This window comes from Budorcas taxicolor, chromosome 3 (assembly GCF_023091745.1).
Source record: "Budorcas taxicolor isolate Tak-1 chromosome 3, Takin1.1, whole genome shotgun sequence".
In the NCBI taxonomy this organism is placed as follows: Eukaryota; Metazoa; Chordata; class Mammalia; order Artiodactyla; family Bovidae; genus Budorcas; species Budorcas taxicolor.
The window spans coordinates 43,078,846-43,338,337 of NC_068912.1; the positions used below are offsets into that span (position 1 = coordinate 43,078,846).

Here is a 259,492-nt window from a genome sequence, read left to right on the forward strand (position 1 = left end):
AACAGATTTGCATTGAACCAGGAGGCCAGAGCAGACCCGTGTTTCTTTGGTGAGCAGATCTTTTCAAGGGTTTTCTCTATCAGAGAGTTAAAGCCCTATAGTTTTAAAAAATAATAATAATACAGAGAAAAACCCCCATGGATGCCTCTGTACAAAACAGAATTATTGTTTAAGCACATATTTCATTTCGGAAGCAGGAAAGCAGAACTTAGCCATTAAAGTGCAAGGATGGGTGGGTGGGAAGTGTGCTATATGTCTTAATAGGCACATACCTAAAGAAAAAAGTAGAAAAAGTGAAGCAGGCAGCCCACAACAGCAATTAGGACTTTTCATTCCGAGTGGATAATATGTAGTTTCATTTAAACAGGAACACAATCTTCATTAACTTAATTTGTAAAAGCAGTAACTCCAACTCCCAGCTCTTGCTGGGAGTAAGGCATTTTTAGACACATCACTTCTACTTCTAAATTAAGAGTGAATCAGTCCTGTGGAGTTAATTACCAGTAAATACAACCTGAAGTGGGTCTCCCACGTGGCACTGAGCCAGCAAAGGTGGTTCTGTGTTAGCCAGAAACACTGCAAGATATTGGATACTTGAAAAGGTAAGTTTATGTGCTTGGCAACTGTTTGCAGGAATAGCAGGTTTGTAGCATCTACCGCGAGAAACAAGGATAAAGGCCTAATTAAAAGAAAACCTTTTGATAAGGAACTTAGACAAGTGTCCCCCCAGCCCTCTCCCCACAAAAAAGTAAAATTCAGTTCTCAGTTATTGCAGCCTTTCCCCCAAATCAGTTACACTTACAGAAAGGAAATAATAGCTATTTCTTTTCAATGCTGGCATATGTATCCTATTTAGTTATAAAAGATAGAAATAAATTTAGAAACTAAATGTAGAATCAAATAAAGCCAGAACAAAGAAGTTGCTTTTATCACCAGTGCTTTGGGATACAGTGTCATCTGTTACAGTGTTCTCAAAGAGATATTCAAGAAGACCAGAGACAGACGAAAAAAACAGGCAGAGGAATAGTTGTCTGAACTTTAATTGAGTCTTTAAATCAAGAAAAATGGGAGCAGATGAAACCTTAGTAAGAGAGAAATGGTGCATGCACAAAGGGATTAGATTAATAAAATGACTGCTGACTACTGGTGATGAACCCATCTGTTTCGTTTTTCTGCAAACATGTCAAAGTTTCCTGCCACTCCCATAATTATTCAAATGTACAAGTGTTCCCACTCTCCTGGCTTACAAACGTCCAGGAGGCCAACAGTTTGGTTCCTGAATTACACAGTCGAGGCTGTTCAGCCCCAGATTGGATGTAGTGAGCAGCAGTCAGAATTGCTGGTAACTGATTATTTTACTACTTTTCTCTGATTTTAATTTTATAGTGATTTTACACAGCTTTGCATTTCAAATATTGAACATCCCTAAATAAATTTACTAAAAGAGATGAAAACAGCAAGCCTCAAATTATACATTTTAGAACAGATTCCCACTTGAACTGTTCCTTTTTATAACTGAGTTCATTATACCTTCTTTAACATATACGATATCAATCTTAAGTGTCATGGTAATACATATGAACTACATTTTAAAAATTGTTATTTTCTAGTGTGTGGCTTGTCTAAACCCTTAAAAAGCACAGGTGGCTTTGCAGAGTGGTTCATTTGCAAGATAAAGTCCCACCTGAGAGTTTTCTCATAAATTGGATCAAGACAAGAATTCTTGGTAGCCAGAGGTGTCTCTATGTCTCTTTTCATATAACTGATGGCTGCTTCTTCTGGTGTCTGGAAGAAGTACCATGTCCTTGTCCAATGGGTATTGCTTTAGTATACCACATGCTCAGTAAGTTCTAGCATCTAGGAGCATGCAATAGAGGTTAATATTAGCTATGCAATCATGGTGTTAGTCGTGTTTAATTAAATCATGTGCATTGAGATATTTTAAATGTTAAAGAGAAAACAGAAGGACTTATTCTCCTTAGCAACCATTATAGTACAGAAAGTTCACAGCCGCAATCACACGCACAAGGCAGGTAAACTGATGAGAAAATGAGGGTAACAACAAACGTGCATGCCACAGGAAACCCGACACCGGTACCTGAAATAGACAGCGCCCTTATTTTTTTTTTCAACATTCCATAGCTAGCTCAGACCGTCAATCAACACAATGGAAACCTGTCACTTTAACACTTAATGTCCATTTTCAGTCTTAGAAGTGCAAAGGGGAATGTAAAATAATAAATCTGAGGGTTTCCCTCCTCACTGGCTAAGATTCTGTCTCATCCGGGAATGATGTTACTTTATAAAAACCCTTTTAAGAGCAAAGGGCCTGGGGTCTTAACGGCAACTTACTGGTGTATATCTGTGACTTCATTCTTCAGGTCAATACAGAAAGGCTAAATTGTTACAGAAGCATCATTAAAGATAGGTTACTTTCTAAAATGCTTTATAAATATTATTTCCTTCTTCAATATTATTCCCTTTGGCTTATGCACACTCGAGGCGCTTTATATACATCTTAAGACGATGAAGGTGGGAATGGTAATCAAGGTAACAAAGCTGTTTTTCCAAAACTGTGAAAATAAATTGACCGGTTCTTTCGGAAAGTCATTGCGCAAGATCCTGAAGTTTCCGGTGTTCTGACTTTAGGATTTCCCTAAAACACGGAAACAAAGGGTAAAAATCAGGGGGCCGTCGAAAATGACTTCGCGGCCCACATGTACACTGAAACCTCGGTTCAGGTATTCCACTGGGGTCGAAGGCGAAATCTTCGCACCGGTTTATTATTGAGCTTCGCCCGCCGGAGTCTTCGTTCAGGCTGGGGATACTTTCCAAGGGCAGGAGGCGGCGGTGACCAAGGCCATTGGAAGGCGGGCATCTCCGCTTCCCGAGCGCCCTGCCCGGGTCACCAGTGCTGGCCGGCGGCGCGAGTGCCCAGCTGAGCTTGGGACACCGCGGGCACGGCCGTGGCGGCGGCAGCAGCGGCCGCCGCGTCGCCGACGCCGGGCAGGACTGAGCGCACCGAGCGGCGGAACTCTTCGTTCCTCCACGTGTACAGCAGCGGGTTGAGCGCGGACAGGGCACAGCACAGGAGCCAGCTGGCCGCCTGCACGCCCCAGGGCACGGGCAGCGAGAAGCCGCTGGCCAGGCTCACCCACACCAGCGGCTGCGTGGCCAGCAGGAAGACGCAGCAGAGCAGCAGCACCGACAGGCCGCTGAGACGCCGCTGCGCCCGCCGCGGGTGCAACGCCGCGGGCAGGGGCTGAGCCTGCGCCGGGAGCTGAGCACCACCCGGGCCCGGCGCGTGCGGGGCGCCCGGGAAGGCGGCGGCGGCGGCGGCGCAGCCGGGCAGCTGGTGCAGCAGGTGGAAGTTGAGGACGCTGACCCGCTTGACGCTGACGCGCACGCGGCGCACGATGCCCAGGTAGCAGTGCAGCAGCAGCGCCGTCTGCGCCAGCAGCGCCCCGGCGGCCAGCAGGGCCGGGTAGTGGACGCGCGGGGGCGCGGCGCCCGGACGCGGCGCCCAGGGCGGGAGCAGCAGCACGAGGCCCAGGGCTAGCGCCCAGGACAACGCCAGCATGCCCGCCGTGTGGCGCCGCTGGTACAGCGCCTGGTAGGTGGCGGGCGCCCGCGTGATGAGCAGGTAGCGGTTCAGGGCCACCAGGCAGTGGGACAAGAGGGACACGGTGAGCCCGAGGCCCAGCAGCCCGCCCCGCAGCAGGCGGTAGCTGCCCCCGGCGCCGTCCCAATCCCCGGGGGGCTCCGCGGAGCCCGCCGGCAGGAGCCCGAGCACCGCCTCCTGCGGCATCCAGAGGGCGCAGACGCTGAGGTCGGCGGCGCAGCCGTTCACGATGAAGGCGTTGCTGGTCGTCTGAAGCTTTCGGAAGGACGACACGAGATAGATGACCATGCCGTTGGCCAGCGTGCCCCCGATGGCCAGGCCCGAGTACAGGAGGGACACGGGGATGCGTCGGCCCGCCCACGACTCCTCTTCCTCGCAGAGCAGCAGCAGGGATCCCCCGGTGGTGGAGGAGGTGGACGTGGAAGAGTTGGTCATTCTGGCCAACCCTTCACACCTCGCTGGCTAGCGTCCGTTTCTCGCAGCGCGGCCCATCCTGATGCCCTCCTGCAGGGAGGGCAGAGACCTTCCTTCAGACCTCTGCCACTGACACAAAAGGCTGTGGCAGAATAATGGGCTGGGGAAGGGGGTAGAGGGAGCTCGAGGAGAACGGGGGTGGCAAATGACAAGTGCCTGCCTCGAAAATGTCTCCAGTGCCAGAGAAAGGCCTCTTTGCACTCAGCAGGCACCAGGGAAGCCTTGGGACAGAACAATACAATCCCTGTCCCTCAATCGCCCCTTCGCCCGCTAAATACACACACAGATACACACGTGGGAATGGCAGATGGAGCCCCTAGTTTCCATGAGAAAGCAGAGATATGCCACCTGGGGAAAATGCCAGAGGAAAAGGGGTTGGGGGTATCTTACTTTCTGGCTGGTCCTTAGCTGACGGGTAGCAGAGGGAGGGAGGCCAAGGAATACCTCCTCAGCAGCAGCATCTGTGGTCCTGCAATCAACAGGAGAAACTCAGCTGGGATCAGCACCAGGAGCAAGTGCCTCCTTCCCTGTGCAGCATCCACACATGGCCCTAGGCAGAAGCCAGCAGCTGCAGGGAGACTCCTCAGCTGGCAGCAAGGCTGGAGAAAGTAAAGTGGCAGGCGGCAAGCCAGGGCGGGTGGGCAGGTAGGCAGGCAGGAGCAGCAGCAGTAAGGGTGCTTGGCTGCAAAAGCAGAAGCTGAGCTCAAGAGGAGAGCACCCCCGTGCTCAGAAGCTAGAGTGGTGGCTGATGCGGTGAACCCACTCGAAGCTCTCTCCTGCTCAGTTATACATCACCCAGGGAAAAGGCAGCCTTTCCATGCTGGTATGAATTATTCAATAGCTTCTAACTTGTGAAAGGGAAGAAAAATATCTTGCTCAGAAAGTCCTGTAATTAACAAGTTTCTGTCTTTTCTGTCTCTCAATCGCCCTATTTTTCACCTTGCTTCATTTTTCTTTCCTTCCCCCACCCCTTCCATCAATGCTAGAATAAAATGTAATATACCCGCAATGTATTTCATCTTTGTCTGATGCATCCTGGGGATGAGATTTTTCTGAGAGATAAATATACTCCTAAGACCCAGGGCTGATCTTTCCATCCCACATTTTCAGAGAGAATTGCTTTATGTCCTAATTGAAATTCACTTTTTCTTTGGTAAGGTGGGATATGGGTTGTAATATACAGAAAATCTTCAAGTCTTAATTGCAATCAAAATTTCAGTTTTTTTTTTCTCATCGCCAAACTCCTTTCTAGAGTGTGGCTTCTCTTTCAGTAATGAAATAGAGGGTAAAAACGAATGATCAGAAGGTTACATACCAGTGGGTTTCTGGGGGTAAGCAAGGGGCTTGAATGATCCACACTATAAAGAACAGAGTGATCTGTTTTTACCGCAGAATTTTTGATCCTATGGCCTTAGACAGAGATTTGCAGTCTGATGTTGGAATCTTCCACAAGTGAAATTTTTCATAAAAGTCATCACCCTCCAGAAATCATTTTTCACTGGGAAAGTCATTTATTTGAAAATTTAACTCAGAAACATGACATAATAGAAAAAAATGCTAGGTGGGTTTTCAGGACACTTGGGTTCTAAGCTGGGCATCTACCAAATGGCCTTGCAATGGATTGTTTTCATCTTGTCAAATAAGGAATTTCACTCGGTGACTTCCAAGGCCCTTTCTGTTCAAACTTTCTCTGAATGCCCATGCATAAATTTGACATATCTCCACCCTCCTGTGACACTTGAAATATACCTGCTCTGTCTAACATGTAACGTAGTCTCAGGTCCCGTGGCAGGAGTTTTTTCCAGTCTGTTCCTCAGGGTGCCTGTTCAGGATGAAGCACAAAATACCCCTCCTTTGCTTTCCTGTCTGTCCTTCAAAAACTGTTAATGACTACTAACTCATTAATAGTTAATAGTCTATTAACTATAGTCTATTGACTATTAACCCCATTAATATGGGGGTAGGATTAAGCAGGACCTAATGAATTTAGTCCATTTAGGTGATATCTAAATGGAATTAGTTGAGTTGGGGGGTTTTTTGCCAGTGTCTTTTATCTGCTGTTATTTAAGGCTTTCAGTACAGCAAGGCCAATAAGCTTGCAAGAGAGCCTCTAATCATTCATAGTTAAAACTTGCTGAAATAAAAATTTTCTCTCACGTCAGGGGGATTCAGAGTCCAGGTTCTTGGTCCCAGCTGTTGCTGTCTTGCATAGGAGTGAGTGAAATCTCTCCTGGGGGACTCAGGTGTATTGCAATCACATACACTTCTGCCAAGACCCTGCCTATTTAGCCCTGGCCTGGCAGGGGCCAAGTTTTTGTTTGGGGCGGGGTGGGGGGGGGGGGTTGTTTTTGTTTTAAGCTACTGAACTTACATGATATACGGTGGGAGTTTTTTTCTATCTTATTTCCAGCATCAGAACAGTATTCAGTTAGAATTAATATACTTGTTATTGAATCAACAAATGGATGAGTGTTTGTTGTTTTTTAGTCACTAAGTCACGTCTGATGTTTTTGTGACCCCATGGACTGTAGCCCACCAGGCTCCTTTGTTCATGGGAGTTCCCAGGCTAGAATACTGGAATGGGTTGCCATTTCCTTCTCCAGGAGATCTTCGCAACCCAGAGATCGAACCCTCATCTCCTGCATTGGCAGGTAGATTCTTAACCACTGAGCCACCAGGGAAGCCCATAAATGAATATATAAATGATTTCATTTGTTTTCCTCCATGGCGAAACAGTCAATAGTTTACATGAGAATCTCTTTCCTCCTACCCCTGCAGCAACTTGCTCCGTGAACTACCCTGTCTGATGAATCTCCAGTCTACCCTCCTCCGCTTGCTTTCCATTGGCCTTACAAAAATGTCTATTTCATTACAAGTAGGTCTTCCCTGGTAGCTCAGTTGGTGAAGAATCTGCCTGAAGTGCAGGAGACCCAGCTTCCATCCCTGGGCCGGGAAGATCCCCCAGAGAAGGAAATGGCAAGCCACTCCAGTATTCTTCCCTAGAAAATCCCATGGACAGAGGAGCCTGGTGGGCTACAGTCCATAAGGTTGCAAGACTCAGACACGACTTCGCAACTAAGCCAGCAGTTTCCTTGCACTTCACCTCCTTCTCAGGGTGCCTACACAGCTCACACTCCTGACAAAACTGCTGTCTTTCTGCTTCTACTTCCTCACTACTTCTGCCTCTACATTCCCATTGAATGTCTGCACCATGCTGCTTTTGGCTATCACCACTGAGACACTTTCTAACTGGCCAGAGATCTGCCCAGATATAAAACTGCCTACGGACATCTGCACATCGGTGCTCTATGGGCATCTGAAACCCCAAATCTCCAAAACTGATCCCCTCTTCCTCTCCAGATTGGTTTCTTCTCCTGTGTTCTATCTAAATCTCAGTGACCAGCATCACCAGTATCCAAGTACCTCAGAATCCTAGCTGTCACCCTTAATTCCTATTTTCAATCTTACTCCCAATATCCATTAATCACCAAGTGCCATCATTCTACTAGGTTAATCTTTTTTTACTCTTTTCACTGATCTTTATTCACTCTTCCACTACCTGGCATCAGACAACCATCATCTCTTCTTTGTGTGTATATGTGCTCAGTCATGTCCAGCTCTTTGAAACCCCATGGACCCCACCAGGCTCCTCTGTCCATGGAATTTTCTGGACAAGAATAGTGGAGTGGGTTGGCATTTCCTTCTCCAGGAGATCTTCCAGATCCAAGGATCAAACCCAAGTCTCTTGCATCTCCTGCACTGGCAGCTGGATGCTTTACTGCTGGGCCACCTGGGAAGCCCATCTCTTCTTTGAATTATCCTGACAAGCTCCTGACTCTAAGTGCAATCTTACCTCCCTCCAGCCAGTATGATCTTTCTAAAACCAAAACCCATCACTTGAATCTTAAAGATAAGAGTTATTTTTATCTGTTTAACCACCCCCCCCCCCATATACATTCATTGGAAATAGGAACTTCATTTTGTTCACCACTATTATTGGCAGCTCCCAGAACAATGCCAGGCACAGAGTAGACCCTTAGTCAATATTTGTAGAAAAAATAGTAAGCGAATGTCATATTCTGCTTTAAGTCTTTCACTAGGTCCATGTTGCCCTCAAGAGAATTGTTAAGTATCATCATTGCTAATGATGCACGCATACCACGTGTACCATTGTTTTGAGTATTTTCATGTCTTCTTTTACTTAGTCTTCATGCCAGGCCAACACAGTAACCAGGCTTGGGCTTAAATTTGCAGGCCAAGGAGTCCAGACAGAAGTCCATAGGCCATATGTCTAAATATTTTAAAATAATAAATCAAACTGTTAAATAAAATATGTTCTATTCTCCTACCTTGACAAATATACTGAAAAGCTATGCTCAAATCTAGAATTCTCAGATTTATAAATTGTTCCATGCCACTGAAATGTGACAACTTGGAGAGCTTGCCTCTGGCCCACAGTTCACCTGCCACCCCCCTTGTTTTCCCCCACTCTCTGCTCAATCATCACATGCCAGAGAGGCCTCATTTTAACATAGGACATGCCAGCCTGCCTATTCAAGTTTCACTCACATCTTTGTCCTACAGTCACTCTGTGGTAACATCTCAGACCTAGGGTGGTACCTGGATGGCAGTCATCAGAAGGGCAGCGCCAGAGAAGATGTTCACACAGCTCATGGAAGTGCAATCATGGCCATTGGGCACAGAGTTCTGAGGTCTTGGTGATGAACATGGTCTAGAAAGGGGGTGTGAGGTTTAGGGAAACTTGTCCACTTAGATCCATTTAATAGATGGGAAAGCAGAGTCACAAGAGGTTAAAGAACTTACTCCAAATCTAGGAAGCTAAGGAAGTGGCATAACTGAGATGCAAATCCAGTTCCCCATACTCAACGATTTCCCCAGTGGCTCAGCAGTAAAGAATCTGCCTATAACACAGGAGTCGAAGGAGCCACAGATTCGATCCCTGGATTGGGAAGATCCCCTGGAGGAGGGCAAGGAAACCCACTCCAGTATTCTTACCTGAAGAATCCCATGAACAGAGAAGCCTGGCGAGCTACATACAGTCCATTGGATCACAAAGAGTCGGACACAACTGAGCATGCACACGCTCACCATACTCAGTCCCTACTGTGTACCACCTCCCTGGGCGAAGTGAAACATCCTTACCATGGGTTAGCTGCTGTAGATTGAGCTCATGTAACAAGACCCAAAGCTATAGAGGTTTCAAGAAACATAACAAGCAGTCCAGATGGAAGACAGATCTCCCCCCCCTTCCCCCTCCCCGAGGGTTGTCCAGACACCCAAGTATCTTCTTAGTGCTCCACCATCCTTTAGGAGATAGTGTTCAAAGTGTGGTTCCCGACCAGCAGCATCAGCATCCCCTGGAAACTTGTTAGGAATGATTCAGACCCAGTGACTCATAATTCCTGGTGATGGGGCCCTGCGATCTGTATGTTAATGAGCCCTCCAGGTGACTCTGATGCTACAGTTCAAGAGCCACTGCCCTGGAGAATTACCCCTGTCTATGTGGCTGACGTTTCCCGCCACTACCATGTCCATATTCCAGCTGGCAGAGATGGGATAAAAAGGAAGAGGGGCAGCCAGCTTCGTTTTTAAATATATGAATGGAAAACTTCACAGGTTGCTTCTGCACATGCCCCAGTGGCCAAAACTTTGGTCACATGGCTGTTCCTTGCTGCAAGAGAAGCTGGGGCCACTCTAACTGAGTGCTCTTAGGCCTGCTGAACGGAGAAGGGAGAGAATGGACACTGGGCAGTGGAGGGGGCAGTTATCAGCTTTATGCAGGTTTGAACCTGCAAGTTTAAAACAAAGAATTGTGATTACAGCCCTATAAGCGTGGTGCCTAGAGCAGCGTATCAGCTTTTCAATACCCTTTGAAGAGGTTTGGTATTTGGGGGGAAAAAAATTACTTGCTCTGAAATACAAAAAGAAAACTTTGAAATAGAAAGGAGCATGCTATTAAATAGTCAACAGAAATTCAACTCATTGTTACTTGTAAATTAGTTTAAGATGGAATCAGGATACATTTTCATGTTCGATATGATGGGGCTTTCAAAAGCATCGAGGTCTGCAGAACTCTTAAAACCATCCCAGCTAAATCCTCACACGACCTCTTACAACCTCATCTTTCCACCCCACCTCTCTCCCCAGCCTCTGCTCCAGCCTCGCTGTAGACGTGCCCTCCCCAAGAATGCCCCAGAATCTCCTCTCCTAACCATCCAGGCATCTCCATTTGTTCAGTGCCTGCTATTCCCGAGGCTCTCTCCACAATCTGCCCCCACTCTTGCCCAGCAAAGTTTTACTGAGCTTCCAGGTCTGAGCTCAGACTTCACCAAGAAGTCTTTCTGGATCTCCATGACGGACTATCTAGCCTGGCTGCCCAAAGCACCTGAGCATATCACTGCTACAGCCCAGCTTCCTGGCTATGGTTATTCCCTCTCCAGACTGTAACCTAGTCCAGGGTCAGGCTCTGTGTTTGATCAGAGTGTCTGACACGTTGTAAATACTTAAACATTTGTTTACTGAATAGGTCTCTTGGGAACCTTTGATCTGTAGGACTGGAATTTGAATCTCAATTTCCTTCTCAGGAGATACAACCAGCATCAGTCATGCTGCAAAGCATTGTGATTTTTCTCAAACACTTTAAAAGCTTCCTGTAACCTTATCTTTGTTCCTTGTTCCACTAGATTATTTTCTTCCATGTTTTTTTAATATTTTTAACTTTTTATTCTGTAACGTGGTACAGCCGACTAACAATGTCCTGATATTTTCAGGTGGACAGTGAAGGAATTCAGCCATACATATACATGTATCCATTCTCCCCCAAGCCCCCTCCCATCCAGGCTGCCACATAACTTTGAGCAGAGTTCCATGTGCTCTCCGGTAGGACCTTGTTGGTTATCCATTTTAAATATAATAATCCACTAGATTATTTTTAAATAGGACATTTGTTTGTAACAGTCCCCCTCATAAAACCCCACATCTGTCCCCAACAGCATCCAATGTTGACTTTTCTAGCTCTCAATTTCATAATCCACCAAACTGGATCAAATAACTGTCTCAGTTGGACCAGTTGGAACTAGCAACTGTTTCAAGTGCCTTGGGAAAGCAACCAGTAAGTGGCCGCAATGACAAATTTCTCATTTCCTGTGCCTCCCCTGTCTGCTGCCAGCCAAGCCACAGGGCAGCCTTGCTAAATACAGCACTGAGACCATCTGACATCCCATTTCAAATCCCAGCTGTATTTCTTCTGGTCTTGGGATTCCTCTCTGGGAATCGTGTTGGTATGGGCCAATTTGGACTGTAAGAGAGGTTATTCAAAGAGCAACAGCTTTTGTTGTCTCACAGCCAAATTTAGGAGTAACTCAGCTGCACACAAGCATTTTACCATTACATTAAAGCTCAACAGGAACATTTTTAGAAATTAAGAATTTAGGGAGTCACGAAGCTGGAAATGACCTATGGTTTGTTCCTTCCTGAAGTACGTGAGAGCTTGGCATGATGGTTAACTTTTCTCCTGTCCTCAGAGAGAGTCCCTATTTCCTCCCCAGTGACTGCAGCTCACTATAGTAATGTAAGCAGGAGAACGTGATGTGGTTCTCTGCTGGGGCCTAGCTTGCACACCAGGGTATATTTTGGTGATGTCTAGAGACACTTTTGGTTGTCACAGTTTGGGAGAGGCAGGGCATTATTGGCATCTAATGGGTAGAGGCCAGGGATGCTGTTCAACATCTCACAGGGCACAGGACAGACCCCACAACAAAGAATTATCCAGCAGAGAGGTTAAGAGCTCAGGGTCAGATCCAGAGCCTGTTTGTTACAAGCAGGTGACCTCAGACAAATGATTTCACCTTTACAAACCTCAATTTTCTCGTTTATAAATTGAAGATCATGTCGCCTACTTCTGTAGAGTCTTATAATGATTGGATTTATGCAGCTTCATGAAGTGCCACACCTGTCGGTGACAGAAGTGATGCCCCACATGGGGCAAGGAGTGGAGATGCCTCAGTGGAACAAATCTGAATGGGAGGGGGTATGAGACATAGTTCAGATGAGCCAGTTCTCCAGTTCTGAGCATCACTGGCTCAGGAAGTCCCTGTAAGCATGTTAAGGGAACTGTGACCCTCCCTAAGTTTGTGTGCAAAAATGCACGTGTACTTGGGCACGTGTATTTGTGTACTTTTCTGGAGAAAAGAAATGGAAGAATTTTCTTAGCTGCTCAAAGCAGACAAATCTCAAAAAGGTTAAGGAACACTGATATCATCCAGTCTCCTCACTTTACAGAAAAGAAAACTGAAACCCAAAGACAGTGGATGACTCACCCAGTGTCGCACACAGAGTGGCCCATCTGTGCCTGAGACCAGGTTGTCCTGTGACACCGCGTCAGGTGGCCCCGCTGAGGGGGTCTAGGAGATAAATTGTGTTAGCTTATGAAAAAATAGCTTCATAACAAAATATGTGTGTGTGTTTAGTCACATCCAACTCTTTGTGGCCGCATGGACTGTAGGCCACCAGGCTCCTCTGTCCATGGGATTCTCTAGGCAACAATACTGGAGTGGGCTGTCATTTCCCCTTCCAGGAGATCTTCCTGACCCAGGGACTGAACTCACATCTCGGGTGTCTCCTGCATTGCATTTGGATTCTTTACTCACTGAGCCATCAGTGAAGCAAAGCAAAACATCATAATTAATACAATTCCTCATTCTCATCCTACCGACCTTTATAAATCTCTGTGTTTGTCTTTTCATTTAATTGAACTGTGATCTTCAGATCTCCTGTACCAAAAGTACCCAGGTCTGCAGCAGAACTATTAATATTAATACGATCTGGACCCTGAAATCTGCATTTTAACAAGCTCCCCAGGAGACTCTTTCCTTCGCTAGTACTGAGAATCACCGTGGTTGAGGATATGTAGACTGATCCTGTTGATTTGTAAAGTTGCCAGGGCGTTTCTTTTCTGAACTACATCTTCAACTTTTCCAGGAAAACCAATTTGAACTAAAATTGCTTTGGCTTGGTCTCTGTCCAGAAGTGACTTTTTTCCAGTAAGGGGTTTAATGTAGTTTATTTTTAAAATCTGCTTAAAACATATTTCTGTCTGAGAGAATTAGGAACTGGATGGAAAGTTTCACGTTGTCAAGTGTTTAGGAATATTTTAGGCAATTTTAATGATGAGGTCAATTTAAAAGAGTGCTCTGTGTGTGTGTTCACATATCACTGAAAAGAAAATAGATCATTCACTTTTGGGTTCATGATCACAATTATCATCATCTTTAGTTAGAGGTCAGCCAGACTGACAAGATCACACTTGAAATAACAAGAAAAATCTAAGAAATTTCCTTGTAATTTTAAAGTCTAAATTATATTGATTAGGAAACAAGACAACCAGAAGCTACTATTTCTACCTCATCGAGGCAATCAGTGGTGGTTACAAAAGCTAATATTTTCTATTTTCCTCATCTCAGAAATAAGGTGCCCAATCCCTGTCAGTTTCCAAAAGTTCTTTTCTTAGCATATTTTTTTATTTCCTAATCCTTGAACACTTTCTCTGGATAGTGGGCCAGCCCGGGGAACCTGGTGAAAGTGGCTTCAGAATCTGTGTTAGAAGCCACCCCATCGCGGTTTGAGTCGAGGACATTGATCCATTTCTGACTGCAGAGGACACACCTCCACTCAGGTGTCCCTCAAACACTAAAGGTAAAACTAACCCCTCCTTTGCTTGGTGCCTATTAAATTCGGAGTGATTCTCTGTGGGCTTGAATGCGAGAGGCAGCCTGTGCCTCTCCAGGTGACTGAAGTTGCAACAAGAGCAGTGCCAGCAGACGTACTATTTGTGCAAAGATAGATGGTGAGCTTGCTGGTCTCTAATCCTGGTCCAGCTCGAGCGTAAGTCCAACCACCGGCTGGTCCTTGGATTCTACAAGCTTCTTGGGTCCTAAGCTAGTTAAAGTTGGCTATCTCTCACAATCCAAAAACAAACAAGCAAAAAATGCAACCAACACATGATTAGATAATTTCCCCAACTGGGCTGTGAACTCGTTGAAGACATAGATGAAGGCATGGAGAAGAGGCCTTTCCACCCTTTTCCTCCTTCTTTTTATTCTCTTATTTCCTTGGGTTCCCAGCAAGATACCTTGAGCAAGATAGTTGTTAACTGATAAGGAGGGGCACTATTTAGTTTACTGTTTCTGAATCCAAATCTTGATTTTGAAAGCCACCCTGAACAACTAAAAATCTCAGTTTAAAAGGCAATGTTAAATGGTTGGAAACCTTGGCTTTCTCCCTTCAATTCCTTAACCCTACTATGCACCAGTAATTAATGAAGTTTCTTTTTTAACATTTTTAAAGGCCAAAAAAGCAATTTCAGGCCACATAACCCACTTTCTTGTATAATTCCTCTGAAGTAAGACCTTGGTGTCACTACTTTTAAAACACTCCCCAGGTGATTCTCATGCAGCCAGAATTTAGAGTCATAGTTCCACATGAGTCTCATTTTACAATTGTTTTAAGGTTAAATCTTGGCTTCTCAGATGTTACTAGCGGTAAAGAACCTGCTTGCCAATGAAGGAGACAGAGACTCGAGTTCGACCCCTGGGCGGAAAAGATCCCTGGAGGAGAGCGCGGCAACCCCCTCCAATAGTCTTGCCTAGAGAATCCCATGGACAGAGGAGTCTGGCAGGCCAGAATCCATGGGGTCTCAAAGAGTCAGACACTGTTCAGTTAGACACTCAAGTGATTTAGCACACATGCACGATGTTAAATTTATATACATCCTTTAAAGCAGCCAGTGGAGGAAATTGTGTCAGGAAAGTTACTGTTTGCTAAAGCGTTTCCATGCCTCTATTCCTGCAGGTCCCTTTGGGATCCCCTCCTACACACAACCCTGCCCCCTCCCTGAGTCGATTTTGTCCCTTTGTGAAAAGCAGTAAAGATGGAGCAGGCAGTTCCTCTGTCATGCAAACCACCTCTTCTCTGGAGCCTACCTTCAAGTTTCAAAAGTATAGACCGGACCGTGTCAGGGCAGAGAGCTGGAGTCAGCCGTGGCAGCGGCTGCCTCTGCTGGGCTCAAGATGGTTGTTTCCTCTAATTCCTTGCCAACTGAACACATCAGGTTTTTAATTAGGACAAAAAATGCCAACATTAATCCTACACCTCCTGCTGTCCTCAAAACCATCTCAACAAATGCTTGTTCCTCTGGGAAGCCTCCTCTGCCCACACTCTCTCCTTCAGTTTGAGTTGCATTGCTCTCCTCAAGACTGTCAGTGTTTCCCAGGAAAAATGTGTCATCAAACTGGATGCTCATTGCTAAGGTGTCTGTGTTCCTCCCAAGACTGTGAACCTGAGCACAGGGGCTTTTACTTTATACCTATAACTCCTTGTCAGCCTCTCATGAGCTTTGTTGAATAAATGAATGAAATATTAATCTACACAGTCAACTTTCCAATCTCTGTGGGTCAATACAGGTTATTTTCTTTGACACCTTTCTCACTATCTCCATTCTTTCTAGACCAGCAAAGACACCAGAGACAGTGACCCATTAAACTTTCACAAATGCTTTCTGATTCTTCAAAATTTCTTTCAGCAGAAAGCTGTCCTGACCAAATTTCACCTACACTTCTAGATGTAATGACTAAGAGTCTCCCTAAGAAAATAAAATCTCCGTAGCTCTGAATTTCTGAAGCACTCAGAGAAAAATAGGGGCTTCTCAGGTGGTGCTAGTGGTAAAGAATCCACCTACGAATGCAGAAAACCAATCTGTACCTACCAATGAAGACTGAACCCAGGGTTCACACCCTGGGTCAAGAAGATCCCCCAGAGTAGGAAATGGCAACTGACCCAGTTTTCTTGCCTGGAAAATTCCATGGACAGAAGAGCCTGGCAGGCTATATTCCACGGGGTTACAAAGAATTGGACACGACTTAAGGACTAAGCAGAAATAGATGTTTTTCTGGAACTCTCTTGCTTTTTCCATGATCCAGTGGATGTTGGCAATTTGATCTCTGGTTCCTCTGCCTTTTCTAAATCCAGCTTGAACATCAGGAAGTTCATGGTTCACGTATCACTAAAGCCTGGCTTGGAGAATTTTGAGCATTACTTTACTAGCACGTGAGATGAGTGCAATTGTGCGGTAGTTTGAGCATTCTTTGGCATGCCTTTCTTTGGAATTGGAATGAAAACTGAACTTTTCCAGTCCTGTGTCCACTGCTGAGTTTTCCAAATGTGCTGGCATATTGAGTGCAGCACTTTCACAGCATCATCTTTCAGGATTTGAAATAGCTCTACTGGAATTCCATCACCTCCACTAGCTTTGTTCGTAGTGATGCTTTCTAAGGCCCACTTGACTTCACATTCCAGGATGTCTGGCTCTAGGTGAGTGATCACACCATCATAATTATCTGGGTCGTGAAGATCTTTTTTGTATAGTTCTTCTGTGTATTCTTGCCACCTCTTCTTAATATCTTATGCTTCTGTTAGGTTCATAACATTTCTGTCCTTTATTGAGCCCATCTTTGCATGAAATATTCCCTTGGTATCTCTAATTTTCTTGAAGAGATCTCTAGTCTTTCCCATTCTGTTCTTTTCCTCTATTTCTTTGCATTGATCACTGAGGAAGGCTTTGTTATCTCTCCTTGCTATTCTTTGGAAAAACCTCTATTTCTGCTTTACTGACTATGCCAAAGCCTTTGACTATGTGGATCACAGTAAACTCTGGAAAATTCTGAAAGAGATGGAAATACCAGACCACCTGACCTGCCTCTTGAGAAACCTATATGCAGGTCAGGAAGCAACAGTTAGAACTGGACATGGAACAACAGACTGGTTCCAAATAGGAAAAGGAGTACGTCAAGGCTGTATATTGTCAGCCTGCTTATTTAACTTCTATGCAGAGTACATCATGAGAAACGTTGGGCTGGAAGAAGCACAAGCTGGAATCAAGATTGCCTGGAGAAAGATCAATAAACTCAGATATGCAGATGACACCACCCTTATGGCAGAAAGTGAAGAGGAACTTAAAAGCCTCTTGATGGAAGTGAAAGAGGAGAGTGGAAAAGTTGGCTTAAAGCTCAACATTCAGAAAATGAAGATCATGGCATCTGGTCGCATCACTTCATGGGAAATAGATGGGGAAACAGTGGAAACAGTGTCAGACTTTATTTTTTGGGCTCCAGAATCACTGCAGATGGTGACTGCAGCCATGAAATTAAAAGATGCTTACTCCTTGGAAGAAAAGTTATGACCAACCTAGATAGCATATTGAAAAGCAGAGACATTACTTTGCTGACTAAGGTCTGTCTAGTCAAGGCTGTGGTTTTTCCAGTGGTCATGTATGGATGCGAGAGCTGGACCCTGAAGAAAAAGCTGAGTGCTGTAGAATTGATGCTTTTGACCTGTGGTGTTGGAGAAGACTCTTGAGAGTCCCTTGGACTGCAAGGAGATCCAACCAGTCCATTCTAAAGGAGATCAGTCCTGGGTGTTCATTGGAAGGACTGATGCTGAAGCTGAAACTCCAATACTTTGGCCACCTCATGTGAAGAGTTGACTCATTGGAAAAGACTCTGATGCTGGGAGGGATTGGGGGCAGGAGGAAAAGGGGATGACAGAGGATGAGATGGCTGGATGGCATCACCAATTCGATGGTCATGAGTTTGGGTAAACTTCAGAAGCTGGTGATAGACAGGAAGGCCTGGCGTGCTGTGATTCATGGGGTCGCAAATAGTTGTACACGACTGAGTGACTGAACTGAACTGAACTAAGGACTAAGAACAGCATAGAGAAAATATGAAAAAAGGTGCAGTGAAATAAAGAGGTCCAACCTATCCTTCTATGAGTTGGGGTACCTGGGATAAGTAAAGGGTGCACAGGCTTAACCAAGGATGTCCTAGTCCAGTGAGGAGCAAAAAAATGACAGTTCACCAAAGCCACAGTAAGGAAAGGCTTTCTGAAGAAGGTGGAAAGTAAGCTGACCACCAGAAGGGTTGGCTTATGTGGCACAGAAAAATATGTAAGAAGAAGCCTTAAAGCATAACTCACAAGAGGGTACAGGGCCTATTTTTATCCAGAACATCATTTGGAACACTGAGCATATTTGTGCAGGAACAAGAGAAAACACATAATATTTTGGGTGTTCAGATAGAGTCATTATTTAAGTACAGAACATGCTGTGTTTTTTTTTTTCCAGAACATGCTTTAGAAAAAATTTCTGAAAGTCAGATCTGTTATCACAGTTACTTCAGGCTAGCAGATTTGAGGGAAAGGAGGATTTGAATCTTTTACTCTGTATAGTCCTGATTTTTTTTTTTTTACAAGAATCATATTACTTTTTAAAAATAAAAATAACATATTGACTTAAAATCACAACATATGCTTTCAATGAAATATTAAGTGAAAGTGAAGTTGCTCAGTCATGTCTGACTCTTTGAGACCCTGTGGACTGTAGTCTACCAGGCTGCTCTGTCCATGGGATTCTCCAGGCAAGGATACTGGAGTGAGTTGCCCTTTCCTTCTCCAGGGGAGCTTCCCGATCCAGGGATTGATCCTGGGTCTCCCACATTGCAGGCAGATGCTCTACCCTCTGAGCCACCAGGGAAGCCCAGTGAAATATTAGGTAGGATTCTAATTCTGATATGGCAGGTATATTAATGCACAGTATTTGAGCCCATTAAAACTAAGAGAACAGTACAATTTGGAAAAGAATTGCCCAGGACTTAGTGTTATTTTGTTGTTGTTGTTCAGTTACTAAATCGTGTCCAACTCTTTGTGAACCCATGGACTGCAGTATACCAGGCTTCCCTGTCCTTCACTATCTCCCAGAGTTTGCTCAAACTCAAGTCCATTGATTCAGTGATGCCATCCAACCATCTCATCCTCTGTTGCCCTCTTTTTCTCCTGCCTTCAATGTTTCCTTGACTGGCTTGATCTTCTTGCAATCCAAGGAACTCACAAGAGTCTTCTCCAGCATCACAATTTGAAAGCATAAATTCTTCAGTGCTCAGCCTTCTTTATGGTCCAACTCCCACAGCTATACATGACTTCTGGAAAAATTACTGTACATGACTACTGTAAAAAGCTTTTGACTATACAGGTCTCTGTAGGCCAAGTGATTTCTCTGCCTTTTAGTGTGCTGTCTAGGTTTGTCAGAGCTTTTCATCCAAGGAGCAAGCATCTTTTAATTTCATGGCTGCAGTCCCCATCTGCAGTGATTTTGGAGGTTTTATTATTAGGACAATGTAAGAATTTGTATAAAAAATTCTTAAATGGCTTATTTATTAGACGCTGCCCACTGTTACGTGGCCTTTCCTCAGGCATGTCAAAAGATACATGGCCAAGTGGCAGTGGAAACTACAAACCTGAACTCTGTCATTTGGCCACCTCATCTTTTCAATGCTACATTAAAACAGTTTTTTAAATTTTCAAGAATTTAATTATCTTTCATTAGATTCCAATGTATGAATTCACGACCTTTTTAGTTTTTTCATAGCTGAGACTCAGCAAGAGATGATTAATTTATATATGTGTCTCTAAGACTCCCTGCCTTGAAACATGTTCTACTTTCAAAGTAATAAACCTGTTTTGTCTGGTATTCTGTTTTGATGTGTTCTTTCCTAGCAATCAGGCCATATTTAAAAGAGTCTGTGGCTACATGTAATACAGCAAAAAGTTTAGGTGATTGGCTTTGGCATTAAGAGTGAGTGAAGCCGCTCAGTCATGTCCAACTCTTTGCGACCCCATGGACTGTAGCCTACCAGGCTCCTTCCTCCATGGGATTCTCAAGGCAAGAATACTGGAGTGGGTTTCCATTTCCTTCTCCAGGGGATCTTCCGACCCAGGGATCAAACCCAGGTCTCCCGCATTCCAGGCAGATGCTTTAACCTCTGAGTCACCAGGAAAGCCCCACATAGAGTGTGATATTACTATAAAAGAAAAAGCACTTATATATGGGTAAATGGACATACATGTACGGAAGTGCATGGAAGAAGTTCTGAAAGGATACATTCCACTATTGAAAGCAGTTATGAGAGAGTTGGTGGGGGGCACACTGAATTTTTTCCATCAGAATGTTTCAGTTCAGTTCAGTCGCTCAGTCGTGTCTGACTCTTTGCGACTCCATGAATCAGCACGCCAGGCCTCCCTGTCCATCACCAACTCCCGGAGTTCACTCAGACTCACATCCATCGAGTCAATGATGCCATACATCCATCTCATCCTCCGTCGTCCCCTTCTCCTCCTGCCCTCAATCCCTCCCAGCATCAGAGTCTTTTCCAATGAGTCAACTCTTCGCATGAGGTGGCCAAAGTACTGGAGTTTCAGCTTCAGCATCAGTCCTTCCAAAGAAATCCCAAGGCTGATCTCCTTCAGAATGGACTGGTTGGATCTCCTTGCAGTCCAAGGGACTCTCAAGAGTCTTCTCCAACACCACAGTTCAAAAGCATCAATTCTTTGGTGCTCAGCCTTCTTCACAGTCCAACTTTCACATCCATACATGACCACAGGAAAAACCATAGCCTTGACTAGACAGACCTTAGTCAGCAAAGTAATGTCTCTGCTTTTCAATATGCTATCTAGGTTGGTCATAACTTTTCTTCCAAGGAGTAAGCATCTTTTAATTTCATGGCTGCAGTCACCATCTACAGTGATTCTGGAGCCCCAAAAAATAAAGTCTGACACTGTTTCCACTGTTTCCCCATCTATTTGCCATGAAGTGACGGGACCAGATGCCATGATCTTCGTTTTCTGAATGTTGAGCTTTAAGCCAACTTTTTCACTCTCCTCTTTCACTTTCATCAAGAGGCTTTTTAGTTCCTCTTCACTTTCTGCCATAAGGGTGGTGTCATCTGCATATCTGAGTTTATTGATCTTTCTCCAGGCAATCTTGATTCCAGCTTGTGTTTCTTCCAGTCCAGCATTTATCATGATGTACTCTGCATATAAGTTAAATAAGCAGGGTGACAATATACAGCCTTGACGTACTCCTTTTCCTATTTGGAACCAGTCTGTTGTTCCATGTCCAGTTCTAACTGTTGCTTCCTGACCTGCATACAGATTTCTCAAGAGGCAGGTTAGGTGGTCTGGTATTTCCATCTCTTGAAGAATTTTCCACAGTTTCTTGTGATCCACACAGTCAAAGGCTGTGGCATAGTCAATAAAGCAGAAATAGAAGTTTTTCTGGAACTCTCTTGCTTTTTCCATGATCCAGCGGATGTTGGCAATTTGATCTCTGGTTCCTCTGCCTTTTCTAAAACCAGCTTGAACATCAGAAAGTTCACAGTTCACGTATTGCTGAAGCCTGGCTTGGAGAATTTGGAGCATTATTTTACTAGCACGTGAGATAAGTGCAATTGTGCAGTAGTTTGAGCATTCTTTGGCATGCCTTTCTTTGGAATTGGAATGAAAACTGAACTTTTCCAGTCCTGTGTCCACTGCTGAGTTTTCCAAATGTGCTGGCATATTGAGTGCAGCACTTTCACAGCATCATCTTTCAGGATTTGAAATAGCTCTACTGGAATTCCATCACCTCCACTAGCTTTGTTCGTAGTGATGCTTTCTAAGGCCCACTTGACTTCACATTCCAGGATGTCTGGCTCTAGATGAGTGATCACATCATCATGATTATCTGGGTCGTGAAGATCTTTTTTGTATAGTTCTTCTGTGTATTCTTGCCACCTCTTCTTAATATCTTCTGCTTCTGTTAGGTTCATACCATTTCTGTCCTTTATTGAGCCCATCTTTGCATGAAATGTTCCCTTGGTATCTCTAATTTTCTTGAAGAGATCTCTATTCTTTCCCATTCTGTTCTTTTCCTCTATTTCTTTGCATTGATCGCTGAGGAAGGCTTTCTTATCTCCTCTGACTATTCTCTGGAACTCTTTATTCAGATGCTTATATCTTTCCTTTTCTCCTTTGCTTTTCGCCTCTCTTCTTTTTACAGCTATTTGTAAGGCCTCCCCAGACAGCCATTTTGCTTTTTTTGCATTTCTTTTCCATGGGGATGGTCTTGATCCCTATCTCCTGTACAATGTCATGAACCTCATTCCATAGTTCATCAGGCACTCTATCTATCAGATCTAGTCCCTTAAATCTATTTCTTACTTCCACTGTATAATCATAAGGGATTCGATTTAGGTCATACCTGAATGGTCTAGGAGTTTTCCCTACTTTCTTCAATTTGAGTGTGAATTTGGTAATAAGGAGTTCATGATCTGAGCCACAGTCAGCTCCTGGTCTTGTTTATGTTGACTGTATAGAGCTTCTCCATCTTTGGCTGCAGAGAACATAATCAATCTGATTTCGGTGTTGACCATCTGGTGATGTCCATGTGTAGAGTCTTCTCTTGTGTTGTTGAAAGAGGGGCATTAAGGCTGTGTTTAAATCTGGGCTCTCCCTCTGGCTAGATGTATGACCTCAGACAAGTCATTTCACTTCACCTCTGTTTCAGAATCGACCTAATACCTCTGAGGTTTACATAGTAAGATACCTTATAGATTTACCTATAGATTTATGGCACTTAGCCCATTGTCTGTCTTAATCACTCAAAAAGAATAGCATATTCTTAATATTCCCCCAAGGTTTAACAGCTTTTGCAGGTCTGCACATGACAGCCTGGAAATCTAACTGGGAGAATTTGAGCTGATAAAATATCTTGTTCATAGGTCTTTTCCTTGGAATAGTCTGCCTGGGCAATTTGACTCTCACAAGACCTGATTAGGCTAACTGGGAGGCCAGTGAGCATCTGTAATTCCCTCTGCTCAAGAAGTCTTGTTGCTTTGTTCAGTGTGTTTTAAACTTACCTTCATTTTTTATGTTTTACTATTTTTAAAATCCAGATCTTTTTTGTTTGATTTACTCTTAATTTATTTTGGATTATCCTACCTCATTCTTTTAAACCTTTAGTTCCTTAATGGCATTATTCCACTGCATATTTTATTCTTTTATCTTATTTTAAGCAGGTCAATTTATATAAATCTTTTATCATTTTAATTTTTTACTTATATTAATTATATTTTTATTTAATTTTCAATGTTTTTTATTTCAGTATTTTTTAAATTGCAATATTTTAAAATTATTCTGGTTATTTTTCCGTACTAAGTGAAGTAAGTCAGACAGAGAAAGACAAACATCACATGATGGTCACTTATATGTGGAATCTAAAAAAAATGCTACTAATGAACTTATTTATAAAACAGAAATAGAGTCACAGATGTGGAAAACAAACTTATGGTTGGAGGGGGGAAGCAAGGAGAAGGATAAATTGGGATTGACACATACACACTACTATATTTAAAATAGATAAGTAATATACCTACTATACAGCACAGGTAAGTGTACTCAGTACTTATAATAACCTATATGGGAAAAGAGTCTAAAAGGAGTGGATATAGGTATACCTGATTCACTTTGCTATACAGCAGAAACTAACACAGCATTGTAAATCAACTATACTCCAGTAACAATTTTTAAAAAGAAGGAACAAAAAAATATATTAACTTGTATTTTTATTTCTTTTTGCATATTAAATAATGGGTAAACATTAGGAGAAAAAAATTTTAGACAGTTAATTTCTTAAAACAAAGTAGATTCAGAGAGCGTTTTCTATTCTAGTTTGCCCTGCAAGAGATTAGAATACTGGAGACATTGGCTGCTGGCGTGTCTGCTACAACCAGTAGTGTTTAGTGAAGGCAAGTGGTAGGACTTCCTAATGTCTCCTTTTAAAAACAGAAACCAGAACCCTGGCCCACGTGGAACAGTGAAGACTCAAAAGGATAGGTCCTGTCTCCTGGATCACAACTCATTCCATCCACAAAGAAGTCTTTGGATAACAGAGACTTCAGTTTCACTTCATAAGGTAAGATTAACTGCATGTTAATTTAAGTGGGCTTTAGCTACTACAGATCAGTTGGCTAAGATACAGAGTGTGCAAAATAGGGTTTACATAGCAGGCCTGAGACCAGTGTCCTTAGAAAACCCTGCTCTCAAGGTTGGCCTTGGCTTGCATCTGGGAACTTGACTGGTAAACAGATCCCTGTGCTGTTATCAGACTTCCCTTCATGATAAGGGTGCTTCATTGTCCTTGGACCAGGAAAAGAATAAGGTTTATGCAGCCTGTCCTCCTGCTTTCCTTTGTCGAGTCTGGAATTTTGGTTCATGTTGGTGGTGGCTACTTACATGACTAGCCCCAGTTAAAAAAACCCTTGGGTGCTTAGTATCTAATGAACTTCACTGGTAGACAACACTTCCATGTGTTGCCACCACTTCCATGTGTTGCCACCACTGGTTGCTGGAGCACATCCTGTGTGGCTTTCTGGGAGAGGACTCTTGGAAGCTTGCACATGGTTTCCTCCAGACCTCATTCCCGGCAACTTTGCTCACTTTACTCTGCATCCAACTGGAATAAGATTTAGCTGTCAGTGCAGCCATATGCTGAGTCTTGTGAGTCCTTCTAGCAAATCATCAAACCTGGAGTTGGTCCTGGGGTTGCCAACAAACAGGGCTTCTCCTATCCAGACTGGCTGATAAATAATCTGCCCTTGGCTCAGTTCCTATATTAGTATCTCTTCTCCGGACCAGATGGGTGAACTTTCCTTTTGTGGGTTACCTTAGATGTGAAAAATCCTAACCACCCGTCACTTAGATAGGAATCCTTAATTCAGGATAATTTTCCCCAAGGCTGGACTTTGTGCTAAGTAGCTTCAGTTGTGTCCAACTCTTTGAGACCCTATGGACTGTAGCCCACCAGTCTCCTCTGTCCATGGGGATTCTGCAGGCAAGGATACTGGCGTGGATTGCCATGCCCTCCTCCAGGGCATCTTCCCGGCCTAGGGATTGAACCCGAGTTTCTTAGGTCTCCTGCATTTGTAAGCGGGTTCTCTACCACTAGCGCCACCTGGGAAGCCCAAGATTTGACTTTAAAAGAGATCAAAATATTCTAAAGCCTCAGTTTGTCAGCTTTGTCAATTAGCAATCTTTCTCAGCAGTTCTGCTTGTCATGAGAGCTGCCATTTCAGGGCCAGTACCCATCATGTGGCCTCTGGTACTGTATCTGAGAAAGAGGACGCCAAGGCAGTGCTTGCTCTGTGGTGAGGGGACAGGAGAATCGGGAGCCCAGTGACTCTGGCACCTGCGCTTGATCTATTGAATGGTTTCTAGAGTGTCCTCCTTGGACACAGCACCAGGCCTGTGTCCTTTGGTCACTGAAGGCCTGTGATCTAAGTGGTAAGTTACTGGCAATTCTTTGCAGGAAAAGTCTGCAGTTGACTGCTATATTTGCGAAAGATATGGGTATGAAAAGTGGCCAAGGGAAAAAAGTGAATTTTATATATTTCCTCAAATCAGGAAAACTAGGTATTTCCAATCCTGCTGGTCACCATCAGTAGATGCCGGTTACTTTACAAGCCAAGCTCGAAGAGAAGCTAATTAGTTACATCCTTCTAGAACTGAAAAAAAAAAAGGTCTGGATCCTGGATCTTGCCTCTTGGAGTGTGGGATCTCTCTTAGAATGTCCATGGGATTTTTCAAACAAGAATACTGGAGTGGGTTGCCATTTTCTTCTCCAGGGGATCTTCCCAACCCAGGGATTGAACCTGAGTCTCTTGCATTGCAGGCAGATTCTTTACTAACTGAGGCACCAGGGAAGCCCCCTTAGAATTTGTGCAGTATGGTGCTAAAATTCTACATGCAAGAAACCTAGATTTTAAAAAAATGGGTTTCCTTTCCCCCAGAGGGTTTTTTTTTTTTTTTTTTTTAAGAAGACAGACAAAATTGACTTCTTTAATCTAAAGTCTCTGGGACTCCTGTACCTTTCAAGTTTTACTTTTCAATACAGAAAGGCACATGTTACACTTTATAGCTTAGTCTCCATTAGCTGCCAGTAAAGGGGCTTCCCTGGTGGCTCAGAGGTTAAAGTGTCTGCCTGCAATGCGGGAGACCTGGGTTCGATCCCTGGGTCGGGAAGATCCCCTGGAGAAGGAAAAGCTGTCAGTAAAGGTCAGTAAATACTAGATAGATAGATGATAGATAGACAGATGGAGAAGGCAATGGCACCCCACTCCAGTACTCTTGCCTGGAAAATCCCGTGGATGGGGGAGCCTGGAAGGCTGCAGTCCATGGGGTCCCCAGGAGTCAAACACAACTGAGCGACTTCACTTTCACTTTTCATGTTCATGCATTGGAGAAGGAAATGGCAACCCACTCGTGTTCTTGCCTGGAGAATCCCAGGGACAGGGGAGCCTGGTGGGCTGCCGTCTATGGGGTCGCACAGAGTCGGACATGACTGAAGCAACTTAGCAGCAGCAGCACCAGATAGACAGATAGATAGTTATATGGACTATTATTATACCATTCTGGTCTCTGGTTTCAATTTGCCTTTTGAAATTTCTATTCCATGTACCTGACATAATCATTTTGGGAGATCTGAATATCAAGACTGACAAACTCACTTGAAGATAACCTCATTTGAAAAACATTTAGACTATTGAGGTATGATTGACCTACAGAAAGCTGGACGTATTTAATATACATAATTTGGTGAGTTTGGAAGTATACTTCCATGAAAACATCACCACAATATATGGTATAAACATATCCATCGCCTCTAAAAGTTCCCTCCCATCTTTATCATCATCATTAGTTTTATTTTGTAGGGGTAAGGACACAACATAAGATCTACCTTCTTAGCAAATTAGTCAAACAAATAACAAAGCTTCAATTATGCAAGATAAATGAGTTCTAGAGACCCACTGTACAGCATAGAGCTTATGATTAACAATCATATTATATTAATGTTTTGAGTAAAATAAATCCCACTAAGGAGCCCTGGAGCTGACTAAAGGTGTGCACTTGATGTAATGTGCCCAACCTAAGAGAAGACCCATATTCTATGATGTTTGGGGAGCAGTTCATTTCAGTTTTCAATCTCAGCCTCAGTTGCCTCCAAATTTGCTCTCCGAAGCCCTCTGTTTTTAATCCTCCATGATACGCCTGCTCCAGTCTTTGTGTGTGTGTGTGTGTGCGTGTGTGTGTGTGTGTGCATATGCACGTTCAGTCATCTCTGACTCTTTGCGACTCAATGGAAAACCACCTTAAATCTTTCTGGGAGAGCCATAATATAAATAAACAAAACCCATCCGATAGATCGTTACCCCTGATTCTGAAGTTTAATGTAAATATAAACATTTGCAGCTGGAGTCATTTCCACAGTTAACTCATTTTTCACTTGTGATCCAGCTTCTCAATAAAGCTTTGATCAACTTGATTCAAACCAAACAAGAAATAGCAACTGATGATGAAAGTCATCTTCTTTTTGGTGGTATTCAACTTAAAGCAAGACATGGTGAGTGAAAATGTCAATTAATTTATGTTAAAGTAGGCATGGTGAGTGAAAAGATCAAATAATTTATGTTCATCCATTGAAAACCAATTCAAAATAACTGAATCTTGCATTAAAAGCAATCTTCCAATATAAGTTTCTACTTGCACTAACCAAAAAAGTTTTAAATTCTCTAGAAAATCTATTTTTCTCCTTCTTGAGATGATTATCATAATTCAATCCATAGAGAAGGAACTGGGTGGGAATAAATTAACATTTCAACCCAGCTCAAAATAACTTAATTCAATTATTTTCTACTTTCTCTGCCATGGGTGCCACCTCTATGCAACCTATGTGTAAATAAAAGTTTTCTCTTATGCTGTAAATTGTATCCTGCTGTAATTAGATACCTCTCTAATTAATCTTCTCAGGAGACATGCAGTGAGCAAATTCTTGCTTTGCTCAGTTGTTGCCAAGAGCACTGCAAGGCTTTCACTGGCATCAACTATGCCTTACAAGGGCACTTGGGGAAAGATCAGGCTTTGTACATGACATGAAACACCACGGAGTACTGTTCAGCTTACACACTGAGCTTCTTCCCTTACACACTGAGATTCTTCCTCCCAAAGTAAAAAGTAGAAACTTTTTAACATAGTGTTGGTTTAACACGTCACCAAGGAAAGCATACAAGTGAGAACAGTCTTGAAAATACATTTCTAGAGCTTACTGTTGGTAAACTTATGTTCCCATTGTTATGTAAATCACAGCCAAACCCATAACAGGGTAGCCTCTCCAGGTGTGTGTTGAGATTTAGAAATCATCTGACATCTAAGGTAACAGAACCATGTGAACTCAAGATTTCAATAGGTGAGAAATGTGCTGGAATTAGTTAATTGATTTTTTTCGACTATTTTTTTTTCATAGGCACTAGATCTGTAGAAAAAGATTTTCTGCCCTTCTAGACAAGTTCATGAATTCAGAAGAAATCTCCTTCTCTAAGATGTGGGCTCATGACAACCTTGGTACCCCAACTAGCTGTCTCAGGCAGTGTTGTGAGAACAGCTAATTGGCAGATTCCCAACTCAAGAAGTGAAACTGTCTTCCCACCCACAACCATTCCTATGTGTTCTGAAAATTTTTAAAAGATAAAAGAGAGGAGAAAAACATCAGGAACATCACAACCCAAAGAGATCCAGTTTAATACATAAAATATCTCCAGTAAAGAATGCAGCTTCTTCCTCCCAAGCCAGCTCTTCAGGGCATAGACCCAACAGTGGCAAGGTGTGTGGTATCTGATTCATTTCTAGAATTTCTCCCTTAAGAAAAACACCTATTCTTTCTCAAAAGAAACCTAATGTTTGATAAACATTGATTATTCACAATTCCTGTTGCTCAGTACAGGGCCAACTTAGCACAGCGGTTCTGTGCGGGCATGTTCAGGCGTGTCTGACTCTTTGTGACCCCAAGGACTGTAAACAGCCAGGCTCCTCTCTCCATGATATTTTCCAGGCAACAATACTGGAGTGGGTTGCCATTTCCTCCTCCAGGGGATCTTCCCAACCCAGGGATAGAACCCGCGTCTCCTGAGTCTCCTGCATTGGTAAGCAGATTCTTTACCACTGAGCCACCTGCAAAGCCTATGACCAGTCATAAATTATCAGTTCAGTCGTTCAGTTGTGTCCGACTCTCCGTGACCCCATGAATCGCAGCACGCCAGGCCTCCCTGTCCATCACCAACTGCCGGAGTTCACTCAAACTCATGTCCATGGAGTCGGTGATGCCATCCAGCCATCTTATCCTCTGTCATCCCCTTCTCCTCCTGCCCCCAGTCCCTCCCAGCATCAGGGTCTTTTCCAATGAGTCAACTCTTCACATGAGGTGGCCAAAGTACTGGAGTTTAAGGTTTAGCATCAGTCCTTCCAAAGAAATCCCAGGACTGATCTCCTTCAGAATGGACTGGTTGGATCTCCTTGCAGTCCAAGGGACTCTCAAGAGTCTTCTCCAACACCAAAGTTCAAAAGCATCAATTCTTCGGTGCTCAGCCTTCTTCACAGTCCAACTCTCACATCCATACATGACCACAGGAAAAACCATAGCCTTGACTAGACAGACCTTTGTTGGCAAAGTAATGTCTCTGCTTTTCAATATGCTATCTAGGTTGGTCATAAACTTCCTTCCAAGGAGTAAGCATCTTTTAATTTCATGGCTGCAATCACCATCTGCAGTGATTTTGGAACCCCAAAAAATAGAGTCTGACATTGTTTCCACTGTTTCCCCATCTATTTCCCATGATCAAGCAAGCCCTAAACACTGATCATGAACAGTGTTTTATTAACAAAAAGGAAAATTAAATATACAAGGCTGGATATTATCTGACTCTTGTGAAATTTGAAGTATAAGATTTCTTTGTGCTCACTGTCATATAATTCAGGAATGGCCACAACCTGGAAAGTCAATAAAAATCTGGAATGGAGATTTTTAGAAACTCAAAAGTGAATTAAATGTAGAGTAAATTAAATGTAAAATTATAAAGATACTTCAGTACATTGATAATCCAAATGACAAAAGACAGCGAGAATGTTAATTGCATAAAACTTTTATTATTTATTAGCAGTGTATTCTTCTACACCTTAAAATAGAACAAAATATCTTTTCGAAGGTAAACTATTCATAACAAAATACATGTCAATCTTTATTACTGGAGTAGAATCACTTTGCTATATACTTTCTATATTATACACATATTCTTCTTGATTTGTCTATGTATGTACATGTGTATAAATAATTTTAAGACATACCCATGTAGATACATATGACTAATATACACATATATTATGGAAAATTTACAGTAGTCAATTTTACAATCATTTAGTAGCTGCACACAATTAGTGTTCACAGAACTAAAACTGTCTATATGGTTCCCTTTCCCCCACTTGTCAAATATCATCTGAATTACTTTTCACTGATAATTCTGAAATAATACTATCATTTTCCTATACAATTAACTGATTATTTTTTACAATAACTCATAATAAAATATTTTACTATTTTAGCTTTAGAAAAGGTATACAATTTAATTCCACTTAATTTTTGATTCCTAAAACATACAATTCATTTTTTTCATCAGTTTAGTGCAATTATTTGGTACTGCAGTTTTTGAAGGTTAACGAACCTGAGTCAAACATTCATTTAAATGCCTTTTTTTAAAAGTAAGACACAAACAAGATGTTTTGCTGAAGCATGTATAACAGCCTCAAGGTACCCCCTTCTAATAAATACCTGATAAATAACTCAATGGGTTGAGAGTAAAGCACTTCATACGAATCCACTGGACTGCCTGAGTAGTCCATTCTTGAGCAGCACGGAAGACAATGAGATCTAATACTCCCCAACTCCCCATGGAAAAAAGGTTTACAGGCTTCTGGACCCTAAATGTAAGCTTACACTTACATGAAAGGACTGTGAAGTACCTGGAGTCCCTTCATTTTCATGTTAGGTTTCAGATATGCTAGCTTGTGTGCCAGGGGTTTTGTGATCTGTCTTAAACTTGTTTCCTTTATTAATACAGAAAACTACTTAGCAGCATCCTTTGAATCTTCTTTGCTGATTTAAAACTTGCCAGACCATGTGTGAATACAAGCAAAAACCTCGTACCAAAATCAAAATATTCCAATTGGATTAAGAATTCTTTTGTGAGAAGGAAAGAAGTAAAAGCATTTGGACTGTTGAGTCATTTCATAGAGAAAAATTATGCTTTCAAGGAAAAACATTCAGTGAATTTTGATCTTCAACTGGATGTTAAATTTTGTTAAAATCTCCAAAGATGCAAAACTAAATGGCTCAGCAACAAAAACAAAGGGAAAAGAAATGATCTTAATAAGCCGTATCAAACAATAGTACTCTTGCTAAGAGATAAACCTGGATAAACTTATTAAGTTAGACTGACTTCCCAAAAGAATGAATTGATGTGCCATATTCATAGTGGAAACATACAAATCACTTTCTAAAAACTTTCTCCTTTACTTTTTCTTAATAAAGAGGAATTATTTATTCATTGTAGATAAAACCATACTAAACAAATTCAAAATACAAATTTTTGGTAGGAAACAGCAAGAAAATCTAAGTCAAAATATAGTCTAGTTTTTACATAATTTTATATGTTTATAAATTTATCAAAATATTCTTTTAAAGTTCATAATACATACATAATATAATACTGTACATGTAAATGTAATCACAAATGTATTTCCAAAATACATTAAAAATAACCTTCCAAAATACCAAATTCAACATGAAAACTGTCTTAAAAAGTTGACATCTCCATAAACATAGTTTCAGTGCATTTAGAGTAGTCATTAACCAGAGTTTTCTGGTTACAAGTCTCATGAAGGTCTTATCTGAGTGCTCTCTTTAATTTAAGGTAAAAAGGCAGAGATATCCTTCCAGCAAGCAGTTGTTTTCCCTCTACACTGCTCATCCAGATGAGGAACTGCATGTAAGAGTGGAACAGCTTTCACCGGAGTGGCAAGGCCTTAGTAATGAACATATTCAGACTGAAGGGACTGTGCGGGGAGAGACATAAACTGAGGTTAAGATCCATCACACACAAAATTTCTCCTGCGTCATGCAGCTCTTCCCTTCAACACAAAGCAGTTGGATCTGTTATATAAAGGATATGTGAAACAAACTAAGAAAAATAGAAAAAGATGAGAGAAACAAAGGATTTGCTAAAAATGAGATATTCAATTATTATTCAAGGTAAAGTGATTACAAGAAAACTTTATATTTTAAAAGGCTTACTAATTTAGTACTAGTGAATAAAAATTAAGTATTATTTGGAAATTGATAGGGAGCATTAAACTCACTTCTACCTTTGGACAATACTATTGAATTTTACTCAAAAGCATTAAATGACATTTGAGACTAAATTGAAGATTATTAAAGTATATTTAAGGAATATATATTTTTTATTTCAACACATATCAAATGAAGTTTAATGCTTCTAATGCAGTAGAATTAGCCATCATTTAAAAGTAAGACTCCTTAAGAATGTTCGAATGTTATAAATACCTTATAAATTCTTTCCACTTAGGGGGACACAAAGCACTTCTAGCTTTGAAATTTGATCTTAAGACACAAAAAGCTTTTGTGCAGAAGAGTCTTGCAGTCATAACATAATAAACAGTGGGCAAGTTTCAAAAAAATAAACACAGTTTTTCCCTTATCACATTAGATAACAACATATAAAAGGAGCATGCTTTGGATATGTAATCAGAATGCACTGATAACAGACATAAGCCAGGGAAAGATAGAGAGGTACAGAAAAATCCGCCAACAGTTTTTGAGCATCAAACAGCAGTTAGAAGAAACATAACATTAACAATTTTTGCACAATTCTAATCAAATACCTTAGAAAAACAAAGCTTACTTGATTTGCTACCAAATGCCCTCTTCTCTTCCTCCAATAAATATTTTGCAAATTTATCTGCAGCATTTTATTAATAGGTCATCAGTTCTGAGACCAGTCCATTTTTTGATAGTATAGGTATCAGTAAAAAAAAAAGAAAAGAATATGTTCATTTTGCAAATAATTTATGAAAGGATTCAAACTATCTTTGATTAGCTTCAAAATCCCAGTGAATTTTATATCCTACCAACATCCATTTACTATTGTGCGTAAGAATCTATCAACACCATGAGTCAAAAGTTATGGTCCCTGCCCTCAAAGGGCAAAAGACCACACTGCCACACAGACATAAAGTGAAAAGACAAATGTGCCAACATTAAGCAATAATACACACAGAGTAAGAGTAACACTGTTCAGAAGCAAAGGATTAGGCAAGGAGTGGAAAGGGAAGGTTGAGTAGAGGGTAGGTGTGTTCTCAGGCTGCAAGTTTCAAAGAGGTTAAAGGTCAAGAGCATTAGGAAAAAGGCTTGGCAAAATGACTAAAGGATGTAGTTTATGTAAAGGCTTCAAAACAGGAGAGATGATCGAGACTTAGGGTACTATATTGTAAATACATCTGAATTTAGAGAATAAAAGAGAAAGTCCAGTGAAACTGGTCCAATGCCTTGAAGCCCATTTAACTTGTGAGACAACAGCTGCCAACCTACGTTTAGAGCTTAAAAGTGGACTATCATTTTTCTAGGTGCTTTATCCCAGTTTCTTCTGAAATCTGGCCAGTAGGCCGTGAGGGCAGAGCCACAAGGTGTTTGTAGCTGCAAAAATGCCACATATGCAGGTTATACATAGGCCAATGTTTTCTTGGCAATATTGTAACTTTCACTTTTGTTCTAACTAGAAAAGTTACTCATGTTATCACCAGCAGAAATTATAAAGCTCCTGTGATTGCTTGAAAATTTACAACAAAGTTGTTTTTGCAAGTATCTTAAAGTTTTATCAACTCTCAATAAATAGAGATACAGCAAATGAACAGATGCTAGACAAGTGACCTTTGTGAAACTAACTTTCTTCCAGGGCAAAGTGTTTTATACATGCATCAATATATACATAAAAATATGTCTGTACATATATTTACATGATTTATGGAATCATGATATACACTGAACTGAAAAATGGAAACATTTCCCAGAATATTAAGGATTTCAATCATTCACGTGAAGTATATATTCATTAGTCTTCTGTCATGCTGGTTAATTCATTCAACAATGACTGAATATCTGTAGTATGAACACATTAGGTACTGTGGGATAAAAATATGATACCAAAGTTCTCAAAACCAAACCAAACATATTCCATGGTTTCTTTATATGGTGTAAATAAAGTTAAAAAAAAGAGAGATCTGTAAAACAGGTTTAGCACATTATTCTGACATCAATGTTTTGTAACAAATTAACTCCTCTTCATTTTCAGTCTAAAACGAAAATCTTAATGGAAGTGGACTTAGGGAAGGAAGAGAACTGTTAAAATCTACATGACCTATCCACTTGAAAAAAGTATAACTAGTATTTCAAGGCCTGTTAACTGGGGGGACAAGAGTGACAATGACATTTAGATTTCAAGCACTACATGTTTATATGATGAGGTTGTATTCAGGGTATCTGGTTCATTTGTTTTCTAAATGTACATGTATCCTAAAGCTATTAATGTTCCAGAAAACACAATAGCCAGTTATTAGCATTTTTAATTTTTACAGTAAAAATGTAAATGCATCATGTACTGTATAAACAATATCATTATTGATTTTATTGTTCAAAAGATAGACTAATTGAAGTACAACTAACTGGAATTCTTGATAAATTAGATATGCTACAGGTCAATTATTCTGTAAAAGATACTTATTGAGTACTTTCTACATACTAGGTACAATTCTAAACATCTTATGTGTGTTAGCTCATTAAATGCTCCGAACAGCTCATTTTAGAGATGGGGAAACTGAGGAACAAAACATTAAAGCAACTTGCCTAAGATCATGCAACTAGGAAGGAATTTGAACTCCAGCAGTCTGGCTACAAAGCCCAAAGTCTATGCTTCCACAATATAATGCCTCAAGACACTTTAAGCATTTGTCCTGTGATTCAGTCCTTATCAACTGAACATTCTCTATCACCTGACACAGACAAAAAATGAGTAGGGTATGAGCCTGAGCAAGCAAAGAAATATTATCAGACCAAAGAGAATATACTATTTATTACTGTAAATAAGATTTTTTAATGATTTTCCATAGGACTGAACCCAAAAGAATTCTCAGTAATAGTCCATAAAGAAATTTTATTAGAACGCCCATGTTTAAATATTCTGATTAAAGTTTTAATTCGGCCTTGCCAATTTTTATCATTACCATAAGGATACCTAATCAATCTGAAATACAAAAACAACAAAAAATCGTCAGCAAAGACAAAGAAATGATTACAAAGGAAGGGAGACCTGAGGTGTAAATATTATTTTACAAAGTAGCACTTATTTAAATAACCAAGAGATTTTAATTTCTCATATAGAAAATTCAAGTTCATGTGCCCATTGAGTTCAATAGGGTTTAGTGAGTTAAGACTAGATCAAGTTTAGCATGATTATATAGTATTTTTACAGTATGAATACCGTAAATGAATAATATAGCAATATCCAGCCTGCAAATGAAGGATAAAATTACCTTACATTGCAGCCCCCCAAATTTTTATGTCAAAATATAAGCTTCCATCAAGAATTCTTGCTCTGAAAGCAGTTGGATTTGACACAAAACATAGTGTTAGGTAAGGAGATCAAGACAATTTGTTCTGTTCTGGAAATGTGCTACTAATCTGTTTTGGCAGATGTAGGTAGTGACTTTTAAAAATTTAGCTACTCTGGAGGAGTTTCTTTTTTAAACAGCCCAGTTATCTAATCATGGTAGAAAAATATCTAATAATTATAGATATAAATACTATACAAATAGTTAACAAATAAAACTATAAATTGACTATCGAAAACAGCAAAACATAACAAATAATTAAAGTTAAGGTCTTTGCCAGCAAAACAGTGCAATAATGTCTTAAGGTTCAAACAACTTGAACCAAAGGACCCTATGATATGGTGTAGGTCAAAATCGCCACGTGCTTTTGCCACACTTCTTTCTTGCATTTCCCCATTTTCCCAAGTCCCTTACGGAAGAAAAAAATAATCTACCAGTTACCCTTGTTGGAGTTCTAACTACCCAGGCAAAAGCACCTACAAGGAAAAAAGTGATTTCACACTTTGCCATACATCTGAAACTAATACAATATTGTATCAATAAATCAACTATACTCAATTTTTAAAAAGTGATTTGTTTTCATGGTATCATTGATAATTAAAAGAAAAAATACATTTGGCAATATGGTTTCATATATGTAAGTCCAGTATTTTAAGATTTAGTGAACAAATGAGGAAAAAAATAAACACTGGGTAAAAATAAGTTTATCTATAACTGCCCCTACACTCCTGGGCTTTTTATGGCTTTGCAATGGAGTTTCCAGTTGTAGTGCTTGTAAATTAGCAACACACAAAATGTATGCATTGATACATATTTCCACAAACGTGATTTCACACACTAGCAGCAGAAGCACAGCTGAATAATGTTTTATTGGCATCATATTAACACAAAAAGGCTATGCTCTGTGATAAAATCAGCTTTGAAAGAAGTGTAAGCATTTTTCTATAGTGCTCTCTAAGCACGTCAGGGACCCAAAGATTTAACAATCTGATTTTGGTTAACTAAAATGCTATATAACTATTCTTTCACCTTCCTACATAACTTTTAATAGATTCTTTTTTCTGGAGGAACTTAATATGTGCTCTTCAACAATCATAAAGAGCTCAATTGTTAGGTGACAGATTGTTGACACCCAACTTGACTCAGCCAACCATCGCATGAGTTTTCAGTTCATCTGAACACCAAAATTATATTGATGCAAGCTTGGTTAAAATGTATTTTCTCTTATTTTAGTAAAGTCACATTTCTAGAAAAAAAATAAACTCTCAGATTACTGTGTATTAAAGCTAACACTGAAACATTGTTTGCTTGCTATTAGTGCTTCCTGGGCTTGCAATAATAATGGGCCCCTAATTAGCCCTCTGCTTAACATGTGTGAACCTAGATATGCTAACCAATGTTTAGTTCAATAAACATTTATTAGGCGCTTTCTATACTTTGGAACCTGAGAAAACAAAGATGCCTCTGAGAAGCTTTAAAGCCAGCAGAAGAGAGAGAGAATCATATACAGCTGATTCTCTCGGGAACCCCGGGGCAAGGGCTGGATAGGGGGTTGTGAACAAAATCCTATAAGAGATGAAAAGGTATTCTGCCTGAATATCTGGGTCACAAATGCCTTATCAAAAAGAAAACCAGTGAGCCAGGCCAGGAAATATATAACCAAGCAGAGACAGGTGGAAAAGCAGAGTAAACCACCTGTGCTAGGACTCGGCAGGAGGCAGAGCTTGAGTCAGGATTCTGGCTGGAGTTGCTGAAGAAGAGCCGGTGGGAAGGCACGTGGACTGATGGAGAAGGGCCCTGAAGGCAGACCAGGGGTCCAGATCAGACTCTGTGTGTGAAGTGGAGATAGTGAATGATTCTGAACACAGGAATAGTTTGATCAGCTTGTCTCAGAAATCTAGCACAGCAGCAAAATAGAGGAAGGAAATTTAAAGGGCCATTTCAATAGTCCATGGAGACCTTGATGAAGGCAGCAGTGCTGACAATGGACAACAAAATACAGATATTTCAAGGGAAAACTGCTAGGACTTAGTGGCTGGACGTGGCTGAGGGAAAGGCAGAAGCAGCGTCAAAGACAATTTCAGATTTCTAGCTCGGATGACTGGATATACAAAGATACAATCAGTTAGCCAGGAAACAAGAGGAGGAGAGGACCAATGAAGGAGCACGTATTCTCCTCTAGTACTGCCCAAGGGAAGGTAGAAATGTAAGTCCAATGCTCAGGACACGATTACCCACACACAGAAGTGGACCAAGGTCAGAGACGGGAAAAATCATAAAGGGGCAGGTGGACAAACAGGTACCTATTTAATAGGAAGGGGAGGAGAAACAGGAAAATAATATTCCAAAACTCAAAATGGACCAAAATAATAGGAGAAAAGCGTGGTCAATACTGTCAAATGCTGCACAAAGACAAAGAAGAATGAAAACTGACAAGAGGTCATCAGATCTGGTTTAAAGAAGTCAGTGGCAGCCAGTGGAGAAGACTCACACAAGGGGTGGGGGGGTGGGGGGTGGGGCGGGGCAGGGAGGAGGCGTGCACATGCCTTTCTTGTCCAAGTCTGGCCACAAAGGAGACACTATGAGAGGTGGCAGAACTGAGGGAAGCAATCGGTAAGACCGGCCTGTAACTGATTGCAGGTGAAGAGACAGGCAAACAGGGTGTAAGAGACTGGAGACATAAGAGAGCAAGGCTATACACAGGCCAACTCCCAGAAACAGTCTGCAAAGAATAGTTCGGGTTCGTGGAGTTACCACTGAAAAAGAGTAGAGCTTCCGTTTTTGAAAAGGAATAAAAGGACAAGTCAAATGCAGATATACTTTGAGGTAGTAAAGAGAACAGTTAAGGAGAATTATTCCTGAAAAATTATATGTTCTCAGCCTCTGGAGGTTGGAGGATTTGTGCTGATGAGGAATGTGAAAAAGTTTTGGAGTAGTCAATGACTCATTGGAAAAGACCCTGATGCTGGGAAAGATTGAAGGCAGGAGAAGGGGACGACAGAACAAGACAATTGGATGGCATCACCGGCTCAGTGGACATGAGTTTGAGCAAACTCTGGGAGACAGAGGACAAGGAAGCCTGGTGTGCTGCGGTCCATGAGGCCCCAAAGAGTCGGACACAACTCAGCGACAGAACAACAAATGCAGGGAAGAGAAAGGAAGTCAAGGCAGGCCAAGTGAACTCATCGTGAGCACCGAAGGGTCTGGGTAAACTAGAAATTTATTTGAAATGGAATCAGTTGACAGTCATGAGATTTTCTCCAGCACAGCTCAGAAGAGACTATAAGCAAACAGGAGATGGTTGAACCGATCTAATTTTGGAGGCTAGTGATGACGTGGCTACAGAAAAAAAGTTCAAGCGGAAAAGGTTTGATCCCTGGTCAGGGAGCTAGGATACCTTGCAGCCCAAAATCCAAAACATAAAACAGAAACAAGTCAATAGAGATTTTTTAAATGGTCCACATAAAAAAATCTTTAAAAAAAAAAAAAGGTAAAGCCAAACTCCTCAATATGATGGTATTAGGAAGTAGAGCTTTGGGGAGGTAATTAGGTCATGAGAACAGAGACTTCATGAATGAGACTGGCGTTCTTATAAAAGGGACTCAGAGAGCTTCGTCACCCTCTTACAGTTACGTGAGGATACAATGAGAAGATGACAGTCTGCAGCCCAAAAGAGAATACTCACCTGAACCTGAACACACTGGCCCCCAATCTCTGACTTTCAGCCTCCAGAACTGTGATAAATAGACTTGTTGTTTATAGACTGCTGCTGCTGCTGCAGCTGAGTTGCTTCAATCGTGTCCGACTCTGTGCGACCCCATAGACGGCAGCCCACCAGGCTCCCCCGTCCCTGGGATTCTCCAGGCAAGAACACTGGAGTGGGTTGCCATTTCCTTCTCCAACGCATGAAAGTGAAAAGTGAAAGTGAAGTCACTCACTCGTGTCCGACTCTTAGCAACCCCATGACTGCAGCCTACCAGGCTCCTCCGTCCATGGGATTTTCCAGGCAAGAGTACTGGAGTGGGGTGCCATTGCCTTCTCCATATAGACTGCTAGTCTAGGGTATTTTATTATAGCAGCTGAGCTAACATACTATTTTTTTATATCCTTTCTTTCCACTCTAATAACCTTCAATCAGAGAATGAACCTGAGGATACCAAAGCCCACACAGATGATGACCTCATTAATATCAGAAGGCTCACAATGGTCTGCAAATAGTGTGTGTATCTAAATAACATCTATGCACATTTAAAGGCATTATTGGGACCATGCTGACCTCAGAACAAATCAATGCTTTGTCAACTGACATTTCCAAGTCTCCTGGGAAGGGAATAGAAGAATACCAATGCTCAAAGAAGGCCGAAGATGTGGCTCAATACTGAGACCGAGCTCAAGATCTCGACAGTATTAGTACTTCTTGGCTGAAAAACTGCATCAAGTTTAAGGCAATGCCACAGGTGAATGAACCAGAGCCGGTTACACAGAGTGAAGTCAGTCAGAAAGAGAAAAACAAATACATATATTAATGCATATATATGGAATCTAGAAAAATGGTACTGATGAATCGATTTGCAGGGCAGGACTGAAGATGCAGACGTGGAGAACGGGCTTGTGGACACAGCAGGGGAAGGAGCGGGTGGGATGAAGGGAGAGCAGCAGTACTGACAGATATACGCCGCCATGGGTAAAACAGAGCCAGCAGCAAACAGCTGCATAGCACAGGGGGCTGAGCTGGGCGCTCTGTGACAACACAGCAGGGTGGGATAGGGAGGAGGGGCAGGGAGGCTCAAGACAGCGAGGACACATGTATACTTGTAGCTGATTAACCTTGTTGTACAGCAGAAACTAACACAACATTGTCAAGCAATCAGCCTCTAATTTAAAATGTTTTTAAAAGACTGAGTTAGGAAAACCATCGGCAAGGCTAACACAACAAAGAAGATGAGGAAGCAACAGAATAGAGAAGAACGGGAAAATTCCAAGAGACAGTGAATGACCATGACATAATCTGAAGCATCACCAAGAGACTGATCTTAAAATGTTGGAAGATCAGCACGTAAGTAAATAACAAAGCTTAGTGTCAGCTACTACTTAATAAAAATTTTAGAAGTCATAAAAAAGATTTTAATAGGCGAAACCCAAAGCAGCTTTCAAAAGAACCTTATTGTAGGACTACTTATCTCACGTTTATATATTCTAGAAGTCGATACAATAAAAGCTTGTAATAAAAGGCCGTTCTCATAAAGCAAAAATTAATGTAACCCCTGACACAGAAGTGATAAAAAAATTTTGTTGCCAACATGAATATATATATTTTTATTAGAAAACATTATTTTACAACTCCTCATGCTCAAGTATTATTAAAAAATGTTTCCTAAAGACCGTAATTTTTCCTCAGGTAGGTAAGTATCCATTTATAAAAATAAATATACCATTTAAAATTCATAATAAAAATGTTAGTTGTTGGTCATATATTATTTAATGTATCTGTACTATAGGGCACTGAAATGCAGGTCATTATGAAAAGCATAGAATATACCCAAGGACAATTGTTGAAGTGCGGACTGGGGACAGCAGACAGGGCTCAAACTGGGCTCCTGCCTTCAGGGTTTCTACCAAGAGCTCCCATCCCCATGATTGCCAGGATTATCTTCATCAAATCAGATCTGATCAAGTCACTCCTGCTAACGCAGTTCCAGTAGCTCAAAATGCATCTCCTAGTTGGGCTTCAGCTTACTTTTCCAGCCTGATTTTAGGTAACCACCTAAAGCTTCAGCTGCACTTGAACACTCATTGCTCTTAAAACAATTATAGCTACAATTATTGAGCATTATGTATATGCACTGCATAAACTACTTCAGATGACTTATCTCAATTAATGATCACCCTATTACAAAGATTATCATTACCACATTAGCTTTAAGGCCTCACAGGCACACAAACCCCTTTCAAAGCACAGTCATATGTCTATAAAATTTACAAAAATAGTTTGTACTCTTTATCTTAAATAGGTCCCAACAAATTGTTTAAGTTTTAGGATGCACAAAACCTAGTTATGCTCCTGATTATTATTATTCCCATTTACTGAGGCTCAGAGAGGTTAAGTAACTTGCCAAAAGTGAAAGTGTAGTCGCTCAGTCGTGTCCAACTCTTTGCGACCCCATGGACTGTAGCCTACCAGGCTCCTCCCTCCATGGGATTCTCCAGGCAAGAGTACTGGAGTGGGTTGCCATTTCCCTCTCCAGGGGATCTTCCCAACACAGGGATAGAACCCGGGTCTCCTGCATTCCAGGCAGACACTTTAACCTCTGAGCCACCAGGGAAGTACTTGCCGAAAGGAAATGGTAGAGACAAGATTTGAACCCAGGTCTACTTGTCTTTAGAACCTAAGAACTACAGTACTAAGGTTCTATCTCTGTTCTTGTAGTTCCCATTGCCTGAAATGACCATTCCTCCTCTTCATATTTTCATCACTAGATTCCTAGAAGGCTCTTATTCATCTTCCAAAGCCCAACTAAAATGTTACCCCTTCGTTACAGCACTTCCTAACCCTTCTTGAAAAAAAGAGATATCCTTTAGATATCCTTCTATTTTAAACACCTATATATATATGATATGAAATAATTCTTTTTAAATGCTTTTTTGTAGTCAAAGTGATCTAGGTGCAAATTATGGCTCTGCAACATATTTGTGGTACAACCTAGGGCAAAATATTTAAACTCTCAAACCCTCAAGGTATTTATCTTTAAAATGGAAGCAATAATTCTTAGCATAATCATTCATTTAAATATCTAAACATCCATAATATTCAGGAAGTACTTGATGAGCGCCTACTGTAAGCAAGGCACAGAGCATAAAAGAGTAAAAAACAAAGATACCGTCCCTGCTCTCACAAAGTTTACAGTCTAGTGGAGCATACAGATAAGTGGACAGATAATTAAAATGCAAAGTGAGAGTCTGAGTATCACAATCAAGACCAAGGCAGGGTGTACAAGGGCTTACGGGGGAAACACGGTGACCTAACCTACACTTGCAGGGTCAGGCAAGGACAAGGCAGATGACTAGCAATTCAGTGGTAAGTCTCTTAAAAATAACATAGAGCAAATATTCAAGACAGATACCTCAAGTAATTTCAATTTAATAAAATACTTCCACCCCACCCACACCATAATCACACGTCCTTCAACTCTTTTAAGATTTGAAAACTCCTCTGAATGTCAAGGAGGGAAAACTGATTTTTTTACAGTAAGTGGGTCAACCCAAATGAAACTTGGTGCATTGTGCTGGTCAGTAGAAACCTCAAGACGAACAGAACAGGCCAAATAAATAAAAATAAAATCTGCTTCTCAGAATTCTGTCACAACCATAAGGATTCCTTAACATTTGTTCTTGTTTTCTGTGTTAAAGCATTTAATGACAGAACAAGGAAATCATTTCCACGTTTTTCTGGGGGCTGAACTGCTGCACAAAGTGAGAAGCAATTGCAGCTTTCAAAAGAGATGCTAATTGCAGCTTTTAAAATATTAGACGCCCTCTAAATACCCGGCAACCCCCGTTCCCTAGGAGTTTCTGGGTCTTTCTTAAAGGTGGGGGGAGGAAACTGCAATCTAGATTTCATTTCCTACCTGAGGATTTAAAAACATTTTTTTGCTGAGTGATATAGTCCTATGCCTTACATCTTCAAAAGCACTGGAAAGAAAGACCATCTTATTTAGACAAGAAACCTGTAACAATTACAAAAGCTGCACTGAAACAATAAAGGGAAAACACTCAACCTCCTATTTTATTCTGCATAAAATGGGAATTTCCATCTTAATTTAGACTTTCTGCCAGCGAGCCAGCAGGGGTAGGGAGGGCTTGGAGCCCTCCCTCTCACAGAGGTTTTCTAGGCAAAGATGAAGGAAGGAAAATCGGCTCTAAGACACCTACTGAGGGTGAGAGGGAGGAAAATGTTGTCCTGCTGGCAATTCTATTTATAAATGCTTTTCTTTACAATAAGGTGACAAATTTAAGAAGAAGAAAAGGTAAGAGGTAGCAGCTGCCAACACAGAGTATTACTTTCATTATTTCATTATTGGAAAATCACTCTATTCGGGCCAGGAGAGGGATGAGGCACAGGAGGAGAGGTGAAGAAAAATAACAAAATATGGAATGAAGACAAAATTAAGTTATATAGACAGAGTGGCTCGAGGGACCAACGTGGGAGCTAGGCAGTCCCCACACTGCCAACAGAAAAGAGGAGAACAGATCCAGAACAAGCAGAATGGTATTCTCATCAAACTACCAATGCTTGTATTGCTACGTATTCAGCTATCTGCCAATTAGGTATTCCTAATTGAATACCAAGCTGAATGCCAAGCTAAGCATTCATCTATAAATGTGGATTACAGTTAAGTCCCCTACATATGAATCTTCAAGTTCCGAACTTTCAAAGACGCAAATGTGCGTTAGCATGTCCAATCACATAAGTTAGTTCACGTGTCTGGCGCATATTGTCCCATGCATGCATCTTCTACAAGGGGTTGTACTTTCAAGTACTTTACTGAACAGGACTGTATAGGGTACAGTAGTACAGTATCTTTATTTCAAGCCGAGGATGCCCAGAAGCAAGCATAAAAGCAGCGGTGATGTAGCTAGTACTGCTAAGAAGCACCAGGACTTGGAGGCCCAGAGAAAGGACAAAGAGAGACAAGAGGAAGAAGTAATTGAAGAACCGAAGAGATTCACGATGCAGGAAAAGGCAAGGAGATTTTCTTTGAGGAGGCACTGTTAGTTTTTGAGGCCAGGACCCAACCTACAACAGTACAGGAAGGTTGCATCAGCCCTTCAGAATGCAGTCTAGTGCCGCCGTGTCATCTATGACGAGACAAAAAGAGCTACTACACACATCACTGGATTGTTTTTTCAAGAAAGCAGATAGAATTGAATCCAACAAGGAAACAGAACCTGTGCCATCAGCGCAAAGGTGTGAGTGAAACTGCATCTCGCCCTCTGTCTTCTGTTGCTGATTATCTTTCGAGTCTTCCATCTCCCATCTCTCCCTCCTCAGTCAGTAATTCCTACTGCCTGTTTACTTGATGCCTGTATACCAGCGGTACTGTTGTACTGTACTACTGTACTTGCAAGATATGGTGCTGTAAAATGGAAACTGTTTTATCTTTTGTGTTTGTTTCTTATGTTTGTGTGAAAAGTATTATAAACTATTACAGTACAGTACTAGAGAGCTGATTGCATTATCCATAGTTGGGCACCTAAGCTAACTTTGTTGTACTTAGGAGCAAACTGGACTTGTGAATGCACTCTCAGAAGGAACTAGTTCTTATGTAGGGGACTTACTGTTCACGAAACCTTTAGCCACAGAATCTGCAAGATATTCATGTAATTATCTTCATGTGTAACACTTTTGCTGAAAATGGAAAGATTCATACTCTGGTCTAAAAAAGAGGCTGACCCATAATCAGTATATGAAAATATCGACTGAACTCAATTCCTGTTCTGAAGTACATAACTTGTAAACCTAGTTATGAAAATGTAAATACACTTCATTGTCCATCTAATCCCAGTTATAAGGATTTAAGTTTTATTGATACATGGGTACCCATAACTTAGTGGGATTAGAGTCAAATTAAGGGATAGGGTCAGCTGAGGCTATAGTCTATATAGGAATCTAAAGTTGAAAAACATCATTGGGAATAAAATCAGGTGGGGAGAATCATATGTGCCAGAAAGGACTGTGGGTGTACAGAGTGGGAAAAAAACCTTTGAAAAGAGGCCTGAGATAGGGATGGGAGTAGTAATGAGTCCAACACACACACACACACACACACACACACACTGCATCTTCACATTAGAAAAGTGGTTTCTAAACTGCCATATAAGGAAAGTGGATCTCTGTAGCTAATACCGTGGGGTATGGGTTTTCACAAAAGGCCCTAAGAGGCCCACTGCTGCCCGCATGTCTCCTCCTCTTCCCTCCCCTGCAAAGATCCACCTCCCCCAGGATAACGTCACTTCAGGCATGTCTGATTCTTTGAGACCCCATGAACTGTAGTCTGCGCCAGGCTCTTCGGTCCATGGGATTCTCTAGGCAACAATACTGGAGTGGGTTGCCATGCCCTCCTCCAGGGGATCTTCCTGACCCAGGGATCCAGCCCACATCTCTTATGTCTCCTGCATTGGCAGGTGGGATCTTTACCACTAACGCCACCTGGGAAGCCCCTTCCCAGGGTAATAAAGGCTAAGGAAGTGTCTGAAGAACAGTGGGCATGAGGGGCACAGGACCACAGCCTTCCCAGAACACTAGGGGCTTGCTTGTGCCTGAGTCGAGGCAAGGTGGCATTCTAATACTGATTGACACTGCCTTGTGTGGGATCTATTTCTCCTTCCTATTTTGTCCTCATTCTCTTGAATCAAAACTTGCATTCCCGTACATCTCAATTCCCTTTGAAGCAATCAACATATGTGATTAAAGTGATTCTTGACAGGGGGGGTGAATCAACAAAATTTTACTTAACTCAGGGAATTGGTGATGGACAGGGAGGCGTGGCGTGCTGCAATTCATGGGGTCGCAAAGAGTCGGACACAACTGAGCGACTGACCTGAACAGGATTACTGGTTAAAAATTGGGCTTGGGGACCGAAATGAAGAACTCATGGGTGAAATGTGTATGGAGAGCCTCATCCTGTCTCTAGAAGAGTGAGAGCTCATTTTAAACATCTTCCTGTTACCCTGCCTTCCCCTCTCCTACATCCCAGGTACCTACCCATAAGCCTTCCTTATCAACACTCTCCATTTGCCATTTAATCAATTCTGGGTCAGTTTCCTGCCAGAAGGTGACATAGTCAAAGGCTTAAATGGTTACTTCTGAGAAGCCGCTGCTCATCAGCACCTTATATGTTTAAATACTCCAAATTCAGTGATATACAATGTAGAAAAAGCCGGGATACCACCACAACCACAGCAGATGCTGCCCGTCATATGACTCAGCCCCTGACCTTGCATCCTATACTCAGAGTGATTGGAGAATGAGACTGAAAAGTAACTGAAGTCAACAGGGTCCACGATAAAGGGAGTGAAAGCTGCTTCCTTTCCTAGAGACATCACGCACAAAGGAGAGGGAAGAGGAGAAGAAAAAGGAGGAGGAAAGAAAACCAGGTTGAAACTTGGCATTTACTTGAAGAGGAGCCAGCGGAATGTGTGTGCAGAGACAGTTTCATCGCACAGAGGGGGGCATAGATCAGAAGGCTTCCTTGGCGCTATTAAATTTCTTTGGTGGCAGCCTTGGCTGGGAGGGCAAGGCACAAAAGTTGAGCTCAGGGTTCTGAGGGCCAAGAGGGGGGGTCTGCAAACTTGCAGTCCCAGCCAAGGCACAGAAGTCACGTTCAGGTTTCTGAGGGCCAAGAGGTGGTGTCTGCGAACTTACAGGGATTGATCGGCTCAGGAATCTTGCTGAGGAGGAAGACAGGCCAGTGTAGGAGGGCCGCAGGGCGGTGGAGTGCTCCTCGGTGGTCTTAGCGCCGTGGGGGCCCGGCTGACTGCTTGGGGCACCCCCACTGCTGCTGCTACTTCGGCTGTACTGGTTGTTGTTGAGCTCAGGGTAATTTCTGGCAGGTGGCTGGGAGCTGCCGTTCAAGAGGTTGGTGAACGGGTTGGCGATGAAACCCATCTTGGAGGGTGATGTGGTCCTTTTGTTCTCTGGATCGTCGGCTGCAGCATTCAAGTTCCCTAGAGAACTGGCTAGCCGGGAGTTTATGGAAAAGCTGAATGAAAAACACAGGTGGGGGCGGGGAGGACACAGACAGCCATGTATACTCATGCAGCGTTCATGTTTGTAAAACACATTAATCAGGACAGTAGGGGAAGGTGATGCAGACAGTTCGGATCAACGCAAATGGTGACAGAATAGTTCTTGGTGATCTTATAATATGTGGCCTTTAGTTATACGTGGCAACTTCCTCTGTCAAAATCAGCTAAGACTCTACACCAGGCTCACTTTGACCAGAGATCCTGAAATAGGATATGTGGGGGTGCTGTTTGCCCTGAGACAGGAAGTAAATGATAAGACTGTGTAAGGGGAGAGCACAGAGCAGCCCTAAGTACAAGATGTAACTTCTATTAATACATATTCAATCCTATGACTACATCAAACGTCCCTGACTACTTTAGTTCTGCCCCTATGCATCAGGGAGGAGACAACAGTATCATATAATATCAGTCTGTGCAACTGAACACCGTTCCCGGGATCATGGTAGGCCTGCTGTGGAAGGGCATGCTGTACAGCATTCCCTCCACGGCCTTGTGCCCACAATTCAAGACAGGAACAGCAGCCTAGGGGGTCACAGAGCCATTGGTGGTCCCCCCTCCATCCTCCCGTGCCCTCCCTCTGACGAACTTCAGACAAACTTGCAGTTGCTGCTGCCTTCCCTTTCCTCCTGCAGTGCCTCGGGAGAAGAGAGAAAAATTACCTTCTTACACTGGCGCCTGAGGATACAGAGCCTCTGTTTATCCTCTTGGCCGTCACAGAAGGGGACAAAGCCACTTTCGAGGTCTTCAAAGTAGATGCAGATCCTTGAGGGGAAGAACTCAATCTTTGTGGGGGAAAACGGGCAAAGAATCACACAGGAACTGTGTTATCGTAACATTCAGCCATCAACCAGGACAAAGTAAACTCACAAATGTTAAACAGATCAGGTCAGGTCCTAATAACAGCAGCCGGCACTGACGCAGCCCTCACTCTGAGCTGGGCGCTCATCTCAGACCTAGCAGGCATTAACTCAGCTCACCCTCACAACAACCCTGCAAGGGAGGCGAAGACTGCACTTTGCAAGTCAGGAAATGGAGGAGCAAAAGCTCCTCATTCAAAGCCTCTCAGCGAATAAGAAAAGGCAGAGCTGGGATTTAAATGCAGGGACCAAAGTCCCGTGGTAACCATGATCACTTCCCTCCCTTGGACTGGCGTTCATCCCTCCCGAGTCCTTAGATTCTACTTTTCTATATTTTAAATCTCTCCTCTCCTTTCCAGTCTGCAGCTGCCCGGGGTAAGCAGCATTATTTCTTACCCTTACTCCTAGTAGCCCCTTTTAATCTTATTCCTTGAAACTAACATTCTGAATAGCCTCTAGCAAAATCTAAGATATCTAATCATGTCGATTCACTATTTAAATCATTTAATACTTCCTCAGTGCCCAGAAAGGCTAAACTTCTTGGCCCGGCTTATAAAACCCTCTACAATCTGTTATTTTCCAATTCTCCACACTTTCCCACCAATTCCTCTACTCCAGCTACATAAAATGCCCTGAGGTACCTGGATGGATGACATCAATACCCCTGTCCAGTTTACATACACTGTTTTCCCTGACCTTACCTCACCCACACACACACTTTTCTCTTCCACCACCATCTGACTCACTCCTATTGCTTAGCCTTTCATAATAGTCCAATCAGCTGCTACCTCTTACAGCAAGCCTTCACTGAATTCCCAGGTGGGGTCAGCATGCAGCTTCATCATATATTCTCAGAGTAAATCACAGCTCTTATACCATCTTGATTTATTTGATACTTATACCATCTTGAATTATTTTGATAAAGTATCAAACTTTCCTCAAAATAAGCTCCATCAGGAGCAAAGAGCTTTCTCTCACTTCAATTTCCAGTGACTAGCACAGTGCCAGGCTCAGAGAAGGTGCTCAGTAAATGTCTGCTGAGTGAACAAAGAGGGCAAATTGACCCAAGTCTGGACAGTCAAGGCCCAGTCATGGTTTTAATGCCAAATCTGTTTTGTCCTGGACAGATATCTTAATGAAGAAGGACTCTTTTCCCTATCTGCTACAGGAAAGCTGCTTTACTTGTACCCTTCCTTTCACCATCTTCCCTCCAAACAGGAGCGTACAATATGGTCTGCCTCTAAATTAAGGACAGAAGAAGTTGAACAGGGAAGCAGCTCCAGCTTCTGGATAAGTCTGGGTCATATCAGAACTGCCTCCAGTAACCAACCCCAAACCTACAGCTGAATGAGAACAGAGATAAGGAGTGTATTAGCTTTTTCCCCATCTGTTGATGACAGTTTTGGTCAAATATCTCTACGACCCTCACCAAGGCCTATGCTCAATCCTGATACCACTGAGACCACCAGGAAGTGTTCGGGGAACATTTTTCCAAAGAAAAACACTAACGTTTCCTCCTCTAATGGAGACTCGGGAAGGAAATAAAACTAGAAAACAAAAGAAGGGAACAGACACATGCAAAAATAGGAGGAAAGAAGAACAGAAATGTCAAAAATTCAAGGCAAAATCTATCACAGGCTTGAAAGGCATGTTGCAGAGCAACTCTGGTTTACTGAGAGACCCCACCATATGCGGGGCACACAGGGTACACTGGCATCACTCCCACAGCCATGCAGCCTTGTAGGCAACTCAGGAAAACAAAACTCTTAGTCATCGTGAGCATTAACTATAAAGCCATTATAATCATCTGGAACAGAAACAAAGGAATTTTAAAAGTGAAAAGCTGTGTGCAGCTTATTTCCATGGGCTTAAAGTTGAGAAATGTATCTAAAGGGTCATAATCTAGGAATAGGTCAAGGTCTCTGCCACGGCCATGGCTCTCAGTGGCCCAGGTCACTCCTAGTGGCGACGTGTGTGTGCTCAATCATGTCCAACTGTAGCCCGCAGGCTCCTCTGTCCAGGGGATTTTCCGGGCAAGAACACTGGAGTGGGTTGCCATTTCCTTCTCTCAACCCAGGAATAGAACCCCCATCTCATATATCTCTTAATGTCTCGGCAGGCATATTCTTTACCACTGAGCCACCTGGGGAGTCCCATCTAAAGGGTAGCATTTGCCTATAATCTACTAGAAATTCAACTTGGTTGACAGTACCTGGAAGGCTGGGACACTGCTCTTGGATGCCCTTTCATATCCTCCAACCTACAGAAACCAAAGACAAATGTTCACTCATCACCAGGGTCACACATTTAAGCCAAGACCAAAAGCCACATCCTCTGGAGTCAGACCAGCAAAATTATTACATGGGCAAGAGGGATAGACCTTGCAAATGGATATTAGTACTTATTTACTTTATAAGTCCTAAAGCCAGTGGAAAATCCATTTTAGTCATTTTGTTTCATCTTGAATTTCATTTACAGTAAAATTCTTTTTCATTAGAAGCTGGTACTGCATCTATTCAGAGTGAGGGGAAAAAAAAGTTTGATGATGGGGCCATGATGCTGTTAAGAAAAATTATATTCAGAAAAATGAGAAAATTTCTAAGGATGAAAAGAAAGAGATAAACACCATCTTGGAATGAACCTTCTGAAGTTTAGTGAAGCTTCTCTTGTTTCTTTTGCCATTTTATTGGCCAAGTTATACCCCAACTTATCCCTTCCTCCAACTTGTGGCTTCTTACAAATCAAATATAAATCTGTTTGAAATTAACTTTAATTAATATAAAGCACTTTCTTAGCGTTTCAAGGAAAAATGGTGAATAACAAAGATTGGGAATATATTTACTGATCTTGAAGAAACTCTCACTAAGACACTATATACAGTGAAAGGAATATGGACTTTGAACAGTGCGGGGTTTGAATACCAGCTAGGGAGCGATTTACCCTCTCTAATCTCAAGCAAAAACACAAATGTGGGTAACGGTGCAACCTTTTGTGTTTACTCAGTTAATCCTCATGTCCAAACTAGGTACCTAGCATAACTCCCGGCCCCATAGCAGTTCGTCGGTAGATCTGCATTTCCTCAACCTCTCAGTGGTAGTTGGTGAGCATCACTAAGTACCAGACTTTCTATTCCATCTCCCCATCTTACTATATAAAACAATTACCCAACTTCAAGCTATATATATGACCCTTCATATTTCAGGGCAGGAAGCCAGTACTCAAAGCATAGATAATGGTGTGAACAGACCCAATTTGACTTAAGTGTTATAATCCTCCCAGATATTACATAAAACTAAATTCTCTGTGAGTAGTCTGCTTGACATTTATCACAGCAAAACAGCCTTCTTGCTATGCATTTCTCTCACTTAAAAGTCAAAGGAAAATAACCATTTCCCATGATATTCATTTGTGGACTTGCCACCTCTTACATTACAATAAAGAATCTTGATATTTAGAGATTTTGAACCTCCATTAATTCTGAAGCTTTACTTCTTCCACTTAGTCTGAATTAGCAAAAGATTTCAAAGGTTGTGATCTGAAGTTAAGTCCCACCAGCTGATTCTGATGAGTAATTTCAGATCTCCAAACCAAGATTGTTTGTAACTTAACAGACAAGAATTGCTTATTCAATTCCCAGAAATAGGAAGTCATGCTAACGAGGGAGGGTATACCAAAAGCTCGGATACAATACTTTTCTGCACACTCTAGATTAAATACAAACACTTGGCACACCTCTGAGGATTCGCCACAGAAGCAGCAGCCCATTCACAGGAAAAGAGTGGCATTCCCAACAGAATTTTGAACAGAGTCCCAGAGACAACCAACAACAGCGTGGCAATTTTAGGGGGAATTCCAGAAATTAAGATGTAGCAGCTGCTTTCGATAAGCTTCTAAAATGTATCTACTCCCCACAACATTAGAATAATAAATAACACAAAATAGTAATAAACCAAAAAATGAGAGGTAAACATGGTACTTATAGAATGATAACCAAAAGACATTAAATATTCTACCCACACATGGAGGTAAAATATAAACTTAAAAGTTTAAAATAGATCTACCTAAATGGACAGGATGGTGAGGTACGAGGCTGTCTCTGACTTTTTAAGGCACGTAGTTTGTCTCCCTGGGTTATACTATTTTTCATTTCCACATCTTCATCCTCTTCTAAATTATTCTGAAAAAAAAATTCATGTTCCACAGAATGGTCATTACAAATAATTCTACTTTATATAGAATTCTTAATCGCTTATAGATTATCTCTGTATATGGATATATTTTACATAGATTTTCTAAAAAGGATAAAAGCACTACAAATTCAGCAATGGTCACATATATACTAAAGAACATTGTATTAATCACCAATTAAATATACTAGTCAAATTCCAAATCAAAGAAGCATGATTATGGCTGCGGTAAATTTAGAAGGAGCTTTGTTGCAATGGACCACAACGACAGAGACTTTCTTGCAGACAAAATCACACTTTGGAATATAGCTTAGATATAAGCTGGCTCAAAAGATACAGTACAAATATTTTTCCAGAAGTTACCAGAATCCATCACTGCAAATTCCATAATTTGCTTATATAAGTGACAGATAAAACAACTTAGGATATCTATACAGTAACTTACTAACATCATTTAACACTAGTAAAAGCACTCAAGATTCTTCCAAAAGGAGTTAAACCTTACTAGTCTGGAAAAGTGTGTTGCCTGATGAAATAAGTCTTATAGTTGGAAATAAATATATAAGTACCACACTAGTTCTTTTTGTGTGCCAGCTCACATTTAATTCTCATAACCCAGGGATTGGGGATAGGGAGGGCACTGATAACCTTAATTTAAAGATGAGAAAAGGAGGTGCTAGTGGAAGATAAGAATATTACCCAAGCTCCCCTAAACTCTTCATCACAGAGCTATGATTTTAAAATCAGGTTTTCTGTCCTCAGATACAATGTTCTTTCTAAAATATATGCCATTGCACAATAACTTTGCACTGTAAAAACTGTATTTTGTTTTTTCCTTACCTGAAAAAAAGTCAAAAGGTTTGCATTTGCTAAGATCATTTCCAGCCATAAGTCTCCTTTCCTTTTTAAAAGCTAGAATTCTTATTTGATGAAAGATGTACAAAAATACACTTCCCTCTGTCACATTCTAGTCATTTTTGATGGCCACTCCCGCATCAAAACACTTTTTTCTTCCTTGCCACCTATGTTGGGGTCCACGGATGCATCTGGAGCTTAGTAGGCATGTCTTGGGTAAAAAGATTACACCTCATTACTAAAGCTCTGATCTTAAAAAAGAAAAAAGATGAAGGAAATACTCAGCCAAAAGAAAAAAAAGAAAAAGAAATACACAGCCAGTAGGAAAGAAAAAGAAATGAAGATGAAAGCTTCCCAGAGGAAGCAATTCCTTAGCTGAGTCTTAAAGAGGGAGTACACGTGAAGCAAGCCAAACCAAGCCAACAGGAAGGGACATCCTGGCAAAAAACATTAGTTCAACAGTCACGGGATCATGGAACCTCAAAGTCAGGGGGTTCTCTTAGAGTCACTGAGATATGTCTACCTATAAAGTCCCAAGAAATCAATTATACTATTCATCTTTGTCCATACAGTCCCAGTGGGAGTAAATCAACTTTCACCCAAGGAAGCCTGCAGGAATAGAGATCAGGCATGCCTGCAGGCTAGGCTTCCAAGCAGGATGGCACATCTGAGAAGTTGAGCTTAGCTTCACCTAGCACCCAGCATGCTGGGTTGGTAAGAGTTACTTGCTCCTGATGGAAGGACAGCACAGCCAAGAGTCTCCAGAATATGAAGAGGACCAAGAAGTATATGAAAGTGAAAGTCGCTTGGTCATCTCCAACTCTTTGTGACCCCATGGACTACATAGTCCATGGAATTCTTCAGGGTAGAATACTGGAGTGGGTAGCCTTTCCCTTCTCCAGGGGATCTTCCCAACCAAGGGATCGAACCCAGGTCTCCCACATTATAAGCCTCCATAACATAGGCAAGGAAAGCTTCTGGAAAGCCTGACAGGATCTTCACCCCAATCAGTTTCACAGTCTAATGAGTGTCTTTGTGGGCAAGCCAGGAAGGCTCGCTTGTTCATTCAACAAGGAGGATCTTTGTGTTCCCAGCTCTGAAGTGCCTTCAAAAGTCTAAGGAAAGTGATCCTCAACTTGAAACTGCAATATTCAACCTATCTGTCAAGTGTAAAGGTAGAACAAAGATACAAAAATTTGCCTCTTACACGCTCTTTCTGGGAAAATTATTATAGGATGTGCTTCAGGGGAAAAAAGAAGACAATGTGAGATCTAGGAAAATCAGGGACCCAACTGAAGAGTGTGAAGAGAAGGTCTTGGGTCAGAACTCTATGTCTGCACTGCTGCTGCTGCTGCTGCTAAGTTGCTTCAGTCGTGTCCGACTCTGTGCGACCCCATAAACGGCAGCTCACCAGGCTCCCCCGTCCCTGGGATTCTCCAGGCAAGAACACTGGAGTGGGTTGCCATTTCCTTCTCCAATGCAGGAAAGTGAAAAGTGAAAATGAAGTCGCTTAGTCGTATCCGACTCTTGGCAACCCCATGGACTGCAGCCCACCAGGCTCCTCCGTCCATGGGATTTTCCAGGCAAGAGTACTAGAGTGGAGTGCCATTGCCTTCTTCCAATGTCTGCACTAGAGAACAGTCCAGGTTGGAAGGTATAAATGTCCTCAGGAAAAGAATGGACTTGGTAAGATTTTTTTTTTGCTGTGTTGAGATTTTGGAAATTTTTAAATTGCTTGGCACAATTTGTGGTGGGGGGGGGGCGGTACACAGAGTAACATTCTGTTTTCCCAAATATATAGAAAACCATGCAAATAAAAACAGCAAATAACTCTAGGGAAAAAAGAGGGCTTCAACAAGGGAAACAGTCATAGTGGGCTATTAAGCTCAACAGTGAGCAATATTTGCACAGTAATAATGTATACATTATTTGGGTTTAACCAAAATTATAATATAACCATATTGGGAAGCTGGAGGAGTAAAGATAATTGCAAGGTAGAAGAATTATTCTTGTCCACCATAACCAGGAGACAATAGGAAAATCCCCATAATTGATAAATTTTTTAAAATAGTGTTATTGTAAGATATTTAGAAATATGACAGGGAAAATATTAGTATAATTTGCTTAAAGGTTTTCCCCCTTTGAGAGTGGGTCTGGGAATACAGCAAGGTGGGATAGGGAATTGACTTCCTTTTTTATCAGAATTTAATACTTTTGAAATTTCAAAAACTGTTGTCATGATTTTTAAAAATAAAAATTAATTTTAAAATATACAGTTAAAGAAACTATTTTTATAGTATAGTTATGTGTGGCCATGTCTGACTCTGTGCAACCCCACAGATGGCAGCCCACTAGGCTCCTCTGTCCCTGGGATTCTCCAAGCAAGAACACTGGAGTGGGTTGCCATTGCCTTCTCCAGTTTATCTCTCCTACTTAATTATAAATCTTACAGGTGAACATTGTTTTAATTATAATACATTTTAAACACACAGAAAACAAGGAAATGATAAAACAGCCAGTCATGTACCTTACTACCCAGAATTAACACATTTTTTTCTGAAGTTCCTTAAGGAGTTTACTTCAGTACACTAGCTCTCAAAGAAAAAGAAAACGTTATATGTTAAGTCCCAGCTCTCAACCTCTGGAGAAGGAAACCATGACTTTTCTAAAGAAAATATATATATATTTTACCACATAGTAATTGTTTGTCAAAGGCAACAACAAACTACAATAAATATTGTCTCAAAAAAAATATTAAAGCCACCTACATACTTATCTTCAAAGTGAAACACACTAGCATTCTGTCATATAGTGTTCCAGACTTTCCCTGTGGCACACATACCCCACCAACACATTTCTTCCTCACAAAAAGAGGCTGAATTATACATGCTGCTTTGTAACTTACTTTTTCACTTAAATGTACTGTAGAAGTGTTTCAGGGTAAATTTTTAAGATCCTCTACATTATCATTTTTATGGCTCTATAAAATTCCACTGTCTAGATGTATCAAATTTTATGTATTTTGCCCTAGGCCAGGCTGTTTTCTGTCTTTCATCATTATAAACAGTTCCAACAAACATCCTTCTACACAAGCACATGGTTTTTGAACCCATCCTATTACTGCTGCCTGAAGATAAATGGATAGAAGTGGAATTGCTAGATTAAAGTCTCCTGCTATATATTATCAAACCAGCCTCCAGAAAGACTACAACATTTTAAATTCCAACTAGCAATGTTTAAGAGCTTTTTAACCCCCCAAACCCTTGCTAATACACCATACATACATTTCTTTAATCTCACATAACCTGACAGGCATAAATAGCATCTGTGTTTTCTTTATTCCTAAGGAAGTAGAACATTTTTTTTATATTTACCAACCATAAGCACTCCCATTTTATCTGTGTACATGGAGTTCTCAGGTTGATTTTTGAGGGTTCTTTACATTAAAAAAACCAAAACCCCTCATTTGAATGTGACACAATTATTTCCTCTTAGTTGATTACTATGAGGTGAGTAAATTAGAGAGATCAAGACTGGTGGGGAGGAACAGCAGTAGTCTGATGAGAGATGACAGACTGGACCAGGCAAGAAGAGCTGCTTGGAATCCAGGACCTGGGGAAGGAAGAGGGAGGGGAAAAGAACTGGACACACAGTAGAGGTCTGAAAAAATCTGCTAAAATCTAAATCATGGAGTTTTTATTTTATTTTATTTTTTTTGGTCTCAATCTATCACCCCTTATTTTATTTCTGTGGCTACTGTAAAAAGTTTTACCCATTTTTAGGATGAAGAAGGTAAAACATATAAGCTACAAAATTCTTAGTAAATGATTAACAGCCTTCAAACTCTTGACAAAAATAGTTATACACAACGTTATTCAAAACACATTTAAATTAAATTACAAAATTAATTTAAATAAAAAGTCCCACACACCTATGGTCAGTTAATCTTTGACAAAGGAGCCAAGAACATACAATGGGGAAAAGAGAGTTTCTTCAGTAAAGGGTGCTAGGAAAGTTGGACAGTTGAATGTAAATCAATGAACATATCCTCTTGTCAAACACAAAAATAAACTCAAAATAACTTAAAGACTTAAATGTAAGACAAGACACCATAAAACTCCTAGAAAAGGTCATAGGCAAAACATTCTCTGACATAAATCGTACCAATGTTTTCTTAAATCAGTCTCCCAAGGCAGTAGAAATGATAACAAAAATAAACAAATGGGGCCTAATCAAACTTACATGATTTGCACAGCAAAGAAAACCATAAGCAAAAAGACAACCTACAGAATGGGAGAAAATATCTGCAAATGATGCAACTGACAAGGGTTTAATTTCCAAAACACACAAATAGATCAGCCAACTCAACAACAAAATATCAAACAACCAGATTGAAAAATGAGCAGAAGACTAAATGGACATTTCTCCAAAGAAGAAATACAGATGGCCAACAGGCACATGAAAAGATGCTCAACATCGCTAATTAGAGAAATGCAAATCAAAACTACAATGAGATGCCACCTCATACTGTCAAAAAATCTACAAATAACAAATGCTGGACAGTGTGTGGAGAAAGAGGGAACCCTCCAACACTGTTGGTGTGAATGTAAGTTGGTGCAGCCACTATGAAAATCAGTATGGAGGTTTCCTCAGAAAACTAAAAATAGAATTACCATATGATCCAGGAATCCCACTCCTGGGTGTATACTGACAAAACTTTAATTCAAAAAGATACATACACCTTTATGTTCACAGCAGCACTACTGACAATAGCCAAGACATGGAAACAACCTAAATGTCCATCAACAGATGAATGGATAAATACATAATAGAATACTACTCAGTCATAAAAGAGAACAAAATAATGTCAATATTATTTTGGATAATGGATGCAACTAGAAATTATCACACTAAATGAAGTAAGTCCGAAAGAGAAAGACAAACACCATATGTTATCACTTATATGTAGAATCTAAAATATGACACAAATGAAACCATCTACCAAACAGAATCAGAATCATGGACATAAAGAAGAGACTGGTGATCGCCAAGGGGAAGGGGTTGGGATGGAATGTGAGGGATGGAGTGGGAGGCTGGGGTTAGCAGATGCAAATTATTATACACAGAATGGACAAATGACAAGGTCCCACTGGTATAGCACAGAGAAGTATATTCAATATCTTATTGCAAACCGTAATGGAAAAGAATGCAAAAAATGAATGCAAGCATATGTATAATTTTGCTAGACAGCAGAAAGTAACAGAACATTGTAAATGAACTATACTTATTTTTTAAATATTTTGGAAAGAAACAAAAAGCTAATATAGAAGGGGATTTGAGCTTCCTGGAACCCTGAGAAAGACATGCAGATGGGAATATAACCAAACCCTGTACTTATTAGGGCACCTATAACATAAATTAGGGGGCTTTCCAGGTGGTACAGTGGTGAAGAATCTGCCTGCCAACGCAGGAGATGCAACAGATGAGGGTTTAATCCCTGGGTCATGAAGATATCCTGGAGAAGAAAATGGCAACCCACTCCAGTATTCCTGCCTGGAAAATTGCACAGAAAGAGGAGCCTGGTGGGCTACAGTCCATGGAGTTGCTAAGAGTAGGATACAACTGAGCACAAGCGCAGCACATGCTGGGTCATAAGCACCTGCGTGGGGGAAAATGTATTAGAAAATACAGCTCCATTTGTCATGAGGCGTAACTCAATCCCAAGAACTGACAGACCTGGGGGATTCTGAGGCTGTTTCTGATTGGGTACTGTTAGACCTCACTCTTTATACCAAATTCACTCCTCACGATGACTAATGATGAACAGTCACAAACAACAAAGGCTAACCCAGCCCTCCCTGTGCTATCGGGCTTCAGCCCATCTCTCCAGAGTCTCAGTGCAACCCCTACTCCCTGCTCTCAGCTGCTCTAGGAGCAGCAAATCCCCTGAAACAAAGCCACATGGTTGCTGGTGATGGTGAGAAGCCTAGCCCAGGGAAGACCTTGTGTTTTGGCTCCCAAGGAAAGCGGTCTGCTCTTAGGCTCCCTGTTGGACTCCTGAAGGTCTGAGCATCAGCAGCTTTTCATTTGGATACCAGCCTGCCTTACATAAAGACAGGAAAATGAGAGTCAACTAAAACACATGAGGAAGGAGCATTTTAAAAGATATTCTTGGATGGCAGTGGGCAGTGGGAGTGGGCAGCCATGCCACTGGGGCCACTGTGCCTGCTGCTGAGCAGCAGCACAGAGTTCAAGCCCTGAGCCTTTGGAGTAGGAGCACTGACTCCCAAACCCCAGACTACCAGAGAACTAACCCTAGGGAGTATTGAATAGTGAGAACTCACACAAAGGAAAGCACTCGAATACAAAACCCGGCATCACCCAACCAGCAGCAGCACCCTGTGCAGGATACCCATCTAAACAACAGACAAAGCAAAAATACATCAGCAGACAGGATTACCACCTCACTCAGCCTTGCCCATCAGAGGAAAAACAAACAATAAGCAAAAACGCAGCACAAATCTCACCCTATGTGAAGCTTACACAAACCACCAGACCAGCCTTAGGAGGGCAGAAACCAAACAGAAGACAGAATTCAACCTTCTTCAAGGAAAGAATTCAACTGTCCTTGAAGCCTGGGAAAAAGGCTTCAAACACAATAAGTTAATATTGTGACCTCAAACACAATAAGTTAAAAAAAAAAAGAAAAGGCAGAGAAATACTGCACAAATGAAGCAATAAACTTGGAACACAGAAGTCCAAATAAATGAAGAGGAAACAGGCAAACAACCTGAAAAAGAATTCAGAATAATGATAGTAAAGGTGATCAAAAACTTTGAAAACAAAATGGAGAAAATGCAAGAATCAATTAACAAAGACCTAGAAGAATTAAAGAATAAACATACAGAGACAAATAACACAATTACTGAAATTAAAAATACTCTAGAAGGAATCAACAGTAGAATATCTGAAGCAGAAGAACAAATCAGTGAGCTGGAAGATAAAATGGTGGAACTAACTTCTGAAGAGCAGAATAAAGAACAAAGAATGAAAAGAGCTGAGGACAGTCTCAGAGACCTAATCAAATCAAATGCACCAACATTTGAATAATAGGGGTCCCAGAAGAAGAGAAAAAGAAAGGGGATGAGAAAATTTTTGAAGAGATTATAGTTTAAAATTTCCCCAACATGAAAAAGGAAATATTCAATCAAGTCCAAGAGGCACAAAGAGTCCCATACAGCAAACCCCAGGAGAAACACACCAAGACACATACTAATCAAACTAACTAACAAAGACTAAACACAAACAAAGAATATTAAAAGCAGCAAGGGAGAAGCAACAAGTAACATACAAGGGAAACCCCATACGTTTAACAGCTGATCTTTCACCAGAAACTCTGAAGGCCAGAAGGTAATGGCAGGATATATTTAAAGCACTGAAAGGGAAAAACCTACAACCAAGATTACTGGGCCCAGCAGGGATATCATTCAGAAGTGACGGAGAAATAAAAAGCTTTTCAGACAAGCAAAAGTACCACCAAACCAGCTTTACAACAAATATTAAAGGGACTTATATAGTCAAGAAATACAAGAGAAGAACAAAGACCTACAAAATCAACCCCAAACAACTAAGAAAATGGAAGAGGAACATATATATCAATAATTACTTTAAATGTAAATGGGTTAAATGCTCCAATCAAAAGACACAGATTGGCTGAATGAATACAAAAACAAGACCCATATATATGCTGTCTACAAGAAACCAACTTCAGATCTCAAGAGACATATAGACTGAAAGTGAGAGGACAGAAAAATATATTCCATGCAAATGGGAAGCAAAAAAACCTGGAGTAGCAATCTTCTTATCAGACAAAATAGACCTTAAAATAAAGAAGATTACAAGAGATAAGGAAGGATTCTACATAATTATCAAGGGATCAATCAATGCAAGAGGAAGACATAAGAACTGTAAATTTCTAAGCACCCAAAATAGGAGCACCTCAATACATTAGACAAACACTAACAGACATAAAAGGAGAAACTGACAGTAACACATTAATACTAGGTGACTTTAATACCCCACTCACACCAACAGACAGATCATCAAAACAGAAAATTAATAAGCAAACACAAATCTTAAGTGATGCATTAGATGAGATGGATCTCATTGATATCTTCAGGACATTTCATCCAAATGCAGGAGAATACATCTTCTTCTCAAGTGTACATGGAACACTCTCCAGGATAGACCACATCTTGGGTCACAAATCAAACCTCAGTAAATTTAAGAAAACTGAAATTGTATCAAGCATCTTCTCCAACCACAATGCTATGAGACTAGATATCAATTACAGGAAGAAAAGTGTAAGAAACACAAATACATGGAAGCTAACAACACGTTTCTAAATAACCAACAGGTTACTGAAGAAATCAAAAGGGAACTCAAAAAATTTTCTAGAAACAAATGGCAATAAAAACATGACAACTCAAAACCTATGGGAAGCAGCAAAAGCAGTTCTAAGAGGGAGGTTTATAGGAATACAATCCTACCCCAAGAAACAAGAAAAACATCAAACAGACAACCTAACTTTACACCTAAAACAACCAGAAAAAGAAGAACAAAAAACACCCTTCAAATTAGTAGAAGGAAAGAAACCATAAAGATCTGAGCAGAAATAAATGAAAAAGAAATGAAAGAAACAATAGTAAAGATTAACAGAACTAAAAGCTGGTTCTTTTAGAAGATAAACAAAATTGACAGACCTTTAGCCAGACTCATCAAGAAAAAAAAGAGAGAAGAATCAAATCAACAAAATTAGAAATGAAAAAGGAGAGGTTACAACAGACAATGCAGAAATACATAGGATTATAAGAGACTATTATGAACAACTATATGGCAATAAAATGGATGACCTGGAAGAAATGGACAGATTGTTAGAAAAGTTCAATCTTCCAGGACTGAACCGGGAAGAAATAGAAATTATGAACAACCCAATTACAAGCACTGAAATTGAAGCTGTGATTAAAAAAAAAAAATCTCCCAAAAAACAAAAGCCCAGGACCAGGTGGCTTCACAGGAGAATTCTATTAAATATTTAGAGAAGAGCTAATGCCTATCCTTCTAAAACTCTTTCAAAAAATTGCAGAGGAAGGAACACTTCCAAACTCATTCTACAAGGCCACCATCACCCTGATAACAAAACCAGACAAAGACAACACACAGAAAGAAAACTACACCCCCATATCACTAACGAACGTAGATGCAACAATCCTAAACAAAATTTTAGCAAACAGAATTCAGCAACACATCCAAAAGCTCATACATGATAATCAAGTTGGGTTTATTCCAGGGATGCAAGGATTCTTCAATATATGCAAATCAATCAATGTGATATACCATATTAACAAATTGGAAGATAAAAACCATATGATAATCTCAATAGAAAAGCTTTGACAAAATTCAGCACCTATTTATGATTAAAACTCTTCAAAAAATGGGCATAGAAGGAACCTACCTCAACACAGTAATGGCCATATATGATTAGCATACAGCAAACATTATTCTCAGTGGTGAAAAACTGAAACACTCCCCCTAAGAGCAGGAACAAGACAAGGGGGTCCATTTTTACCATTATTATTCAACATAGTTCTGGAAGCCCTAGCTACAGCAATCTGAGAAGAAAAGAAATAAAAGGAATCCAGTTCAGAAAAGAAGAAGTAAAACTCTCACTGCTTACAGATGACATGATACTGTACATAGGAAACCCTAAAGATGGTAACAGAAAATTACTAGAGCTAATCAGTGAATTTAGCAAAGTTGCAGGATACAAAATCAATACACAGAAATCACTTGTATTTCTATATACTAACAATGAAAAATCAGAAGGAGAAATTAAGGAATCAATCCCATTCACCACTGCAACAAAAAGAATTAAATATATAGGAATAAACTTACCTAAAGACAAAAGAACTGTACACAAAAAATTATAAGCTGCTAATGAAAGAAATCAAAGATGACATAAACAGATGGAGGGACATTCCATGTTCCTGGGTAGGAGGAACCAATATTGTGAAAATGACTATACTACCAAACACAATCTGCAGGTTCAATGCGATCCCTATCAAATTACCAATGGCATTTTTCACAGAACTAGAACAAAAAATTTCACAATTCATATGGAAATACAAAAGACCCTGAATAGCCAAAGCAGTCTTGACAAAGAAGAATGGAGCTGGAGGAATCACCTTCTTGACTTTAGGTTATACTACAAAGCTACAGTCATCAACACAGTATGGTACTGGCACAAAAATTGTAGACCAATGGAACAAGATAGAAAGCCCAGAGATAAACCCATGCACCTCTGGGTACCCTATTTTTGACAAAGGAGGCAAGAATATACAATGGGCAAAGACAGCCTCTTCAATAAATGGTGATGGGAAAACCAGACAGCTCCATGTAAAAGAATGAAATTAGAATACTTCCTAACACCATACACAAAGATAAAGTGGATTAAAGACCTAAATGTAAGATCAGAAACTATAAAACTCTTAGAGGAAAACACAGGCAGAACACTCAATGACATAATCAAAGCAAGATCCTCTATGACCCTCCTCCTAGAGTAATGGAAATAAAAACAAATGTAAACAAGTGTGACCTAATTGAACTTAAAAGCTTTTGCACAGCAAAGGAATCTATAAGCAAGGTGAGAAGACAATCCTCAGAATGGGAGAAAATAATAGCAAACGAAAAGACTGACAAACCATTTCCAAAATATACAAACACCTCACACAACTCAATACCAGAAGAGCACACAACCCAATCAAAAAGTGGGAAAAAGACCTAAACAGACACTTCTCCAAAGAACATACACAGATGGCTAACAAACACATGAAAAGATGCTCAACATTGCTCATTATTAGAGAAATGCAAATCAAAACTACAATGAGATATCACCTCACACCGGTCAGAATGGCCCTCATCAAAGTCTACAAACAATGAATGCTGGAGAAGGTGTGGAGAAAAGGGAATGCTCTTGCACTGTTGGTGGAAATGTAAATTGATACAGCCACTATGGAAGACGGTGTGGAGATTCCTTAAAAGACTAAGAATAAAGCCACCATATGACCCAGTAATCCCACTGATAAGCATACGCCCTGAGGAAACCAAAATTGAAAGAGACACGTGTATCCCAATGTTCAATGCAGCATAACTTACAATCACTAGAACACGGAAGCAACCTAGATGTTCATCAGCAGATGAAGTTGTGGTACAGATACACAATGGAATATTACTCAGCCATAAAAAGAAATGCATTTCAGTCAGTTCTAATGAGGCGGATGAACCTAGAACCTATTATACAGAGTGAAGTGAGTCAGAAAGAGAAAGATAAATACCATATTCTAATGCATATATATGGAATCTAAAAAAACGGTACTGAAGAATTTATTTACAGGCCAACAATGGAGAAAAAGACATAGAGAATAGACTTATGGACATGGGGAGAGGGGAGGAGAGGATGAGATGTATGGAAAGAGTAACATGGAAACTTACATTACCATATGTAAAACAGATAGCCAACGAGAATTTGATGTTTGACTCAAGAAACTCAAACAGGGGCTCTGTATCAACCTAGAGGGGTGGAATGGGGAGGGAGATGGGAGGGAGGTTCAAAAGGGAGGAGATATATGTATATCTATGGCTGATTCATGATGAGGTTTGACAGGAAACAGCAAAATTCTGTAAAGCAATTATTCTTCAATATAAAATAAATTAATATAAAAAATTTTGAAAAAGATATTCTTATTTACAGGTGATGGTCTAGCTAAAGAGCAAATAGCAGCATAAAATATGAAGATGTACTTGATTCTACCATTTATCCACTATATACAGACAAGATGAAAACCAAAATAAAATAAATTGTGCCCACAGATTTCAGTTAGATAAATTACTGACCAACATATTAATAAAACAGAGAAAGCTACTAGGGAGGCCATCGTGTAAGCCATTAAGAAAAGATCTTTTAGATGAAATATAGCACACTATGGAATAAGATGGAAGAGTTATAATAGAAAAATGACATAAAAGGAGAGTTTGAAATAGAAACAAGTAAAAATAGAAGTCAAGGGACCGAAAGAAAAAGACGAAAATAGCATTTTTTGCAGATTTAAATGATTTGGCCAGGAAAAATGACTGGGTCATCTCTAAAATTCTTTCCAGTTCTCAGATGTTAAACCTATGAGATATAAAAGTTGGGGGAAAGGCAAAGAGGTCATCTTCATAAGTTGCCTCTGATCAATAAAAAATTTGGATTTATCAGAGCCCCCCTAACTCATCCCTGATGCTGGGGAAGATTGAAGGTAGAAAAAGGCGACACCAGAGGACAAGATGGTCGGATGGCATCACTGACTCAATGGACATGAATTTGAGCAAGCTCCAGGAGATGGTGAAGGACAGGGAAGCCTAGCATGCTGGAATCCGTGGGGTCGCAAAGAGTCAGACATGACTGGTTGACTGACCAAAAACAACCCAGATTCATCTTTCCTCCTTTTTCCTGCCACTGGTTCAGACCTCTATCACCTGGACCACTGCCTTGTGACCTTCCACCTCTAGCCACACACAGACACCAGCACCTCTTCAACAGCACAGCCAGGGTGAGCTCCCCTAACGGTGAATCTCCCTGACTAACAGCCTCTGGTGGACCCCAGCAACTCTCAGATTGGACCTGGAATGTCTCAGTGGACCTACAAGTAGAAAGAAAGGTGCTTAAAGGTAGGCCCTTAGAGATTCAATTTGTATTTCATAGATTTCTAAGATATACCCTGTTCACGGGGATATTTATAATCATAGTAACTGAGTGAGGTAATTAAAGCACCACATTCTCGCTTATCTGATTGTCAATTTATGTGAACTCGGCCAAACATCAGCAGCACCTGTGTCTAATTAATATCTCTAAGTCAAGAGTATATACTGACTGATGTGCTAATACTGGACCATCACCCTGGAGTAGGGAAAGAAAAGGATAGAAACAATAGTGACTCCAGAGGAATTTCTGAGGACAGGCTGGCTACGTACTAGAGCCACACAAAAGAACCCGTGGACAGGCAGCGGGGTACAGTGAGAGGCCTCAGGGTCAGGGGCTAACTCTGGAGCCTGAGCCCCTGGGTTCAAATGACAGCTCCACCCTACTTTGTGATGTTGGGCAGGTGGCTTCCTCTGCCTCAGTTACGTCATCTGTAAAATGGACCTAGTAAAGGTGCCTATTCCATACTGCTGTTGTAAGGACTAAATTTAATCCATGTTAAGTGCTTAGAACACTGCCAGGCACATAGTAGGCACTGTGTATGTTGCTATTGTTGTTGCCCTGTAAGCTCATTTAACTCCTTATTTATCTGGCACTTTAAATAAGGTGCATTAAATTTCATCTTTTTGAAACCATTTTTTAAAGTTTTTACTGAATTTGTTACAGTATTATTTCTGATTTATGCTTTGGTTTTTTGGTCAGGAGGCATGTGGCATATCAGCTCCCCAACCAGGGACCGAACACACACCCGTTGCATTGGAAGGTGAAGTCCCAACCACTGGACCTCCAGGGAAGTCCCTTAAAGCCATTTTTTATAAGCCCAATGCACAACGGATCCTAAGGACACTGATGATCAAAATGAGCACTTATCACTGGTACTATTTTGTATTTGAGTATGTGCAACCCTTGGATAGTTTGAATTATTATTCCCAATTTCATGTCTGTATTCTTATTCGTTTTCTGTGAAACTGTCGGTCTTTGTTCATTCAGGTAATATTTACAAAGTCCCTGTGGGGCTAGGAGTAGAATTATGATGAAGGCAGAGAGATAGACGCCTCCATCTTTATAAAGAATTGCACCCAGCAAGGAAGGAGAGAAAGGAACATGAGGAAAAGGACCGCGCAAAACCAGGGGCAATGGGACAGGGAGCCCACTCCAGACCCACATATCTCTGCTGAGTACATTTCATAGCGCCTAGCCAGTACTAACAACCAGGCTCTATGAAGGTAAAACCTCTGTCTTTAAAAGGTTTCTCCTAACTCTGAGTGGACCAAGAGAAGTCATTAAAGCCATAGCCTATTCCATTACTATGGCCCGAATCATTCCAGTTGATACTTCTGATTATTTTCCTTTTATTCACCCTGTAAGCACTGGAAAGCTACACATTCAAGCTCTCCAAATCAGGTAACGATGGAGTTTCCTAAGCTTCCTAATGACCAATCACAGGAAAACTCCTGTAGGCCTGGAAATCAAAAGGTAATTTGCTATTTCTGCTTTCTGACTTTAAAAAATAAAAACACCTTTAGAAGATTATTGCCTTTTGCAATTTCTTTGTACATAAACTAAATATATCCAGGGTTTCCATGGGCTTCTGTCCTGAATGTTGGTATAGAACTTGAAACACATTATTAAAACTTCTGCAGCATTCTTATTTTCCCAATTACAAGAATGATAAAGAAATCACTAACTCATATACACTCACTTGAGTAAACTAACTCCCCATATTCATGGAGACAGCACCAGATAAGCATGGCAATAAAAAGACTGAGGATCATAAGAGGTATTTACACAAAGCATCAGCTAACTATAAAGTGGCCAGCTAACTATAAACCCATAGATATGTCATGCCTACAATCTTAACCACACCATCATTCCCTAGTAGTTCTGAACCCTTTCATTTCTGTCCTCTTCTTTCAAAACTAACAGCACTTCTGAATGAGAACTAAAGTAATTAATTTGAGGGGTTTTGAAAAGAGGAAGGAGGTAAAACAGCTAACATCTGAATATATGTTCATATTTAAAACTGATATTTTAAATTTCAATCATATTGCATTCATCATCCTTTCAGTGATAAATCAATGTTCACTGATCTCAAGTTCAACAAATTGGGTTCCAAAAAAAGTATGAGAACAAATGTTCTAACTATCAGATGTCAATTTAATACAGATTATAATAGTAAAAGCATTATGTTTCTGCAAGATAAATGTATTTCTTAGATAGATGGACAGGTTTCACATGTACCTCTTCAGAAGTCATAACTCAAAAGTCTTATTTACTTGAACTCAACCTGAAGAAGAAATGCTGACCAGAACAACAAAGTGTTCTCGTTTAGCTATATTATCTCACTAAAATGACATTCCATATCCTGTTTGCTTTGAAAAGGTCAAACTATAACACAAAGACAAGAAAAGGTCTCCAAAGGCTCTGAATGTCAACGCGACCTTGGCTAAAAAGATTTACGCCTGGTCAAACCCTAAACTCAGCCACTTCATTGGTGACTGTCCTGGAGAGCAGACCACAGGCTTGAAAGCTCAGTTCCTCCAGCAGCCTCCATCCTTCCTCTTGAGGAAAACACTCTCCCTATCTCCACACACTCTCATTATCTTTCCTGGTGAAAGGAAAAAAACAAATCTGTTTGGGTTGCCAACTGCTGACCTAACAGAGCTATGATACATTCCTTCCATCCTCAAGGGCTAAGCCTGTTCAAGGCCCTTGTCACTGCCTAAAAGAATTTACATCTGCACTTGCTGCTTAACTATTTTAATAGCTTTCCTGCCCCTTTAGGGACAAAAATAAATATAAACCAGGTGCTTACCTTCGCCTTAGTCAATACTGTGATGCGTGAGCACATGCTCACTCTGTTATGTTTGATTTTTTGCGACCCCATGGATGGTAGCCCACCAGGCTTCTCTGTCCATGGACTTTTATAGGCAAGAGCACTGGAGTGGGTTGCCATTTCCTCCTCCAGGGGATCTTCCCGAACCAGGAATCAATCCACATCTCCTATGGGAAGGTGGATTCTTTATCATTGAGCCATCTGGGAAGCCCGTAGTCATATTGTGATAGAAAAAGCTAAACTAGCAGCTAGACTACCTGCTCTGAAGGTGGTTCCACTGCTTAACAACTCTGTAACCTTGAGCAAGTATAGAATTTTATGCAACTCAGGTTTCTGATCCACACAAGGTAAGAAATTAGAACAAATTATTTCCAGGTTGTTTTTAGTTCCAAGAATGCCCATGAGCCTAATTCTTAGTTAATCACTACCATTTTTTTTCAGAGGTAGGAGGTATAATAAAAAAAATACAGATTTAAAATCAGGTAGACCTGGATTGAATTACATTTTTAACGCTAAGATTAGAATTTCTCTAATATTCAATTTCCTTATTATAACATAGAGATAATGTTCCCTAACTCACCTGATCTCTAGTTATACAGATTAAATCAGACTATGTATGTCAACTATTTAAAGTGGTTTGCTTCTACTGGAGTCTCAAAAAAAAAAAAAAAAAAAAAAAGTTGCCCCTGGTTATGCTTTCAACTCTGGACTTACTTTAGAAATCATGTATTTGAGGTTGCAATGTATCATTTGTGGTATGTACTATCCAATTATCACATTAAGATTTTTCTGATTAATATCTATTTCCATTTTCAAATAGAAAGTCTGCTTTTCAATTTTGCTTTACCAAGCAGTTTCCAAACCAGAGTAGATTCCTTTATAATTGTACTCCTTAAATTACAGCTTTTTTTCTTGTAAGGATAATTGCTTTCTTCGCTTTTATTCTTGTCTTATAGGTGGCGCCTCCACACCTAAAAATTTAGTACTGTCATCATTTAGAGAAGAGATACAGCTATGTTACGTGTGTTCAATCGAAAAACGAAGAAATGCAGAATGTCAGTCTTAGGGAGATAGGAAAATCTTCCTAGAAAACAACTCACCTCTCCAAATCTCTCCATGTTTTGTATTTTAGATAAGTTTCCACCAATAGACATATCATCCAAGCTAGAAAGAATTTTATTAATACTTCCTTCACTGGATGGTCTATTTTTCAGTTTGGATCGGAAAATGTCTCCTTGGACCCACAGTGATGCCTGTTTCCTGGAAAAAGGAAAAAAAATAATAATAATTTTTAAAATAAATGACTATCATCTCTTCAGAAATATGACATCTCATAGACAAAAAGATATAGCAGATAGATATTTGCAATCAGACTAGAAAGACTATGAAGTCTTGGAATAAAGAAAATAAAGTCATTTTCTGAAAGATAAAATAAATTAAAGTTCTATATTAAATACAAACACCCTTCTTTCAATATATGTCTGTACAGCCCTACATGGGTTGACTTTTAAGGTTCTTAGATGCTTAGAACAACTTCCACAGAAATAAAGACTATGAGCTAATTTCTCCTTTAAATATTAATTTGAAATCTGTAATATATTTCTAAAATAGCAATTTGATACATCTGTGAAAATAGCTGGAGTGAAGTGGACTCAAAGATAAAGGTGAATGAACTTAAGTTAGACAGAGATATCACCTTAAAAAAGTACTAAACACACACCTAATTGTATGTGGTATCATAAAAAGTCATGAACGTATAACTTTACAAACCCATTCTTATGATCTAAAAATAAGGTTTATAGAATCAAATTGGCTATCTTTTGGGAAAAAGAAAATGTAGTTGACATTCATCTACAAGCTTCCCTTTATTCAAACAGGGCATATTTACAACTATTTTAAGGCTATAAGAAAATAATTTAAAATGTGTAAGCAAAATGACAATTTTGGGCTACTATTTTTATTGATGGGGTCACCTTCACACACCCCCATAGTTCCATACTATATCATACTGTACAGATTAGAATTCAACTAAAAAACATTATAGTTCATCATAAGGAATACCAACAAGTAATGAAATAATAACATTATCAAGGAGATGTCACCAATAAGAACACAGATTTATTTCTTGAGGCAACAGGAAGACCCAGTAATACTTTCTCTCAAAAGTTCCACATATCACAGAAAATTCAGGTTAAAATGTGAGAGGAAAAACAACCCTCCCTGAAATGTCCTATCTCACTGGGCCTTCAGGAAAGGAATCCATCTTTCCTTCTAAACAAGGTTTATTCCCAAATCAGAATGTTAGTGTTTATGGTTAAAATTGTTGAGAATCTTGAAGAAGTTAACCTTTAAATTATGGCAAAGTTTATATGTGCAACCCTTCCAACCAAGCAAATCCATACCTAGGCATCATACTACAGAAATATTCACTTGTGTATAAGATATAAACATGCTTGATACAATATCATTTGTAACAGTAAAATAATGGAGGCATATGGTAGACAACAGGTTTATTAAATTATAGTAAAGCTATTCTGTGAAATATTACACAGTCAGAAAAGCCTGAGATGGCCTTACATGTGGTGACAGGGAAGAACGGCCATGAAACAAGACACTAGTGAATGAAAAATTAAGTGACAGAGTGTGGAAAGTGTGATCCTGTCTTTTGGGGAAAAAATGAAAAATGTTACAATTCACAGTTCACAGTTATTTGGAAGATTATATGCCAAAATATTAAGGAGTTATCCTCAAGAATGGAAACAAAGGAAACTTTGCTTTCTACTTCATAATGTCTACACTTTGGGCCTTTTTTTAAAAAACAATGTGCTGTTTGCCTTTGTTAAAAAAAAAAAAGATTTGAAAATAAATAAAAATATAGATCAAAGCAGAACGAAGATAGAGTAAGTCTGAAAAGGAATCCTTAAAGTTGTTACCATAAAAGACAGCAAGCAGTACATCACTACACTGTCTTAACAGGAGCACCTTTAGAAGTCAGGAGAAGAAATGCCAAAATTTTAATAGCATAGGGTGCAACTGAACGATTGAGGGGGGGCAATCTTTATTTAAATATAATATCCTACCCTACTTTCAAGGCTTCCCTGATAGCTCAGTTGTTAAGAATCCCCCTGCAATGCAGGAGACCCTGGTTTGATTCCTGGATCAGGAAGATCCACTGGAGAAGGGATAGGCTACCCATTCTAGTATTCTTGGGCTTCCCTTGTGGCTCAGCTGGTAAAGAATCCGCCTGCAATGTGGGAGACCTGGGTTTGATCCCTAGGTTGGGAAGATCCCCTGGAGAATGGAAAGGCTACCCACTCCAGTATTCTAGCCTGGAGAATTCCAAGGATTGTATAGTGCATGAGGTGCAAAGAGTCAGACACGACTGAGCAACTCACTTTCACCCTATTTTCAAAGAATAAGTTTTATTTTTCCTTTACCTTTTGTTCACTTTTCAATATTTTTCAAATAAAGCAAAAGAGAAAAAAAATGCCTTTAGATATAATTTCTGAGACAGCTTTTATGGATATAAGTATTTAGATAAAGATAGCTAGTATAGATATAAAATTTGTCCATATATAAGACTAACATCATTCCTAACATTGTTTTATTTTTTTTTTAAATTTTTATTTTTACTTTATTTTACTTTACAATACTGTATTGGTTTTGCCATACATTGACATGAATCCACCACGGGTGTACATGAGTTCCCAAACATGAACCCCCCTCCCACCTCCCTCCCCATAACATCTCTCTGGGTCATCACCGTGCACCAGCCCCAAGCATGCTGTATCCTGCGTCGGACAAAGACTGGCGATTCGATTCTTACATGATAGTATACATGTTACAATGCCATTCTCCCAAATCATCCCACCCTCTCCCTCTCCCTCTAAGTCCAAAAGTCCGTTATACACATCTGTGTCTCTTTTGCTGTCTTGCATACAGGGTCATCATTGCCATATTTCTAAATTCCATATATATGTGTTAGTATATTGTATTGGTGTTTTTCTTTCTGGCTTACTTCACTCTATATAATCAGCTCCAGTTTCATCCATCTCATCAGAACTGATTCAAATGTATTCTTTTTAACGGCTGAGTAATACTCCATTGTGTATATGTACCACAGCTTTCTTATCCATTCATCTGCTGATGGACATCTAGGTTGTTTCCATGTCCTGGCTATTATAAACAGTGCTGCGATGAACATTGGGGTACACATGTCTCTTTCAATTCTGGTTTCCTCGGTGTGTATGCCCAGCAGTGGGATTGCTTCTCCATAGTGGCTGTACTAGTTTGCATTCCCACCAACAGTGTAAGAGGGTTCCCTTTTCTCCACACCCTCTCCAGCATTTATTGCTTGCAGACTTTTGGATCGCAGACATTCTGACTGGTGTGAAGTGGTACCTCATTGTGGTTTTGATTTGCATTTCTCTAATAATGAGTGATGTTGAGCATCTTTTCATGTGTTTGTTAGCCATCCATACGTCTTCTTTGGAGAAATGTCTATTTAGTTCTTTGGCCCATTTTTTGATTGGGTAGTTTATTTTTCTGGAATTGATCTGCATAAGTTGCTTATATATTTTTGAGATTAGTTGTTTGTCAGTTGCTTCATTTGGTATTATTTTCTCCCATTCAGAAGGCTGTCTTTTCACCTCGCTTATATTTTCCTTTGTTGTGCAGAAGCTTTTAATTTTAATTAGATCCCATTTGTTTATTTTTGCTTTTACTTCCAGTATTCAAATGAAAACTAGGTTAAACCATGTTTCTAACTAGGTTAAATTTTAAAATAAAAATCTGGTGAATTTTTAAATATATGAATAAAATTAAAATTCCAGAAATCTATACACACCAATTCGCTAAGGAGTATGGCAATATCTACCTTCTACCATGGGAAATTTTTTTTTTTTTTGCTTCTTAGAAGCAAACTTTCAAGGATTATTTCCTGAACTTAGGATACATAAATTGATGAGGCTAGCATAACCACTGAATCATAGTTAATTCTTCTATACCAGTTGTAAAAATATATATTCAAAACAAACTCTTAACTTTTTCTTCCTTTGTGGAAATCTTCATAAAATCATGGAATAGCCTTCCTGATACTTTTCATTTACAAAAATTCTTGCCTTAATTTTTCACTCCTCAAACTTTTCTTACATCCAGCATAACCTTTTATATGATGCTTGAATATTATATCCTTCCAATAGTAGTAAACAAAATCATAGTCCTTGGCACTGTACAAATACTTCAAAAAATAAATTCATAAATAGTAGAGGCCTTGGGCTTCTGGTCAAAACCCCAGTAATAAAGAACTGCTTCTTCACAGGGAGAGAAGACTTAGCCCTGTCACAGATAATGAAAAAGTCAGCTACATGAAACACACAGAAAGGATAGAAATATACAGATAAAACAGAATTCCTGTCCCTCAAGAAATTTCCAGTTTAGTATGTGAAAAATAAACAACTGAAATCCAATAGTAAAGCCCTATAACCATGATTTGCTTAGGAGCCTAGGAAAAGGGGCCCCTGACTCAAACTGAAAGAAGCAGACACAAGTTATCTGGGAATCCAGAAGTATGTAGAACGATGAGCAGGGCTTAGCCAGCAAGAGTATCCCCTGACAAAGAAAACCATGTGAGCTTGAAGAAACAATGGTAGCAAAGAAGACTGTATGTATGGAAAACTGGATTGTTTGACTTGGCTGAAGGCCCCCTCCACAGGAGAGGAGAGGAGGTGAGAACCAGCTCACAAAGGGCTCTGCACGCCATACTAAGAAATTAGATCTCAAAACTGAAGGGAAGACCTTGAGGAGGTCTTGAGGTATAAAAAACAGAGAGGGGAAAGGAAGGCAAGGAGCTGGAAGGCCCAAGAGGATTAATTGAAAAAAATTCGAATTCTGAAATGTTATAAAGTGAAAACTCTGCTACTGCTGCCAGCCTAAAGATGAAAATGACAAAGTGACACCTTTCACTTGCTCAGTTTAAAGACTTAATCTGTCCCATCAGTGGAAAGACTTGATTTGAACTTGAAAATACAGATGAATAAGGTGTCAAAGCTGATTTGTGTGTTGCTAAGCGATGCGATACTCAAGTGCTCCTTAAGAAAAAGCAGCACTTCACGCAAATACCTTTTATACTGACAGTGGAAACCACGCTAGCTTTTATTGTGGTATCTATTACTCCTTAAAAGCCTCATCTCAAATAGAAGAAGTAAAACATGTATTTTTAAGTAGTTAGCATTTAAAAATCAAATCCTATGAAGCTAATGTAACAACTCAAAGTAAATCCTCCAGTAAAGTAGTGCATTTTCTAAGAGAGCATGATATAATTGACCCTCTGCTAAAAAAGAACTTGTGCTTTGAAGTGACTTTCAACAGTCTCGAGAAAAGTAGCCAGTGCTGGGGTCATTAGTTTTGGCCACGTCTTGGCCCTGGGTTATTCAGGTTTGGGTCAGCCAAGCTTGGGACATAAGAAAAAGAATTAATTCAGACTTATTACAAGCCAATTCATAGTCAATTATGACATAAAACCTTCACAAGTCTCTTAGAAAAAAAATCTGCCTTCAGTTGCCTTGTTGTAGATATTTCTGGAGTGGGTTGCCATTTCCTTCTCCAGAGGATCTTCCCAACCCAGAGATCGAACCCAGGTCTCCCGCATTGCAGGCAGATGCTTTAACGTTTGAATTCAGAGAACAGTGGCAGCCATTGTTGTGCAACTTCTGTAGCTGACCTCTTCTCCCATTCTTCCCTGACTGCAACTTAATCCCATCTCCACACCGTAATTTTTCCTCTTTATCACTTCTTCTATCCTCAGCATGTATTTTCCTAGTATGACCTAGTCCTGACCTCAGTGTCCATCCAAAGCCACCATTTAGTCATTTCATAAAGAAACTCAACCAACTCTCTAGGTCGACTTGGGCCTCCTCCAGCTGTGACTTGAGCCCCAGCCTTCCCTGCGTGCCTACTCCACTAACTGCTCTATTATTATAGTAACAAGCAGTTCCTGGTTTAAAGAACTGGGCTAATGAAATGGTCTAATTTGATATCAAAGGAAGACAGACTAGAGAGCAGTACCCAAGATTCAGGAGGTAGGAACGAGATAGGTAATCAATAAGTTCTACTCTTACCTTGTATGAATGGAAGATTTAATAGGAAGACGTTTAGGAAGAATTTGGGCTTCCCTGGTGGCTCAGAGGTTAAAGCATCTGCCTGCAATGCGGGAGACCTGGGTTCGATCTCTGGGTTGGGAAGATCCCCTGGAGAAGGAAATGGCAACCCACTCCAGTATTCTTGCCTGGAGAATCCCATGGACGGAGGAGCCTGGTGGGCTACAATCCATGGGGTCGCAAAGTGTTGGACACGACTGAGCGACTTCACTCACTCACTAGGAAGAATTTATGAGGGAATGGGGAAAGTTATTACTTCTGAAATACAAAAGGAGAGGGGAAAAATGACTTAGGGAATCCCCAAAAGGATTCAATTCACTAGCTAATTCACATTTAGGGATAGAACCTCACAATTAGGAATTAGATTGCTGGTAACATATTGAAATACAAACTTTGTAGGTAAACTTAATGCTTTATCATTTACATTTTTTCCCCAACTTTAACCCTTTTACATAGGAAACAAAACAAAAATCATTCAATCTTCTATCTTCAGTAACTGACATGAATATTTCAAGACAAATTTCTGATGCCACCATTGCCAAAAATTCCTTTTTAACTGTATTCTTTGTGCGTGTGTGTGTGTGTGTGTGTGTGTGTGTGTGTGTGTGTGTACATGCTCAGTCTCTTAGTCATGTCTGACTCTTCAAGACCCCATGGACTGTAGCCAACCAGGCTCCTCTGTCCATGGAATTTTCTAGACAAGAACACTGGAGTAGATTGCCATTTCCTACTCCAGAGGATCTTCCTGACCCAGGGATCAAACACATGTCTCTTGCGTCTCCTGCATTGGCCACCTGGGAAGCCCTTATCCTTTTCACTTAGATCTGAATTAGAATTTTACCATTGTTATCCAGTAGATTCAATGCCAGCTGAGAGCCAATAAATAGACCAAATGATACAGCAGTAAATATTGAAAAGCAATATAATCAAGTGTTACTGCAAAAAAATATGACTGTCAAATAAATAGTGCAAACTCAAGTCTATGCAATGTGCTTGTTATTTTAATAAACAAACCACATTATTGCCTATTATCATTTTAAATTGTTTTGTTCACAATATTTCAGATTTTAAGTTCCGTATTTTAGGAAAGATAAGTTCTCAAATCTTTAAAAGATATTACTAAAAGAATTTTAATGCATATTACTGGAGCTAGTCCATGTATCTTTAAAAGATACTATAAATAGATTATAATGTAAAGTTCAAGCTGTTATTGCTAGACATTTTAAAGCATTTTTCCATTTTTCTGGATAGGTCTTCTTCATCTTATTTTTGGTAATTTCCTGAAATGAAAACAATGGTTGAACTATTCATTTCTTTTGTTGCTCAATCCAGTTGTGAAACTCATCAAATGCCATAAGCACCAAACCAAATATTGCGCAAGCTACAAGTAAAAATGAGCCACAAACCCTTGTTATACAATGCGGCTGGTTGACCAGCAGCATCGAATTCCCTGGGAGCTTGTTAGAAAGACAGAATCTCAAGTCCCACCCCTGAAATCCTGAACCAGAAACCTCATTTCCCAAGATCCCCAAATGAATGTTGGATACCTTAGTGTCTGAGAAGTACTGCAGACAATTGAAGGCTTATAACTAAATTATAATGTGGAAAAATATCCAACTTTACTGGAAGTTAATGAAAACATCTATGATGTGCTCAGTCATTTCAGTCATGTCTGATTCTTTGCAACCCTATGAACTGTAGTCCACCAGGCTCCTCTGTCCATGGGATTCTCCAGGCGAGAATACTAGAGTAGGTTCCCATTCCCTCCTCCAGGGGAACTTCCTGACCCAGGAATTGAACTCGCATCTCTTATGTCTCCTGTATTGGCAGGCAGGTTCATTACCACTAGTGCCACCAGGGAAGCCCAGTATCTATGATAAAACAGAATAGTCAAATTCTGATTTATGGATCTAAGAATAAAAAAGTTCAACCACAACACTGACTCCTTCAAGATAACTTCATTCAAAGTGGAAGCTCTACTGTGCAAAGATAGAACTCCCTGTAGGGTCCAGATTTAAGCTCTGCATTCTTACTCTCTCGGGAGAAAATTAAAACATAAAAACAACAATACATCATATGGGTGTGTGCGCATATGCTAAGTCACTTCAGTCATGTCTGACTCTGTGCGACCCTGTGGACTGTAGCCCACCAGGCTCCTCTGTCCACGGAATTCTCCAGGCGAGAATACTGGAGTGGGTTGCCATTTCCTCCTCCACATCACATGAGTACCCACAAGTAAAAGATCTCTGTGAGCTAAAAGTCCCCACGGGAACTGCATGCCTGTCCTGCAAGGACCCCTTCTAATGAATGAAAGTTTCAATGGATCACGACCATTAAAGAAGTCAGCAGACTACCACAGAGCAAAGATTCAATCAAACATTAAATCATAAAAGCAGCCTGATCCCATCTATATACTGTCTATATTCTACAGGCTCTCTCTGAGAAGGATGAGTTTAGACTTGGCTCAGTAATAAGAGTCACGTTTGTGCAGCATTTTAAGAACTTTGAGGATATTTGGTAGAAGACATATTTTGGGTGCAGAATAGTATTTTTAGCTTAAGAACATGAGCTTTTAGTAGAAGAAAAACACTTGATGGTTGTTTTGCAAATAGCTTTACTTATATCCTAGAAAAAATTTAAATATAAAATTTTAGACCACAACAAAAAAGATGTCTTCATCTGCCAGTACATAAATTCACCAGCCTACAAGGATGCTAATAAACATCTTTCTTACCACTCGTGACATGAGAGGAAGGTTTCTTCATGGCATAGAAATCAACACCTGGACATATTTTGGTGTTCAAGGACTAGAAGAATGTGAAAAACAGCTTTCATAAAGTCACAGATTTAGAATTAACATTACCTAAAAAGCACTGATTGGAATTTTCACTTCTGAAAGAATACAATCCCTCTAACTTGTTCAGTCATTTTTGACAGGTGAAAACCTATCAGAAAACTTTTTAATCCTCTTCTTTCTTCCTTAATGAACGTGTTACTTATTCATGCTTTTGCGTCATCATTGACATCACGCTCTTCATTTCTCATACCATTAGTCAGACTTCAAAGCTCTTCATCTCTCATATATTAGTCAGTCCTCAAAGCTCGAGATTTATCTCCTTGAAAGCCTCTGGTGCCCATCTCTAACTCTTCAGTCTAACTTGTAGCCCCTTTGACAAGTCCCCATCTGCTGGATTTTAGCAGTCTCCTTTTCAGCCTCTCTGATTCTAATCTCCCTCCATTAAATTCATCTTATACATTGCTGCAGCCCAATCTTCCTTAAATAACATGTCAATCATGGGACTCAACTACATCAAATATTCCAAAGTAGAAATATGATGAATAAGAGAAGTCTGGAATACACGAGTGCACATTAGGATCTGTATACCTTACTATACATATTTACTATCTACACAAATCTACACAATGTGCACAGATGGATTAGTTTCTTGTCTGCACAAAGCTGCTCTCACAAATTACCACAAGCTCAGCGGCTCAGAAGAACACACGTTTACTTTCACACAGTTCTGGATGTCAGGAGTCTATCATCAGTTTCACTGTGTGTGTGTGTGTGCAAGCTCAGTCATGTCCAACTCCTTGAGACCCCATGGGCTACAGCATCCTCTGTCCATGGGACTCTCCAGGCAAGAATAATGGAGTGCATGCCATTTCCTCCTCCAGGGGATCTTCCGGATCCAGGGATAGGACCCTCATCTCTTTTGTCTCCTGCACTGGCAGGCTGGTGGATTCTTTACCACTTGTGCCACCTCAGCTTGTGTCAAATTATTGGTAGGGTTGGTTCATTCTGCAAACTATGAAGGGAAAATCTGTTTCTTTGTCTTTTTCAGCTACCAGTAGCTGCCCATACTCCTTGGTGTATGGTCCCTTTCTCCAGCTTCAATCTAATCTCTGTTTCCATCATCACATAACCTTCTTGTCCGACTCCTCCTGCGTCCCTGCGATTACAGCCAACCTATCAGAATAATCCAGAATAATCTCTTCACCCTGAGATCCTTTACCTGATCACATTTGCAAAGTTCCCACTTATAAGATCAAATGAGGTTTATTCCAGAGATGCAAGGCTCATTCAATATTTTTTTAAAAATGTAATTTACCATATTAACAGGCTAAAGAAGAAAATCACAAGATCATATCAATCAATGCAAAAAAAGCATTTGACAAAATTCAACACTCACTCATGATAAGAACTCTCAGAAATACAGAAATAAAGAGGAACTTCCTCAACTTGATAAACCTCCAACTAATATTTCATCATGAATGCCTAAATGTTTCCCCCTATCAAATTGGGAACAATTATTCAATTTCTAGGTGGTGCACCAAGGGAAGAAAAAGCAGTAATAGACATAGAGATTGGAAAGGAAACAAAATTCTCCCTATTTGTAGATGACACATATGTCTACACAAAAAATCCCCAGGAATTCACATATGTATTCTCCTTCTCTCTCTCTCTCTTAAATTTCAGGATACAAAATAAATATAGATAGAAAATGAACTATTTCTACATATGGGCAATTATTACATGGAATCTGAAATGAAAAAAGGTATCGCTGATAATCACTAAAAAAATTAAATACTTAGGTGTAAATCTAACAAAATAGAACTGATATGATTAAAGCTAAACAATGTTGATAAAAGAAATCAAAGAAGATAAAAATAAATGAAGAAATAAATGCTGGGTTTATGGATTGGAAGATTCAACAACAGTAAAGATGTCAATTCTCCCAAAACTGATATAGAGATTTAACACATTTGTATCAAAATTGCAACAAGGTTTTTTTTATAGATAAGGAGAAGATTATTCTAAAATTTATATGGAAAAGTAAAGGAACTGGCATTGCTAAGACAGTTTTGTTAAAGAAGGAAAAATGGGAGGAATCATTCTTCTGTTAAGGCTCTCTACATAAGTACAGTATCAACAGAGTACAGTACTGGAGGAAGAATAGACCCATATATCAATGGAACAGAATAAAGAACACATATAGCAATGGAACAGAACAGAGACATAAATATGCCTATCTAATTTTTGAGGACCCTGATGATGGAAAAGATTGAGGGCAGGAGGAGAAGGGGGGTGACAGAGGATGAAATGGTTGGATGGCATCACCAACTCAAAGGACATGAGTTTGTGCAAGCTCCAGGAGATGGTGCAGGACAGGGAAGCCTGGTGTGCTGCAGTCATGGGATCGCAAAGAGCTGTCATGAGTTACGACTGAACAACAAGAAATTTTTCACAGAGATGTAAAAGCAATTTAATGGGGAAATAGTAACCTTTCCAACAAATGGTGCCAGAACAACTGGAAATCCATGGGCAAAAGACAAAATGAACCTTGGCCTAAGTCTCACACCTTACACAAAAATTAACTCAAGATGAGTCGTAAACTTAAGGGGATCTATGACTAATCAAAGAGATCTTAGATTTGGTACTAATAGCATGAGCTAAAAAAAGGAAAAAACTAATAAATTCAACTTCATCCCAATTTAACTTTTACTCTGTGAAAGATCCTATTTAGAAGATGAAAGACAAGTTACAGACTGAGAGAAAATATTTGCAAACCATTTATAAGACAAAGGACTAGCACCTAGAACATTAAAGAATTATCAAAACTCAATAATAAGAAAACAAATAAAGAATAGGCAGATTTGAACATATGCTTCACCAAAATATTATAAAGATGGCAAATAAGTATATGGAAAGTTGTTCATTATTATTGACGATTATAGTTTTAATGCAAACTGAAAAATGATCAATTATTACACACCTATCAGAATGGCTAACAGAAAATGCTCACAAATGTGAAAAGAAATTCATTCATTCAAACACTGCTGGTGAAAATGCAAAATGATACAGCCAAACTGCAAAACAGTTTGACAAGTTTCTTATAAAAGTAAACAGGTACCATACAGTCCAGTAACTGCACTCTTGGGCACTTAGCCAGGAGAAATGAAAACTTATGTTTGAACAAAGCTGTACATGAAGATTTACAACATCTTTATTCATAATAGCTGAAAACTGGAAACAGTTCGGCTGTCCTTCAACAGGTAAATGGTTAACAAACAGTAGAACATTCCTTCCTTGGAATGCCACTCAGCCACTAAAAAGAACAATTATTGATACAAGCAACAATCTGGAGGAATCTCCAGAGAATCATACTGAGTGAAAAACACCAAGTCCAAAAGGTTACATGCTCTACGATTCCATATATATAACATTCTTGAGATGACAAAATATATAAAAGAAGAACAGATTGGCAGTTGTCAGGAGTCAAGGAGGGGATGTGGGCAGGAAGGAAGGGAGAGTAGCTATAAAAAGGCAACATGAGGGATTCTTGCAGTGATGGAAATGTTAACTGTATCTATATCTTAACTGTATCAATGTCAATATCTTGATTTTGATTATATTAGAGCTTTGCAAAATGGTAGCACTAAGAGAAAATGGGTAAAAGGTACACAGAAGTTTTCTGTCATTTTTTACAACTGCATGTTAATTACAATTATCCCAAAGTAAAATTGTTAATTAAAAAAGTATCTGTATGTGTGTGTGCGTATTGTAGTCAGATTGCATCACTCCTCTGCTCAAAATCCTCTGCTTTTTCTTAACATAGTGGTTAAGGGTGGTGATTTTTTTTTTTAACATTTATTTGTTTGTGTCAAGTCTTAGTTGAGGTGTGTGGGCTTAGTTGCTCCACTGCATGTGGGATTGTAGTTCTCCACCCAGGATCAAACCTGCGTCCCCTGCTTTGCAAGCCCAATTCTTTACCAGGGAAGTTCCCCTCTGATGACTTTGCATCTCACCCAAAGAAAAGTCAGACTCCTACAAAGGCCTAGCAGAATGTGTATTCTGACCTCTTCCTCCTGGCCCCATCAGCCAAGGTGGCCTGTGGAACAGTCCAGCTCAGAGGCTCAGCAGCTGTTCCCTTGGAGGGAAACCCTTTTTTCAAGAACACCCACCAATTACTCTCTCAATTCTTTGAGGCCTTTCCTCAAAAGCCTTCAATGCATCCCACCACTACCATGTTATTTAAAACTGCATTCTCTGCTTTCCGCTATTCTTCTGTGCTTCATTTTTCTGTATCACACTGATCATGGTCAGAGAAACTATAATCGCTCAATCTTGTCTAACCCTTTGTGGCTCCATGGACTGTAGCCTGCCAGGCTCCTCTACCCACGGAATTTCACAGGCAAGAATACTGCAGTGGGTTGCCATGCCCTCCTCCCGGATGTCTTCCCCACCCAGGGATGGAACCTGGGTCTCTTGCATCTCCTGCATTGGCAGGTGGGTTCTTTACCACCAGCACCACCTAGGAAGCCCATATAATTGATACATTTGTTTATTAGCCACATGGCAAATCAACTTCCCCCTGCCCCTAGCACCACCTTCTTCTTCCTCCCCTCCCTCTCATTCTTTTTCTTCATCTCCATAGGTCAGAAATTACTCTTTTACTGCAATATCCCAAGTGCAAAGAACACTGCCAAACAGAGGCTTTCAACAATTATCAACTGTTGTTGCAGGAAGGAAGGAATAAAGGAAATGAGGGAAGAAAGGAGGGACCTCTGTAAACTGGATCAAGGATGACATGGACAGATATGTCAAAGGACACTGGAAAAAAACTTAAAATCAACAGAAAATTATAACAGTCATGTTCAGGATGGAAAATTATTTTAAAGTTCCATCATTAGGAACTTAGAGAAACTTGTTAAAAGAAAGTAGAATCATAAATGAACTCTTTCCCTCACTTCTAATGATTTATACATGATAGAGGAAGTAAATTTTATCAACTAATATAGGCAACAGGAGAAAGGTAAGAGGAAAACTGTTACTGCCATCAAATGCAGCTTAGGAAAAGGCCTGAGGTTGTGTACAGAATGCCTGGAGAAAGGTCTGTTAAATAAGCTTTCCCGGCAGGATGTTAGAAACAGGGAATGCACTGAACAGAAGTGTCTGGCGTCCTAACCCCCCAGGCTCCCTGTGGCCCAGCACCTCCCCTTCCCCAGTGGACCACAACACTGCCCTGCAGAGCAGCAGAGATGACCTAAGTACCTCATGCTCCCCTCCTGCCCACCTAAGCAAGTGGCCCAGTAGAGAACCTTCCGCATTCCCTTGGTTACCGGACCCTATAGATTGCTGGGTAGAAAGTCATCAGATGGCTCATATACTCAGGCCTCTACTGATGATCCATCCCTCTCTAAAAACTTTTCAGAACCAAACCCATCATGGCTCACATCCTGGTTTACCTTTGTCATACCAGACGATCAACCCTTCCAGACCATCCAACATCAAGCAGGCCCTTACTTCCCAATGACCCTCTCATTCCCATCCCACCCCCTCAAATCTAATAATATTATTTTATACATAGACTCTGTAGAAAACAGAGAAGGAAGGAAATGCTTCACAACTTGTTTTACAAAGACAGCATAACCCCGATACCAAAACTTAACCAAAGTATTACAAGAAAAGAAAATCACACATCAATGTCCTTCAAACGTACAGACACAGAAATCTTAATATGCTAAGAAATATTTGCATACCAGATCCAGTCATATGAACAAATAATGGCACATCATGACCATCCTGCTCTACATTCAAAAGATAGATGCAATTCACATTGTTGTTGTTTAGTCACTAAGTTGTGTCTGACTCTTTGTGACCCTGCGGACTATAGCCTGCCAGGCTCCTCTGTCCATGGGATTTCCCAGGCAAGAATACTGGAGTGGGTTGCCATTTCCTCCCTCAGGGGATCTTCCAAACCCAGAAATCAAACGCGAGTCTCCTGCATTGGCAGGCGGATTCTTTACCACTGAGCCACTTGGAAACCAAACTTAAAACTTCTTTATTGTGCGCTCCTCACACTAGAAACACTAGCACCCTGGGAGGAAGGGACCCCGCCTGTCACCTTCACTGTTGCACCCTCAGAACCAGGAGCACGGCCCGGTGAGAGTGTGCACCTAACATGTATCTGTTGGATAAGTGAACGTCACAAACAACTAAACTGTGTCTTCCAAACAATGATTTTAAGAGATGGCCTAAAGATCCTGGTTTAGGAATGTCTTTTGTATTCTAACTGTAAGGCCATTTATTCAACTTTAGTGAGTAATTAGTATAAGCCCCTGGCAGATATACAGCACCAAGTCCCCTGCTGTAGGCACACATAAGGCAAAATAGTGGAAATCACTGGCAGGGAATCTAACAAAAAGAAAACTCTAAAAGAATACAATTATTTTATTTGTATTAATATCTCACACAATATTCAACCTAGAAATTGTCTTCTTAATGGTCTTGTTCTTGAGTATTCTTCCCTTGCATCTTCATTACACTTCCACCTCATTCTTTTAGGCTAAGGTATAACTGCACATGTTTCAGCATTTATTTTCCTATCACTTTCTCCCTCTGGGATTGGCAACTTAGGTAACTCCTCAGCCAGCTCAAATTCTTTTAACCATTTGAATGCTTGTAGCTTACTTACAGCATATTTCTATGCAATTCATGATCATTCGTTTCTCAGCAACATAAAATGATTTAAATGGGAAAGGAATTATCTGAAAAAGAATACTATTGCAAATAAATCCATCCTAGAAAAGGAAAAAATGAAATTTCAGTATAAGACACGAATTGGTAATATTCTAGAGTTGGACCTAAATTAGCTCGTGCTAATTTTATCTCATTTTATTAATGGGTAAATTAATGGTAACTTCTCAAGTTGTAAAGTAAAGGGAAACTAGAAAGGAGTGTACCCGTACAGGTTAAACTTCTCCTTGCAGGCTGGTGTTTGACAAACAGTTAATGAATGAGTGAACAAATGAAAGGAGGAATTTATAAGTATTCTTCTAAATAATAGTCATAAAGCTAGTTAGTGGTACAGCCAGGACTAAATCCCAGTTCTCTTCCTTTCCTCCTTGGTTACTCGTAAGTTGCAGCTACATGAACAGGGTAGTCAGTTGTCAGGGGAGCAGCAATGTCGCTGAAATCACTGACTGACCTTAGTCTTGTGTTCTTTTCTCATTCTGCTTTTAGACGTGCAAACAAAAGAATGAAAAGTGCCAAGTGGGATGATATAAGAAAATTGCACTGTAGCCAGATCACACATAGAAAAATGACAGAAAAGAGGTAGGCAGAGATAGCTCTGTGATTTTCTTCTCACTCTCACCTGATCTAAGAGATATAAAAGGTACAAAGTTAGAATGCATTAGCTGTCAAATCAACAATGTTCCATTAGACGAAGGCTCAGCCTTCTCTAACAATGCAGCCATTTCACAGCCACGGGCTTGACAGGGTCCACAACTGGGCAACAAGAGGCAGAAATAATCAGGAACAAGGACACCATGTAATAACGGAGACAATATACTTACTCTTCCAGGAAGTGTTGCTGGGGTCCTATAATAGAGCCGGGCCGGCAGATTCTGATCCAAGCGATTATTTCTGCATGTGTAAACCTGTAGTGTTTCATGACATAACAGGCTATCAAGGTCCCTGTTCTTCCAAGACCAGCTGTAGGAGAGGGGAAAAGAACAATACAAAATTCAGCAAATACATCCACAAATGTACTGAAATCACACCATGTCCAGAAATTGCTATGGTTTGAAATACAGTGCAAGATGTTTAAACCCAGGCAATAATGTAATGCTTTTTACATGATCAGGGGCTAAACAATAATTCTAACTCAAGAAAAAACACAGATCATATGATCAAAATAAACATATGGAAATATAAATATATATATATAAAAGAGCAAGAGTCTTGAAAATTATGGACAGTTTAACTCCCAAGGACCTTTGAGAATGACTGCCTTTGTGAGTATTGTTAAGGCAATGCTGGTTCCAGACAAGCACTTGCAAAATATCAGCTGTCAGGTGTGTCTCCACGCTCCCACTCCTTAGTTGCAGTCCAGGCTGAGATGAACCTTCAATTAACAGTTTGTGTGTATGTGATGCTGAGTCAGTAAGTGTAACTGATTATATTATCATGGTCATTTTATAAACCTATTTAAATGGTGAGGTTTTTTTAAACTTATTGTAGAATAAGAAATTCTAGAATCAAATAGAACAATACCATAAGCATCATCTGACCTCCTCAGCTGCCTAGCCCAGGACTGTTTCAATACTATTTCCGTTAGGTTGTCCTAACTTCTATGTAACTCTTTCAGAGACCAGGGTTTCATTATTTCCTCAGCCAACACGCACTGATGGAGCAGCTACTACCTGCCAGGTGCTGTGCTAGAAGCTGGGGATAAGGTGATGGATAAAACACACATCGTCACCGCCCTTGTGAGAGCATGCAGTCCAGTGAGAAAGAACCAAGCCAACAGAAGTGCTCAAGTTTCATTTCCTGAGGCTCTGGCATTTTTCCAAAACTTTTGTGTCAGGATATTTTCCTGATGTCAAACCCAATTTCTGTTATGTAGGAGAAATTAATACAATTAGAAATGATTGACAAAGAAGTACTGGTTACTATCATGATCAAAACATTCTTCAAAGTGTTTTCACAAATTGTGCTATTTTTTCCCCTCTCTCCAGAGAAATAAAAGTGATAGGACTTTGCATTTAAACAATTCTTTTAAACCTACACTGGCTTCCCCCTTCTCCAAAATACTCAAAAATTTGATCCAACTAAAAAGTCTTCAAATACGGTGACTACTGTTCATACACCAGAACTGAGGCCCAAGATACTAATCAATTCGCTCGTATTAGCATAATAAATGACTATGGAATTCGGGACTAAAATTCCCTGGGGATCCTGCGATCTATCGTCCCAGAGTTCTTTCCACTTTGGGCTCATCTGCTCAGTCACTCCATTCAACAAATACTAAGAACGCTGAGTATAAGACACCGTGACTGATGCTGGGGCCAGAAACATGAAGACAAGCAGGATGCCTGCTCTCGTGAGATATACAGCACCGAGCTTCTTTATAAGCATTTTCTAAATCTTTCCATATCTGGCTTCTTGGAGTTAAACTCAGCACCATAAACTGTTATTTAAGTAACACTTATGAGTAAGGCACTATGCTGAGTTATTTTTCCACTACTTAATTTCTTGCTATCATATACTCTTTTCCTTATAGAATGACAGAGTGGCTCTTTGTTTTCAAACATTTGATTCAGCTGGTCAAATGTTTATTGACTGATCGTCTACCAGCAACCCAGGTCAGGGCTTTGCTCAGAGGTTAAGAAGATAAGCAAGTAGAGGATATAATTTTTGACAACAATACTTTATCAAATAGTTGTAGACACAAGAATAATAACCAACAAGCCAAGAAATTAGGTTTAAACTGAAGCTAGGCTCTCAGAGAAAGGGAGTGTGTGAATTGTTGGTGTCTTCAAAGAATGTGTCATTGACGACAAGGACTTCAGCTGACTCTAAAGAATCAGAAGGTTGCAGACAATTTCAGCACAGGGTCCAATGAGTGAAAGCCAGATGGCCTGGAGAATGTGTCAGTGTGTGTTGAGCGGAAAATAAGGTCAGATGGGTATGGAGGGGCCAGATTAAGCGGCACCTCTGAGTCAAGTGGAGGAGCCTATACTTAGGCGAAGCAGGTTATCAATTGTGGGCTGAAGGCATCAAGGCCTGCTGAGTTATTTGGGATTCTCCAGATTCAGGTGCACAGCGCTCCATCTGCACACTGATTAGGTCACACTTTGTGCATATATGTGCTATTATTCCTCAAATATATGTAGACGAGGCTCTAATGAGCAAAATTCTGCTCATTTAGGAATTCATGACATTATCAACAACTATTAATAATAAACATACAGCCATTATCCTATAAATATCTGATTTTTCCTTTAACCAACAAAAAGCCCTAAATAAAGCCACCATATATTTGGGGACAAAGAAATTGACATGATAAAAGCAGCTGGGTGAGGCAGTAGCATCCCTCCGGGATGGGAAAGGTCAGAGATGGAAGCCAGAGAGAGGAGCAGGAAGGCTGGGGCAGGAGGAAGGCTGGGGCGGGAGGAAGGCTGGCTGCCAGGCAGAGGCAGGGAGAGACAGCGGTAACAAGGAAGAGCTGAGTTAGAAAGACATTTTGATTGGGTCACACGGAAGGTGAAAGGCAACTGATACTTTTAGCCTAGAAAACTGGTACAATGTCATCCGTGAAACCATGCGGTTAGAAAAGGAAATAGGGGGGGAAAAAAAAGAAAAGGAAATAGGAAAAAGTTGGCGGCTTCATTTACATGTTTCAGAATCTCACCACCTCTAAAGCAGGAGTCCTTTTGTAGCTTTTCCTATCATTTTTCAAATAATAAAGACAATCTTCTCTAATCTCCTCAGCATTTGGAAATACACAATTTTTCAGCAAAAAAAAAAAAACAAAAACATGTCATCTAATGGTGTAACACACAATTATTTAAGTTCCACTAAGAAAAAATTCAACTATGATATGCAATCATTTTAAGATCCATCCTAGTCTCAAAAATGTGAAAATGTAAAAAGGTATGTCTCTAAATCAGTGTTTTTCAATCTTTGCCCAGCCAAGAGCCTCTCTAGGCATTTTTTTCCTGATTGTTCCCCATGACGTTTTACTGTCACAGACAAATCGCATATTTCTATATGTACTGTGTATAAATCTGTTCTTTGCATAGAAAAGGAAAATGTTTGTTTACCACCCCAAAACAAATTTTTCTCCCTTGAGGGTAGTATCACCTGAGGTTGAGGATACATATCAAAAATGCAATGAAATTACAATCAAGCTCAAGTTTATGGATGCCTGGCATTCCCTTCCCATTAACTCTTCTAAAAATTATGTTTACACTATTTTATTAGATAAGGTTTGTGTGTGTGTGTGTGTCCTGTTTCATCTGAAGTGCATTTTGCCCCCAAACATCAACATTCTTTAGAAAAGAGCAAAGCTTAATCGTGGTCTCAGTAGGACTCTCTTCATTTAATATAAGATTTATTGGCTTTCATGTTTGTGCCCAGAGTAAATATTTTAGGTTTCTGCAGAGCTATTAAGTCCTCAGACATCTGACAAGACTACTGTACAGGTAATCATTTTGATAGAATACAGCTGGACAGCCTGAGGCAGGAAGCCCAGTCGGTTTCCAGGGCACTCCTTTCCAAGCCACCAATCTGGGTCTCAGCCTGGGGAGAGGATGGCCTTCTCTACAAGGTAACACTGTCTCCCCCTGCATCCCTCCCATACAGGAGGCTACCTGCTCCCTTGGTTAGGCTCTTCATCACACAAACTCACAACCAAAAAGAAAAGGGTGGCACAGAAATTTTTCAAATTTCTCTAAAAGTTACTTCCCCCTTTTAAAGAGTCTATAATTTAGCTCTATAAAAAGAACCTACTTAGCACTCAATAGTCAGGAGCTCTTACCACAACCCAACAGAATAGGAACAGTTCACTAAGTTTCTATAAAAACTTTAACAAATTTTTTAAAGCATTCATAATTAAAGGGCTCCCTGGCACAGGGAGAGAAGATGTTGAAAAGTCTTCTATTTATACCAAGTTAAACGCTGATTGCCTTACAGTTTCAGGCATTTTCTGAAACCCCTACCGATCATCAAAAATCACATAGTGAAACATCACAACGTTGCCACTGTTTAATGATTATCTGTGCTGGAAAACTTCACAAAATCACGGCCATTCGTTTTATCAACCAGAAGGCAAGCTGCAGATACTGAATCGTTATGAGATTTTGCACATTCCCAGAAAATTAGTTTCCAGTTTATCTCTATTTTTAGTACTTTACATTGAGACATGAAATAGTCATTCTCTTTTCAGCAGCTACCAAAGTTCATTTGACATCAGATAAGTCTCTCTCCCTCCTCCTTAGAATTCAATTAAAATGCTCTATGCTGTTTTAATTCCCAGGAAATTAAATTGACTTAATTAGGGCAGATGTCAAAATAATTAACAGGCCTATAGTAGCTAAGTATGCTATTAAAAGCATTACAGCTGTAATTAAATCAAAGGTGTAATCCTTGCAAAAGAACCCTACATGTGTGTACAAGTGGAAGCAAATGAAATAACTCTCAAAAAAATGTCACCACCTGTAAATGTGACCTTCATATATGAGAACTGACTTCATTGCTAAAGGATCTGATTAAAATATTTTTTAAAAACCCTGCAATATAAAATATAGATATTTCTTAAAATATTCTTTACAAGGTCGACAATTACAGCTCAAGGATATAATAAAGAGAATATCTGTAAAAAGAATGTTTAACACCAGAGCGTCTTATTTTCCCAACGTTTGTTAGGTGAGGAATAACATCAAGAGATATGCTGAGTTTTAATGAAAGCTTTGCATTTCCCCTCCCCTGAATTTGTCAATCCAAGACATGACATAGCTCAGTTGGTAAATCATCTGCCTGCAGTGCACGAGAACTGGGTTCGATTCCTGGGTCGGGAAGATCCCCTGGAGAAGGAAATGGCAACCCACTCCAGTATTCTTGCCTAGAGAATCCCTTGGACAGAGGAGCCTGACAGGCTACAGTCCACGGGATCGCAAGAGTCGGACACGACTTAGCGACTAAACCACCAAGACATGACAGGCAGAGAAACTACATACCTTGGCAACCAAAAAACTAACTGATTAAGAAATAAGGACAAATTAATCCCATTAAGAAATACTGCTTTTTATGACACAAAAGCTTTGAAAGAGACCATGTGAATAGCTCCTACTAAACGTCAGCAACTGCCATATTCTCATTAGCTTTCGAGTTCCACCGACACTTGACTTTCAGTGGTCTCCTGGTATCCGCGAGGGGCTGGTTCTGGAATTCCTGTGGATTCTAAAATGTGCGGATCCTCAAGTCCCTTCCAGTCACATTGGCGGATGCGCACCCTGCGCATACTAAAAGCTGGCCAACGGCATGAGAAATGCAGGCTTTTCCTCGGGCCTAGGCAATCTTTAACAAAATGAGACAGAGGCAAAGCCAGGCGCACAGGGATCACACGGGGGAAAGCCAGAGCACCGCCACCCCGCCGTGACCTGGGCAGAACAACATCCACCCTCCCACTCCCCCACCACCCGGGAGACAGAAGTCCAGCCGGTCGGGGGCCCCATCCTGCTGAGAAACGCGGAGGCGAGTAAGGGGTTTCTGTTCTCATGGACAAAGCCTGACCCAACCGAGGAGCCCGCAGCTGAGCCAGGGGCCACATGCAGCTGTTTCCATCACCCAGCCTCTCCCAAAATGCGGCTTTCAGTTGATGCTCACATTTTCAGCAAGTACCTCCACCTACTCAATTCTTAAACATAGAAACAAGGGCCTACAAAACAGTATTTTAATTTCTGTCAGAACCAAGGCCATGCTCGTCTGAGTAAGTCAGTTACAGCAGCACTAGGCACAGGAAAAGAACAGGACAATCCCCAGCACCTACTAGACAATTTGCATAAAACGCCCCAGAAACAGGGTTCTCAGACGAAACCCCGGAGAACAGCACCACCCAGCGGCAGCACGAAAAGCCGCATGTGAGCAACGAGAGGCTCCGCCTGTGATGGCCGAAGCAGTTTCTCCTTGCTGAAACCAAAGACCCCAGTAAAATACCTTCCACCGTGCTGGAAAATCTACAATGCGAGCCTTCTCAAAGCCCAACAACTAGGCTTCAAGAAGGTTATTTCGTACTTTCTGAGTAGCTGACACATGGTTGCCAGGTAAAATACAGAATATATGTTTGGTGCGATATTTGAGACAGGCTAAAAAAAAAAAGTACTCGCTGTTTTAAATTCAAACTTAACTGGGCATCTTGTATTTTTATTTGCAAATCTGGCGACTCCTGTCCCACAGTACCCTCTCCTGGAGGCCAGAGATGCATTTACACAAGTCTTTCAGTCATTCAGAGGCAGTAACACACCTGTGGCAAGGAAGCTAGCGATGAGCCAGGTACACTACCGCTCCCTAGCAACGGGCAGGGAAGACATTCGGTTCCATGATGCTGAAGACTAATGCGGGGAGGGATGCTGTGTGCTTAGTCGCTCAGTCATATCTGACTCTGCAACCCCATGTACTGTAGGCCGCCAGGCTCCTCTGTCCATGGAGTTTCTCCAGGCAAGAATACTGGAGTGGGTTGCCATGCCCTCCTCCAGGGGATCTTCCCAATCCAGGGATTGAACCCAGGTGTTTGGCATTGCAGGCGGATTCTTTACCATCTTGAGCCACCAGGGAAGCCCAAGAATACTGGAGTGGGTACCCTATCCCTTCCCCAGGGGTTCTTCCCAACCCAGGAATCGAACTGGGGTCTCCTGTTACCAGCTAAGCTGGGGTGGGTGCGGGGAGGAGGGGGTGGTCCAGGGTTCTGAAACCAAACCCATTTGTTTCCTAAGAAGCTAACTGGTTTTGTTCCGCCTGTTGTGCTGCCTTTGGTCTCATCCCCTTCCAGTGCCCACCAAGGCCTCCTTGCTCGCACCTTTGCAGTGGACGGCGATCGCCCCCTCGGTGTTCTCGCAGATATTCAGGAACCTCCGCACGATGTTGTCGCTGGGAGTGCTGCCATCGATGAAGAAGAGGTCATAGTGCTCGAAGCCCGCATCTGTGAAGCGTTTCGCCTCATAGATCTTTTTGTTCAGCCTCACGACCGCCGTCACGTTATGCTTTTTGAAATAAGGAAAGTAGGCTTCGGGGGCGTGAAGAGGATAACCTAAACGGAAGCAGGAGGTGTAAGCAAAAGGCACGTATGTTGCCTCATGTAACCCAGGAACACGAAAACCCTTCAAGATAGAGATCAGTCTCAACAGAGCTTAGGAAGAAAGTGCATTTCAGGAGCGGCTGAGGTAGAAGCACCTTCCTAAAAACAGCCAGCTGAATAACTGGAGAAAAACACCATCGGAGGGAAAGAAGAAAAAAAAAAAATCTGAGTATTGTAAAGAAACTCTTGAACAGTTCAAAACCTCAACCTCTTAGGATTCAAATCCCAGGAGCACCCGCCCTCCAAGCCAAAAACAAAGGCATTCATGAGGCCCTCAGGGTGCACACTAGGCCTGGGAGGACTCCGTGTTTTTTCTTCCTCTTGACAAATACTTTTGAGCTACAGTTAAAGCCTTTTTGCCAGATGTATAGTTTTAATCTACAGTGCATTCCCCCACTGAAGAGTATACTAAACACCTACTATGTCCAAGTCACAAGTGCAAGTTCTTTTAATCCTCAGAGCAACCTATTAAGATAAAAATAGTAAACCCCATGTAACAGTTAACTAAAAGAGGTTGACTAATCAGTTTAGGAGATATTTTCTTTTTTGAGGCGAACAGGTGGTCAGCCTCCAAACGCCTTATGTTGTGAGTGGGTCCAGCACCATGTGACTATTGCTGGGAGCTGGGTTACAGATGCATGACCTGTGCCTGCATGCTAAGTCACTCTAGCCATGTCCTACTCTTTGTGACCCCATGGACTGCAGCCCACCAGGCTCCTGTGTCCATGGGATTCTCCAGGCAAGAATGCTGGAGTGGGTTGCCATGCCTCCTCCAGGGGATTTTCCCAACCCTGGGATGGAACCATTGTCTCTTACAACTCCTTCATTGGCAGGTGGATTCTTTACAACTAGTGCCACCTGGGAAGCTGTACGTATGACCTACGCTTGGCCAGTCACGACGGTGACCACTGGGGGCTCCGACCATTGCAAGCCTTATCTAGCGGCCCCAGGGCGTAAAGGGACTCATTTCTCAGCACACTGATTACCACGGCTGTAACCCATTCAGGGCACACCAAGTGAGCTGACCTCACTCAGGACTCATTCACCACTCAGGACTCCAAGCGTGGTGGGCAGCAGCAGCCAGCAAGGTGACCCAGCATTTTCTGCACTGTGTCCTTGGTTGTTTTTCCTGCTGTCTCGAACCTCGAATATGCTGGTTGTTTCCTATTTTCTCTTAATTGCAAGCCAACAAGAGGCTTGGGTGTACATGTAACATTTCCCAAACTACCTTTCCCACTGGTTTTCTGTCAGTTTGAAAAATGGGAGGCACTAAAATACAGCCGGAACAACTGGAGGCCAGAGGAAGAAGAGACACCTGTTTTCCTGCCAGCATGGCTTCTGCAGAAGAGAGGAAGCCCCAGCTTAGTTTGGCACTCCCAGCACCAGCCGAGCCTAACAGTCCCCACTCCTCAGGCCCCAAGTGCCAGTACCAGCCCTTCAGAGCTCCCAGGTTGCTGGTCTCACATTTTCCTTTCTGTTCCCTTAACCCTGGCCTTAAAGGCAATAACTATTTCTTCCTTAATATGCTGGGGTGTTTTTTTTTCAGAGTTGCCCTTTTACTTTTTAACTTTCTTTCTAGCAAATTCCTTGGGGTTCCCTGGTGGCTCGGAAGGTAAAGAATCTATCTGCAAAGCTGGAGACCCGAGTTTCATCCCTAGATTGGGAAGATCCCCTGGAAGTTTCTGTTCAGTCATGTCCGACTCTTTGCAATCCCAGGGACTGCAGCACGCCAGGCCTCCCTGTCCTTCATCATCTCCTGGAGCCTGCTCAAACTCATGTCCACTGAGTCAGTGATGCCATCCAGCCATCTCGTCCTCTGTCGTCCCCTTCTCCTCCTGCCCTCAATCTCTCCCAGCATCAGAGTCTTTTCTAATGAGGCAGCTGGTCCCATCTGGTAGCCAAAGTACTGGAGTTTCAGCTTCACCATCAGTCCTTCCAATGAATATTCAGGATTGATTTCCTTTAGGACTGACTGATTTGATCTCCTTGCAGTCCAAGGGACTCTCAAGAGTCTTCTCCAACACCACAGTTCAAAAGCATCATTCTTCAGTGCTCAGCCTTCTTTATGGTACAACTCTCACATCCATACGTGACCACTGGGAAAACCATGAGTTTGACTATTGGGACCTTTGTCAGCAAAGCAATGTCTCTGTTTTTTAGTTTGCTGTCTAGGTTTGTCATAGCTTTTCTTCCAAGGAGGAAACATCTTTTAATTTCATCTCACCATCTGCAGTGATTTTGGAGTCCAAGAAAATAAAGTCTGTCACTGTTCCCATTGCTTCCCCATCTATTTGCCATGAAGTAATGAGAATGGATGCCATGATTTTCGTTTTTTTAATGTTGAGATTCCAGCCAGCTTTTTCACTCTCCTCCTTCACCTTCATCAAGAGGCTCTTTAGTTCCTCTTCACTTTTTGCCATAAAGGGTGGTGTCATCTGCATATCTGCGGTTATTGATATTTCTCCCTGCAGTCTTGATTCCAGCTTGTGCTTCATCCAGCCCAGAATTTCACAGGATGTACTCTGCATATAAGTTAAATAAGCAGGGTGACAATATATAGCCTTGATGTACTTCCTTCCCAATTTAGAACCAGTTCATTGTTCCATGTTCACTTCTAATTGTTGCTTCTTGACCTGCATACAGATTTCTCAGGAGACAGGTAAGGTGGTCTTCTTTAAGAATTTTCCACAACTTTTTGTGATCCACACAGTCAAAAGCTTTAGCGTAGTCAATGAAGCAGAAATAGAAGTTTTTCTGGAATTCTCTTGCTTTTTCTATGATCCAATGCATGTTGGCAATTTAATTTCTGGTTCCTCTGCCTTTTCTAAATCCAGCTTGAACATCTGAAAGCTCTTGGTTCACATACTGTTGAAGCCCAGGCTTGGAGAATTTTGAGCATTACTTTGCTAGCCTGTGAAATGAGTGCAATCGTGTGGTAGTTGCCCCTGGAAGAGGAAATGGCAGCCCACTTCAGTATATTTGCCTGGAGAATTCCCTGGACTGAGGAGCCTGGAGGGCTATAGTCCATGTGATTGCAAAGAGTTGGACACAACTGAGCAACTAACACTTTCAGTTTCTAGCAAATACCTTCTATTGGATCCCTTTCTTCTATTTGAAATAAAGTGGTTTCCAGTCCTGCCTGGATCCTGCAGAGATATGATCTTCCTTAGAGCCTGCTCATTTCCTAAATTTCATTTTCCAGCCTTCCATTGGAGGCTATGAGCTCCCCAGCATAATTCCAATGTGCCTTTTTGGTTTAATTTACCAGAGTTCTGCTTCCTGCAATCAAGAGCCCTAACTGGTACACTTGGCCAAGGTCGCACAAGGGATAGAGGCAGAACTGGCAGATGGGCCTAACACAGCCCAAATACATGATTTTAACAAACCATGCTACTTTGGCGCAAACAAGTAATGCAGAGTTTATTTAAAATCTTCTGTGTAGAAACAGTGACTTATACACATTTAGCAAAAACAGATGCTTTTCAACTTAGGAAAAAAAAACAGATCTGTTTCCCTAGTTGGTTTGTGTGCTCAAATCATTTCCCAGCCTAAAGGGAGAAATAACAAGAGCTCTTCTATTGTGTAAGGAATGGGAAGGAGAGGGTTCATGAATTCATGGCATGGGAACCTTCCCATGGTATGATGGGCTGACAAGGGCTTCTGACCCTGGCTTCCTAGCACACTTGGCACCTCCATAATAGCACCTGTCATGAAGTGTGCTAATGGTTCTTTGGTACTGTCCCTCCCCTCCTCTGCAGAAGGCACTGGCACCCCACTCCAGTACTCTTGCCTAGAAACTCCCATGGACAGAGGAGCCTGGTAGGCTGCAGTCCATAGGGTCGCTAAGAGTCGGACACGACTGACCAACTTCACTTTCACTTTTCACTTTCATGCATTGGAGAAGGAAATGGAAACCCACTCCAGTGTTCTCGCCTGGAGAATCCCAGGGATGGAGGAGCCTGGTGGGCTGCCGTCTATGGGGTCACACAGAGTCGGACGCGACTGAAGTGACTTAGCAGCAGCAGCAGCTCCCCTCCTCCACCAAAGCTGTGAGAGCTTCTCTTTTCATATATGAATTTCCATCATAAATAAACAGCATTACAGATAATATACCTAAATCTACTATCAATAGAAACTATGTATATCTTTTGAGAGAAGAACACTGAACAGGTATCCAGATTTGGCAATAGGGCATTGAAAAAAGTAACAATAATGGTAATAATCATTATTACCTAACATATATTGAGCACTTCTATATGCCAGTCCCTAAGCTAAGTGTTTCATGTACATCATCTCAATAAACCTTACTCAGTTACCAATGCCTGGGAAAGTTAACTGACTCATGCCCACACTGCTGGGAAGAGACGCAGGCAGCGTTTGAACACTAGCAGTCAGATTCCCAAATGAAAGCTCTCCGTTTACCTTCGATAACAGGAATAAATGGGCTTCCCTGACAGCTCAGCAGTAAAGAATCTGCCTGCCATGGCAGGAGCTTTTGGGTTTGCTCCCTGGGTCGGGAAGATCCCCTTGAGAAGAAAATGGCAACCCACTCCAGTATTCTTGCCTGGGAAATCCCATGGACAGAAGAGTCTGGTGGGCTATGGCCCATGGGGTCACAAGAGTCAGACACAACTTAGTGACAGAACAACAGTCAGATTCCAGGGCCTGTGCTGAGGCTGATTTCAGGCAAAACCCAACTCCATTCTATGTTAGAGAAAGGGACGTTATATGAACATGAAGGGCTGCACTTACTACAGTCGGTGAGCATGTATCTTAAAAATCCTCAAAAAGTGTTTCAAACAAGTTATAACCAACAATGGCAATATCCTATGACTTCTAAACAACTGTTTGTGGGTGTTTTAACTGTGTTCAGATGCTTCTGATAGGGGACTGGCTTTAGCAATGTGGAGTGTGAGCTGATGGACCATTCAAACAAACCTTCCTTCATCTGGCCGCTAGATGGAGCCCTGGCATCATAAAGCTCAAGCACAGCCCTGGCGCTGACCAAGATTTTCAGAAAGAGGGATTGTAAAAATGCATCTCTTTCCAGCCCCTCATTTTAAAGTTAGGAAACTTCAGAACAGTGAGGTCAAATGACCAATCTACCCATTCTTTATTAAAAGCTAAAACGGCAATATAGGCAGGCAAATTGGAAAGCAATAAAATATGTTTATTAGGTTCTCTAATGATAACACTATAATCAGAGTATCTGCTCTCTAATGACAACTGTTAATGTGCCCAACACTGCGCAAGACACTTCCTAAACAGTCTCTGTTGTGTGTGTGTTCAGTTGCTCAGTCATGCCCGACTCTCTGTGACCCCATGGACTGTGGCTCACCAGGCTCCTCTGTCCAGGGGATTTCCCAGGCAAGAATGTTGGAGTAGCTTGCCATTTCCTCCTCCAGGGGATCTTTCCCTCTCAGGGATCCAACCCACATCTCTTGTGTCTCCTGCACCAGCAGGCAGATTTTTTTTACCACTGAGGATATCTGTAATCCTCACCAAATGCCTACAGAGTATATCCCACTTTCCCCCTTTTGATACTAAGAGAAGTTGAGGAACTGGTATAAGTTAACACAGCCAGTTAACTGATGCAATGGACATGAACTTGGGCAAACTTTGCGAGATGGTGAAGGACAGAGAGGCCTGGCGAGCTGCTGGGGTCACAGAGTCGGATATAACCAAGCGACTGAACGAGAACAACCATACAGCCAGTTGGGGGCAGAGCCAGGCTTCAACCAGCTCAGGCTCTACACCTTGAGCTTCTCTCCCTAAATGAGCCAGCTGACCCTTCAAATTGTTGGGATTCTCTGTTCCAAGCTGTCTTTCTCTGTGCTTTTGACTTTCTTTTTAAGGTGGAAATGAGAAGGACATTGCCACCTGAGAATTTGGGGGATTTTTTTTGCGAGAATTTGGGGGATTTTTTTTGCAAAAATTTGAAATCGAATTTGTCCTACTGCTCTATTAGTCAAGTTTATTAACCGAAAAGGGGGTAGGGTTCCCCCCTTCCAACTCGTCAAAAAAACGTGAACAAAGATGGCCAAAAGGAATTCCTAGTTAGTCTCTGCTGACACAACACACACTTAAGGCTGTCATAATGCTTTCTGCCAGATCCCAAGATTTTAGGGCTTCCTTTTACTACATCCTAGCAACAGTTATTTGAGTGTTAATTTCTTAAAAGTATACCTTTTCTAAGTGAAGTCGTTCAGTCGTGTCCAACTCTTTGTGACCCCATGGACTGTAGCCTACCAGGCTCCTCCATCCATGGGATTCTCCAGGCAAGAGTACTGGAGTGGGTTGCCATTTCCTTCTCCAGGGGACCTTCCCGACCCAGGGATCGAACCCAGGTCTCCCGCATTGTAGGCAGATGCGTTACTGTCTGAGCCGTACCTTTTCTACTAACAAACCCCCTAAAATGACTTTCAGCCTCCCCAGGAAACACAGGGTTTCTCAACTCAAAAAAGAAAAAAAGAATGTGCCAGGATTTCACTGCAACTGGATTAAGTTTACTAATTACATCAAAAAATATTTTAAGTTCAAAAAGGACTCTTTACCTTAAATTAAAACACTTTGCAAAAAATATAATGACACTGTCAGTGACTATCAGATTTTAAAATGGGGATTCTGGTAAAATATCAATATTCTAACAATTACAGCCTTAAATGAAATTGCTCTAGACATAAAAACTGAGAAGTATTACATAAGCAGCACTTTCAGATCTTTTTTTTTTTCCCCTCAATGTGAGAGGGCACAATATACGTATTCAGAAAAGAAAAGATGTATATAGAGTGATGAGTTAATGGTGGTTATTTTTAGATAATATAACTACACGTGACTTTTTATCTAGATAGCTTAAAGTTTCTATAGTGAACATGTTTTTCCTCTGAAGTAAAATAAAGAACACAGAATTTGGAATCAGTGACCTATGTTTGAATTCACACAATGCTACTTTCCAGCTCTGCCAACCTGGGCAAGTTAGGTTACCAAGCCTCCATCTTCTCATCCACGAAATAGCTACCACCTGCTCCAGGGAATGGTTCTGATTATTAAATAGATGAAGTGTGCACAAAAGGCTTAGCACCACTCCTGGCACATAAGCTAATGGTAGCTAATAATTTAAGATTTTTGACAACTAAGAACTGACACATAAAGTATTCATGTCCTTTTACCTTGTGATTCTTCTTCTGAGAATATAGAAAAGAAACTGGGGCTGCAAAAAAGATATATGGACAAGTATGCCACCCACTACAGTTTTTAAAAAGTGAAAAACTGTGAATAACCCAGATCTCATTCAAAAATTAATCAAGTAATTATCAAAACTATGGTATAGTCATTGAATGCATTCATGGAAAATTATAATGAAGATCTACATTTATCATGAAGATTTATCATTATCTATATTTATAATGAAGATCTCCTTGCCATAGAAAGGAGTCTGTGATACGTTAAGTGAAAAAAAGTTGCTATAAGACATCAATCATGTTATAACTCCATGCTGATAAAAAAAAAAGAAATATTTTTGTAAGTCTGTGTGTGTGTGTGTGTGTGTGTGTGTGTGTGTGTGTGTGTGTGTGTATTCTTTAGGGAAAAAAAATGTATGCCAAAAACAAAAAAAAAACAGATAAACAGAAAATTAAAATCCTCAATAATCCCACCACCAACTAGTAAAAGTAGAAAACATAGTTACAATTATAGATCACTGTTTATGCTGCTAATATTAGTTCATCTGCATTTTCTTCTTTTTCAAAAGTGATAATCAGGCATTACCTCTATAAAAATATTTTAAATGGTTTTTAAAAATTATACTCCTCAGCTTCTCTTTAAGGAAATTTCATTTAAAAATGAAATCCTAAATGGTAAAATTGTTTCAGCTTCATGCAAAAACAAACTCACTACAGAAACCATATGCCTACTAAAGTTTTCTGGGTCTGAGTTGGGTCATTTTGCACAAAAGGGAGAGTTAATCAATCCTGTCTTGAAGACCAACTCTGGAAAAGCAGTTCCCTCAGGCACTTAAGTTATTCCTAACAATCCAACAGAATAGAGGTTAATCAGTCAATATCTGGAGTGAAAAAGACTCATGAGCAAATTTGTGAATAAGATCTAACTCTGGCTTCAGTACAGTGACCACCTGTTTGTCAGGAGGATTACCCATCCCCAGAGGAAAACCATAATTCAAGCAGAGTTCCCTGGGAGACAGATGATAGGTATGAAATGATAGGCACATGTGTGGAAACACAAACAAATGATCAAATCCAAATGCATGAATAACCATATGCAATGAAACTAGATTTTGGAATAAATAGTTATGAAGATGATAATTTAAAGAAGAATAAATCTAGAATAGGGGTTTTAAATTATGTTTCTTTGGAGGACTAGAGTTCCAACTGTAAGACCAGATAGGGGGCAGGAAAAAGATGACTTATTATGTTCATGGGTGATATTTTTAAATTTTATGTATTTCTCCCATAAATTATTCTTAAACCTTTGGTGCCTATCATTATTTGTGTTCTAGGCAATGTGAGGTAAAAAAAAAAAAAAAAAGTAAAATAACATATGCTCATGAGGAAACTCACATAGCCAACCATATTTCATTCAAAAGGCTTATTTTTATTAAATTTATTTATTTTTAATTGAAGAATAATTGCTTTACAGTATTATGTTGGTTTCTGCCAAACATCAACATGAATCAGCCATAGGTATACCTATGTCCCTTCCCTCCAGAGGCTTATTTTTAGTCTTTTTTTTTTCCCTGAATATGTATGCCTCTGGCTATACAAAGACTGCAAGTAAGTAGTTTAACTTTTGTCAGCTGGAAGATTGTTCCTAGTTGTCACGATGGAACTGAACAGATCAGTGTGGTAACAGGGTTTAGAAGCTATACTCTGGGCTGAAGTACCACCAGTTCTGCATATTACTCTGTGAACTTGGGCAAATTCCCTGCTCATAAGCCTCGGTTTCCTCCTCTATGAAATGGAGATAGTGCCTATACCACATAGAATTGTGTGTGCACTAAATGAGATGATGCTGTGATTAGCTGGTAACTAGCACACAGTAAGTACTTTCTAAATGACACCTATCATCACCATCATCACATTATTAATTGTGTTGTTCCCAAAAGAATACTGTGATGTGCAACATGCCTCTACCACCAAATAAATCTGAGATCAGCTGATAGAATTCATCAACCTGCTTATTGTTGTGATCAGCTGGTTTCTCAGATTCTTTAATAATTGGGTCAAGGTAAAGTGAACACACTATTAACAGCAACCTACAAATTTGCTAGTTTTAAACAGTGATTATAGTTCTACTTACTAAACTCTAAATTTAACATACTAATTACTACTGTTTGATTTTTTAATTAATAAATATTCTTTGGAGAATATTACCAAAAGAAAGCATTTTCTTAGGAAATCAAGAAATGAAAGAAGATGAACTAAAACAAATTTTTGGAGGGTAAAGTAAAGAAAAACCTACCATTTTCAATTTTGCTTTTGGGATGTGGTCCACTAAATGCTAAAAATTTTCCTGGAACAATCCAGTTGAAGTCACCATTTTCAACTCGCTGGGAGGATTTTGTGAGAAAAGAGAAGAAAAATATTTTATAATCCTTATACAATTTAGAAAACCCTTACAAATAAAACTGCTTTTCACTCTATTAGTACTAGACTAACTGGACATATATGAAGACAAAATAATACAGCTTAAAAAAAAAATCTGATTCTCAAAATGTTTATGCATTTTTATCTAGAAAAGTTTAGAAAACTTTATTTAAAGTGGAGATACTTTGCTGAAAATAATTTTGTCTCTTGGCTACTCTGCAATGAAAATGAAATGAAAACAAACATTGTTTGTCCTGGCAAGAAATAAAGGCAAAACACAGAAGACATAAAATACAAGCACTTTCCATGAATATGGTAAACATCCTTTAAACAATGAAAAAAAAAACCTGAAAGTATCTGAGTCATGAGGAACACATCTCCATTTTTTGTTTGTTTTTGTAGGTTGCTATATTTTGTCAGTGCTGATCTTTACACTGGGAAACAGAAGTCAGGAATGAGAGACAGGCTCATCAAACCCTCATGGTATACCACAAACTGGAGACAGCCAGGGTCTACTGCAGGGGCTACAAACCCAAAAGTCATAAGGGTCTGGCAAGAGACATCAGCTCAGTTCAGTCGCTCAGTCACATCTGACTCTTTGCAACCCCATGGACTGCAGCACCCCAGGCTTCCCTGTCCATCACCAACTCCCAGAGCTTACTCAAACTCATGTCCATAGAGTCAGTGATGCCATCCAACCATCTCATCCTCTGTTATCCCCTTCTCCTCCTGCCTTCAATCTTTCCCAGCATCAGGGTCTTTGCCAGTGAGTCAGTTCTTCCCATCAGGTGGCCAAAGTACTAGAGCTTCAGCTTCAGTATCAGTCCTTCCAATGAATATTCAGGACTGATTTCCTTTAGGATTGACAGTTTTGACCTCCTTGCAGTCCAAAGGATTCTCAAGAGTCTTCTCCAACACCATAGTTCAAAAGTATCAATTCTTCAGCACTCAGAGTTCTTTATGATCCAACCAATTCTCACATCCATACATAACTACTGGAAAAACCATAGCTTTGACTAGACGGACCTTTGTAAGCAAAGTAACGTCTCTGCTTTTAATACGCTGTCTAGGATTATCACAGCTTTTCCTCCAAGGAACAAGCATCTTTTAATTTCATGGCCGCAATCACCATCTGTAGTGATTTTGGAGCCCGAGGCAGTGGCTTGCTGCAGGGTCAGGAACATGAAATAAATAGATGGGGAAACAGTAGAAACAGTGTCAGACTTTATTTTTTGGGCTCCAAAATCACTGCAGATGGTGACTGCAGCCATGAAATTAAAAGACGCTTACTCCTTGGAAGAAAAGTTATGACCAACCTAGACAGCATATTCAAAAGCAGAGACATTACTTTGCCGACTAAGGTCCGTCTAGTCAAGGTTATGGTTTTTCCTGTGGTCATGTATGGATGTGAGAGTTGGACTGTGAAGAAGGCTGAGTGCCGAAGAATTGACGCGTTTGAACTGTGGTGTTGGAGAAGACTCTTGAGAGTCCCTTGGACTGCAAGGAGATCCAACCAGTCCATTCTGAAGGAGATCAACCCTGGGATTTCTTTGGAAGGAATGATGCTAAAGCTGAAGCTCCAGTACTTTGGCCACCTCATGCAAAGAGTTGACTCATTGGAAAAGACTGATGCTGGGAGGGATTGGGGGCAGGAGAAGGGGATGACCCAGGATGAGATGGCTGGATGGCATCATGGACTCGATGGACGTGAGTCTGAGTGAACTCCGGGAGTTGGTGATGGACAGGGAGGCCTGGCGTGCTGCGATTCATGGGGTCGCAAAGAGTCAGACACGACTGAGCGACTGAACTGAACTGAACTGTGCACAAGTCCTTTTGAAGGAGGATGCCATCACCTTCATTACCCCTACCATAGTTTGGCCTCAGGCCAAACAACAGAAAGGGAACACAGCCCTGCCCATCAACAGAAAATTGGATTAAAGATTTACTGAGCATGGCCCCACTCATCAGAATAAGACCCAATTTCCCTCACAGTCAGTCTCTCCAATCAGAGAGTTTCCATAAGCCTCTTATCCTTATCCATTGAGAGAAGACAGAATGAAACCACAATCACAGAAAACTAACCAAACTGATCACATGGACCACAGCCTTGTCTAACTTAATGAAACTATGAGCCATGCCGTGTAGGGCCACCTAAGGCGGACAGATCATGGTGGCGAGTTCTGACCAAACGTGGTCCACTGGAGAAGGGAATGGCAAACCACTTCAGCATTCTTGTCTTGAGAACCCCATGAACAGTATGAAAAGGCAAGAAACATATAAATAGAGGCAAATGCTCCTCAGTCCTAGCCAACTGACCACAGCAAAGTTGATTGAATATGACCGATCTTCCAACTGGATGTTCATGTAAAATCTTTCTATATTTGAAGCATTTTAAATTAAGTTTTTAAATACTAGTAAACCAAATAAAACACATTAGTGGACTGACTTTAATCAACAGCTCTCAGTCTCTGCTCTACACACTCTAGGACCCTCAGGAAACACCTGAACACCAGGCAAGGGGTCGAGCATCCTCCCACTCCTCCTTTATCTCCTTCACTTTCTTCCCTTCCTGGTGTGCCTCTGAACCCATGGAACACCGGGGCAGGACTGAGGGCACCCAAACTTTGCATGCTACTGGGACACAGTTGTGCAGTGCATCACAAAACATACATATCTCTTCCTCCCGCAAGCATTATTTAGCCCACCCCCAGCCCCTACTCCCACCCCACCACCAGGTGCAGCCTCCAGTCTCCAAGCCTCCACCCTCTACAGCACTGCATAGGTACCTCCGCAGGCAGGGAAGGCAGGCAGTTCTCTCTGCCGGGCCAAGGTAATCCACATAAAAGGCTCCGTCCTCCACTACTCGGCACAGACCTCAGTGTGGGGATCTGTGGCAAATACAGTCTGCTCTCTGCTGTAAGAGCTCATGTGTGCACGTGCATGCTCAGGTGCCCAGCTGTGTCTGACTCTTTATGATCCCATGGACTGCAGCCCGCCAGGCTCTTCTGTCCATGGAATTTTCCAGGCAAGAATACTAGAGTGAGTTGCCATTTCCGCCTCCAGGGGATCTTCCCAGGGACTGAACCCACCTTTCCTGCCTCTCCTGCATTGGCAGGCGGATTCTTCACCACTCAGCCATTTAGAGTAATGCCACCAAAGAAATCTGGAGCCTCTACTTTAATTACTTATACTGCCGATTGGATTTGATTTTCACAAAAACCATAACTTAGCTGTACAATTTTCATGTTTAAAATGCAGATGGTTCTTTCCAGATATAAAAAGTTATAAATGAAACTTTACATGACACCTTGTAAATGTCTGAATTGCATTAATCTAATCATGATAAACATAAAATCTCTTTAATGTCCTAAATAAAATCTTAGAGATGCTATGAGAGTTCATCCTAAATTAAATGCCAAGCACTGCTATTTAGAACAATTTGAATAAAGAATCTAATATATAGCTGTTTATGATAATTAAACATATTCTTATTTAAATAAAGCAGTCAAATTAATGGCCCAATATCCCTCTCAAGTAATTGCTAAGCTTAAAACATTTTAAAAATTCAAAAATAAAGCTATGCCGTAATCACCAAAAGGCTAAAACCAACTATTTATGAACAGTAGAAGAAAACAGGTTTCTATGTTTACTATTCCTGTATCCTTGAACAGGAAGTGGGCCTACATAAATACATTGTGCTATGTCTGTTTATTCGGATTATAGACATCTGTTTGGTTAAACAGTAACCTTCTGTAATCAATTATATGGAGAGAGGCAATGGACTCACTCACAGAACCAAAAGAATATGTTTCCACGTCTGCCCACCCAAAAACATTAGACAAACGTTAGATAATACTGGGCTACATTTAGTAGCTTGGATAAGGTTAATGGTGTAAACAGTAAGATTTAGGTCTTAGATCCAAATCTAACAAAAAAAATTAATAAGAAAATTATAGCTTTTAACTGAGTAATACATTAAACTTACTGGTAAGTTTCCAAAATTAATATCCATGCCTTCTTTCGCAGTAGATTATACAAATGTCAGTATTTATCAATTATAAAATACTTATGATGACACAAACTGGTTTTTCTAATTAAATGTGTGTGCCTGTGCATACGAGTGTGCACATGTGCACACACATACACACATGCACTTCCAAGAAACCTAGATCAGACAGGAACTTAAGATACTTTCCAACATTACAACATTTTACAAACTAACACCTAGGCAAAGGTAAAGTGAGAGAATGATTTTACCTCTTCCAATCTAAAACCTACAACCTATGTAGAGAAACCGCAGATGTTCTTTACTGCAAGAAAACCCCAAAATGAAAATCTGAGTTCTTGAAACTGATACATTTATGTGTTAACATTCAAGTAACTCTGGGATACTTAAACTTACAAAAGACTCACCACATTTCTTTGGAATAGTTAACTCTCCTGGTGCATTTAATTTGCAAAAAAAAAAAAAAAGGAATCAATGTTTCTTACAAAGTAAAAGAAAAACAGCATTAAAACTGAAAAATTTCTTGAATAAGAATTAAATAAAATCTAATTTGATTTGAACACATGAATTTTTACAACTTCTAAGAAGGCATCCCTCTGTTGAGATGGTCACAGTCTCTGAAAAGAATATGGAAAAACATTTGGCCATTTTACCACTATAAAAACAGAGAGTAAAAGAGAAAAGATAGACCTTTGGGTTGACAATTACTGGACTGGTTTCCTTCATCAACAGATGTGTTTTCTAATACAATACAGATAAACAGTTTTTAAGCATGATTCAAAATTCATTAAAATATTTGTTAAGCCTTTATTATATATCAAGGACTATAATTTGGTGTCATATGTAAAATAAAAAATATTCCCTCTGTTCTCTTAAGGAGTATGAGACAAGTAACAAATAACATTAATAAGAATAACAGCAAACACATATACACAGGCTCTGCACTAGGCACTACAGGATTACATGCAACTTGTTTCCTTAGGGCAACCTTTAAGGTTGGTGTTATTACCATCTCCATTCTACCCATTGCTATAGACTGAATGTTTGTGCCTTCCCAAAATTCACATGTTGAAACCAAATCCCTGGTGGAATGGTATTAGGAAGTGGGACCTTCGGGAGATTAGGCCATGATGATGGAGCCCTTATGAATGGATTAGTGACCTTATAAGAGACCCCCAGAAAGCTCCCTCTGTGAGGACCAGGGAGGACACAGAAGAATCTGGCCATCTATGAACCAGGAGGAGGGCCATCTCCAGACAACAGTTCTGCTGGTGTCTTGATCTTGGATTTCCCAGCCTCCAGAACTGTGAAAATACGTGTCTATTGTTTAAGCCACACAGTCTACGATACTTTGTTACAGCAGCCTGAACTAAGACATTCATTAAAGAAAAAGTTGCCTTAAACTTTGATAAATGCTATCAACACATACATAAGAGGTTTCATGATGGCACAAAGATTATTTTAAAAATAAAGATAGAACTACAAGGTCTTTTTTTTTTTCTTCATTAAAACACCTTCTTATATATCTTTACTTTCTGAAACAATGAAATAGTGTTGACAATATAATTGTATTATACAAACACAAACATGCTGTCATGACCGGCACTTTGTGAGCTTAAAGCAAAGTAAATATTTGAGGTTTTTGGTTTAAATTAAGTTGCCTCACTATTTGGCTTTAAATAATAATCAAACTCTACACCATTACTTTAGATCCTCTTGACCTGCCTTGAACCAGAAATCATATGGCCTAGAGACCAGTAGCATTTCTGGTGGCCAAAGGAAGAGAAAGAACCTGCAAGGCAGCCCAAGACATGTCCAGAGATGGAAGGAAGAGAAAAGCGAGAGACAGAATTTTGAAGTTGAGGAAAGAAAGTGAGTTTCTAGAATTAGAGAGTGGCCACAGAGTAAATCAAGTAGGAAGAAGACCAAGTCAACCATTCGGTCTGGCTAACTCTTGCATCAAGCAAGAACAGTTTCAGTTGAATCTTAAGGGTCAAGGCAAAACCCATTATCAGTTGAATGAGTAAGTGACAACAAAGTCAAAATTGCTCTTTTTAGAAGTGGAGGTGAAAGGAAGGACAGAGACCAAACAATAGAGAGGAAGGGAAAAAATGGGGAATTTCTTTGACCTCAAGACACTTTACAGATTTAACCAACACAATCTTTGAAGCAGCAATGGGTACAGTGTTTTAGTAGATGTGAAAACACTGGGTCCAAGAAGACGAATCTTGCTTCCTTAAACTTGTGGTCTTTGGGGGTATAATCAACCCTACAGGACAGCTCCAGGGAAATGCTTCTAAAAGTTCTTTTAATAGTCACCCTGGGAGGCTCACCTCCCTAGTCCCTCCAAGTGTGAGGACATGCTCATATACCTGCATTCTGGAGCTTGCTTTGACAAGAATTCAAAACTACAGTGCCAGAAATTCAAGTTTGTTTTTTTTTCCCCCAGTTCTTTCATTCACAGACGACAAACCAAGCAGTGTTCAGTTCAGTTCAGTTCAGTTGCTCAGTCGTGTCTGACTCTTTGTAAACCCATTAATCACAGCACGCCAGGCCTCCCTGTCCATCACCAACTCCCGGAGTTCACCCAAACTCATGTGCATCGAGTCAGTGATGCCATCCAGCCATCTCATCCTCTGTCGTCCCCTTCTCCTCCTGCCCCCAATCCCTCCCAGCATCAGGGTCTTTTCCAATGAGTCAACTCTTCGCATGAGGTGGCCAAAGTATTAGAGTTTCAGCCTCAGCATTAGTCCTTTCAATGAACACCCAATAAAGGTCCGTCTAGTCAAGGCTATGGTTTTTCCAGTGGTCATGTATGGATGTGAGAGTTGGACTGTGAAGAAAGCTGAGCGCCGAAGCAACATTAGATTGCATTCTAATTTGCTATACAAATTCTAATCGAAAGCAAAGTCTTGAAACCTCATACGTCAGATGTTCAACAAATATTCCTGCCGTTGACCTGAGGTGACACATTGAGAGATAAGAGTCCTGACAAACTTTATTTTCAAGGTATATACAAAAGGGCAATACTGGGCATCTACCCCGCCCGATCATTTGACAATTTACTTATTAACTGCAATGAAGAATGACATAGTCAACCTGGGGACAGTCTCTGTTCATATATTAAACTAAACTGACATTACATGCTAGCCCTGGTGGAAGGTTACAGTATCTAGCAATCTGTGTTGCAAATAAGTGGTTTTTTAAAAAAAGAAAATAACAACTCACTCTTGCTTCATAGACTGGCTGGTAATGGAAAAAAAGAAATGTCATTTCAAGAAGTTGCCTATCGTAATCAATAAATTTTCTCCCTGGAGTGTCACTACAAAATCAGAATGGATTCTTAATTAATACGTCTTGCTCATTTGCCATCGAAAAGTTGTTAGTGTTAACAGATAATGTAAAATATCTTGAAATGTGTTATACTCCTGCTTTTAGAACTCATTCGCCCATTTACTTATTAGTTCTTTCACTTCATAAACATTTAATGACAGCCCACTATGAGTATTCTGTGCTACTGGGTTACTTATTGATACAAAAATGAGTGAGACACAGTTCTTGACTTCAAGTACCCAGAGTGCAGGGATGTCACAGAGCATCACACAAGGCTATGTGAGAAGAGCTACCACTGAGTTAAGAACAGCTTTGTTGTTTTTGTTGTTTTTCAGTTGCTAAGTCGTGTCCAACTCTTTGGGATTCCATGTACTACAGCAATGTCAGGCTCCTCTGTCCTCCACTATCTCCTGGCGTTTGCTCAAATTCACGTGCATTGAGTCAGTGATGTTATCTAACCATCTCATCCTCTGCCACCCCCTTTCTCCTCCTGCCCTCTATCCCTCCCAGCATCAGGGTCTTTTCCAATGAGTCAGCTCTTTGCATCAGGTGGCCGAAGTATTGGCGCATGAGCATCAGTCCTTCCAATGAATATTCAGGGTTAATTTCCTTCAGGATTGACTGGTTTGATCTCCTTGCCATCCAAGGCTTAAGACATGCAAATACATAAATACTCTGAGCAGGGGAGAAAAGGTCACAAAGAGGAGGAAGAGGAAACAAGAACATGTGTGAAGGAACAAAAGTATGAAGAAACACCGCCATCCAGGCAGCTATGCAGACTGGGTGTGAGGAGGAAGGCAAAAGGACAAACCCGGGAAGACGGCAAAGCCCATGTCCAGAGGGCTTTCTGTGCTGCACTCGGAGGTATGCATTTCCTCCACACTCTACCTGAGGGTAGAGCCCATGGAGGACTTAAAGCAGGGGAGTGATATAAGCAGACGTAATTTCTAAAACATGGTCTCTGAGAGTATGTGGAGACTTGATGGAAGACACCCAAGGACCAAGAAAATCCCAGCCAGTCCCAAGCATTCAGAATCGACTGACACTTTCTCACAGTTCCCAGATGGGCTCCATTGCAATGCAGCCAAGAAAATGTGAAATCACCTTCTAGAAGAGGCGATGATAGCAATAATGATGACTTATGAATTGCTGAATTGCTAGAGTCTCAGAAGCAAAACTTTCCACATTCAGCCTGTCGTACATCAGCGAGAAATGCTGCATAGACAACCTGAGAAACAAAGATGGAAGCGTGTGGGAAGGGTCAAACGTGATAACACCTGCAGAATGAGGCACAAGAATATACGGAATGTATGACGGCAGCTGATAAGAACAGTCTCTAAACCCACCCATGGAGAAACGAAATTCCAGGGCACCTTCTGAAAAAAAAATATTGGCCTAGCAAATATACTGAACAAACAGGAAGTACTTAATAAATGTCTGTTCAATAAATTAACTGAAAAAGCTACCAAATTGAGGCCATAAAGAGTGTGATACAGCTTCTTGGTTCTCATATAACAAACATTAACCTGCATACCTTATTTCTGTAGAACAAAGCCTCCCAATCAGTTTAACAGAATGGAGTTGCCTGGGCTGGGGCTGGGGCAGCCTGGGATCCCAGGCCAGTCGTCAAACGCTGCAAACTATGATCACACGGTGCTGATCAAATACACTCACATTTTCCACACGTGCCATGAAAAGAGAAAACAAAAGGAAGCCCTGTACTGTGACTCCACTCACATCGGCAGGAACCAGTCTGTCTGTCATCAGGCCTGCCGAAGCCGAACCCAGCTCCAACCACTTCCATCAAGTAACCCGTGGTAAAGAAATGCCCCAGGTTTGCCAGCACGTAAAAGCACCAGATCAAGTTAATAATTACTTGATATTCTGGGAAATATCCTCATATTGATAAAATTATTTCATAGAAAGCATTTTTCCTCAAAATAAAGGGATGACTTATGGAGGAAAAACATAATGGCAGAAAGGAAATAGCTCAAAGAAAGAAGTCAAGGCAATCTTTTAGCTTTTGAAGTAGGTTTTACATTAACGTGAAGCTCTAGCTGATCCCAAAAAGATATTTAAAGCAGCTCCTCAGAGTTGCGTAGCCAAATTCTAGATGCAGTCATAGATGTAAGGCAAACTGATGAGGCCACTCCAAATGCTGCCCTGGAAGCTCCATTTCTTTGCATTTCTCTCTCTATCCCCTCCCCACAACTAGAAATAGGGTGCTGCTCTGTGAGTCATCTGTGTATGCCCAACAAAGGGACATCATCAAATATGGCAAGCCTTCTCGTAAGTAGTGGAAAGTCCCATCTTGTTTAGGGGACAATCAAAATAAGAAACTAAAGATATAACTTAAATTCTCTTTGATGAATAACGACTGCTTAAGAGTAGCATCATTAGTGAGCAGTGGTATTTCAACAAGGTCTTACTCGGTAAGGGTAGTTCCCCAGAAAGGAACAGAGGTTGACTGAAGGCAGATTCTGTATGTGGGTGTTACTTCAGGGTCTTACAAACAGCATATTTTCCTATACTTTCAATAGTCACTAAGCTTTACTGCTAGAGAGGATACACGTCCTCATGTACCTGAAAGAAAGTGAAAGTGAAGTCGCTCAGTCGTGTCTGACTCTTTGCGATGCCATGGACAGTAGCCCACCAGGCTCCTTCGTTCATGGGATTCTCCAGGCAAGAACACTGGAGTGGGTTGCCATTTCCTTCTCCAGGGGATCTTCCCGACCCAGGGATTGAACCCAGGTCTCCTGCATTGCAGGCAGACATTTTAACCTCTGAGCCACCAGGGAAGCCCCTCAAGTACCTACAGATACATAATTTGAATACTCATACTCTTTCATCTTCACTGTTTTTCCCTAGAGTAAAAGGTCTATTTTAATTTTTCAAATAAACTTATTGATGGTTAGATTTCAAAGGAGTGACTGTTCTTAGTTCTCAAGTTCTCAGAGAATACCTTAAGAAACCTGTTGGAAAAGGGGACACTGATTCTCAGCAGAAGTTTTTGGGCCCTCATGTTGCAGTTACTTTTTCGATCCTCCCAGCATAGCTCCCAGAATATATCTATTTGATCAGTGCAAATATGATCAAAAATATAGTTCCACAACAGCTTGGCAAAGGACCTAAAGAGACCATATTTTAGAAAATACTTTTATTTATCGATAATTTAGACAATGGACTATTTGTACGTCATATAAAAATAATGTAAGAGCCTGCGATATCTTAGTCCAAACCTTCTAAATAGAATAGAGCCTTGAAATTAATTCTTACATGAAAAATTAAAACACTTGAAGCTGCAAGATGTAACCTGTTCCGTCATCCTAGGCTTCATGTCATTTTTGATGGTTCATTGGCAAGCCTGTCCTTGAAGAATCTGTACTTCAGCTATGTCTGGCTACCAAGCACTTGAAATGTAGCTGGTCCAAACTGAGATGCGCTGCACTATAAACTACACACTGGGTTTCAAAGGCTCAATTCAAAATTAGAAATATAAAATACTTCATTAATAATTGTTACATTGATTATATATCAAAATATTATTTCTGGTAGGGTGCATTAAAGAAAACAAACACATTATTAAAAGTAATTTCATCGTATCTTTTTACTTTTTAAAATGCAGCTATTAGAATTTTTGAATATATACATTATATACACAAATATGACTCCCATATTTCTATTGGACAGCACTGCTCTAGACCCTTTTGCAGAATGAGCAGAGTAGTTCCTGTGCTTTGCTGACCTTGTCATGAACAGCATTAGAAGAACCATTCTTATCACAAGACTCTCTTTTAGGATTTCCCTGGTGGTACAGTGGATAGGTGTTCACCTCCAATGGAGGGAACATGGGTTTGATCCCTGGTCCAGGAAGATTCCACATGCTGAGGAGCTACTCAGCCCATCTGCCACAACTACTGAGCCTGACTGAGAGCTGCAAACTGAAGCCCACGCCCGTGCTCCACAACGAGAGAAGCCACCACAGTGAGAAGGCCACACACAGCAACAAAGAGTAACCCCCACTCACCACTAGAGAAAGCCCACGCACAGCAACGAAGACCCAGCACAGCCAAAAATAAATAAATAAATAAAAGGCTCCCTTTTCATCTCACATAGAACTGCTACATCATCAATTTAGGCTTTTTCTTGAGTCATGTATTAAATGTGGTTTAGTCAAGAAGTGCCTTTGGAAGCTTTAACTTGAGCATTTCCTTATCATCTGAGACTTACATTCTCATAATTTGCTATCAACGATAACACTTTTACTTTGAAAACTATAGACTTCGTTGGAATACTGACTTTGTTAGAGCTAATGAAGTATATGAACTTAGCTATTCCACAAGTTTACCAAATGTCCAGACTCACTAAAGTAGAGCAAACAGTGGAACAAGTTATGACAAAAAACGACTGGGCCCACAGACTGTCAGGAAGAGTTCCTTTATTTATCCACTTGCTTCTTAAGCAGCATTTATGAAATGCCCCCTACCTGCTGATCACACATCTACTTGTGATTTTTTATTTTATAGGCTTTATGATAGAATAGACAAATCATTCTCTACAAGGAAGTATTTGATGGAAAACTTTTCAAGTGTTCACCAACTGCCTCCTCTCTTCCCATTACCTGGCTGATGGTCATTATTATTCACCAGGTTAAGATGTGATCACATTCTTATCAGAGTTTTGGTTAGTTGGTTTCATGCTTCTCAAAAATAAAATTAAACTATGTTTAGGTTTTTCAACAGCTTTTTCAACTAACTCTCAACATCACCATCAAAGTTTTAAAAAAGATAAAGGAGTAAGTAAATCATCAACTTGTTTTCTCTTTATTGTGGTAGGTCCTTGTCCTCCTCCCTCTCTAACCTCCACCCCAATCTCTCCTTTCATTGAAATGGCTCCAATGTTTTGCCATATATTTTTCTCCAGGTTCATATACATGGGGCAGAGATGCAGGTTTGGGGGAGACTTGAAACTTATCTAATGTGGAGGCCCATTTCAAAAAAAGAATATAAAATTATGAACACAAAAATGGTTTCCATGCAAATAGGGACCTATACAATTTAAACTTCACTCACTTCATAGGAAATTACTGATACCTTTGGTCATATAATACAGATAGACAGATATATGTACAAGGTGGAGGGGGGGGTCTTGTTATTGTTTGTTTAAAAAATAGAAGGTTATAAGCACTCTTCCATATCAACTTTTTCCAATCAATATATAATAGAAATCATTCATGAAAAGTGGCATAGCTCAAGTCAATTTCTTTAAATCACTACATGACATTCCATGGTGTATCTGTACTACAGGTTATTTATTCAACCTTCCCCCTTAAAATGCAGTCTTTTTGTTCCTAATTATTTGGGGGGGGGGGGGGTGGGTAGTAGGATTCTTTTTTTTATTTTTTTGACACTACTATTGGGTGGACCAAAAAGTTCATTTGGGTTTTTCTGTACCATCATATGGAAAAACCCAAACAAACTTTTTGGCCAACCCAATAAAAATGTCACAATAACAATGTTTTTACAATTTAAGATTAAGAAATTCTTTGGAGATTTTTAATAAATTGTACTACACGTATTAATTTAGGGAGAAGTGGCAGTTTTATGATGTTAAATCTTTCTATCCAAGAACACAGGACGTATTTTCCACTTAGTCATGTTCAGTCCACAAGGAATTTACAGTCTAGTAAGGAAAATAAAGCTTTTATGCAAAAAGCCATAATATAAGAAAAATGGAAAGCACAAATCTTGACACATGAAACTGAGGGGGAGAGAATATTGTAAAGGGTGAGAGCTGATCTGTGTAGGATTTTACACACATGAGAGGAAAATGTTGAAGGTGACGGGTATTTGGAAAAAACAAGCTCAGCCAGGGTGCAGAGACATTCAAGAAACAATAAATAAGCAGCCCAGTAGGGCTGGAACACAGAGTGCGCACACCAAAGAAACAGGAGACAGGCCAGCAAGGTGGGCTGGACTGCATCCAAAGCTAACAATGCCAGGACAGGGGAATTTATCCTCATGTCAGCCAGGTAATGAGCGCGGCAGCCAGTGTGAGGACAAGGCAAGGCAAGAACTCTGTTTTAAGACCATTCGGTGAAGTGTGTGAAAGACCAAGGGGAGAAGGGGCCTGGGCTCCTTAAAGAGCAGTTACAATTGTCTACCACAGAGGACGCAACACCTGAGCCACGGGAAGGAAATGAGAACACAGAGGAAGAGAGAGACGAAACACACCCCTGGGGCCCTAGCAACGGGAACTCAAATAGTCAACAGATTACGGAGGGGGAAAAAGTGATGGTTTTAGTCTTGAGCCTGGGTGAACAGTAGAATGGTGATGCCATTCATACAGATGAACAAAGCCAAAGCCCATGTTTGGGTGAAAGATGATTAGTTTCTTCTCAGATGTGTCAAACCTAACATGTAAGCAGGATATCCGAATAGATACATCCTGAACTGGAGACCAGAATGTGAGGGCTACCCTTGTCCTGCTAGTAAAAGTGAAAGTAGCTCAGGCGTGTCTGACTCTTTGTGATCCCAAGGACTATACAGTCCATGGAATTCTCCAGGCCAGAATACTGGAGTGGGTAGCCTTTGCTTTCTCTAGCGGATATTCCCAGCCCAGGGATCAAACCCAGGTTTCCCGCATTGCAGGTGGATTCTTTACCACCTGAGACACCAGGGAAGCCCTGCTAAGAACAGTGATAAATGTTATAACCCTGGAGAACTTTAACAGAACAGCTCATTTTCATGAATGGTCAACCTACTCAGAGTCTACTGGTGTCTCCTATTTCAGGAAAAGTTGACTGCTTCTAGGTAGGTGCCCAATATACTACTGGAGATCAGTGGAGAAATAACTCCAGAAAGAATGAAGGGACACATCCAAAGCAAAAACACCACCAGTTGTGGATGTGACTGGTGATAGAAGCCAGGTCCAATGCTGAAAAGAGTAATATTGCATAGGAGCCTGGAATGTTAGCTCCAATAATCAAGGCAAATTGGAAGTGGTTAAACAGGAGATGGAAAGAGTGAACGTTGACATTCTAGGATCAGTGAACTAAGATGGACTAGAATGGGTGAATTTAACTCAGATGGCCATTACATCTACTACTGTGGGCAGGAATCCCTTAGAAGAAATGGAGTAGCCATCATAGTTAACAAAAGTCCAAAATGTAGTACTTGGATGCAATCTCAAAAATGACAGAATGATCTCTGTTTGTTTCCAAGGCAAACCATTCAGTATCTCAGTACTCCAAGTCTATGTCTCAACCAGTAACACTGAAAAAGCTGAAGTTGAACGGTTCTAGGAAGACCTAGGATGGGGGAGCCTGGTGGGCTGCCACCTATGGGGTCACACAGAGTCGGACACGACTGCAGCGACTTAGCAGCAGCAGCAGCAGGAAGACCTACAAGACCTTCTAGAACTAACACCCAAAGAAGATGTCCTTTTCATTATAGGGGACTGGAATGCAAAAGTAGGAAGTCAAGAAATACCTGCAGTAACAGGCAAACTTGGCCTTGGTGTACAGAATGAAGCAGGGCAAAGGCTAATAGAGTTCTGGCAAGAGAACGCACGGTCATAGCAAACACCCTCTTCCAACAACACAAGAGAAGACTCTACACATGGACATCACCAGATGGACAAGACTGAAATCATTCTGATTATATTCTCTGCAACCAAAATTGGAGAAGCTCTATACAGTCAGCAAAAACAAGACTGGGAGCTGACTGTGGCTCAGATCATGAACTCCTTATTGCCAAACTCAGACTTAAATTGAAGAAAGTGGGGAAAACCACTAGACCATACAGGTATGGCCTAAATCAAATCCCTTATGATTATACAGTGGAAGTGAGAAATAGATTTAAGGGCCTAGATCTGATAGACAAAGTGCCTGATGAACTATGGATGGAGGTTCATGACATTGTACAGGAGACAGGGATCAAGACCATCCCCAAGAAAAAGAAATGCAAAAAAGCAAAACGGCTGTCTGAGGAAGCCTTACAAATAGCTGTGAAAAGAAGAGAAGTGAAAAGCAAAGAAGAAAAGGAAAGATATACCCATTTGAATGCAGAGTTCCAAAGAATAGCAAGGAGAGATAAAAAAGCCTTCCTCAGGGATCAGTGCAAAGAAATAGAGGAAAACAACAGAATGGGAAAGACTAGAGATCTCTTCAAGAAAATTAGAGATACCAACGGAACATTTCATGCAAACATGGGCTCAATAAAGGACAAAAATGGTATGGACCTAACACAAGCAGAAGATATTAAGAAGAGGTGGCAAGAATACACAGAAGAACTATACAAAAAGGATCTTCATGACCCAGATAATCACGATGGTGTGATCACTCATCTAGAGCCAGACATCCTGGAATATGAAGTCAAGTGGGCCTTAGGAACCATCACTACAAACAAAGCTAGTGGAGGTGATGGAATTCCAGTTGAGTGATTTCAAATCCTGAAAGATGATGCTGTGAAAGTGCTGCACTAAATATATCAGCAAATTTGGAAAACTCAGCAGTGGCCACAGGACTGGAAAAGGTCAGTTTTCATTTCAAACCCAAAGAAAGGTGATGTCAAAGAATGCTCAAACTACCGCACAATTGCACTCATCTTACATGTTAGTAAAATAATGCTCAAAATTCTCCAAGCCAGGCTTCAGCAATACGTGAACCAAGAACGTCCAGATGTTCAAGCTGGTTTTAGAAAAGGCAGAGGAACCAGAGATCAAATTGCCAACATCCACTGGATCATGGAAAAAGCAAGAGAATTCCAGAAAAACTTCTATTTCTGCTTTATTGACTATGCCATAGCCTTTGACTGTGTGGATCACAAGAAACTGTGGAAAATTCTGAAAGAGATGGGAATACCAGATCACCTGACCCGCCTCCCGAGAAACCTGTATGCAGGTCAGGAAGCAACAGTTAGAACTGGACATGAACAACAGACTGGTTCCAAATAGGAAAAGGAGTACGTCAAGGCTGTATATTGTCACCCTGTTTATTTAACCTATATGCAGAGTACATCATGAGAAACACTGGACTGGATGAAGCACAAGCTGGAATCAAGATTGCTGGAAGAAATATCAATAACCTCAGATATGCAGATGACACCACCCTTATGGCAGAAAGTGAAGAAGAACTAAAGAGCCTCTTGATGAAAGTGAAAGAAGAGAGTGAAAAAGTTGGCTTAAAGCTCAACATTCAGAAAACGAAGATCATGGCATCCGGTCCATCACTTTGTGGTAAATAGATGGGGAAACAGCGGCTGACTTTATTTTTCTGGGCTCTAAAATCACTGCAGATGGTGATTGCAGCCATGAAATTAAAAGATGCTTACTCCTTGGAAGGAAAGTTATGACCAACTTAGATAGCATATTCAAAAGCAGAGACATTACTTTGTTAACAAAGGTCCATCTAGTCAATGCTATGGTTTTTCCAGTAGTCATGTATCGATGTGAAAGTTGGACTATAAAGAAAGCTGAGTGATGAAGAACTGATGCTTTTGAACTGTGGTGTTGGCGAAGACTCTTGAGAGTCCCTTGGACTGCAAGGAGATCCAAACAGTCCATGCTAAAGGAGATCAATCCTGGGTGTTCATTGGAAGGACTGATGTTGAAGCTGAAGCTCCAATACTTTGGCAACCCAATGTGAAGAGCTGACTCATTTGAAAAGACCCTGATGCTGGAAAAGATTGAAGGTGGGAGGAGATGGGGACGACAGAGGATGAGATGGTTGGATGGCATCACTGACTCAATGGACATGAGTTTGGGTAAACTCCGGGAGTTGATGATGGACAGGGAGGGCTGGGGTGCTGCGGTTCACGGGGTTGCAAACAGTCAGATACAACTGAGCAACTGAACTGAACTGAACTGAAGACTCCTCTACTAATCCGGAAGTGCTCTTCCCTAACACCTCCTAATAGCACAATGTAACTTGGACAGCCTTTGCCTAAACTGCCTTGCTGAGCAGGCAAGACACTGTTCAAACACTTTGTAATAGTGTATGTGTCTATATTTAGTCACTCAGTCATGTTGGACTCTGCAACTGCATGGACTGGAGCCTGCCAGTCTTCTCTGTCCATGGTATTTTTCAGGCCAGAATACTAGAGTGGGTTGCTATTTCTTCCTCCAGGGGATCTTCCCAACCCCTCTTCTGCATCTCTTACATTGCAAGCAGATTCTTTATGGCTGAGCCACTGGGGGAACCCTTTGTAATGATGCCATGGTGAAAAAAAAAAAAAAAAAATCAACTAACTCTCAGAACTGAGTACATTCAGCCACATTTCAAATCAAGATATACACAGTCAAAAATATTACAAGGCACAAATCTGGTTTTGTTTTCATCTAAACCCGGATTTTTAAATAAAAGTACATGATTTTACTACCAAATTATACTTTTAAATTGTTTTTTCTTATAAACTAAAGGTTCAAAATAATTGTCAATAAAGGTTTGATGAAAGAATATAGAGAGACATGGTATTTTCCTAAACTAAAATTTTGATAACTCCTAGTTCAAAGGCAATAATCAAAGCTGAAAGGATGAAGCTGACAACTATAGAAAACTGCAGAATGCTTTTATTTAGCAGTCAATCAATTTGTAATACCTGAGTGCTAGGAATAAAAGAACAATTTAATCAACGTGAAATTATAGCTTCCAAAAATTAAAATGTACAAACCTCATAATGTTCATATTCATCCACATCAAATGTCTCAAAGTCAAAAAATCCATGTTGTAATCCCTAAAAGCAGAATTTGAATTAGTTTTTCATGTGAAATTGATTACAACTTCTAGGCATTTCTGGAATTCCTGCTCACAAATGATCCTGCCTGACCTGAAGGAGAAAATTTGAAACTTTCAATTTGTAATACATATCTAGAAACCATCTAACATACATAATTTTGCTTTGGGGCTGTCTTTGGGACTAAACACTTAGAAAAATATGAAAATATGTCCCACAAAATATGCTTCTTGAGTTCTAATATACATTAGTTTTTAATTAAAATTATTCATATATATAAAATGGATCATACTAGCAAATGTATAGTTAAAACCTATTGGGAACTATGTAATTAATTCATACCTAACTATAACAGAATATATAATTGTGATTAAATTTTCAGCTGGAAGAAAAATCAGTTATTCTTAGGTTTTTTTCCTTTTTATCATTAATGAAATATTTGGTAAAAGGGGAGTTTTTACTTAATAGGCCCTTATTTGTTCCTAAAGTCTACAATGAGAGAATTTGTTTTACAGTGATAGTTTTTGAAAGAGTAAAAATGTACTTGACTACCCTTACAATTTAGAAGGAAGAATCGATCTTTTAACAACAAAGAAAATTTTCATACTTCTTTTTTATAACCAATGATTTAGAATTTAAAAGTATCTGGCTTATTCAGACATAATATTTTGAAGAGGCATCTTCTGTTTTATAAGTCATGAAGCTATACAAATTACTGTAGAATACAAAATCAGTTACTTTTAAAAGTTACATGATCAAGCCATTAAAAATAGAAGAATCTATTAAGCCAAGTTTAGTACATCTATCTTTGAAATACCTTAGAGACCAGTGTTTTCCAAAATGTAGAACACCTGCAGTTAAGGTAATTTATATTTAAAATACAGACCCCTGGGCCCCATCGCAGAACTATGAAATCAGGTTTTTTGAGGGTGGGATCATCGCTTTTTAAATGCCTTCCTAACTGACTCTGACAACACTGGTTCAGACAACCTCTACAGGACAAGCAGAACAACCTGTCTCAATTATTTCACCTTTAAACAAAGCAACTTACTTCATCTTCATGTGCCATTCCAGACAAAACAGTGAGAATACATGCCCTGAACTACCACTTTCCTTCCTCATTTTTTAAAGAGTGTTTGTGTTCGTGTATGCCTCTATATGTAGTTCACACATATACAACCTGTGCTTATAATGATGCCAATACATCAAAGTCAGAAAGATATGCTTTCTAAAAAGGCAAAAACAGGGACATACTCTACCTTCGTAGGAGATACAGTCCTCACTGCCACAAAAATAGCCCAGCATACAGTGCTTTATATAAGAGTGTGTGTGTGTGTGTGTGTGTGTGTGTGTATGTGCACGGGCATGTGCACACGCTCGATCATGCCCAACTCTTTTTGACCCCCTGGACTGTGGCCCACCTTACCCCAGAGGATCTTCCTGACCCAGGATCGAACCTGTGTTTCTTGAGTCTCCTGCATTGACAGGTGGATTCTTTACAACTGCGCCACCTGGGAAGCCCCATGTAAGAGTGTTCAGAGAGGCAATGTGTCCCAGTTACTTAGAGACATGTTGAACAATCGATCGGATCCTCTAAATCTCATCTACATTTGGGTAAAATAAACCCCAGCATTTAATGAAACAAGAAATTTACAGAAGACCTTATTAATGAACAAAGTCATGTCTTCCTTTTACATGAGCAAGGATGTCATAAATGTCTGTATCAAGTTATCAGTTACCATAACAACAGGAGGGATACTCCAGTGTGAACTCTTCTTCAATTTTCATATGTATTATAAAAGAAACAGCTGTACCAGATGGCAGGATAGGCAATAATAATAATTGTGACAATAAATAAATAACCTTTCTCCATTCAGTCATATTTTTTAAATGCTACAATTCTGGATTGTATACTGGGTGAAATATACATAAGGGTTCTTGTGTTATTGGAAGTGTGGGTTGGTGATATTATTCACAGGAGATAGGCTAGACTATCTTGATAGTTTTTAAGTGAAACGAAAAATGTTTGAAAATCATTTTCAAGTTTTACAAAGTTTAAGTTCATTTTAAAATGAAACAAAGTCAAAAACAAACATACAGAAAACAAGTAGCATACTTTACCATAGCAATTTTCTCAACTTAAGGCAAAAGCAATGTTATACTGCATCAGAGAGAAGAATCTAGAACAAAGCTCACTGCTGATACTATATTTACAGTCCAAAATGACCCTTGCCAATGGGTTATGAAATATATACGTTCCTGGCTGGTAAAAGTCATGGCTGTATGTTCGAGATGGAATGATGTACTCTGAAGCTTCTTTAGAATTCACAGCATAGCACACGTGACTTAGACTATAAATCAGTGTTTCTAAAACATATTCCAAAGTTCTCAACAATCTTTTGGATTAACTTCTCCACAACGTATATAAATAACTCAGTAACTATGGCTGTAAACTTTAGAGTGCATCAGATCACACAGACGTCAGGGCACCACTCCCAGAGTTTATGGTCCAGTTGCTACTGGACGAAGTCTGAGCATCCATATCTCTGCACAAGTTCCCACACTGAGACAACCATGGGTTTATGACACACCCGGATAGGATACTAGAAGGAACTCCAGACTGATATGGAAATCTGAGTTAGAAGGAGCCCTAATAACTCCCTGTGGCCCCGAGAGTGACTTAGCCTCTCTGGGGTTGTTTCCTCATCTGTAAAAATGAGATAATAATATCTAACCTGCTCACTCCTTCCTGGGCATGTAATACTATCCAATGAGAAAAGCAAGGTGGAAATGTTCTCCACACTGACTGGAGAGCTGTGGCTTAGATGACTTCCTGCCTCTCTCACACCAAGATCTAGCTTGATAAGGAAGCTGAGCAGGTGACAAAGCAAGGTCACGGCGATGGCAGCAGACAGAAATGCTAACACAAATAGTTTAAGCGAGAAAGGGAGACCCCTTCTGCATCTATAAGAAGAGTTATCCCCCAGAACACCTCCGCTGTTGGCCCTGTGGTCTGTGTTTTGCAGATCAACCATCGTTCAAGAAGTAGAAAGCCACCTTCTTACTACCTCCTCTCCCTTCTCTCCAACAACAAAGATATCAACACCTCTCCTTTTTCATATTGTTAAATTACAATGGCAGCTACAGCAAGAAAATTGTTATTACCTTTCTGATTCCCTGCAAACAGTCAAGGATGGTGAGATTGTAAGTGCAATTTCCAAAGGAAGCATCCCTATGAAGACAAAAAAATAAGTAACATTAAAGACATGCATTTTGAATACTCAAGTAATATGTCAGTTGGATACATGCTTGTTTAGTTTCACAGTTGTCAACATGGTAAACTTATATAACACATCAGATCCTACTAGTTAATGACTCCTACAGCTTAACTCAGCCCAGCTTAACTGGGCTTCCCTGGTGGCTCAGACAGTAAAGCGTCTGCCGGCAGTGTGGGAGACATGGGTTCGATCCCTGGGTTGGGAAGATCCCTTGGAGAAGGAAACAGCAACCCACTCCAGTACTCTTGCCTGGAAAATTCCATGGACTGAGGAGCCTGGTGGGCTACAGTCCATGGGGTTGCAAAGAGTCGAACACGACTGAGCGACTTCACTTTCACTTTCACAGCTTAACTCAAGCACGTCTGGAATTGCTTGAATCCAACAAGATGAGTTAAGAGAAAGCAGATTTAGGAACCAGAACTCTGTGATCAGATTGCCTTCAAATTCCAACTCTGCCACATATTGGCTGGGAGCTCAAGCCAATTTTACCTCTATCTGTTTTGCATTCCTGATTTGTGAAATGAAGTTACTAATTCAATATTCATAATGTCCTTCCTATAGTGCTTAGCACAAAAGGAACCACTCAATAACTGTTATGACTATTATTCTTATTATTAACAATGAGTGTTTCATTAAGTAAAACATGCATCATCATGACAGGTATTCAGAAAGAGAAATAACCATCTGTCAGGAATACAGCAAAGTGGTGAAAGTGAAAGTCATTCAGTTGTGTCTGACTCTCTGCAACCCTATGGACTGTAGCCCACCAGGCTCTTCTGTCCATGGGGATTCTCCAGGCAAGAATACTGGTCTGGGTAGCCATTCCCTTCTCCAGGAGATCTTCCCAACCCAGGGGTCAAACCTGAGTCTCCTGCATTACAGGCAGATTCTTTACCATCTGAGCCATCAGGAAAGCCCATATGGCAAATACAAACATAAAAGTTTAAGGGGGACAATGTATTCAGGTCATTAAAACCTGGCAGTTACTTTCACAGATTAAATGCCACCACTTCCATTCTGTTCCCCTACTCCCACCTTCATCCCCACAAAAAATGCTAAGGAAAATGCCATCCTGCTTCCAAACAATCTCCTCTCAGGTTCTAGCAGAAGTGGAGACCTACTGCATCGAAAACTGAGTGCTTCATCCTTTATTTAAGTTTTTAGAGCAACTTACCAGGCCTTCTTTAGGCAACATAAAACTCTAGTATCAAGTTCAGGTCAGTTAGCAGAACTGGCATTGGAGCTTTAATACTAACAATGTTCCAAAGTGTCCAAGGCAAGAAACTTGACCTCAAGGCTCTCAGTAGCTTGGCCCAGCCCCTACTGCTGACCTGAATGAACAGAGCTGTCAGGCACCTGCCAATCACAAAGTCAAAGGCACCACACAAAGTTGGGGGGTGGGGCCCAGCGGGGAACGCCAAAGAAGACGCTTCATGGGGAGAAAATGACTCTTTAAGGTTTTAACACATAATTAACATAAAACTAAGTCTTGTATCACAAGCAGTCAAGGGAACTTGAACCGATGGCTGCTAAGCCGTGAACTGAAATGCAACATCAACATCACTGAGTTTCAGCATCCTGATAACCTAATTTAAAAACAGTAGGTTAACCTAAGCAAGGCAGCCTAACAGAAATGTTTAAGTCCTGAAACTTCAAAGTTAACCTATATTAAGGAAGGGTTATTATAGGTATTTCATCCTGATTTAAAGAGTTCTTTTTCAATGCTATCTGAATACATAGGGAAAAACAAAAGCGCCCCCTTTTCAAACATCTTGTAAAGACATAAATCATATATTAAGAAGCAAATTTTAATGGATTAAGCTAGTGAAAGTAGTAGGTATGGATCTAAGAAAAAATACTAATTTATATAAATAACAACACATTCCTTTGTAGGAACTTGTCTTTTTAGGACAAGGTTCATGGACCCCTGCAGCATTCTCATGAAGCCTGTGGACCCCTCTTTTCAGAATGTTTTCAAATGAATAAAATACACAGAACTGATAAAAGACAAATGTAATTAAATTTAAAGTTATCAAAACATAACAAAAACAAATATATAATACAATATTTAATTATGTTTAATATCATACTTAACATATTAGTAGTAGGTCTGATTATAGTTTTAAAGGAGTGAACATAAATATCTTAAGATATACACAACAGCTGTAATGGGATATTAAAATGTCTATAGTTTCTATTGTGAAAAAGTCACTTGAATTGCTAATACTACTATAGTTTATTATTTATAACATTTATATTGAGTTACCAAGCAGTTCGTTCAAGTTTTATGGCTGTTACATCTTTTGGAAAAATTACCTTATGGAAAAATCCAAACGAACTTTTTGGCCAACCCAGTTGTTGAATTTAATCTTATAAATTGGGACTTCCCAGGTGGTTCAGTGGTAACGAATCCACCTGCCAATGCAGGAAACACCGGCATTCAATCCCTCAGACAGGAAAATCCCCTGGAGGAGGAAATGGCAACCCACTTGAATATCCTCACCGGGAAAATCCCACGAACAGAAGAGCCTGGCAGGTGATTCATGGGATCACAAAGAGCTGGACACGATTGAGCAACTGAGCACACGCACATTATCGTATAAGGTTAGTGAAAATAAAGAATTTTTGTCATCTAAATCCACCAATCCTCTGAATTCTCTCCACAGACACTAGATCAAAACTACTGCTTTGGTAAAGAAAAGAAAAAACTCAGCATTTAAAAAGAATAGAAGAAATTATAAGAATTGAAGGTGCCCCTTACTTCTTCAAGTATACCTTCCCACCTAGACTCAGCTAAACAAATGCACAAATATAGGTTATCAGACAAGCTCCAGATCCAGTCTTTCTTACTGTCTGCAAAGCATGGTGAGATTATTATGAGATCTCTTGTCCTAGCACAGCCACAATCTCTACCAACAACTGGAAAGACCACTCTAGTGATGTGGTGATCAAGTGTGCAGACTTGAGAGTGACAGGCGAGATTAGGATGCAAGGCAGTCAGCAGGCTAGAAAGACAGGCAGGCATTCAATATAATAAGGGTGCAATAAAGTTAAGCCACATCCTCAGGACTGGGGAAGTTGATGACGCAGCTTTTTTACCAAAACTTACTAAGCTGGGTAATTTAGACACATTAACACCTTTGATCCTCATGAAGGCAGGAGGTTCCCAAAAGCTGCCCTCATAACTAGGCAAGAGAAAAATGGCTTATTATTGGCACTCGGCATATACACAGTCAAAGGAGAGCAACCAAAAAAGTGAAGGGACACAAAGACACGTTACATATTCTCTGTGGGAAAAAGAGAGAGAAAATGGTAAAGGTGATGATAAATACATGTATCTACCAAAACCCCACTAAAAGGAGAATTCTAAAGAGCTTTTTAACATGGACTCCAACAAGGTCAGGGAGATGAGAGCAGACAACATCAATAAAATTCTGAAAGCTGGAAATCAGATAAATGAGTGACAATAAATTAGAAGACTAAGAAAACAATACTAAGGTAACAGTGGAAAAATCAGCATCAACCCAGTCAATACCAGATAATTCACAAAAGGCTCAGGAAGTGACGGCACTGGGTGCTTCAGGCAGTGAGGATGAAGGACTGAAATAAGTTGGAAGGTACACTTAAGAAGCTGAAAGATTTTACTCGACAAAAGAAATATTTTTTATTTAAATATACCTATTTTTAATCGGAGAACAACTGCTTTACAACATTTGTGTTGGTGTCTGCTATACATTAACATGAATCAGCCACACGTATACATATGTCCCGACCTTCTGGAATCTCTCTCCCACCTCCCACCTCATCCCTCTAGTTGTCACAGAGCACCTGATTTGAGCTCCCTGCATCATACATCAAAGTTCCACAGGTTATCTAATTTTATATATGGTAATAAATATGTTTCAATGCTACTCTCTCAGTAGGTCCCAATGTCTCCTCCCCCATTGTGTCCACAAGTCATATTATCTCCCATTTTATAAATAAATCTTTCCTGTTGAGTTTTCTCAACCACCTGATATAGTCAGCACCATCTAAAAATAAAATGGTTGGTCCTGGAAGGCAGCAAGATACCTGACCCACACAACATTCAAGTTTGAATTAGAAGATGACTTGCAAGGAATATTTTCCACCTACATTGTTATGTGAAATGGAGGTGAAGTTTAGGAATACACCAGGCTTTAGTAAACTCAAAAGTTCTTCCCACTCTGAAACTGCATAATTATTCAACACAATGGATGATTTCTTTCCTTTCTATATCTCTCTCTTGGATCCTTCCCAATAGCATTTTAACATTTTTCAGGTTCCTACCATTTTAAAAATAAAAAAATAAAAAATTTTCTTGACTTCCACCACTACCCTCTCTTTGGCTTCCTCTTTAAAATAAGACTTCTCTGAAAAATTACTCATCTTACTGCTACCACTTTCTCTTCTCTCATATCTTAAGGAACTCTGTTTCTACCCTCATCCATGCCAAGAACATGTCTCATTAAGGTCACCAATGATCTCCTTACTGCTAAACCCAGGTGAAATTTTTGTAATGAAATAAAATTTATCATTTTAGCCTTTCTGAAGTACACAACTTAGTGATTTTCAGTGTTTTCATAATGTTGTGATTTTTAGTATAGTCACAATTCACAATTTCAGTACAGTCACAATTCAATAAAGAAGGCTGAGCACGGAACAATTGATGCTTTTGAACTGTGGTGTTGGAAAAGACTCTTAAGAGTCCCCTGCACTGCAAGGAGATCAAACCAGTCAATCCTAAAGGAAATCAACCCTGAATATTCATTGGAAGGACTGATGCTGAAGCTGAAGTTCCAATACTTTGGCCACCTGATGGGAAGAACTGACTCATTAGAAAAGACCCTGATGCTGGGAAAGATAGAAGGCAGGAGGAGAAGGGGACAACAGAGGATGAGATTGTTGGACAGCATCACCGACTTGATGGATATGAGTTTGAGCAAACTCCAGGAGATGGTGAAGAACAGGGAAGCCTGCGTGCTGCAGTCCATGGGGTTGCAAAGAGTCGGACATGATTGAGTGGCTGAACAACAACAGTTCACACCACTGATTTCAAACCATTTCCGTCACCCCAGAAAGAAACTATACCCATTTGTAATAACTCTTCATTCCCTCTCCATCCCTGACAATCACTAATCTATTTTCTGTCTTTCTGGATGTGCTTATTCTAAGTCCAGGGAACATTCTGCAAGCATCATTTTATTTACTATTAATATGTCAGGAACAGGTAATTCCCTCTGAATACTCTCTTCATTGTTTCTGGATTCTACCCCTCTCAACACTACTCCATCCCAATGTCCTGTGCAAAGTCACCCTTCACCTCCCGTCTCCTCAAGGTTCAACGCCAGACTCAGATTCTTCGTACTCCATACTTTCCCCCAAGCCTGGGCACTCTCAAACTTTAATGTCATCAGCATCAGCACCACCAACATGGCTTCTTAGAACACAGAATGCTGGACCCCACCCGAGTTTCAGATTCAGTAGGTCTGGGGAAGGGGCTGAGACTGTGCATTTCTAACAAGTTTCCAGGCACTATCAGTGCTTCTGGTAGGAGGGACCACATTTTGAGGATCACCGCCCTAAACAAACTCATTGACATAAGTTACCACCTATCTGTCAATAAGCTTCAAGGTCTTCTCTCTAGCACAGACTCCTTAAAACTCCAAAATGGTTCAGCCAACCACATACGTGATGTTTCCATTTGGGCGTCTTAAGGCATCTCATGGGCTTTTCTGGTGGCTCAGAATCTGAGCTCACAATCTCAGTTTCTGATAAAGAATCTACCTGCAATGCAGGAAACCCGGGTTCCATTCCTGGGTTGGGAAGATCCCCTGGAGAAGGAAATGGCAACCCACTCCAGTACTCTTGCCTGGAGAATTCCATGGATGGAGGAGTCTGGTGGGCTACAGTTCATGGGTCTTACTGTGTAAGAAGAATCTCTTGAATATGCCCCACCCCAAAATAGTAACAACAATACCCTGGCCCTCCAACCCTCTCTAATTCAGTAAAAGACACAGCTTCCATAATCACTGAAGCTAGCACCCAGAAGTCCTTCCATCTCTCTCATTTCCATATCCTACTGTGCTCTGCCTTGTTGTTTTCCCTCCTAAGCGTCTCTTGAATGCACTTACTTCTCCTCAGTTCTGCTAACTCTCAGGCAGTAACCCTCATGCAGACAAGAGCTGCCCATGTCCACTCCTTGCCCTTCTAATGAGTATTCTTCACGGCAGCCAGAGTGAGAGCTTGAAAAGGCAAGTCTGCTTCAGTTACTCTTCTGCTGTCACCCTTCACTGATTCCACAGAAGGGAAAGTTCAAATCCTAAAATAGATGCAAGGCCTGTGATATCTGGCCCTGCCTGCCCCTCCGGTCTCTCCCTCATTTCACACTCCCTTCTCGCTCTCTGCGCCCCTCACAACGCCCTCCTCCCCTGAGCTCCTTGGAGAGGCACTCAGCTCCCACTACAGAACCTTTGCTTCTCAGGTCACATGCTCTCCAATCGCCTGTGCCTAGGTTACCCTACTCACCCTTCAGCTCCCAGCTCACAGATCACTTGTCTCAGGCGGAAAAACCTCCAACCCCACTCTCTGGCTAGATCAGGTCCCCAACATTTCTTTTCCCACTGGACTTCACTACAGTTTGACATTATATCCTGATGTGTTCATTTGATTCTCTGCCTCTCAATATATAAGAGTCACGTAGAAGACAGCATCTATATGTTTATTACTCCCTATTGTCTTCTTAGTACCTATTACAGTGCCTGGTATGAAACAAACAATAAATGTTTGTCAATAAGTGTTTAAATTAAAGAAGCTTGGGAGATCATTGCAAGAAAATGTCGTATAATATCCTACAGCCACTTTTGCTATCTCAAGGGCCTAACACTTCAATTCTCATGAACAAGAAGACTTTCTTTGCATTAACCCAAAATTCCTTTTGTCCATTAATATCATCCCTCTGTTCTCTTTGCCAAAGAGTATTGATTGAATAAATCTAAAAGCAATGATGTCCAAAGCAGTTTTCTTTTGTCAGGTGGTATTAAACACACTTTTATTTTAAACCAGATACTTTAGAGAGGTTATACAGAGCTTTGGATTTAAATCACTACATCAATGTGCTACAAAGTTTTATACTCCCACAGTTTTTGTTGCAGTTATGATTCCCATTTGTTTATTGAACTCCTGATTTGCTTTTTTACTCATTCATGCATGCATTCATTTATATTTATTGAGACAAATAGTTTCTGAGTTGAATAAGAGGACACGTGTTTTTCCACCTTCCTCACAAAGGACCACTGAAAGCCTACAGAGATCAACCACAGGAAAAAGCTTGCACATCCTATGCTGCCTGGGAAAACTATAGCTCTAACCCTTATCTACCATGATAGTTATACCATGTATTGCATTACTCCCTTAAACAGGTAAACACAAGGATGCTCTTCATTCAGGAGATAAGGTAATACCCCAAACACCCAGGACATCTAATCATTCAGCTTTGCCGAAGAAGAAATCATGTGTCTATAACCCCCAATACAGAAGACTAACATTAGAACCAATCTAGAGACATCCAAATACAAATTTAGCTCAGCCTCACGCTTGACCATCCAAATTCTATCCACCTAGGCAATTCTATCTTTCTAAATGTGACTTCTGGCATAACAGTCAACTGAACCATAAAACTATTATGAAGTTATTATAAAAAAATCCCTGGCAATAAATATTTGCTGAATAAGAAACTAAGTGTATGAATATTTTAATAGATGAAACAACTGGGATTTTTGCTTATTTTCATATTGTTATATTTATTTTGCAGAGAAGTAGTAGCAGCAAAATCAAAGAAAACCAGAATCACCATCCTCAAAGAGACACAAAGAGGAAGGACTTGATTGTCCTAGAGCTATCTTTTTACAGGCTCTCAAGAGTCAATTGTTAGATAACCAAAAATTTTGAGAGCCCAAATCAGCCTTGGTGGGAATATTTACACCACAGAAATCAGCAAATGCTCTTTACTTAAAGAGCTGGTTTACCAGCACAATTGCCTGCAACCCATGAATCTAGGAAATCACTCAGAATGAAGCAACCCTGCAAATGGTAATAATGAGCAGATGAAGCCAGAGATGAAAGAACATATTTACACAAAACAGTAAGAAAACATTTCTGGTAATGAAGTTGTTTGAACTGAAGAAAAAAATGAAAGACAGAGTTACACTGTTTACAATGTGGAGATTCCATTAAAGAATAAAAAAGAGCTACAGCAAATGGACAAAGAAATAACAGAAATGCCTCCTTTATATGTCTTGATTCTATGATTCTCTGCAAATCCTCTGGATAGCAAGTAGCTACAAGGTAGGCAAACAGCTGCAGAGCAGTGGGTTAGAAAGGTTCTCAAAGGTCATCTGAGCACTGTTCCAACCACTGAACTGAATCCCATCTGTACAACCAGCACAAGATCACAAGCTTCCTAAGGACAGAGAATGTGTTCTTTATGCTGTATGCCCAGAGTCTAGTACAGTATTGCACACATTACTATGCTGTGGCTGTTGTATGAATGAATGAATGACCATTACCAGGAGACCATTCAACATATGCCCAAACAACTCTAAGTGGCTGGGAACTACTGACATTTCAAAGTAAAAATTATATAAAACAATCTGTAATCATCAACTATATACAGTCACAAAAATGTAATCTAGATCATAGTTTTTCAACAGAAATATAATGCAATAGAGAGCCATATGTGTAATTTTAATTTTTACATAACCATACTAAAGTAAAAAGAAATAAATGACAACAATTTCAATAATATATTTTGTTTAATCCAGTCTGAAATATTATCAGTTCAGAACATAATCAACATAATTATAAGATATTTTACTTTTTTATACTAAATCTTTGAAATCTAATGTGTGTTTGGTAGTCTTACAATCTATTTCAGTTTGGACTAAACAAATAGCAAGTGCTGAATAGTACATGTAGGTTGTAACTACTGTTCTAGGCAATTCAGCTCTAGACTAATTTGTATGGATACCTGGGAATTAGACAGTGTACTAAAATACTTTATACAGCTGTCCAAAGTACACCTGGCTTTCAGTCTCTGAACACATCCATGATATACATGTACCAGGTCCCTAGTAAAGAATAAGCCAATTGTTTAATACTATTTAGACCTACAAGATAAAAATGTATTTGATAAGAACTAGTGGGGAGGACAAGGCTATTTCCCACTTATGAAAACAAAATCAAATGGCTTCATGGGGCAGAGCCAAAAATTGAGCACGACCAGTACCTAACAAAAAAATGGGACACAGAATCTCTTCTTTTCAGATTTAACATAAAGCTATAAACTAATCATTTTGATCATCTAAAGAAACAGAGATATGTAAAAATTCACTTCTAAATCATGGCTTAAAAGGTCATATAAATCAGCAAAACAGAATCTGTCTAGAAGCAGCAATAGCAGGCACCAGAAAGAGACCAAGAGTTGTGCTCTGGGCCTTTTATCAATATCTGAGTGTCCCCCATTTAACCACATTTAACTTTGCTTAAAGACAAAAATACTAGTAAATTGTCTTTGACTCCACTATTGAAAACAAGTCCTTCATATATGAGGCATTCAACAAAATACCTATGCTCATTAAGGCAAATGACTACAAACTATTCCAAAGCACTTTCATCAACCAAGGCTGGCTATTGGAAAAGTACTATAAAGAGTACAAAAAATTTGGCACTTACCCGACTACAGAAAGTACCAACCCTGATCTGAAACCATAAAAACAGGAATAACAAAAAAAGTAATCTGAGCCAATTTTCACAACTCAAACTATTGAAGTACTGCCATGTTTCAAAAGAAAAAAAAAAGATATAACTCACTTCCTTCTTTGTATTTAGTGAGTCATACAGACCTTGACAGTTGTTTCTGTGTGCAGATTCTGAATAGTGGTGCTTATTTACTACTTTCACAAGAAAACCTGATAAATCTGCTTTTCATGGTGGTCCAAGTTACTCAATACACCCCAGCTGTTGAGAATAGATTCAACAGCCTGGACAGAATAATCTATTTTCTTCTGTTTTCAAGACTCAGGAAACTAGCCCATCCTCACTATTCAAAACTAATGCAGGGGCTTCCCTGGTGCCTCAGTGGTAAAGAATCCACCCCACCGATACAGGAGACACAAGTTCGAACCCTGATCTGAGAAGATCCCACATGCTGAGGAACAACTGAGCCTGTGAGCCTGCTCCAGAGCCTGGGAGCACAGCTACTGAAGCCCGTGTGCCCTCGAGTCAGTGCTCAGCAACAGGAGAGGCCACCCCAATGAGAAGCCCTCGAACCACAACTGAGAGTAGCCCCTGCTCACCATAACTAGGGAAAAAAAACCTGTGAAACAACGAAGACCCAGCACAGCCAAAAATAAATAAATAAAATTATTTTTTAAAAAAAACAAAACTAATGCAGATTTTTTTCCCATCACATCAAGCATCAAAAGCAAAAAGATTCATGGAGGCAGAAATGACTCCAAAGATCAACACTGAGAAGCAGAGAAGGGGCCATCATAAAGAAAAGTTGAGAATGAAAGAAAAGTCTTAGAGCATAAAATAAATTTTGTTTCTACATTTTTGATACTCAGGGGGAAAAAATGGCATTAAAGACAACTTTCCTTTTGCAGTACAAACAAAAATCACAGTACCATATTTGAGCTAACAAATATCTGGTTCAACATTTTATGTTAAGAGATAAATTTTATAATTACATCTAACATCTACTAGCACATATTTACTTTGCTTCAGAAGAAAGGAGGCAGCCTAATGCCAAGTTCTAAGAGATTGACCCCTTTGAGCCTTTGTTGAGACCTACAAGCTCTGGCATGCCCAGAGATTTCCCATTAAGACAGGGCCACATTACTTGCTCAGCAACTGATATATCACTAGGGGTCATCCCCAAAACACAACAAACCCATCCCTGAACACAAACAGTATGGGTACATTTTAATAACAAATGTCATTAAAGGATTGCTAGGGAGAGGTTTGTGGGTTTTCTCTTAAGGAAGGTTTTCTGATATCAAGTCTGCTTTAAGAGAAAACTCCTGTTCCTGTTAGATTCCTATTCCTATTAGATGAAATACCACTATTTTACACATCGTTGATCTAAGACTAAGGAAACAGCACAAAAGCATTTCCACAAATGGCAACTTATTATTCTAATCCCCAGAGATCTATTTTGTTCCACACAGGTGTGGATCAGGAAATGTGCCCTAGAGTTTCAGAAGGCTAGTTCTGCTGAATGTTAACAGAAAGAGCCCAGTTCATCCTAAAGGAAATAGATTCTGAATATTCATTGGAAGGACTGATGCTGAAGCTGAAGCTCCAATACTTTGGCCACCTGATGAGAAGAGTTGACTCATTGGAAAAGACCCTGATGCTGGGAAAGATTGAAGGCAAGAGGAGAAGAGGGTGTCAGAGGATGAGATAGCTGGATAGCAACACCAATGCAATGGACACGAACTTGGGCAAATTCCAGAAGATGGTGAGGGTCAGAGGGGCCTGGCGTGCTACAGTCCATGGGGTCCCAAAGAGTCAGAAACAACAACAACAAATCTTATAGAGCAGCAGGTCACAACCTTGACAGCATATTAGAATCATTTTGGTAGTTTTTAAAAATCCCAACACCCAGACTTCACCCCAGGCCAATTATATCAGAATTTTGGGGAGTAGAACCAGCATCAATCTTTTTTAAAAGCTTCCCTGCTGCAAAGTCGCTTCAGTCGTGTCCGACTCTGTGCGGCCCCAGAGACGGCAGCCCACCAGGCTCCCCCGTCCCTGGGATTCTCCAGGCAAGAACACTGGAGTGGGTTGCCATTTCCTTCTCCAAAGCTTCCCAGACTTCTAAAAAACAAGTAAATGGGACTTCCCAGGTGGCACACGTGGTAAAGAACCCACTTGCCAATGCAGGTGACATAAGAGACACAGGTTCGATCCCTGGGTGGGGAAGATCCCCTGGAGGAGGACATGGCATCCCACTCCAGTATTCTTGCCTGCAGACTCCCACGGACAGAGGAGCCTGGGGGTCACAGTCAGACATGACTGAAGCAACTTAGCACACAAACACATGAGAAGCAATTTACCTTAGGGAAACACTGACTATAAGCCTCTTATTCAAGCTAAAATAAATTTGCCATGCAAAAATATGTTCCTGGACCTATACAGGATGAGACCAACCAAAAAAAATAACAAAACAACAAAACACACACTAAACTTAACAACTGGTGACAAGACAGCCAACATTCAACCAGCTTTATTTCACTGGATGTCAGCATAGCACCCTATCTCATCCTCACCTCTGCACCTAAAGTCATTATTTTTTAAGTCATGCTTTCTGTATTTGTCTTTGAAACTGGGACCCTGATGTTATTTATTTTCTGTATGGTTGTATTCCCCATTTAATTTTATATGTCATAGAAAAATTGGGTTTTAGCAGATTTATGAATCATTAATATCAAAAAGTTACCAAGCTAATACATATGGACCAACAAAAAAAGAAGTACAAAGTGAATTTAAAAGCACAAAAAAAGATATAAAAGCAGAGTTGCACAATTTAGACGGGTTACCTTTTCAATGTTCTGAGAGATTTAGAGAGTTTTCACAAACATTGTTTTATGAACACCCCAAAATGCAGATTTAAAAACCACTGCCATTGACTTACCAAGAAAATAATCTAGGAATTCCACTAACGGTTGGTGATTTCATGTGACTTTAGACAGGCTGCAATTAATATGACTTTGTAGAATGACTGGTCAACAGTACAGACTATAAATTTGGTAATACAATGACTGACAGAAGAGAACCTAGAAAGACTCACACCAGGCTCGCCAATTCAAACTCTGTGACTCTGGCCAGAGAAATGAAAAGCCCCTTGTTCCTTTGACGGCCAACTGCCAAGCCTACAGTAAAGATGAATGGGCTCAAAGAATTAAAGTAGGTGAAATATACTCTTTTCCTCTAGTTTTAAGCTAACCTCTTGATAAATACATGGCGATTTTAGTAAAGTGAGAAGTATAGCTTTCGACACATTTACTTTCCAATTAAATGGAACACCCTAAAACTGCAGACATAACATCACAACAAATACCCCTTGAGTGTCACACCAAGAAGAAATGTAAATGCCACTGAAGTCTACTGTACTTACAGTAATCAAGGATAGGCAGCAAACGGAGGTAGGAGTGGGAGAATCGAACGAAGATGGTCAAAAGGTACAAACCTCCAGTTATAAGATAAACAAGTACTGGGGATATACAGGGCAGCATGATGCCTAGAGTTAACACTGTTGTATGGCATATTTGAAAGTTCTTAAGGGAGTAGATCCTAAAAGTTCTCATCATAAAAAAATTGTAACTACCTGAGGTAATAAATGTTAACTAAACTTACTGTGGTAATTATTCCACAATATATGGATGTCAAGTCATTTTGCTGTACACTTTAAATTTATACAGTGTTGTATACAATTGTATCTCAATAAAACTAGAAGGAAAAAAAGAATAAGCAGTAAATCTATCTAAACCTTTTCTTAAATTTGCTTCATCTTCAGTGAATTTTAAGCTAGGTTATTTACAATTTGTAAGATAAATCCAAATAGAAAAACTCACATTATTCCATAGTGATAAAAGAACAGGCTCTGCATGATTAAAATACCTTCAGACCATCAAATTTTGCACCTTGTCTTATATCCCTGGATATGTTCCAGTGTCTCCTAGTTTGTTGTCTGTAGGAACTTGAATAGCATTTGTATCCTACTAGGGCTTCTCTCGGAGAAGGCAACGGCACCCCACACCAGTACTCTTGCCTGGAAAACCCCATGGATGGAGGAGCCTGGTAGGCTGCAGTCCATGGGGTCGCCAAGAGTCTGACACGACTGAGCGACTTCACTTTCACTTTTCACTTTCATGAATTGGAGAAGGAAATGGGAACCCACTCCAGTGTTCTTGCCTGGAGAATACCAGGGATGGTGGAGCCTGGTGGGCTGCCGTCTATGGGGTCGCACAGAGTCAGACACGACTGAAGTGACTTAGCAGCAGGGCTTCTCTTGTGTCCCAGCTGGTAAAGAATCCGCCTGATATGCGAGAGACCTGGGTTTGATCCCTGGGTTGGGAAGACCCTCTGAAGAAGGGAAAGGCTACACATTCCAATATTCTGGCCTGGAGAATTCCATGGACTGTATAGTCCATAGGGTTGCAAAGAGTCAGAAACAAGTGAGCAACTTTCACTCACTCATTGTGTAAAAATTGTATAAATCTTACTTATGTTGAATTGGTTCATAGTGCTTTTCAGGTCTACTCTATCCTTCTATTTCTCTGTATATTCATTCTATTAATTTTTGAGAGGTTGATATTGAAACTCTAACTAAAAATCTTAATTTATCTACTTAAATAACTGTAATATATAGTGGAACTATGTAACTTTGTTCTGTATTTTCCAAGTCTCCTATAAATGTGTTACATTTTCATAAGTTAAAAAATAAGAGTTTACAAATAGAAAAACTCAATCAGATAGTACTTTTAGTTAAAACAATACACTGCAAACATTATATTATACAGTATCCTACCTAACTTATCATTATAAAAAAATAATCTATGACATACAAATGAAAAATTACAGCACCTAAAACCAATTCCTGCATTTTTATTCTCCATTTTCATCTTAAGGTGAAAGGCATTCATGGCACCTATCTCTAACATCTCCAATCTCCAGTTCCAGTGTTAAACCTCCTTCCTCAATATTCCCACACCTCCTAATTCCAAACGTTAATGAGACCCTTTAACTACTTTACATACCTACACATATACAAACTATACATTGAGTTCCCTAGAGCAGGTACCTGGTTGCCCTGCTGCTGCTGCTAAGTCACTTCAGTCATGTCTGACTCTGTGCAACCCCATAGACGGCAGACCACCAGGCTCTGCTGTCCCTGGGACTCTCCAGGCAAGAACACTGGAGTGGGTTCCCATTTCCTTCTCCAATTCATGAAAGTGAAAAGTGAAAGCGAAGTCGCTCAGTCATGTCAGACTCTTGGCGACCCCATGGACTGCAGCCTACCAGGCTCCTCCATCCATGGGGTTTTCCAGGCAAAAGTACTGGAGTGGGGTGCCATTGTCTTCTCCATCTGGTTATCCTAATAACCTTTAAATCCATAGACTATCATAGTGACATGCACAGAAAAAGCAATAAATTAATTAGGGTATGTATTATTCCCTGGCACACAAATAAAAAGAGTCCAATCCCAGTCCTTGAGAGAAGACTCTGCTATATTTGATGGAGAGTCAGCTCTGCAAACAAATAATCACAGTATAAGACATTTGTTTTCATGGTTTATGTAACAAACGTAATGGCTCATGAACAAAATGTAATAGTAAATTATAGGCACAGGACCTGCCAAGCTTCTCTAGAAAAATGAGCCAAGTCACTACAGAAGAGACTGCTCTAATAAATGTTTGTTAAATCAATAAAATGTTGAAGAACAGCATTATTTAAATTTAAACCTTAAAACACTTTCATTAGAAAGACACTAAAACTATGTATAGCACAAATAGCAACACAGGCATTTCAGTAAAGAGGGCATTTAAAGATACCATTCACACTTCAACAGGCCTTCAAAACTGTCTTCGTTTTTCTTAATTCTTAGACGATAAAACAATCACATTTAAATAGAAGTTCCTTTTGCAAATTCCTGTTTTTTAAATAGAAGTGTTAATGCAGAAAGATAAATGCAGAATTATGCAAATTAATACAGAATCAATGCAGATTAATGCAAAAGCATTAATGAAGAAAGGATTTTTAAAAAATCTAGAGAATGAACACAGAACTGTAATTTAACAATAAATGGAATGAAAACCTAGATTAAAGGAAGGCCAAGGTGATGATGGCTCACCAGAACTAGTATAAAAATGATTCTTAATAGTACTGCATCAGCCTTAAGTTGATCTGGGCTGTAGACTAAAATCAATTCACATCTTATCTCAGTATTAGGAGAAAAAACTGTTTCTATAATAAAATTCCAGAAAACTAATAGTATTCTTTCAACTAAATTTTCCACTGAATTATAAATGCACATTGTGTGGTATTTTCTGCTTCAAATATATGATTTACAAACAGTATGGATTTAGAAATGCAACTTAATATAAATACAACTTATGGTGTTATCAAAAAATACAACATACAATATGTTCAAGATCAAACTTTTAGTTGGAAATAGGTGCCTAAACTAAGAAAAAAATGTCTGATGCCTGTGTTAAGCATTCTTTTTTTCAGGTAAACAAATTACTCAAACTTTTTATGTCTAACAGCAATGCTATCATATTCTCCAGAGTATTATCTCAGTTTCTTCTAAAAGACATCTGAGATCATCTGAGTTAAAAAGCTACAGTTTAAAAGACAGGAAATGATCTAAATGTCCACCTGAGAGAGACTGGTTAAATGCACTTTGTACATATAGCAGTATGACAAAATGAGGAGGGAAGCTCTCTATGTACTGCTGTAAAAAGATATCCAAGATGAGTTAAGGGGAAAAAAATCAAAATGCAGAATAGTACATATAATATGTCACATTTTGTGATAAAATGGGAAAAATAAGACTTTTTTTAGACTTAAAAGACTAAGCAATATCTTTATTTGCTTATATATGCATAAGGAAACTCTAGAAGGATATAGAATAAGCCAATACCAGAAGATACTGGAAAGGACCAGATAGATACGAATCAAGAGTAGGAGAGAGATTTTTCAATAATAACTTGTTATATATTTTAAAAATATTTAAACCACATTAGTGTATTTAACCACATAAATATTTTCAAATATTTAAATAAAAACAATTTGGAAAAATAGGCTACAACTATAAAAATTATGATTTAATTCTATGTTCTATGTAGTAGTAATAATTTTCTTACTATTTTTTCTTCCATTCCAATCTTATCAATTATTGAAAAATGCTAGTTCTCAGGAAACTAATTACCTATCACATATAAGCTAAAATAAAGTTATGCTTAGAGGAAGAATTCATTCTTTCCTTCTCCTCCTCAATATCTTCATCTAAATTGACAATTAAGGATAACAAGTCTCATCTGGCTTGTGAAACAAATACATCTCCCATGAATTTTAAGTGGATAACATTAAAAGCGTAAAAATGAATATATATTTTCCACTTAAAATGCTTGAATAGACACATTGCCCACTGGGCCTATTGACTGGAATTATAATTTTACCAATGTTACAGCATTACAATTCCAAGGTGAATGTGCTGTTTTCAAAATAACAACAAAAACTATATTTTTCTGATTTTAAAAAAAAAATTAAAGAATCATCACTGTCTCAAGGAAAAGTACATCTATGATCCCTTCACAGTTGTTGGCCCCTTTCTCGCCGTGGATGCTATGGTTCCTACCAATGGTGGAAGTTGTCTCAGACACAATGCCTTCCAGCACTGTCCAGCAGGGCATGCCCATAGCAAACTTTCCCTCCTCCACTCTCTACCTCCAAACCCTTTAAAAGTTCAGTTTAAATGAGTCTGATACTTTCTCACATTTCTGTCAGAATCTTTTCTTCTATTTTTATACAACCTAGTTTTTTAATAATTAATTATGTGCCTATAGAGCTGCCTGCCCCTACTAGAATGTGTGATCATTAGAAACACTTCCTATTCATTTTATATCCTATGGATAATCCTTATGTCTTATTAATAAATAGTAATAGTACTAACAACAACAAGAAAAACAAAAACCAGGTACTGCAGCAGGACAGTGATACAGCATTACCTCATTTCATCACCAAGATAGCCTTGAAGCCATTGGACAGAAAAGGAAGCTGAAACTCAGAAAGGATAAGTAATTTGCCCAAATTACATGTACTTACTTACTATATACAGAAAAGAGCAGAACAAATCTTCAAACCCAGGCAGAGTCTCTGCCTTCAAATCATACACTCTTAACCACTTTGCTTAGAATTTAGGAAGTAATTAATATTATCATTACTGCAATGAACTGAATGTTTGTGTCCCCCAAAAGTCATATGTTGAAAATCTAACCCCCGATAGGATTGTATTAGGAAGTGGGACCTTGGGAAGTAATTAGGTTATGAGGGTGGAGCCCTCATGATTGAGATGAATGCTCTTTTAAAAAAGAACCCCAGAGAGTTTTTCTGCCCTCTCTCCACTATGTGAGGACAAGCAAGAGGTGAGCAGGCTGCATCCCTGAAGAGGCCTCTCACCAGAACCTGACCATGCTGATCACTGACCAGACTCTAGAACCATGAGAAATAAACCACCCAGGCTATGGTAAACAATTATGCTTTTCCAAAAAGCAGAATTATATTGTACAAAGAACTTTCAAATTCTAGAAGGCATTAGGAGTGGAAATAAATAACTGCTTTCTCATCACCATTAAAACTCTCCTCTCATAATCCTGGGCTTCCCAGGGGGCGCTAGTGGTAAAGAAAAGTGAAAGTGAAAGTCGTACAATCACGGGGTCTTACTCTTTGCAATCCTGTGGACTGTAGCCCACCAGGCTCCTCTGTCCATGGAATTCTCCAGGCAAGAGTCCTGGAGTGGGTTGCTATTTCCTTCTCCAGGGGATCTTTTCCTGACCCAGGGATCAAATCTGGGCCTCCTGCATTGCAGGGAGATGCTTTACCAACTGAGCCACGAGGGAAGCCCAGTGGTAAAGCATCTGCCTGCAATGCAGGAGACCTGGCTTTGATCCCTGGGTTGGGAACACCCCCTGGAAAAGGGAATGGCTATCCACTCCAGTACTCTTGCCTGGAGAATCTCATGGACAGGAAGGCCTGGCGGGCTACAGTCCATGGGGTCGTAAAGTGTTGGACACAACTGAGCAACTAACATGCATTTCTCATAATCTGCCCTCTTTTATCTGCCCTTCAATGTCTAACTAGCTTATCCTCTGGGCTGCTTGAGGATATTTTCCTCTCACTGTCCCAATTCCAGTACTTTACCCCTTGCTTTCACTGAGAAGCTGAAGCATACTAGGCACTGTCACCCCCTATTCCTCCTCTCCACCTTGACACCCACCCTGTGTCTAATAATACTCCCTTCTGTGGTCAAGAAACAGAGGTGGGAATCCTCTGAATCTCAGAGGATTCAGCCTTAATTTATTCATTAGAATAAATATTTACCAAAAGCACCTTTAAGTGTGAGGCACTGGGACCTGCTTTCTGTGAGTTTCCAGAAGAGTAATGAAGACAAAGAGGTCTCCTCAATTTTTTCTGTTCTTTTGTTTCTTTATTGTTGGTAATTTTTATATTAGTAACAATAATAAGCAATCCATATGCTTGTAGATTTGTATACTAATAAAAAGGAAAAATATTAGAATCATTCCCAATTCTATCAGAGAGGTCTGTTGTGGAAATTCTGATATATGTTCCCTTCTACTCTGCAAATAAGCTCAAGTTTACCTGAAATTTTAAAACATCTTCAAATGACACTTACAAAATATTGTTTTCCAACACTGTAATGAGAGACAGCCTTTCTCAGGATGGAAGCTAGATGTGTCTGCTGAACAAGTGATTTAGGGTCCCCACTAAAGACGTGCATCTGAGAAGGTACTTTGAGGGTCTCATTCTATATTTCCAGTCCCTGACATTTGGTCAGAGCTCAATCAATGCTCACAAAATGAAGGAAAGAATCAATGAATCAATGATGTATGAGTGAAAGTCACTCAGTCGTGTCCGACTCTGCGATTCAACGGAGTATACAGTTCATGGAATTCTTCAGGCCAGAATACTGGAGTGGGTAGCCTTTCCCTTCTCCAGGTGTTCTTCCCAACCCAGAGATCGAATCCAGGTCTCTCACATTGCAGATGGATTCTTTACCAGATTATTGAAATTTAACAAATCTTGACATGGTCATAAACCAGGTCATAAATAATTAGGTCATAAACCAGGTACTCTTCATGCTTAAATCATCAAGATATAGAAAGAATTCAAGGAAAAAAATAATTCCTAAAAAGAGAAAGCTATTTTATTCTTACTAGATGGGGAGGGGATCTCTAAATAACTGAAATAATAAACACGAGTCTCATTTCATTCCACATAACATCACAGTCATCGTCTTAATACAGTTAAAAAACAAAATAATCCAACTTTAAAATAGTGAGTTGTCTAGCAAAGTGCCATAGCTCAAGTCTCACAAACAGTTATACCTGAATGGAAGATAGGGAGGGGTTGAACCAGATAGGAGTGCTCTGTAGGCTTCTTCTGGTGTCTTCTTTAAATAGATTACCTAAGACAAATAAATAGCAACATTTAGAATAGACCAAAGAATGACACAAAGTTAATTTTAATTACTCGCCAAATTTGCATTTCCCTTCTTTCACTCTGAATGTGACAACTGTCATGGTGATAATGTTGATCTTTAGACAGCAAGCAGGCTGCCAAACTTTCCTTTTCAGCTTAAAGCTGAACAGCAGCCTTTGGCTCAAGGATGAGTAAGAGCTTAAAGACACAGGAAAGAAGTTGCTCAGTCGTGTCTGACTCTTTGCAACCCTATGGATTGTAGCCTAACAGGCTCCTCTGTCCATGGAATTTTCCAGGCAAAAGTACTGGAGTGGGTTGCCATTTCCTTCTCCAAAAGACACAGGACAAACCCATAAAGGGGCCATCCAGGGCTGTTTAAAGGCACATTGAACAGAAATAATGGCAGGGATTTCTCTGGGGAACAGAATAAGTGTACCTCCATGATTGAACTGTGTGTTCACCAAAGACCAATATAGAGTTCTCTGTCCTTCACAGAAGATCTGCTGTGAAGTAATTTAGTTCCTGGTGAATTCTGAAAGACATCTCAGGGTACAGGACCCATGGGAGATCTGCTGAGTTCTCTGCTCTGAGGAATGCCTATGTTGCTCTCTAAACAATCAATAAAATCACAGTGAAATGCGAGGAAATGCAGGCAGGTAAGAGCACTGGAAAACATACTGGCTTGGCTCTTGATGTCAAGGATGTTTAAATCCCTCCAGACCAAACCACTATGGAAAACAGTGTGGAGATTCCTTAAAAAATTGCAAATAGAACTGCCATATGACCCAGCAATCCCACCGCTGGGCATACACACCGAGGAAACCAGAACTGAAAGAGACACATGTACCCCAATGTTCATCGCAGCACTGTTTATAGTAGCCAGGATATGGAAACAACCCAGATGTCCATCAGCAGATGAATGGATAAGAAAGCTGTGGTACATATACACAATGGAGTATTACTCAGCTGTTAAAAAGAAAACATTTGAATCAGTTCTGATGAGGTGGATGAAACTGGAGCCGATTATACAGAGTGAAGTAAGCCAGAAAGAAAAACACCAATACAGTATACTGACACATATATATGGAATTTAGAAAGATGGCAATGATGACCCTGTATGCAAGACAGCAAAAAAGACACAGATGTGTATAGCAGACTTTTGGACTCAGAGGGAGAGGGAGAGGGTGGGATGATTTGGGAGAATGGCATTGAAACATGTATACTATCATGTAAGAATCGAATCACCAGTCTATGTCCGATGCAGGATACAGCATGCTTGGGGCTGGTGCACGGGGATGACCCAGAGGGATGTTGTGGGGAGGGAGATGGGAGGGGGGTTCATGTTTGGGATCGCATGTATACCCGTGGTGGATTCATGTCAATGTATGGCAAAACCAATACAGTATTGTACAGTAAAATAAAGTAAAAAAAAAAAAAAAAATCCCTCCAGACCAGCAGGATAAACTATCTTAAATAAAGAAACAAGTAAAAAAGAGTTCTTAAAACCAGTAAACTATTTCCACTTAATCAATTTATTGACTATATATAATAGATGAAAAATATGAGGAATTGCCACCTTTCTTAATAGAATGTATGTTCTTGAGAGGCAAAAACAATAATTAATAAATTATTTATTAAAAAATAAATGTAGTCTGAAATAAGTGCTGAAAAGGAAATAAGCAGAGTCCTGGAATAAGAGAAGACCTACTTAATACCTCAAAGTAGTCAGGAAGGGGTCTCTGGGCAAGATGTAGGAGGAGACCCATAGAATAGCTAAGGGAAAGAGGGGACAGAAAGGGCTAGGTCCTTGAGTGGGGACAGTGCTTGGTGAGCCGGACAAAGAGGATCAGAGGCTAGGGAAGGGGGAAGAAGGGAAAGTCACTGAAGAGCCCTGCAAACCATGATGAGAGTTTGATTTTATTCTAAGTGCAGTTTAATATTTTAATTCTCAGACAAGAGCTCTGATCCTTTTCCTCTAGAGTTTGAATCAAATTTGATCCCTAAAATCCTCTCTACCTAGAATTAATGACATTATTTCCTTAATATGTCCCAACATCAAAACCGTATGCATGGAACTTCCCTGGAGGTCCAGTGATTAAGACTCCATGCTCCCAGTGCAGGGGGAACAGGTTGGATCCCTGGTTGGGGAACTAAGATCCTAAATACCACATAGAACAGCCAAGAAACAAAAATTAAACAAAAAACACTATGCATTTCAACAACAAAAATGACAAGAGTCCCAGTTCTTAAAAAGTAAGGTTTATTCTCTGCTTACAAAGTTTCTTTGAGCTTTAAGCTATTCCAGTAGCAATATATTACACGTATTTAATTATTAGTAAGTTCAAGACTAGAAAACAACTCAATTCTCTAAAAATAGAAAGCTAAAATAAATATATAAAAAATACTTCCAACTTTTATTGAGAAAGTTCCATATTCCTATGACAAGTAAACAAGGTCTGATAAAGCACATACCAAACAAACTGAACTGAATATGAAACAAAAACAGCAGAGAAAATGAAACCATGGTAAAAGAATGATCAAGACAGGAGACAGATTCCACCAGTGGAGAACCACATCTCAAGTTGCAGCTAAAATGATTACAAAAATTCACTTAAACCAACCCTAGCTTTAAAAACCATTTTGAGTAACCAACATTAAGGAGTTTGTTGCTGCCTAATGGGTAGATTATATAATACTCAACAGGGTTGGTTATAATGAATGATTTTTCAAGCCTGAAGAGGCGGCAGTTATTTGCAAGTTGACCATGCCTGCTAAAAGAGAAGGCTGTTTGCAGAAAGCTCCTGCGTTTGGACTAGATAATTAAAGCTTATACAACCATCTTTGAAAAGCAAAATACATTTCCCTTCTCAGGAGCAATTACATTGATTCCATTTAATTTTGAGGCAATCACTCTACAGGAGGGAGTTAACAGCCCACATGAAAGACTTCTCTAGACCGGTTACCCCACTGAGTTTCGCTGCTCATCTTACCTGCATGACTTAGCACACATGACCCATACTCTCACACTGTAAGATGAGAGTCTTTGTTTTTATTTTTATCCCAGTGCTAAATCATTAATAAGTGCAAAGTGAAACTCAACAGAGGCCATCTAAATTCCAGGAATATTCCAGGGGCAGGTAGATGCAATGTCGTTTTACAGCCTGATGATAGGTACTTAGGAGAGTGGTGAGATATTCTAATAAAGCAGTGCATCACTGAATACATGCATGGGGGTCATTAAAATGACAAATTCCATCTTTCCAAGAGAAAAAAATGTCGTGGATTCTTATGCCAGGCCTTCTTTGATATGTCACTGATTAAAAAGAGACAGAGAGAAAGACTAGAATTCAGAAATAAAACAAATGCATTAAGCCTTTGCTGTTGAGGAACCTGAAGCTCAGAAAGTAAGGAACTTCCCAACCTCTCATGGCTGCTCTGTGATGCAGTCAGAATTCCAATTCAGATCTGGGTCCAAAGCCCCCAGTAATTCCACACATCACACCTGCTTAAAAATACGATGCAGGCAATGCAAGCAGGATCTGGGACAACAACAGAGGCCCCTACTCTTCCAACGTACAAAAGCCGTTACACTTGGCTTTTAAAATTATGTGACTTCAAACTGTTGATAGGAGTTGTGTGTAAGGAATAGGGCTGGAGAAGGATTAGTGGGAGAAGGGAGGACTTTAGATTTTCTACTATCTTCACATTTCTTGTATTTTGTACTAATGGATATTCATTTATTTTTTTAAATGTGGAATAACTAAATCATTTACAAAGTATTAAATGTGTATCTTCCTAAAAATAAAATCTATATTTAACTAATACTCAAAAAATTGTCCCCAGATACTCTCATATTTCTAAAAGTAATTGCTGAATAAAATTAACACCAAAGCATCTTCCAAATATCCTGATTTTCTTTTTCTGTTTCTCAGGAAAAAACAATAATACTCTTCTCACTAGATATTAGCATATATGAATCCAAACTGGAAGAATCTTCCCCGACTTTTGATTGATAAAATTTAACAAAAGCCCTTTGTACAGTGCTTGGTCTTGTTGTTGTTGTTTAGTCACTAAGTAGTGTCAACTCTTTTGTGATCCTATGGACTGTAGCCTGCCAGCCTCCTCTGTTGATGGGATTTCCCAGGCAAGAATACTAGAGTGGGTCACCATTTCCTTCTCCAGGGAATCGTCCCTACCCAGAGATCAAGCCCACATCTCTTGCGTTGGCAGGCATATTCTTTACCACTGAGCCACCAGGGAAGCCCTTTAACAATTTACCCTGAAATCAGTGAGTACGTGCATGCCTTTTATAAAATTTTCCCACTCTTTGCCGGGAAGTCCTATAACTCTTCTCAATAGAATCACATTTGATATATATGTTCTTACGCCTAACTAACTTAGTGAAGTGAAAGTTGCTCAGTCATGTCTGACTCTTTGTGACCCCATGGACTACACAATCCATGGAATTCTCCAGGCCAGAATACTGGAGTGGGTAGCCTTTCCCTTCTCCAGGGGATCTTCCCAACCCAGGGATCGAACCCAGGTCTCCCACTTGCAGGCGGATTTTTTATCAGCTGAGCCCATATTTAGGAGTCAACCAACTAGACTAATTTTTTTCTGCTTCCTTAACACTGATGCAATGTGGGAAAAATGGATTTGATCCCTGGGTTGGGAAGATCCCCTAGAGGAAGGCATGGCTACCGACTCTGGTATTCTTGCTTGGAGAACCCCCATGGACAGAAGAGCCTGGCGGGCTACAGTCCATGGGGTCGAAAACAGTTGGACACAACTGAGCAACTAAGGGCACACACACACAAAACACTGATGCCACATACCAAGATCCAAATAACTCTTTTAACTTTTAATAAAAGACTCTTAAAGAGCTAACATTCTAACATATATGTATGACCAATAGCTGTGAGGTTTTTATTTAACAATTAATTAAAATTACAGTACTATAAGCAAGTATAATATATATTATTTTCCAATAAGCCAATGTTTCACAAACTTCAGCTAATTATGCACCAACTTTCTCAACTTCTGCCACCACACAGAGCACCATGTATTATCATTTCCATTTATGTTCTTCTCTTTATAAATAGACACAATCTTTTAATTTAATTCATTCTAAAGTAGTTTATACCATTTCTATAAATGGAAAACTAGTATCACTTGCCAGAGTCTACACATAAATGAATTTTAAAATATATAACTCTTAAAAATAAAAAACATTTGTGAAAATTAATTGCACATACAAGTATGAGTTCATTTCTGAGGTCTCTATTCTGTTCTACAGATCTGTGTGTCTGTCTGTTTTTGTGCCAGTACCACATTGCTTTGATGACTATAGCTCTGTAGTATAGCCTGAAGTAGAGCAAGTGATACCTTTAGCTCTTCTTTCTCAAGATTGTTTTGGCTATTTGAAGTTTTTTTGTCTCTGCACATTTTTTAGAATTATTTATTCTAATTCTGTGAGAAGTGCCTCTAGGCAGCTAATCTACAACAAAGCAGGCAAGAATACACAGTGTAGGAAAGACAGCCTCTTCAATAAACGATGTTGGAAAAACTGGATAGTTATAATGCAAAAGAATCCAAATGGAAAACTCTCTCACAGAACACACAAAAATAAATTCAAAATGGATTAAAGACTTAAATATAAGACTTGAAACCACAAACTTCTGGAAGAAAATGTAGGCAGTACTCTCTTTGACACTGGTCTTAATAATATCTTTTTGGCTATGTCTCCTCAGGCAAGGGAAATAATAGCAAAAATAAACGGGACTACATTACACTAAGAAGCTTTGGACAATTAAGGAAACTATCAGAAAAACAAAAAGACCACCTACTGAATGGGAGAAGATATTTGTAAGTGATACATCTGATAAGGGGTTAATATCCAAAATACACAAAGAACTCATACAACTCAACACCCAAAAAATAAACAACCCAATTAAAAAATGGACAGAGGATCTAAATAGATACTTTTCCAAAGAAGCCATTCAGATGGCCAAGAGCCACATGAAAAGATGCCCAACATCACTAGTCATCAAGGAAAACAAATAAAAACCCCAATGAGATTATCACCTCACACCTGTCAAAATGGCTATTATCAAAAAAACAACAAATAACAGAGTGGAGAAAACTAAACCCTCCTGCACTGCTGGTGGAAATATAAATTGGTACAGTTATGAGAAACAGTACAGAGAGTCCTTAAAAGATTAAAAATAAAACTACCATATGATCCAGAAATTTCATCCCTGAGTATTTAATCAAAGAAAACACAAACACTAATTTGAAAAGACTATACACTGACTATACACTCTTATATTAACTGAAGCATTATTCACAATAGCCAAGATAGAGAAGCAATCCAAGTGCCCATCAATAGACAAATGGATAAAGAAGATGTGGTCTCACACACACACACACACACATACACACACAATGGAATGAAATCTTGCCATTTGCAATAACACGGATGAACCTAGAGAATTTTATACTGAGTGAAATAGTCACAGAATGACAAATACTGTATGATTTTACTTATACAAATAATCTAAAAACACAAAAAGGAACAACATAACAAAACAGAGTTATAGATAGAGAACAAACAGGTGGTTGCTACAGATGTAGGCAGTGGGGAGGGAAGAAAAAGAAATAGGTAAGGGAGATGAAGAGGCACAAGCTTCCAGTTGCAAAATAAATAAACCATGCATATGAAATGTACAATGTGGGGAATATAATATATAGTATCTTTGAATGGCAGAGCCCTGAATAATTGATGCCTTTGAACTGTGGTGCTGGAGAAAACTCTTGAAAGCCCCTTGGACAGCAAGGAAATCAAACCAGTCAATCTTAAAGGAAATCAACCCTGAATACTCATTGGAAAGACTAATGCTGAAGCTGAAGTTCCAATATTCTGGTTACCTGACATGAACAGCTGACTCATTGGAAGAAATCCTGACGCTGGGAAAGACTGAAGGCAGAAGGAGAAGAGGGTGTTGGAGGACGAGGTGGCTGGATGTTACCACCAATGCTATGCACAAGAACTTGGCTAAGCTCCGAGAGATGGTGAGGGACAGGGAGGCCTGGCGTGCTGCAGCACATGGGGTCGCAAAGAGTCAGACACGACTGGGCAACTGAACAACAACCACAACATCTCTGAATGGTGACGTACCACAACTAGACTTATCACGGTGATCATTTTGAAATGTATAGAAATACCAAATCACTATGCTGTGTAACAGGAAGTAGCACGGTATTGAAAGTCATTATACTTGAAAAATAAATGTCTCATACAAAAAGAGATCAGATTTATGGTTACCAGAGGTGGGGGCTGACAGGAGGGGTAAGTGAATGAAGGCAGGCAAAAGGTACCAACTTTCAGTTATGAGATAAATATTAGGGATGTAATGTACACCATGATAAATATAATTAGCACTATTATATGTTATATATGAAAGTTAAGAGAGTATATCCTAAGAATTTTCATCATAAAATTTTTTATTTCTTTAATTTTGTATCTATATGAAACTATGATGTTCACTAAACTTACAGTGATAATCATTTCATGATGTATGTGAGTGAATCATTATGTCATACACTGAAACAGTGCTGTATGTCAGTTATATCTCAATAAAACTGAAGAAAAAAGTTAAATAAAATGTTTGTGTTCACGACACACATATTTGTAACAAATATGAAGTTTGGACTAATTTCATAGAACAGTAGACCAACCTGGTAAGTTAAACAAAATCCTCTTACAACTAATCTGCAAATACATCTAAATCATTTCTTTAAACTATATCCTATGGTCATTAAATTCTTAAAGCCTGTCAAAAAATGGTACATGTGAATTTCAGAAGCAGTTTGGAATTTACAACAATTTTTCTTACTCAGATAATTTAATCTATCTGATATACAAGGGATGATTCTTTAAACAACACATGGCTTAATACAGAAGTCATGAATTTGCTAATGGTCCTCCCCAGAGATATTTGCTTCAGATCTTACTGTTTTTAACTTTGTTTTTAGGTATTATTATTTCCCAAAAAAAGCCTGATGGCAAAGCCAACACCCACTCACCCACACACACACACACACACATACATGCACACATACCCATAATTCAAAAACATTTCATTTTTGAAACCCGAGTGTCTCTGTCAATTATATTTATATTTTGTGATCTGGAAAGTAAAAATACTCCTGAAGATTCAATTTGGCCATCTGAGACAGTATTCTTCAATCTTGGCTTTTGATTTCCTGTTATTTAACATTTTACTTGTTTATGAAAAAGGACATAAAATGATTCCAGAAAACAGATGTTTCAACTTGCAAATAGTCTAGAAGCACTAAGATTTGCTGGATATAGAAGAATCATACCAAAAAGGAGGGACTCTCTTTAAAGGTTTCAGAAAACTAGGCTTAGCCTAGTTACAGCATACTTAATGTGGACATTACAAAGAAGTCCCTATGATATGTGCTTTGGGTTCTAGCCTATTAATTAGCAATCATCTTTAGACTCCTTTCTCCAGCCTCATATAACTTGAAATTATCACACTTGTACAACAGCAATTGAGGATAGGGATGTGCAGAGATATTTTAAAAAAAAAAAAAAAGGAAAGAAAATGTCGCTTGGCCTGGTGAAGCTAACCAGTCTGGAACATTCACTTAGTTTGAGACCAATGCTCTCTAAATGACTTCCCCATCATCCCTCTTTCCCATCAGGTTCTTCCCCATCACTCAGATAAAATCTCAAAAGTCATTTTTAACGCTGGCCTCTCTCACTCTACCCACCCTCATCAAATCAATACATAGACTGATTCTTTCTCCAGTCTCTTTCAATTATGGGATGGAAGCAGTTTTGGGAGATTTAAACATATTATTTGGGGAAAGAAACAGAGGATACAAATATATTTTCAAATTTTATTAATACATAACCACCACTAGGGTTCTGAGCACAGAAGAGGCCCTGAATTTTAAGTTTCATTCTTTACCAGCAGATATGCACGTGACCTTTTTTTCATCATTATCAACTTATTTCAAACCCTTATCTCCATATACTATGACTCACACCATTTTTCTCTGCCCCCACTTCCCGCCTACTCCAATAATTCTAAAGCAGAACCTGAGAGACTCAGTTCTGCTCAAAAGTCCAGCCAGACTGTCAATCCTTCCCCAAGATAAGGTTCTAATCCACCTTTCCAGGTGAATTTGTCACTGTTCCTCAGATGAACCCCATTCACTAGCTTGGACTCCTCACCATTCCCGAATCATACTTGATACCTTCTAGCATCTGAGGTTTGTTCTGGAATCCTCTCCACACCTTCTCTGCCTATTAAAATCCTTCCTGTTTCGTTAGAGCTAACTCAAATACTACTTCCATGATGCCTTTTCCTTTAGCTCAGAAACCCTTCCCCTTACTCTTTCTAATGACCATGACAATGATGATAATAAAAGCAAGAAGTTATATAGTTTATATTATGAGTCAAGCACTATTCTAAGCAATTTACATAATATGGATCATTAATCCTCACAAGCACAACATACATTTTACACGCAAAATGCAAAGAATCAGTTGCCTCAAGGCCACACAGCTAGGGTGCAGTGGAGTCAGGCAGCATAGCCCCAGAGGCCTTCCTGACCACTTCCTGATGGGCCCCTCACAGCTCTGTTGCAATTATTTTCCTTTAGCCTAAGTACGAAGCTCCTTAAGCGCAATAACCAAGTGTTTCATACGTCTATAAGCCTTACAAAGCCTCCTTTGCAGATGCTCAATAAATACATATATGTTTAGTGAATATAAACTACTTTAAACTGTTAAAATACAAAGACTACATTGGCCCTAGGGGGTTAATTCAGCTTATTTAATATTCAGTGAATGAGATTTTTTAAATGTATCACTACAACTTTAGCGGTAATGCCCAGAGGAGCTAGTGAAATTAACTTTCTGATCCCAGCTATATGAAAGCATCAAACCAGGTACATAGAAACAAGACTTCAATGGTGTGCTAAAAGAGAAAGTAAGAAAGAGATTGATTTCAAACATAAGGGCTTTAGATCAAATGATCTGTATAAGCTTTTAGAAAGTATTTTGAGAGCCAAGGCATGCCACCTGACTGAGACATTCATTCTCCCACATCTCTCTATCTGTTATGAAGTTACACTCTGCCACTCCCAACATGAGATAAAAGGCAGGAAGCAGAAGGTGGAACCGAACAGTCACCGAAGACCAACATGTATCTACTTAATGCTTACAATCTGCATAGGAACCTGCACACATACAGGGACACAAGGAAAGTCTACACTGTCATTCTGGTACTGAGATACCGAGAACAAGGGTTCTAAAGGGGGCTGGGGAATGGTCCACAGAGACAGCAGACTCTGACTGAGCCTTCCTGGCCTTACTACAGTATTTCGATGTCTCCTGCTCCCCTTGGCATCATAGCTCAAGTCACTGTGGGAGGGCAGCTTTCTCTGGCACCTCGAGGAGCTCGGGCCCCTGCTGTGCATTCTCAAAGCTCCCTGCCCTTCTCCTGCAAATTCTTACCCTCATTTGTCATCCCAGGTGTCTGTGGTTATTTTAGTCTGTCTCCCTGGCTAGGCTTGTAAATCTGAGAGCAGGATTTCTTGTCTCTTCTATATCTACGAGACTCACCAGTATGCCTGGCACATAACACACACAAAAAATGTTTGATGGCTGCAGGAACAAACATGGGAGGGAAAGAGAGCATTTTATGTGAGAACACGCATCACAGAACACTGATCCCCTATCCAGAAAGTAGGCGCCCAGTGCCGTGGTTAGGCAGTCCAGGTCCACAGCCACGCTGCCAGGCTCTTCACTTACGAGCTGTATTACATTAACTCTCTGAGCTTCCATTTCCTTAACCTATGAAGTGGGGATAACACGGTAATTGCCTCAGCAGGCTATTTTTTGGGAAGATTAAGTGAATTAACAATGTATATAAAGTGTTCAGAATTGTACCTGCCACATTACTCATCTATATTGAGGGACCACAGGAAAAAGATAAACTTTGACCTCAAAATTATTTCTTTCTTCTCTTTTTCATCGCCTGTATCCATCTGAATATGGACCCATAACTGCTATTATTTCTGACACCTTAGTCCAAAGCCCATGTATGCATACAAACATCAAAACACAAGGCTGTACACATCCCTCACGATCGCTATACACCAGAGCTGTAACACAGACCATCATTTAGTTCAGTCCTCTCATTTTTTTAATCTACAGATATTGATGCTGCTCTCAGTTCTTTCTGTTCAAAGGGCATCCTGAGTCCTGGTGACTTAGTATCAACAACCACAAAATACACGCACTGGCACCTGTTTCATCAATCCACTGTCAAACTGTCAGAAAATCACTATCGGCCCACAACGCTCTCCAACAAAGTAACCAGGAGAGAGCCATTGTACTCATTTTTCCTTATGCGAACTTCTCACAAACAAAACAGTAAGAGTACCAGGTTTGGTTGGGGTTTTTTTTGTTTTCCGGAGAGGAGAGCAATTACCAGTTTTCTACAAGATGTAAAACCACAGAAGTCCATGAAATGAACATCTATAAAAACATATGATGAGGTGAGAAGGTCTGCAAAGAGCTGAAACATGTAGCTTTTAAAGTCTCTTCCTTGCCTGGCAAGACTTGGTTCTCAGACTTCCTAAGTGTCAGGGCACTTCATTTATAAACTGCTTTTTCCTGAAGAAAGCATTAAGCCTTGATTGTCATATACAAGCACAAACAAAATGCTTACTTTTTTTTTATTTTTAGCAACATTTTTCTTCTTAATCATTTCCTCCCATTATAACCAGTGACTAAGAAAACAATATCTGCACTCAACTTTAAAATAAAATTTTAAAATAGGAAAAAGGCAAACATTTTTCAAATGCACAGCCAATTCTACTTTTGTTCTAACTGCTTACGGAAATGAAAATATTCAGTGTTAAACAATCACAAATTAGATAGGTAAGACTAATTACAAACCACAAATGCAACTGTATAGTTAAACCAACTTGCATTATTCAGTCTATTTTAGGTTTCTTCTACTGGTTTAATTGAATGAGAACAGAAGGAATGTATGTTGTCTCTTATAGTCTTTGAACACACCATAAAAGAAAGTCAGTCATTCTTCCTGTTCTTCAAGTTCTGACTCTATTATAAACCACAGGTTACAAGGCTTGCAGAATATTAGACAATGCATCTGCTTAACAAGTAATGGAGGCAACCCTAACTATAAAAGAAAGGCAGAACCTCATGCCAGGTCTCTGTCTCCATCGCTTCCAAATTATCCTCTTAAGAACAAGGTCTAGAAATAAATGTGCTTCTTGGTTAAGGTGATGTCTGCTCTATAATACTCTCATTTGTTGTGGTTTCACATTTGAATTTGAATTGTGGATTTGACAGTGAGTGGCCAGTGGACTTTATTCTATTAATGTGAGAATTAGTTTAAAACAGAAATACTCTCTCCACCATTCTCATGGGTGCAATTAGAGTGAAACCACTGGGAACTCTTTGATGGGTAATTTAGCAAAATTGCAGACAACATGAGCCATGTGTATTTTCCCATCTAATTGGATGGGAAACAGAACTTTCATGATCAGCTTGCAAAGATGTCCTTCCAGAACTGACAACCATAGCCAGGACAAACACATATTTCCTGCTAGTAGTGTCTCAGTGCCATGGGCTTCTCCTGCTTGAGGAGAGCTCATTCATGTTCCAGGACAGATATTGCTGAGCTTGTTGTATCTCACTGAACTAGCTCAGCCGATTATTTAAGCAAACTAAGGAAACACTAAGCCAATATTCTCAGCATACGGAGGTCTATACGGACCCTTTAAAGGGGAAAAGGAGAAAATACTTGGTCCTAAGAAAAGCTGAGTCCTTGGTCTCACACAAACTGAGTACAAGGCTGTTAGGTTACAACTCATGGACAAACATAACCCTGCGTATCAACTATCAGTCATCAACAGAAACCAGTATCTGCATAAAGCACAAAAATAGACTCCCACCAGAATATCACCTGAATAATACATACTCTAAAATGAAATGGTTTCATGTTAGAAACTTCTCATGCTGACTTTCACTGCTTAATTCTGGGTATAGTATGAGTTTTATTTCATAAACCCTTTTAAATTAAAAAAAGAAAGTTTTTTTAAAGTGAGAAGAGTCTTTAAACCAAAGACTGAATTTTTGATCAAGCTTAGAAGGCAAGAACTATAACTTCATTTATGATGAAGATGCAGGTAATAGATCCGCTGCAATAGATCAAGAACCTGTGTTTAAATCCTCTTAACACCTATGGCCCATTATAGAAAGTCTTTAACTTGCAAATGAATTCTATTCCAAAAGCCTATTTGTAAAAGCTAATATTTAGACTTCTGGAAATAGTTTCCCAAAAATAAAGTCTTATGGTTATTAGTCTTATAGCCCAGTCCAAAAACAATATTGTATTCCATATTATCACTAAAATCGGATATCTAAAATAAAATATAGTAGAAAACATTATTTCAAAAACTAAAACAAAATAATTCAATTAAATAAGTTTGTTTGCTTTTCAAATTATTTTCTCTCTAATGCTAGTACTTGTGGAAAGGTTAGGTTAGAAAAACATGAGATCAACGAATATGTTTATAACGAGTCTAAAGCGAACCCCGAATTATTTTAAATGTTTGACTAGTACTTTATTACATCTAATTCCACTTCAAAATGCATTAGCTTTTCTCAATATTTGTCAATATGATTAGGACTAATTTCAAGTATGAGAGGAAGAAGATTTTCTCGATGCAAATAGAGCCAAAATAATTGGAAGAAAAATAAATAAGAAAAGTCAGAAACTGTCTGGGCACATACAAGAGTACGATGGCCAAACTCGCCAGTTATGGAACCCAACCTGGGTGGGAGAGCAGTAAGACAATGACAAGTCATGGCTGCCTAAGATTTCCTAGGCGAAAAGAAGGCAGACCAGACAACCCACTGTATTCATTTTAGTAACTAGAGCATGCACCTGAAGGACCAACAACAAAAAAGGCTTTTTTTCTCCTTTTTGAATATAGTCACCTTACTCTTTTTCAAACTGAAAACTTCTAAGACAGAAGCCACACAGCATGGGAACTAAATCTCAGATCTAGAATCTCATGGTAACTTGTAAGTTACTGCTCTTTTGAATTGACTCAAGAATAGAAAACCAACAATGAATACAAACAAGGAACTGGTTGTTCTTTTCCAGTATTTACAAAGAGTCGTTGCTTAGAGAAAGCAGGAGAAGCAAGGGCTTTGCCCACCAGTCAGGTGTTTGCAGAAAGTATTCTGCGGCAATTTTACTGTGTGTTAGTCCAAACTGCTCAAACAGATGCCATGTAACTGACTCATCCTTCAAGAACATAATAGGATTTATCATTCTTAAATGTATAGACATTTTTAAGAAGTAACCACTGTTACTTCTTAACCGTGTAAAGTAACCATGTTCCCTAAATAGCTTACTAGATTCACAAACCGTAGAACTGAAACAAGTGAAGGAAACTTCAACTTAAATAAAAGTACTTTACATCTATCCCACAGATCTATTGCATACGCTGTTTAGTCAGTAAGTTGTATCCAACTCTTTGTGACCCTGCCAGACTCCTCTGTGCATGGGATTTCCCAGGCAAGAATATTGGAGTGGGTTGCCATTTCCTTCTCCAGGGGATCTTCCTGACCCAGAGACTGAACTTGCATTGACAGGCAGATTCTTTACCACTGAGTCACCAGAGAAGTTAGAAACCATTAAATGTATATCAGCTGACAAACTATAAAAACCGTCAACAAGCACTTCTATGGCTTCAACCTGATTAGCATCTTCTACAGATTAAAAGCTCACTTCAAGAAAATTTACTTACTGACACAGACAGTACAACTCACAACAAAATCTATCCATTTCTTCATTAAAACACATTGTTAGAATCCAACACTGCTTCATAATAAAAAAAAAGAAAAGAAAAGAGAAAACACTCAGGAAACTAAGAACACAACTTCCTCAACCTGATTCATGGGCATCTGTGAAAACCCCACAACGAACATTATACTTAAGGCAGAAAACTAGATGTTTTCCCCCCAAAGATCAGAAGTAAGAAAAGGATGTCCATTGTTACAACTTCTACTTGACATTACACCGGAAGTTCCAGTCAGGGTAATTAAGCAAGAGGGGGAAAAAAAAAAAGCAGTAAAAAGTAAAACTCTCTCTCTTTACAGACGATATTATCCTACATAGAGAGAAAATAATTTTAAAAATCCCCCAAAAAACAACTAGAATAATTTCAGCAAGATTATAGGATATAAGACCAATATACAAAAATCAGCTGTATTTCTATATACTAGCAATAAACAATCCAAAAAAAGAAATTAAGAACACAATTCCACTCATAACAGCATCAAAAAGAATAAACACAAGAGTAAATTAAATCAAAGCAGCACAACACTTGTAAACTGAAAACTAGAAGACACTGGAAGAAATTAAAGAAGAGTTATATTTTAGGGATATGAAAAAAGACAAGGAAGGCAGACATGTAAATACACAGATCATCACAGCACTGCAGCATAAGAGAAATATGAAACACAGAGATAACTGGTATCAAGGAGAGCTTTGAGTAGAGTTCTGAAAGATGACTTTTTAAAGTCCTTTTAAAAAAAAAAAAAATAAAGTCCTTTTAAGTGCAAATCAGACTATTTCAACTCTCCACCAGCTTCCCATGGAGTATAAAATCCAAACTATTCCCCTCACATACAAGCCCTGGCAGGGACCTCACACCTTATGGTAGGGACCTCACACCTTATCACCGAATCAGCCTCTTCATCCTCTATGCTCCAACCACACGGGCTTTCTCTTGGCTCCTCAGTCATACTCAAGTTCATGTCTACCCTAAAGCCTTTGTATCTGCTATTACCTCTGCCTAGAATGTTCTTCCTCTTTATCAGTTTAAATGTCATCACCTCAAAGACAGCTTCTCTGAGCTTCCAACCTGAAGTAGCCAAAAAAACACCAGCATAGCCATTATCACCAATGTTTTATTTATTCATCTGCCTCCCCCAGCAGAAAGTAAGCTCTATGACAAACAAGGATTTTTATCTCTCTAGTTCATTGCTATATCCTTAGAGCCTAGAAAAGTTGTCTGGCTCAATTACTTGCTCAATGACAGAATGAACAAACAAACCAGAGAGGAGAGAGGGAAAGGCTATTTCCCATTAAAATGAATAGACAGTTTTTATTAAACAGTGAAGGCCATAGGAGCCCTCTATTTCCCTCTTTTGCTGCTGCTGCTAAGTCGCATCAGTCGTGTCTGACTCTGTGCGACCCCATAGACGGCAGCCCACCAGGCTCCTCCGTCCCTGGAATTCTCCAGGCAAGAACACTGGAGTGGGTTGCCATTTCCTTCTCCAATGCATGAAAGTGAAAAGTGAACGTGAAGTCACTCAGTCGTGTCCGACCCTGAGCAACCCCATGTACTGCAGCCTCCCAGGCTTCTCCGTCTATGGGATTTTCCAGGCAAGAGTACTGGAGTGGGGTGCCATTGCCTTCTCCTTTTCCCTCTTTTGACTACCAGAAAATTCATCTAAAATTTTAAACCTGAGCAAGCCAGAGCCAATTTCTGTTACATGTAATCAAAAAACTCCAATTATTACAATATTGCTATTCTATATACCAGCCAATTAAGATAGAAGGAGGGGGGACTTCCCTGGTGGTCCAGTGGCTAAGAACCTGCCTTGCAATGGGGGCTATGCAGGTTCAATCCCTGGCTGGGGAACTAAGATCCCACGTGCTACTGGCAACTACCAAGTCATGCCTGCCTTGAATAAGACTGGTTGCAGTGGTATAAATAAATAAATAAATATTTTTAAAAAGATTGAATTAGTTTACCTTTAAAAAAAAAAAGGAGGGGTTAAAGGAAAGAAACAAAGCAACAGGTGAGACGTGATCAGAAACAGAGGAAGAAAAAGAGACGGAAATAGTGGGGGCTGGCGGGGGAGGCGGAAGCAAAGATGAAGATGGAGAGCTCCACAGAGGAATGTGATGAGTAACAGGCATAAAGGACAGCCAAGAGCAAAGTGTAAGAAAAGAGGTCACTGGTTATTACACACATGGTATTAACTTGGACTATGGGTGTCTACCTAAGGAGGCAGGCTGCTAACAAAGAAGGGAAGAACTGGAGTGCCAACTACACAGGGGGTTCTCACCTGTCCCTACTGTGTCTCTTGTGGCAAGTCACTTAATTTCCCTAGGTCTCCTAGTACAATGAGGCTAGGAGACCCAGAGGAAAGGGTAGAGCTGGGCAGGCAGGGCAAGAGAAGACCTATCTAAGGTCTGTCTGTTTTTGTCACTTAGGAAAGAATTGCTGAATACAGCTCCACGGGAGCAGTTCTTCAGAGGAGAAATTACTCTCTGGATGGCTAGAGTAGACACCTGCCCCCCCAGCCCCCATATCATTCTGTAGTCTCTGTATTTAACTCAAAGTCTACGTCAACTACTGTTCCTTTAAAAAAAAAAAAAAAAGGTAAAATAAAGTTTATCAAGGAAATCCACTTGCTCATGTTCTGGGTAAATCCCAAAATTTTAAATTGTAGTAAAATGATCTTAATCGACAGCTAAAATCTAGCTTCCTCTTCCACAAATTCAGAAATAAAATACTGTCATCAGTCAATACACACATATAAAATTTAATCGCTAATATTTTTTTAAGCTTTATGTGAATGTCAGAGCCCAATGTCAGGCTATCCTAAAAGTTATTGTTTTACAATTCAAGCAAACAAAATAATTTTAGAAACTTTTAAAATGTTAAACACAGTTTGTCACTGTTTCCATTATTTCACAGATGTGTTTCCCGAAAAACAATAAAACTTAAAATTTGGCTCCTGGCAAAATATGCAGCTTACTGCCAAAACTACAACTCCCTTACAGACAACTGAGACTTTTCTCCAAAGTTCAGGCATTTCTGAAGGGAACATACTTCACCACATTCAAACTAATAGGATTTAAGGCTTTTCCAACTCCAAGACACACAATAGCCTCTAATGGTATTAGGAGAGTTACCACATAAGCCTAAATTCTTCGTATGGGTGGGTCCATTCCCATAGGTTTTAATAAGCATGGATTTTAAATTGAAAGCACTGCAGCTGAGACCTGGGTTACAGAAGTCGGGGGCAGGAGTGCTATGATGCAGACCTTGAGCTTGGAGTCTGTCTGCATCAATTCTCACACAGTTAACACAAGACCTTTGGGAATTAGAACCACCTCCAGGGCTGCCTCCTATCTTGTTCATTCCTTATTCCTGAAAACAACAGGGACAAGCAGTGAGGATAAGGATGTGAGTAACAGTCATACTTCTACTCAAGGAGCTCTCTAGTAGGAAGAAAAGCAGAGCAAGTAACAGCAAAGAGCTCATTCTAGTGGATTATATTGCGCATAATTGGTTACAAGACAAGGTGAGAAAAGCTGTAATTAAGCCAGGCTCTGGGCCAGACAATAAGAAACGACAAAATAAACATAGGGGTGAAGAGAGGAAACTGGACCAATTATGGGGGGGGGGGAGATCAGAAAAAAGTTTCTGAGAAGGGAATTGCGGGCTTTTGTGGTTTTTTATTTCTTCAGTCAACTTACAAATTTCCCAAAGCAGGCCCCACTAATCGACTCACACACCCACTTGTGAAAGAATTGTAGTCTGATCCATCCTACAGGAGGTAGCTTCACATGGAAAGGCTTGTCTGTCTGCTCATCAATTTGGAACTATGGACCATAAATGTTTCTCCCCTATTAAATAACTCTCTGAGGTACTGCAGCAACTCTAAACATTTCTTTCAGGCTGAAGTTACACTTTCTTTGCCTGTTATTTACTTCAACCATAATTTGCTGACTAACTACAACGCTGGTTTCAGGTGCTCATCATAAAAGCTTGGTTTTCCACAGTGAAAACTGGAAAGCCCTACAAGCCTTTACTATGGAAGGGGAGAGGGGTTGGCACCAGCGAACAAGGCTGAGGCAGAGCGCAGTAGAGGAGAGAACTAAGGAAGATCCCGGGACAGAGCGGTGCTAACACAGACCTAGCAGCCAGCACAGACACAGGCTAGGTTTACGGCAGCAGGGGCCACATTTGGGGCACTAAGCGTCTTCAGAATAACTCAACACACAGCAACCGCAACAGGAGCTGCAGTTAGCTTCTCTTTTATTTAAAACTTCAGAAAGGACATATGGAGAGGGCTTTTCGTTTATTAGTTCACTGCCCATAATAGGGGAAAGGTCACTATTTTATTCACTATGTCAAACAGAAAAATAAGTCTTGAAATAAAATTTATATAAATTAAAAGCATGCATTCAACTGTACAGTTAAATATGGTTAAAATCATGTTTTATATTATGTGACTTTTATCACAGTAAAAAATTTTTTTAAAAAAAGAAGATATATGTGGGAAAACATCACTTGAGGTATATTTAAATAAAGCCAAAATTTGTGAACATCAAAAAACAGAAGGAAAAACTAAATCTTATATGCCATTTTAGCTCTCATCTGTCAGTAAGTTTAGGTCTTCCCGTTATTTTGTGAGTGTAGGTATATAGTCACAAAAACAATAATCTGTGTTATTTTTATCTTGTAGAGTTATTATTTTTTTAATTGATCATTTAAGCTTTCTGGATGACACTTCTGAGAGTAAAAAAAAATTAAAGTAGCTAAATTCTAAATTATTTCTTTAATTTCTCTTGCTGATTGTTCATTATTAGTGCATAGAAGTACAGCAGATTTCAGCATGCTGATTTTATATCTAAGTTTAATAAGTAAACAGTTAAACTTATCAATACATAAACTGACAGATTTGAGACATTTTATTGGTGGATCTGTAATATACTTTCATTCTAAAACTATTTCCCCTTCAAAGAATTTCTATAACTCTAAAAATGTTTATATTCATTAAACAATGAAGCATTCTTTATATAGATTATCTGAACATTTTAGAAAAATAAGTGAGAGAATGTTTCTTGGTTTATATTCATGTATTTCAGTCTGTTTCTTAGCTCTATCTTTATCTTATAATGTGCATCTGATTTCTTGATTTTAAAATGTATTTTAATTTTTAAAAGTATCTTCATTCATCTTCAAATCTGCTTGTGTTGTTTAATAAATGTGAAACTGCACATTACAAAAAAGTATGCATTCACAAACCCTTATAAACCTAAGGTTTAAGATTAGACATCATGAGGTCAGTGGGGTATTATATGCCATGAGCACAAATTTATAAATTAAATTGGACAGGCACTCACGTAACAGAGCCAGAGGCAGGCTCATTGCTGGCTCCTCAGGGCCCCCACGGCTGACCCAAGCACAGGGGTTTCTCATTCAAGGTTGTCCCCAAATAATAAATGCACATTTGGACTACCAGGAAGAAGGGGATGTGTAGGAGAGGAGTTTGAGGAAAACAGAGAGATTCAAATGGAAGTGCGATATGAAAAGATAAACTGTATTATTTGAGGGCTTAAACCAAACTCAGATTTTTCTAAGGATCAAGTAGCAACTGAATGAAAATCATGTGGGAACCAGCAGTACATCTTGATATTTAGAGAGGAGCCTCTGAGGAGTTCAGAACACTTTCGATTTCCTTAAGCTGTTCATTTTAATTGAAGGCTAACCCAGATGGGCCAAACAATCACCTGCATGTTCAATGCCAAAATCAGTGCCCTAAAAAACATCCAAATACATTTCAGATCTTAGCCCAGTAAGCAGTAAGCACAGTAATTCAGCTCTAAGCACAGATTCTCCAATGGCTGTGAGCAACAAAATCAATTTAATGGATAAAAGACTTTTCTTTTTTTTAATAAAATAGGACAGAATATAAAACATCAGTATACCTCACCCATCGTAATGTAAGAATTGTTTCTTTAATCTTTTGTTTCAATTATTCATGTGAATGGTGTGTGTGTGTGTGTATGTGAACTAAGCTGCAAAGTAAAATATGTTTCTTACTATGGATTATAGTAAAAAAAAAAAAAAAAGCTTAAAAAGACCCAGTCCTGAATATCAGCCTAAACTATGTATGTCACTCTTTAGTTCTCCTGTGTTTCTATCACTCCTGCCACTTTGAACTATTTGGGGACATCCACAGACATCACTAAAGCAAATGTGAGGAAAACTGCCATTTCAACCCGATTTGTACACAAACATGGGGTGTTAGCTCCATGAGCCCGAATTAAAGTTCAGATGCTGCCTGGAAGAGAAACTGCGTGACCAGTGTATTTGCAACGCTGCTTTCCAGTGGAAAAATTCTACCCTTCCACACTGAATGCTGCTTTGATTCTTTTGCAGAATTGGCCTAAAGAATTCCATGGACTACTGTATAGTCCATGGGGTTGCAAAGAGTCAGACAGGACTGAGCGACTTTCGCTTTTGCTTTCACTTAGTTTAGAGACAGTATTATTCCAAGATTGGCACTGCTCAGCTTCCTGCTGTGAGGGGATATACCCCCAACTGGGAACTTGGGGGCAGGTTCTAGTCTTTCTCTTTCACTAACTGGATTTGACCTTGGGCAAAACACTTGACCTCTCTGGGCTGATATTCTCCATCTGAGAAAGCAATATTGGAGCAGATTTTTTTCTAGTTTCTTACAGAGATACTTCAGTGGTTCTGAAAATTGAGTCTTTTGGGTGTTTTTAGCACCAAGTTACACAATGTAACAGATCTTCAGGGGCTTTCAGTGCTTCTTTCCTAATTTTCTTTCATAAAAATAGTTAAATTTTTTAATGCAACTAGTTGAAAATTTTTCCAGTATTCTTTTCTTGAGCTTTTGACTTAGTTCTTACTAAAAAGTATGTTGGAAGTACAAGGACAACTGTTTAAAAATGTCTGACAATGCATAAATAAGGATTTTCCCCTATTGAGAAAAACGGAAATAATGCTGGAGTTAAAAATGTAGACTATCACCCATAACACTGACTTTAAATGTTTGTATATATTAATAAAGTCCATTTCAATTCTAAAATTTTAGAGACCTAAAAAAACATCTTATTTCACTCAGTAACTTTAAAAAATAATGCCTCAATTAAAATAAATAAATTTATATTTTAAATAAATAAAAATAATGCCTCAAAACACTGATTCTTGTTGTTATTTCTGTAATTAGTACTGACTTCATAGTTTATTTTTAAGCACTCAAGCTTTTTAATTGCTTCATATCAAACTTTCAAGAATTGTGGGACATAATTTATTTATCCATAAACACATGGATTAATTATCATTATCCAATGTACATCATTATCCATCTACCCCAATTAACATTATCCAATGTTACTAATGTTTATCAATTAAGTATTCAGTCATTCACGCAAGTGTTCACTGAGCACTTAGGATATGTCAGAGATTGTTTCAGACTCTGGGGCTATTGTGGGAAGAAAACGAAGTTCCATTACAAATATATATCCCCTTAATTCAGTATGTAAATGAAACAAATGGACACAAGCTTTTCAGATAGAAAGTATATGTCTTTTCAAGACTATAGGATTCAAAACTGGGTGAGCAGACATAGTATCAGCCCTGAAATGTATAGTCCTAAATACAGTGTGTGGGTGTGTGTTTACAACATAGAGCAAACTTGTTAGAAGGAGAAAAGGAAAAAAAAATACTAAAAAGACATACTCAATTAAACTTGAGAATCAAACCTTCCACAAGTGAAAAGCACACTGCTGATTTTTCTAGCCCACAGCTAAATGAAATATGCAAGGAGAATTGAAAAAGATGATACTGCTCTATCCACATGCAGAAGACAAACAGAATTTCCAAATTCAAAGAGTTTGAAATTGAAAATGCTGTATGATTTTAGGGAACCTGACCTGCTTAAAGACACCAAAAATACTAGCCTGCAAGGATAAAAACCTCTCTGGCCCATTTACAGGCCACCATCACAATAGCATTCTTGCCTATCAAGCTATAAGAGGAAGGAACTGCAAACAGGATTTTGCCCTGCCCCAACCACGGGCCACTCCTCCCTTCCTCCACAATGTCTATAAGCAGAAGAAATGCTACCTGGTAGGCTTATCAAGAAGCCACAGAGGGTGACAGGACACTAGTAGCTGACATCCGCTTTGTTACTATTTTAATAAGTATTCAAGGAAGACACCTTCTTGTTTTGAATCAACATTTTTCTTGATAATTTTACCTACATTTTAAATAACATTTGTTTAACCTATAATTTTTTATTGACAATTTAAAGCAGTTCTGAAATTGCAATTTATGGATGAATTATGAGTCAGAGATTAAGGAAATGAACATGCTTGGTCCAGAAAATGAAGACAAAAACAAATTTAGAGTTAGCTGGCCTGGTTTACAATCTTCCAATGGTTTAAACACACACACATATTAACCATTTTTAAATACTCATTATGCAAAGATATATGACACTGAAGAGTTCACATGACAACAAATTTAGTTAAAACTGGCTTAAATATGGTAATATACTTCAAGAGCCTAAACTAATGCTGATTTGTTTTTAAATAAAAGACTATTAATCACAGTTGTGGCAATCTCAAGATGAAAATCCACAAAAAGAAGCATTTATAATGCAGAAAGTTGTCACATTATGAAAAATTTTGAAAGGAATCTAAAATGTTAAAATGGTATGTACTCTAAAGGGAATATTATTTGGTCATGTGCTGCTGCTGCTGCTGCTGCTGCTAAGCCACTTCAGTCATGTCCAACTCTGTGCGACCCCATAGACGGCAGCCCACCAGGCTCCCCGTCCCTGAGATTCTCCAGGCAAGAATACTGGAGTGGTTGCCATTTCCTTCTCCAATGCATGCACGCATGCTAAGTCGCTTCAGTCGTGTCCAGCTCTGTGCGACCCTATGGACAGCAGCCCAACAAGGCTCCTCCGTCCACAGGCTTCTCCAGGTAAGAATACTGGAGTGGGTCGCTATTTCCTTCTCCCTTTGGTCATGTAGGTAGTAAAAAAGGCAAAACACATGTTGTTGTTTGGTCGCTAAGTTGTGTCTGACTCTGTAACCCCATGTAGACCAAGTGAAAAACAGTTCACAAAACTACATTGCAATTACGCCTAAGCTTGGAGAGCTAGACTTAGACTTCCCTGGTGGCTCAGATGGTAAAGCATCTGTCTACAATGCGGGAGACCCAGGTTCAATCCCTGGGTTGGGAAGATCCCCTGGAGAAGGAAATGGCAATCCACTCCAAGGGGTCGCAAAGAGTCAGGCACGACTGAGCGACTTCACTTTCACTTTCTTTCTTTAGAGAGCTATAATTGCAAGAGAAGTTTCCTACTTTTCTTCTATAATGTGGTTATGCCAATTTTTAGATTGAATTCATTAAATTATCCTCTTTACAAAGAGATGTTTAGAATAATTTAATCATTTTCTATCTTCTCCTAACTGCCTCACCACCAAAAGCATCCTCCCTTCCATGCCATGCCCCCTATCTGATACTCCCTTTCCAACTTGGCCCACTGGGACTGGTCATCCTTGAAAGTGAAAGTGAAGTCACTCAGTCATCTCCGACTCTTTTCGACCCCATGGACTGTAACCTACCCGGTTCCTCTGTCCATGTGATTTTCCAGGCAAGAGTACTGGAGTGGGTTGCCATTTCCTTCTCCAGGGGATCTTCCTGACCCAGGAATTGAACCACGATCTCCTGTGTTTCAGGCAGGCACTTTACCCTCTGAGCCACCAGGGCTCCTAAACCCTTAATTCTTCTCAAATCTCTCCAGGTTTGAGTCTGCCAACACCCAAACCAGAAGGCAGGGAGCTATTCACCTTAGTATCCTCAAGTCCTAGAACAAGGTCTCATGTATGACAAGGGCTGGAAAAACACTCTTTGAATGAATTTTTATTCAAATTTGACACTTACAACAATTTTTCCCAGCTTACTTATTGCTCATCTGTTGCCCTATTTCAAAGCTAGGCATTCCTTCTTTTCGTTTTTAATTATTTTTTATTTCCCAGAGTTCAGTACAATGCTGAGTAGAACTCATCTGAGCTAAATAAATATTTACTGAACTAACAAATACCTGAACACGGATCTCAAAAGTGAGAAATTCATCTGGTTTGGGCAAATTCTTCCTTTAGAATACAAACAACTTTCTGGAGAGTTTTTATCATAAACAGGTAATGAATTTTGTCAAAAGCTTTCTCTGCATCTATTGAGATAATCATATGGTTTTTATCTTTCAATCTGTTAATATGGTATATCAAATTGATTTGCATATACTGAACAATCCTTGTATCCCTGGGATAAAGCCCACTTGATCATGATGTATGACCTTTTAATGTGTTATTGGATTCTGTTTGCTAAACTTTTGTTGAGGATTTTTCCATCTGCATTCTTCAGTGATACTGGCCTGTAATTTTCTTGTTTTGTGGCATCTTTGTCTGGTTTTGGTATCAAGGTGATGATAGCCTTGTAAAATGAGTTTGGGAGTTTTCCTCCCTCTGCAATTTTCTGGAAGAGTTTGAGCAGGACAGCTGTTAGCTCTTCTCTAAACTTTTGGTAGAATTAGCCTGTGAAGCCACCTGGCTCGGGGCTTTTGTTTGTTGGAAGATTGTTTTCAGTTTCAACCTTAGTGCTTGTGATTGGTCTGTTTATCAGTTTTGAGAGGTTATACTTCATCCTAGGACGCAAAAAAAAAACCTCACACACACAGCTTCACACCTTCCAGTGAATTATTCTAAGTAATCATCAGAGTAACAACCACATGAGTGTCACCGAGTTAAGGAAGGATCAAGTATGAAATGGATGGAAAGGAAGGAAGAAAAAAAAGAGGCGAGCAGCCTTGGCTCTTCAGGGGAAGTAAGACAACGGCTCAGAAAACAATCTGGAAAGCAACACAGCTTTCCCACCTAGAGCACCAGCTGTTCCTAAGTGCTTACAATGCCCCAAGGCCAGGCACTGCCCTGACCCCTTTGTAAGCATGACCTCCTCAGTCCTCACCACAACTATGTTGGGCGGGATGTTATTATCTCTGTTTTAAAGATGGAAAAAGCAGGAGTTTGGATGAGTTAAAGAATTTGGTCAAGACATACAAATAACAAGTGAATTCAAGGCCAAGCTGTGGCTCAGCTCAAGTCTTTGCTCTCAGCCTCTATACCAGAGGCAGAAAGAAGGGCTTCTTTGCAATTAGTAGTAGACTTAGAGGTATAATATAACTGCTAAGGCCTTAAGTATAGTCTACAGAGGGAACAGCAGCCACAGACATGGTTAGAAAGTCTACAAACCTTAGCTTTGTCATCCCTGATTCAGACATGACATCTGGGTCAGACCACTCCCAGGTAATCCATAATTAGACCCCTTACTGAGCAATCTGAAACCTTAACAAATGTGTTAAGGAACATATAATGTAGTTATCACCTTTGTTTAAGTATCCTCCACATATCTGGAAAAATTCTTAATTCTTTAACCCTGAATTATTTTCCAGTCCTTCAATCATCATGGCCTCTGCAAATTCCCCTTGACCTCTTTAGCACAGTTCTGTGAACTGAAAGCAATACAGAAATCACTGAGGATTTGGTCTGCAAGCATGTGGCAGGAAACCAATTAATTCACGCTTATAAATTTTCAAAAGCCATCTTTAAATTGTTAGTCACTCAGTCATGTCCAACTCTTTGCAACCCCATGCACTGTAGTCCACCAAGCTCCTCTGTCCATGGAATTCTCCAGGCAAGAATATTGGAGTGGGTAGCCATTCCCTTTTCCAGGGGAACTTCCCAACCCAGGGATCAAACCCTGGTCTCCTGCATTGCAGGCAGATTCGTTATTGTTTGAACCACCTGGGAAGCCCTCTATGAACTGAAAACAGTATAAAAATCAGTTAGGATTTGGTCTTCAAGCATGTGGCAAGAACCTAATTAACTCATGCTTATAATTTTTCAAAAGTCATCTTCTTTAAACTCATCTGAGAGTATTTTGGATGCTATAATGATCTAAGCTTCTTAACTCTGAAACTGCACTGCGTATTGTACTGGAAGGGAAAACCTCTTTTCAAAAGAGTTGATCTGTTCTTAAAATTTGAACCCTCCATCTCAAGGACCACAGTGGCTCAGCTTAAGGGGTGAAGAGATGCTTCATGAGTGGGGACTTCCCTGCAATGGATGTCTGTCACTTGGTAAGTGTCCCTGTGATCTCCAGTGGCCACATCATTCCAACAACTCTGGCTTTCAGATCACCCACAGAGAGGGTTTGTGGATTTCCTATCGAACGTGATGTTCTATACTTTATCTCCTTTTTGATACTCATGACAATTCTAGGAGATGGAACATAAAAAGGTTCTCCCTCACTTACAGATAAGGAAATAGAAACACACAAAAAAGAAAGCTCCTGTGACATACTTAAAGTCATGATTTAACAGAGAAACCACAGGCAAAGCCCTGACTCAACAGGTGCATAATGTATGCACAAGTTGTCACACTCAAAAGCAAGGTATGATAGTCATACAACAATATGAATGTACCTAATACCACTGAACTATACACTTAAAAGTGCTTAAGACTCATCAAAAAAAAAAAAGATTTTTGCTAACTATATATGGCAACAGATGTTAACTGGATTTGTTGTGGTGATCATACTGTAATGTATACAAATATTGAATCATTTTGTTGTATCTCTGAAACTAACATAATGTTATGTCAGTTGTACCTCTGAAACTAACATGATGTTATGTCAGTTATAACTCATTAGAAAATAATTTTAAAAGAAACAAAGAAAAAACAATTAAGATAGTAAATTGCATGATATGTATATTTCACCATAATAAAAATAAATGAAAAAAAGTTTATCAAAAGAGAAAAAAAAGAAGTAGTGATGTGACTTTGTATACAGACTCTTCCCTTGGTCTGTAACCTTTACTTTGATCCTGGATTTTTAAAGACCATGGCTGGCTCAGTCATTACTGCAAATATTTCTAGTAATGAGGAAGATACGACTTTAAGCTATATCCAATTAATCCAATTTGATCATTGTCAGTTTCTCTCTGAAGTTACCCAAAGGAAGTTATCTTCCTTCTTTCTTTCATATTTTATCATTTCATTATTCATTCATTCAGTAGATATTTGTGGAGCACCTACCACCGACTGGGCACAGTTCTAAACCGATGCTCAGTGTTCAAGTACTGAAACAGTTTCATGCCAGTGGCAAGTAACCCAGCACAGCCCCCTCCTGTCCCCCACTGCTAGCCACCTTGCCTCTTCCCTGGGACACCCTCCACCCTGGACTTCCCCAAGATTCAGCACAGCAGGAAGGCTCCCTTGTGGTCAGCTTCCAGTCCAACTAGCGAATGCTTGGGCCTAACTTCTGATTAAATATTTTATCACTTCCTAGACACAGCAATGAACAAAACTGACAAGGTCCCTACTTTATAGTCTAGGAAAGAGATGATAAACAAGTAAATACACAAACATACCTGATAGTTTCAAGTAGTAGAGTGCAGTAAAAAATAAATAAATAAAACATCAAGGGCTAGAGGATACTGGAGGTGGGGGAAGCAAGGTAAAACTCGAGAGAAAGTCTCTCTGAGGAGGTGATATAAGATCAGAAGGAAGAAGGAATGTATATGTCTGAGGTAAAAACATTCCAGAGAGAGAGAACAGAAATACCAAGCCTTGTGGTGAAAACAAGCTTGTGATGTCATGATTAAAAGCCATCTACAGTAAGGAGATCACAGAGGCAGAAAGGGCTAGATGAGGGAAGATCTTAATGGCATTGGGTAAAGAGGCTAAATTTCATGCCAAGAACAGTGAGCAAACATTAGACAGATTTGAAAGAGGGTAATGATCAAATTTATAGTTTTAGAACATTATTCTGACAATTGTGTGGCAACCGAATTAAAAGCGAGGGTGTGAAAAGGAGACAATGTATGAAGCTGTGGGGGTCATCCAGGTGAACAGCGACACTGGCTTGGACTAGGTGATGGCAACAGCGATGAAAAGAAGCACTCTGACTCAGTACATGTTCTACAGTTAGAAATTACTGATGAGTATAATGTGGAGGAGACAAGAATCAAAATGACTACTATCCTTTGATTCAGAAAGTTGCTGATGGTAGCTCATTTACTTAAAAAGTCAGTGAGTAGGGGAATAAATAGATTTGTGGAGAGGAGGAGTAAAGATGTCTGCCGAGATTAGAGAGGCAGGCGTAGAAAACGGACCTGTGGACATAGCGGGAAGGAGAGGGTGGGGCGAACAGAGAGAAACACCGACACATGTGTACTGTCAAGTGCAAAACAGATATCTACAACGGGAGAAATAACTACCACCTCAGATTGCAGATGACACCACCCTTATGGCAGAAAGTGAAGAGGAACTAAAAAGCCTCTTGATGAAAGTGAAAGAGAGCGAAAAAGTTGGCTTAAAACTCAGCATTCAGAAAACTAAGATCATGGCATCTGGTCTCATCACGGCACAGGAAATAGATGGGGAAACAGTGGAAACAGTGGCTGACTTTATTTTGGGGGGCTCCAAAATCACTGTAGATGGTGACTGCAGCCATGAAATTAAAAGATGCTTACTCCTTGGAAGAAAAGTTATGACCAACCTAGATAGCATATTGAAAAGCAGAGACATTACTTTGCCAACAAAGGTCCATCTAGTAAGGCTATGGTTTTTCCTGTGGTCATGTATGGATGTGAGAGTTGGACTGTGAAGAAGGCTGAGTGCCGAAGAATTGATGCTTTTGAACTGTGGTGTTGGAGAAGACTCTTGAGAGTCCCTTGGACTGCAAGGAGATCCAATCAGTCCATTCTGAAGGAGATCAGCCCTAGATGTTCTTTGGAAGGATTGATGCTAAAGCTGAAGCTCCAGTACTTTGGCCACCTCATGCGAAGAGTTGACTCATTGGAAAAGACTCTGATGCTGGGAGGGATTGGGGGCAGGACAGGAAGGGGACGACAGAGGATGAGATGGCTGGATGGCATCACCGACTCGATGGACCTGGATTTGGGTGAACTCCGGGAGTTGGTGATGGACAGGGAGGCCTGGCATGCTGCGATTCGTGGGGTCACAAAGAGTCGGACACAACTGAGCGACTGAACTGCACTGAACTGTGTAGCACACGGCGCTCAGCCTGGCACTCTGTGACAACCTAGAGGGGTGAGGGGTGGGGTGGGAGAGAGGCTCAAGACAGAGGAGCTACATGTACACTTACAGATGATTCGTGTCGCTGTGCAACAGAAACCAACACAACAATGTAAAGCAATTATCCCCCAATTAAAAATAAATTTTTAAAAACTGTGCCACAATAAATGTGAGATATTATTTAGATATATGATATGGGGCTATCCAACAGGCAGTTAGATATTTGATTTTGATAATAATCCTGTGAGACAGACCAGAAAACCCTGGTACTAACCAAATTTTACTAATGAAAACACTAAGGTTCAGAGAAAAAGTCTTTGTCTTAGTACAAAATATTTCTAGTAGTCAATGCCCCTTGATAGAAGAATGATAACCACATTTCAAAAAGGGAGACACCTTTACTGCTAGGGACTCTGAAAAAAACACAGGTACATAGTTCATGCCATTTGACTACACAGCTGTTCCAAAGTCAAAGTCTTTTATGTCCAAGAAGATTCCCCTGGGAGATTATGACTTATCCCAATAGCAATAATGTAATATATGTGAAACTTAGCTGAGATGTATAATGCCACTACTGTCTTCTTAAAATATCTGAATCAACAATTAAATGCACACATACAATACAAAGTAAAGCATAAAATTCTCTTTCAGGAAAGATTGCAACTCCTGGTTTTCATTTTTATTAAGTGTTGTGTCCAAAAGCTTCCTGGGGAACACACTGCTAAAATTAGAAAAGAAAATCAATTGGGAAATGACTAATACAAGAATAATTACCCTGCTTCTCAGGACTGTAACAGCCTGTAAGACAAGCTCAAGCTGCCCTCAGCACTTCCCCAGACTGCTTTCCTCTCATTTGATTGCTTTAAAGTGGTGGAAACTTCTGCATTAGAAGATATATTTTACCCCCAAGCTCAACACATCTGTTAGAACTAAACTTCCGTTCAAAATACCAAAGGTACCATGCTGAACTTAAGGATGTCACTAAAAACAGGAAGGACAGGCACTAAGAAAGAAAAAAGAGAAAGACGTGGGGGAGGGAGGGGAAGGGGAGGAAGGAAAGGCGGGAGCAGCTGACTGGCCTCTTCCAGATGACAATTACTTGTGATAAAGGCCTCATGAAATAACACGCTCAAAGGTAGGACAAAACCCCTCAGTAAGACACGATGTTTATTTACGTGGCTTGAATCCAGAGGTTATTACAGACTCCCCATATTCTAAATACACAGTGTCAACTATCAGTTTCAAATAAATAGCAATCATCAAAGGTAAAGTGAAAAATAAGCATGCCAGCTTAATTCAGCTTACCAGCACTTCACTGAACCTTCATGCCAACAGCCAGCTTTTCATGAATACTCTCCAAATAAAAGCAAGAGCCTGGCTGGTGCTACAAATAATCCTAGTATCCTCAGAATTGGGAGGAAACTTAGAGCTCATTATATCCAACCCTCTTATTTAACAGATAAGGAAACTAAGTAAAGCTAAGAAAGATAAAGTGGTTTACCCATCATCCCAGAGCCACTTCAAGATGAAAAGCGGTGTTTCTGATTCTCAGTCATGATTCCAAGTACTAGAGCATGCTGTCTACGGAGCGAGAAAGAAAGGCACCACCAGGGATGGCCCAAGGCTTTCTGGTAGCCACATCCTGATGAGAAATGGCGGGCAGAGCCGGGTACCTCCATTTGGAAACAAGGCCCCAGGCTGCAGGTTGGCTGTCAGCCTGCCTCTATTCTCAGCCCACACCCTGCAACAGCTGAGTCTCTGCAACAGCACAGCTGGGCTTTCCCCCCAAGAGCTTTTGGTTTGATGTGGCAGAGTTTGATGTCTGGTAGCTGGTGCCTCCTTCCGTCAAGGTCTTCAGAAGTAGGCCCTTGAAAAGTCACATAGCAGTGAGCTTCCAGGCTTTAGACACAGACTCTCCCGAAGGATGAGAAGGAAAAGGACACCTCTCTCCCCTCCCTGCCCAATCCTAGTATGTACAGAAAATTCTAGAAGTGTCCACACCAAAATTGTGTAGCACATTCATGTGGAACTCACATTTACATTTCAGTGTTTACAGAGGACAAAATTTCTAATCAAGATTAATTTTGAAAAGCCATGTCTAGTTATTAGGGAAGCTGTAATATATGCAGGATTTATATTCAGCTTGCTTACCGTAAACACTTGTATAGATGAATAAAGGGATTGACAATAATAATAATCCTCCCCCATGCAGTCAAAGATTTCCTCTTATTCCCAAGAGGAAACCCTTAACAGTCTTTAATAATCTTCTACTATATATTTTTTCCTGTAAATATCCTTTCTTTTTATAAAACACCTATACAACTGTGGGATACAAGCTATATGTTGTAGTCCCAAGATTCTCTCATTAGCTATTGGAAAATAAGACCCAAGAGTAAATGGTTCATCAATATTGGTCCACACTTTCCATTCCAGATCAATTTGCAAGTTGCTAATAATCTTTACCATCTCCCAAATCCACTGAAAAAGCGTCTTGGATTTTATTTGACAATGTTAATATTCCAGTAGCCTGATTGTAGAAAATAATCACGAAAAAAGTACTTACGGCATAAGCACCTATCAAAAATGCAGCGTTTGCTCTTTTCCGTTGGTCAAAACAGGTGTAGTGCACTATTCTCTTTCTTGATAAACTGTATGACTAGAAAGAGGGAATAAAAAGAGTTAGTGTGACCACAGAAACAACGTACAAAAAACATCATCTCTTAAAGTACAGAGATGTGTCATAATCAGTGACATTTAACAATTTTTTTAATTTCTGTGGCATCAGTGTGTAAGTATTACAGGATGGAAAGTTACCAGCTCAGACATTTTATAGTTCAATCATCATGTAAGAACTGACACTATATCAAATATGTTTGTCTCCAAGAAAGGAGACTAATACAGTAGGAAATAATAAAATTATTGTTATCTTTATTAGCCAGAAGCATTTTTGAAGATTTATACTTGATCTTGCATGTAAAATTTACTTATCATTTTTCATTCCCTACCATACCACACTCACTCCCAGAAAAGTTATCTTTACTTTTTACATTATGCCATTTGTTTTTAAATGTGCCAACCAATCTATTCTCCTCTCTAAAAATTTTAAATGCCTATATTAACTAGTGTCAATATTAATATTTTCTTTTTCTAACATTCTATAAAAATCCCTATTTAATTATCTGAGAATAAACGGTTAATGGAAAAAGATGAACCATCAAAAGGATTATGTCAGCAAACATCTTAACACAATAGCCATACATTAAATTTATGGATTCAAGCGAACAGTTATTAAGCACCCGCTGCTCTTTGCCAGGCAATATGCTGCATGCTCAAAGAAATCCAAAATAAGCAACACAGTATTTTGTATACATGCTAAACATGAAAAGAAGGTAAAAATTAAAAGATCCATTAAAATAAAATCAAATTATTAATAAACTCAAACATAAAACAATGAAAACATGATACAGCTCAATTTCCTCATATTTCAAAACAGTTATTTGGTTTTCTTCATATTTCAAAACAGACAAACGCTTCTCAAAATACAGACACATAAATGCATTTTAACATTTATCTATAAATTCACTGCTACTGTCAAAGCAGCTTTTTATACTTTACACACCGACTACAACCCATAGAATATCTGCTTTGAGAGCCCCTTTAAAAATGTAGATAATGAGGCTTCTGAGCCATCAGGGCAGCCCCTGGTGGCTCAGAAGGTAAAGCATCTGCCTGCAATGCAGAAGACCCGGGTTCAATCCCTGGAGAAGGAAATGGCAACTCACGCCAGTACTCTTGCCTGGAAAATCCCATGGACAGAGGAGCCTGGTAGGCTACAGTCCATGGGGTCACAAAGAGTAGGACATGACTGAGTGACTTCACTTTCTTTCTTTTTTTTCTTCTTAAAAACGTAAGAACTCAACTATATACCTTTCTTTACCCTGCTATTTTCTATAAGGAAAAGAAACTCTTTCAAAACTCTGCAGTCCATTCTAAGATGAAACTGCAACATTCTGGCTTTAACATGTAACCAAAGAAAATTAGTTTCATGGTTGTGAGCCTGGAAACCCTCACCGCCCCAATTCAGGCATGTCTTTGATAACCAAGACTCATATTCTGAAAATAGCATTGCTCTTTGAAATTAAACTTCGAAAAATAAGTGTCTGCCTCTAAGAGAGTCTCTTAGCACCAAAGTTCTTATTTCCAGACAAGCTTACTAAAATACATCTATGAAATAAAGTTTGAGTTCATTTAAAAAATAAGAGTACATTTTATTCAATACCATTCAGTCGAGTTAATGCACACAAGTAATCTAAAGACTTCAAGGTCACCATCAATGGTCCTCACACCTGCCTACTTGCTTCTTCCTCTGGAACTATATTACCTACTGGACATTTCTTGTTTGTGTCTTTGTTTTTGCCAGTGACTTATCTCCATCAATAAGTTATATTTTATTTATTGAAAGGAGAATCAAGGCTCTTAAAACCTAAGCTTCTTCTATGGTCTCTAAATCCCAAGCCACCTAAAGAATGCCTTACAAAGCCCAGGCCTCCATTAACATGAGTCAGATGGAACACAAGGACTCAGCTCTTCTGGCTCCCAGTCTCTCAGTTTTTATTTCCTGGCTCTCTAACACACCTGTGAGGAAGTTTAAATTACCTGTCTGGAGGCTCTTTCCTACTAAGAGTTTAGGTTTCATGACAAATTACTTAAGTTATCATTAAATATTGTGGAATTAAATTTATTTTACAAATCTACTTGCTAACAGTGACAAACTCATATTGCTGTACTTTCATCGCCAATGGTCTTTACTGTTGGCTTGTTCATGAATTTTCTGTATTTGTTTGCTTTTCTCTCTAATTCTAAAGTGTATGGAGTGCGGAGCACCACCCTGCAATGGGAACCAGGAAACTGAGGACAGAATTCTGAAGGAAATTTTCTTTTCACTCTCTATATAATTTTTAAGTAAACATAATACAAATTAAAAATTTAAGGACTTTATAATTTACCTTAAAAGCTTTAAGAAATTACATCAGATAAGGAATAGTCTTTATAAAATCTACCTTGAAATTTAAACTATTTTAAAATACCTCCTATTGGAAGCTGCCTATGAGATGGAAACATAATCGACTCTTTAAAACATCTGTCATCATACCTATTCACAAAATTTTCTTCTCATGTGATGAGAACATTCAGGACTTACTCTCATAGCAACTTTCACATGTACAATAGAGTATTATTAACTGTAGTCACCATGCTGTATATTACAGTAACTAAATTTTTTAAATGAGAGTTTTCTACTGATTTCCAGGGATGTTTTTAAAGCTCCTAGTATTTATTTTGCTTAGCGATTTTGGAATTCTAGTGTTTTTCTCGGTTAACTCTCAAAAGCACCACAGTCGAAAACCGAACTGTTCAGTGAAGCTTGGCCAGTATCTCAGGTCACACAGAGTTGAGTTCTCACTCAGGGAATCAAAACTAATTCAAAGTGAAGGACAACAGAGAAAAAGCTTAGACATTACAAGCCTTGTCCTAATTTCCCTCCTTGTCACAGCCAGGCCTTCCTCTTATGGGTCAGCCTGCCCCAGTCTTGCAGCAGCAATGCTGTTCAACAGAGGAGATATTCTGGTACTCACATGAATTTTTCAGGGATAACAAAACATTCTGCCGATTGTTTAGCTGGTGCTTTACATGATTGGGTTGATATACACAAACTTCAATATTTCCTCCTTCCAAATATTAAACATGCCCTTTTTCTTTAAAACACACACAGACACAGACAACCTACCTATTATATATCAAACTGCTCTAGAAGGAACAATCCCATCCACTGGAGACACTGATGACTAAAGTGCCTTTAGAGGAACATGTGGCTCATCCTTTGAGAACTTTCATGGTAGAACTATACCACACAAGAGAAGAGGGGTACAGGGGTACAGTGTGCAGCCACAGGACCCTGTTTTATAAATGAGCCCCGTAGGTATTTTCTCAAGTTCTGCCCTAATATCAAGAGAACTTCCTGCCCCCATACTGGACAGTTGCCTCTTCCTAACCTGGCCTGTCTTCTCTGGAGTCGTGTGTGCTGGCCAAAGCCCTCATGGACATTACTTGCTAAATCATACCATCACCTGTGGCTTTCAGTGAGTTCCTTGCTCTATTACAGATTCTTCCTGCTTTACATGAAGAGCTTTGAGATTATAGAAACACTGTGTACAATAGCAAAGTAAAATTATAAACTAGTAAAACAAATGAATATAGTCTTAAATATAAAGGGGAGGATGTCACAGAAGGAATACTAAGACCTCTGGACTGTTCGTCTGCTGTGCAGCAAGACTGCATATGACTCATTGCAAATTATAATGTGCAGCCACTATTTATACTATATACTAGAAACTGGAATATATAGCCTTCTGAATCTTTTTAACTAAGTGGATTCTCCTTTATAATAACAGCAACAACAACCTAATATTTACTGACCACTTGGTACATTCCATCATTTCTCAAAGCAGTAGGACAGGGCCAGAGGGGTCCAGTTTGACCAGACACAGCAAATCCCAAACAGGAAGTCCTGGGCAAGGCTACAGTGTAACAGGCAAGCAGTGTTTCTCTTTTACCAAGAGAACATAAGCCTGCAGCCATAGCGGGCCTGGTTTACCAGACTTGACCCAGAGCTCCAAGGTCAGATCATAGAGAGTTGAATGCTCTCTGCAAGGGTGGCGGACAGGAGAAATTCAGAACTCTCTGAGCTTGATAACATGCGTAAACTTTAACTCTCAATCATAAGGTCATGACAAGTTTCATGGTTCGAAATTTAAATAATTCTCAGGTTGAACTGGTCAATAATTTTAAAACTTTTCAGAAATAAAAAACTAAATTACAATCTAAATTATATTTTATTACTATATTATTATGCTGCATTTCATTCTCTTAAGAGATTGGTTCGGAGTCACCTGGAGGGCTTATTAAAACACAGATTGCTGGGCCCCACCCCTAGTTTCTGATTTAGCAGGGAAGAGCCCAAGAAGTTGCATTTCTAACAAGTTCCTCAGTAACGATACTGAGGCTGCTGGTCCAGGGACCACAGACTGAATTCCACTGTGCTAACATATTGCTAAATCTTGAAAAAGAGCTGCGTGAAAATGTGTGAATAAGCCCTACACCTGGAAATGTACTATATGGACCCTAACATATTGTCCATCTGGTCAAGTAGCTCCAAAAGACATTTAAATTCTTTTAGGAACTCTAAATCATGCCATATGATTTTTTAAAGCATGTTATAAAAAACACATTTCATCAGATTCTCAGAAAAATTTATTACAATTTGTAAATTATTACATTCCAGCTGGTAACACCTAAGGAAAAAGTTCCTTCACTGATTCAGTAACCAAACTGCTTTAAATGGTGTAATTCCAGAGGTTCCAAATTCAGATGCTCTGAGAGGCCAAGAATTTCAAGTGGGTCAGTTGGCAAACTAGAAAAGTATCCCCAAAGCAGACGTAGCTCTCGTGCAGGAGTCTGGGCCCATAATCAGATGCTACAATATTTAACAGAAGCCAGAAATTCATAGCATAATGAAGGAAGAATTTCATAAATTGCAATGTTGACCATGAATTCAAAATTTTTAAACAGCATTCATGCTCCTTTCCCAAAAAAATGTCTGTGGACTGAAAGCAGCCTACAGGTAATCAGTCTGCTGAATCTGGGTACTGGGATACTACAGTTGAAGAAAGTTCTAATGGTTCTCTCAGCATGAACTGAGTGAGTAGCTGTTGTGTGTCAAGCACAGCGCTGAGCAACATGGTAACAAGGGGAGCAGAACCCCAGTCTCTAGCCTCATAAGGCTCACAGTCTAATGAATATCTGATGCTAAATGAGGGGAAAATATTGGCCAAGGCTTATGACAAACAGAAGAGAATAACCACCTAGGGATACATTCACAGCACAGGAAGGACCAACGGAATGATCTTAATTACAGATACAATAACTGTTTCATTTAACAAGGTAAAAAAAATAATAGCTAAAAGATGGGATTCAGTATTGAATATCTATCAATTAACCTAAGCAAAGCCATGGAAATTTCCAGACCTGTACTGTTTCCCTGAGTGACAGTTAAAATTCTACTACTTTTATGTACATCATAAGAGTATGTAATACAGCATATAATTGTTTGATGGTACTTGTAAACCAAAGTACAATGACTGCAATCGTAGAAAAACACAAATGAAAATGAGGATACTGACCCCAGGCAGACATTTTCTATCTCAGAAAGGAAAGCTATGTGAAAGGTTGCATTCTAGTGAGATCACTGTGAAAAACAAGCCACGGCAACTCAGAGAGAGAGAAAATGATGACATGTTACACAAATCACAAAACCACCAGGCTATCCTTGGATTATGATGACAGACACAAATCGTGCACTTCTTCAGTTAGGCCAGGAGACTACAAACTACACAACCATTCAAAATCAAAGGTGATACAATTAAGCTCAAAGCCAGAAAACACAAAAACAAGGGCGTTAATGGCCAATTTAAAGAAATAGATTTTCAGAGGGCAGCCATTTGGTAAAGTTGCTTGCCATGCTTAACAGTAAAATCTTCAAGTCGTGTGGTTAGAATGTGGTGTTTCATCAAGCTGTGTGAATCAGCCTGGCTGAGCTAAAGAAGATTATTAGTGCAGCCTGGATAATATGCGCTTTAATAAAAAACCAGAGCCCATGCACTTCCCTAAACAAGCAAGCTCTGCCAGTGATGGTGGTCAGATTAAGTAGATTACAGCACGGGGACCAGGTGACCAAGGCATCGTTCTCTTACAGGTGACTAGTCTAGCCCAGTCATGGCCGCAGCAATCAGCGTCTCCATAGCAATCAGTGGTCATCCCATTGCAAAAGCGATAAAATGAACAGGTCTTCCTATGAGCAGCCATGACCTCTACATGTTTTACCTCCAACTTTCCCAGGAAAGGGATATTCTTGAAAATTTTCTTTGGCTGTGCAAAACAAAATATGGTTTACGTTTTTATTCAAAGCTAAAATAAAGCAGGTTGAATAGTTTATTTTAAAAGAAAACAGTGTCTCTTTATGGTTCATTTTGTTTCAAACCCAGTACATTTCATTCAATTAAACGGCACCTTGATTAAAACAGAAGTCAAAATGTCAAGAAAAGTTGCTCATACAGATTATTCTATCAGGCTGATAAAATAGCTGAAGGCATTTGAGGTTGCTCTATAAAAGGGAGTTTTCTTGCTTGAGGATTGTGAATGGGCATAAAAGGCTCCAGGCCTTGCAAACTCTATGTATGATCACTTCCATGGGCATTAACACTGTTTTGGCACCCCTGATAAACCTCTTTGAAACTACATGAACACTCTCTGGAATGTAGTTTGCTTTTCTTCCCCCAGAAGTCCATGAACCTACAACAGAAGATAACCTCATGAAGACATCTTCCACATGCTTTTGTAGTTGTAATAAGAGGGTCGTCTGATCATTGTATCAAGAGTTCTTGTATGAAATACCTGCTACCCTGGCAGTTGCCAGACAGGATTACTGCACTGATCCATTCAGCAACAAGGACGTTCCCTGAGCCCCCACCATCTGCCAGGGACTGTCATTGTTTTAATACAATCATCCATTTCACCATGCCCAATCCCACTCCCTTTCCTCCTTTTACCCTGAAAGGGTCACGCAGGACATTTTGTACACTTCAAACCACATTTCTGCCAATATTCTGTTAAATCTTTTTAAAAATAAGTCCCTAAGATTACTGTGATTGTCTTGTTGATTCATAGAGCAGGTATTTAAAAAAAAAAATCAGTGCCCTAGAAAATGTCCCCTTTTTTCAGCAATGCTCTTAGACTTTTCCCCCGCCCCCAGGCTGGGGTTTTATTTTTCTCTGATGAAAAGTGAAATCAACAGTTAAAACTGTATTTATTTTAGAATAAGCCATTTCAGCCATCTTATGTTTATAAAACTGTCAGGTTATTAAATCAGTAATTGAAAGATTTTCTTAACTGATTAACTATGAAAAAAGGCATTTTACTTTTCAAAATACCACTATTTTGTCTTTTATTAATAGAGTCTTCTCAGAAGCTCTTATATTCTAGCCCAGTGCTGTTAGCATTGTGTGCACCAAAAATCCCTTTGAGAACCTATTAAAAAGTTATGAATCCTCTCAGAAGAAAAATGTAAACACATACAAAATTTTATATATAATTTCAAGAGTTTATGGATTCTTTGAAATATCAGATTAACAGTTCTTCATCTAGCCTATTAATCATTGAAGACATTTTAAATTAAATAATATATACAGTTTTGCAAATTGTTCTCACTTCATTAAATCTTTTTTCTTTGACTGATTCTCTTATGGTAACTCTCGAGCAGAAATAACAAACTACAACCTATTACTGTATAACTTTTAATACTTACTCTTTTTAAAATATAGTTTAAAAAATATATAAAATAAAATATAGTTTAAAATAGGAAACAGGGTTTCTGCTGGTGATGGTGGTTTCTGGTTTTGGTTTTCCAATCTAAGCAAACATATGATGTATAATTTTCCATTTTAATTCACAAAATTAAAACAAAGGCCATTGGGAATAGAATGAGTACTCACACACACACAAAACCAGCAATAAATCACCTCAAATCACCAACTTGAAAAAAATATTTTAACATATAAAAAATAACAAATTTTATTTGGGTTTGAAATAAATAGAATGTACTGTAAAATATTACCTATCTACATAAGGTATCAAATAAAGGGGCAAAAATCATGAGCGCTTTATTGTGAGAAATAAAAATTTCCAAAGTAGAAAATAAAATGCACCTAAATGAGTTAGGAAATCACTCAGAAGAAGAATTCTAAGCAGCTGTTATTTGTTAAACTAGTGCCAATTACTCAGAGAAGTAAAGGACTTTGAGGACCAAGTCAGTGCTATCAGACTCGGTATTTACAATGTCGATAGAGCAGTTTCAGCAGAGTAAGGTAGGCAAAGGTGCAATAGCAAATGATTGAGGAATCAGTACACACTGAGGATGTAAAATGCTGAGGGCAGGTTACTGAAACTTCTTGAGGCAAAAGAAAAGAGGATGTCTAAGTCATGGGGTCATGATAAGATCAACAGGTTCCCTTGTGTTCCCTTGTGCTGGACACTTGGAGACACAAAATTATAATGCATGCCTCTATCCTCTAGGAGCTCCAAGTCTAGTGAGATAAAGAGATGCAATTAAAAAGTGCAAGTTAGAAGTGAAATGATAATTTCAGGTAAAATTAAAACTCATCAATAATAGAGATATGCACAGAGAATTATGGGAAGACACGGCAGCACCCCCCACCTTGTGTTGCTGCACAAGGAGATGCTTACAGAACATGATGGTGCCAGAACAAGGTCTTAAGAATGAGGGTTATCACACCAGAGGGCAAGGGCACTTTACAGCCAGACTAGAGGTCACACGCAATTGTGTGGAGCAGCAGTATGACTGTGGTAAAGTACAAGGCTGGGAGAGGCAGGGGGACTGCAGTCTTCAGTAAATCAGTAAACTGGGGCATGAAATCCCTGCCAGGAAGGATGGGAGTTGTCAAGGTGAGAAAGACAAAAGGCATGGAAGTAAGGTGCCAAAGGTCTCATCAAAACGAGTGATCACGGGCTACAGACAAGAGGCATCAGAAGGCAACTGACAGGAGAGGGAGTGAAAAGAACAGGGAGACTGAGGTCTGGAGATTACACAAGGGTAAGAGAGACAACGCGGGAGGCAGGTAACAGGGAGGGTACGTTCAACATCAGAAATCCTAGAATCTGGGTTCCTGGAGGCAAAGTAGCCAGAGTGGCAGGAACAGTCACTGGAGCCAAAAAGAGGCAGAGTAGCTCTGAGACCATAGTGGGCCAGCAAGGGGAAGTGAGTCAGGGCTGGGCTGCGGGTGAGCACAGGAAGATGACAAACCAGAGGCTGCAGTTACCAGGAAAGGTGGAGATAAGAGCATGAGTGATGTGGTCAAGGGCCTGAGAACCTGGGCCTGGGAACCTGGCCCCGACTTTGCCTTGCCTCCTTGAGCAAGTCTCTGCCTCTCTGGGGCTTTCCTGTCTGCACTTATGAAACCAGAAGGCTGGACTCAATGGTCATCTAGATTCCTAAATTATATCAGATAGCTTTCTCATATGGAAATGATAGCTGTGAAACTGAGAAGGTGTTCATAAACTCTGTTGAAGAACTGTCTTTATTATAGTTTCTATCAGAGTTCACAAACGTTACCTTCCTTTTGTACAGGACTTCAAAATTCACAAAGCTTTCTCAAACCTGTTTTCTAACCTCTAGACATATAGTCCTAACCATCTCTCTGAGAGCTCTATAATCCCTATGTTAGAGCAAACTGAGATTCCACAAGGCTGAAGTGACTGTAGCTTTGAACTGGTAAAGCAAGTCTTTTTCTTCTAATAAAGAGATTCTACCTGGAATGCTTTATTGAGATAACCCATGACTTATTAACATTTAAAATTCACTCCCTCAGCAAGCAATAAGGTGCCCATTAACTGCACTAAAGCTAAAAGTGTCATTCATTCCAGGCATCCATCAGATTATCTGATCACCGAAATGAACCTAGAGGACTGTTCTGAACTTTATTTAATTTATATAATGTTGAAAGAAAGCTTTGTAAATGAAAGCAAATCAACCCAAGTCCTTTATACACTTACTCATACTGTTTAGTACAGAATATGATAGGAAAATCATCTTAATTCAACCCATCTACTTTTATGTAGTTGGGAGGTGGTGAGAGAGAAGCCTGGAGTGCTGTAGTCCATGGGGTCTCTAAGAGTCAGACGCGACTGGGCGACTGACAACAGCAACATGAAGAACACTGAGTCAGACCAGAAGTTTTGTTTCCCTAATAATGATTCCTTTCTCTTCAATCAGTCTAGATAGTAGACTGGTTCCACTTTGTTGATTATAATACCCAGCTTATACCAATTACATACTACTAAGCAAGGAAGTGAAATCCTAGGTCTTCAAAAGGAAGAAAAGGATTTCAATTATTTATGAGTTATCTTATCCATGTTAACTTATCTATTAAAAATCCATTAAATATTTTTATTAAATCCTTTGAGGGATATTATTTGCTTCCTTGATAATTATAAAAATTTTAACTTTATTAAAAATAAAAAACTACTTCAAAAAAATTTTTTAACTTCTATCTTTTAAACTACAGGGGGTAACTTCTTTTCTGAAAAATATTAAGTAGGTTCAGTTAAAGAAATGTACATACTATGTATTTTCAAGTCAGACAATAAATTCAAAATCAATTCCCTACAAAGGTGATTACAACAGATCTTACATTATATGATTGTTTACTTTAAAAATATCTCTTTAGTTTCATTCCATGTCCATTTATCATTTGAGTTAAATGACAAAAATTTGTGAATTCATATTTTACAGGAAATTCTCCATGACAGACTTGTTTTTTATGCTTAAATTGGATAAAAATCAATCAAATAAAAAAATTATCACTAAGCAGATAATATATATAAGGCATTGTACTATATCACACCAGTAACATTTTACCCAGCAGAAAGATTAAACTGAGTGTTATAATTTAGCTGTTAGCATTTAATCTGCTGTGTAGATTTCACCTTCAAAATTGAAACATTTTATTTAAGATCCTCATTTAGAAAGGTGAGAGAAAAAGATAAATATTTCCTTCTATGTGATGACATGTTTACCAAAACTAGGAGTGGAGTATAGATATTACTTTTCCTCATATATGTTTAGAATTTGAGGAGGGGAAAAGCTACATGTAAAATAAAAACATACAGATGAACAGTCAATGTATGACCCAAATTCTGCCACAAAAGGTAAAGTCCGGTCTCTGTTGCTGCTAGTTCATTATTCTCACTCAGCTATTAACGCTATAGAGATGGCATTCAAAAAAACACAAACATTTCAGTCTTGATCAGACAGAAAAAGCTCATGCTCCACAGCTCCTGCTGTGCAATGATAAGCCATCCCCCTTTTACCACCTGGTAACAGCATCCAGGAGCAGACCTGAAGGTTCCAGAAAAATCATCCTAGGAGGGAACCTGATAGACTCATTAACAACAACCTAAAAGGATTTGTGCTTTCTTTCTTAGATCACTATTCCAATGACTTCATTCAGCTCAAGTTTCCATTGATCCTGAAAAATGAAAGAGGTTAACATGTCCTTTGTGGGGTAGTCAGGTAGATCAATATCAACTTCTAGGTGAACTACTCACTTCAGTTCCCAAAGATCAAGATTACCTAACTAAATGGTATGTGCCTAGCAATCCCACTGATTAGATTTCACAGTTTAAAAGTTTAATATCGAAATATAAACATCACCACAATACTCACTTTTAGTTTCTTGTTTAGTTTACAGCAGTATCTGTACACCATTGCCAAGTTCAGAGGTCCAAAATCTGCATAGAAACTGAGATTTTTTTTAAGTAGTATTTAATAAAAATATAATTTTCAATAACATCAATGTTCAGTTTTATTTTCATTAAAGTTGCAATCGAGTTTCAATTATTTTCAGGATTAAGGGTCAGTATATAACTGATTCAGAGTGACCCAAATAACTAGTGATTTCACCCTGCCAATACCCTCCAATTAGTATAAGCAGTCTTGTAACTGGTAACTATTTAGCCTGCTTTGAGTTCCACCTCCTTTTATCTCCCTGCCAGGACATTAAGTAAAAAAAATTAAAAAGCAGACACTGAAAGAACCAACATGAACGAAACATGTATGTGGTCTGGACTTCCTGGTTTTATTCAAAAGCTCAAGCACCCTAGGTTCCAATTCCAACTGTTCCTCTCAAACCTGGCTCTCAATTCCCAGGTACCTTAAGTTGTCTTTTTTCAGTTTCCTTCTCCTTGAATTTCCTGTATGCTGTAACACCCTGGCTCAGCTCCCTCCCTCCACTCCCTTATATCCCCTCCAGGATACAGTCACCAGTCTGCTGTTATAAATCAGATGATAACACCATGGAAAACAGACGGCTTTTAACCTGAGATCCAGCGTCAGTCTTTCCCATCTTCAACTACCCGCTGGACTTTCTATCTTTCGGTCCTTTTGTCACCTGGAACTCAACCCATCTTTCCTTCCAATCAGCCTTCCAGACTGAAACATTTTCCTTCTTCCAGTCTCTCAGACATGAAACCTCCTAATCACAATAGGGCAGCAAGTAAATATTAATTTAGTTCTTATATATCAAATAAGCTATTACTCTAAGTCATCCTTCCTCTTCTATTCCTACTTTGGCAACAAAAGTCCAGGTCTTTCTTCATCTCACATCTTTAGTACTTAAATTTTTTCTCTCTCTTGCCCAATCAACCTGTACTCCACACTAGAAATTAATTTTTAGAAAATCTAGCTTCTCGCATATCCTCTCACTGTTCAAAAATGTTTAATGGCTCTTTACTCCCTTCGGAATAATTCTTTGACTCAAAAATCACACTCCTGGCTTCCAGACCAATCTCTCCTAACAGGTCCTGTGCAGAATCTTCATTCCAAACATCCATTCTTCATTCCCAAATACTCCATGCACATTCTTAATCCAAGCTGCTGCTCACATTGGTCTCCTTGCCTGGAGGGCTCTCCTTTTCTTTTTTAATACCTTCTAGCTTCCACAAAATTCAGCTCAAGTCCTAACTTCTCCACATCCTAAGGGAAAACTAGCCATCCTTCTCTCAAAGTTCCCAAAACTTATCATCTGAGCCATTCTTTTGACCCACAACACATACTGTGCAGACACCCCGGTTCTACTCCTGGATCAGGAAGATCTGCTGGAGAAGGGATAGGCAACCCACTCCAGTATTCTTGGGCTTCCCTTGTGGCTCAGATGGTAAAGAATCCACCTGCCATGTGGAAGACCTGGGTTTGATCCCTGGATTGGGAAGATTCCCTGGAAAAGGGAAAGGCTACCCACTCCAGTATTTGGGCCTGGAGAATTCCATGGACTGTATAGTCTCTGGGGTTGCAAAGAATTGGACACAACTGAGCGACTTTCACTTTCTTTTCATATACTATCACATACTATGAATTATCTTTTTAAGTATGGATTCTACCTGGCCGACTATAGAGTAAGCTTCTCACTCAGTGATAGTATCTCATGCCTAATATGCTTAGAAGAATGTACTGCTCATAATAAACTTTAGCAAATGAGTCTGCTTTCCTGGTGGCTCAGATGGTAAAGAATCTGTCTGCAATGCAGGAGACCTGGGTTCAAACCCTGGGTTGGGAAGACACCCTGGACAAGGGAACAGCTACAGACTTCAGCACTGTTGCCTGGAGAATTCCATGGACAAGGCGAGCCTGGCAGGCTACAGTCCATGGGGTCACAAAGAGTCAGATATGACTGAGCGACACTCCCAGACAGAAATGAGTCTGCATTATGAATATTTTGCTCATTAATGACCAAATTCAATTTAACCTAGACCATAAGTTTACTAAATATCAACACGTTTTCCAAAAAAAAGCATCCCCAAAAGACCCTTATTTAAGTTTTTTAAATAAAAATTAGGGTTTATTTAATTTTTTCTGTTACCCAAAATACACTATCATAGATATGTCATTACAGGTCTGTCACCAGTCTCCTGCCTTACTTAAGCAGAGTACTAAACTTGTTTATTTTACCATGTCAGACAACTTGACAATATTTTGGTAACATGTAATTTACATGTAAAGGTAACACGAAAATTAGGTGTCCCTCCACACAGGCTTCATGAGAGTTGAGTAGAGTTGCCAAAAAAGGAAAGCTGCAACAATTTGAAATTAAAAATGCTTGATCTATTTCTAAAGGCCCCAGTGTGATATTGTGCTGTAAGTATAAACAAAATACCCATGAATCCAAAAGGAACTATACCTATAACATTTAATTACTGACCAGTTAAGCCCTGTTGACAAGAATTCACTCAAGAGAAGCAAAATGAATGGACTGTGCAAATAAACACCTATCAGCACTGGTTAAGGCAGCCTGTTTCTATCACACAGATCTCCTTGTCCTTGGGTTACTGTAAGAAAAACTCTTAACTAATATATCTGATTCTTTTGCTACTTGAACATAAATATGGAGATGTAGAATTTTAAGGTAAATCTAGAATCTTTAGTGAAGATTATTTCAGCTTTTTTAACTCACTGTGAACAAAGTTTAGGAAAGCATAAAGAATTCAAGTCATCTCTAATTTCATACTAACCATTACAAACCAACTTCAATCCCAAACTCAAAGCTGTTTCTAACATTACAGCCAGTTTAGCCATGAGTACTTTTGGAAGTACATGGTTAATGAACAAACTTACTTCACCAAAACCATGAAAATAAATTGGTATACTCCAATAACACAGAAAAAAGTAAATCAAATATAGACGTTATTCTTAAATTGATCTGCACTTTCCAATATGGCAGCCACTAGCCACATGTGGCTATTTAAATTAATTGAAGATAAATAAATTAATAAATTTCAGTCAAGTAAATTAATTAATTAAAAATTCAGTTCTCCCATCTTATTAGCCCGTATCAAGAGTTCAAAAACCACATGTGGCCAGTGGCTACCAAGCTGTACAATACAGAAATGGAACATTTCCATCCCTGCAGAAAATGTTCTGTGCTGAGAGATGATACTGATCAAGATTTTTTTAAAAGAAATAAAAACAAAAATAACCAACAACTAGAGATATATACCTTCCCTGTAGCTCAGACAGTAAAGAATCTGCTTGCAATGCAGGAGACCTAGGTTTGATCCCTGGGTTGGGATGATCGCCTGGAAAAGGGCATGGCAATCCACTCCAGTATCCTTGTCTGGAGAATCCCATGGACAGAGAAGCCTAGTGGGCTACAGTCCGTGGGATTGCAGACTCGGACATGACTGAGCAACTAACACTACTAGAGATATATAAATAAATAATAAATTATTTAAAATAACTAGAGGGGCTTCCCTGGTGGTCCAGTGGCTGAAAAGCTGCCTGCCAATGCAGGGGACATGGAACTCTGCTCTGGAAAGATTCCACATGCTGTGGAGCAACGAAGCCCATGCACCACAACTGCTGAGCTCACACTCTGGAGCCTGCGAGCCACAACTGCTGAAGCCCACGTGCCTAGAGCCTGTGCTTTACAGCAGGAGACCCCACAGTGAGAAGCCTGCACACCGCATCTAGACAGTAGCTCCCACTTGCCTCAACTAGAGAAAAAAGGCCTGCACAGCAACGAAGACCCAGCACAAAGATAAATAAATATAATTTAAAAAACATTTTGCACAGCCAAGAGCAATTGAGAACAGGTCTTCAAAGTTCAGAACTGTCACAGACAAGTATAAAGCCAACAAACTCTATCTTAAGGTCATTTTATATATCCTTTCCTTACAGTGCTTACAGTTCTAAGCATATACATGTATTTATAATAATATAGTGTGGAGCTAGTGGTAAAGAACCCGCCTGCTAGTGCACGAGATATAAGAGACACGGGTTCAATCCCTGGGTCTGGAAGATTCCCTGGAGGAGGGCACGGAAAACCACTTTAGTATTCTTGCTTGAAAAATTCCATGGACAGAGGAGCCTGGTAGGCTACAGTCCACAGGGTTGCAAAGAGTCAGACATGACTAAAGCATACGTATATATGTATGCATATATATTATATATATATATATATATATAATTTTCTAACAAGCTAAATACATTTCAAAAATGTCCAGAGCACTGAAAAACCAATCACAGCTGCTCACTGCTCACACCAAGAAAGGTTGTCACTGACTTAGGTACAATAAAATGCCAGGAACAAAGAAGACACCTCCCTACAACATGTATCTTTGTAAGAATTTTCCTCACCCGAGGTGGGGAAAATGGAAATGCATTTACAAGACAGACCATTAGCTAGAAGGAAATGTGAAAACAGAAAAATCAATTGGTAACAATTGAAATAATTGCTCGAAGGCATGAAATATGTACTATGGTAACTTGTAACCAAGGCAGGAGAATAAAAGAATTGGGCTCAGGGTAGAAGAGAACTGGAAGGTCATCAACCTGGGGACACTGAAAATGGGGAGGAGAAATGGCACAGATAAGCCCTGCAGAGATGCAATAAAGAAACCCAAGGGCTGAGTGGGCTCCTAAGCCTGAGGTTAACGACTCTTGATAGTGTCTTCTCCTTTTTGGCAACTCCCAGAAAGGAAGTCACCAGAGCCACAGCCAAGCAAGGACCCAGACTTTTGCTAGAATGAGAGGAAACATCTCCTTTGGGCAAGGAAAACCATGGATGTATTATTTTATTATTGTAGAGTACCGAGCTACTCCTCCAAATGAATGCATGAATGAACACATGAGTAAATATCCTTTGTCTATATATCTATCCCTTATCAATACATATATATCATTGTTGTTGTTTAGTTGCTAAGTCATGTCTGACTCTTTTGCAACCCCATGGACTATAGCCCACCAGCCTCCTCTGTCCATGGGATTTCCCAGGCAGGAATACTAGAGTGTGTTGCCATTTCCTTTTCCAATATATGTTGTATCTATATACAAATTTCCCCTTGTAAGGTTGGCAAATTATAGGTCAATATCTAGAATGAAACTCCTGAATTTTTAAGTGAAAATCAACACTTACTTTTATTCAGTAAGTGTTTCATAGCTAAAATCAAATTCTCCCCTGTTTGGATAGAAAAGAAATTAAAAGAACTAGAGTCCTACAAGTGGGGAAGAAAGGGAAGGGAGGGTCATGTGGACAGGATGAAGAAATGGGAGCCCAAGGACAGAGCAAATGGTGATCAGGGTCACCCATGACCCACTGATTTTAAGGAAATGGAAGTTAAGCCTAGGAACTTCCCCTACAGCCCAGTGTTTAAAGACTTCACCTTCCAGTGGAGGGGCACTGGTTCAATCCCAGGTCAGGGAACTAGGCTGCAGGGTGTGGCCAAAAATTAAATCCCCCCCCCCAAAAAAAATTGGGTCTAGAAGCATTTCTATTATACCCAACGTGTCTACCTCTTCTCATGAGATCCATGACAATTCCAATGCATCATTATTTTGTGTTGTGTTTGGCTTTTCTAACAAACTCTAATTTAAGTGGGCCCATTCCTAGAGGAATCACTGTTTACAGTACAGTTGTGTCTTATTCTTTTTCGCTGCCGTTTTTCTTTTTCAGCTGGAGGAAAACTGCTTTACAGTATTGTGTTGGTCTCTGCCATACATCAACATGAATCAGCCGTAGATATACCTATGTCCCTTCCCTCCTGATACCTTATTTGATGTATCAGAAGTTTCCTCTGAAAATTTTCAATTCTTCAGCAAAAAAGATAAACTATATTCCAAGCAATACTCACTAAACAAAATTTTGACCACCTACCCTGAGCAAGGCACTAAAAGTTAACATATTAATTAAACAGTGCTGTCCATACCAAAAATATTTAAGGCATGCCAACTCTTCATTTTTCTTTTATCAGCACTGCTGACATGTTTCATCTCATTCCATTACTCAAATATCACTGAGAACCTGCTGATCACCAGTTCTTAAGCACAAGGACTCACCACCCAATGACAGACAAGTAAACATAATTACCACTGATAAGCACTAAGACAGCAGTCTCCTCCAAAGGACAGTGACATGTGTGCATGTGTGTATGTTCATATGTGCAAAATTTTGGTGAAATTAATCAGCACAGTCCTCCAGGCTACATGCTACACCTAATATTTCCCCTATTACTAAAATGTATCAGCCCTCCAGTCTGATGATAAAGATCCTGTACATAGCTGAAACTCACAACAATCAAAATTCAAAAAGGCCTCAAATGCTCAGCAAACACTAACTTAAGATCAAAGTACAATTCTGAGTTGTTGCTCATGTGTAATAAACCATAGTCACAATGATATCAACTTTCTAGGGTAGAAAAGCTACACATCTAAGAAGCTTCCCAGCCACACATCAGTCAACTACAGACTAATGGAAAACTAAAGACCATTGGAAAGCAAGGGGCTCCAGTCCCAACTGAACCACTCAATGCCCCTGGGCTGAAATCTTAGCCTCTCTGCAACTCCATATTCTCATTTATTGAATGAAAATGCTCTATTAGCTTCTAAAGTTCTTTCCACCTATTATATTATATTACATTTTCCTATCACAGTCATTCTATATGACTATTACAGAATATATATTAAAAACAGCCTAGACTGTTCATGACTCTGGTTATTCATACTGGACAAACCATTCAACAGTTCAAATGTTTCTCAAGATCTACTCACTCTAAGTGATGCACTCTGCTCTCTCAGTGTGTTGGGTCTGGGTTCAGAAGGCATTTCTCTCAGAGTATCCCCCTCAGAGAAGGGGAAGATCCTCACAGCTTTCTCCCTGAAATTCACTGTGCTTTCAACATAGCTGGAGAAGGCAATGGCAACCCACTCCAGTACTCTTGCCGTTAAGGTTCCATGGTTGGAGGAGCCTGGTAGGCTGCAGTCCACGGGATCGCTAGGAGTCGGACACGACTTCACTTTCACTTTTCACCTTCATGCACAGAGAAGGAAACGGCAACCCACTCCAGTATTCTTGCCTGGAGAATCCCAGGGACAGGAGAGCCGGGTGGGCTGCCGTCTATGGGGTCGCACAGAGTCGGACACGACTGAAGCAACTTAGCAGCAGCAGCAGCAGGGAACAAACCAACAGTTCAGAGAGAAGCTTTATAAGATAGGAAAACTTGACATCACTACTATTTATTTACCTACATAAAGTCTGACATTTGTTGAGATCACAAAGAAAGGAGAGAATCCCAACATCAACTCTCACTCCTGTCTTTTGGTGCATTATACAGGGTTTTAGGGACGTCCAGATACAAAACACTGGGAATATGTGGAACTCTTCTCCACCTACTAACTTACTTATTAATCTGGGGCAAGTAGCAGGGCTAACCAAGGCTCCAGCTGCTGCTTCTGTAAAATGGGTTAATGCTGCCACTTTGCCTTAAAGCCAAGAGAAACATGTAAGCAGGTCAAGAAGCAACAGTTAGAATCAGACATGGAACAACAGACTGGTTCCAAATTGGGAAAGGAGTGTGTCAAGGCTGTATATTGTCATCCTGCTTATTTAACTTCCGTGCAGAGTACATCATGAGAAATACTGGGCTGGATGAATCACAAACTAGAATTGAGATTGCTGGAAGAAATATCAACAACCTCAGATATGCAGGTGATATCACTTTAATGGCAGAAAATGAAGAGGAATTAAACAGCCTCTTAATGAGGGTGAAAGGGGAGAGTGAAAAAGCTGGCTTGAAACTCAACATTCAAAAAACTAAGACCATGGTATCTGGTCCCATCACTTCATGGCAAACAGAAGGAGCAAAAGTGGAAGCAGTGACAGATTTTATTTTAAAAAACCACTGCAGACAGTGACTGCAGCCATAAAATTAAAAAATGCTCCTTGGAAAGAAAGTTATGTGACAAACCTAGACAGCATATTAAAAAGCAGAGACATCACTTTGCTGACAAAGGTCCATATATTCAAAGCTATGGTTTTTCCAGCAGTCATGTGCAGATCTGAGAGTTGAACCATAAAGAAGGCTGAGCTTTGAAGAATTGAGGCTTTCAAATTGTGGAGCTGGAGAAGACTCTTGAGAGTCCCTTGGACTGAGCAGAGGGCAAACCAGTCAATCCTAAAGAGAAACAACCCTGAATATTCATTGGAAGGACTGATGCTGAAGCTGAAGCTCTAATACTCTGGCCACCTGATGTGAAGAGCTGACTCACTGGAAAAGACTTTGATGATGGCAAAGACTGAGGGCAAAAAGAGAAGGAGGTGGCAGAGGATGAGATGGTTGGATGGCACCACTGACTCAACGAACATGAATGTGAGCAAACTCTGGACGATAATGAAGGGCATGGAAGCCTGGAGTGCTGCAGTCCACGGGGTTGCGAACAGTAGAACACAACTTAACCACCGAACAACAACGAAGACAAGACTAAACGTATCAGAGAACCTTCAGCACCGAGCTCTGTAATCCTGTGAGTTCCCTTTCTGAAGCAAGTCAATTAATTAAACACTCCCACTTTGAGTCTCAGATTAATGAAAACAAAAGAAGACTTCTTCAGGAATGCACTGGCAAGATTAAAATTCACTCCCATAGAAAGATTCTCAAGCACTGTAAATTAACCCCTTTATTCAGTGGCAGGTATTAAAGGCAAGACAGCTATGCAGAGAGTATACATGTGACTTTGGTAGAAAACAGATTGGTGACTGATCCCCTATACATAAAAGACTAACCCTCCTCACATGTCATAAAGCAAGAGAGGCCCTGAAAAGGAAAATAATTACTCTAACATCTGGCAATGATCACATTACCCCTCTAAACTCTTGGAATTAAAAGCAAAACCCTGAAGCTTGTCTGTGAGGCCAGGATGATATAGCCCCCACCTATTTCTCTTTGGGGCCTCATTTTGTACCATTTCCATTTCAGTACTAGTAAGCTCCAAGCAAGCTACTTCTTTTCATTCCTGCCTCAGGCCCTTTGTACATTACCCTCCTTGGCCTAATTAATACCCATTTACCCTTCAGGACTCAGCTCCAGTCACACTTTCTCAGGAAATTCTTCTCTGATCCCTCCTCCATCTGTATCCCCACCTCCACCACACACACACACACACACACACACACACACACACACACACACACACCCCACTCCATCCTACAGGCCAGGTCCTATTCTTATGTGCTTCCAAAGAATCACACTTTCTCAGGAAATTCTTCTCTGATCCCTCCTCCATTTGTATCCCCACCTCCACCCCACTTCACACACACACACACACACACACACACACACACACACACACACACACACACACACACCACTCCATCCTACAGGCCAGGTCCTATTCTTATGTGCTTCCAAAGAATCATAGGTCTTTCCTTGAGAGAGTTTACAGACTGTCCGATATTTGAATATTCATTAATAGCCTCCCTAAGGCCCACCAGATAATAAACTCCATGAGAACAAGGGCTGGGTTAAAATCTGCTCAGTAATGTATCCCTAGCACCTGGCACAGATGACTGAGTAAATGAGTGAAATGTTGACATGACTGGTTCATCTGCAAAACTGTTGTCTTCTTCCATTTAATCCTTCTAAACCAGGTTAAATCTGGGGAAAGATTTCAGGTAGCACACTGTATTGGCTTTGGGTACAAAACTGGACTAGACAGAAAAAAATTGACAAAAATAACCTAAGAAGGAAAGGATAGGGAAGAGGATCGAGAATGGGAGGCCATCCACCTCTCTAGTGCAGAGAGAACTGGGGGACACCCATTTCTCCCCCCCAACCACAGTCTACCCTACACCTGTATCTTTATTACTAGGGCTTCCCAAGTGGTGAAAGTGGTAAAAAACCCACCTGCCAATGCAGGAGATGCCAGAGATGCAGGTTCAATCCCTGGGTCTGGAAGATCCGCTGGAGGAGGGCATAGCAACCCACTCCAGTGTTCTTGCCTGGAGAATCCCATGGACAGAGAAGCCTGGTGGGCTACAGTCCATAGGGTCACACAGAGTCTGGCTTGCTCTACATGTGACCTGCTCCAGAAGTGGCCCCCAGTCTAAAAAGACTCACCCCAACTATACATCATCCCAACTCCTTTTTTTTGGCTTAGCAGCCCCTTCAGTGGCATCTGAGAGTTTTGCCAAGCTAAAATCATCCTAAAACTTTACTTTTGAGTTTTCTAGAGCTGTAGGCAATCTGCTATAGAGCATACAGAATGAAGTACATTTGACACTGAAGTGTCTGGCAGAACAGAAAAGGCACTATTTTACAATCCCACTATTCACAGCTCCTTACAAGAGACCTTTTTAACCCTTTTGCTTTGCATCACACTTAGATAAAAAATAAAACGCTTTTAGCATTTCAGATTAATTCAGCTACAGATGATCAACAATTTGATTATGAGGACTAAAGATAGGTGCTATATCAATTTCACACTCTCTTAAAAGAACAAGAAATGTGTAGAACCAGAAATCAGTTATACAAGGATCCCCAATTCAGAAATCTCAATCAGGAATATAAATGAGAATCACAAGTAAGGCATATTATTTCTTTTAAAGCCTGCCACAAACCCATGCCCTTTAGCAATATTTATGAGAGTCTCCAACTCACTTGGAAGTCTGTTTAGCCTTATACTGCACCAAAGGCTAATAAAACATGATATCTGGTTTCTATGCCCATAGCATATTAGACTCATCAGACAGACCATAGGCAGGAGGCAGCTATTGGTGGCTGCTGGTACATTGATAGAAATGTCAAAAGCTAATAACTCAAACTGTAAAGAATCTGCCCACAATGCGGGCACCTGGGTTCTATCCCTGGGCCAGAAAGATCCCTGGAGAAGGGCATAGCAACCCACTCCAGGATGCCTGAAGACTCCCACGGACAGAGGAGCCTGGTGGGCTACAGTCCATGGGGTCGAAAAGAGTCAGACACAACTGAGCGACTAACGTACATAATCCAACAGTAACACCTAGAAAGTACTCAGGTGAGTTATTCATCAACAAAAACTAACTAGATTAAAAACACTAAAAGATACAAGATGTCTACGAAATAAAAGATGTTTAGCAAATCTGATACTTCAGCAGAGATCTCTTTATTCCTTGCGCTGTGCTGTGATCAGTCGCTTGCTCAGGTGCTCAATTGTGTCCCATTCTTTGCAATCTATGGACTGTAGCCCACCAGGGTCCCCTGCCCATGGAATTTTCCAGGCAAGAATACTGGAGCAGGTTGCCATTTCCTACTCCAGGGGATCTTCCAACCCAGGGAGCGAACCCAGATCTCCCACATTGCAGGCAAATTCTTTACTGCCTCAGCCACCTTTAGGTGCTCCTAAAACTATACCTGAATTACAATGAAACTGTACAACCAATATACTCATAGTAATAAAGTCTCACAGAAAAAATAAGTAAATCATAATCAGTAAATTCTTTACGAAGGCAACAATGTAGATTCATTTTAGAAAGGTTCCCATAAATTACAAAACTACTTTGATATTTCAAGATGTAATTTTCCATCTTTTTGTAGAAGCTGCCCTACTGAAATCCCACATTTCCAGACAAGACTAGGTAAGAGTATATGCATTGTAAGAGTATATGTAGCAAGGAGAGCAAATTTGAAATACACCATCTCTTCTGGTTCTCAAAAGAAAAAAAGAAGAACATGTCCAAACTAGCAAATTCTTCAGTTCATCAATAGGATATGAAGATCTTTAACACCAAAATATTAAATTAATAAATGAAATACTTCATTCAAAAACTATAGCTTGTGAAACTATTTTCCATAAAGGAAATTCACTGATGATCACAAATAATTGTGATGCTTTACCAGATGTTTCCAAGTTTGTCAAAGGCTGGGATTATTACATGCTTTAATAAATAAAATATTTTTGATGGTTCTCATTCAAGAGCTGATTCTTTGGTGGTCCTGGAAGTACTGAGTCGATTAACAAAACCAACTTTTTTAATGTAAATTGAAACTAAAGCTTAAAAGTTTTTTAAAGAAACAGTGAACTCCACACTTAAGCCCACTTCAAATCAATGAGCCAGAAAGGAACATGAGATCAGCTGTCCCACCCAACTCCCCAGATTTTTAAAACAAGGAAATAGCTGGATACCCAGGGCAGGCACTGTCTATTTTCTGCTTAAAGATCACAAAAGACAATGACTCCTCTTTTACTTTCATTATAGACTCCCCTTTTTATTTCCCTTCCCCATCCCCCAAATAAAGCAACAAAAAGGTAGCTTCTCCTTCTGATTTACATACATGCCCTACTTTAAGGTGTCACTTTTTCCCAATCATCCAAACCATGAATCTTGAACTTAACCTTCAATTGCCCTGACCCCTCAAATGCCTCAAATACAGTCAATCCATCCCCTCTAGCCTCTCTCCCACCTAGCCTTTGTTCCCATTGCTGTAACCATAATCCAGTCTTGCCACACCTCCCAGTCAGGGAGTACTTGTCCTGAGCAGAGCTCTGCTCAGTCTCCCTGGGTCATTCATAAACCAGCAGAGCTGAGATCCAAACAGCTTTCCATAAGCCAGTCCCCAACCATGAGTCCAGCCTCACCCATGACCTCTCTGCACTTCAAGTATTTTGCCTCACCTAACAAAATCTTGATATTCCCCAACACTGAAATCTTTCTTTCTTCCCTTCTTCTCTCATTCATTCAGCTAAAATTTCTTGTACACCCTCTAAGCCAGGCTCCGTGCTAGATATATGCATACAGTGGTGAGCAAAAATAGGCGGTACTTGTCCTCACAGAGATCATAAAATATACTCTTCACTCTTACACACCCTTCAAAAGCTAGTTCAAATATCACTCTATGAAGTCTTTATCACTCTGGGAAGTAATATCTCTTCATTTCTTGGATTTTTAATACATTCATTTACAACTTTTGTCATTTCTTGCCTGTGTTTGTTTACACTTCCTTCTTTCTGTATTTGAGTATTCCCAAAGCATTAGCATACTGCTCTGTACCGAAATCTATCCCATCTAAATATTTCATGTTTGTTTTGGGGGGAGTGGGTGTTTTTTATTTTTATTTTTTTTGGCCCCGCCATGCGGCATGAGGGATCCTAGTTCCTCTGCCAGGGATCAAACCCGTGCCTCTGCAGTGGAAGGACAAAGTATCAACCACAGTACTGCACTGTTTCCTCTATTTCCAACCACCTACAACTTTTAAATTATGCTTTTTTCACTACCCATAACAACATGTCAAGAGCCTTTTTTTCTTTCTCTCTTTCCTTTTAAAGCACAAAGATGCACTAACTGTGGCTAAGTGTAAGTCATTTACTTTCGGCTTTGGAATGTGTTTATGAACTTACAAATGAGAACATCTGATGTCTTAGGGATCTACTTCAAACACAATAATGAAGCCGCCCTGTGGTGACTTGGCCAACAAAGAACTTGGACGGCACACAGCTCCTCACAGGACTCTCCTCCAACCCATTTGAATCCCTTCTCAGGCTTCCTGATTAAGACTAGCCCTGTCAGTTTTAACTGAGTCCTCAGCACCTCAGTTAAATTTTGCATTTTCACCAAGCTTGTCTCGAGCAAACTGAAAGAACTGAGTAACAATTTGTCCTTATGAAGAACAGAAATTGACAACCCCACTGTGGATGCCAAAGAGGTCAAAACAGCAAGTATTTAATAATCAGTATCCTGAAAATAAAAGTTGACTCTAGTGGGTCACAGAATTAAGAAATGACTGGTGAATGTATAAGTGAAGTGAGTGAAGTCGCTCAGTCATGTCCCACTCTTTGTGACCCCATGGACTGCAGCCTACCAGGCTCCTCCATCCATGGGATTTTCAAGGCAAGAGTACTAGAGTGGGTTGCCATTTTCTTCTCCAGGGGATCTTCCCAACCCAGGGATCAAACCCGGGTCTCCTGAGTTGTAGGCAGACAGTTTTACTGTCTGAGCCACCAGGGAAGTGGTGAATGTATACAGATATCTATCTCCTCATGATGCACACAGCGTAATAATCCCGGTTATATACACAGGTACACATACATAAGCACACGCCTAAAACTCTTGTGTTCAAAACAGAATGGAATAAGTGGCCCTGAACTAAACTGTTATTTCTGCAAGATTAGGATGAGAGAAAGGAGAAAAGGGGAAGAAAGTAGAAACCTATACTACCTTTTAAAAGCTAAAGAGTTTTCTGAGTTTTCAGGAGAATTCCATGCACAAATCATTACATCTTAAGTGACACCAGTTAAGCAGCAAGAACATTTCACAGTCTGCCTGCAAAGAATTTTCATAAGCTTATAAAAACTGGGCTTCTTTTGTTTTCACCTCTCCTATTAACATACAATGATAATTAACTCAATTTATTTTCTCTCTCTCTTTTAGGCAGGGCAGTCCACTGAAAGGAGAAAAAGCTAATTCATATCCACAAAAGTGGAGTTGCGGGAAAACATTTTAATTACTACCACACATACCCAGATACAGCCTGGACAGAAATTTGTGTACACAATGTCAGCAGCCCATTCCTTGCCAAAGCCATCACCACTCAAGTTAGAAGGGTCACATGAGCCAGGGAGGGGCAAAGCTGTTCTCCACCCTCTTTACCAGCCTCAGGCTCAGGACAAATGGGAACTTGCTGGAAGCATGACTGAGAGCATGACTTCAGGGTAAACTTACTAGCTCAATGACCTTCAGATCTACATAATCCCCTCTGAGTCTCAGCTTCCTCACCTATAAAGCAATAGAGATAGGTGACAATAATAGCACCTAACTCCTAGGGTTGTTCCCAAGATTGAGTTAATGTATATAAAGAACACTGCTTGTCATAGGACTATAAATATTAGCTTGTCATGGGACTATAAATATTAGCTGCTGCTATAATTTTATTTTTATTCTCCTGGTGAAATGTGTCTCTGAATTCAACTCTACCTCCTGTTCTGTCTATATCACAGAGATTTGAGGTACCAAATGGTGGCCCTAAGGCTCTAGGCCCAGGGGCTTCCCTGGTGGCTGAGAAGGTAAAGAACCTGACTCAATGCAGGAGACTCAGGTTCGATCCTTGGGTCAGGAAGATCCCCTGGAGAAGGGAACGGCTACCCACTCTAGTACTCTTGCTTGGAGAATTTCATGGACAGAGGAGTCTGATGGGCCACAGAGTCAGACACAACTGAGCAACCTTCACTTCCAAGGCTCTATATAAGATCACATATCTGCGTATATCTGTGTATGTTCATATGCTTAGGTGGTATTCAGCTTTCCGTGACATTAGCCTACTTGTGACACGTTAAATTCAAAATAAAAACTGAAAAAACAAGAGTTTCTTCCTACCTCAATCTAACCTAAATTTTCTATTTCTACAATATTTCTGGGCAAGGGAAGTTTTTCTGTCTTTCTCTTAAAGATGTCCTAGTCTCACATTTCAACTCAAGCCTATGCTACAAGCTACATGTAAGAAATCATTCTTTTATAAATTATTTATCCCAAAATTCCCAGTTGCATTAATATCAGGCTACTTTAATAAAGTTTAAATGAAAATTGGACATTTTAAATTATTTAAATCTTCAAGTTAGTTAATTAGTCCTCATTAGAGGCTGCTCATTCTTCCATGCTAAACCATTTGGTGAAATTCTTTGCATCATTTCAGAAACTGCTTAATATGCAGTCCCCAGAGTATGTCCATGAAGAGTTCTCTCCTGCATTTTCAGTACCTTTGCAAACACGAAAACAGAAGAAATGAAAATTGACAAGACTTCTACAATCTCCTTTCTATGCATAGACATTCAACTCTATACCCATCACTGTTAGGAGGGGCCCACAAAGTAATAACAATTAACATATTTGATTTTGTTAACTTTCGAGCCAAAAGGAATTTGAGCCAAGTTATAAAAAGTAAGCCCCTATTTGGATTACACAGCCCAATTCCAAAACCAAAGAACTAGCCTTTCTGGAAAGTTGTGCATTATTTATAGCTTAATCAAATACAGACAAATCTTTAAAAGGTTGCCTTTTTGGGGGGGACTACATTTTCCCCACAAGTGTGGTAGTTTATACTCTGATTTTAATTCTGATCTGTGAAATCATAACTCAAGGATAAATATATGCTTGTCAACCATATTTTACTAAAATTGCTCATGCCTTTATACTAATGTGGTAACTTCTGTTTAAAATTCAAAGAGAAAATTCATTTCTAATAGATAGTTGGGATCTCGTAAGGCCACTTTGTTAACCCTTCTCCACTAGCTTCTCGGACAGTTGCCAGGTGGGGGTAGCGGATGCACCTGTGGGTCTGGGTTGCCAATCTATGCCTCCTCCCCTGACAGGTGTCAGGGCTGGTAGCTATCAAACCAGGATTAAGAAACGTCAGGGCCTTTACTGCCTTCCCAGATCCAACTCAGAGGTGTGGGGTATCACTACAGCGGGCACCCCACTCCAACAACCCCACAGGCAAAGTCAGCTTGAAAACAGTTCTAAAATTTTGGCTGGGAGAAATTTTGCCCGTAGTTCCTTTAAGAGGAACAAAGCCTTACTATTTAAATATTTGTTGATTTATTTAATTCAAAAAATAATAGTTGCATTTCCAGGATGATAATTTAGCCAAAAAGGCAGCATTTCACTTACACATTCTGAAAATAAGTACACAGATATAGGGCTGTATAAGGCTCTGTGTGATCACATATACTAATATTCTCCTTTCCTTGAAGGCATGCTAAGTCAGTTCAGTATGGACTATGGCCCACCGGGCTCCTCTGTCCATGGAATTCTCCAGGCAAGAATACTGGAGGGGGTTGCCATGCCCTCCTCCAGGGGATCTTCCCAACCCAAGGATCGAACCTGTGTCTCCTGAGGCTTCTGCATTGAAGGCAGATTCTTTACCGCTGAGCCACCAGGCAAGCCCTCTCCTTTCCTTAGAGAATTACAATCTGATATAATAGGCCAGGTTTTCCTCACCATAAGCTATCTGTCATAGAAGAACCCTGATATTACTCATCCTTCAAAGGCCTCTGTGGTCTCTCTAATTCAATGTGTCCTAAAAGCAGTGCTGACAAGATGGATTCCACTGTGTCTGTTCCTCTCGCCTCTCTTCTCTCTCCTTCAGCACTGATCCACCTTTTTGGCTGCTTATTACTACCTCTTTCCCTTGGTTCCTCTCATCCTGGTCATGCCTATGAAATACAGCCCTTGATATTTTTCTCTGTCTCCCAGAAATTACATCATTCTCACAGCTTTATCATCTTTTGGAGGAAAACCTCCGAATTTAAGGACTTCTAATTTATGTGATATCCAACCCTGATGTGCACATCCCATAAACTCCCTCCTTCCAACCTGACCAATACAGAAACGCCTGCTCTCCCCACAAAAGCCAGTTCTTCTGCCCTACTTCTTGTTTCAGTCAATGGTCTCAGCAGGTTTACTGTGACCCAGGCTGTCTAAAAGATGTCTTGGACCCCTCTTTTTCCTCAGCACCACACCAACCCACATACCTGATCTGTTGCCAAGTCACATGGATTCAGAGCTCTTCTTTCCACCACCATTGCCACCAGTTCTAATCAAGGCATTTATTTCTTCCCCCTGAACATTTCAGAATTTCTCTAACCGGGCTCTACTTCCTCTCTAATCTGTCCAAAATGATGCTATCATATTAGTTTTTTGAGAGAGGATATAGGTACTCTAGGGTTTCCCAGATGGCTCAGTGGTAAAGGATCTGCCTGCAACACAGAAGACACAGGAGACTTGGGTTCAGTCCCTGGGTCAGGAAGATTCCCTGGAGAAGGAAACGGCAACCCACTCCAGTATTCTTGTCTGGAGAATCCCACGGACAGAGGAGTCTGGAGGGCTACAGTCCAAAGGGTTGCAAAGAGTCAAACACAACTGAGCGACTAAGCACAGAACACACATACATACTCCAGAACTAGAGGGCTCGATTTCAAATTCCAGGTCTGCTACTTCTTACTTTTACCTAACCTCTCTGTTCCTTATTCTCATCATTTGCACACTAAGGATAATAACAGTTAACGGCCTAAAAACCGACGTGAAAATAAAATAAATAGTTGTGGAACACCGAGCACCTGGCGTGCATTTAAATCCTCTATGAAATGTGCCATTATTTGCAGTTAGCATAGGACCAGTCATACCCTGGACTGCCCCCAAATCCTCAAGAGAGTCCCATGGCATACTAAGGGAACCCTGGCACTCAATCTGCCCAGCTGACCTTTCAGCTTCAGATTACACAGCCCCATTTGAACCTGTATACACACCAGGCAAACCAGAGGTCTCACTATTCCCTGAGGACATTCTAGAGCCTCCCTCCTCATCCTTGCTATTCCTGCTTCTGGGATCTCTCCTCTCCCATCTCTGTCCATTCTGCAAACCAGTCTTAACTCTTCCATGAAGGCTTTTCTGAACCCCTCAACCAAACGTGTTCTCCCAGCCGTGAATTCCCCCCAGCACCGGGGGTGTATGTGAATCTAGGGCAGTTATCTTTTCTCTCTCTCTCACTGAAGTCCTGTCTTTCTCCCTCCAGCTCTGGCACTCTGTGAAGGTAACATGTATCCATCTTCATTGTATTCACTATATCATCTAACCCTGTATAATGTTGAAGGTGACCAAAAAATGGAGTTGTGGGTGATCAGAACCATAGCTACTCCTGTGGCACAGTACTTGGGCACCTCAAACAAAAAGATGTACACACTCTGCCCAGACTAAAGTCTTTATCAAAGTTTCAAATGACATCAAAATTTCACAATATAAATTGGATGGTCTTTCCAGAAAGTCTTTCTTTACAGAAATACAGTAGAATCAGTGTAAGAAGAATGTGATTTGAAGTCCTATCCTAAAATACTAACATTAAAATCATACAAAAATCTTTCCTCATATATAAATATCAGAATCAGACCACTGAGCACTGTGTTTAGTTGACTAAACATAATTTCCTGTTAGATCTAGATCGATCATCTAGCAATCCCAAAAGAAGCAACTGAGACCTTAATGCCTGGGGTTAATTCAGTGACATATTAACCTTCAGCACATCACTGAAGAATTGAACAGAATAGCGTATACACTGTGCCTACCCTCAGACTCACAGGAGGTCCCCAAACTCTACATACAGAAAAAGAAAGCGACAACAATGCACGTTCCCAACAGAATGAATACTCCAGAAACACTGCTGGCAGTGACATCATCCAGGTACCTGAGGTCAGGGAGTAGGCAGTGCAGTACTCCATTCTGTCTAGGAGCAGAGCTGTAATCTGACACCAGTGATTTAGACCTCTTTGCTGCAGCAGCTCTGGGCATTCATGAGCAGCAGCAAAGGGCTCTTTCATTCCCACTTTTGCTTCAGCCATTCAAGCAGCATCCTGCTCCCAGCACCAGTAAGAGAAATGTCCTGAAGACATCAGTTTCATGAATCCCTCTGATGAAGTGACAATTAAAGATTGTTTTCCCTCAAAGAAAAGATATGCTCTGGATGGTCGAGAATACTCTCACTCTTCGAACGCCTGGTGGTACTCACAAATCCTTAGGCAGAACTCCCAAAATCCCCCTTAACAGCACAAGTCCTAAGACACTTTCTATAATGAATACAGTTCACTTAACTATGTTCATGTAATTGGACTTTTGGTTAAGGCAACAAAAAAGTAAAATTAAATTTTCTGTTAGAATATACTGACTACCCTGAAACACCAGCTCTTTTAATAAAAGGACATAATCAAGCCAACAAAGCCTTCTTATTCCTTACTATTATGTTGCTTTTATTGAATCGAGACTTCTCTCTTTGAATTAAATGTTTACTATACTATAATCATTTTCATGTAGATCAACAGTCTTTCACACAAAACAATTCCCTAAATGCATCTTTCACTCTTAAATCCTAATCCCACAAAGCCAAAGTAACCAAAGAATGTAAATCAGTACTCCTATATCACTTCCTCAAAGGCAAAAATAATGCAGTGACGCTTGGGACAATCAAATAAAATAACGCAACAATTTACCACCCAGGTAAAATCTTACTCACAGACATGACTGGGACACAGCTAAGTGTGTCCCACTTTCCAAATATGAGCTGCACAAACAAAAACATCCTGAGATACAGCAGAAGCCTTGTGAACCGTAAAGCTGAAGCACCTGTAATACACACCCTGCCCTGTACTCTGTAGGTGCTCCAATAAATACCCTATGACTGATTCACATGCGTATTACAGAATCTAGCAAGGACAGAGGGTGCCTCTCCCTGGCCCTGCTCTGGGGGGTGTTAAGAATCTACAGTTGCAGTTTACTGTGGTGGTAGGAAGAACTAATACAGACAGAGGACTAAAAGGAATGAGGTGATGACAGGTTCAAATTACCTTAACTTTCCCTGCACCTCTTCCCCAGCCTCTGAGCCTAAGAAATTGGATTTGTTACTTGCACCACTGGGGAAGGAGAATAAAACTGTCATAAAGGTGCATAGCATTTCCTTACCCAAGAGCCAACAAGTTAAATAGCTGAGATTAAAAAAACATATAGAAACTTACTTTTCATAGACCAGCTCCTCATCGATGGAGAAATAGTGGGTATTTACTGTGCTTTTTGGTCTATTCCTTAAAGTAGCAAAATATAACCGATCTGAAAGACAAGTTTAAAAGATGGGAGAAAACATGAGAAGCAGGGAAGCTGGTGGGGTAGCGGGGTGCTAATACACTAGGATCAAAATAACAACTGCTACCCGGTATTTAAAGACCCATTAACACGTGGAATTCTTGCAGAAACCTGATCTCTCCCGGAAAGCTAGAGATCCGAGAGCACACCAGTTAAGAGAAGCGAGTCGAGGGCCCGACTGAGGGACTCAGTGGGGTGCAAAGCTCCCTGATCTCCCTGGTTTCAGGCCAGAGGGAGCAGGAAGAAGCTGAGGGTACCCGTTGAACTGGAGATGCAAGTTTGGTTCAGAAATCTCCAGACCTCTGCGGAAGGGGAAGAGAGAAGCGAGATTCTCCCCTACAGCTCCGGAGACTTCAAGAAGAGGAAGGGAGGAGAGACAGGGGGTGTGGTTGGAGGTGTCCCGAAAACCGAGATCCAGCAACAGTAGGATAAAGGCAACTAAAAGGATCCCCTGGAGCAGAATCCCCTCGAGCCGCGGCGTGCTGGAGCCCGGCAGAGGACGGTGCGGTCTCTTTACCGAGCTGGGAGGCCTTCCGAAAGTGCTGCAGAGGGAACGAGGGACGCAAGAAAGACAGAGAAGCCGGAAGCGGGGGGTCCTCGGGGAAAAGGATAGTACGGAAAAGGGATAAGAGCGCGCGCAGCGATTGCAGTACGCTGGGGGCCCCAGAAGAAGCCGGAGACAGTGGTTGGGACACAGGGGCGAGAAGTGAAGAGCTGGGGTGTCAACAGAGGGTTGGAGGATGCCGGGCGACTGCTCCTCACCTTTCATGAACTCGCAAGCCCCGATTAGTTCCCCTGACTCCGCTGCCATCTTAAGCGAGATACGCACGGGGGAGGGCTGGGTCGTGGCCAGCTGAGGTTACCCGCCCCCGGGGGCTTCCCCAGTGCCCAGGAGCCGGGAAGCTTGCAGTCCGGAACACCGAGCCCGCCCGAGAGAGGCAGCAGGCGCCGAAGGCGGAGGCGGCTGGGGGGTCAGCGCGCCGGGCGCCCCGGGGACATTCCGTGGGGAACCCGAGCACGCTCCGAGCGGGGCGCACACGCCCCGGGCTGTGGCCACTCCGATTCGGACCCAGCTGCTGCCCCTGCTCCACCGCCGCCGCGCCTGGGAAACGCAGACCAGCTCTCACGGCCGGGCAAAGTCTTCCCCCGGCTCCCAAAGTGATCATGGAGGAGGAGACGTCTGGCCCCGATCGCGCCCGTGGCTACTCGTGAGGCAGCGGGCAGGACTCTGGTGCCCGCCGGCTGGCAGCAGCTGCTCCCGGCTCCTCCTTCGCCACCTCCTTTCAGCAGCAACTCTTCCTCCTCCTCCTCCCCTTGGGTCCGCCCCCAGGCCTTCCTCCCCGCCCTCCCTCAGCTCCCTCCACTTTCACGGCTCCGCGGCCATCCCTTAAAGGGACAGCCCACCTCCTTTCTCCGCGCCGGCCCCGAGCCCCAGTTACCAGGCGCCCCGCAGGTCACTAAGAGCCAGTTGCTAAGGCTTTGTTGCCGTCCACCAATTGCTGTACGGGATACGCGGCCCTGTCCAGACCAGAAACTTATGAATGAAACGGTGGAGTTGGGAGTGTCCCGGAGAGCGCTGCTGTAGCTTTTCAGGCAAGAAAGAGCCCGCGCCCCTTCGTTTTCTGCACCCCACTGAGTCTTCTTCCCACTTCCAGAGTTTTCGTCTGTCTCTCTCATTCTCTACTTCTCTCACCCCACTCACTCTTGTTCCAAACTCTTGCATGCGCGCGTGCACACGTACATTCTTATAGATATAGGATCTCGGTGCCCCACCTTACCTACAGCTAATCTTTCAACCACCGCCCATCCCACCACTGAGGGATCTCTTATCTTTATAAGAAATAAAATCTGAAGAAAAAAAAAAAAAAGCCCTACCTCCTAGCTCAGAACACCTATTGGTTTCCTCTAGACACACTGGATTCTGAATTAACTTGTGCTTTGTTCTCACGGGGTAAAACGTTCCCATCCGGTTCCCCACGTCCTCTCATTTGGGTCGCCGCTGTGGGCGCAGCTCATCACAAATGCCAAACCTTAATACTGCTCTGGTCCCCGTGGTGGGCGGGGCGGAGGAACGCGACCAGCTCGGGGGCGGGGAGGGAACAGAGGTATGGGGAGACGGCCACATGTCCACGGGAAAAATAAACACAAAAGAATTTCTTGACGCAGCCTTAGCTGAAGCGCTGGGGGTGGTTCATCTCAAAGAAGCCCTTGACTTGATTCTGTAAGGCTTTTTGAACAGCTAGAACAACTTTAACGCAGGGTGTCCTACCAGCGTGCTTAATTAAAGGGCAGTCCTTGCGATATGAAAATGGCGCTACGGACCCATCGCCGGAAGAGCATGCGCTCTGAATGGTTTCTCCAGAAACAGAAAAGGGTTTGTGCCAGCCTTTGGTTTCGCAGTCGTTTGTTTACCTCTTGGAGGAAGGGGGCGCGCAAGAGAAGAGACGACTGACTGAAGGAGCGCTCTGAGGCCAACAAGTAAAACTCAGTTTACTGGTCTTAGCTTTGCTGGCTATCCAACAGGCTGAACAGCCGCAGAAAAAGGATAAACCAATATTACTTGGATATTCAGAAAAGATATTCGGAACATCTCAGTAATTCTAATCAAACAAGCCCTTGCAAGATAGTTAAAAAGAAAAACCTACCCTAACATCCACATCTTCGAGACAAGAATCATATAAATTTAAAACTGGGGGACTCAGTAAAGACGACTTCCTGTCATCCCCTAGTCTTGAGTAAAGACTATCTCGAAAGAGTTTTTAAAGCCGAAAAAGTCCTGAAAAGATGAATTCTAAAGAGTGTTCCACTCTGCTGAGATGCACTTCTCGTTTTACGGGCCCCTGGCATGGCTATGGAATTCTAAAGAACGAAGTATCTCTAAATGTACTGTTCACATTCAACAATTGTCTGCATTTTCCCTGATATTTATTCCCACAAATCGAGTATCAACAATCATGTCGGCCAGTTCATATTATTTTGCTGAAGTTTGAGACTTAATATGTGAAAGTTATGGAAAAGCAAAATATGTGAATATCTCAATAAATTTACCCACTTTGTTTAAAAAGCTAAATTAATCCAGTGCTGGCAATCTGTTTCTAAACTGGATGATGTAAAATTCATGTAGATTAAATTCCTTAACAAAATTTCTAACAACTTTTCATACAAGTGTTGTATTAGAAAAATTGCATTAGAAAAAAGCAGCTCTGGTTCTCATTCAATGCATAAACTTTTCATTTTACTAAGTTAATAGTCTAATGGAAAGAACTCTAAATCTACACTTTCAGGTAAGTCAGATTTAATTAAACATTTCTTGCTATTTTCAAGAATGAATTTATGAAAACATTTTCTTTTATAACTCTCTTAGAAATTTTGGTCATGAGGAATGAATTATGACTCAAACAAATAGAGGTTCTTAAAATTAAGAACTCAAAATGTTTATTTTTTCTTTAATATATTTACAATGAGTATTCTAATGAAATTTTTCAAGCTGATGACTTTATAATGTGATTGTCCATATAATCAAATCTCTCTAAACCAAAATCTTCACAATCTAAATGGTATTTTAAAAATCCTACAAGAAAAATTGTGAACAAAATAGTATGCACACAGCACACATACATGTCAAGGTTCTAATGAGATCATAAAACACTTTATTCCCTCAATTATCATGAGGTCAAAGTTCCTAATGGTTGTTTCATAATAAAGGCACGATTTCACAGTCTATGGAGGAAGATAATGGGAAAAAACTTCCCAATCACTCAATATAAATGTTAGGAACTGACTTTTATCTTAACAATAAGGAACAGTGTTTCACATATAAAGAAAGTACTAAGAGAATTCAGACATCACTGAACTGGAGAGAGGGAAAGTAATGTTATAATTAGAAATTTAACTAAGTATAGAAGTGTCTCAAGTTTGAAAACTTGACTGTTTATTCCAACTCTGCAAACATAGCTTGAATCCTGCCTCTGCCGCCCTGAGGGGCAGTCTGCAGCCTATGCTTATGCACCTGCAGAGCTAGAAAACTCACTGCTGGAGGCAGTTCCAAAATAGGTTATCACTCTCCAGTTCTAATTCTGTCCCTTAAGACTGTGCTGAAACAGTTTGTTATTCGTGTACCTGTACGTGAGAAGTCTTCAAAAATGCAAAGGCAGCTCCCTTAGGCCACTTCTTCCTCCTTACTATTTCCCATATAGAAATCTCCATTTTCTTCAACCTTTTTTTAAATGACATGGATTGCAAGCCCCTTTGTTATCCAGTCACTCTCTTTTCCAACTTGCCTTGGACTGCAAGGAGATCCAGCCAGTCCATTCTAAAGGCGATCAGTCCTGGGTGTTCTTTGGAAGGACTGATGCCAAAGCTGAAACTCCAGTACTTTGGCCACCTAATGCAAAGAGTTGGCTCATTGGAAAAGACTCTGATGCTGGGAGGGATTGGGGGCAGGAGAAGGGGACGACAGAGGATGAGATGGCTGGATGGCATCACCGACTCCATGGACTTGAGTTTGAGTGAACTCCGGGAGTTGGTGATGGACAGGGCAGCCTGGTGTGCTGCAATTCATGGGGTCACAAAGAGTCAGACACAACTGAGTGACTGAACTGAACTGAACTGAACTGTATCCTTCATAATGTTTGTCCCAGGACCAAAAGCAGGCCAGTGGTGACCTGGTATGACTAGTTCTGAGATCAGAAAAAAAGGCACTGATGAAGATTCAGATGGGAATAAAAGCATTGAAAACCATACAAGAACTGTTTTATTATTTGGCTGCCCAAAAAAAAAAATATTCTCTCATTAGAAGAGAGGGGAAAAAAGTTGCTCAGAATAGTCCCAGGCCTGACAGCTATGGTATTTACATATTCAATTCTGTTAAAATTATCATTATTTCTGAGACTATAATTTTTTGCTCTTTTAGTTGCTTGTTCAGTCATGATGTTATCTACATAAATAAAAGCAAATATACAATATATATGTTGATTCTTTCTAAAAATTAATTTTCACTTTAACTGTGAATCAAGGGGCAGTAGAAACCTACACTGTTGAGTAATTTGAAATTCAAAGTAATTTTAATTGTTTCAATATTTTGATAGATTGCTTATCTAATGTCAAAAATAATTTACAGCAGTTTTTAATAAAATACAGACACACAAAAAATTGTAGACAGCAGCATCTGGCTGCTCACAGATGCTAAGATCTTGGCCTGACCCAGTCTTATTCGGCATCACACTAATTCTATTTAAGAATTTCAAGCCAGAATCAAAGATAGTGAAAACCAGAAGGGACCTGAAAGTTTAGCTAGGTCCAGTTTTCAAGCAGATTCTGTGGTATCCAAGGGAGCAGAGGCCCCACCTGGAGATGGAGGTGGAGAGAGAAGGATGAGCATATAGGATTTCTATATAATATTTCATTTGTAAAAGATAATGTGTCAAAATATAGGAAAGAAAAAAGAAGAAACTGAGGTTCACAGTAAAAAATCAGTTTCCCAAGGTATGTAGCTGACTGGTGGTAGAATCAAGAATTCATTATTTGCTCTATTAACCATCTTTTCTAAGTTTTCCCCTAACTTAGCTTATTGACATTGCTTTGTTCATAGATTCTGAAAATTTTGAAATGATAAAATATCAACCAATAATGTACATTATTAACTATTTTCTTCTAAATTTTAGGGAAAATAATTTAAACTCAGAATGAAAAACTAAAAGGTGCTTAATTATCTGCATTGCTGTTGTTGTCATGTGGCTTCTATAAAATTCTGAATTATTTTTCCACCCCTGTGATTTATCAATAGTATACCAGCATTCTATAGTTTAAGAAATATTGTTTCAGTGAACACTAAATAAAATAATTCAATAATTACCTCATCCTTGACTAATGCAGTCAGTAAAGTAGGATGTAGTTTTAGAAAGTAAAAGAAAGTTCCATGGGCAGGTCACTATACATAAGATGGCTCAATTTGTTGACCACTTTGCTACTTTTTCAAATAGTTTAAAATACAGTTTTTAAATTTACATTGTTTGGGACATCCCTGAAGGTCTAGTGGCTAAGAATCTGCCTGCCAATGCAAGGAACACAGGTTTGATCCCTGGTCTGGGAAGATCCAACATGCCACAGGGCAGTTAAGCCCGGGCACCACAGCTACTGAGCTCATCTGCTGCAGCTACTGAAGCCCACGCACCTAGAGTTGGTGCTCCGTAACAAGAGGGGCCACAGCAATGAGAAGCCCAAACACCACAATGAAGAGCAGCCCCGTCTTGCCACAACTAGAGAAAGCAACAAAGACGCAGCACAGCCAAAAACTAAATAATTAACTTTTAAAATTTACATAGTTTATTCATCTACACTTATCTGTCATTCCTACTCTTTTTGAAGAAGAAATAAAGAAGTGAACTTTTTTCCTCCAAAACTATATAAAACAATATTCCCCCCACCATTCTTCACCCTGATCACCACTGCTTCAACTTACCACCACCCCCTTTACCATCACCCTGATGAGAAATATCATTAGTGAGCTCACATGTTAATCTTGTTTCCAATGTTCACTCCCACATGTACATTTAATGCTGTCACTACTATACTTTATACATGCTTTTATCAGCAAAGCAATAAAAGTTGAGTTTATTGAAAACCAAGCAGAGCGATTTATATCTCGGGTCTCATTATCAGTTGCCCATGAGGCAGGTACTATTATCATTCCCACTTTACAGATGAGAAAACTGCCACAAAACAGATGCTCAATGAATATTTGGAGAATAAATAATTGAGTATTTAAAATGTTGGAAGGTGTACTTATGTGAATCACTTGGATATGTAAATTGGTCCCTTTGTAGCCTAGATAGCAGAAAAAATACTGGGATTTATCATTGGAAGCCTAGGTTTCAGTCATCACTCTATCACCAAATGTATGCATTATCTTAGACTTTCCTCTGGTGTTAAATGAGGATTATAATAACTTCTAACTCACAAGAATAATTGTAGAATTCAATAAGACTACTATGTTATGATGCCATTGTATACAAACATTCATTACTGGTGTTAAAGCCTATATTAAATACTGAATTATTTCCAAAATCTGATGTTCACAAGCCTCCAATTATATCTTTTTGGATCTATGTATTGTTACTTAATTTATGCCTAGATTAAAAACACAAGCAAAATATACACTCACAGGGAAGCTGTTTTTATCAACTGAAGACAGTTCCACAGGATACAAGTTAATGTTGTCCTTCATTTTGGATTGCCTGCAGCATGTACTGTCCCTAGAATGTGACTGGGGCCAACAATCCCATTCAAGCAATTTCCATGGATTCCTAAATTCCCCTGCTCTGGCTCACATTCTTTCAGTCGTTCTGTCCCAGAAGCCTGAAGCACAAATGTTGTTCCCTGTGGTTCCCATGGTGACCCTTGGTGCTCCTTTAGAATCTCAGGTTTTGCCTACTCCTGTGTAGAAACTCCAGGAGAAAATAATAGTTCAACAGACTAAAGGGAGACTCTTGGTTTCCATTTTGCCAATCACAACATGCTATACAATTATTGAATGATTCCTGATGGTTGTTCTTGCTGCTGCTGTTCTTAACACCTATAATTGTATTGAAAGAAACACACAATATCTTCTGTGTACCAAGCCTTCCTACATGAAAATTCTATGTTATTCTTTAGATTATATCTAAAGTATAATTTGGACATGTTAGTGTAGAATAATAATGATATGAATAATCTACTGTGCACACAGACAAAAAATAATTTCTGCTTATCCTAAAATATATATAAAAGATATAAAAATATGTTTATATATATACAGCATATTTTAGGTAAAACACTTCTCTTCATAACCATGTTTTATTTCCCATAACATCAAGCATACATTTTCTTTTTATATTTATACATTCACTCATTCAACAAATAGATACTATTTGCCTGGCAGTGTACTAGGTGCTAGGATTAGTAATACAATCAAGGACAAGGTAGATTGTTTTCTTGAGAAATATACATTCTAGACAGTGATATAGATAAGCAAGTCAGCTCCATAAACAAGATACAGGATAGGTTGGAGTAAGTGGAGAGTATTATTAGGAAGCTTTGGGGGACAGCATCAGTGCTGAGAAGTGAGGGAAGACTTCTCTGCAGAAACCTAGACTTGAGCCTGAGTAAGGAGGCACTAGTGGTAAAGAATCCGCCTGCCAATGAAGGAGACACAAGAAATGCAGGTTTGATCCCTGGGTCCAGAAGCTCCCCTGGAGTAGGAAATGGCAATCCACTCCAGTATTCTTGCCTGGAAATTTTCATGGACAGAAGAGCCTGGTGGGTTACAGTTCACAGGGTCAAAAAGAAGAGCCTGGTGGGCTACAGTTCATAGGGTCAAAAAGACTGGGACATGACTGAACTACTGAGCACACACACACACACTTCCCACCCCTACACAAGAGTTAGCCAGATGGAAGGAGCCAGCTTGTGGAGTGAAAAAAGGGCAAGGGAGGTGGGAAGGAAGAAGATGCAAAGAAAGAATCTCAGGCCAAGAAAATAGTCTATACATAGGCTGGGAAACTATGAGAAAGGCTGCTTTAGAGATCTGAAATAGTTTCATTTGGCTCCAGAATAGAGTGTGAAGAGGGAGAAGACAGAAAGGAAACTTGGTAAGAAAAGGTTAAAAATTTGGACATTATCCAGAGGCAAGCGGGCACCAAAATTTAAATATATTAAATAGGAAAAGTCTAGTCAGGTGGGGATTAAAAAATTGCTGGAAATAGTGTACAAAGAAGTTAAACATTCTAAATAGATTGGAGCTTACCCAGTAATCCCCAAAGAAGCAGAATTATAACAATATAGACTAAGGCTCACTTAATAGGGTTTTTCATTCTTTCCTTTTCTTCTCACTGTTAAAAAGACAGTCGAATTTGCCCAATTTTTGCAGAATGTAATTAAGTGCACAAAAGGAAGAGTTATCTGAGATTCTTGAAATTTAATTTATATATATTCAGCAAAGGAAACCATAAACAAGATAAAAAGACAGCCCTCAGAAAACACTTGCAAATGAAGCAACTGACAAGAGATTGATCTTCAAAATATATACATACCTCACAAAGCTTAATACTAAAAAAACCCAAAAACAATCCAATCAAAAAATGGGCAGAAGATTTAATACATATTTTTCCAAAGACATAAATGGCCAAGAGGTACATGAAAATTGCTCAACATCACTAATTACTAGAGAAATGAAAATTAAAAGTACTGTGAGATATTACCTCATACCAGTCAAAATAACTATCATCAAAAAATCCACAAACAATAAATGGAGAGAGTATGGAGAGAAGGGAACTCTCCTACATTGTTGGTGGGAAGGTAAATTAATATAGCCACTATGGAGGGCCTTTGAAAACTAAAAATAAAACCACCATATGATCCAGCAATCCCGCTCCTGGGCATATACCCAGAGAAAAATGTGATTCCAAAAGATACAAGTATGCCAATGTTCACTGCAGCACTATTTACAACAGCCAGCACATGGAAGCAGTCTAAGTGTCCATCGACATATAAACGAATAAAGAAGATGTGGCACCTAATGATGACGGGATTTTACTCAATCATAAAATAGAACAAAATCGTGCCATTTGCAGAGATGTGGATGGACCTAGAGATTGTAATACTGACTGAAGTAATTTAGAAAGTGAAAACAAATATTGTATATTAACACATATTTGTTGAATCAGGAAAAAATGGTACAGATGAACCTATTTGCAAAGCAGAAATAGAGACACAGACATAGAGAACCAACATGGAAACCAACAGGGGGAAGAGGGTTGGGATGAACAGTGAGACTGGGACTAATGTGTACATACTGCTAGGTATAAAATAGACAACTAATGAGAGCCTACTGTATAGCACAAGGAACTCTACTCAGTGCTCCATGGTGACCTAACTGGGGAGGAAATCCAAAGCAGAGGGGACATATGCACATGTACAGCTGATTCACTTCACTGTACAATAGAAGCACAATATTTCAGAGCACCTACACTCCCAAAGGAAACTTCTAATAATCTGCATATTAATAAATGTGAATAAGGCAATGTATATTTCCTCTAAATTGTGGGTATTTTCACTAAAGGACCCTAAGTGAAGTTGAAGTGAAGTGAAGTCGCTCAGTCGTGTCCAACTCTTGCAACCCCGTGGACTGTACCCCACCAGACTCCTCCATCCATGGGATTCTCCAGGCAAGAATACTGGAGCGGGTTGCCATTTCCTTCTCCAGGGGATCTTCCAAACCCAGGTCTTCCTGCATTAGAAGCAGACGCTTTATTTAACCTCTGAGCCACCAGGGAAGCCCAAAGGACCCTAAGCAAATGTAAAAAGTAAAATATACAAAAATTACACGTTATTAAAATACTCTAATTAACTGAAAAAAGTAAGATGGAATGTGTGAGAAGTTGATTTCTAAAAAGTTTTTTTTTTTAATTTTAGGAAAAATAAGTTAATATGATAATTTGATTGGCTTCTTAGAAGACAAGTTGATGGTGCCTAACAATTAAAAAAAAAAAAAAGCAGAGGGGCTATAGGGCAAGACATGTTGTTTTTGTTCAGTCACTAAGTTGTGTCTGACTGAGACCCCATGGACTGCAACACGCCAGGCATCCCTGTCCTTTGCTGTCTCCCAGAGATTCTCCAATTCTTATCCATTGAGTTGGTGATGCTATGTAACCATCCCATCCTCTGCGGCCCTCTTCTCTTTTTGCCTTCAATGTTTTCCAGCATCAGGGTCTTTTCCAGTGAGTCGGCTCTGTGGAAAATCAGGTGGCCAAAGTGTTGGAGCTTCAGCTGAGGCATCAGTCTTTCCAATGAATATTCAGAATTGATTTCCTTTAGGATTGACTGGTTTGATCTCCTTGCAATCCAAGAGACTCTCAGGAGTCTTCTCCAGCACTACAATTTGAAATCTTCAACTCTTCACTGCCCCCAGAGGGACAGCCATGTCCTCTTAAGAGAGAAAAGTATTCACCAATGTGCACACATAATTTTAATCTAAATGCTCTGTCTGTATTGTACATGGCACATTCCTTAGTTTTCTTGAGTGGTTTGCCTAGTCAAGCTTTCCTAAGGACTTTACCTCATCACTGCCATTTATAGCATTCCTCTGAAAGTGATTTTAGTACTTAGAACATCATTAACCTAAGTATTACCCACTTGCCTACTGGAAAGGAAAAAAAAAAAATCCGGACAAAAAGAACATTCAATTACTAAGCCGACTCAACTCTTTCCTAACGTTCTGGTCTAGAATTTTTTATTTCTATCCCTAAACCTTCTCCTCCTCCAGAGTTCTCCAGCTCTGTACATACTACCACCATGCACCAGTTGCTCAAGGCAACTCCTGGCTAAGAACCATCCTAACTCATCCCCTGCATGTAGTCATTCCTCAAGAACTGCTTGCTCTGCCTTATAACCTATCCTGAATCCTTCTACTTTTGTCTCTTCATCACCTCCCCCTGGACCCCTGCAATCCACAAGACTTGTGTTTTGATCTGTAGGTAGGACTCAAGGACTATGGTCCAAGGAATTCTTTCACCACTGTGTCCTTTAAAGGTGGGAGTAGCGGGGGGCAGTTACTTTGTTGTTTCTTCCATGATTATCCCACAAAGGTATCCTGGGAAAGATATATCTAAAAAAGCCCCTTACTTTTTGTTACTAAACACAGTTGGTCAATGATGAATGGGCTTAGAAGTTAGGTGATGAGAAGGCAAATTAAAAGCCTATTTGTCAGTTTTGGGGACACTAATATTTTCTTTGAGTGAAAAGTTTCTTATGTAATGAGATAGAGTTTACATAGAGTAGCTGCTGCTAAGTCACTTCAGAAGTGTCCGACTCTGTGCGACCCCATAGACAGCAGCCTACCAGGCTCCCTCGTCCTTGGGATTCTCCAGGCAAGAACACTGGAGTGGGTTGCCATTTCCTTCTCCAGTGCATGAAAGTGAAAAGTGAAAGTGAAGTCGCTCAGTCGTATCTGACTCTCAGCGACCCCATGGACTGCAGCCCACCAGGCTCCTCCATCCATGGGATTTTCCAGGCAAGAGTACTGGAGTGAGGTGCCATTGCCTTCTCCACATAGAGTAGAGGCTAAGATAATATTTTTAGAACTCTGAGATATACAGTGATGAGATTGAATCATAAGATATTTTTGGATAATAATATTGGTTCTGAAGTGACCATACAAGAAATTCAAAATATGGAAAGCAATTTCTGAATACAATAGAGGACTGTTCTATAAATGACATTAGGATAATTGGTTAGAAATATATGGGGAAATATTTAAATGTCTCACCCACATTAGAATGGATTTCACATGTGTAAAAGAGTTAAATATTTTAAAAATCAAATAATTGAAAACAATACTAATCATTTACCCAATCACTTTAGCAGGTAAAAACTTAGGCCTAATAGAAGAAATTGCAGAGGAAAATATCAACAGGTTTGACCACAAAAACTTAATCACAATGAAAAGATAAGCATCAAATCAGAGAAAACATTTTCAGAAAAGATGAAAATAAAGAGTTATGTTTTATGTAGAAAACATACAAACCAATATAAGAAATCACAACAATCACAGTTGAAGCAATGTACCTTTTCTGTCTTTAATACAATAAATTTAAAAATATGGAAAGGTTAAATGTATAAGATTATAACTCATCAAATGAATTAACTATTATGAAAAAGTCAAAGTGATGATTGGGAAGTTTATGTACATACATATATATAGCAGATAATTGGTTATTTTACTGATTATGCTCATTATTATTTCTGAACACCCGTTATGTTCCAGACTATATGGCAAGCCTTTCACATACATTATCATTTAACCACAATATTAGTCATACAGAATCATTTTCAGATGGTGACACTGAGGCTCAGATCTGTTCAAATGTGTCCAAAATTGAATAGTCAATGCACCTGCAACTAGAATCCAGGTATGACTGTCCCCAAAGGACATCCCTTGAACCGTTATAGTATGACATTCTGTATCAAGTCCTACATTTTATGGTGTTACTAAAATTGTTATAATACTACTCCTAAGAAACAAAAATTAAGACACTCAAAAGGTAAATAAAAGGGTATACATCACAAGGATGGTACTGGAATTGACAGTTACAGGTTATTTGTATATTATATGCTGCTGCTGCTGCTAAGTCACGTCAGCCGTGTTCGACTCTGCGCAACCCCATAGACGGAAGCCCACCAGGCTCCTCTGTCCCTGGGATTCTCCAGGCAAGAATATATAATGTTTTATTATAGTCTTATGACTTTTAAAAAGTATTATAAAGAACAATGCTTTGGTTTTAGAAAAATATATTATACAATTTATATCAGGCCCTACTCTAAAACTTGACAAAATAACACACTAAAAAAATATATGTGCCCATTTCATTTGTGAACTTCCTTGTGATTTCAAATATAACTGTAAAAATGAAATCATGCATTTCATTTGAAGAGTAATTAATTTTGACCAAGCTATGGAAATAGTTGCTCTGTTAGGGCTGTGAGTTATGAGACATAATTTTTTTTACATTTTTAAATGTTATTTATAAGATTAAGAATAAATAAAAAGAATTTAAACTAACATGCAAAAAATGTTTTTAATACGCAGCCACGAATGAAGGTTCATATCCTTCATTCTATGATGTTGTCATTTAAAATTTCAGCAACAGTATATTGTATGTGAGAGTTAGACCATAAAAAAGAATTGATGCTTTTGAACTGTGGTGTTGGAGAAGGCTCTTGAGAGTCCCTTGGACAGGAAGAAGATCAAAGCAGTCAATCCTAAAGGAAATCAGTCCTGAATATTCATTGGAACAACTGATGCTGAAGCTGAAGCTCCAATACTTTGGCTACATGATGCAAAGAGCTGACTCATTGGAAAAGACCCTGATGCTAAGAAAGATTGCAGGCAGGAGGAGAAGGGGACAACAGAAGATGAGATGGCATCACCGACTTGATAGACAGGAGTTTGAGCAAGCTCTGGGGGTTGGTGATGGACAGGGAAGCTTGGCGTGCTGTAGTTCATGGGGTCGCAAAGAGCTGGACACAACTGAGTGAGTGAACTTGAACATTGCACCAGATGCTGAGTTCCAGTTGCAAGGGAGAAACATCACGTCACCAAGCAATTCTCTTCCCTTCAAATGCATGAAACCTGGCCTTATTTGAACAAACTCGTTTCCTCTGCTTTATGTTGAACTTTCCTGCTCTCTTCATAGACTTCTCTTTTCTTTGGACAAACCGACTTTTGGCGGGCCTTCTTTACTAATTCATCAGATATACCCGAGCAGGTATGAATCCTGATTGTAGATGAACATGGTTGAGGCACACACTGGGACCCCTGCTACTCAGTAATTTGGGAAAGAGACAATGTGGGTAAATGGCAGTGGGCATAAAGACAGGGCTAGATTCAAGGCATATTTAGGAAGTATAATGTAAAACAGATGTACCCAGAAGTTGAGGAGGGAAAGAGGAGCCAGGAATAACTTCCAGGACTGTTACTCTGACTGACTGGATAGGATGTTCACGGGGAATAAAATGAGTTCAGTTTGTGTCATCTAGAATTTGAAGTATTTGCGGGGAAGTGAGATGGAAATACATATTAAGCACTTGAATATATAGATCTGAAGTTCAGGAGAGGTGGACAGGCTTGACTGACAGGTGTAAGAATCACTAGAGAATCGGCATAGCCTAAATTGCAGGATAAGCATGGTGAAGGGAAAGAGTACGGCCTCTAGAGACACTCTCTGAGTCCAATCCTGGCCTTCTTCCCACAGGTGGGACCCAAGGCAAATTATTAACCTCTCTGTGCCTCAGTTTCCTAGTCCATCAAATGGGAATAATGAGTACCTACTTCATAATACCATTAAGATAAAACCATCTTGTTTCCTTAGAAAAGTACATAACACACAGTAAACATTCATACACATAGTTTTTCAAGCAAGAGTTCTCTCTAAGAAAGAGTATATGAAATCACCCATGCATGCATGCTGTCACTTAAGTCATGTTGGACTCTTTGAGACCCTATGAACTGTAGCCTTCCAGGTTCTTCTCTCCATGGGATTCTCCAGGAGGGGACTGCTAAAAATAAAATTAATTAATTAATTTAAAAGAGTACATTTCCTGCATTTTAAAGGCATTAGCACTCTATGAGCTTTGCCAGGTATACAAATGAGAGTAAAGCCTAATTTCATGCGAGGTGAATTAACTTTGTATCTGTGGTATCTAATCATGTAAAGTCTAGGAAACTATAAATTAGACAGTAAAACTCAGTGCCCTTAAGTGATTTTCCTTTTGGAACACTTTATGAACATTAATTATTCAACCTAGAATCTGTGAAGTAGACACTATTTTATGATCAGAGTGGTTTCACTCCTCTTGAGAGCCTGTGACTTTTTCTAAGGCAGCAAACTCAAAACTTTTCAAATGTGAGTGAGGCTTCTTTATAACCAGAAAAGGATACCAGACACTTTAAAATGCAGGAAATATACCTTTTTTAAATTAATTAATTAATTTTTATTTTTGGTTGAACTGGGTCCGGGTTGCTACGTGCTTTCTAGTGAGGGATTTCTTTAGTTTTGGTGAGCAGGGGCTACTGTTTGTTGTGGTACACGGGCCTCATTGCAGTGGCTTCTCGTTGCAGACCACAGGCTCTAGGCACACGGACTTCAGTAGTTGCGGAGAATGGGCTTATTCTTGCCTGGAAAATTCCACGGACAGAGGAGCCTGGCGGGCTACTTCTGTCCCTGGGGTCACAAGACTTGGACATGCCTTAGTGAATAAATCCCCACTATGTGAGATCTTCCCAAACCAGGGATTGAACTCATGTCTCCTATACTGGCAGACGGATTCCTACCCACTGTACCACCAGGGAAGTCCAGGAAATGCACCTTTTAAAAATACTTTTTGGTAGTTTTCTACTATTTCTACTCACAATATTTCTAACACCAAATAAATGGTTGTTTGTTTTTTTCCCCACACCAAACAATTCTCCAATTCTCTGTGGATATTAACTAGATGTTCTGCAGTTCAATTCAGTTCTGACACTATCTACCTAGAGACAGAACAGACCACACGGCTGTGTCCCGCAAGGCTGCCCCTACATCAGATGCCAGTCAGAGGTCCCAGGTTGCCACCTGTAATTCTAATCAACCAGCTATAAAGAGGGTTTTCCATGACTCCCTCCTAGGTTCAATAATTTGCTAGAATAGCTCACAAGAGTAAGGAAAACATTTTACTTAGTATTGCCAGTTAATTACAAGGGATACAGTCAGGAAGGGCCAAATGGAAGAGATGCATAAGGCAAGATCTAGGGAAGGGAGGGGCTCAGAGCATCCATGTCCTCTCTGGGCATGTCACCCTCCCAGCACCTTGATGCCATCACCAACTCTTGTTGATTTGTTGCTCAGTCATGTCTGACTCTTTCGTGACCCCATGAACTGTAGTCAGCCAGGGTCCTCTGTCCATGCTATTTCCCAGATTGGAATGTTGTAGCCATGTGTTCCGGGAAACAAACTCACTCAGAAGGACAATGCATATAGTGGAGTGCAGTTTATTACACTGGTGGGCCCAAGGCAGAGTCTCTTCTTAGCCAAGGACCCCGACCAGTTTTTGTGAAAACCTTATATACCCTGAGTGTACATGCCCAAACCCACCTCCTCAAATTCCCTGAAACTAGTCTGAACAAAGGAAAAGGAAGATACAATCAAAGTTAACCCATGATTCATATGCCTTAAGCCTAGGTAGTTAACAGTGGACAATTATCAATAGGCCTGTGGTCATATCCCAATAAGCATAATAGAATTTATGATTCTGTTCAGTTACACAGATAATTAGGTTATTCTTTTAGCCGGAGAGTCTAGGTATGAGCCCTGGGGCTCTTCCATCCGGGTGGTCTGGTTTTCCAGTTGGTATGTCATTTCCATAGATACTGGGCATATAGCTCAGTCCACAGTCTGGCCCAAGATGGAGTCCTGTTTTCAAGTTGCAGCCTGTTCTGTCTGTTTCCTCCTTTAGGAATACTGGAATGGGTTGCCATTTTCCTCCTTCAAGGGATTTTCCCGACCCAGGGATCGAACTGAGGTCTACTGCATTGGCAGGCAATTTCTTTACCACTGAGCTCCTGGAAAGCCATTCACCAACTCTGAAGTTCTCCAAACCCTTTCTTTTAACCACTGGCTGTTAGGGTGTTCAATCTCAAGCCTCTATCTCCTTCTCAGCTGTCCAGGGGTGGGGCTGAAAGTTCCCTTGGGAAAACAGAGTATGAGATGGTTGGATGGTATCACTGACTGGAACGACATGAGTTGGAGCAAGCTATGGGAGTTGGTGATGGACAGGGAAGCCTGGTATGCTGTGTCCATGGTGTCACAAAGAGTCACAAAGAGACACAACTGAGCTACTTAATTGACTGACTGAATTACAAGGTATCCAATACCTACACTCTCCAGAATGTATCTGTAGGCCCACCAGGAGTCACCTCATTAGCATAAACTCAGATAAGATTTGTTATGAATAACAAAAGATTCTCCTCTCACCCTTTCACTCAGGAAATTCCAAGAGTTTTACAAGCTCTGTGTAAAAACAAAAAAAGACTAAATATATATTTCTTACCACAGGTAGAAAAAGAAAAGCTGCTTAGGCATTAATTCAGAAAGGAGGTTTTCTCAGCCTTTTCATTTGCTAGTGCAATACTGCACAGGAACCTGGAATGTCAGGTCCATGAATCAAGGCAAATTGGAAGTGGTCAAACAAGAGATGGCAAGGGTGAAAGTCGACATTCTAGGAATCAGTGAACTAAAATGGACTGGAATGGGTGAATTGAACTCAGATGACCATTATATCTACTGCTGCGGGCAGGAATCCCTCAGAAGAAATGGAGTAGCCATCATGGTCAACAAAAGAGTCCGAAATGCAGTACTTGGATGCAATCTCAAAAAAGACAGAATGATCTCTGTTCGTCTCCAAGGCAAACCATTCAATATCACAGTTATCCAAGTCTATGCCCCAATCAGTAACGCTGACAAAGCTGAAGTTGAACGGTTTTATGAAGACCTACAAGACCTTTTAGAACTAACACCCAAAAAACATGTCCTTTTCATTAAAGGGGACTGAAATGCAAAAGTAGGAAGTCAAGAAACACCTGGAGTAACAAGCAAATTTGGCCTTGGAATGTGGAATGAAGCAGGGCAAAGACTAACAGAGTTTTGCCAAGAAAATGCACTGGTCATAGCAAACACCCTCTTCCAACAACACAAGAGAAGACTCTACACATGGACATCACCAGATGGACAAAACCGAAATCATCTTGATTATATTCTCTGCAGCCAAAGATGGAGAAGCTCTATACAGTCAACAAAAACAAGACCGGGAGCTGACTGCGGCTCAGATCATGAACTCCTTATTACCAAATTCAGACTTAAATTGAAGAAAGTAGGGAAAACCGCTAGACCATTCATGTATGACCTAAATCAAATCCCTTATGATTATACAGTGGAAGTGAGAAATAGATTTAAGGGCCTAGATCTGATAGATAGAGTGCCTGATGAACTATGGAATGAGGTTCGTGGCATTGTACAGGAGACAGGGATCAAGACCATCCCCATGGAAAAAAAATGCAAAAAAGCAAAATGGCTCTCTGGGGAGGCCTTACAAATAGCTGTGAAAAGAAGAGAGAGAGGCAAAAAGCAAAGGAGAAGAGGAAAGATGTAAGTATCTGAATGCAGAGTTCCAAAGAATAGCAAGAAGAGATAAGAAAGCCTTCCTCAGCGATCAATGCAAAGAAATAGGGGAAAACAACAGAATGGGAAAGACTAGAGATCTCTTCATGAAAACTAGAGATACCAAGGGAATATTTCATGCAAAGATGGGCTCGATAAAGGACACAAATGGTATGGACCTAACAGAAGCAGAAGATATGAAGAAGAGGTGGCAAGAATACACAGAAGAACAGTACAAAAAAGATATTCACGACCCAGATAATCATGAAGATGTGATCACTAATCTAGAGCCAGACATCTTGGCAAGTGAAGTCAAGTGGGCCTTAGAAAGCATCACTACGAACAAAGCTAGTGGAGGTGATGGAATTCCAGTTGAGCTCTTTCAAATCCTGAAAGATGATGCTGTGAAAGTGCTGCACTCAATATGCCAGCAAATTTGGAAAACTCAGCAGTGGTCACAGGACTAGAAAAGGTCAGTTTTCATTCCAATCCCAAAGAAAGGCAATGCCAAAGAATGCTCAAACTACCACACAATTGCACTCATCTCACATGCTAGTAAAGTAATGCTCAAAATTCTCCAAGCCAGGCTTCAGCAATACATGAACCATGAACTCCCTGATGTTCAAGCTGGTTTTAGAAAAGGCAGAGGAGCCAGAGATCAAATTGCCAGCATCCACTGGATCATAGAAAAGGCAAGAGAGTTCCAGAAAATCATCTATTTCTGCTTTATTGACTATGCCAAAGCCTTGTGGAAAATTCTGAGAGAGATGGGAATACCAGACCACCTGACCTGCCTCTTGAGAAATCTGTATGCAGGTCAGGAAGCAACAGTTAGAACTGGACATGGAACAATAGACTGGTTCCCAATAGGAAAAGGAGTACGTCAAGGCTGTATATTGTCACCCTGCTTAGTTAACTTATATGCAGAGTACATCATGAGACACGCTGGACTGGAAGAAGCACAAGCTGGAATCAAGATTGCCGGGAGAAATATCAATAACCTCAGTATGCAGATGACACCACCCTTATGGCAGAAAGTGAAGAGGAGCTAAAAGCCTCTTGATGAAAGTGAAAGAGGAGAGCAAAAATGTTGGGTTAAAGCTCAACATTCAGAAAACGAAGATCATGGTATCCGGTCCCATCACTTCATGGGAAATAGATAGGGAAACAGTGGAAACAGTGGCAGACTTTATTTTGGGGGGCCCCAAAATCACTGCAAATGGTGATTGCAGCCATGAAATTAAAAGACGCTTACTCCTTGGAAGAAAAGTTATGACCAACCTAGATAGTATATTCAAAAGCAGATACATTCTTTGCCGACTAAGGTCAGTCTAGTCAAGGATATGGTTTTTCCTGTGGTCATGTATGGATGTGAGAGTTGGACTGTGAAGAAGGCTGAGCGCCAAATAATTGGTGCTTTTGAACTGTGGTGTTGGAGAAGACTCGAGAGTTCATTGGACTGCAAGGAGATCCAACCAGTCCATGCTGAAGGAGATCAGCCCTGGGATTTCTTTGGAAGGAATGATGCTAAAGCTGAAAGTCCAGTATTTTGGTCACCTCATGCGAAGAGTTGACTCATTGGAAAAGACTCTGATGCTGGGAGGGATTGGGAGCAGGAGGAGAAGGGGATGACAGAGGATGAGATGGCTGGATGGCATCACGGACTTGATGGACGTGAGTCTGAGTGAACTCCGGGAGCTGGTGATGGACAGGGAGGCCTGGCGTGCTGCGAATCATGGGGTCGCAAAGAGTCGGACACGACTGAGCGACTGAACTGAACTGAGTGCCTGGGTATATTGCCCAAAACTATTTGTTAAGAAAGAAAATAAAGTTGCTCAGTCGTGTCCAACTCTTTGCAACGCCATGGACTGCAGCCCACCAGGCCCCTCCGTCCATGGGATTCTCCAGGCAAGAATACTGGAGTGGGTTGCCATTTCCTTCTCCAGGGGATCTTCCCAACCCAGGGATCAAACACAGGTCTCCCACACTGCAGGCAGATGCTTTAACCTCTGAGCCACCACGGAAGTCCATTTGTTAAGAAGAGGCTTTTAATTGCAAATATGTTAACTATAAACCAAAAATAATAGAATGGGAAAAACTAGAGATCTCTTCAAGAAAATTAGAGATACCAAGGGAACATTTCATGCAAAGATGGGCTCGATAAAGGACAGAAATGATATGGACCTAACAGAAGCAGAAGATATGAAGAAGAGGTGGCAAGAATACACAGAAGAACTGTACAAAAAAGATCTTCATGACCCAGATAACCACGATGGCGTGATCACTCATCTAGAGCCAGATATCCTGGAATGTGAAGTCAAGTGGGCCTTAGAAAGCATCACTACGAACAAAGCTAGTGGAGGTGATGGGATTCCAGTTAAGCTATTTCAAATCCTGAAAGATGATGCTGTGAAAGTGCTGCACTCAATATGCCAGCAAATTGAGAAAACTCAGCAGTGGCCACAGGACTGGAAAAGGTCTGTTTTCACTCCAATCCCAAAGAAAGGCAATGCCAAAGAATGCTCAAACTACCACACAATTGCACTCATCTCACACGCCAGCAAAGTAGTGCTCAAAATCTCCAAGCCAGGTTTCAGCAATACATGAACTGTGAAATTCCAGATGTTCAAGCTGGATTTAGAAAAGGTAGAGGAGCCAGAGATCAAATTGCCAACATCCGCTGGATCACTGAAAAAGCAAGAGAGTTCCAGAAAAACATCTACTTCCTCTTTATTGACTATGCCAAAGCCTCTGACTGTGTGGATCACAATAAACTGTGGAAAATTCTGAAAGAGATGGGAATACCAGAGTACCTGACCTGCCTCCTGAGAAATCTGTATGCAGGTCAGGAAGCAACAGTTACACCTGGAAATGGAACAACAGACTGGTTCCAAATCAGGAAAGGAGTCCGTCAAGGCTGTATATTGTCACCTGTTTATTTAACTTACATGCAGAGTACATCATGAGAAATGCCAGGCTGGAAGAAGCACAAGCTGGAATCAAGATTGCTAGGAGAAATATCAGTAACCTCAGATAGGCAATTGACACCACCCTTATGGCAGAAAGTGAAAAGGAGCTAAAAAGCCTCTTGATAAGAGTGAAAGAGGAGAGCAAAAAAGTTGGCTTAAAACTCAACATTCAGAAAACTAAGACCATGGCACTTCATGGCAAATAGATGGAGAAACAATGGAAACAGTGACAGACTTTATTTTTTGAGGCTCCAAAATCACTGGAAATGATTAAAAGACATTAATTTAACAGACATTAAAAACCATGAAATTAAAAGATACTTGCTCCTTGAAAGAAAAGCTATGACCAACCTAAACAGCATATTAAAAAGCAAAGACATTCCTTCGTCAACAAAGTTTCGTCTAGTCAAAGCTGTTGTTTCTCCAGTAGTCATGTTCAGATGTGAGAGTTGGACTATAAAGAAAGCTGAGCACCGAAGAATTGATGCTTCTGAACTGTGGTGTTGGAGAAGACTCTTGAGAGTCCCTCGGACAGCAAGGAGATCCAACCAGTCCGTCCTAAAGGAGATCGGTCCTGAATATTCATTGAAACGACTGATGCTGAAGCTGAAACTCCAATACTTTGGCCATGTGATGCAAAGAACTGACTCATCTGAAAAGACCCTGATGCTAGGGAAGATTAAAGGCGTGAGGAGAAGGGCACGACAGAGGATGAGATGGCTGGATGGCATCACCGACTCGATAGACATGAGTTTGACTAAGCTCTGGGAGTTGATGATGGACAGGGAAGCCTGGTGTGCTGCAGTCCAAGATGTCCCTAAGAGTCAAGCATGACTGAGCGACTAAACCAAACTGAACTGAAAGTACATCATGCAAAATGCTGGGCTGGATAAAGCACAAGCTGGAATCAAGATTGCTGGAAGAAATACCAATAACCTCAGATATGTAGATGACACCACCCTTATGGCAGAAAGTGAAAAGGAACTGAAGAGCTCTTTGGTGAAAGTGAAAGAGGAGAATGAAAAAGCTGGCTCAAAACTTAACATTCAAAAAACTAAGATCACAGCATCCGGTCCCATCACTTCATGGCAAATAGATGGGGAAACAATGGAAACAGTGACAGACTCCTTTCTTGGGCTCCAAAATCACTGCTGATGGTGACTGCAACCATGAAATTAAAAGATGCTTGCTCCTTGGAAGAAAAGTTATGACCAACCTAGACAGCATGTTAAAAAGCAGAGACATTACTTTGCCAACAAAGGTCCATCTAGTCAAAGTGATGGTTTTTCCAGTAGTCATATACAGATATGAGGGTTGGACTATAAAGAAAGCTGAGCACTGAAGAATTGATGCTTTTGAACTATGATGTTTGAGAAGACTCTTGAGAGTCCCTTGGATTACAAGAAGATCAAACCAGTCAATCCTAAAGGAAATCAGTCCTGAATATTCATTGAAGGACTGATGCTGAAGCTGAAACTCCAATACTTTGGCCACGTGATGCAAAGAACTGACTCATTTGAAAAGACCCTGATGCTGGAAAAGATTAAAGGCGGGAGAAGGGGACGACAGAGGATGAGATGGTTGGATGGCACCACCAACTCGATGGATGTGAATTTGAGCAAGCTCCAGGAGTTGGTGGTGGACAGGGAAGCCTGGCATGCTGCAGTCACGTGGTTGCAAAGTGTCAGACATGACTGAGTGACTGAATTAAACTGAAGTCCATAGTGTCGAAGATAACAGATAAAGAACACAGAAACGACCTGTGTTTGGATTTGCCCCTCATAAGTTGTTTCACTGCTGCCTTTCATGGCAAAACTCAAAATGTTTTTTTCCTCCCTGTTACCAGTTCTTCTTCTCATTCTCTTGAGCACACTCCAGTCAGGCATCTCTATCCACCATTCCATCAAAACTGCTCTTATCAAGGTCACCATTGATCCACATAGTGCTAAGTTAAACAAGTCAAGTCTCTGTCGTCTTCTTACTTGACCTATTTGCAATCCTGGCCCCCACTGTTTGCTTCCTCCTCTCCTCCTAGAATCACTTTCCTCACTTGGCTTCCATGACACTATGTCTCCTGATTCTCATTCTGTCTCATTGGTTGCTGCTTTTTTGGACTCTGTTCCTGCTCATTTTCTCAATCTCTTAAAACTGGAGTACCCCAGGACACAGAGCCTATACACTTCTCTATCTCAGCCACTCCTGTTACAATCATAGCTCATTTTTGGCTTTAACTCTGATTGATATGCTGACCTGCACAAGTTTATCTCCAACCCTGACATCTCCACTGATCTCTTGACTTACATATCCAACTAGATATACTCAGTTGAATATGTAAAAGACATGTCCCAAACAAGCTCCTGATCTTTCCCCCCCAAACTTGCTCCACATATAAGCTTCTTCTCAGTTAATGGCAATTCTACCTTTCCAGTCCCTCAGCTTAAAAACTTTGGATTTATCCTTGATGCCCCCTCCTAGGTGGCACTAGCAGTAAAAAAAACTCGTGTGCCAATGCAGGAGACGTTAGAGAGGCAGGTTCAATCTCTGAGTCAGGACAATCCCCTGAAGAAGGGAATGGCAACCCACTCCAGTATTCTTGCCTGAAAAATCCCATGAACAGAGGAACCTGGCAGGCTGCTATCCATTGGACCACAAAGAGTTGGACATGACTGAAGCAACTAACTACAGCTCTCCTTTTTATGTCATGAAAGCGAAAGTGAAGTCGCTCAGTCGTGTCCGGCTCTGTGTGACCCCATGGATTGTAGCCCACAGAATTTTCCAGGCAAGAGTTCTGGAGTGGGTTGCCATTTCCTTCTCCAGGGTATCTTCCTGACCCAGGAGTCAAACCTGGGTCTCCCGCATTGCAGAGGCTTTACCTCTGAGCCACCAGGGAAGATTATAAATTTCTCATGGCCAAGAATTTCTGCCAATTTGGTTCACCCAATTGTGTCCTCAGAGGCTAGTACAGAACCTGGAACATGGTGGTAACCCAACAAATATTCTAATTGATTAAGTAGTACAATGTCATATACCACATCTAATCTGTAGCAAATCTTGTTGCCTCTACCATGAAAATACATTGAGAACTGGAACAGCTCTTCATCACCCTACCACATCCAAGCCAGTATCACCTGAGGATAATTGCAACAATCTCCCAACTGACTTTCCTCATTCTGCCTTTGTCAACTGTGGTCTAGTCTTAACAGAACTACCACAAGGATCTTTAAAATGCTAAGTCACATCGTATCACTTCTTGGCTCAAAATGTCCCAAATCATTCAGGGTAAAAGCCAGAATCCTTTAAATGGCATATGGGGCTCGAAATGACACAGTCTCTCCTTTAGCCCTGCAGCCCCATCTCATATCACTCTGCCCCTTATTCCCATTCAATCCAGCCAAATTGCTCCTGAACATCCTATACATACACCCACTTCAGGGCCCTTGCCTTTGCTGTTCTCTCCGCCGGGGATTCACTCATTCACGTCCTTTAGGTCTTTGTTCAAATGCCATCTTCTGAATACATTGAATACTTCTATGACCACTCCTTTAAAATGTGAACTTCCCACTCTCAACCAACACTTCCTATCTCCCTTTCCTGATTGATTTTCCTCAGCAGTATTTATCACTTTCTAATATGTTGGATATTTTGCTTATTTATTTTGTTTATTGTGTCTCCCCAACCAGATTATAAATGCTCATGGCAAGAATTTCTGCCAATTTGGTTCACCCAGTTGTGTCCTCAGAGCCTAGTACAGAACCTGGAACATGGTGGTAACCCAACAAATATTCTAATTGATTAATTAAATAGTATAATTGATTAATTAAACTGATTTAATTAACTAATTAAAAACAAATGATGAAGACAAAAGCAAGGCTGAAGTGATTGGAGGAATTGAGGAATGTGAGCTCAATCATGAAAGCAACACTTTTAAGAAGTAGCTCAGCAGGGAAGACAAGAAATAAGGCAAGGTCATGAGACTTGAAAGACCAAAGGAAAGTTTCATTTTGCTTTATTCTGTTTTGTCTTAAGGCTGATATTTTGAGTATAGCATACTGATAGATTGAGGGAAAGGGGCCAAGGGAGTTGGAGAGGCAGAGGGCAAAGGGAAAGCCTAAATGATCTGAAGAAAGAGAAGAAAACAAGATTAAGAATGAGAAAGATTAGCCTTGACATGTGAGGACCATTCCATCTTCTAAGACAGGGATTAGCAAATTTCTCTTAAAGGGCTAAATAGTAAATACTTTAGGGTTTTTTGTGTCACAGAGTCTCTGTGGTAACTACTCAACTCTACCTTCAAACTGCAGAAAAAGCCATAGGTAATACATGAACAAGTGGGCATAGTTGCCTTCCAATGAAATTCTATTCACAAAAGCATTCGGCAGACCCAGATACCGTAGTTTGCCAATCTCAACTCTAAGATTAGAGGGGAGGAGGTAAGAACAAGAGCAAATGTACTTACATTTATTAATTGGGTTGGCAAGTGGTAAAAATGGTGGGTGAGTGAAGTCGCTCAGTTGTGTCCGACTCTTTGTGACCCCAGACTGAAGCCTACCAGGCTCCTCCGTCCATGGGATTTTCCAGGCAAGAATACTGGAGTGGGTTGCCATTTCCTTCTCCAGGAGATCTTCCCGACCCAGGGATTGAACCCAGGTCTCCCTCATTGCAGGTAGACACTTCACCGTCTGAGCCACCAGGGAAGTCCCGCAATGGTGTATTTGTCTAATGGTATACTTGTCTAATTACTCCTATTTTCTTTATGAATTACAAATTGGGATCACCTAACAACTTTGGGACTCAGTAGAGATTCTTTGGAGACGAGTGAATATTTGAAATACTTAAATTATAGAAAGGAAATGGATTTCACTTGACTATGAACTATCTGCTCTTCTTTAACTTTCCGTATATTTAAGGAATGCCCTGTATCTATTAAATGCAAGACAAATTTGTTACCTAAAAAGGTAAAGCAGGGACTTCCTTGGTGGTTCAGTGGTTAAGACTCCTCACTTGCACTGCAGGGGACACGGGTTCAATCCCTGGTCAGGGAACTAAGATTGCACATGCCACACAGTACAGCCAAAAGAAAGGTGAAGAATGCCTGGGGTATGACGACTAATCCAATGTGATGTGACTGGAGCAAAGGGCAAATGAAAGAAAACTCTAGGGTATGAGAAAAATCATGGGCACTTTCTAACACCAGCTGAGGCACTGGGAGTGTTACAACACAGATACCACTGAGGCAAAACTGAAAATATTGACTTTGGAGTCAGACCTGTGGTTGAGTATAGGCTCTGTCACTAAATCTCGCTGAACCTCAGTTTCATCATCTGTAAAAGGGATGACACTGGTACCTACATATTGGGTTGTGAGAATGAATAAGTGTGAAGTACCCAGCTTTAGCACTGGGCCAGATAGTTGAGTGCTCAATAACTAGTAGCTATTATTAGACATTACACTGAAGTACCAGCTTATTCAACTACTGCCCTACAACCTTCTTTTGCAGATGAATCAGGTGAAAATTTTGCAGGTTTAACAGCTGAGTCAAAAGCAGGTAAGAACCAAGTATTGGAAAACACTCAAGAAGAACTAACATTTCCTTCAGTTCAGTTCAGTTCAGTCGCTCAGTCGTATCCGATTTTTTGCGACCCCATGAATCACAGCACATCAGGCCTCCCTGTCCATTACCAGCTCCCGGAGTTCACTCAAACTCACGTCCATCGAGTCAGTGATGCCATCCAGCCATCTCATCCTCTGTCGTCCCCTTTCCCTCCTGCCCCCAATCCCTCCCAGCATCAGAGTCTTTTCCAATGAGTCAACTCTTCGCATGAGGTGGCCAAAGTATTGGAGTTTCAGCTTTAGCATCATTCCTTCCAAAGAACACCCAGGGCTGATCTCCTTCAGAATGGACAGGTTGGATCTCCTTGCAGTCCAAGGGACTCTCAAGGGTCTTCTCCAACACCACAGTTCAAAAGCATCAATTCTTCGGCGCTCAGCTTTCTTCACAGTCCAACTTTCACATCCATATTTCCCCCTAAAGATTTATGGTCTGTGAAAAGACTGTGAAGCTTAAGTATCGGGAAACATCTGTCTAAAAACATTCAGATTTTTGGATAGAAATTACAACTCAACATATTATATCTCTGATCAAATGACTACTACACTTGTAGTAGCTTCTTCAGTTCAGTTCAGTCACTCAGTCGTGTCCGTAGCTTCTTAGGTAAGTCTTATTTTATTTGCCTCTTAAAGGGAAAAGAGAAGGGAAAGAAATTCTATCTGAAATAAGCCTGAGATCTGTAACACTAGTAAAATGCTCTAAGTGTGTGCCCTTAAAAGTGATGATTATGAAATATTGTACTGTATATCTGGAAGGTGACATCAGTTTGCCTAGAGCACATTGCCACTTTTTAGAAGTGTTGTGAAATACAGAAGCAGAACCTGGCTGAAAAAAAATGGAAACAAACTGTTATCTGTCTCCTGGCGGCAAGTTTCACTCCTTTACCCCTGCTCTATTCCTTCACTTCTTCCTCCTTTTCCCTGTGCTCTATAATCCTTCAGCTAAAGTCTGAGCCCAAGAAGGATCCCCAGTGCAGGAGAGTGGTCAATCACAGGAAACTCTGTATCAGGAGACATGTGTTCAAATCCCAGTCTAGCCACCCAGCTGCCTTCTTACCACCCTTAACCCAACTTGTATTTGCTTAATGTAAACTTTTCTGCTCTGTAAAATGAGGATGAATACGTAAAAGGGTTGTTGTACAGATGAAAAGAGAGAGCACATTTAAAGCATTCAGTACTGTGCTTAGCACACTGCCATCAATAAATGATAGGGAAACTAGAATTGAAAAGAGTCACGTGTACCCCAATGTTCATCACAGCACTGTTTGTAATAGCCAGGACATGGAAGCAACCTAGATGTCCATCAGCAGATGAATGGACGAGAAAGCTGTGGTACATATACACAATAGAGTATTACTCAGCCATTAAAAAGAATACATTTGAATCAGTTCTAATGAGGTGGATGAAACTGGAGCCTATTATACAGAGAGAAGTAAGCCAGAAAGAAAAACACCAATACAGTATACTAACACATATATATGGAATTTAGAAAGATGGTAACAATAACCCTGTATGAGAGACAGCAAAAGAGACACAGATGTAGAGAACAGTCTTTTGGACTCAGAGGGAGAGGGAGAGGGTGGGATGATTTGGGAGAATGGCACTGAAACATGTATAATATCATATAAGAAATGAATCACCAGTCTAGGTTCGATGCAGGATACAGGATGCTTGGGGCTGGTGCACTGGGATGACCCAGAGAGATGGTATGGGGAGAGAGGTGGGAGGGGGGTTCAGGATTGGGAACACGTGTATACCTGTGGTGGATTCATGTTGATGTATGTCAAAACCAATACAGTATTGTAAAGTAAAATAAAGTAAAATTTTAAAAAAATAAAAAAATAAATGATAGGGACTTCATTGTCATTCAGTTCAAGATATTCAACGTCTCTATAACTTTTTAAAAGACAAGAGGGGAAAACAAAATGCCAGACACTGACCCCAGGAATTCAGAGAGGTAATTAATGAAATAATGTCTAAGACACCTACTGAATGATATGGGAGAGAGGTAACACACAAGTCTTGATAAGAGAAAAAACAACGCTCACTCACCAAAAACCTTCACCTGCCAACCTTCCTTTACATAACAGCTCATACTATGATCACAATAAAAAAGAAAATCAACATCCTTCACATTTAGCCCCCTCTTAGAAGCTGTTACTGGCCCTAAGACAAAGGTGTCTTTCCTGTCAGCCAAACAGGAATTGTACGGAAGTTACCCTAAAAATTCCTAGGACCTCAAAATGAAACACACATATACTGTTCTCAGAGCAAGTCATTTTAGAAACTTACTGGGACCAAAACCACACTCGCTTCAGACTAACCTGCTATCTGTGGGGCCCATACTTCCTCTTCTTCATAAGGATATCCGCTTGGGCTATATGGACCCCACATATTCTGAGTTACCTTTTCATTCTTCTGGGTGGCACAAGCCTGATGTACTCAGGTGAGAAGACAGAAGAATTCTGCCCTATCACATGGGCAGACGTGGTGTTCAATTACCTTCTATCAGCTAGATTATAGGGTTAAGGAACTAGATCAAATTACGGTCTCGGAGCGTTCAGGCATCGTAATGCTAATAGAGGTACGGATGACGGTGGACAGCTGCTTTGCCCTCGGAGAACACCAAACTGACAAAAAGCACAGGCTGAGCCTAAAAATCTTACCCCAAACTGCCCAGAAGCTCTTAGTAAAGCAGAAGTATAAAGCAATGAAAAGTAAAACTTAAGTGTAAGCTAATGAAAGCTGACAGCATCAGAGCCTGTTAGTGCCATTCTGCTATTTATAGTGCTGTGGCTCACTCTATCAACACAATCGTGGCTAAATTAGATATGACTAACGGTTTGGGTTGATCCAGCTTAATCGGGTCAGATTAATGAGCTAGCTGCACACCCCTGTGGGAGAACCATTCATCCTAAACTAGATGCTAATGTTTAATGTAGTATTAAATTCTCTTTTCCCAAGTTTGGGCTGAATTATACTGTTAAATTCTTGCCTGGAGAATTCCATGAACAGAAGAGCCTGGTGGGCTACAAGTCCATGGGGTCACAAACAGTCGTACATGACTGAATGACTAACATACTGTTAAATTAACCTGTCTTTCCCCTCAGGCCTCCAGAAGCCCGTAGCCAGTGGAGGACTCAGCTAGCTCAGGCTGTCATGCCAGCAACTTCTCAGGAGCTATGAGCTCAGCTGAAGGAGGCGCTTGACTCTAAGTTAGAGATGCTAACCATTCCTGGTAGTGAAGGATGAAGAGCCAGGCGTCCTGGATTCAACTCCCTGTTCTGTCACTTGTTAGCAATTAGATCTTGGCCAAGTTTCTTAATCTCAATAAACTTGTTTCTTCATTTGTAAAGCAGAGCTAATAATGCCTACTCTATGAAATGGCAACCCACTCTAGTATTCTTGCCTGGAAAATCCGATGGATGGAGGAGCCTGGAAGGCTACTACAGTTCATGGGGTCGCAAAGAGTCGGACACAACTGAGCAACTTCACTTCTTCACTTCTATAGCAGGGATACACAATCTCTGGGATCTAATGCCTGATGATCTGAGCTGGAGCTGATGTAATAATTATAGAAATAAAGTACATGATAAATGTAATGAATTTGAATCATCCTAAAACCATCCCCCTCCCTGCCCCCTGTCCATGGAAAAACTGTCTTCCATGAAACCTGTCCCTGGTGCCAAAAAGGTTGTGGACGGCATCACAGAGTTTTGTTTTGTTTTGTTTTTAAACCTCTGAAATTATTAGTATCATCCAAGACTCAGATGTTCAGTATTCCTCTTGAAACTACATAAACAAAAGCAAATGGAAAGAACCCAAGTCAAAATTCTATAATAAAACAGCACTCCCTCACAAAAGCATGTAAAATTACAAGAATGTTATTTTAAAACACTGGCACTTTAAGAGAACAATAATCTCAAAAGCCACAAAATTGCCGAATTGTTCCCCAAAGTGCTAAGCAGATAAACATATGACCCTAACGAATGAGCTTGAGTTTTGTAAACAAAAGTAAAATTCAAATAAATCAGATAGTTCATATTGAAATACAAAGTGTCTTTTTTCATCATGTCTATTCAATTTATAAAGGGGCAACCCATAATATAGGAAGATAAACCTGATTTTAAATGTGGTATACAAGTTTAAAAGTCAGTCTAATTAATTAAAAATACCTTTAACCGAGGATCTCGAGTTTCCTGAACAGTCTGTATTTAGATAAATAGAAGAAGACATTTATAGCCAGCACTTTTTCCCCAAGAGCCTTTGCTGGGACACACAACAAAAAAACAATATGGCAGCCTTGTATTTTAAGCTCACGCTTTCGGGGATACATTCTCAGGTCTTTAACAAGGGAACTGCAAATAAAACTGTCATTACATGGTAATGGGAGTTAAAGAGTATAGAGTCTTCATGTAAAGATTAGAACATACGTTTCTATTAGTCCTTCAAGGACAGACTTTCAAAATGTTTGATTCTAAATCCCATGCTGTGAGTAATCCCATTACTCTTCACTTTGTAAATGTAACTGGGGTATGTGAAATCTGCTATTAACTGGTCAAGACTTAAGTTTCAGTTATGGATGAAAACTGTCTCAATTCAACTTTTATACCCTCATCATGGGTATGCAGGGTGCGTAGACAAAAGCTTTTTATTTATCAGCTAACTATATGAAAGATAAACACTGTAGTAATTCGTGTGATCCAAAATAGGCAAAAGCAAAAGACTAGCTTCCCCTTAAAAAGAAAAATTTTCAGACCTATGAAAAAGACAATACTAATTTTAAAAATTGTGTTTACTTAGAAGAATTCAGAATGTCAACAAAACAGCTGCAATTTTTTCTTTGTCTGTAATTACAGAGTGGTATTCAGTTAACAGAACAACAATTATTCATATAAGCTGCATCAGAGACAACTGAAGATGAAACACTACCATCCCCATATATACCTAATTTACGCTGTGCACCAGCAAGAACCTGGTTCAAATTTCCATGCCTATCTACAACCCCCATACTGCACCAGGCAAGATTAGTGGTTACTGAAAATACCATCAGGACAGGGCTATCTAAAGACATATTTGGTACTGCGTTAACTACACAAAAAAAGACACTGTGCAGTTTAGAAACAAATCTTACACAGCCTTATATTTCAATGTTTTTCTTTAAAAGGAGTGAGTTGTGCACAGGGGGGTTAAACACGCTATAGACAAGAAAAAAAAACTGCACTAGAACCAACTTATTCATCATCATCATCTTCTTCCTCTTCATCCTCTTCATCTTCCTCATCTTTCTCCTCTTCCTTCTTCTCCTTGCTTTTTTCAGCTTTGATGACTCCATTTTTGCTGCATTAGGCTCCCTTTAATTCGGTACGCAGCAATATCCTTTTTGTACTTTCCTTCAGCTTAGCAGCCTTCTTCTCATGGGGCTGCTTGTCATCTGCAGCGGTGTTATTCCACGTCTCTCCCAGTTTCTTTGCAATAACACCAATGGAGAGGCAGGCCAGGACGGTCATGTTTGACTTTTGGACAATACTCAGAACAAAACAAGAAAAAGGCTGAAGGATGCCTCTTGGGTGTACTGGGATCCTTGAACTTCTTGTTTCCCCTTTAGGAGGGATATAAGTTTTAATTTCTCTTTCATAACGGGCCTTGTCTGCCTTTGCCATGTCTTCAAATGTTCCTTTCTCTGTAGCAGACATGGTCTTCCACCTCTCTGAGCACTTCTCAGAAAACTCTGAGAAGTTCTGAAATATCCGGGTGCTTCTTCTTGTGCTCCTTCTGGTAAGTTTGCACAAAGAATGCATATGATGACATTTTGCGTCTTAGGATCTCCTTTGCCCATTTTTAATTATCTTTCCTTGGAGAGACAGAGAGTTGCCAAGTGCCCGTCCAGCTCTCACTTGTTCTGGTACTGTCTCTATCCAGCATAGAGTTTTTGATGATTAAATGAGATAATCCACTTAAACTGTTTACAATGAATACCTGGCATATAGTAAGCCCTCATTGAATGTCAGCTGCAACTAACAGTAATAAACATCAGGCTACAGGAAGCTTTCTTGATAGTTGCTTTCTCAGAAACATACAGTTGACACATAGACTAGCCAAGGATTCTCAAGTTCAGAACTGTTGGCATTTTAGACTCGATAATTCTTTGTTATGGGGGACTGTCCTAAGCATCGTAGGATGTTTGGCAGCATCCTTGACATCTAACCACTATGGAGCACTGTCTCAGTTGTAACATCCAATGTCTCCAGACATTGCTGTGTGTCTCTGGGCAGGAGAGGGAAGCAAAATCACCTCAGTTTGACAACTACTGTGCTAGAGCAATTAACAGCTGCGATTCAGGGCACTGATGCTCCATCTTTGTCTTATCACTCTTGCCTAAATGTCTCATCAACTATGTCTGCTAGGTAACTCAATAAGTAAATCACATACATAAAAGGCTGCCTTAAAATGACTTCCTCCTCTGCTGTTAATTCTGTGAAGACACACAGTGTCTTATTATTTCTGCCTCAGTGGTCTCAGTATCCAGCACACAATGGACAATGAATGAACGATGAATGAATTATGAATATACCCTGTGCTTTTTTGTTTTATTAAACAACTCAGAGCAGTGCTCAGGTTTCCTCACCCTTGACTTCAGTCAAAACACGAAGGAGATAAACACTGAGCACACCCTGAAAACACTCACATACCATGAGGAAACATGATAAGCTGAGCCAAGCCAGGTAAGCAGGAGCAGGAGAGGGCAGGAACACCCTTGCCGCAGAGCTTCAGGGCATGGAGTCAAATTGAACATCAGCCCATCTCCAGAAAATAGCACCAAGGGTTGAGCTGGAGAAGAGGGTCCAAGCAGGTCAGTGAGCAAAAGACTTGCAGCAAGTCCTGAGATGAGAGGGTTGAACCAGTGTAGTTACAGAGCAGAACAAGGAACAGAAGCTCAGAATAATTATCTGAGAAATCCCATGGACAGGTGGAAGTGTATTTGGCTGGATGTGAACATGTTTCAGACAACTTGTGACAGGGTCACTTCAGTTCAGCTCAGTTCAGTTGGTCAGTCATGTCCAACTCTTTGTGACCCCATGGACTACACCATGCCAGGCTTCCCTGTCCTTCACCAACTCCCAGAGCTTGCTCAAACTCACGTCCATAGAGTCAGTGATGCCATCCAACCATCTCATCCTCTGTCTTCCCTTTCTCCTCCTGCCTTCAATCTTTTCCAGCATCAGGGTTTTTTCAAATGAGTTAGTTCTTTGCATTGGGTGGCCAAAGTATTGGAGCTTCAGCTTCAGCATCAGTCCTTCCAATGAATATTCAGGACTGATTTTCTTTAGGATTGGCTGCTTTCATCTCCTTGCAGTCCAAGGAACTCTCAAGAGTATTCTCCAATACCACAGTTAGAGCATCATTTCTTCAGCGCTCAGCTTTCTTTATAGTCCAACTCTCACATCCATACATGACTACTGGAAAAACCATAGCTTTGACTGTATGGACCTTTGCTGGTAAAGAAATGTCTTTGCTTTTTAATATGCTGTCTAGGTTGGTCAGAGTTTTTATTCCAAGGAGCAAGTCTTTTAATTTCATGGCTGCAGTCCCCATCTGCAGTGACTTTGGAGCCCAAGAAAATAAAGTCTGTCACTGTTTCTATTGTTTCCCCATCTATTTGCCATGAAGTGATGGGACTAGATGCCATGATCTTCATTTTATGAATGTTGAATTTTAAGCCAACTTTTTCACTCTCCTCTTTCACTTTCATGAAGAGGCTCTTTTCATCAAGGGTCACTTAGGGTCTGAAAATGAAATGAGGCCCAGATTCTGTCGTCCATGGTTCCAGGTCCCCCTGCCAGCTTCATGTCCAGTACAGTTTTAATCCATATATTCTCTCTTCAGGTCAATAATAAACATGCTGAAAAAAACTTTTCCTTAGAAACTATTATTTCCCCAGTGGCCCATTAAATAAAGGTGTTTAATTCTGTAAAGAACAACTTAAATATGCTATTTAGTAACAACATGTATCACAAAGTTCAGCAAACAGAATTTTCAAGGGAAATCACTTCAACTATTTTCATATGAACCCCCAATGTGATGCAACCGTATCAGGTGATTGCATGGTATTTCTGAAGTACACAATGAGGATTCTTAAATCCCTGGTTATTTGTTACTGAGATATAAACTAGTAAACAAAGACACAGTTCTCTCAAGTCATGTCAGATATATCTACTGTCCCTTCCTTGCCCAGTGCTCCATTTTAATTCAGCTAAAATTTATTTTTTCGTTGGTTCTGTGTCCTTTCTTTTCAAAGGTATGTGGATTTGGATGTGATAACAAAAGCTTACAATTCAGGTGAGAAATTTCTTCTAGGGTCATATGTAGGAAAAGCTATATACTTCCTTTATGGAAATAGTGGGTTTTGGGGAGGAGATGAGAGGGGGAGGGGGACAGGGAATAACTAGTAACATGTCATGTCTCCTTTATCACTTTCGCCAGGGATCCTAGACCATAGTTGAAAGAAACTCAGTTCCAGTGGTTCATTTGTGTTCTGCTTTTATACCTGGGGACAACTTTCTATTCAAGTTTTTATTTCTCTGAGCCTGATTTTTAATTTATTCATAGCTCACCACTTTATGGTATGTGTTTATTACAAGTCTCCAAAAATATTTTGTGAAATGAGGCAAAACATGAACAAAAACTAAGCAATGATCAAAATTTTATATTATGTAAATGACACTGTAAAATGAGAGACAAGGTTAGCCTTAGTAATTATCAAATATAAATGAAAGGCAAGAATGTTAGACAGCATACAACATCTGTTTTTAACATTGAGTTTTTCTTATTTTTCTTAGGATTTCTGATAAAAATGCAGAAATGCAGAACCCTCTTGGAGGGTTAAATGCCTTAAGGCATTATCAGTAAGTTAGCAGCTTACTGAAGACTAGCTAATATGTGCACAGGATTTTATACAGGAGCAGGTCCACCAGGAAAAAAATATAGAAAGGGTAGGTAAGATAGGATCAACCTCACTTCCTCATTTTTAAATGGTGCTGCTGCAGTCACAAGGATCCACCTGGAAACACTTTATAGTTTTTGTACTGTTGCTAAACACATCAATCATAGTGACTGCCCCACCCACTGCCCTCCTGAAGGGGCAACCCTGGGACCCACACTTTACCTCATGAAGAGTTAGCCCTGACCAGAAGACAGTCAACTCTGACTCCCATCCTAGCCTATGATAAATACAAAAGACTTGCTATTTAGCCTAATTCAGCGGCAGAAAACTAAACACAGGGGAAGTCACTTCCGTAATTATCTTGCTTCTCCCAACATTTTCTCTCATTAAATTAGAATGGTCAATTCTGAGCTAAACAAAAATCTCTGCTCTTTAATTTTGCTTTCCGTTTTTTGGGTAGTTAATATACAAACATGGTTCAGAATTCAAAAAAGACACCCTCCCTCCTGGGCCTAGAGCTTTTTAGTTGCCCAATGAAAGCAACAATATTGTCCATTTATAGCTAGCCTTCCAGAAATGTTCTATTAATTCATAAACACTTGAGTCTCAGAAGCTTTTTCAGTTTCAGGAAACTGAAAAAAACTCATTTTTTCCCTTTAAACTACTGCATTCAATTCACATTCCTAAATTCTATTTCAAAAGACTTGTGAGATTTGTTGCCCTTTCCCATTTTATCACTACTGCAAAAGTGGCTTTAATTCTCTCCCTGACTCTCTTAATCTCCCTTCGCCCACATGGCCACCAGAGTAACCTTTACTGTCGTTGTTGTTATATTATGAAATATATGTATTACAGATATGTACACTATAAATATATTATACATACCCAGTGGCATAGATGGTATGTGTGTGCTTTTTAGAACAACATGTCACACGCCTACCACCAGCTTGAGTCATAGAATATCAGCAGCACTTTGGAAACCTGCTTTGCGCCTTTTGTTGCCTGTTTGTCTTTCCCTCCCTCTGCCCCAGGGTAATTACTTTTCTGAATACTGAATTCTCCCATTATCTTGAGATTTATTGTACCTCAATAAAGTAAATGAATAGTTTCACATGGTTTTGAAGTTTTCATAAGGGAATTACATTGGATGTCTGTCTCTATGACATGTCCGATATCTCTGTTTTCATCTCTCAAAGTTCCACTGTCTTTTAAGATATCTTGAAAGTGAAAGTGAAAGCTGCTGAGTTGTGTCGGACTCTTTGCGACCCCATGGACTACAGAGTCCATGGAACTCTCCTGGCCAGAATGCTGGAGTGGGTAGCCGTTCCCTTCTCCAGGGGATCTTCCCAATCCAGGGACTGAACCCAGGTCTACCGCACTGCAGGCAGATTCTTTAGCAGCTGAGCCACCAGGGAAGCTTAAGATACTGTCTATGTCTCTAATTAGCATTCAATCTTTCCCCTAGCTTTTGAACATATGGAAAATAGTCATAATACTTTAATGTTGTTATGCATAATTTCATTTATCAGTTCTGAGTGAGTTTCTACTGATGTATTTTTCCTAGACTTAAATTTCATGTTTTCCTGCAACATTGATTGTCTGGTGATTTCTGATTGGATGGTAAACATTGTTTTTTCCCTTGTTAGGAGCTGGATATTTATATATTCTTGTAACTAGCCTGGAGATTGGTCTAGGCCATAGTTAAGTTAGTAGGAGACAGTTTGGCCCTCTTATATCTGTCTTTCAAGATTGTTGTGTGTGTGTGTGCTTAGTCGCTCAGTCATGTCCGACTCTGTGACCCCATGGACTGCAATCCGCCAGGCTCCTCTGTCCACGGAATTCTCCAGGCAAGAATACTGGAGTGGATTGCCATGCCCTCCTCCAGGGGATCTGCCCAACCCAGGGATCAAATCCAGGTCTTCTGCATTGCAGGTGGATTCTTTACTGTCTGAGCCACGAGGGAAGCCCCCAGTATTGTTAGGTGGGCCCAATTCAATATTTATTCTAGGACTAATGATTCCTCACTTCTGAACCACGGCTGTTCTGAGTTCTCTATACCATGTCCTATGAATTATAAAGATTTCTAATTTGGCAGGAGGTGCAGGGGACGAGAATGGGCAGTGGACAGGTACTTTTCATAGCCCCATGTGAACACTAAGTGTCATTTTCTTGGGTGATTCTTTCAAATCTCAGGTAGTTGCCTCCTGTACATGCAGTCTTCAGCAGCTCTCTGCATATCGGAAGGAAACCCTCTGCAGGTCTCTGGACTGCTCCATGATGCTCACTCTGTCTCTTCTCCAGAAAACTCTAGTCATCCAGATTTCTTCAAGCTCTCAGTAGGTATCCTCAAATCAGAGGGTTCACCAGGCTATACCAGGGTCTTCCCTCCCTCTGCCATGGCCTGAAAACTTTCTCTTGGCAGTCATCTGGGGCAATCACAGGGTTCACTGTTTGTTTTTTCTGTCTCAAAGAACACTATCCTTCATTGTCCGATGTTTAATATCTTGAAAATTATCGTCCCGTATATTTTTTTTTTCACTTTTTATGTTATCTCAGGCAGAACGGTAAATTTACTTCATGTTGGATGCAAGTGGAAGCCAGATAAATTTCTTTTTATTATATTACATAAATATCCTCAAATTTTAAAGTTGTAAGTCCCTCACACATAAAACTCTTATACAACTAAAAAGCTTTTAAATTTTATAAATCAATTATAATCAAAAGAGAATCAGTAGCATTAAGGTGATTAATGATGTGATTTGGTTTAAACAAGACATGTTATTAATTGCTCCAGCGTAAGTTTGCTTTAGTTTGGCTGTGGTGACTCACTTCTCCCATCAGTTCTCTGTATTTCAACCACTGAAAAATATTCATCTCATTCACCGTCCACTTTGTTAAGTCTACTCCTGCTTTCCTCGGTTTCTATGCAGTTATATGTGCAACTGTGGATACTGAAATTTCATAACAGTATTTAGTTATAAAATGGGTACCCAGATGGCCATCAATATGCTTACCTTAATTTTTAAATAATCACTGAAGTGAGAAAACAAATTCTTTTTTTAAATTTTAAATTATTGTGTAGAACATGCAGTTTGATATGCACTGATTCAATGCCAAGTTGGTAGCCACACTGAAAAGACTAAAGATGTATTTGAGCCAAGAAAATTCTTCCAGGATAATCTCTACTTCATGTAAGGTGACTGACAATAAGGAGAACCAGGGACTGAAGTTACAATGAGCTAAAAAAATACCTGCAAGAGAAAGGCGGGGGAACTCTAGGAGAATACCCAAAATACCTGCTAGAAAAAAGCACAGGGTATAGGTCAGTGTGACAGCAGATCAACTACGAAGGAGGAAAATAAGGAGAGAAACTCAAGAGGAAGAAGCCAAAGAGCGTCACTGATAGAAAACAAACAAATGAAAAGAAGAGACAGGGAAAACCAGATTATCTAGGATGTTTATGGATAATACAGGAGTGACAGAAAGAGCAGCATCTCCAGGGTAGGAAAGGAGAAGCTACACCAGCCAAACTGACAAAGGAAAGTCAGTGCAGCTTTTAGCAAAAGCCAGAGTACGGATCTAAATCACATACAGAATGCAACCAAGTTCTTTCACAGGAGGCAAGGTTGAGTTTTTCAACCCTGCACTGAACCAGCCTCTCTGGAAAAGTAAGTGACTTGCATCCTTCATATGACAAGAATTCAGCAAGACAGCAAAAGAGAACACTATATGGTGCTTCCTTTCTACAGAGACTTGAGCTGTTTTAAAGTCTTGTTTGTGGTTCTCTATATCTGCTTCTGGTTTCCTGAGCGCTCCCCTGGTTTGACCTATAACTTCTCCATGACCCTGGACTCTCACAAAATTTTTCCCACTGGGGACTTTTTAAACTGTGCTTCACTCTGGCCTTTTCACTGGTTTTCTTGAACCTGGTGACTCAGATGGTAAAGAATTTGCCTGCAATGCAGGAGACCCAGGTTTGATCCCTGGGTCAGGAAGATCTCCTGGAGAAGGAATGGCTACCCACTCCAGTATTCCGCCTGGAGAATTCCATGGACAGAAAAACCTGGTGGGCTACAGACCATGGGGTCGCAGAGTCGGACATGATTGACAGACTAACCCTTTCATTCTGGCCTTTACATTGGCTTTCTCGAACCTGGTTTACTTTGTTTCTCCTTGATTCAGTGATGCCACCTGCTACCCCCTCAGGGTGAGGCAAAGTCCTCCAGGAAACAGAAGACTCTGATTATGGAAAAGGGAGAAAGAGCCATCAGAGTAATAATACTTCCAGTGGTGAAGTCCCCATAGAGACCTAAGAGATAGGTGGAATGCCAAGATCTGTTTAGTTGTTTGGCAAGTATGCATATCTAGGCGATCTAATAACTATGTAAACCAACTGAATGTTATCAAGTGCACTTGAAAAGTCTCAACTAAAGAGTGCTCATGCCTCAGAATCCCCACTACACAGCAGGGGTCAGTTGTCTACACGGACCTAGACAACGCATTGGAGTGGACAAGTGGGTGCCAGGAAAATGAGAGAAAATGGGGAAAGGCAGGATTCTGGGCTCCTGGTCTTTGGTTGGAAAATCTTTCCCCTTTGCATTGTCCAGTGGTGACAGAGAGTGGGGAGAAACCTGAGACACATCAGGAATGAAATGAGACGCCATGCCCTGTTTTAGCTCAAAGGCTCCTGAGGAATCCAGCGTCATCCACTCTCCACACACTCCGCTGTGGAGGTGGTAACGTCAGGCCCAGTGTGACAGAACTCCAAGTTCTCGTCACTGGACACTCTTTCATGACAGAGTCTACTGAGGGCATTCACCACATTTGTCTGAAAAGGTAGCACTTAGGTGGTAGGTCCAAAGATTGCCTGTAATTCAGGAGACCTTATAGCTTCACCATGTAGTTTCATTTCACCTGAAGAAATCACTGCCTTATTCTTCATTATTTTATTTAATAATATACTAATTACTTAGAAATAAAATTCTGCCCAAGAAAGCAGAAATATTTTAATGGCTTTTATCTCTATATTGTCATTTTTTGTTTTCTTCAAGTATCTGAATGTTTCCACTTAGTTTATAATAAAAATAGGATCCTAGTAAAATATACAAAGAATTTTAAAACTGGAAAGACCATCAGACTCTAGTGCTCTTTATTTTTATAAAAGAACCCAAGTCTAGAATGATTAAATATTTCAATAGAAGTCATTCCCTGTAAAAGCTCAAAAATAGTATTCCTGTGAAAAATCCAAGCCTCTAAGGACTTAGTTAATTCACCTAAAATCAAAAACTAACAAATGATGATGCTCATACTCAAATTCAGATGTCTCCACTGGCTTTGGAGACAGCTGTGATATGGTTGTGAAAGAGCAATCGGACACCAGTACCCATTATGCTGTGCAGCCTTTTTCATGCAGATAGAGAACTATTTTGCCTACCTAGATTGGTAATGTGAGTGCAATGATGTGCCACATTTTGAATCAATGCTAAGCAAAGGCAAAAAGGATTTGGGGTTGTCCACTTGTGTTTCTGGAATCTGATCCTACTGTAAACAGAATAACAACTTGCACCTGTTTATTCCCCCACAGTCTTAAATTTAATTCTTCCTAGCTATTCCTCAGCCCTGCAGCTTCCTGGAGCAGTGTTTCTTTAAGGATGTTATGTGGACCATAATAAGGGTCATGCGCTTGAGCTCCTTTTTAACATATACAGATTCCTGCGTCCCACCCAGAAGTACCCCATATTTCTAGGATGGAGGGGTGGATTGGGAGTTGTCATCTTTATAAGTCTCCCTGGAGGCTTATGTACACTGAAATTTGAGTCACTGAGATAATACAGAAATGTCATTGACTGAGACTGTAACAGTTTGCCTGAAAATAATAGAACTGAAATCACGATTAGAACAGAGTTGCCTCTGGGAAAATCTTTCCTTAGTTACAAAGTTGAACTTTTTCAGAGTGCAATTTAAAAACTATCTTGAATTGCCTTCAGAATCTATTTTATGGATTACTGCAGATACACAATAATCTGGAAAATACTGAAAAGTGGAAAGAATCAGCAATTCCCACTAGACAGTTGCTTTTAATATTTTGATATATTATCGTTTTTCTTTTCTTCAAGAAAGCAGCCTTTTTGTAACTTTGAGGATGACTTAAAAATGAACTCTTTAGTCAAAAACAGTATTTTGTCAAACCTCCTTTAGTACAAGGATAGTCACACTGGCAGAACTGATAGGGTCAGAGTAAAGGGACAAAGTAGGTGATTAAACAGTTAATCTCACTAGGGGCCTGTAGGTAGAAAAAATATGGGAGACTCAAGAAAGCAGGTTTGCTTAACCACAAAATCAGGCACGCTTGCTTAGCAACAAAATCGCACAACAGCAGCACAGGACACGCCCTAAAACAATAGTGGCATGAGACCTACACCCCGCCCAGTGAGCTCAGTAGTTAATGATCCCTAGAACATGCTTTCTACACACATAAAAACAGTAATTTGTGGACCTAGCTTGACCATGTAGAGACAAGAAAACTCCCCTGGCTCAACCTGGAGGAGGAACCGATGATGGAAGCATGATGTCTGCCCAAGAGAGATAAAGGTTCTCCCCCTCCCCACTTTTTCTTTGATTATAAAACTGTAGCCAACTAAGTTCTCAGGGCGTGGCATTTCTCACCTGTCCGCTTTGTAAACCTCACAAAAGTCCTGTTCTAATAAATCACTTCTTATCTATCATTTTACCTCTTGCTGAGTTCTTTTCTGCACTGAGACATAAAGAACTGTGATACTGAAGCTCTTCAGAGCCCTGGGAAACACGTTTCAGAACCATGTGGTCAGGGATGATAAATCTATATCCTGACTGACTTCTTTCCAGGGAGGACAAACTGCTGCCCCCTGCATTATGATCAACCTGTCAGGAAGCTGTCATCAACCTGTCTTCTGATCTTTAGAGAAAAGCACTGTGTCAAGGGCCCAGCATCAGTCTCTGCTGTTGGCAGGTTACGCACTCAGCCAGACCAGCCTTGATGGGGTTAAGCCCACATTGCTGGGCCCACCCATAACCTTTGCTCCCACCACTGTGGCTAGTGAGCAAGCACTGAAGTAACCGCAGAAAGAGTCTGACATTCAGAGTGGGTCACTTTGTCCACCTTTCTATTTAAAGTCTCTGCTACATGGATGCTATTTGCTGAGTAATGTGGGACATAAAACTTTTTCACACTCTGTATTCATTCTGAAAGTTTCATCTACATAACTCTTTCCCCATCCTCTTTGTCAGCAATCTGCCAAAACTTTTTTCTGGGTCTACACCGTGTAAACAAACTGCCAGTCACTATCCATGAATCGGTGTATCTGCACTTTTGACCCTCTCTCAACCCAGACACACACATATTGCTCAAAGTTCTACCCACTGAGAGGATCTTCCATCACAACTGTCTTGCAGGGCCACCTCGGAATAGGGTTATAATGCTGCAGCCATCTGCTGCCAGTTAATGGCAACACATTGTGAAAACTATCTACAAACTAGGCCTTAGCTTTTTTTCCTTCTTCAGTCAAATGCTTCTGTCTTCAGGAGCTGCTAGGACTTCATCTTATTTATACCATTTCCACTTGATGGTGGATTGCTGATGCCTTCAACCAACCTTGTATCTTGGTGGATAAGAAAACATCTAGTTCATCATTGGAAGTTCAGGTCATAAAGTCTCTTAGATGTCCCAGATGAGCAGCTCAGTCTCTACCAGGATCCAGTAGCAAACCAAGACCTGTTTCTGAAAAGAACAGTTATCTATTCCAAAGCCCTAGTGCTCTGTGCTTTTGCTAGTATGACTATTGTAGCCAGTCTCTAAAACTGTTCCCAATGGTCCTCACCTCCTATTACTTATGACCTTAATCCCATCCCCTTGGGGATGAGCTAGACTGCATGCACGCATGCTCAGTCGCTTCAGTCGTGTCCAACTCTTTGCAACCTCATGGACTGTAGCCCACCAGGCTCTTCTATCCATGGGATTCTCCAGGCAAGAGTACTGGAGTGGGTTGCCATTCCCTTCTCCAGGGGATCTTCCCTACCCAGGGACTGAACCTGGGTCTCCTACATTTCCTGCATTGGCAGATGGATTCTTTACTCCTGAGCCACTGGGTAAGGCCATGAGCTAGACTAGTGGCTTGCTAATTAATATGCAGAAGTGATTGGGATATCATGGTGAGATCAGGTTATAAAAAGACTGTGGCTTCCATTTTTAGGCCAATGTCTGTCTCTCTCTACTCACACTAGAGAAACCAAGCAAGCTGTCTTGCTGTGAGAAGCCCTATGGAAAGGCCCACAGTTTATCAGCCTAGAAGGAATGGAATGAAGCATGCTAACAACTATGAGTGAAGTTGGACGTGGATCCTTCAACTCTAGTCAAGTCTTAAAATGACTGTGCTCCACCCAGTAGCTTGGCTTGATTGTAACTTCAGGAAATGCTATGAGCCAGGCTTCCCAGGTGGCTTAGTGGTAAAGAATCAGCCTACCAGTGCAGGAGACTCAGGAGAGGCAAGTTCAATTCCTGGGTTGGGAAGATCCCCTGGAGGAGGAAATGGCAACCCACTCCAGTATTCTTGCCTGGAAAATCCCATGGACAGAGGAGCCTGGCAGGCTACACTCCATGGGGTCACAAAGAGTCAGACATGACTGGGCATGCGTGCACAGAATCACCAGCTAAGCTGGTCCTGTACTCCTGACCAACAGGAATTGTGAAAAATAAATATTTGTTGTTTTAAGCTGTAATTTTTTTAAGCAATCTACTATGTCATAACAGATAGATATAATGATTATATATGGGCTGTTCTACACAATATTGCTTCTGAACAAGGAACTCATTTCTTAGCTAAAAAAGTGTGCCAATGAGCTCATGCCCACCGAGTTTACTGATTCTGTCAGGTTAAGACACCCTCAGAAGTAGCAGAACTGATAAAAGAGCCCAGTGAATAATCAGTCAGAGCACCTGTTGGGGAACAACGCAATGAAAGGTTAGGGCTCTATTCTGTAGGATGTGGGCTATTCTTGGGATCTGAAACTAATATAGGGTACTCTTTTCTTCCATAGTGAGAATACATTAAATAAGGGATAGATCTGGAAGAGCATCCTCCACTACAATAGTTCATTACAACCCCCCAAAATTTTGTTTTCCATCTTTGCAAGTTTGATTGTTCTTGGTTTTAGAGGCTTTAATTTAAGGCAGCATGCTCCTACCAGAGATCACAACACTAGCTCCAGTGAACTGGAAGATAAGACTTCCACTGGCTAAGCTGAACTTCTCATGCTACTGAAATAACAAAGAAGAGATCATTGTTTTTCCTGGGGCAATTGCTCCCAACCAGTAAGGGTAAACCAAGTGTCTGCTAAAAGACTCTGTCTGGAGCCCAAGGCATTCTCTGAGTTCCCTCAAACATGGCTGTACAAATTAAGGCAAAACTATAACAACATATTAAAGACAGACCACTAAGAACACATTTAGGGTACTGACAGATTTTCCAATGTTTTTAAATTATACTGTGCAATGATATGAAAATACAGAAAAACATGTGGATTTACCTCCTGAAATAATGTTATATTAGAATATTCTTTATATAGTAGGAATAAAGCATTATTTTATTTGTCCATATTAAAAAAAACACCACCACAGACCACTAAAATTCAGATCCTTTGGGAGTAAAGATTTGGATTGCCTCCACCATGAAAAGAATCCTGACTGACTGTGGTGCCAGTTGAGGGCAAAGGAAACATAGAATTCAGAGCAGACAATGAGTGCACATGACTGCAGCAGCTATGCAGAGCTCCCTTTCTTGTTATGCATACACTGATATATATTGACTTATTTTTTTCCTTCCCTATTATTGTCCCTCTTTATTTTCTGCAAGGGCTTTTATTGGTGATTAACTTTACAATTTAATCTGCATGTTACAGAGTATTTACTTAGTTGGGATTGAGTAGAATAGCTTTTGAACTGTGGTGTTGGAGAAGACTCTTGAGAGTCCCTTAGACTGCAAGGAGATCCAACCAGTCCATTCTAAAGGAAATCAGTCCTGAATATTAATTGAAAGGACTGATGCTGAAGCTGAAACTTCAATACTTTGGCTACCTGATGTGAAGAACCAACTCACTGGCAAAGACCCTGATGCTAGGAAAGACTGAAGGCGGGAGAAGGCGGAGAAGAGGATGAGATGGTTGGATGGCATCACTGACACGATGGACATGAGTTTGTGTAGGCTCCAGGAGTTGGTGATGCACAGGGAAGCCTGGCGTGCTGCAGTCCATGGGGTCACCTAGTCAGACACGGCTGAGCAACTGAACTGACTGACTGAACTGAGTAGGACTGATAATAACATCATCCAGAAATAGTTATGGTGACTACTGGGACTTTAGGTGTCTTTTAAAATTTAGTTGTTTTTAGCTATGCTGCGTCTTTGTTGCTGTGCAGGCTTTTCTCTAGTTGCAGCAAATGGGGACTACTATATGGTTGAGGTGCACAGGCTTCTCACTGTGTGGCTTCTCCTGATGCGCAGCACAGGCTCTAGAGCACGAGAGCTTCAGGAGCTGCAGCTCCCGGGTTGTGTAGGGCACTGACTCAATAGTTGTGCAGCACAGGCTTAGCTGGGGTTCCCAGGTGGCACTAGTGGTAAAGAACCCACCTGCCAATGCAGGAGACACAGGTTCGATCCCTGGCTTGAGAAGATCCCCTGGAGGAAGGCATGGCAACCCACTCCAGTATTCTTGCCTGGAGAATCCCATGGACAGAGGAGCCTGGCGGGTTACAGCCCACAGAGCCACAAAAAGTCGGATGTGACTGAAGTGACAGCTCGTAGGCATAGGCTTAGCTGCTCCATGGCAAGTGGCATCTTCCCCAAACAGGGATCAAATCCAATGTCTCCTGCATCGGCGGGTAGAGTCTTTGTCACTGAGCCGAGCCACTGGGGAAGCCCTTTAGGTTTCTTTGAAGGAGAGGATGCAAATAGCTTTGTAAAAAGGACAGCAGCATCTTGTTAAGCAAAACCAAAGGACGTCATTGCTGTAAGACAGACACTAAATGACCCAAAAAATAGATTCTGCTAGCTATTCCCTGTCTCTCAGCTCCAAGCACTCCTCCGTTCAAGACTGCTCATGATGTTTGGGTGTATGTACTAAAATTTCCCGATGTCTTGCCAACAAGTTTCTGGTTAGATTCCGCAAAACGGAAGCCTACGGTGGAGCTTGGAAAGAGGAAGAAGGACTCTTCCTGCTTTCAGTTCCTGTCAGGCTTGCTCCAGCAGCAGCAGCAGCTGCTGCCACTGCCAACTATGACTCAAGCCTTTTTCGGCTGGCCCTGCCACATATCCTGCCGTGCTCCCTTGGCAGTAAGAACATTCGATTCACTGTGCTTCCTCACCGGCTGTACCATGCCACCTGAACCATCTAAGCACCTGTCGGGTTATATCCCCCTCATTTAAAAGTCTGAGTACCAACCATAATGCTTCTGAGGTCTGAAAATCAGCTGAAATGTACTCCTTGAGAAATGATCATCAGTCCCAGAGAGCCTCTCCTTCAAAGCTGTGCTGCCAAGTCGACTTCAGTTGTGTCCAATTCTGTGCGACCCTATGCACTAGAGCCCACCAGGCTCCTCCATTCATGGGATTCTCCAGGCAAGAGTACTGGAGTGGCTTGCAAATCAGTATTAGTATTAGAAGGTCTCCAAAGAAACAGAACCAATACAAGAAAGATAAACAGAAAGACATACACATACAGAGAAAGTGAACGTGAAGCCGCTCAGTCGTGTCCGACTCTGCAACCCCACGGACTGCAGCCTACCAGGCTCCTCCACCCATGGGATTTTCCAGGCAAGAGTACTGGAGTGGCATGCCATTGCCTTCTCCTACACACACAGAGAGAGACTCAACAGATAGTGGCTCATGTGATTATGGAGCCTGAGAGGGCCCATGTCTGCAAACTAGGGACCCAGGAAGGCCAGAAGTGTCATTCAAAGGCCTGAGAGCCAGAGCCAGTGGTATAGGTTTCGGTCTGTCCAAATGCCTAAGCATCACGAGCATAAAGGGCAGGGAAACAGTGATGCCCCAACTCCAGGGATCAGGGAAAGGGCAAACTCAAGCTTCCCCTACCTTTCGGTTCCCTTCAGGCCCCCAACGGATCATATGAAGCACGCCTACATTAGGGAGGGCAATCTACCAATTCAAATGTTAATCGCTTCTGGGAACCCTCTCACAAACACACCAAAAATACTGTTTAAACAGATGTAAGAGTCAAGATTTTTCATCCTAGGTTTCAACAGTTCTAGCAAAGAACTTAATCAATGTTATAAATATTGTCATTTTAAAATAAAACTAATCCATCACTCCAAATTTATCCACTAGACTCTAAAAAAATCATAGCTGTTTAATATCCACCATCTCCATTTAAAAAATACATTCCACCTCACCCACAATTTTATACTTAAAAGTTCATAGTCACATTTCTCTATAATAAAAATATGTATGTTAATTTGTACCATTTTAAAATTTTCAGTGTACACAATCCAAATTTTTAAAAATTTGTTCTGGCTTGTTTAATTACAATTAGCATTACTATACAATGAAGTATAAAAATGTATGTTTTGATATACTGCTGCTGCTAAGTCGCTTCAGTCATGTCCTACTCTGTGCAACCCCATAGACGGCAGGCAACCAGGTTCCCCCATCCCTGGGATTCTCCAGGCAAGTACTACTAAATATAAAAGTAAAATTTATGGAAATATCTTTAATGAGATTGATGTTCCTTAAAAAAAAAACAACATCACATATCTGTGGACAGACAATGTTAATTACTGGGATGAGATGGAGCTCAACGGAAATCAATAACAAAAATATTATCAAGTGTGGGGCTTAAAAATATATATTAATAATCATGTATATTATTTATAAATTATTAATAATATAGATTATAGAAGCTACAACACACTTCACATGGTAGGGATGAATACAGAGAAGAGATGTAACTTATAATTCTTAATAAGTAGTAATCTCCCAAAGTTTAAAGGAAATAAAATTTAAATTTTCTA

At 40.2% G+C, this 259,492-nt stretch overlaps 2 protein-coding genes and 1 pseudogene across 2 annotated transcripts; all 3 read right to left on the bottom strand.

Moving 5' to 3' along the window:
- Positions 1-2,905: 2,905 nt before the first annotated feature.
- GPR88 (G protein-coupled receptor 88) lies at positions 2,906-4,057 on the bottom strand. Its single transcript, XM_052638167.1, has one exon. It carries the CDS (start codon positions 4,055-4,057, stop codon positions 2,906-2,908), a length of 1,152 nt encoding a protein of 383 aa, XP_052494127.1.
- Positions 4,058-46,838: 42,781 nt separating this feature from the next.
- Positions 46,839-212,159, bottom strand: CDC14A (cell division cycle 14A). The gene is made up of 16 exons (XM_052637186.1): positions 212,069-212,159; positions 210,070-210,160; positions 189,445-189,520; positions 184,029-184,073; positions 177,655-177,747; positions 144,906-144,985; positions 124,583-124,649; positions 121,355-121,417; positions 103,221-103,308; positions 93,465-93,695; positions 86,461-86,599; positions 70,042-70,201; positions 52,326-52,441; positions 50,477-50,524; positions 48,067-48,189; positions 46,839-47,361 (listed from the first exon to the last, which is right to left on the bottom strand). Exons 1-16 carry the CDS (start codon positions 212,157-212,159, stop codon positions 46,839-46,841), a joined length of 2,034 nt encoding a protein of 677 aa, XP_052493146.1.
- A 30,569-nt stretch (positions 212,160-242,728) lies between these two features.
- Positions 242,729-243,333, bottom strand: LOC128045134 (high mobility group protein B1-like; annotated as a pseudogene).
- Positions 243,334-259,492: the final 16,159 nt, after the last annotated feature.

Excerpts from the sequence above, each read along its gene's own strand:
- GPR88 (XM_052638167.1), bottom strand. The coding sequence starts at position 4,057 with ATGACCAACTCTTCCACGTCCACCTCCTCCACCACCGGGGGATCCCTG.
- CDC14A (XM_052637186.1), bottom strand. The coding sequence starts at position 212,159 with ATGGGAACGTTTTACCCCGTGAGAACAAAGCACAAGTTAATTCAGAAT. Across the intron at positions 184,074-189,444 it reads AACTAAACAAGAAACTAAAA|CCAAAGAAAATTTTCAAGAA; the intron begins GTGAGTATTGTG and ends TGTTTTGCACAG. Across the intron at positions 86,600-93,464 it reads GATCGCCGTCCACTGCAAAG|CTGGTCTTGGAAGAACAGGG; the intron begins GTGCGAGCAAGG and ends CCTCTCCTACAG.